The sequence below is a fragment of the Nuphar pumila genome, chromosome 3 (genome assembly GCF_984573655.1).
Source record: "Nuphar pumila chromosome 3, dmNupPumi1.hap1.1, whole genome shotgun sequence".
NCBI lineage: Eukaryota > Viridiplantae > Streptophyta > Magnoliopsida > Nymphaeales > Nymphaeaceae > Nuphar > Nuphar pumila.
In genome coordinates this window covers 127,450,480-127,705,000 of record NC_143251.1, presented here as the reverse complement: position 1 = coordinate 127,705,000, position 254,521 = coordinate 127,450,480, and the positions used below count along the sequence as shown (strand labels likewise).

Sequence of the window (254,521 nt, the reverse complement as noted above, 5' to 3'; positions counted from 1 at the left end):
ATTTTAGTGGTGGTTTTGAACCACCACTAAAAACAGCGTTTTGCACCACTAATCGCTTGCGCGATCAGCAGTGCAAAACAATCCGATTTAGCCTCAGTTTTTTTACTGTTTGGTAGTAACATGTATCTGCAAACACTGAAAGTGTTTGAAGATTCTTTGGACAATGCATCGTCGTTGCTCGCGCGTGATCAAACGGAGACGCTGTCATCAAATTTTTTTTTTTTGCACTACAGACTGTTAGTGACAGTCTTGATCGCTGCTGAACTCCTCTCGGTTAGAGTTAATTTTTAATCAAGAAATTTAAAAGTGTGGAATAAGATTGGATTAGCATAAGAAATCTTGTAAGGAAAAAGCTTAGACCAGTGTTACTATCAATGCAAATAGTCGTATTAATGTCGTATCAACCTAAAATCCATTTGATAAGGGCTGATTTACCCCTCAGCTAATTTTTTATGTTTTAATATTTAAAATTTTAAATATTTTTAATATTTTATTAATCGTTTAGTATTTAATAATTTTTACATTACAAAAAGTTAAAATGGCTAAATCAGCTTGATTCTGTTCAAGTCCAAATCAACCTATTCAAATCTATTCAGGTCCGAAACTGATACTGACAACATTGGCTTACCATGTAACATGATCAATGACATTGGAATCAGTTTCCATATAAAAAATAAAGGGATGGTATAATCCCAGAAGAATCAAGGAAAATGTATTGTCAGGAGAAGACCCATCAATTTTTAATAGAAAAAAAAAGCACCACTGCAATAATTCAGTTAGACATTATATGCAAGCAGAGATCATACAAAAGGAATCACAAAAGCGTGGCTCATGTGAAAAGCTTGACCTTAGCCAAAAGTTTGAATTGTCCCATCACAAGACTGCTTTGCATCAATTTGTTGGTTTATTAATGAACTGAAAAGAAGGGAAGCATAAAAGAGAGGCACAAGTCCATCTATGTGCCCCACTTGATGTTGTTAGAATCGGTTTCTGAATTGAATCATTTTAAAAAAAGATCGAAAAATCTGCCCAATCCGGATCAGACTGAATCATTTTCAATCAGTTTATTTAAAACAATGGTTTTTAATAAAAAGATAAAAAAAAATCAAAAAGGAAAATTCATCTAAAAAATTACAGAAATGAAGTGAATGATGAGGATCAATCAAATTCTAAAATGTGCATTTGATACTTAAAATTTATAATAACAAACAAATATCATAGTTATCACAAAATATTAAAAAAGAAACCAAAAACCAACAAAAAAAAATGGTCCCACCCATGTCAATGCCATCACAAGGATGGATAATGCTCAACAAGTTGCCTTCCTACACAGACAAACTGGAAAAGAGACGTGAAGCACATCAGCATGTCAAGGAAAAATATATAAGCTGATATCTTCTTTGCTTTTAGAATGTGATAATTCTTCATATATATAATCAAAGTATGGTGAATTGAGCATGGTTTTTATCTCGAATGCACAAAGTATGGTGCCATAGTAACTTTAAATTACCAAAACATCAAATACAGAAATGCACTTAAGCTCTGTATTTTTTTTTTTTTTGAAAGGCAAGCTGGGGTTAAGCAGACCCCTCCCAGATATCTCTTAAGCCCCATGCATGTGGCTGAGGGATTCGAACGTGGGCCTTCAGATTGGCACAGGATCGCGCTTACCACATGGGATACCACCTCAGTGCACTTGGGCTCTGTTTGCCAGGCAGTATTTGGCAATGAAATGCCAAACTACTGACTTGCCAAGAAAAAAAAAAGACCACCGAGGTGGTTACTCGTGTGGTTAGCAGGGTCCTGTGTCAAGCTCAAGGCCCAGGATCGAACACCGCTGGTGCATGGGGATTGTCATTGCTTTGCTTTATCACGGTTTGGACAGGTAAGGTTGAGTGATTGTGTCCTTAACCCAGAGTTTTACCTCGCAGAGAGATGAGCCCATTAAATGATCTGGGTTCTCTGTGAGGGTTCCTTCATCGTAAAAAAAAAAGATTTGAGAGACTTGGGACAAATCTCATAGCTGCTTTGGAGCTGGCATTTCGAAACCCGCTGTCAACTCTCAAACAGCAGCTTGCAAGTGCAAGGGTGTTTAAGTGTGGCTACTCCCTGCAGGCAAAAAGTAAGCCCACAGAGTTTTATGCTGCTAGGACAACGACCATAAATACGTCAAGCAAAACCAACGTGAGTAGGTCTGATCTTGTGAATGGTAATGTCAAAAAAATGTCTAGGACATGACTACCACTTCTATAAAAACCGAGAGACACACTCGTTATGTTTAATTTCAACATTACTAATCCAACTCAAATAACATGATTTAAACAAAACAACCACAATCTCTTTACGAATTCAAACAAAAAATGGTTCCTCCAATGCAAACAAAAAAATCATTTTATATAAATATATAAATGTCTCTTTATTTATTTATTTTAACATGTCTTAGTTGTTTTTCATGAAACTAACGTTATAGATGTGACGTACATGTTTTTTTAGTAGGAATCAGATTGTTCAATTATAATATGCAAGCTTTTATAAGTCTTAAAAAATCAACGGCTTACAATATGCAATACTTTTTCAGGTTATGAAATCATGTTTTTTCATAAAAAGAACATGATTCAATAGCCGATCCTGACATGCATAATCCATCTATGTGGTTTGATTAGATCAAAACAATCTACATAGAGATCTAGGGGTGTTTGTACCTGCAAATACACATTAGCCCCCTAGTTATCTTGTGCTTAATACAAACCCAATGGTGAGTTCTGACTTGAAACGACATTATAAAACGCATTATTTCTAGTTTTAGACCCTTTAGTGACTGTCAAAACAATCGCTAAAGGTTACAGCAGAAAATAGGACCTTTAATAGCAGTCAAAATACTGTCACTAAAGGCACAAAGGGTCTAAACTTTTAAAAACATATTTTAGCATCTTTTTCGTATTTTTTTAGCCATCCATGAAGACCATGATGGACAGTCACTGTGTTTGTGCTGGTAGCTGTGTGCCTAAGAGTCATGCACTTACCACTTTTTCTATTATATAATCAATCAATTTGGAATGACAATGGACCGGGGCAGAGGCGGGGGACAGGGTGATGTGGATCTGGCTAGGGGTCGATCCACGATCCAAGATCTAAATGGATCATGATGTGTAGAAGCTAGACAAGACAACTTGAAAAACTAATAGTTTCCAGTGTTTGGACCCTGTTGCACTCCAAATGAAAGGACAACGCCAAAAAGAATCTTGTAGATAACAGATTGCTCTTTTCAATGAGTCTAAAAACTCGTAAATACGATCACTGATGGTCGAGATACGGACCAAACACCAGACCAATGGGTCGATGTTCACAGGTGGGTCTGCTATAACTGTCCAGTATGGACAAGTCAAAACAGGATTGTTCCTTATGGATTTAGTCAATAATCTAAAAACCAAAGTTTTAGGAAATTTTATTTTAAAACAAGAAAAACTAAAAACACTCAAAATGGACATCGACTAACTCTGATATGACCCGAGCAAGATGGCGAACTGGTATAGTTTTGTACAGTCACTTGTGGGATTGTTATGTCCATTCCAATATACTTTTGACTATACAAATGATTGATTCAACAAAATTTGTCTAACATGAAAGTTGTAGATAAATTAATTATCAAATCAGAGCAACAAAAATCACTTGAATCAGAGTTTGGATGACTCCGCTACGAACAAACAAGGGTCAGACTGTTACAATCTTGACAAACACCAGAATGACTAATTTTTTAGTTTTAGAGACCAGTTTTAACAGCCAAAATGAATGAATCAGAAACTTTTTTAAACATATAAGATGTAGCCATAGATGTTAGTACTCCAACAAGCTATCATACACTAATTTTTATGGAGTTGATTAAAAGTTATGCTTCGTTTAGTATGATTGTGTCTGATACATACACAGTCACAGAACCGAATTATGTTATACGATTCAACAAAAAATTAATTTAATCCAAATTTTAATGTTAGGGGTTTATTGTTCAACCTGCACACACAAACACTTTTAAAGTATATTCTCTAATGCCATGTTCCTTTCACCTTATTCCAACTCCAGTTAAACTAAGTAAGAATTATAAATAAGTCACAAATAGCAAATAAACTAGCAAGAAAATTATATTCAAGATCCAATGCTTAGAAGGTAACCTCTTAGATCAAATAAGATATATAACTAGTTCAAACTAAGGCAAGTTTAAGCAAACTCGATTAGAAGTTATAAGGTAAAGTTTCAGCAAAGTATCAAGATTCACACAAACACAAATAATTGGAAATCTACTCTTTTCCAACTCAGCAAGGGCACTACGGACAAGAAAGTAACTGCAACAATTGATACAAATTTTTTACAACTACAGATACATGAACGGTTCACTTGGAGCTTCAGGTCATGCTCAGCTGGAGCTATGGTCTTTACCATGGTCTGGTTGCAACTAGTTTCAACAAAATGTCTCAATGTATGAGATGACTAGGGAAGATCCACCATGATTTTTTTTTTCAACAAAAATTTCTAGCTAAGAGAGAAGACCCCTCATCCTTTTTTCCTGGACTCTTTTCTGAGAGGAAGAAAGGTGGCATAACCACTCATTGGCCATGTTGGAGACCACCTCTTTAGTGGCTAATGAGAAAGCTAAATTTGAAATAATTTGTTTTGGATGGCCAAGAAGAAGGTGTCATCCTATTAGTCACCTTGGAGCTGACTTGAGCTTAGAGAGACTTTAAGTTCGCCTTCATTTGCACCAATAGGAAGTCAAACTACACTTTTATTGACTTTGGTCAAACAAGTTCAAATGGGGTCCATATGGGTCCAGTCATGGAGGGACCAATATGGATCCATTTAAGATGAATTGAATCTAGTCCAAGATCTAATTCATGCAAATGGATCTCAAACTATTTTAGAGCAAAATAAAATTGCTAAAAAAATTTAAATAAATAAAAATAAAAATCCACCCCGATACTCCCATACTCCTTCTAGTGCCCTAAAATAATTCTACCAAACAACAGAACTATTCAGATCCGTAAAATCCATTATTTAAAAAAACAAGAAAGAAAAAAAGAAAAATACAGAACTGATTCCAATATTCGCAAAAATGGAATTGCCATATAAGATAATTTTTGAGAAGCTATAAACAAAATTCTCATAAATTGAGATATGCCAAAATGAAGGAGTTACTCTGAAGATCCATTTGGACCCGAATAGGTCAAAAAGAAATTGGATCTTATTGAGTATCACATCCCGAATCAGTTCTAGAGAAATGAATTTGCATCCAACTCATCTTCAATGCTATGCATCATCTCTTCCTGAGTCGAAAGGCTTCGTCATCATAGCTTTGTTCTTCTTATGCGAAGCTCCATAATTCCTGCAAAAATTTAAAATAAAATCAATATAAAATTTGTTCTCAGAAATAAGAAATGAACTATGCAATGCAGACAAAATCATATATATATATATATGATAATTATGTATGCAATGTAAATTTCATAAAATTCTTTTGATCATCAATACATTAAATTTTTCATGAGTTAAAGCAAAAATAATTGGATATGCATGAAAATATTTAAATTTGTGCTTCCAAAAAATTATGGTTTGATCAACAACATACGACTCAATATTCTTTTCAAAATGTAATTCATAAAGATTTTCTTGAAGCACAAAATTATCTAAGACATGATATTTATTAAGTTTGCCTTGAATGAATGCTATAATGATTTCAACAAAAATTAGATCATCTACACATAAATTTTTGATATATGATATCATACAAATGATAAAATTTTATGTGGAGACCATGATAATTAAATGTAAATATTTTTTTTTAATCATGGTCATTGAAGCACAGTGGAAAATTCAATAATTCAAACCTATTGCATGAATGTTCTCGAGATATCAAAGCAGTATGCAAGTCATTTTTAACTTCAATTAATTCTTGATTATTACAAAAAAAAATGGCCTTTAGCACTCAAAACACCTAATGTGTTCAATTCATATTTAGGACTATGGTAACTTTGTGATGACTCAGCTTGAGAAATTTTAATTCTTAATTGCTTGCTGACACACGTTTTAGTGAATTTTTAGTATTAAGATTGGGCTTTCTAAGTTTCACATCTTCATCAAAGATGGAATCAATAAAGACATGCATAAGGTTATTGTCAAAATCTTTACATTCAGATGAAACTTCTTCTTCGATGTCCTCATTAGAATCTTTGAATAACGGGTTGTCATGGATACGTTTGTCCTCGCATAAAGATAAACAATCTTCGTGATCCTTATCGAAGATAGGTTTACCAACAATCTCTCGCTCCTCAATTTCAGGTGAGAGATTCGCTTTATCCTCCTCATCGAATATTGGATCTCCAATGATTTCATGAAAAAAACTCTTCCAAGGGTTCTTTCATGAAGATATCCAATGCACAATCAACCACTTTACACTGGGACTCTTCCTCAAGATTCAAACTAATTTTTAAATCATTGTTCTCTACTATGACCTCTTCGATTTTCTGAGGTTATAAGTCATAACAATTGGTGTTTTCTTCAACCTCGCGACTTGCATACGAGATATCTTCATACTTGACCCTAGAATTAGTAGACCTAATTGAGGTATGTTAGGGTTGGGGACTGAAAGATGAGAAGGTCAAAAGAGTAATCTGTCTTGATCTCTTATGCGAAGGATTCACATAATTCAACTTAGAATATAAAAAACTAGACTTCCATTCAGATCCCCTAAGTAGATCCAAAATTTTACCCAAACACGAATGTATATACGGATCTGACTCACGATCGGAGTCATACCGACTATAAGATCCTCGAGATTCGTGCACACCATGCTTGGATCAACTCTCCCTTTCTATCAAGGCATCATAAACTTTCAAGTTTAGTTCCACAACCTGATTCTGCAAGTCGTGATTCTCATACCTAAGATTTCAGTTCTCATTTTCCAGGTTGAGCTTACCTCGCTTGTGCCCATTCATTCGCCCAACCATGGCGAAAATACTCTTAGGGGTATTTTAGGATTAAGATAAATCCTATACAAGGCTCTAATACCAAAATAATGTGGATCGGGCTAGATGTTGATCCACAATCCAAGATCTAAATGGATCTTGATGCGTAGAAGCTAAATGGGATAACTTGAAAACTAATAGTTTTTAACACGGGGGTGTTTGGACCTTGTTGCACTCCAAATGGAAGGACAACGCTAAAACAAATCTTGTAGATAACAGATTGCTCTTTCCAACAAGTCTAAAAACTCATAAATACGATCACTTATGGATGATATACGAACCAGACACCAGACCAATGGGTCGATGTTCATAGGTGGGTCTGTTATAACTGTCCAGTATAGATAGGTCAAAACATAATTGTTTCTTATTGGTTCAGGCAATTGTCTGAAAAACAAAGTTATAGGAAATTTAGTTTTGAAACTAGAGAAACTAAAATCACTCAAATCGGATGTCGACTGACTCTAATATGATCCGAGAAAGATGGTGAATTGATACAGTTTTGTACGTCACTCATGGGACGGTTCTGTCAGTTCAAAGATACTTTTGATTATACAGACAATTGATTCAACAAAATTTGTCTAACATGAAAGTTGTAGATAAATTAATTATCAAATTAGAGCAACAAAAATCACCTGAATCAAAGTTCAAATAACTTTGCTACGAATCAAACAAGGGGTCAAACTGTTGTAGTCCTGACAGTCACCCTAATGACTATTTTCTTAATTTTAGACCAGTTTTGACAGCCAAAACCAATGAATCGGAAAATTCTCTAAACATATAAGTTGTAGCCACAAATGTTAGCTTTCTAACAAGTTATCATACACCAATTTTTATGAATCCGATTAAAAGTTATGCATTTATTAGTATGACTGTGTCTGATACACAAACAATTACATAATCGAATGATGTTACACGATACAACAACACATTTAGTTTAATCCAAAATTTAATGTTAAGGGTTTATTGTTCAACCTGCACACACAAACACTTTTAAAGTATATTCTCCAATGCCAAATCCCTTTCACCTTATCCCAACTCCAGTTAAACTAAGTGTGGATTAAGCCACAAATAGCAAATAAACTAGCAAGAAAATATATTCAAGATCCAATGTTTAGAAGGTGACCTCTTAGATCAAATAAGATATGCGACTAGTTTAAACTGAGGCAAGTTTAAGCAAACTCGATTAGAAGTTACAATGTAAAGTTTCAGCAAAGTTTCAAGATTCACACAAACACGAACAACAAAAAATCTACTCCCTTCCAACTCGGCAAGGGCACCACGGACAAGTGACTACAACAGTTGGTACTGATTTTTGACAACAACTACGAACACACGAACGGTTCACTGGCAGCTTTGATTCACGCCCAGTTGACGCTATAGTTTGCACCCTAGTTGCAACTACCTTCAACAAAATGTCTCAAAGTAGGAGACGACTAGAGAAGATTCACTATGATTTTCTTTTCAACAAACTTTTTCAGCCAAGAGATAAGACCCCTTTTGTTTTTCTGGACTCTTTTAAGTGAGGAAGAAAGGTGGCATAGCCTCTCATTGGCCATGTTGGAGGCCACCTCCTTAGTGGCTAATGAGAATGCTAATTTTGAAATACTTTCTTTTGGATGGTCAAGAAGAAGGTGTCCTCCTATTAGTCACCTTGGAGCTGACTTGGGTTTAGAGAGACTTTAGGTTCACATCTATATGCATCAATAGGAAGTCAAGCTACATTTCTCTTGACTTTGGTCAAACAAGTTTAAATGGAGTCCATATTGGTCCAACCATGAAGGGGCCAATATGTTTCTATTTAAGACAATTTGGATATGGTCGAAGATCCAATTCGTATAAATGGATTTTGAATCATTTTAAAGCAAGATAAAATTACTAAATAAATAAATAAATATAAATAAAAATCTACCCTAATACCCTATACACCCTCTAGTGCCCTAAAATAATTCTACCGAATACCAGAACTATCTGAATCTATAAGATAGGACACCTAAAAAAATAAAAATAAAAAAATAAAAATACAGAGTTGATTCCAATATTTGCAAAAATGGAATCACCATACAAGGTAATTTTTGAGAAGCTAAAAACAAAATTCTTAGAAATTGAGATGTGCCAAAATGAAGGAGTTATTCTGAAGATCCATTTGGACCTGAATAAGTCGATTTTTTTTGGATCTTGTAAGGTATCATATCTCAAATCAGGTATGGAGAGTTGGATTCACATCCAACTCATCTTCAATGCTCATCTGGATGCTCTGCATCACAGGGTCTCCACCCCTGTCTCGTCTCAAAACCCAAACCTCCATCCCTGCATGAGAATGAATTTTAACCTCCACCCCTACCTCTATTTCTGTTTCATGTCCTTCATCCCCAGTCCAAACGGGCGTGAGGCGGGGTGGGGCCTCGTTTCTCCTAGGTCTATTGTCATCCCTGAGAAGGATTGGGGATGGGGTAGGGTAGGGCAGGACAGAGCACGACAAGGTGGGGATGGGGAAGGGCAGGGTGGGACAAGACGAGGATCGGGATAGGGATGGGGCGGGGTGGGGGAAAGCATAAGTCCATCCCCGCCTCATGCCCTTCATCCCCAGTCCAAATGGGGTGAGGCGAGACGGGCCCCCTTTTCTCCTCTGCCATCCCTAATTTAAACTAAGACGTGCTTTTGCTCAATCAAATCAAAGGAGATCATCCAACGTCAAAACAATAGATGATTCGTGCCATTTTGTTATGAAATGGTACGTGATGCTACTTTTTTTATTTTTACAGAAAAAGCTAGTGTTAAGCGGACTCCTGTCAGTTATACAACCTTACCATTGGTATTCGAAATCGCAACGTCCCAAACACAAGGTGACGTGCATTAACTGCTCCTGCCATACAAGCGGAGCCCCCGTTAGTGCATGCGACACTACTTAGTAAAAACAAAAACAAGGAATATTAACGCCTTTTAGACAATGAAATGACGTTAAATTAATTGGCAATAGTCGCCTCAACACCGTTAATTAGCTGTCATTTTCATGTGTTTAAGAGAGGGGATACTATAAGGTCAATGTGCATCAATCTAATATGGAAAAAAAGAAAGATAAGGTGACCTCATGGAGTTGCAAATGAGCAGACATTGATTAGGATTTAAATTCCATTTTAGTGGATCTAGCCTAATCATTTTCGGATTCAGAATTGGAGTCAGATGAAAAAAAAAAGGTACTACCGAATCTGAACCCAATAGTCAAATGGGTATATTTTACATGTGATTAGGTTTGTGTTCGGATTTGGATTCAATGTGAAATTTCATGTCAAGTCTTAATCCGATTCTACTTGCATTACCGAATCCAACAAATCAGATTTGGATTCTATCGGACATCCGAATTGAACCCGAAACGTTTTACATCCCTAGCTAACTGGAGGAGCATGATCTTGGCAAAAGGGTCCCACTGTCTAGGACAAAAATCCGTCATCTTGGGGCCCACAATGCTCCCAAGGGATTGCAAAAAAGGGAGGTGAGAGTGGGACCCACGTCGGGACCCCAGATCATGTTGGCATGTGGGAAGCTGGCAGAGCAAACGTCACCTCAAAAGGCTTCCACCGTTAAAACGGTTTTTAAAAACTTCAAACGCCACACGTGCGAGCTCGGCCTTCTCCGCTCATGTCATCCGCTCATCCTTCCCCGTCCTCGGTTTCCTTTTGTGCCGTCGTGATTATTAAATAAGACACACATGCCCCCATTGAATTGCCTGCTAGTTGCTACCCGTTGTGGTTCTCACTTACTACACGGGTCCATTGATGTCATTATTTGAAATAACTGGGGACCTAATAGACCATTTGTTTTTTTATGGAACGGCATCTAAATAAGGAAAGTGAACAGTATTGCATTTGGTGTTCACATTTAAAGCATGTATTTTCAATTAAAAAAAAGCCTTTATTATTTCATCTATTTACTATTTTTTAACCTATTTTTATGCATTTTTTTCATCCATCCTTTTTAATTGTAAAATTTCTGTAATCGTGTATCCAGTTTTCAACGATTTTTTGTTATTTCACGTATTGCATGTGATCCCATATTTTTTGTGTGATGAAGAGGGATAATGGTCTCAACTTTGCCTTTTTGCATGTATTGGTTGCTTCCATTACTTAGACATATTTCCAAAGTAATGTTTGCTATATTCATGGGTAAGGAACCCATAGTGAAAAACTGTAATTAATTAACTAAGTTTTGCATATTTGATCTTCGAGATGTGATAAACATATTTAGTTGGGTAGACACTAACAATTTTTTTTTTTTTTTATATTTATACGGAGAAATAACAAAGATTTAAACCTAGACTGCCAACCTGGCGGCCTGGGACCCATCCCACTACGACAGCCCCCTTCGGGGCTTGCAGAAATTAAGGGTGGCACGACGAAACAAAGGTGCGTGCGACCAACTCACTAAATAAATAAATAAAGCTTTCCCATCTCTCCAAGACAGAAAAAAAAAAAAGAATAATAATTTATTACTGGTTCTTAAATCTTAAGGACAACGATGGTTCTCTGGTTGTTGTTGATGATGATGACGTTGTGTGATCCTGTTGTATGATCGCCCTCTTAAAGGAAGGAGACCGAGGTCTCGTCTTCTCGTACGTGTGCAGCTCTGCAGCTTCGGCATCTCCATCTCCTCGCACGTGCGATTGGACGACGTTCTATTTTCTCCGCCTCTTTCAAACCCTAGAAATGTTGCCAAACACAGAGGAGGAAAGAAATCGATGAAATTGAAGGTGAAAACCTCAGGTACTTATCGTCGCCTTTTTTTGGTGCATTTTGGTGATTTTTCTGGGTTTTGGTTCGCTTAGCGTCGCCGGAGGATGCCGGGATCGGAAATGGAGGAAATCGGGGCGGAGCTGTGGTTTTCGTGACGAAACTTGAGCGTTTTCTTGTTTCTTTGTTTTTTCTCGTTGTTCGTTCGATCTGTAGGGTTTTCGGTTCGATTGAGGGAGTTTAGGGCGGTTTGTTTCTTGCTCGGGCCCGATGGTTTTGTGAGTTGCGAGTGAGATCTTCGTGTGCGGGGTGGAATCGCGGCGGGTGCATGAGCGGGTTTCGGAGCGGCGGAGATTGAATGCAGAGGAGCCGGAGAAGGCCGCTTTAGGATTGTGCGGGAGCTGCCGATGGCCGATCTTACTGGGAACGGCGCTGTGGAGAGGGATGTCGAGCAGGTACACGCGTGTGCTTGTTCTTTTGCCTATATTTCCCCCTGTTTTTTTGGCGGTTGTTCTTGTGTTTTTTTTGGGTTAATTTTCCGGTTTTCTGTCGCCTGAGAAATCTGGACAATGTGTGTGGATTCTCTTGTTAAATAGGGAGAACTAAAGATGGTTTTTCGTGATTGCTATGAGTTTTGTTTTGATTTTCCGGGTTGTTGAATTTACTTCTTGTAAATTGGATCCATGAAAACATGGAATTCTCATCTCAGGAGTGGGTTGGTGTGGTGAGCAAATGGACTATCAGCCAATATAAATTTCCACAGTATTATGCTGGGTTGTGGATTGTCATTGTTAAAAAACAGTGGTATTAAGATTGGTAACGTGAAGATGAAGAATCGGGGAAATTGGTGGCATTGAACATGTGATGAGTAGTGCAACTTTTTTTTTTCTTTCCCTCCCTGAACATTTTTTATCTTCCTTTGTTAAAACCAATGAATAAATATCAATTTGTAGCATTTAGCATCTGTTTAATTTCTTTTCATTTTTTATAATTTCGACTGTTTGATCTAAGGAAGGCTACTGAAGTTGCAAAAGTGGAATCTGATAATTTGAAGTGATAACACAGCACTAGAGCATCAGGTTTGATTGTCTAGGGGGAAGAGGCATCGTTTCTCCAGTTTCATAAGTTTAGTTTTCCAGTTAGAAATTGTTCAAGACACGTAAGACATGAGCTTTTAGAAAACTTGAACTTGTTGATTTTCCACGAATAAAGGTGGTTCTTTTTTCATCATAGATCTGCCATATCTTGTGATGATAGCACTTAACAAATGAAGCCATGCAAAATCATAGACCTACTATTGGAAAAACCACATGCCTCTTTATTGGATGCATTTGGAGGAGACAAAAGAAAAAAAATCAAGTAGTTAGTTATGTGAAAGTATCTTCAACAAGATACTAAGATAAAGACCTTAATATTCTTGATAAATATGTGCACACATGCACAATAAGAACACTTGTGCATAAAAGCACAAAATCACAAACTCTCACAAATGCACCAAAGGCATACAAATAAATATTCGAACTTTATTAGAAGCTTGGGCTTTGTCTCAAAGCTATAAGTATACAAGGGGGAAGAAGTCCCTATTTATAACCAAACAAGGAGAGGGGGCTCCCAAGAGAGTCGTTGGGAGCCCCCAACGACTCTTTGGGGAGCCTCCCTATGGTGCACAAAATATAAAAAATAAAAGGAAAAGAAAGAAAAAGAAAAAGAAAAAGAAAAAGAAGAAAAATAAAAGAATTAAAAAAAGTTACAATCATATTCCAAAATGGAATATGCGTAAAATAGGTATTTACAGAAATACCTTTTTTGAGAAAAAAGAAATATATAAATATATTTATATATATAGATAGAGATACATATACATATATACATAGTATATATGTCTCTCTCTCTCTCTATATATATATATATACGAGATTACAAGGTTGATACATAATTTAACACCCCCCCCAAACTTAGGGCATGATGACTGAAAGTTTGCCAAGAAGAAAGTTGAATCGATGTGCATATAAGGCTTTAGTGAAAAAGTTTGCCAACTGATATTCTGAAGTAACATAAGGTAGATCAATGACTCCTTTTAGATAGGCTTCACGAACATAGTGACAGTCCATTTCAATGTGCTTAGTTCGCTCGTGTAAAGTATGATTTTTGGCAATATAAATTGCACTTTTGTTATCACAGCCCCTTCAATAGTGATCCCCATGTCTTCAAGCAGCTGATAGATCCATACAATTTCCATGGTAGTAGTTGCCATGACACGATATTCGGCTTCAGTTGATGATAGAGACACTTTTTGTTGCTTCTTACATCTCTACGAACTCAGTGAGTCTCCTAAGAACACACAAAAACCAGTGGTGGAGTGATGGTTATTTGGGTCACCTCCCCAATCAGAGTCAGTGTAAGCAATTAATTTTAAATCAGAAGAAGAGGACAATAAAACTTCCTTATTTAGAGTACCCTTTATGTATCTTACGACTCGCAAGATGACACTCATGTGGACGGAAGTTGGTGCATGCTGAAACTGGTTTGCAGTATGGACTGCATGAGAGATATCTGGTCTGGTAATACTCAGATACATTAATGAACCAACAAGCTGTCTGTAGGGAGTAGGATCTGAAAGGGGACCACCACCATCAATCTTCATTTTAGCTCCTACTATAGTAGGATTTTCACAAACCTTTTCATCTGTAATACCTGATCTGTCAATGATCTCAGAAGCAAGCTTAGTTTGAGATAAGAAATACCCTCTATGAGAGTATGCTACTTCAATACCCAAAAAATAAGTCAGAAAACCCAGATCAGACATTTCAAACTTATCTTTTAAAATTGATTTTATGCTCTTAACCCCTTTAGAATCACTACCAGTTATGAGCATGTCATCCACATACAACAGTAAGATGACAATACCGACATTGGATTTTCTTACAAACAAAGTAGTATCAGTAAAACAGGATAAAAAACCATTTTCTATCATTACGGAATTAAACTTATCATACCAAGCCTTGGGGGTTTGTTTCAAATTATAAAGTGCTTTTCGAAAGCGAAACACCTTTCCTTTAGGAGTCTCCATTCCAGGAGGAGCATCCATATACACTTCTTCATTTAGATCTTCATTTAAAAAGACATTCTTAACATCCATTTGATAGATGCTTCATTTGTTGATTGGGGCAACAATTATAAGACATCGGACAGTAACCATCCGAGCTACTGGAGCAAAGGTTTCCTCATAATCAATCTTATATTCTTGACTATACCCCTTTGCAACCAGTCGAGCCTTATATCTCTCGAGAGATCCATCACTCTTAGTCTTAACCTTAAATACCCATCTACACCCTATTGTTTTCTTACCTTTAGGAATGTCTTGAAATTTCCATGTCTTGGCTCTTCTCAGAGCTCCGAGTTCATTTTCCATTGCGGCTATCCATTCTGGACATTTTGTGCTTCACCAAAGTTTCTAGGTTCTATATAAGAATGAATGGCGCTTAGACAGGCTCTATGTTTAGGTGAAAATGATTCATATGAGATGAACCTAGAAGGAGTTTTTCTATGTCTTTCGGTCCTACGAAGGTTCTACTGACTTTGAGGAGCAGTTCTACTAGCATCATCATATCTTTCAACGACACTTCTGAAGGTGTTTCTATCTCTATGAGTATAGATGATGGGATCCCTAGGAGGTTCCACATCGACATGTTGAGGAAATGGAGAGGTCACAGGACTGGTTTCCCTGGTTTCATTATCACTTGAGTCATTCTGATTTGACTCATCATCACTAGTATCATCACTTTCAGTTAACAGATCAAATAAAAAAGAATAATCTACGTTTTCGTCATTAGATTCAAGGTTTTCGAAACCACTAAGATTTTCCAAAAAACTTATATTTCTAGAAACATATAATTTGTCATTTTTAACATCATAACATCGAAAACCCTTTTGGGTTTCGGAATAACCAAGAAAGGCGCAAGGAATGACCTTTGAGAAAAATTTGTTGTTTTTATCAGTAAGAACAAAACATTTACATCAAAAAACCCTTAACTTGCTATAATCAGGTTCTTTCTCATACAATTTTTCAAATGGGAAAATCTTGTTCAAATTTTTTGATGGAAGTCTATTTATGAGATAGACGAATGCAAGGGCTGCCTCAGCCCAGAGTTTTTTTGAAATATTTTACGAAATAAGTAAGGTTCTAGTTGTTTTAATGCTACGCCTATGCTTTCGTTCAACTAACCCTTTTTGTTGTGGGGTTTTAGGACATGATTTTTGATGGAGGATACCATAACTTTCAAGATAACTCTTGAATTCGTTTGAAAGGTATTCACCACCAGAGTCGGATCTAAGAATTTTTAAACTTCCATTGAATTGGTTAAAAACCATCATATGAAAAGTTTTAAAAGTTGAAAGCACTTCATGTTTATGTTTAAGAAAATATATCCAACAAAATCTAGTGTAATCGTCCACAAAAATCACATAGTACGAGAATCCTCCTTTAGATATCATAGGAGCCGGACCCCATACATCGGAATGAACAATTTCAAAGGGTTTTGTTGTAAACATGGATCTTTGTGAAAAAAGTATACTTTTCATTTTCCCAAGAATACATTCATTACATACAAAATCCTCTTTGCAAAGATGTTTAATAAAAGGTAAATAAGAGATTTTAACAATGTTGGGATGTCCCAGTTTCTTATGCTATACATGAATATCTTTGTTTTGAGCAACAACAACAACAACAACAACAACAACTACGCCTTCATCCCAAAACAATTGGGGTCAGCGATATGAACCAAAAAAGAAATTCATTTTGGGTCTTCCACATGAATCCTTTTCCTCCAATCATTTCTATCCAACGCCATGTCCTCGGTGAGGTTCAAAGCATTCATATCCTTTCCTATCATCTCCATCCAAGTCTTCCTAGGCCTACCCCGACCTCTTTTAACTAATATATTTTCCCATTTCTCCAACCTTCTAACTGGAGCATCATTAGGCCTTCGCCGAATATGTCCAAACCACCGTAAACGATTCTCTCGCATCTTATTTTCAATGGGTGCAACACCTACCTTCTTACGTATCTCTTCGTTCCGAATCTTATCTTTTATTGTATTTCCACACATCCATCTAAGCATCCGCATCTCAGCTACATTCATTTTTTGAATATGATGTCTCTTGGCAGCCCAACATTCTGTACCATATAGTAAAGCGGGTCTAATAGTCGTCCTATAAAACTTTCCCTTCAACCGCAATGGCATTCTACGATCGCACAGCACTCCAGTAGCACTTTTCCATTTCATCCACCCAACCTTTATCCTATGATTTACATCTCCATCAATTTCTCCATACTTTTGAATGATGGATCCCAAATATTTGAAATAATCATTCACCGGTATATCTTGCTCACCAAGCTTCACTACACTCCCATCACTACTTCGTTGCTTACTAAACCGACATTCCATATATTCAGTCTTACTCTTACTCAACTTAAAACCTCTAGCTTCCAATGTCTGTCTCCATAATTCTAACTTAGCATTAACCTCAGCTCTAGACTCATCAATCAAAACAATATCATCAGCAAACAACATACACCATGGTACATTTTCTTGAATTGATCTCGTAAGCTCATCCATCACTATCGCAAATAGGAAAGGGCTTAAAGCAGATCCTTGATGTAACCCAACCGTTATCGGAAAATTGGTTGTCACCCCTCCACAAGTGCGGACATTGGTTACTACTCCTTCATACATATCTTTAATTATACTAATGTACTTGAGAGAAACACCTTTCTTCATCATTGTCCACCAGAGAACGTCCCTAGGTACTCTATCGTATGCCTTCTCTAAATCAATAAAAACCACATGCAAATCTTTGTTCCTCTCTCTATATCTTTCAATAAGTTGTCTAAGAAGATGTATAGCTTCCATAGTTGATCTTCCAGGCATAAAACCAAATTGATTCTCCGATATCATGACAACCTTCCTCAACCTAGACTCAATCACCCTCTCCCAAAGTTTCATAGTATGACTTATGAGTTTTATACCACGATAGTTTGTGCAATCTTGTATATCACCCTTATTCTTATATAAAGGCACCAAAGTACTCTTCCTCCACTCATTAGGCATCTTATTTGTTCGCCAAATCAAGTTAAAAAGATTTGTCAACCATTCTAAACCTTTCTCTCCCAAGCATTTCCAAGCCTCGATAGGTATACCATCTGGGCCAACTGCCCTTCTTGATTTCATTTTCTTCAAAGCCTCTGCAATTTCTTTCTTTTGAATCTTGCGCATGAAGTCACGATTTATCTCATGAAAAGGAATGGAGAAGTCTCCAAGATCTTGAGCATGACTATCATTAAATAGCTTATCAAAATAATCTTTCCATCTCTCCTTAATCTCCTCATCTTTGACTAAAACCCTTTGCGTTTCATCTTTGATACATCTAACCATACCCAAATCCTTCGATTTCCTATCTCTCATCTTTGCAAGCCTATAAATATCCTTCTCGCCTTCTTTGGTATCCAACTTGTCATAAACCTCCTTATATACCTTAGCCCTCGCGTTTCGAACAACTTTTTTAGCTTCCTTCTTTGCTATCATATACTTCTCCAAATTCTCATTATCATGACTCTTACTTAGATTTCTATAACACTCTCTTTTAACCTTAATAGCTAATTTGACATCCTCGTTCCACCATGATGTATCCTTACCTAGTGGTGCACCGCCTTTAGACTCACCCAATACCTCCTTAGCTACTTTTCTCATACCACCCGCTATCTTATTCCACATTGATTCTTAATCCTCCTCGAGACACCAATCAACTTCCTTAACTACCTGCTCTACAAACATTCCTTGTTTAGCTCCTTTCAGTGCCCACCACTTAATTCTAGGATCTATCCTATGTCTATCCCTTTTGCGGCATTGTCTAATTCTAAGATCTAAAATTAAGACTCTATGTTGTGTAGCTACACTTTCTCCTGGTATAACCTTACAATCGATGCAACAACCCCTATCTCTCTTTCTAAGTAGGAAAAAATCTATCTGACTCGTATTAACCCCACTTTTAAATGTTACTAGGTGAGACTCCCTCTTCCTAAACCAAGTGTTTGCTAAGATCATATCATAGGACAAACAAAAATCTAAAATCCTTTCTCCACTTTCATTTCTTTCTCCTATACCATAGCCTCCATGGATATTCTCAAATCCATCCCTACTAATGCCTACATGTCCATTAAGGTCACCGCCGATGAAAAGCTTTTCTCCATAAGATGTCTCTTGTACTACTCCATCTAAATCTTCCCAAAATTGATGCTTAATGGAATCATCTAAACCTACTTGAGGTGCATAAACACTAATAATATTAATAATATCCGTACCTAATACTAATTTAATAAGTAAAATTCTATCACCCTTCCTACGGACCTCAACTACATTATCTATAAACTGACGACTCATAACAATCCCTACTCCATTCCTATTCCTATTTATTCCTGTATACCAAATCTTATATCCCCAAGGTTCTATCACTTTAGCTTTCTCACCTACCCATTTGGTCTCTTGAAGACATAAAATATCCATCTTTCTCCTACACATAACATCTACTAACTCTACCAACTTACCAGTTAAAGACCCTATGTTCCAAGTGGCTAACCTAATTTTATGGTCTTGGACTAACTTCTTTACCCCCACCCGTCCAACAAAGTGAGGGAACCCTTGCCTATTTGACACCACACCCGGGCGCCGGTGTGACGCGTCGCTTCTGGGCGACGACCTAGCAACCCTTGCACATTTATCACTGCCTCCGGGCCTAGAGAGTACAGCGCGTCGCTCAGTAGGGAACGCCCCAACGAAATTCTCATATTGGTTCATTTTCATAGGATATGACAAAGTTTTTATGCTGGCTGTCACAGGCCTACCGCAACCCTCCTCCTTTATCCGGGCTTGGGACCGGCAGTGTATAACTACCGCAACTCTTTGTTTTGAGCAACATTACAAAATTGATTCTTGGGAACTTGAAGAAAATCAACATAGTAGAGGTCTCCTCTCCTAGAGCCTTCCCCAATCAATCTCCCGGACCGACGATCCTGTATCCAACATTTGTTAAAAGAGAATTTTATATCGCAACCATGGTCCGAGAGTTGAGAGACCGAAAGTAAATTTAAATTTAGTTTTGGTATAAGACGAATTTTTGGAATAAAGAAATCTTGTTTTTCAAAATTACCTATTCTTTTAATTTCAAGAGGTGTTTCATCTGCCGTTGAGACAAAAGATGGAAGAGAATTTTTACAAAACTCAGAAAGAGAACAAGCACTCGGGGTCATGTGAAAAGATGCACTGGAATCTAGAAGCCAAGATGTCTTACCTGGAGGTGAGGAAGTAGACATAGCGGCTCCGGAAATCCCTCATTTGAGAAGAGGTTGTAAAGCTTTTATAATTTGTTGAAGGGAAAGAGACCCATTTGACGATGATGGTCGTTCCTCCGGTTGAGATGTCATAGCCGTTGCAAGCAATTTCTTTCATTTTGGACAAATAGGTTTAATGTGCCCGACTCTTTACAAAAATGACATGTAAGCTTGCTATAGTCCCTCTTTGCTCCTTGACCACTTGAGTTTTGATTCTTGAAGTGAGGGGGCTTGTAGGTCCTTAAATTGCTCCCCGGTCTTGAGACGACATTAACACCTTCATTTTCTTCATCGTTGAAAGGTGTAGCTAGAACACTTGGGTTGCTCTTGCTTATACCCATCCGAGTCTCTTCCCCACTAAGTTTAGTAATCACATCTTTAAGAGAGGGGGAAGTGAAAGCAGATAAAAGAGAAGATCAGATTTGTTCAAATTTGGGCCTAAGCCCATTAAAAAAGTTGAAAAATCTATCTTCTTCCAATTGTTTATGGCGGAGCTCTATGGCTTCTCCACTCCACTTAGGTTTGAGCATAGCAAGCTTGTCCCAAATAGAAGAGAGCTCGGCAAAGTACTCTCTTATAGTCATCTCCCCTTGTTGAAGCGTTAGCGCCCTTTTTTGGAGATAGTACTTATGAGACAAGTCCCTAGAGGTATACATCTTCTGAAGATATTCCCATGCTTAAGAAACCATTTTGAAGTGAAAGCAGATAAAAGAGAAGATCAGATTTGTTCAAATTTGGGCCTAAGCCCATTAAAAAAGTTGAAAAATCTATCTTCTTCCAATTGTTTATGGCGGAGCTCTATGGCTTCTCCACTCCACTTAGGTTTGAGCATAGCAAGCTTGTCCCAAATAGAAGAGAGCTCGGCAAAGTACTCTCTTATAGTCATCTCCCCTTGTTGAAGCGTTAGCGCCCTTTTTTGGAGATAGTACTTATGAGACAAGTCCCTAGAGGTATACATCTTCTGAAGATATTCCCATGCTTAAGAAACCTTTTTGAACTTGATGATATTTGCATTAATTCTTGTTTCTACGGACGAAAAAATCCAAGAGAGGATTTTAAAATTCCTCATTTCCTATTCTTCATGCTTTTTCGTATATTCTTCAAGAGCCTTTCCTTTCATCACCTTCAAGAATTTTTATCTCTCCTTTTTTTAGCGAGGTTATCTTGGGTTTCGGTTCGAGAATCGAGCCTTGGACATAGCCCCAAAGCCCTTTGCCTTTGATGTGAGCTTCTATATTTCTGGCCCAAACATGATAGTTGGACCCATTGAGTTTGAACCCAAAAGAAAAATGAGAGTTTTTTTCACCCATTAGAGAGGAGAGATGATGAAAAACAATACGTACCTCAAGGGTTTCTCAAGTCTTTCTTGATAAATGAGGCTTCTAAAATATTGCCCGAAAAGGATGATCCACTCTAAAAAACAATAGCTTGAAGGCATGTTTATCGAGGCACTCAAAAATGAAAAAACACACTATCCTTCTTCTTCAAACGAGGCGTTGATACCATGTGAAAGTATCTTCAACAAGATACTAAGATCAAGACCTTAATATTCTTGATAAATTTGTGCACACATGCACAATAAGAACACTTGTGCATAAAAGCACAAAATCACAAACTCTCACAAATGCACCAAAGGCATAAAAATAAATATTCGAACTTTATTAGAAGCTTGGGCTTTGTCTCAAAGCCATAAGTATACAAGGGGGAAGAAGCCCCTATTTATAACCAAACAAAGAGCCACATAGGGGGCTCACATATATGACCGTTGGAGGCTCCCCAACGACTCTTTGGGGAGCCTCCCTATGTGGCACAAAATACAAAAAATAAAAGAAAAAGAAAAAGAAAAAGAAAAAGAAAAAGAAAAAAAAAAGAAAAAGAAGAAAAATAAAAGAATTAAAAAAAGTTACAATCATATTCCAAAATGGAATATGCGTAAAATAGGTATTTATAGAAATACCCTTTTTGGGAAAAAAGAAATATATAAATATATTTATATATATATATAGATAGAGATCTATGTCACACGGACTCGGCTCCAAGGTCGCCGCACCCGCGTCGACACGCACTGACACGGGTGCGGACACGGGTGCGGCTTGGACTCGGTCAACCCGACCCTGGGTGTGGTCAACGCACCCAGGGTCATTTTGGTCCATTTTTTGGATTTTTTTTTTGAATTTTTTTTTTGAAATTTTCTGGGCTACAGCTGTAAGGAAAAAAACCCATCACAACTAAAAAACCTGTACACTTTCAAGTTTTAAGTACAGAATGGGCACAACTCAAGTTTTTGTGGTTTTTTCCTGTATGAAGAAAGTAAATTATTACAGTGTATGAAGAAAGTGCCCAAAAGTGAATTATTCCTGTATGAAGAAAGTGTACAGAATGCCTTCACAACTCATCACCTGTCCCCTAATGGGCACAACTTTGACCGAGTCTTATATATATATATATATATATATTTAATATATATATATATAGCCGAGTCCCCGTGTCCAAAATTTTTGAAATTGCGCCGCACCCGTGTCGCACCCGCACCCGCACCCGCACCCATGTGACATAGATAGAGATACATATACATATATGTGAAAATATCTCAAAAAAGAGATAAAGTGTGCGATAAGCACAACACCACCAATGTGCACAAATGCACAAGAACACTTAGAACAAATGTACACGAAGGTACAATAAAGAAACTCAAATGCACAAAGGCATACAAAATATAAAGAATTTTATTGAGAAGAATGGAGAACAAAAGCTCCAAGAAGTGAAGTTTACAAAGGGGGAACTCCCCTATTTATAACAAGCAAGGAGCCTTGGAGGGGCTCCACTAGCTGTTGGAGCCCCTCCAACGGTTAGAATTCTAACCGTTGGAGAGGCTCAACAACTAGTGTTGAGCCCCCTCCAAGTTTGACTTTGAGCCAAACAAAAAAAGGAAAAATAAAATGAAGAAAAAAGAAAAAGTAAAAGTACAAAAAATATTACAACATATTCATAATTATGAATATGCGCAAAAGAAGGGAAATGACTATAATACCCTTGCGGGTTTTAATATATTTACATATATATATAAAGATAGATACATATACATATATACATCATGTATATATGTATATGTATCTCTCTTTATATATATATATGTAAATATTTACATAAGAGAGATACAATTTAACAATATATACATAGTACATATGTATATGTATCTCTCTCTCTCTATATGAATATATATATATATATATATATATATATATATATATATATATATATATATATATATATATATATATATATATATATATATATACACACACAAGATTACAAGGTTGATACATAATTTAACAAGTTCTTCATCATCTTCTGCTATATTGATAAGGAAATTTATTTTCTACTGCAAATTTCTGTTTATTCAGACAAAGTAAAGTACAAGTGAGAGATTCATATTGATAGTCAAACCAAATGGATCATGAGGATCTTTCTAAAGCATTGGTCATCTTTTTGGTGATTGATCAAGCTTGAAAGAAAAGATTCTATTGAAAATAACAATTGTTGTGTAAATGAAGTAACGAACAATGCTTGACATGCGATATCTTTAACAGCAGTCGCACCAACCAGAATCAAACCCTGTTCCATCAAACATGACACTTATTCAAGTAGGCTTTCTATATCCGGCACTAGGTAGTATCATAGTGCTTGCTTTGAGAAATTCCGTGTCCCTCTGGGAAATGATAAATTGAATAGATCAACCAATTACCCGTCACCTGTATGTTTCCATTGGGCATATAACGTTCTGTGAAGGCAAAGTTGGTGCAAAAAGTTATTCAAAACAAGATAATGTATTAGAGAGAGAAAAAAAGATTACTACACAACCATAAGCCAATAATCTAATGATTGATAAATGAAGGATATCCTAGGATGAGAGCCTGCATAGGCAATGCCCCTGCATAGAATAAGAATTTTGCCATCTTCTGCACAAATATAGCCATTTACTTCATTATAGCCATTTGCTTCATTTTGCTGTGGAATCCCAATACCTTGGACTTTCTATTAAATATACTGAAAAAAACAAGATGTCAACACTGTATCAAGACATCAGGACAAAGTTTAAATGATTGAAACTGATGAAACCACTTGTATGTCCAAGTAAAAGTATGCTAGGTTGAACCATTGTCTCACAAATCCAAGCCAAATTAATCCTCCAAATTTTGGTCAGAAAAATTGATTATCTAAATCAAATAGCATAATGGACAAACCTTTATGATGATCTTTTGCTACACTTCAACAATGGGCCATAAGCATTCACAAATGCAAAATGAAAGCTAAGCACAGTACTTAAGGGGATGAATGAAATGTGATACAGAACATGATTTTCTTGCTTGTGGATGTCTTGTTCCTAAGAAAATACCTTTGCTTCTTGTTTCTCCAGATTTGGGGATTCGTTTGCATATAATATACATTCAAACAAATTAACTTTAATAACCCGCATAGAGAACCTAAAAACCAAAAAAATGAATTTGAATAAACTGCATCTATTTGAGAGAAGTATTGAATAAAGAGTTCACTCCTTATGTATTCATTCCATCCAAAAGGGTGTGAATGGACATCTTCTTACTGGAAAACATTGGACTTCACTAAAAGAGATCAAAAGCTTATGAAGCGGATGACACCCAACGGATAAAAATCAACAAGTACATTATTATAAATCTCAAATCCTAGAAAACAAAAGATCATCAAAAGCGTTGAACTAAAATCATACAATCAATCACCTCGGAAAAATAAAAGAACTAAAGTGAACACCTTGACATATTCTTTTCATTAAGAAAAGAATTAACCCAAGGAACTATTCAAACATGCATTATGGCTGATTAAAGTGAGAAAAAAGAAAGAAAACTAAGAATAAGTTGAAGCATGCCACAAAATGAATTCTAGAGGATTATTGCCTTGAATGCACATATGAAGCATCATTTTCAGCATTTGAAAATCATAGATACCCCATTGGAGAGTTGGAACCAAATTTGACTTATATTTGCTGGGCCTAGGCTTACGGGGTTTCATTTGCAGCATCTGGAGCCACCCAATTATTTAAATAAGCTGGATTCCTTACCCCTAGCCAAAGCATGGATCAGGACCTAGGTTAATTTTTGTCTTAATTTCCCTATCTATGTTTCAATGAACCACTTAGCAATCAATTCAATATATAGAAAAAGAAAAAAAAGGATTGGATTTAAAGCTTCCAATTTTTCAGCCTATAGCCAAATGCATCTGGATATTCTTAAAGTATGAAAACACCTATGGAAAATCCATAAAAGTGGGAGGATTCAAAAGAAAAGAAACAAATGGTTAAACTCGTTATAAGAGAGGTAAGGAGGAGGTATAATACCTCCTATGTTTTTATTCTGTATAATAGAAAAATGTGAGACCATGGAGGCTGTTACAAATTTGATATATAATTAAAGAAAATCAATATTAAAGTTATAACATAGGGTCCAGATTAGATGCTCTTTAAGTTTGTTTACAGAGTCCAGATTACAGGCTTCCTATAGGTTTTTTGTGTTTTAAACTATACATTTGCATGTTTCAGCAAGTCAAAATCATTGCAACCCATTTGAAATGGTCACAGGGCTGAGAGAGAGAGAGAGAGAGAGAGAGAGAGAGAGAGAGAGAGAGAGAGAGGATCGTCCAACCAAAGGAAGGTCCAAAATCTACAACCAACGACGATTGGACGACTCCCCTTCTTTAATGCTTGAGCATCTCATCGATCGGACCTCATATATTTGTTCTTTATAATTTATTTAGTAAGAAATATGCTTTACACAAAGACTTTATGTCATATAGACGTTTTTCGAAACGTGAAAATCGACGGCTCACAATGCATTTAAAACTTTACAAAGTATCATGGGGCCGTTAATTTTTAGCACTTTCAAAAACACATCTAAACATCAAAAATTCATAACCCAAAACATGTCATTCACTAAATGAATGACAAAAATCCAATATGTAAAGTCCGATCGATGAAAAACTCGATTGTTTGAGAAGGAACACCGTCGATTATCATCGGCTATAGATTTTGGACCTTTCTTTGGTAGGACGGACCCCCTTCTCTATATATAAAGTATATAAAGAACTGAAATATAGTGACTACACTGACTAGAATATGAGAACTAGAAATATGGGCATTTCCAACATTTTTTTTTTCTTTTTAATCCAACCATGTAGATGTGTTCTGCATGGTGAATTTTCTAGGAATCAACTGTTGGATTGTGTACTTCCCATAAAAAATTGTGATTTTTGAATTCTTGAATATTTATGAAGGTTATGAGCCATTGATTTTAAAGCCTCAAACAAATCTCGTTTATGCATCATAAACGGATGATTCAAGAGCTGGTCCTTATAAAACCAAGCATGTAGATCACATGAGTAACAAAACATCCATGAAAATCGTGGTTCACACAGTAGTTCTCATATTTTAGTGACTCTCTCTCTCTTTATATATATATATATATATATATATATATATAAAGAAGCAAATAATGAATTGCATTTGGTCGAAACCTATATCTTCATAAAGGACATTACAACTTTCTTTTACCAGGAACTGATAGGGTAGCATTGGACATCCATGGGGACATACATTTTTTTGTCATGTTAGCATGAACATTTGGAAATCTGGACCAGCATAATTGTACAGGTTTTTCAAACCAAAAATTGATGACGATCTTTGTTTGATGTGCCGCTAATTTTGTTCATTGTTTATCTTTGTCTTGCTGCAACTATTTCAGTGCTAAAGTTTTTATTATGGTTAATTATTTTCTTCTTGAAAATTTTGTTTTTAACAAAAAGTTCATGTATAGCACACAGCTTTTTTACCTTAGTCTGTTGTCATTGATGCTGCAGGCTATTACAGCTCTTAAAAAAGGGGCTTATTTGCTTAAATATGGTCGCAGGGGTAAGCCTAAGTTTTGCCCATTCAGGCTGTCTAATGTAAGTAATCTGTAATATTTCAGTTCAGTTGTTGCATTACATTTTTTAGGTTTTGGTTAACATTATGGTTAAAACCTTTCCGTGAATTACCAATTTTCCATTTATTACAGCTGTGTGTCTGTGGTCACGTGCAAGAAAACAATGTGGAAATGTGGATGGATTCAAGATGTACTTTCTACTAGATTTCTTGTGGTTATGGTTTCTGATAAACATTATTGCGCATGTGCAGAAGCCTGATATACCATTGATGTGACATGCATTCTTCTGCAAGATTTACATGTAGACATTACTTTGCCATTTTTCTTAGAAGCCTGATGTCCTTTTACAAGCATCTCTACCTTATTACTTTGATCTATCTTTAATATCCCTCTTAACCATATGATTGCCTTTGAGTCTATTCACCCATCTTGTCCACCTCTGAAACGTTATATACTCTTTCTACAGGATGAATCGGCTTTGATATGGTACTCTGGAAAAGAGGAGAAACATCTTAAACTAAGCCTTGTCACCAGAATTGTCCCAGGACAACGTACAGTAAGTTTCTGGTTTATCCTTATCTCATCTCTGCAGGCCTCTGAGGATTGCATCCATTTGATATTTGTAATAATACAAGGTATATTTGCATTGCAGTGAACAGCTTTTCAACCATGCTTGGTGAAATTTTGATGAAAATCCTTTATGGTGACAGATTCTAATGTATTGCTCTAGATGCTAACTTTTCTGCATACATTAAGAATGTTAACTTCCTAGATAAAACACTAACGGTGTTTCATCTCAATCAAAAGCATTTGCACATAGATTCACCAACCAATTTTCTTTTTCTGCACCATTTCCCAAAAGATTCTCCAGAATTAAAAAAAAAAATCTAAACAAACGGTGGAAAATTAAAAAAAGAGATAAAGAACGAGAAAATCATATTTAAAGTATTGAAAAGTAGAAAATGCTTTGAAAATATATTGATAATGCAGCAATAATATCATCATACTTTCAAATTAATGATATTTTGAGAATATCATGATGATTTTCTTTTTAATCTTTTTCCATGTATCATTATAAATCTTTCCAAAATATTGCCTATATCTATGATGATTATTGGTATATGTTGTTCCTTCACGAAAACTTTCATGTTTAGGATATCTGTTATTTATGGCATTTGTGAAACATTGGTACTTCAGAATGCCCCGCATGCTAGTGTTAATGTTGGTACTTCTAGGTGCTGGTGTTGAGTGCTTGCACGTATGCAGCTATGCATATTATGTATATTACATATATGTACAAAATACACATCCTAGACACACCCTCACATGTTCTTTTGGAAAACATGTGGCGCCAGCTATACCATACCACATGCCATCACTCACACCTATGTTACATTGTTTGGCATATACCATGTAACATGAGCACTTCAAATTACCCAGCATGCCTATGTCTGTGCTAGTAGTTCAAGGCATCTGTTGGGTGCTTGTGAGCACTTCCACATATGCATATACAAAAAAAATAGTTACAACTAGTTACAATATATATATATATATATATATACATTTTAACACTCTCCCTTAAACTTACAATAAAATAACTGAAAGTTTGCTAAGAAGGAAGTGAAATCTAGGAGTAACGAAAGGTTTGGTGAAGAAATCAATTGGTACTTTGATGTGACATATGGCAGATCAATGATGCCTTGAATATACTCTTTTTATACATAATGATAATCCATCTCAATGTGCTTGGTTCTTTCGTAAAATGTGTGTTTACTATCTATGTAGATAACATTATTATTGTCACATTACATCATTGAATCTCCTTGAATTTATATTCCCATATCAGCCAATAATCTTCTTAGTTATACCACCTCTATTGTAGTAATGGTCATGGCCCGATACTCAGCTTCTTTCGAAGAAAAAAATAATTATTTCTTTTTACACTGCTACGAGATTAGAGATTCACCTAGGAAAACACAAAAACCTGTGGTTGAATGCCTATTGTTAGGATCACCTCCTCAATTTGCACTAGTATAAGCAAATAAGTCTAATGCAAATGAAGAACACATAAACAAGCCTCTAGAAATAGAGTTTTTAAGATAACTAATGATACACAAAATAAATCCCATATGAACAGATATAAGTGTTAAAATATATGTACTCACATATATATATATATACTTATAAGTATCTATATATATGTGAAATACCCGATAGGAGTATTTTAGTCATTTCACATAGTTGTTTTTAGAAACAACTATTTTATTAATTCTTTTCTTATTTCTCTATTTTTATTTTTATTTTTATTTTTCTTAAAAACCCCTTTTTATTACATCATAAGGGGGTCCCACATAGAGTCGTTGGGACCCCCAATAGTCATAAATATGATCGTTGGGGGCTCCTAGTGACACTATGGGGAGCCCCCAATGACCCCCCTCTTGTGCTCATTTTTCTTGTATAAATAGGAGTCTCTACCCCATGTATTTCTATGGCTTTTGAAGCCCTCACTCAATAAAGATACATATATTTTTATGTGTTGCCTCTTTGAAGGCTTTTTGTGTTGTCTCTTAGTGGACTATTTCGATATTCCCCATTGTGGGTTCTTGCTTATCCACTATTGGATCATATGAATGCATTAAACATTCTTATTATACATTTTCACATACTTTCTAACATAGTATCAGAGCTCGGTTATAATCAAGCTAGTCCTTTGGTGCATCGAGAAGCGTGATATTCAAAAAATTTGAAAAAGTGAAGTATTTGTTACCTCTTTTCTTTCTCTATCCTTTGGTGAAGTGTTTGTTATCTCTTATCTCTCTTCTTTCTACTTGGAATTACTTGGCATGTATTCTTACACTTTTCAAGTATTTAACCCATGCATTACACATGAGAAAAACACTTATTTTTTTTCTTTACCATTGTATATATGTATATATATATACATATATTTTGCATGATTGAAATAAAAATGAAATGTATGTTTTTTTGAAAATTCAAAAATAGTATTTTAACTATCATTGAACTTGTTTTAAGGAAACTAGATATATGTATCATGTTTGAATCTTGAAGCCTTTTCGAAAATAACTCTAATATATATATATATATATACATATGTATATATATATATATATAACCATGAATTATTAACTCTAGATGTTTCTTCAATCATATTCTTATCTTAATGATTTGATAATGATGTCTTATTTTACAAAATATAAACTTGTATTTCACACACACACACACACACACACACACACACACACATATATATATATATATGATAATCGTCAAATACAATTTATATTTCGTCCTTGATAGACATGCGTGTTCATGTTTAAAACCTTTGACTCATTACATGCTTAAAATGTAAAATTTTATATAAATCCTAGCCCTTGCATTTATTTGATTGTAAACGTCTTTTGTATAAGATATGTGGCCTTAATTATTACATGAGTTTTTCCCTCTATGAGAATATATGCATTTGGTCTTTTATTTGACTCTCTTTAATGATATTAATTGTCTCATAATCATGTTGTGAGCTAAATCTAAATAGTATTTTTCGATATCATTTACATTATTTTTAGAATCATTGGATTCCTTGCATATGATATGCCTTATTACATTTATCTCTTGATTGATGTACTCATGAACTCATTTTGAAGAATTGCTTATAATAAGCATGATTCTTATTAAAATTTACTTTTTTGTGTGGCTTCATCCCACTTTAATGAGATATATTTTTTTCTCTTGGTGTGTGCACTCTTTTGAGTATTTCGGTTCTTGTGAGTGTGTTGAATGAACCTTTGTGTTCATTGAGAAAGATCTCTTGTGAGCTTCTTTTTGAAGTTCCGTTTAGGGTTCTTAAAAATTGATTAGTTGTGGGTTTTATCCCACTTGAATGAAATTCATTCCTCTTTTATATTTTGCTTTCTCTTTATTGTTCTTATGTGTGAACCTTAGTGGTTCGTATGAGAAAGCTTTGTGTGTGAACCTGTATGGTTCTTGTGAGAGATCATTTGTGAAGAATCTTTTTGTTTGTGAGTTCTATCTTCTTACATCGCCAAAATTATCATAGGAAAATTTTTGGAACTTTAGATGTTCCAATCGGTTCCTTTTATAAACTAGATCAAGTTAGCTGTTTATAACTGGCTTATGTTAACAATACTTATAATTACATGAGCATATAAGTCCAAGTTTTTTCATCTACCATTATTTGATTTGAAACTATGTTTTTTTTCAAATCGGTATTTTGCTTGGAAAATAACTTCCATAAATATTTGTTGCCTTATGGCATTTGTATAGCCCATCACAAACTTTATATAATGCATCAATCTTCTTGGCCTTGTTATTATTGAATCAAAGATGTGTAATGAAAAGAGGCGGAAGCTCCAATGCAGTAAAAAGCACTCTTTAAGAGTGACCTCAAGCGCCAAGAACACAAACACTAAAAGTGCACACACAAAACTCTCAAAAGTAGAAAATGACTTAAAGTCATAAGTTGGATTGATTGAAGAAAGGAAGAGAAGGGTGAAAACCCAATGCTTACAAGAGGAGAATACCTCCTCTATTTATAGAGGAGGGAGACTCAAAGAAGGGACCACAAGGGGCTCCCTTGTAGTCGTTGGGAGCCCCAACGACTACAAGTGTGGGGCCCTTGTGGTCTTACAAAAAGAGGAAAAAAAAGAAAAAGAAAAAAGTAAAAAGAAAAAAGTAAAAAGAAAAAGAGAAAAAGTAAAAAAGTAAAAAAGAAAAAATACATTGTGGTTTTACAAGAATACCCCTATCGGGTATTTCACTAAAAAGGAAACTATATACATATATACATATATGTATATATATACGAATGTACACGCCCCCTCAAACTTTACGGGGAGATGACCGAAAGTTTGCTAAGAAGAAACATAAATCGTGGAGTTGGGAGCGCCTTGGTGAAGAAGTCAGCTAGTTGATACTCTGAAGTAACATATGGTAATGAGATAGTCCCTCTGAGATATTCGTCTCGAACATAATGGCAATCCATTTCGATATGCTTGGTTCGCTCATGAAAGGTGTGATTGCTAGCATTGTATATCGCACTTTTGTTATCACAGCAGAGCTTGGTGGGAGTGGAAATGTGGACGCCCATGTCACCAAGGAGACTCCTGAGCCATACGATTTCCATAGTTGTCATTGTCATGGCTCGATATTCAGCTTCAGTGGATGACAGTGAAACTTTCTGCTGCTTCTTGGATCTCCACGAAATGAGGGATTCACCTAAAAAAATACAAAGACCCGTTATTGAGATACGATCATTGGGATTTCCTCCCCAGTCAACATCAGTAAAAGCAGTTAAGTCAAGAGATGAGGAAGAGGATAAGAAGAGTCCCTTGGAGATGGTATTTTTGATGTATCGCACAATTCTCATTACGGCCGCCATATGAACCGAAGTAGGTGCATGCTGAAACTGGCTTGCTGCATGAACCGCATGAGCTATATCTGGACGTGTGATGGATAGATAGGTGAGGGATCCGATTAATTGACGGTAGGGGGTTGGATCCTCAAGAAGAACACCATCTTCAAGTCTCAACTTTCTTTTCATCAGATATTCCTGATTTGGTACAAATTTCTGCAGCTAATTTCATTTGAGATAGGATGTATCCTCGCGCGGAATAAGCCACTTCAATTCCTAAAAAATATTCAAATATCCAAGATCAGACATATCAAAAGTTTCTTTTAACATAGACTTTACATCATTTACTCCCTTTTTGTCATTCTCAGTGATGATCATATCATCAACATACAGCAGGAGCATAATAATGGAGTCACCTGTCCTTTTAACAAAAAGAGCAGTGTCAGTATAGCAAGAAGAAAAACCTAAATTGATTAATACATTACTAAACCTGTCATACCAAGCTTTAGGAGCTTGCTTAAGTCCATATAAGGCCTTTTTTAATTTCAAAATCTTTCCATTTAAATCCATACCTTGAGGCGGTTCCATATAAACTTCTTCATTTAAATTACCATTCAAAAAAGCATTTTTGACATCAAGTTGAAAGATTGGCCATTTTTTAACAGAGGCTATAGCAATAAGGGCTCGAACACTAGTCATTCGAGCAACTGGAGCAAAAGTTTCATCATAATCTACCCCATACTCTTGGGCATATCCTTTGGCTACCAACCTAGCTTTATATCTTTCCAATGAACCATCACTCTTAGTTTTAACTTTAAAAACCCATCTACATCCAATGGGTTTCTTGCCATTGGGAGGATCAACGATTTCCCAAGTTTGCGCCCTTTTAAGAGCATTAAGTTCTAGGTCTATAGCTTCATTCCAATGAGCATATTGTTTAGAATCTTTGTAATGAGATGGTTCATGAAAGGAGTGAAGAGCAAGTAGGCATGCTCTAAAGTTACGAGAAAAAGAATCATAAGAAACTAATCTATTGGGTATTTTGGAGATCCGATTTGATTTTCTTTGAGAGGTCTCTTCGATTGGCTCACTTTGAGAAAAATTTTCAAGGGCACAATGAGGATTTCTTTCATTCCTTCTAGAGTAGACTTGTATTTGTCTTGAAACATTTTCTTCTAAGTTTTGATCATCATTTGGATGTTCAAAATGATTTTCACCAAGGGGTTCACTAGGATCAATATGATCATCTATGATGTTTTCTTGAGGCAATAAGTCAAATAAAAAGGAATAATCAATATTTTCATTTGGTTGGTGCGAAAAACCATTTTCTTCTTCTAGGAATGTGACATCTTTTGAGATATAAAGTTTGTTTTTGAGTATGTCAAAACATCTATAACTTTTTTGTTTTTCGCCATATCCCAAGAAAATACATTCAATAGCCCTAGGAGAAAGTTTATCATTTTTGTGAGTTAGAACAAAGCATTTACATCAAAAAATCCTTAGTCTTTTATAATCGGGAGACATATTGTAAAGTTTTTCAAATGGAGAAAGATTTTTCAAAGAGGATGAAGGGGTTCTATTAATAAGATACGTTGAGGTTAGAACTGCTTCGCCCCAAAAGGATTTTGGGATATTTTTTGAAATTAATAATGTTCTTGTCGTTTCTATTATGTGTCTATGCTTTCTTTCCGCAAGACCATTTTGTTGCGGAGTGTTGGGACAAGAACGTTGATGACAAATTCCATTTTCTTTTAAATAGCTTTGAAAATCATTGGACATATATTCGCCTCCCGAATCGGACCTAAGAATAGATAGATTTCCCAAAAATTGATTTTTAACCATTGCATGAAATTCTTTAAAGAAGGAGAAAACTTCGGATTTGCGACTTAGGAAGTAAATCCACGTGAATCGAGTGAAGTCATCAATAAAGACCACATAATACGAAAATCCTCTTTTAGACAAAATAGGGGAAGGTCCCCACACATCGGAATGAACAAGTTCAAATGGCCGAGTGGTAAAGTAACTTCTTTGAGGAAATGGAGTAGCTTTAGATTTCCCAAAAATGCAATCTTTACAAGTCATGTGATTGTCTTTACAAGTATTGTTCAAAAACGGAAAAAGAGACATTTTTACAAAATTTGGATGACCAAGTCTCTTATGCCAAATTCCAATACTTTTGTCTTTTACAAGATTGCAAGATGATTTAGATGGAAGAGTAAAAAGGTCCATAAAATAGAGATCACCCCTTCTATGGCCTTGCCCAATCAACTTCCCTGACTGGAGATCCTGCACGGTGCAATCTTTAGGTGAGAAAGAGACTTGACATCCATGATCGGTGATTTGAGAAACGGAAAAAAGATTTAAATTAATTTTTGGAACGATTCTTACTTTAGGAACGAAAAATTTTTGAGAATTTTTAAAATCAAGCGTTCCAATACTTTCAATTATCAATGATGTTCCATCGGCCGTTGAAACATAAGAGGATATGGGTTCGGAAAAAACATTTGAAAGAGAGTTTTTATGAGATGTCATATGAAAAGAAGCACCGGAGTCTAGTATTCACATACCTGGAGGTGATGAAGAATAGGCGATGGCGGCTCCGGATGTTGAGGAAGAAGTCTTGAGAAGATGTTGGAGAACTTCGGAGATATGATCAAGAGTCTCTTTGATATCTCCCTCTTTGGCATTTTCTTCTTCCTTCTTTGGAGAATTTTCTCCAACCGCGGCTACTTTTCCTTTAAGTTTGGGACAAACCGGTCTAATGTGTCCCGGTTCATTACAATAATGACATATTATTCCATTTCTAGGCCCATTACTATTTTTGTTAAAGTGAGGAGGTCTATAGACTTTAACATTTGATCCGGGCCTAGTAACAACCAAAACTTCATCATTCTTAATGCTTAGGCCAAGTCGAGTTTCCTCTTGGCATATTTCGGCGAGGGCATCTTCAATAGGTAGGGCTTTGCTTCTATGGAGAAAAGATGTCCTAACTTGTTCAAATTCTGGGCGAAGATCATGAAGAAATTGAAAGTGCTCCTTTTCAATTTGTTCCTTTCTTAATTCAATATCTTCCGGAGCCACCCATTTAGGCTCAAGAAGAGCAAGTTCATCCCAAAGAGGAGTTAGAGAGCTAAAATAGTCCCGGACACTCATATCTATTTGTTTGGTGGAACGGATTTTTTCTTGACAAAAAAATTGTCGAGCAAGATCCTTTTGGGTATACATACCCTTAAGGAAAAACCATGCCTCATTGGCCCTTCTAAATTTGGCAATATTAGCACAATTTTTAAGGTCAACATTGCTCATAAACCATGCCAAAATTTTGGCATGGTTACTTTCCCAATCCTCAATTTTGGATTGATGGTCATTGATAGCTTTGATGCGCTCATCGCCATCTAAAGCTTTTTCAATCTCATTTTCGATTTTAGTGAGAACAAGAGAGGGTTCAGGAGTAGTTCCCATAACAAAACCCCAAAGTTTCTTACCTCTTAGATGATTTTCCATCGCGGAGGCCCACATGAGATAGTTGGACCCATTTAGCTTAAAAGAAAGCTCCACTTTAGAATCACGTTCCATCGGCACCAAATTCTTCCTTTCTTCTTAAAATTTGAGACACACACGTTCCAAGATAATAAAGAGAAGCCCAATCACCAAGCGAGCTCTGATACCATGTAATGAAAAGAGGCGGAAGCTCCAATGGAGTAAAAAGCACTCTTTAAGAGTGACCTCAAGAGCCAAGAACACAAACACTAAAAGTGCACACACAAAACTCTCAAAAGTAGAAAATGACTTAAAGTCATAAGTTGGATTGATTGAAGAAAGGAAGAGAAGGGTGAAAACCCAATGCTTACAAGAGGAGAATACCTCCTCTATTTATAGAGGAGGGAGACTCAAAGAAGGGACTACAAGGGGCTCCCTTGTAGTCGTTGGGAGCCCCAACGGTCAGAAATCTGACCGTTGGGGCCCCAATGACTACAAGTGTGAGGCCCTTGTGGTCTTACAAAAAGAGGAAAAAAAAGAAAAAGAAAAAAGTAAAAAGAAAAAGAGAAAAAGTAAAAAAGTAAAAAAGAAAAAATACATTGTGGTTTTACAAGAATACCCTATCGGGTATTTCACTAAAAAGGAAACTGTATATATATACATATATGTATATATATACTTATATATATACGAATGTATATATATATATATATAAGTATATGTATATATATATATATATATACATATTTTAACAAGATGTTTGTTAAGGTGAGTTATGTGCACCTCATGTTATGTCATTTTAGATTGTCAACTTGTAGTTTGACTCTAAATGACATGTTATGTGATCTCTGAGTATGAGTGTGTGGAATTACTCGTTTGTTCTTTGGCCATTGACTTTGTTATGGATTCTCTTACTTATGTGTACCTAGTGTTGTGAAAAGCATTGAGGCGCTCCACCAAAAACCGAGGCAGGGCGTAAAGCGTAAGCCTTAATTTTTTTTTGAAAACTTAAAAAAAATTATAAAAAATATCTAAAAATACAAATAAATAAAAAAATGCTTTATTGATGAAATAACAACCAATAAAGTTAGTAGATGTTATGTGTAGGAGAAAGATTGATATTTTATGTTTACAAGAGACCAAATGGGTAGGTGAGAAAGTAAAAGTGATAGAACCTTGGGGATATAAGATTTGGTATACAAGAATAAATAGGAATAAGAATGGAGTAGGGATTATTATGAGTCGTGAGTTTATAGATAATGTAATTGAGGTCCGTAGGAAGGGTGATAGGATTTTACTTATTAAATTAGTATTAGGTTCGGAGATTATTAATATTATTAGTGTTTATGCACCTCAAGTAGGTTTAGATGATTCCATTAGGCGTCAATTTTGGGAAGATTTAGATGGAGTAGTACAAGGGATATCTTATGGAGAAAGGCTTTTCATCGGCGGTGACCTTAATGGGCATGTAGGCATTAGTAGGGATGAATTTGAGAGTATCCATGGAGGCTATGGTATAGGAGAAAGAAACGAAAGTGGAGAAATGATTTTAGATTTTGGTTTGTCCTATGATATGATCTTAGCAAACACTTGGTTTAGGAAGAGAGAGTCTCACCTAGTAACATTTAAAAGTGGGGTTAATACGAGTCAGATAGATTTTTTCCTACTTAGAAAGAGAGATAGGGGTTGTTGCATCGATTGTAAGGTTATACCGGGAGAAAGTGTAGCTACACAACATAGAGTCTTAATTTTAGATCTTAGAATTAGACAATACCGCAAAAGGGATAGACATATGATAGATCCTAGAATTAAGTGGTGGGCACTGAAAGGAGCTAAATAATGAATGTTTGTAGAGCGGGTAGTTAAGGAAGTTGATTGGTGTCTCGAAGAGGATTCAGAATCTATGTGGAATAAGATAGCGGGTGACATGAGAAAGGTGGCTAAGTAGGTATTGGGTGAGTCTAAAGGTGGTGCACCGCTAGGTAAGGATACATCGTGGTGGAACGAGGATGTCAAATTAGCTATTAAGGTTAAAAGAGAGTGTTATAGAAATCTAAGTAAAAATCGTGATAATGAGAATTTGGAGAAGTATATGATAGCAAAGAAGGAAGCTAAAAAAGTAGTTCGGAACGCGAGGGATAAGGTATATAAGGAGGTTTATGACAAGTTGGATACCAAAGAGGGTGAGAAGGATATTTATAGGCTTGCAAAGATGAGAGATAAGAAATCGAGGGATCTGGGTATGGTTAGATGTATCAAAGATGAAACGCAAAGGGTTTTAGTCAAAGATAAGGAGATTAAGGAGAGATGGAAAGATTATTTTGATAAGCTATTTAATGAAAGTCATGCTCAGGATCTTGGAGACTTTTCAATTCCTTTTCATGAGATGAATCGTGACTTCATGCGCAAGATTCAAAAGAAAGAAATTGCAGAGGCTTTGAAGAAAATGAAATCAAGAAATGCAGTTGGCCCAGATGGTATACCTATCGAGGCTTGAAAATGCTTGGGAGAGAAAGGTTTAGAATGGTTGACAAATCTTTTTAACAAGATTTGGCGGACAAATAAGATGCCTAATGAGTGGAGGAAGAGTACTTTGGTGCCTCTATATAAGAATACGGGTGATATACAAGATTGCACAAACTATCGTGGTATAAAACTCATGAGTCATACTATGAAACTTTGGGAGAGGGTGATTGAGTCTAGGTTGAGGAAGGTTGTCATGATATCAGAGAATCAATTTGGTTTTATGCCTGAAAGATCAACTATGAAAGCTATACATCTTCTTAGACAACTTATTGAGAGAAATAGAGAGAGGAACAAAGATTTGCATATGGTTTTTATTGATTTGGAGAAGGCATACGATAGAGTACCTAGGGACGTTCTCTGGTGGACAATTATGAAGAAAGGTGTTTCTCTCAAGTACATTAGTATAAAGGAGTAGTAACCAATGTCCGCACTTGTGGAGGGGTGACAACCAATTTTCCTATAACGGTTGGGTTATATCAAGGATCTGCTTTAAGCCCTTTCCTATTTGCTATAGTGATGAATGAGCTTACGAGATCAATTCAAGAAAATGTGCCGTGGTGTATGTTGTTTGCTGATGATATTGTTTTGATTGATGAGTCTAGAGCTGGGGTTAATGCTAAGTTAGAATTATGGAGACAAACATTGGAATCAAGAGGTTTTAAGTTGAGTAAGAGTAAGACAAAATACATGGAATGTCGGTTTAGTAAGCAACAAAGTAGTGATGGGAGTGTAGTGAAGCTTGGTGAGCAAGAAATACCGGTGGATGATTGTTTCAAATATTTGGGATCTATCATTCAAAAGTATGGAGAAATTGATGGAGATGTAAATCATAGGATAAAGGTTGGGTGGATGAAATGGAAGAGTGCAACTAGAGTGTTGTGCGATCGTAGAATGCCATTGCGGTTGAAGGGAAAGTTTTATAGGACGACTATTAGGCCCGCTTTACTATATGGTACAGAATGTTGGGCTGCCAAGAGACATCATATTAAAAAAATGAGTGTAGCTGAGATGCGTATGCTGAGATGGATGTGTGGAAATACAATAAAAGATAAGATTCAGAACGAGGAGATACGTAAGAAGGTAGGCGTTGCACCCTTTGAAAATAAGATGAGAGAGAATCGTTTACGGTGGTTTGGACATATTCGGCGAAGGCCTAATGATGCTCTAGTTAGAAGGATGGAAAAATGGGAAAATATATTAGTTAAAAGAGGTTTGGGTAGGCCTAGGAAGACATGGATGGAGGTGATAGGAAAGGATATGAATGCTTTGAACCTCACCGAGGACATGGCATTGGATAGAAATGATTGGAGGAGAAGGATTCATGTGGAAGACCCAGAATGATTTTCTTTTTTGGTTCATATCGCCGACCCCAATTGTTTTGGGATGAAGGCGTAGTTGTTGTTGTTGATGAAATAACAACCAATGAGAAATAGAAAACCTCAAATAAGTACTAAAAAATATGAGATTAACATATAAAAGTAACTAAAAACTAATTATGTAATTGGAAAACATATGTTGAAACAACCAGCCTTTGATATATTTTAGAGAGATGAGAGAGAGAGAGGGGCTCATCCCTTTTGTGTGAGCAAAAAACATAAAAACAAAAAATATAAATTACAAAAATTAAAAGGGAAAATAAAAGAAGAATAACAAATACCCCTATCGGGTACTTGTGAAATGACTAAAATACCCCTATCAGGTGTTTTAGACAATTACACATATATATATATATAAACATTTATATATATATATATATATATATATATATATATATATATATATATATATATATGAATTACATGTATTTTAACACCCAGTGGGCGGTGTATCACCCATATACACGCCTGCAACTGATTCGTCAAGTTATAGCCTTGGCTCACCGGAATATACTCCGGCGATGCCCCTCTACGGACAGGAGACCTCCTACGGGGAGCCACTTCCCTTCACCCCTAAGCGCAGATTCAGGCGCACAGGCAATAGAAGAGAATATCTTAGGAAGTACTCTAGTCGTCCCTGAGGGGAAGTAGCACCTACCGAGTTTTGTTGGAGTCTGTGAACTCATTTATAATTACGGAATATAACTTTTGCTTATGTACCAGCACAGCTGAATTCTAAATAAATGACTTTCGTAATAAAGATTTATATTTTTGCCTTTGCTCCTATACTTATGTCTGCATGTGCGTCTTCAGTATTTTTTGACTCTTAACCTTGGTTGCTTTTTAAGGATGACGGAAAACTCAAGCAACAACATGGCTGATGAGTTGCGTGAGCAGAGGGGATTCATGATGGATACCCTCAACTCCTTGGCAGAGGCAATTCGTAACCAGGGTCGTCCCCAGCAGGATCCGGGTTCTCTTGTTGGGAATACACCAACCGCTACATATGAAAAATTTATGAAGCTTGACCCTCCTACCTTCTCTGGCAAGGTTGACCCTGACTTGGCGGAGAGTTGGGTCAAAGAGGTGGAACGAGTGTTCCAAGTGTTGTCCGTTCCCGACGATAAGAAGACGATGTTCGGGTCCTTCCGATTGAAGGACGACGCTCGCGAATGGTGGGACACTACCCGGGAGGTGCAGTTCCCAGGTGCTAAGGTGATTCCTTGGGAGGCCTTCCGGAGAGCTTTTCTCGGAAACTATTTCCCTCCGCATGCGAGGGAAAAGAAGAAGGTGGAATTTCTGGAGCTGTGCCAAGGCAGCTTAAGTTTGAATGAGTATATCGCCAAATTTCAACGGTTGGAGCGTTGTCCTCACCTATTCGAGGATGATCATGAGCGGGCTGGGAAGTTCATTCGCGGACTGAAGGAAGGACTCAGGCATAGGGTTCTCACCAGCATGCCCGCGACTTTTTCTGCGCCGGTAGCAGCAGCCACCCTACTGAACGAAGATTGGGAGCGTTCAAAGAGTGTTCAAGCGAAAAAGTCACTCGCGTCAGGTGGTGATCAGAAGAAGACCTATTCCGGCGGCCTAGGGCAGCGACCACCACTACCCGTGAAGTCTGAGGGAGGGAAGAAACAGTTCCCTCCGGCAAAGCGCCAAAGACAACAGGGCTATCCACCACCCAGACAGCCGTCTGGAGATAACAGCCCCAGGTGCAAGAGGCCTCACGTAGGACAGTCTTGTCCGCGGGACACTGGCGGATGCCTGTATTGTGGCAAGATGGGCCATTTCATATGCGACTGCCGGAAGAAAGCAACTGATGACCTCATGCGAACCGACAACACATCTCAGCCTCCTTGACCACCTCATCAGCAGCAACAACAAGCACAACCAAGCAGTGTCGGGGCGCCGGGTCGAGTTTATGCAGCCACGGTCGAACAATTGACAAAAGGGGATCTCGTTCAAGGTATCATTCTTGTTGCTGATTAAGCAACGTTTGCACTCTTTGATTGTGGTGCTACACACTCGTTTGTTTCAGAAAAAATCGTAAAACAATTGCACATAACTGTAAAACCACTTGACAATGCTTTAGACGTGTATAACCCCGTTGGAAAGAACACAGTTTGTACCACTTACATACTTGAATTGGACGTAGTTGTGGCAGAGCGGCACTTGCCTGCTTGTGCTATCTTGCTTGAGATGACAGAATTTGACGTCATCCTAGGCATGGATTGGTTGCACAAGTATCATGCCAAGATATTTTACCGTGATGGCCAGATCGTTTTATCACCTCCTGGCTCTCCGAGAGTAGAATTCAGAATTCCCAGACCTGTTCGAGCAAGTCGGGCGATCTCGGCGCTTAAGGCGCAGAACTTTTTGCGGAAGGGATGCACTGCCTTTTTGGTTAGTGTTATCCAATCGGATCCAATGCCTATTCTCATCGGTGAGCTGGAAGTTGTTCGCGATTATTCCGACGTTTTTCCTAAAGAACTATCGGGACTTCCACCGTCTCGATAGGTAGAATTCAATATTGAATTGCTACCAGGTACGACGCCGATCTCTAAAGCACCTTACAGAATGGCGTCAGTTGAGCTTGAGGAGCTGAAGAAGCAGTTGCAAGAGTTGTTGGATCAGGGATTCATTCGCCCCAGCGTATCTCCTTGGGGAGCTCCTGTGCTCTTCGTGAAGAAGAAGGACGGGACCTTGCGTCTGTGCATCGACTATCGAATGCTCAACCAGGCCACGATAAAAAACAAGTACCCATTGTCGCGTATCGAAGACTTATTCGATCAGTTACAGAAGGCTAAGGTTTTCTCGAAAACCGATCTTAGGTCTGGATACCATCAACTCAGAATTAAGAATGATGATATTCCTAAGACGACTTTTCGGACGAGATACAGACATTACGAGTTCACAGTCATGCCGTTCGGACTGACAAATGCCCCATCAGCTTTCATGGACTTAATGAATAGGGTGTTCAAGCCATTTTTGGACACCTTCATGATCGTGTTCATCGACGACATCTTGGTGTACTCAGAAGATCGAGAGCAACATCGGGAACACCTAACCATCGTGTTGGAGACCCTGCGAAAGGAACAGTTGTATGCCAAGTTCTCTAAATGTGAATTCTGGCTCGAAGAAGTTATGTTTCTGGGACACGTTATTTCTAAGGAAGGAGTGTTCGTAAACCCTGCAAAGGTTGAGGCTGTACTCAGTTGGCAACAACCTAATAACGCACGTGATATCAGGATTTTTCTTGGACTAGCGGGTTACTACAGAAGATTCATTCAGGATTTTTCTAAAATTGCGTTACCCCTGACGAAGTTGCTGAAGAAAGAGGCTAAATTCTTATGGGACGAGAAGTGCGAGGCGAGTTTTCAGTTATTGAAGGAGCGACTTACCAGTGCTCCTATTTTGACCTTACCTTCTGGTAAAGGCGGATTCGTGATTTATACTGATGCCTCTAGGTCAGGCCTAGGGGCCGTGCTGATGCAGAATGGGAAAGTGATTGCATACGCCTCTTGACAACTTAAAATTCACGAGAAGAACTACCCAACTCACGATTTAGAGTTAGCTGTGGTGGTATTCGCACTGAAGATATGGCGACACTACTTGTATGGGGAGCAGTTTGAGGCATTCACCGATCATAAGAGCCTTAAGTATCTATTCTCGCAGAAAGAATTGAACATGAGACAACGGCGTTGGCTTGAATTCCTCAAGGATTACGACTTCACCCTCTCCTACCACCCAGGAAAGGCGAACGTCGTGGCTGACGCCCTCAGCCGCAAAGCATCAGAAGTTTCGATTAATGCTTTATTTGCTGGATGGAGGTTGGTCGAAGACCTAGCCTCTTGGGAACCTTTCGCAATCATTGAAGGTTCAATCGGTTTATCCCACCTTGTTGCTCAACCTGAGCTACTAGCGAGGATCATCAATGGGCAGAAGACGAATGCACGCTACGAGAAGTTGAAGGCTCAAGCAATACTGGCAGATACACCTTTTCGTCTGAAGGAGGATGGAAGTATATGGTTGAAGGAGCGCCTTTGGGTTCCTGATGACCCGGTCTTTCGAGAAGAAATTCTTGCGGAAGCCCACAAGTCTAGATACACCATTCACCTTGGCGGCAGGAAGATGTTCAAGGACCTACAACGCAATTATTGGTGGAACAGTATGAAGCGAGACGTGGCTGAGTATGTATCGAAGTGTTTAACGTGTCAGCAGATCAAGATCAAGCACCAGAGACCCGGTGGGGTCATGCATCAGATTGAAATCCCTCTATGGAAGTGGGAAGATGTCACTATGGACTTCATAGTCGGCCTACCGAGGATGCGGAGGAAGCATGACGCGATTTGGGTGATCGTCGATAGACTCACCAAGTCTGCTCACTTCCTGCCTATCCGTCTCAACCAATCATTGGATAGTCTCGCTGATCTCTATGTTAGAGAGATTGTGAGACTGCACGGTGTTCCGGTCTCGATTACTCCGATCGTGATCCTAGATTCACTTCAAGGTTTTGGGGGCAACTTCAGTTGGCGTTGGGCACAAAGTTGAAGTTCAGCACTGCGTTTCACCCTCAGACTGACGGGCAGTCGGAACATACGATTCAGACCTTGGAAGACATACTTCGAGCCTGTATGATGGACTGGAAGGGAGAGTGGGATTCCCACATCAGTCTAGCGGAATTCGCGTATAACAACAGCTATCATGCGAGCATCGGGATGGCCCCATACGAAGCTTTGTATGGAAGGCCGTGCTGATCACCTGTTTACTGGGACGAGGTTGGCGAACGAAGATTGGAGGCACCTATAGTTTTGCAACACTATACTCAACAAGTGCAAATGATTCGGGAACGACTCTGTACCGCTCAGAGTCGGCAGAAAAGCTATGCAGATAGACACCGCCGAGAGCTTACCTTCGATATTGGCGAGATGATTTTTGTTAAGGTATATCCGACGAAGAGCGTATTTCGGTTCAGGAAGAAGGGAAAACTAAGTCCTAGATACGTCGGACCGTTCGAAATCCTGGAGCGGATTGGAGAAGCAGCTTATCGCGTGGCGTTACCTTCTCAGTACGCCCAGATCCATAATGTTTTTCACGTATCCATGTTGAGGAAGTACGTTCACGATCCATCGCACATAATTCATTATGATGATGTGGACATTAGAGGGGACTTGACATTCGAAGAAAGACCAGTGGAGATTGTCGACCGTCATGACGAAGTGCTAAAGTCAAAGACCATTTCCTTTGTAAAGGTTCAGTGACAACATCATGGAATTGACTTATGTACTTGGGAACCTGAGAACGATATCAGGGAAAAATATCCTGACCTGTATTTTGATTCTTTAAGGCATTAAATATTTCGCGGACGAAATTCTTTTAAGAGGGGTAGGATATAAAACCCACTATTTAAAAAAAAAAATTGTATTGGACCCGGGTTGGGTCGGGTCGGGTTCGGTCCCGACCCGGGCCCCTTTTCTTTAGGGTTTTAGTAACCCGACTCCTGAGCGCTGCACACCCCCCCCCCACCTGCGATATCAGGCGAATTAGGGAAACCCATCAAGGGTTTCCCCATTCATCGCCCCCCTGTGCCCTTTAAGAGCTGTGTAGGAGGGCGAGGGGAGGCACGCCTCCCTCTCGCAGTCCTTCGCCCCCAACGCGCCGACCTCCTTCTTCCCTGCGCATGCCACCAGCGCCGCCGTCGCTGTGACCCACGCCGACGCCGGCCACCGCCTCCCAGGTACGCCATCTCCAACCTCTCCTCCTCCCTCTTCTCCTCCTCACCCCACCTCTCTGTCACCTCGCCGAGAGCCCGACACGCGGTGCACGGCCCCTGCCGCGTCCTCCCGCCTCTCTTGTGCTCATCGGAGGGCCCGACAGGTGGCCTACGAGGCCCCTGTCGTCCCCTCTTCCCTCTGGGGTGCGCCGAAGTGCCGGCAGGGGATGAATGGCCCGTGCGACACCCCCTCACCCCTGTGGGTGATAGGGAAACCGACGGGAGGTCGGTTGCCCCCTGTCACCCCCGTCTTGAGCTCTCTCCCTCTCTTTGTCGGCAGGGGTTGGCCCCCCTGTCGCCTCTCGATTGTCGGCAGGGGCTAGCCCCTGCCGTCTCATGGCTGTCGGCAGGGGTTGGCCCCCTGCCGCCTCTCGACTGTCGACAGGGGCTGGCCCCTGCCTCCTTGTTGCGGTCGGCAGGGGCTCAGCCCCTGCCGCTTCAATGTTATCGGTAGGGGCTGGCTTCCCCTGCCACATCGATGCAGTCGGCAGGGGCTGGTCCCCTGCCGTCTTGTGTGGTCGGCAAGGGCTGCCCCCCCCTGCCGCTTCATTGCAGTCGGCTGGGGCTGGCCCCCTGGCGTCTCGTGCTGTCGGCAGGGGCTGCCCCCCTGCCGTCTCATGGCTGTCGGCAGGGGCTCAGCCCCTGCCGCTTCGTGGCTGTCGGCAGGGGCTGACCCCCTGCCGCCTCACTGTTTCGACAGGGGCTTATCCCTTGTCGCCCCGCTGTTGTCGGCAGGCAGGGGCTCGCCCCCTGTCGCTTGTCTGTTTTCGGCCAGCAGGGGCACACCTCTGCTGCCTCTCTCTTTTTTGATCGACAGGCCTGCTTTTCTTTTCTTCGCATGATAAAGCATGTAGCGCTGAATACTCACTTTTGCAGACTTCGCATCGAACCCCGCTCTGGCTCCGCGGCCTGAGCCTCGTATCATCTACACTCGTAGACGCACGCAGCTGCACGACATCACGAGGTAGGGGAAAGTCGCACGAGGATTTTGGATGAATAAAATAAAATAAGACTCCTGAGATAGAATAGTTATTTTACATACTTGCTTATCTAAAGAAGTATTTAATTTATGAATTGCTAGTCAGTGTTTTACTCGTTCTGATTCTTTTGAAACTACATGCTTAGAGTAAACTCTAGGGGTAGACTCATTCTAGAGTGAATCAAATAGTTTAATTGGTATACCTGTTTACCTGTAGGACTTCTTCACTGGTGGTTGTCTGTCCTGCATGCTTATCCTTTTGAAATTGCATACTTAATGTAAACTTTGTGAATAGACTCATTTCTGGAGAGAAACCCACTCCAATTACTATTATAACCGAACCTTAAGGCAGGTATGGTATAAATTTGACCAGAGGTCATGGAGTACCTTGAAGTGGGAACTCAACACTTTATTAATATAGATGAGATAATGTCGGCCTCCACAGGCCAATTGCTCAAAGAGCAATACATGTCATATATGAACCAAAAGAATAATAAAACTTTATATGTTGCCCTCTCATCGTAGTTGTACCTCTAGGAAGGTACGATCGTACTTTTGGACAAGTACGTCCCGTGTGGGTTACGATGGTTGGATGATGAAGTTGTAGCAACCTCGATGCGTGCATTTAGCACAATGCTGAGATCACATAAATGGTGACCATTCACCTTCACAGGCAAGATGCTCGAGTGGGTCTAATAGACCAGAGCATATAGGATGGGGTGGCGGTTAAGAAACCCCCGTCGTACCCATTCGACCTTCACGGTTCATCAAGGGAGAGGATGGATGGTACAAAAACTTCGATGGACAGGTTGTTAACAACCACCCCACGGGCAAAAGACTTGGCTTCCCCAGTCATCGGAGTTAGGGAAATTGGGATTACCATAAATTATCCTAGGTGGTAACTCCCAGGTACTTCTGCAGAAGTTGGATGCATCCATGGGCCACGAATGCCTTTGAGGATTTACTCTCTTGGTCACTGACCGTCCCCTTAGGAGCGGAATCAGTCAGCCATCCGGGTTAATGAAAACACCTGACATAATAAACCCCCGTATCGGTCTCGGCTGTTTCTACGTTTCGCGTCTGTGCGTACCCACAGGCCAGTTAATATCAGCACTTAAAGAATATCTTCTTAAATAGTTGTAGATGATTGAGACTTACACTGCTTGAAATACTTCAACTAACAGCTCTTTGCACATATTACACTTGTTAGAATAGATTACAATTGTATTGATTGTTTTAATATCATAACTGCTTATCTCATGAATGTCCTGCTTTATTTTTATTCTACTTATCTGTTCGTGCACCTACTGGTTTGTTATGAAACTGACACATTTCATGGGCAGGTGAGGAGTAGGACTTCACAGGCGGCCGATGGCGTGGTGCAATATGGATCAAGATTTACCTTCTTTCTGCTGGCGGCTTGGCTCTGAGTCTTTTTGAGTTTTCTTTAGATTATTGAACTTTGGAAAAATGCTCATTTTGTAATAAACTACAGATTTTTAATCTATTGCCTTATTTCCTCAAATCCTTTAAGTTGTTGTTCATGTGAATGATGGTTTTTCAGCTAATGTACCCAGGATTGTTGACTTGTGCTCCTTTCTAAATGTCTTCCGCTGTCGTTTTTAAAAGTTAAAACTTTAAATCTTTGAAATGTTTTTCGATAATGTTTTCGAAATCACAAGTCGAAATTTTGGGGCGTTACAAACAACCCAGCTATTTTTGCGCAACTTGCTTCCAGATCTGAATAGCGATCAAATCATCACCACAACAAAAAATATATAATTTTTAGGAAAAGACTATCGACTTCAAGACAAAGTTTTTTTAAGCAAAGACTACCAACTTCAAGACTGAAGCACCTACCATTTAATCTCCACGATAATGATTTAATCGCAGACATTCAACAACGATCTGTTTTTTTCGGTCAGATCGCCATTTTCCGGTCAGATCGCTGACTGCAACATAGATTAATATCCTCATTAATTTTTTTTTAAACCCAAGACGACACCACTCAGATCGGAACCGTGACCTCTTTATTTCAGATCCAATCGTTGTCTTCAGATCAACATGCTTCTCCTTATGCGTCACGATGATCAGACACGATCTGATTTTTAAGGTCCACGAGCAAATCACGATCCATGACATCCAACTCTTCTTCACGCTTCACGATCACTAGCAGCCTCATCACCACGATCAACAGTAGCATCATCATCCCAAAAGGGAGACCGGCTCTGATACCATGTTGAAATAACCAGCCTTTGATATATTTTAGAGAGAGAGAGAGATAACAGAGAGAGAGAGAGAGCACAACTTCATTAACCCTAATCACCTACTTAAATAGGGATTAGTAAATGGAAGTTTATAAGTCGGCATACGTAATTGTGTTAAATTATGAATGACCACCCCAGATTTATGAATATTTCTTTTAACAAGATTAACCAAAAAAATTTAACAAGATTAACCAAAAAAAGTTAAAATATACTAAGAAACTTAATACATAACTGAAATAACTGGAAAATATATGAGATTAACCTACAAAAGTTAAAATATATGAGATTATTCTAAAAAATATTAGATTAACATATAAAAGTAACTAAAAAAATGATTACATAACTGGAAAATATATGAGATTAACCAATAAAAGAAAAAATATACCAAGAAACCGTTTATATAACTGAAAAATATATGAGATTAACCAACAAAAGTTAAAATATATGAGATTATTCTAAAAAATATAAGATTAACATATAAAAGTAACTAAAAAACTGATTACATAACTGGAAAATATATGAGATTAACCAACAAAAGTTAAAATATACTAATAAACTGATTACATAATTGAAATAACTGGAAAATATATGAGATTATGTAATGCCCCAAAATTTCGACTTGTGATTTCGAAAACTTTATCGAAAAACCTTTCAAAGATTTAAAGTTTTAACTTTTAAAAACGACAGCGGAAGACATTTAGAAAGGAACACAAGTCAACAATCCTGGGTACGTTAGCTGGAAAACCATCACTCACATGTACAACAACTTAAAGGAATTTAAGAATAAGGCAATCGATTAAAATCTGCAGTTTATTACAAAATGAGCATTTTATTCCAAAGTTCAATAAATTTAAGAAAACTCCAAAAAAATCCCAGAGCCAAGCCATCAGCAGAAAGAAGATGAATCTTGATCCACGTTGCACCACGCCATCGGCCGCCAGTGAAGTCCTACTCCTCACCTGCCCATGAAATGGGTCAGTTTCATAACAAACCAGTAGGTGCACGAACAGATAAGTAGAATGAAAATAAAATAGGACATTCATGAGATAAGTAGTTATGATATTTAAGCAATTAAAGCAGTTGTAGTCTATTCTAACAAATGTAATAAGTGCAAAGAACTGTTAGTTGAAGCAGTGTGAGTCTCAGTCATCTACAACTATTCATGAAGATATTCTTTAAGTTCTGATATTAACTGGCCCGTGGGTACGCACAGACGCGAAACGTAGAAACAACCGAGACCGATCCGGGGGTTTATTATGTCAGGTGTTTTCATTAACCCGGATGGCTGACTGAGTCCGCTCCTAAGGGGACGGTCAGTGACCAAGAGAGTAAATCCCCAAAGGCATTCGTGGCCCATGGATGCATCCAACTTCTGCAGAAGTGCCTGGGAGTTACCACCTAGGATAATTTATGGTAATCCCAATTCCCCTAACTCCGATGACTGGGGAAACCGAGTCTTTTGCCCGTGGGGTGGTTGTTAACAACCTGTCCATCGGAGTCTTTGTACCATCCATCCTCTCCCTTGATGAACCGTGAAGATCGAATGGGTACGACGGGGGTTTCTTAACCGCCGCCCCATCCTACATGCTCTGGTCTATTAGACCCACTCGAGCATCTTGCCTGTGAAGGCGAAAGGTCACCATTTATGTGATCTCAGCATTGTGCCAATTACACGCATCGAGGTTGCTACAACCTCATCCCCCAACCATCGTAACCCACATGGGACGTACTTGTCCAAAAGTACGGTTGTACCTCCCTAGAGATACGACTACGATGAGAGGGCAACATAAAATGTTCTATGATACTTTTTGTTCATGCATGTATTGTCTTATGAGCAAATGGGCCTGTGGAGGCCGGTATTATCTCATTGATATCAATAAAGAGTTGCTTGATCACTTTGAGGTACTCAATGACCTCCCGCACTATTTGTATCATACCTGTCTTCAGTTCTAATGATAGTAATTTGTGGGTTTCTCGATAGATAACCCATCACAAAGTTTTATAAAAATTTGTATTATACTTGGCATGCTCGAATACTAAGAAACAAGAAGTCTCATACAAGATTCATCAGGCAATAACCAATAATGCATCTATAGTAACTTATAACAGTGAGCAAGGCGGAAATACAGTAATAAGATCTTTCTAGCAAGGAGTCTACTCGTAGAGCTCACAATAAGCATGTAATTTCAAAACAAATACGGGAGCGGGAACACCATACAGACAATCACCAGTTAAGAAATTCTACGAGTAAGAATGCATGTCAAATGAACTATTCTATCACACAAACCCTTCGTGCGACTTTCCCCTACCTTGGGATGTCGTGCATCTGCGTGCGTCTACGCGTGTAGATGATACGAGGCTCGGGCCGCGGAGCCAGAGCGGGGGTCCGATACGAAGTCTGCAAGTGTAAGTATTCAGCGCTACTCTATTTATCATGCGGAAAAATAGAAAAAAACAGGCCTGTCGATCGGAAAAAGAGAGAGGCAATAGGGGTGTGCCCCTACTGGCTGAAATCAGGAAAGCGACAGGGGGCGAACCCCTGCCTGCCGACAACAGTGGGGCGACAGGGAATGAGCCCCTGTCGAAAAAACAGCGAGGCGACAGGGGGCCAGCCCCTGCCGACAGCGGCGAAGCGGCAGGGGCTGAGCCCCTGCCGACAGCAGTGAGGCGGCAGGGGCTGAGCCCCTACCGACAGCACGAGACGGCAGGGGACCAGCCCCTGCCGGCAGCATCGATGCGGCAGGGGGGCAGCCCCTGCCGACAACCAAGGAGCGGCAGGGGTTGAGCCCTTGCCGACAGCCAAAAGACGGCAGGGCTAGCCCCTGCCGACAGTCAAGAGGCGGCAGGGGCCAACCCCTGCCGACAGAGTGAGGGAGAGAGCTCGAGCCGTGGGGGGGGGGGGTGACAGGGGGACAAGCCCCTGCGTGCCGAGAATCAAGGGGCAGCAGGGGAGTATCCCCTGCCCTCCCAGAAGCCAAGAGGCGACAGGGGGCGAGCCCCTGCCAGCCGAGCAAAACTAAGGGCAACAGGGGCATTGCCCCTGCCAGCCGAGTAAAATCAAGGGCGACAGGGGCATTGCCCCTGCCAGCCGAGCAAGACAAAGGGTGACATGGGCATTGCCCCTGCCAGTCGAACAAGACAAAGGGTGACAAGGGCATTGCCCCTGCCAGCCGAAACAGGAAGGCGGCAGGGGCACTACCCCTGCGCGCCAAAACTTTAGAGGCAGCGGGGCGAGCCCCTGCCTGCCGGGAAACATGAAGCGGCAGGGGCACTGCCCCTGCCTACCTATGATCGAGAGGCGGCAGGGGGACTAACCCCTGCCAGAGAGAGTGAGGGCTTGGGACGGGGGTGACAGGGAGGGCAACCGACCTCCCGTAGGTTCCCTATCACCCACCGAGGAGAGGGAGTGTCGCAGGGGCCATTGGTCCCCTGCCGGCACTCCGGCGCACCCCCAGAGGGAAGAGGGGACAACAGGGGCCTCACAGGCCACCTGTCGGCCCTCCGATGAGCACAGGAGAGGCGGGAGGGCGCGGCAAGGGCCGTGCGCCGCCTGTCGGCCTCCTGGCGAGGTGACAGAGAGGGGGGGGGGGGTGAGGAAGAGAAGAGGGAGGAGAAGAGGGGGTACTAACCTGGGAGGCGGTGGCCGGCGTCGGCGACGTACGCAGCAGAGGCGTCGGCAGCGAGCATAGAGAAGGAGGAGAGGAAGGTCGACACGAGGAGGAGGAAGCTCGAGAGGGGAGGCGTGCCTCCCCTCGCCCTCCTGCGATGCTCTTAAAGAGCTAGGGGGACGATAAATGGGGAAACCCCGATGGGTTTCCCTTATCGGGTCATAGGCGGGGTGGAGGGTGCGGCGCACAGGGGAAAGGGTTTTAACAAAACCCTTTCTCCTGTGTCGGGTTATTAAAACCTTAAAAAAAAAGGGTCCCGGGTCGGGTCCGGACCCGACTCGGCCCGGGTCCACAACAAATTTTTTTTAATGCGGGTTTTACAGATTAACCTACAAAAGTTATAATATATGAGATTATTCTAAAAAATATGGGATTAACATATAAAAGTATCTAAAAACTGATTACATAACTGGAAAATATATGAGATTAACCAACAAAAGTTAAAATATACTAAGAAACTGATTACATAACTGAAATAACTGAAAAATATATGAGATTAACCTACAAAAGTTAAAATATATGAGATTATTCTAAAAAATATGAGATTAACATATAAAAGTAACTAAAAAACTGATTACATAACTGAAAAATATATGAGATTAACCAACAAAAATTTAAATATATTAAGAAACTAATTACATGACTGAAATAACTGAAAAATATACAAGATTAACCAACAAAAGTTAAAATATAGTAATATACTAAGAAACTTATTACATAACTGAAATAACTGGAAAATATATGAGATTAACCTACAAAAATCTTTTTGATTATGTCTCAGAAGTCTTGTTGTAAAAAACAAATTTTTTTTGCGCCTCAGGCTTGCGCCTTGAGGCACAAAGGGCCTCGCCTTTTGCGCCTTAAGGCGCGTTTTTGATTTCACATTGTCTCTCTTAAGACATTTCAAATGCATAGAGCTTTTGCTCTTCCTCTTTTAATAAAGTTCATTATTTTTTATGCCTTTATACACGTGATCTCCTTTGTGAGCAATTTCTTGTGCCTGAGTGCACATATCTTTCGTTAAGAATATAGAGAATTTATCAAATTGTGTTTAAGTTTGATCCTCTTAAAGACATCTTCACTTAGTGCTTGATTGAAATGCTTAAACAATTTTTTGGGATAACTAAAGATTCATTAGTCTATTGTGATCTTCCATTTTGTATATCCTTTTGTGGGATTTGTTTGAAATATCTCTAATAGACACTCTTTTGAGAGATTAGTATGACTCTTAGAAGATCACTATTTCTTCTAAAAATAATTTTTTATGCATAAGTAATTATCTTGTCTTAATGGATCATGTTCTTTAAATAAGATAATTATGATTTACTTTCATCCTTGAGGAATGCTCTTTTTTATATAATGATTTGAAAAGTTATTACTATCTTGTTTAAACCACTCTTACTTTTCAATATATTATTGTTGCAACTCTTAGGCTAGAATATTTTTTTTTCTTGTATACTTTGAAGTCTTCTTTTGGTTTGTTCTTTTTGTGCAGGATCTTTAAGATGCGATATCCTCATCATAGAGATAACCAATGAAGAGACTTGGGGATGATCACCAATAAAGTTTTTTTGAAGACATAGAGTTGCATGAACTTTCTGAAATGCCACAAAGATGAAGTTTTCCCTTGAAGACTCAAACTTCTTCACTAAAGCTCTCCGTCTGATTTTTTTTACTTCGCAAACTTTCGGTCATCTCCCCGTAAAGTTTGAGGGGGGGTGTTAAAATATATGTACACACACACACATATATATATATATATATATATATATATATATATATATATATATATATATATATATGTGTGTGTGTGTGTGTGTGTGTGTGTGTGTGTGTGTGTGTGTGTGTGTGTGTGAAATACCCGATAGGGGTATTTTAGTCATTTCACATAGTTATTTTTAGAAACAACTATTTTATTGTCTTTTCTTATTTCACTATTTTTATTTTTCTTTTTCTTAAAAACCCTTTTTTATTACATCATAAGGGGGTCCCACATAGAGTCGTTGGGACCCCCAACGATTATGACCGTTGGGTGCTCCCAACGACACTATGGGGAGCCCCCAATGGCCCCCCTCTTGTGCTCCTTTTTCTTGTATGAATTGGGGTCTCTACCCCATGTATTTCTATGGCTTTTGAAGCCCTCACTCAATAAAGATCCATATATTTTTATGTGTTGCCTCTTTGAAGGCTTTTTGTGTTGTCCCTTAGTGGACTATTTCGATATTCCTTATTGTGGGTTCTTGCTTGTCCACTATTGGATTATATGAATGCATTAATCATTCTTATTATACATTTTCACATACTTTCTAACAATAAGAGCATGTTGAATCTGACTAGTTGTGTGTATAATGTGTGCTATATTAGGTCTAGTAATTGACAAATAAGAAAGGACTCCATTAAGTTGTCGATAAAGTACTAGATTATCAAGAGGCTCCTCATCATCAATTTTCATTTTGACATTTGTCATTGTTGGAGTATCAACCCTCTTGTCCTCCGTGATACCAAACCTGACAACAATATCATAAGCAAACTTCACTGAGATAATAGATACCCTCTAGGAGAACAAACAACCTCTATACCTAAAAAGTATCTTAGAAAACATAAATCAGTCATTTTAAAATTAGTTTTAAAAATCCTTTTTTGTATTTTGAACTCATTGTTTGTCGTCTCCGGTGATGATCATATCATCAACATAGAGGAGTAAAATGACAATACCTGCATCAAAATCTTTAACAAATAAAGTAGTATTTGTCAAACATGGTCTAAAACCAATGTCAAGCATAACTTTGCTAAATCTATCGTACTAAGCATTGGGAGCTTATTTCAAACCATGCAAAACCTTCCCTTGAGGGATGCCAATAGCTGGGGGTGTCTTCATGTACACTTTTTCCATAAGATTTCCATTGAGGAATGCATTCTTATCACTCATTTGATATATAGACCAGTTCTTAAGTGAAATAACTGCAATGAGGGCTCTAACAATAGTCATATGGACAACAAGAGCAAAGGTTTCTCCATAATCTATGTCATACTCTTGCGAATACACTTTGATAACTGGTATAACTTTGTATCTCTTAAGGGTCCCATCACTCTTGGTTTTTATTTTATATACCTACCTACAACTTATGTGTTTCTTTCCTTGTGAAAGGTTTTGAATAGTCTAAGTTTGAGCCTTATCTAATGCTTTTAATTCTATTCTCATCGACTTAACCCATTATTTATCTTGAGAATATGATGACAGTTCTACGTAAGAATGGATCATGGCTATGCATTTTTGGTATTTCTAGGAGAAAGAGTCATAAGATACAATTTTTGATGGAGGTTTTGATATTTTAGATGATCTCCTAGTTTGCAGTTCATCTTTACTTTCAAAGTTAGAAAATTTCTCAAGTGCACATAGAGGTTTTGGTTTTCCCATTAGAATATTGTATACAAGTTTCATCATCATGGGATAGTTCATCAAGAAGTTCAATATCTCTTGATTCATTAACATTCTCAAAATATCCTTATAAAAAAGTTTTTATTTTCTAAAAAAGTTACATTTCTTGAAATATATAGTTTTCTAGTCTTAGAGTCATAGCACCTATATCTCTTTTGGTTGTCAGCATAACCAAGAAAGGCACAAGAGATAGCTGTAGAAGAAAAATTGTTATTCTTATTGGTTAAAACAAAACAATTGCAACAAAGTACTCTTAATATGGGGTAATCATGAGTGACTTTAAAAAGTTCTTCAACTGGTGAAATATTTTTCAAAGCGATGGCATTCTGTTTATAAGATAAACAATGATCAGAATGGCTTCTGCCCAAAAAATCTTAGGCACATGACTAACAATAAGTAAAGTTCTTGAAGTTTCTACAATGTACCTATGTTTTCTTTTAGCGAAGCCATTTTGTTGTGGTGTGTGAAGGCAAGATCTTTGATGTGTGATGCCATGTAAGTTGAGATAATTTTTAAATTCATTGGACAAAAATTTTCCTGAATTAGTGTGAAATATAGAAATATCATTATTAAATATATTTTTAACCAACTTATAAAAAATTTGAAAGTGAGAAAAAAACTTCACATTTATGTTTAAGTGAATCCAAGTATATCTAGTGAAATCATCCACAAATATAACATAATATGCATATTCACCTTTAAATATAACTGGTGGATGACCCCAAACATCCGAATGAACTAACTCAAGTGGTCTAGAAGAAATAAAAGTTTTATTAAATGGTAATCTCATCATTTTCTCAAGAACACAATCTTCACAAGTAAATTCATTAATAAAATATATTTTTTAATATTAGAAAATATTGAATTTTGGATATATTGGGATGTCCTAATTTTCTATGCCATAATTTAAATCCAATTTTTGGACATTACAACAAAATGTATCTTTGGGTAACTCAAAAAAATTCTTATAGTAGAGACCTCCTACTCTATGGCCTAGCCCAATCAGCTTCCCTGGCTAGTGATCCTGCACCCAACATTCATTTGAAGAAAAGAAGATATTGTGAAAATTGAAAACATGTGTTAGGGTTACGACCAGAGTTACCGGAAGCGCCTAGGCAAAAGGGGAAGCGCGCTTCCCCGAAGCGCGAAACGTCGCGCTTCCGAAGCGTGAGGGGAAGCGTCCCCCTTTTTTGGGAAGCGCGCTTCCCTTTTATGGGAAGCGCATCCCCCTTTTATGGGAAACGCGCTTCCCATAAATGGGAAGCGCGCTTCCCCCACGCTTCCCCCTCGCTTCCCCATTTTTTTCATTTTTTTCGCTTCCCCCTCGCTTCCGGTTCGCTTCCTAGGTCGCTTCCGGTTCGCTTCCTAGGTCGTTTTCGAGACGGTTCGGAATTTTCTTCTAAGTGGTCCCACGCTTCCCCGCTTCCTAATTTTTGAAAGTGCCTCGCTTCCCGCTCCTGCTTCCCGCTCCCGCTTCCTCGATTGGTAACTCTGGTTACGACTTCACAAATGAAATACAAAGGAGAAGAAGAAGTTTATGACTTCACGTATTTCATTATTTTCTATCTTTGAGAGAACTCTCTTACATGTTAAAAAGGGTCGACCACCTTTAGAGTACATAAAAAAAAAGATAAAAAGACAAGTATACTCCCTTTACTATAGGGTATGTACATAATAACTTTATAAACTTTACACATGTTTATGCTACTTTATATTACTTATACTTTCAATACTCTCTTTTAAACTTAGAAGGATATAAAGGAATCATTCCAAGTTTGGAAAGGAAAGAATTGAAATGCAAAAGGGGAAGACTTTTTATAAACACGTATGTTATTTGATTCCTTGAGCTAACATGATCCAAAGCTATAGTTTCATCTTCATAAGCCCTCCTTATATAGTGACAATCTATTTAAATGTGCTTAGTGTGCTCATGAAATTCTGGATTCTTGGCAATATGAATAACACTCATATTGTTACAATATAGTTGGATTTTCTTATCACATGGAATTCTTAATTCCTTCAATAGCTATCTTATCCAAATAATCGTAGCCACAACTTGGGCCACAACTTTGTATTCAGCTTCTGTAGTAGACAAAGCAACCCTTTCCTGCTTCTTGCTCTTCTACGAGATTAAAGACCTTCAAAGAAAGACACAAAACCCTGTAGTGGAAAGTCGATCTCTAGTAGACCCTTCAAAATTAGCATCACAAAAATCTCTCAACTCTTTGCCAGATGAAGATGAGAAAAACATGCCATAGTCCATAAAATCTCTTACATACCTTATGATCTTGAGTACAACTGCCAAATGAACTGATCTGAGGCCGCTTATAAAATGACTAACTATATAAACTGCATATGTTATATCTATTCTGGATATAGTCAAATATATAAGGCTACCAATTAATTGCCTATATACTACAGGATCTTCTAGCTCTATTCTGTAATTGTTAGCTAATCTTTCTTTCACAACCAAATCTGTAGCATATTTATGTTGAGACAAGTACAGTCCCCTTGAAGAGTATGTTATCTCGAGACCAAGAAAGTACTTCAAGCGTCCCAAGTCTTTCATCTCAAACATAGCCAATTTCTTTTTGGTTTCTTCAACCTTATTTATGTCATCTTCTGTGAGTATCATATCGACGACATAGAGAAGCAATATACATCTCCCAAGTGTAGAGGAAGAAACAAACAAAGCAGAATCATGGTGACTCTACTCAAAGCCAAGTGATCTCACTGTCGAACTGAATTTCTCAAACCAAGCTTGAGGTGCTTGTTTGAGTCTATGTAGAGCTCTGCAAAGTTTGCAAAATCTATCTTTGGATCTGAGTATCCTTGTGGTAGCTCCATATACACTTCTTCCTATAAATCTTCATTAAAAAATACATTCTTGACATTCAACTGCCAAAGATCTTACTACTGAACTGCAGTCACTGCTAGAAGTGTACTAATTGTGGTCATATGAGTCACAAGGGCAAAAGTTTCTGCAAAATCGATTCCAAAGTGCTGACTGTACCCCTTAGCTACCAATCTGGCTTTATACCTCTCCACCGACCCATTTGCCTTTGTCTTTAGCTTATCTCATTTGCAGAAACTTTTGTCTAGGTCATATGAGCCACAATGATATTTTTCTTTAGAGGAGGATTTACTGGTTCCCATGCCTGCATTCTTTCAAGTTTCAAGTGCATTCATTTCATCAACCATGACTCTTTGCCTCTCCTCCTTTCCTATTGCCTCTGCATAAGACTCAGGCTTAACATAGGAATAGATTAAAGTTAAGAAAATACTATGATGAGGTGCAAAAGACTCATATGACACAAAACGAGTCAGAAGTATAGAGGGTCTAGAACTTTTACATACCTGAGAAGATGCAGAAGAAGAGGAAGATGGTAGCTCTAAGTTTTGTTGTTGTTGTCTCGGATCAGCTGTCGTAGGAATGAAATCAAGATTGACCTCTTCACTTCCCTGCTCTTCCACTTGATAAAAAATGGAATTTCATTCACACCTTCACGTCTTCTTGAGTAGGTTTGATTAAATCTATCTTCTCTAGCCAAAACCTGCTCATTGACTCTCCATTCTCTCTCTTCCACCCTCCCTTTTTTTAAAGGGAACAAAAAAGGATAAGTCAGTTTCATTTTCTAAGTTTTCTCCGTATTGACTAAAGTATAACACATTCTCCTGAAAAATAACATGCCTAGATACCCAGACCCTCTTTCCAACTGGATCATAGCACTTGTATCCTTTTTTACTCTTAACAAAACCAAAAAAGCAACATCTAACAACTTTATGAGATAACTTGTCTCTGTATCTGTGTGCTAGCAAAACAAAATATACGCAACAAAACACCTTCAACATATCATAGTTTGAAACCTTTCCATATAGTTTCTAAAAATGGGATATACTTTTAAGTACTCCAAAAGGCATGCGATTTATCCAATAAATGCTCAGTTGAACTGCATCTGCCCAAAACACTTTGGGTACTTCTTCATTAAACAGGAGAACTCTTGTTGTTTCCAAGATATGCTTGTTTTTCCTTTCAGTTACACCATTTTGCTCAAGAGTGTAAGGACATGACTTTTGGTGAACCATACTTCTATTGCAGGAAATTTTCAAACGCATCGCTAACATATTCACTACCAGAGTCCGTATGCAGAGTTTTAATCTTGGTTGCGAATTGATTTTCAACCATGGAACAAAAGCTCTTAAAAATTTCAAAAAGATCACTTGTATTTTTCATAAAATATATCCATGTGAACTTTGTACAATCATCTATGAAAGTCACAAAATAGGATGATGCTTCTTTTGACACAATAAGAGAAGGACCCCACACATCTGAATATACCAAGTCAAAAGGACTTTTTGATTCCCTATCACTAGACTTAATGACAAGGCATGACTTTTGGCTAGTATACAACTCACACAATCTTTAACATGATTTGACATAACTAGCTTGGATTTTCCAAAACTTTCTGAGGATAATAAACTTTGCAATATAGAGCTGAAAATATGCCCCCAATCTCTGGTACTACAAAACAAACTCATCCAAAACTGATGCTCCATATCCAGTTCCAACTTCCTTCTGCTCCCTCATATCAACCCAATCCAGATAATACAAATCTCCTCTTCTATGGCCAATCTCAATTTTCTTCCCTGACAATTGATCCTGTACAACACAACCAACTAAGTAGAAAATAATATTACAATTAAGTTTGGTAAGTTGACCCACAAAAATAAGATTCATGGCAAGGGATGAAACATGATAAACTTGAGAAAGATTGAAATTACTATCAGGATAAGAATCACAAGTAATTGAACCTACTTTGGAAACAAACATAGACTAACCATCTGCAATGCGAAAGATGCAGTCATTGCAGAGATGACAGTCAACAAGGACAAACTCATAAGGTGTCATATGGCTTGAAGCCCCAGAGTGTATCAACCAACGCAAGGAAAGACATGAGATACCTAAGAGTACAGAACTAGAGGAGGCAGGAGTGGCAGAAAAAGAAGGGTCAATGGCTGACTGAGTAACAAGCTGCAGTTGCTGGATCTAATACTGAATCTCTTGTTGAACATGTTTCAACCTCTGAAGTTGCCCACTACCCATCACTTCACATCTTCCATTCAACTTCACTGGAATAATTAGAATCGGTTCACTCTTCTCCATTCTTACAACCTCCCACTACTCTGAAATATATGCAAGACAAGCACTACAAGTATGTAGCAACAAGACAATCTCAACCAACAAGGAAAACAAGCACAATATCCCAACATGCTAGTCAAAACACTTAACCCCAAGAGAGCTCAAATCTGAACATAAGAATAAAACACACTACTTATGTAAGCAAACTACCAAGAAAACCACAACTTATCCACCTAAATAGGTCTGCTCACGCTCCCAAAAGAAACAACAGAAGTATATCACGAAATCAGCCTACCTGATATCCAGAATATGCTTAGAAGGACAAAAAACAAGTTACCGCTGGATGTGAACACCTTAAGATTTTAACAAAACTCAGCATAAAACCCAAAACTAAGCACAAAACTGATATTGAAGCACTCCCAACTCAAACACGACATCAATAGAAGCAATTCAAACCCTTAATAACCAAAAAACCAAATCAAATTCAAAGGTTTTCTCAAAACTGTTCTGAGATTTCCAAGAAACTCAGAAATTCTTGAAAAATTCACCAAAATTCCAATATAGCTCCAAATCCAACGAGGTTTGACTTATAGACCTTCTAAAATCAAACCCTAGCAAGTTCCAAATTCAAACCAATCAAACCTGACCTGGGCCAGTCATTTCTCAAGTTATGACATCAACATAAACTGAGTTTGTGATGCTCCTTTTAGTCTCTCCTCTTCGATGATTAGATGCTCTTAGTGAGCTAAAATAACTCTTCTATACTCAGTTCTACCAAAATCAGCACACTATCAACCTTGCTGATACTACCAGCCTATGTCACAGGGATTCAGCTAGCAGGGTGCCGCACCCGCGTCGATGCGACTTGATGCGGGTGCGGGTGCGGCACCGGGTGCGGTCAACCCGATCCTGGGTGCGTTGACCGCACCCAAAATCATTTAGGTCCATTTTTTTTTTTGGATTTTTTTTTAAATTTGCCCTATGAAATGGGCTGCGAAATTTAAAAAAAAAATTCTGCTGACAGCTGCTGATGGGCTGCGAAATTTAAAAAAAAAAACTGTCAGCTGCTGACAGCTGCTGATGGGCTGCGAAATTTTTTTAAAAAAAAATTCTGCTGACAGCTCCTGAGAGTTTTTCGTAAAGGAGAGACAGCTCCTGTCAGCTGCTGACAGCTCCTGCCTTTTCAAATCCTTTTTTTCGTAAAGGATTTTCTCTCTCCCCTTTATATATATATATATATATATATATATATATATTCGCCCCTGCCGCACCCCCGCATCTAGGTTTTTTGGAAGTGCTGAATCCCCGCACCCGCACCTGCACCCGCGCCCGCACCCGCACCCGCACCTATGTGACATAGCTACCAGCACACCCAAACTCACAAAAACAAGATTACCGTCTCACACAGTTATAGAAACTTAAATGAATTTCCCCATATACCGAGAGAATATCACCCAAAGTCACTCCCAACGTGATTCTCTATAAAAAACAATCCAAATGCAGTCAAATAGAGCAATAAAAAATAGCTGATATGCTCGAAATAGAGAAAACTCTCGAATCTGGACAAAAAACCATACCCAATCCATAAAATATTGGAAATCTGTAGAAAATCCAATATTTCACCAAATCCAATGATTTTTGATTTGCTAAACTTCTAAAATCAAGAACGATTGAATCCCTAACACAAAACAATCATATTCTACCAAACCTGCCAGACGATTGAAGGCTTGATGATGTCAGCAACATGCAATCTAAGGCAGAAATCTGGTTGATGCGAAATGAAGTCTTCTTCGTGATGAGAACCCTCCTTCAAGCTTGGTATGACTCTGATACCATGTGAAAACTAGAAACATGCATTAGGGTTACGGCTTCACAAATGAAACACAAAGGAGAAGAAGTTCACATATTTCATTATCCTCTATCTTTGAGAGAACTCTCTTACATGTTAAAAAGGGTCGACCCCCTTTAGAGTGCATAAAAAAATTAAAAGACAAGTATACCCTTTTACTATAGGGTATGTACATAATAACTTTATAAACTTACTTTACACATGTTTATGCTACTTTATATTACATATACTTTCAATAGATATTACAACCATAATGGGATATTTGGGAGATAAATAGAAGATTTAAATTTAATTTGGGAATGTATTTAATTTTTGAAATAATTTTTTTTTGTATTTGAAAGATTTTTCTCAATTTTTTTTATTCCTTTGAGTTCAAGAGATTTACCATCGATAATGAAAACATTTGACACACTTGAGTTATTACGACATTCAAATAAAATATCATGATTGGGGGTAATGTGAAAAGATGCATCAGAATCAAGAAGCCAAATTTTTTTTATCAAGGAAGATCCTCTAAGAGGTTGAAAAGCTTCCACTAGTTGAGATAAGGATTTAGCTATTTCAATGTATGTCTCTTGAGGTGTTTCAACCGTAGCCATTTTTTCTCTATATAGTATTTTTCATCCCTTCTCCTTAGCTTAGAACACATAGGTTTAATGTGCCCTGGTTCATGATAATAATGAGAAATGATTTTTCTTTTGTTATCATAGTCATTTGTCTGTTTCTCAAAGTGAGGTGGTTTATAATTACGAGGATAAGATCCGGGTCTAGAGATGGCCAACTCGGATTCTTCATCATTCTTAAGAGATTTTTTTTCAACCTATTCTCTTCTATGCTTAGTTCCTCTATCGTATCAATAATAGAGGGAAATTTGCCTCTATGCAAAAGTGCCGATTTAGTAGACTCAAATTCTGGTCTTGTTCTCTACCTTAGTGAAAACTGAAAAGAAGTGTTTTCACTGGTTACGGGTCATGGATCTGAAGATCCAGACCCGTGACACCCACTTCTTCATTAATGGCATTATGTAATATTGATTATTGTAAAAAGGGTATTCTAGTACCCTAATTTTGTTTGTAATCTCATGTTAACATAAAGGAATACACAGCAGCCGACCCATGTACAACAGGGTATCGGTTTTCCCCAAACCTCTCTCTCCCTTTCTCTACCTCTCTCTGTTTTGCAGCTCTCCAACGTGGAACGGACTGCAGGTTGCAAAACTAACATGGTATCAGAGCCACGCTTCAGCTGAAACTGGGATCGATTCAAAAGACACGTCTGAAGATCCTTTTCTCCTCTATTCCCTCTTCCAAAGTCTGAAAAAAAAAGGTACGACTGTTCTTGTTTCCCTTTCTTTTTGGATTCACGACTGACCTAGTCAGTTTCATTCCAAAGTCTGAAGATCCTACATCTGTTTCTTTCTGGAATCACGACTGACCCAGTCAGTCTCAGCATGTTTCTCGCCTCTTTCTGGAATCACGACTGACCCAGTCAGTTTTTTTTTGGTTCACGACTGACCCAGACAACTCAGATTTTTTTCTGGTTTCTGGGACTCACGACTGACCCAACTAATTCTGTTTTTCTTTGGATTCACGTCTTATTCACCCCTTCTTTTCTCACCCAACCAACTTTGGATTCACGTCTTATTCATCCTCGTCTTTTCTCAATTTTTCTCCCTACCGTTCCCTTTTCTCCTACTTTGGTGGTGGCCGAACCTTGGTTTCGCCACTGTTTATTCTTATCTCTTGAGTGACTCAGCCCAGATTCCCTCATTCAGCCATTAACAAGCCGATACATTAGGAATACATATGCACATTGTTTTTTTTGGATTTTCATATCCGATATTCCATTTCATATACAAATCAGAAATCTGATTGTCATTTAATTTCTGTTTCATATCAGCAATCTGAATTAGTTCCTGCAACAAAAAAAAAATTTAGAACTGTAGGTGTAAGCAGATTGTGCTGAATACATTCTTCATTCTCTGAAACATGAATTCTCTTCCTAACCAGTCAGTTCTTTCTTCAAGTTTCCTCAGCCAACTTGTGTCTGAAAAATTAAATACTGGTAACTTCTTGACTTGGAAGAGGCAAATCATACCTTTCATTAGGAGTCAGGATCTTTCTGGACATCTGGATGGATCTATTCCAGTTTTTTCTGAGTTCATATCACAAGAAGAAAGGGACAGCAAAGGGGAATCTACTACCGTATATGTTAGAAATCCTGAATTTGTTGCTTGGATGAAAAGAGACCAAGCGCTTGTTGCTTATATTACATCAACACTCTCACAAGAGGTTCTTGTAGCCATTCCAGATGACTGCACTGCCATGCAACTTTGGAACAGACTTGTTCAGACATACTCACAGGTTTCTCAGGCCAGGATTATGTTTCTTAAAAGAGAATTTCAAATGTTAAGAAAGGAGTCCATGACCATCATGGAATATTTGAACAAAATGAAGGTCATCACAGATCAATTAGCAGTTGTTGGAAGTACAGTTTCTGATAAAGATTTGGTACAACAAACCCTCAGTGGATTGGGACACGACTATCATATGATTGTCACTTCTCTGTTATGTTTACCTGAGCTGCCCAATTTTGAAGATCTGCGTGCAAAATTGTTACAATATGAGATGAATCTAAAGGGATTTTCTGAAGAATCATCTATGCATGCTGGGGCACAAGAAGTTCTTGCTACAGGGGTTACTTATGCACGAGGACGAGGAAACTATGATATCAAGGGAAAAGGAGCACAAGGTAGAAGTGGTCATGGAGGTCGTGGATTATTGCCTACACCCAACTCATATACCAACCCACAAAGACAGAGGCCAATTCCTACTTGCTTTCTGTGTAATAAAAGGGGGCATATCAAAGCTAACTGCTGGTTCAATCCCCTAAATAAAGGAAAATCAACACAAACTGAAGCAAAAAGAGGCACAAACAATACAAGGACCAACGAAGAAGTAAAAGAGTTGCTATTGTCAGCCTTAGCAGAATTGAATCTGAAACAAAATGAGCAAGGCACTTGGTACATGGATTCTGGCGCAGCGACTCATGTTACTGGTGATGCAGGTAAGCTCCTAAAACTTGTTCCTTACATTGGTAGAAGTAGTATAGTTACTGGAGATGGATCACACCACTTTGTTTCGCATATTGGAAACTCCATCATACCCTTGCCCGAATCTTCCATCAATCTTTCAAATGTTCTTTATGCCCCTAATATCAAGAAAAACATTGTTTCAGTTTCTAAACTTGTTGATGATATCAAAACCTCAGTTGAATTTACTCCCTCTTCTGTTCTTGTTAAGGATCTCTGCACGAAGGAGACGTTCGCTAGAGGGAAACGGCAAGGCAATATGTATGTTTTTCAAGAAGATCCTTCAACACATATTCGCTCTGCAGACCCAAACTTGAAGCTCCAATCATCATTGTCTTCTGAAAATCCTACCTGCGTTTTTAGTGTCTTTGAAATCAATAAGCCAAACCTTTGGCATGGTCGTCTAGGTCACTGCAGTAATAATTTCATTGAGAAACTTGTTTCAAGTAACCTCATTCCCAAGTCAAGTTTAGGAATAAATGTAAATGACAACAAATGTTCTAGGTGTCTCTTATGTAAGAGTCATGTTTTACCATTTCATTCTATCAATAAAAGAGCTTCAAGACCTTTTGAGACTATTTGTTCTGATGTTTGGGGGCCTACTCCAGTTGCTTCTATGTCTGGAACTAGATACTATCTTTTATTTGTTGACAGTTATTCTCGCTATTCCTGGATATTTTTCATGAAACATAAATCTGAGACTTTCAAGTTGTTCCGTAACTTCCATTCCTTTGTCAGAAACCAATTTTCTGAAAACATCTTAAGTTTCTAATGTGGCGGAGGAGGTGAATTCTCTTCCATTGACTTTACTAACTTTCTTCAAAGTAATGGGATAAGGAAAAAGGTGTCTTGCCCGCACACACCTCAGCAGAATGGGATTGCTAAAAGAAAGCATCGCCATATTGTTGAGAGTGCGATGAGCATAATGCATGATAGTAATCTTCCGATCACTTTATGGACAGAGGCTTTTCATTCTGCAGTTCATGTGATAAATCGATTGCCCATGACTATTTTGGAAAACAAGTCTCCTTACTTGTCTCTTTTTGGTATTCACCCCAACTACTATGATTTGCATGTGTTTGGTTGTTTATGCTATGTTCATGTTGACAGTTCAAAGAGACATAAGTTTCAGGACAAGGCTTTGAAGTGCAGGTTTGTGGGTTATGCCGATGACTATAAAGGGTACAGATGCTATGATCCGGTGAGCAAGCACATCAAAATATCAAGAAATGTCATCTTCGATGAATTGAATTTTGATTGTCAATGTACTAGTTCTTCAGAATCAAAACATGAAGTTCAGGCTTACTATCCTTGGTTGAACTATGAACTCCTCGCAGGAGCTAGTGATGCTTGCTCAAATTGCACTCAAAAGGATAAGATACCTGTGTCTACTGATGGGATGATTGATCATGAAAATACAGACTCAACTTTGAATCCAGGAAGATATAGAGGCTTTGTCTATACTCGACGAGAAAGAGAGTCACCCACCATAGTTGATTCAGACATGGACCCATCCTCAACATCCAACATTGTTGATACTAGAAGATCCACACGTCCTCGCCATCCAATTGAAAGGTGGGTCAGTTATGAAAATTTCTCATTAGATTTTCAACTCTTTCTAACAGCCTTGAATAAAGAAGATGAACCCACAACGTTCTCTCAAGCATCAAATTCCAGAAGATGGATTGAAGCTATGAATGAGGAGATGGAAGCTCTACATGAATGTGGTACGTGGGATGTCGTATCAAGACCACCTGACAAAAATGTTGTTGGTTCGAAATGGGTGTACAAAATAAAGTATAAACCAGATGGGACTATAGAGCGATACAAGGCGAGACTTGTAGCCAAAGGTTTTACACAGGAGCAAGGACAGGACTATGATGAAACCTTTAGTCCAGTGGTGAGGATGGGGACAATCCGAGTCATACTTTCTTTAGCTATTGAACACCAATGGACCATTAGCCAACTTGATGTGAAGAATGCCTTTCTTCATGGAGATTTGAGAGAAGAAGTTTACATGGAACAACCCACTGGTTACGCAGAAGGTAATCCTACAAAATATGTCTGCAGACTAAAAAGGGCGATATATGGATTGAAGCAGGCATCTCGATCTTGGTTTGACAGCTTTTCTCTTGAAATACAAAAATATGGTTTTAAGAAATCTCTTCTTGACCACTCCTTATTTATATTTAAGAACCAAGACACAATTACTCTGTTGTTGATATATGTGGATGATATCATCATTACTGGCAGTTCCAATGACCACATTGAAGAAGTCAAACATCTCTTGAATCAGAGGTTCAAAATGAAGGACCTTGGCAAACTACGGTACTTTCTTGGAGTTGAAGTCGACAGTTCCTCTGAAGAAATGACTCTCACTCAACATAAGTATACTCTTGATGTTCTCAATAAAGCGGGTATGAAAGACTGCAAGCCCTTAAGCACTCCTAGCGTTCTTCATCAAAGGCTTAGCTCTCAAGATGGAGATCCATTTAATAATCCCACACAGTACCGTAGCATAGTGGGTATGTTACAATACCTCACTTTTACTCGCCCTGATATAGTCTACTCGGTGAATCAAGTTTCTCAGTTTATGCATGCCCCATGTGAAGGGCATATGGAAGCAGTTAAACGGATATTACGATATCTGAAGGGAACGATTGGGGATGGTCTCATATATAAACGAAAGACAAATGGGCAAAGTGCACATGAGATCACTATTTATTCTGATGCGGACTGGGCGGGAGATCCAGATGAACACAGATCAGTATCCGGCTATTGTGTATTTATTGGGATGAATTTGGTTTCTTGGAGTAGTAAGAAACAAAAGGCTGTTGCCAGATCCAGTATAGAGGCTGAATACAGGTCAATGGCAGCCGCTACTGCTGAGGCTACTTGGGTTAGACATCTACTGACAGAAGTAGGAGAATCGATATCTCGTTCACTTCTTTTGTGTGACAACCAGAGTGCCATTAGTATGTCTTTTAATCCAATTCATCACAGTCGTGCCAAGCATATTGAAATAGACCAGCATTTTGTGAGACAAAAGGTAGAAGAGAAAGAGATTGAGCCTGAATTTGTTCGAACTACAGATCAAGTGGCGGATATATTTACAAAAGGATTGACTAAAGACAGATTTTGGACGTTAAAAGGCAAGTTGTTCATGATTCAAGATCATGCACAACTTGAGGGAGGGTGAAAAGAAGTGTTTTCACTGGTTACGGGTCATGGATCTGAAGATCCAGACCCGTGACACCCACTTCTTCATTAATGGCATTATGTAATATTGATTATTGTAAAAAGGGTATTCTAGTACCCTAATTTGTTTGTAATCTCATGTTAACATAAAGGAATACACAACAGCCGACCCATGTACAACAGGGTATCGGTTTTCCCCAAACCTCTCTCTCCCTTTCTCTACCTCTCTCTGTTTTGCAGCTCTCCAACGTGGAACGGACTGCAGGTTGCAAAACTAACAAAAACTAGTTTAGGTTATGGATCAAAACCATTCACTAATCCCCACAACCCTTTTTCCCAAATGTGATGCTTCTTAATTAAAGGCCACATAACATAATTCATATCGTTGAGTTTCATGGGCATGATGGTGACACTTTCTTTGTCATCCATTTTACAAGGGTAGAGAGAGAGAGAGAGAGAGAGAGAGAGAGAGAGAGCACAAAAAGTACGAGCACCACTTTTACGAACTTTGAGTGGATTAACAAGCACAATGAGTAAATCAACCTTCAAGAGAGCACAACTTGATCACACAAACACTTGCGATAATTCACGAAGAAGAAAGCAAGCTTGTGTTGCAACCCCCAACACAAGCTTGAGAGAGACACGATTTCACGAGCCAATGAACTTTCTTCAATCTCAAAGAGCACCTTGCTCTGATACCATGTGAGGAAATACGATCCTCCAATTACGAACCGAAATGTCCACCAATAAATCAAATGGATAAGCACAAAAGTGTCACTAAGGACACTCACAAAAACCCAGAAAGGGGTTCTCCACAACAAAGAATATGAAAATTATATTTTATTAATCACTAAAATGCAAAGAAATGCATTACAATTAATGAGGGGTTTCACCCCTATTTATACACAAGAGGTAGTCTCAAATAGAGCTGTTGGAACAGTCCAACAACTACAAATATAGTTGTTGGAACCGTTCCAATAACTCTATTTGACTAGCAACTCTATGTTGACTAGTCCAAGAAGAACCTAACAAAAAAAAAGAGAAAATAGTTACAACAGGTTACAATATATATATATATATATAATACTTATGTATACATGTATATATATTGTATATAAATTTTAACAGATTTAAGAGTTGATAATGAAAGAGGATGAAATAGAGGGATTGACTAGTGTGTAGGGATGATAAATGAGAGGGATTTGAGGTAGAAGAGAGGGAAGTGGTTCAGAAAAATCTCCACTCTAGAGGAGTTTCAGATAAGAGCCCAATTCCTTACTCTAAATACACTAGAGAGAGGCTCAAAGACTACTAGAGTCATTTGATTAAGCAAATGATGGATGATACAATGAGTGTGCATGGGCCTCTTAAATGACCATTAGACCCTTCAACCATAGGCTAGTGCCTCTCATTGTACATTTGAGCCAATATTCCTTACAATTGTTGACTCAAACCCATTACAAGTGTAGTCAGCCTCTCAAACATATCAATATTGACCGACATTCCTTAAGCATTTCTTTGTGTGCAGACAATATTTCAGAGGTATCCACGGCCAGAGAAAGAATGCCAGTCCTTTTCTCTAATATACAGTGATAGGTCATTGGATCTGGTAAGTTACTGTCACAATCAATCATTTTTTTCCTTCTTTTCTTTCAGTATATAAAACATGCATTAATCTTTTCCTGCAGTCTTTGGTTTGTGAGTTTGTTGGTTCACTTTAGCGTTGACCACCAGACAGTGATTTTTTTTTTTTAGGTTATTGTTGTCTTCACTTATTGATCTTTTACTTAGTTCCACAGATATGCAAGGATAAGGATGAAACTGAAGTATGGTTTGTTGGACTTAAAGCATTGATTTCTCAAGGCCACCACAAATGGAGAACGGATGGAAGAAGTGATGGGGTTTCCTCAGATACAAATAGTCCAAGAACATTGACTCGAAGAAGTTCCCCATTGAGCTTTCCATTTGGTAGCGGAGATAGCTTACGCAAGGTGTAGAACAAATGTTCTTGTTTTGCAGTTTTGACCTTTTATTCCTGCGATAAACTTTGTTGGATATAAATAATATTTTCTTTACTTATACAGGACGGAGATGCCCTCCTGCTACATAGTCTTTATGGAAGCCCACCTAAGCACGGTGCAGATAAGACATTCGCTGATGTAATATTATATGCTGTACCTCCTAAAGGATTCTTTCCAGATTCTGTTGGCAGTTCTGCGGCTTCTGCCCATTCTTTGTCAACAGGCAACTCAGATGGCATAAATGGACATGTGAAGAACACTGCAACTGAGGCATTTAGAGTTAGTCTCTCAAGTGCTGTGAGCTCATCCAGCCAAGGTTCTGGTCAAGATGATGGTGATGCACTTGGGGATGTTTTTATTTGGGGAGAAGGCACTGGTGAAGTGATCCTGGGTGGGGGGATTCTTAGGGCTGGAAGTTCTGGTGGTGTCAAAATGGATGCTCTTTTACCAAAAGCTGTGGAATCAGCAGTAATGCTTGATGTTCAGAATTTAGCTTGTGGGGGGAAACATGCTGCCTTAGTCACCAAGCAAGGGGAGGTCTTCTCTTGGGGGGAAGAATCTGGTGGTCGACTTGGACATGGTGTGGATGCTGATGTTTCACATCCAAAACTTGTAAATGCTCTTGGCAGCATGAATGTTGAACTGGTAGCTTGTGGTGAATATCATACATGTGCTGTAACACTGTCTGGAGATCTCTACACATGGGGCGATGGTACCCATAATTTTGGACTCCTTGGGCATGGTAATGAAGTTAGCCATTGGGTGCCAAAAAAAGTAAATGGCCCTTTGGAGGGCATACATGTGTCTTCTGTTTCCTGTGGTCCTTGGCATACAGCTGTTGTGACCTCAGCTGGACAGTTGTTTACTTTTGGTGATGGGAATTTTGGTGTTCTTGGACATGGAGACCGCAGAAGTGTGTCGATACCAAGAGAGGTGGAGTCTCTTAAGGGTCTACGCACTGTGCATGCTGCCTGTGGTGTATGGCACACTGCTGCTGTTGTTGAGATTGTGGTTGGAATTTCTAATTCAAGTAATTGTTCCTCTGGAAATCTGTTTACATGGGGTGATGGTGATAAAGGTAGACTTGGGCATGGCGATAAAGAATCTAGACTTGTCCCAACTTGTGTGGCAACTCTGGTGGAGCCCAACTTTTGCCAAGTAGCTTGCGGCCATAGCTTAACAGTTGCACTCACAACCTCAGGTCATGTTTATACAATGGGTAGTACTGTTTATGGTCAACTGGGGAATGCCCAATCTGATGGAAAGCTTCCCACTCGCGTTGAGGGGAAGATACAGAATTGTTTTATTGAAGAAATATCTTGTGGTGCTTATCATGTTGCAGTATTAACATCAAGATCTGAAGTTTACACTTGGGGCAAAGGAGTGAATGGGCGGTTGGGCCATGGGGATACAGATGATAGAAATTCACCATGTCTAGTTGAACCCTTAAAAGACAAGCAGGTTAAAAGTGTTGTTTGTGGTTCTAATTTTACAGCAGTCATTTGTTTGCATAAATGGGTTTCTGGCATTGATCAATCCATGTGTTCTGGCTGCCGCCTTCCATTTAACCTCAAAAGAAAGCGCCATAATTGCTACAATTGTGGGCTTGTTTTCTGTAATTCATGCAGTGGTAAGAAGTCACTTAAAGCTTCTATGGCCCCAAATCCTAGCAAACCTTATCGTGTCTGTGATAACTGCTTTTGTAAGCTGAAGAAAGCTCTAGATAATTGTCCGGGATCACTCTCAATGATAAGCAGGAAAGAAAGCACGCATATCACTTTCAGTGATGCAGCAGAAAAGGAAGAGAAATTTGATTCTAGATCTCAGGCCCAGCTGTCGAGATTTTCTTCAATTGAACCCTTGAAGAAGGTTGATGGCACATACTCATCCAAGAGAAACAAGAAATTAGAATTGAACAGCAGCCGAGTATCACCTATTCCTCATGGTAGCAGTCAGTGGGGCGGTCTTACCACGACAAGATCATTTAATCCAGCGTTTGGTTCCTCGAAGAAGTTTTTCTCAGCTTCTGTTCCTGGGTCTCGAATTGTTTCACGAGCAACATCTCCTATATCTAGACGATCCAGCCCTCCACGTTCTACGACACCAACACCTACTCTGGCAGGGCTTACATCACCTAGATTAGTTGTACATGATGCTAAAAGGACAAATGATAACTTGAGTGAAGAGGTTCTTCAGTTGAGAGCACAGGTGCATGTTTGAACTTTCAGACATTGCTATTTCATTGATGAAATGAAACTAAAATAGAGAATAATAAATATATAGATAATGCATGTAGGTATACGCTAGTGACAGTAGTGTATCCTGCATGGCTACATGTCTTTGTTCCTTCTTGGTGCTACCTGCGGATACTAGATTGTTTATGCTATTGCTGTAGTGTGTTTAACTGTACTGGGGCACTCTCACTACCATTCAATGAGTCAGCTTAGTAGGATTTTCTTGAGCTTGAGGCCCCTCTGATCTATAACCAGATCAACTGAGTCAATTTTCATGTGTTTTCTGGAGGTTTTGTATCCTAAGAAAAATAGAAAACATTCTGATGCACTCGTTTTGTGTAGTTACTGCGTGGTTTTATTATTTGCATACTTTAAAAGCAGTGTCTTCAATTTATGGGGCACCAAGTGTTACTGCAAATGGAATTTTCTACAAAAACCCAGAAGTTTACACTTTATATAATGGTGAATAAATATTGAGTCACAAAATGATCTTGAATTCTTTTGTGAAAAAGTGCAATGGTTTGATGAAACCTGTGTATTATCTGGAGAAGCATAGGAAGCACCAAGGTTCTTTTCTGGGGGCTTCTAAAAAAGCATGGGCAGTAGGAAATGGGTGTGCATAAGTTGGAACATCATTCATAAAGATAGAAAATTGTATTTTTCTCATGCAATGTTGACTGTGGAATTCCTTTATTGGTTTGTTTCTTACATATTGTATAAGGTAAACTTAGGTGTATAATACAACATATCCTAAGATGTTTTAAATTATTATATATATGCATTATTATTTAATAATAATAAGTAAAATCTTGATCTGAAGATAAAGTTGAAAAGCAACTGGGTGATGTGTAAAAGCTGGGTTTTGCATTATAAATATCGCAGTCTTGTTAAAAATGTACATGTACATTGTATATATATATATACAAGTATATATACATATATGTATGCATTCTTTATATCAAGGTTGTAAGTAGCATATTGTTACCCGTATCGGTCGGGCCAATAGTAACACCATATCGTATCATAAATTTTTAATAAAAAATTCAAAAAATCTAAAAAAATCCCAAAACATCAGAAAAATTAGTACAAATTCTAAAAAAATCATATCACATGAAATAATGATGAATTGCACAAAATACAACCATAAAATTACATATGAAGCATTTATGTCTCTATGAGCTGCATAAGACATCATCAAACATCAATTATCTCACAAGAACAATGCAAAATAATAAATATCTTGCAATTAATAACATGCCACAAGACTCATACTTTCATACTATATAAACAAAAATATTATGGCAATAGTTGCACTTGATTTTCAATTGGTTCCACTGATTAATTGAGTGCCTCATTATCATGCAGGATCATCTGATGTCATTTTTGTTGGAGGACTATGGAGCCTGATTTCTACTTTGATATAAATATTTAATTTTCGTGGATCCAGATATAAATCTTGAGTGCCCCTGTGGCAAAATTGTTTTTGAGAGTAGCTTTGTAATTTTACTTATAATAAAGTTTTTTTACCTTAACCCATTTTCTTGAGTGAAAAAATGGTGGGAATGCATTTTTTTTATCTTAACCCACTTCTTTGGGTGAAAAAACAATGAAAATGCACTTCTAACCCTTAAAAACCAAAATGAAAACAAATAATTTTTGGCTTTTTTAAAGTGCGCCGAAAGTGTATCGTACGATATGCCTTTCATCGTATGATATGGCATGATACAAGGGTGTATCATACGATATACTTGATACAGGTTCGATACACACGTATTGCGACACGAGTGTGTATCATATTGTAAACCCCTAAAGTAATGATATGTATCATGCCGTATCGTACATACAACCTTGCTTCAACTGCAATGGCATTCTACGATCGCACAACACTCCAGTTGCACTTTTTCATTTCATCCACCCAACCTTTATTCTATGATTTACATCTCCATCAATTTCTCCATACTTTTGAATGATAGATCCCAAATATTTGAAACAATCATCCACCGGTATTTCTTGCTCACCAAGCTTCACTACACTCCCATCACTACTTCGTTGCTTACTAAACCGACATTCCATATATTTTGTCTTACTCTTACTCAACTTAAAACCTCTTGCTTCCAATGTCTGTCTCCATAATTCTAACTTAGCATTAACCCCAACTCTAGACTCATCAATCAAAACAATATCATCAGCAAACAACATACACCACAACACATTTTATTGAATTGATCTCGTAAGCTCATCCATCACTATAGCAAATAGGAAAGGGCTTAAAGCATATCCTTGATGTAACCCAACCGTTATAGGAAAATTGGTTGTCACCCCTCCACACGTGCGGACATTGGTTACTACTCCTTCATACATATCCTTAATTATATTAATGTACTTGAGAGAAACACCTTTCTTCATCAATGTCCACCAGAGAACGTCCCTAGGTACTCTATCGTATGCCTTCTTCAAATCAATAAAAACCATATGCAAATCTTTGTTCCTCTCTCTATTTCTCTCAATAAGTTGTCTAAGAAGATGTATAACTTCCATAGTTGATCTTTCAGGCATAAAACCAAATTGATTCTCCGATATCATGACAACCTTCCTCAACCTAGACTCAATCACCCTCTCCCAAAGTTTCGTAGTATGACTCATGAGTTTTATACCACGATAGTTTGTGCAATCTTGTATATCACCCTTATTCGTATATCACACTTATATATATATATATATATATATGTATATATATATATATACACACACACCAAATGGAGCCGTTGGACTCGTGACTCCCCTTATATTGTATGCCTTCTTGCATATATTGATCAATAAAATATTATTTAATTACTTGTGTTTTGCCCCTTTAGTGGGTGTTTGTATGTAAGCCCATTTTGTGGCTTGTGTATTACTCTGGTGCTTTGGTGGAACTCTTGTTGTTTTGGTGAATATATTTTGGAGGACCTTGTTTCCTTATAAGTTTCTCACTCTGGATGATGTCTCTTGCCTTTGTTTGTCCTTGAGTGGAGTCTTCTAAGCCTGCATTTTATGAACCAATAACGTTGCTTTTTGAAAATTAATTAGATGGTATGCGGAGGATTGCATGAATAATGAATTTTTTCTTTTGTGTTTGTGCACTGAATTATATGATATAGCTTGAAGTGATTTTCTATCTTTAACATTGTAAAGAGTATGATACTTGTAAAAATTTTAAAATGTTTACTAGTAGTACTTTTCTACCATTGGCTAGATGGTGGCGTTTGTGGTGACCTTGCCTTAGTTATTCAGCTATTGTTGGACCATATATTTCCTCTGTTGGATATCAATTTCTGGTTATTCTTCAAGAGTTCAACCCCCTTTTTTCTCTCTACATGAGCAAACTTTTCATGCAGTTGAACTTATGGAAAGAAGCTCATGATGTGACATTTCTTCTTTGTGTATGCTGATTATATTCTCAGGCAGCTTGAATATATGATTTTAACTCAATTTAGTTGAACTTTGATGGTTCAGAATCTTACATGAGAACAAGATATTACCAGGATTTGCTACATGGAAATATGAAGGCTTTGCAACTTTTGATGTTAGACAGGACTGTTAGGGGTCTAAGTGGATATCTGCCTTTTCTAAAATGCAGGTGGAAAATCTCACCCGCAAATCCCAGCTTCTGGAAGTTGAGCTTGAAAGAACTACAAAGCAACTTAAGGAGTCTGTAGCTATTGCTGGGGAAGAAACAGCCAGATGTAAAGCTGCCAAGGAAGTGATTAAAGCTCTTACCGTTCAGGTGCAATTAATGTATTCTTTAAATGTTTCTGTTACCATTTTCAGATAGAAAAATTATCTAGTTACTACAGGCAAGTGCTGCTTACACTTTCCATGTGAGGGGATGAATTATTTGATAATAAAAACTCTAATTATTTTGAAATCTGATTTGGTTGACTTTAATTGATGATATGAAATTGTATATTTTCAGGTTTTTCTGATTGAATTATGAGGAATCCATGTTATTGTGGAATGTTACTCTTTTATTACTTAATTCATTGTAATGTTGTTTACAATAACCAGATCTAGTTGGAAGAATCTATAGTAAAGCTTCTCAAACTAGCACTAACCTCTCCTGTAACAAAACTTCAATGCAAGCACAAGCACAAAGCCAATAGGGAAAACACAAGCCACTAACGGGCACACTTCACAAATATCACTCAAAGAGCATAAATATTAAAAAATAATAATTTTATTTACTAGAGAAAATGCTCAAGAAAAGCATATACCAAAGGGGACAATATGTCTCTTATATAGACAAGAGACAAGGTCTAAAGAGAGCCCATTATAGCTGTTGGGAGAGCCCATTATAGCTGTTGGGAGCTCCCAATGGCTAGAAATATAGCTGTTGGGGAGCTCCCCACAACTATATGGTCTAATGACCATAAAGCTCATATAACAAAAAATAAAAGACAAAAAGGAAAAATAAAAATATCAAATGTGTCCCTAATGGGCATGACCTATTACAACCATATAAAAAGACCAAAATTTCCCTAGAGGGCATAACCTATTACAAACCAAGAAATATATGTATATTTACATATACATACATGTAGACATGATATAATATATATATATATATATATATATATATATATATATATATATATATATATATATATATATAACACCCCCCTTAAACTGGCAGTGAGATAACCAAAAGTTTACAACAACAACAACTACGCCTTCATCCCAAAACAATTGGGGTCGGCGATATGAACCAACAAAGAAAATCATTATGGGTCTTTCACATGAATCCTTCTCCTCCATTCATTTCTATCCAATGCCATGTCCTCGGTGAGGTTCAAAGCATTCATATCCTTTCTTATCACCTCCATCCATGTCTTCCTAGGCCTACCTCGACCTCTTTTAACTAATATATTTTCCCATTTCTCCATCCTTCTAATTGGAGCATCATTAGGCCTTCGTCGAATATGTCCAAACCACCGTAAACGATTCTCTCTCATCTTATTTTCAGTGGGTGCAACGCCTACCTTCTTACGTATCTCCTCGTTCTGAATCTTATCTTTTATTGTATTTCCACACATCCATCTCAGCATACGCATCTCAGCTACACTCATTTTTTGAATATGATGTCTCTTGACAGCCCAACATTCCGTACTATATATTAAAACGGGCCTAATAGTCGTCCTATAAAACTTTCCCTTCAACCGCAATGGCATTCTACGATCGCACAACACTCCAGTTGCACTTTTCCATTTCATCCACCCAACCTTTATCCTATGATTTACATCTCCATCAATTTCTCTATACTTTTGAATGATAGATCCCAAATATTTGAAAGAATCATCCACCGATATTTCGTGCTCACCAAGCTTCACTACACTCCCATCAGTACTTTGTTGCTTACTAAACCGACATTCCATGTATTTTGTCTTACTCTTACTCAACTTAAAACCTCTTGATTCCAATGTCTGTCTCCATAATTCTAACTTAGCATTAACCCCAGCTCTAGACTCATCAATCAAAACAATATCATCAACAAACAACATACACCACGTCACATTTTCTTGAATTGATCTCGTAAGCTCATCCATCACTAATAGCAAATAGGAAAGGTCTTAAAGCAGATCCTTGATGTAACCCAACCGTTATAGGAAAATTGGTTGTCACCCCTCCACAAGTGCGGACATTGGTTACTACTCCTTCATACATAGCTTTAATTATACTAATGTACTTGAGAGAAACACCTTTCTTCATCATTGTCCACCAGAGAACGTCCCTAGGTACTCTATCGTAAGCCTTCTCCAAATCAATAAAAACCATATGCAAATCTTTGTTCCTCTCTTTATTTCTCTCAATAAGATGTCTAAGAAGATGTCTAAGAAGATGTATAGCTTCCATAGTTGATCTTCCAGGCATAAAACCAAATTGATTCTCCGATATCATGACAATCTTCCTCAACCTAGACTCAATCACCCTCTCCCAAAGTTTCATAGTATGACTCATGAGTTTTATACCACGATAGTTTGTGCAATCTTGTATATCACCCTTATTCTTATATAGAGGCACCAAAGTACTCTTTCTCCACTCATTAGGCATCTTATTTGTCCGCCAAATCTTGTTAAAAAGATTTGTCAACCATTCTAAACCTTTCTCTCCCAAGCATTTCCAAGCCTCGATAGGTATACCATCTGGGCCAACTGCCCTTCTTGATTTCATTTTCTTCAAAGCCTCTGCAATTTCTTTCTTTTGAATCTTGCGCATGAAGTCACGATTCATCTCATGAAAAGGAATTGAAAAGTCTCCAAGATCCTGAGCATGACTTTCATTAAATAGCTTATCAAAATAATCTTTTCATCTCTCCTTAATCTCCTTATCTTTGACTAAAACCCTTTGCGTTTCATCTTTGATACATCTAACCATACCCAGATCCCTCGATTTCCTATCTCTCATCTTTGCAAGCCTATAAATATCCTTCTCACCCTCTTTGGTATCCAACTTGTCATAAACCTCCTTATATACCTTATCCCTCGCGTTCTGAACTATTTTTTTAGCTTCCTTCTTTGCTATCATATACTTCTCCAAATTCTCATTATCACGATTTTTACTTAGATTTCTATAACACTCTCTTTTAACCTTAATAGCTAATTTGACATCCTCGTTCCACCACGATGTATCCTTACCTAGCGGTGCACCGCCTTTAGACTCACCCAATACCTCCTTAGCCACCTTTCTCATGCCACCCGCTATCTTATTCCACATAGATTCTGAATCCTCTTCGAGACACCAATCAACTTCCTTAACTACCCGCTCTACAAACATTCATTGTTTAGCTCCTTTCAGTGCCCACCACTTAATTCTAGGATCTATCATATGTCTATCCCTTTTGCGGTATTGTCTAATTCTAAGATCTAAAATTAAGACTCTATGTTGTGTAGCTACACTTTCTCCCGGTAAAACCTTACAATCGATGCAACAACCCCTATCTCTTTTAACCTTAATAACCAAAAGTTTGCTAAGGAAAAAAAAACTGAGGCAATGACAAGGCCTTGGTGAAGAAATCTGCAAGTTGGTATTCCAATGTGACATAAGAAAGTTCAATAATGGCCTTAAGAAATTCCTCTCGAATATAGTGGCAATCCATCTCAATGTGCTTTGTTCATTCATGAAAAGTGTGATTTTTAGCAATGTAGATGACACTATTGTTGTCACAACACATCTTCACTGGAGTATAGATAATGACACCCATATGTTTGAGTAGACTTCTTAGCCAAACAATCTTGGTAGTCGTAGTTGTCATTACTCTGTACTCGTCTTTAGTGGAGGAAAGTGTCACCTTCTGTTGCTTCTTACACCTCTACGATATAAGCGAGTCGCTAAGAAACACACAATAACCTGTAGTAAAAATATGATTGTTAGGGTTGCCTCCCAAGTCTGAATAAGTGTAAGCAATTAAATTAAGGGAGTAAGAAGATGATAAAAAAAAGCCCTTTAGTTATGGTGCCCTTCAAATATCTGATAATTCTCATAATTGTTGTCATATGGACTGAAGTAAGAGCATGCTGAGATTGGCTAGCGTTGTGAACTGCATGTGCTATATCAGGTCGAGTTATAGATAAATATGTAAGAGATCCAATTAATTGTTGGTAGGGAGTAGGATCTTCCAATGGAGTGCCATCATTGACCATTATCTTTGCATTGAGCATTTATGGAGTATCTACTACCTTTTCATTAGTTAGACCTGATCTAGCAATTATATTTAATGCCAGTTTTATTTGAGAAAAGATGTATCCTCTTGGGGAGTACGCAACCTATATACCTAAAAATACCTCAAAAAATAAGGTCAAACATATCAAAATTTCTTTTAAGAATATTTTTAATATCATCAATACATTTTTTATCACTTTCAATGATAATTATACCATCAACATGCAATGATATGACAATTATATTGGTTTCTGCATTTCTAACAAAAAGAGTAGTGTTAGTGTAATATGAAACAAATTTGTTGTCAATAATAACTTTACTAAATTGATCGTTCTAGGCTTTCAGGGCTTGCTTAAGACCATAAAGAGCTCCTTTAAGTTTGAGAACCTTACTCTTTTCAATGTTATATATAGGTGGAGGATTCATATGAACCTCTTCATAAAGGTATTATTGGCATCTAACTGATAGATAGGCTACTGTTTGATAGATGTTAAGACAAATAAGGTTCTAACACTAGTCATCCTAGCAACAAGAACAAAAGTTTTCTTATAATTAATCTCATACTCTTATAAATATCCTTTAGCAACCAACCTATCTTTATACATTTCTAAGGAACCATCACTTTTGGTCTTGATTTTAAATACCCATCTACAACGTATGACCCCTTTTCCTATGGGCAAGTCTACAACTTTCCAAATGTTGGCTCTACGAAGAACATCTAATTCCAACTTCATTGCATCTATCCAATGGGAGTGTTGTTTAGCCTCATTATAATTAAAATGTTCATGATAAGCATGAATAGTCATATTAAGCAAACCTTATACCTTGGAGAAAAGGATTCATATGATACAAATTTATTTGAAGGTCTAGAGATTCTTTGAAACTTTCTAGGTATGGGTTCTTCCATAGGTTATTCTAATGATTTGACTTTGTGAATATTTTTCAAAAGCACATGGTTGATCCTCACTTTCACATCGGGTATAAACACAGATTTCATTGGAGGTTTCATTAAAGGAATTTTCTCCATTCATATCAATAGAAACATATTAGATGCTTTGGTACCCTTCCTAGGTAATAAATCAAATAGGAATGAGTAGTCTCATTCCTCTTTAGTTTGTCTTTTTTCAAACATAATTTGATCTTCCAAAAAAGTTATATTGCTAGAGATATAATTTATCTGTTTTAAAATCATAACACCTATATCATTTTTAATTTTATCCATAACCAATAAATACATACTCAATGGCTTTTGGTGAAAGTTTGTTATTTCCTTAAAAGAGTACAAAACACTTGCATAAAAAAACTCTCAATCTTTTGAAATTCAGAGATATTTTGAATAATTTTTCAAAAAGTGACATTTTTTAGGCAAGAGGAAGGCATTCTATTGATTAGATATATAGTGCTAAGTGCGGCTTCAACCCAAATTATTTTTTGAACATTCTTTGAAATAAGTAAGGTTTTAGTTGTTTATGTCGATGTTTTCTTTCCGCGAGTCCATTTTGTTGTGGAGTTTTTTAGACAAGACCTTTGGTGAATAATCCCATTTTGTTTCAAATAGTTTTGAAATTCATTTGACATATCTTTTCCGCCAAATCCAATCGAAAAATAGAGATATTGGTATGAAATTGATTTTTGACAAGCATGTAAAACTCTTTAAAAAAGGAGAAAACATCTTATTTAAACCTAAGGAAGTAGATCCAATCATATCTAATATAATCATCAACAAAGATTACATAATAAAAATATTCTACTTTTGACATGATCAGCGCCAGTCCACGTACATTTGAATGCACCAACTGGAAAGGCCTTAAAAAAAATTATTATTTAAAAAAGGTAAAGAATCTCGAACATGCTCAAATTCTGGGCAAAGACTGTGAAGGAATTGAAAGATTTGCTTCTTCTCGATTTTTTGTTGTCTTAATGGTGGATCCTTCCCATTGAGGTTCAAATAGTGCAACTTCGTCCTATAATGGGGATAGAGCACTATAATAATTGCGTACACTCATATTTTCTTGCTTGGTGAATCTTATTTTTTATTGTAAAAAGTATTGTCTAGAAGATCTCTTTGAGTGTATGTCTTTCATGAAAATCCAAGCCTCGTTAGCTTTCTTGAACTTAGCAAGGTTAGCGCATATTATTAGCTTAACATTGCTCATAAACCATGCTAATATCTTGGCATGCTCACTTTCATTTTCATTTGATATTCTTGAATGACTCTCTCTCTCTCTTCTCCAATGGAGCCTTCTCTTGATCTCCTTCCTTCTTTATGAGCTTGAGTTGTGGCTCAGGAACTGTCACATATATAACCCTAAAGTTTTTCTTCTTTTGAGGTGGTTCTCTATTGTGGCTGCCTACATCATATAGTTTAGTCCATTCAATTTGAAGGAGAGCTCAATCTTTGACTCTTTTTCGGCTGTAACGAAGAGAAGAAATAAGAGAGAATGAGATGTGGAAGAATGATAATGAATACGAACACCACCAACACGATAACCATGAGCACCACGATCAACAAGGCCCCAAGGGTGAAATCACTAAGGGCTCTATTATCATGTAATGAAGCCTTAATGCAAGCACAAGCACAAGCACAAAGCCACAAATTCAAAACACAAGCTACTAATGGGTACACTTCACAAATATCACTCAAAAAACACAAATATTAAAAAATAATAATTTTATTTACTTGAGAAAATGCTCAAGAAAAGCTTACATCAAATGAGACAAGATGTCCCTATATAGACAAGAGACAAGGGCTAAAGCGAGTTCATTCTAGCCATTTGGAGCTCCCAACAACTAAAAATATAGTCGTTAGTGTAACGACCCCAACGAATCCCTGTTGAAAAGTGATTTTTTTTTAAACAATTGTGAAAACCAAAACCTAAGGATCTGAGGCCTCACAACATTTACAACTTTCAAACCACAAGGGATCTATGCATTGAACCATTCCAAACAAAACAACTAACTTTATTAATCCAAAAATCAAAGTTTGAGAACATAATTAAATTAAAATTTAAAATCATAGAGCCACACTGTTCAAAAATAGCAGAAGTAAGTCACACTGTCTCGTAGGCTCCCTGTAGCAGTCGTCCTCATGACTGAGCTTCAGGTCCTGTGAAAAACATTAGAAGTACTTGGTAAGAATCAAAGATTCTTTGTATGAATTCCTCTAAAAATCCAAATAGGCAAGAAAAAGCATAAATCAAATTCATGCAAGTATTTAGAGAAAAATATAACTACAAAAAATCTCATAATTCAATTACCATTCAAGCATTTGAAAACAATTATCATGCAATAATAATATCTTACATAGAACAGAACAAATAAGAATACATAAAGTAATGCCGAACGGTAAATATGCATGATTTCAATGCACATGCATGAATAAATTATTAAGTTATTATCATAGTCCTCTTTTGCATGCATGTCCCTATTAAATGAACACAAGTTTAGTTTCATTTTTCATTAAAACTCGTGGATACTCAAAACAGACACAACAAATTCTCGAAGTTCAAGATGGGTTCTCAGTTGTAGCTTAACGCAAAATTTGTATTTTATTACTGGGTTCTATACTTGTTCCTCGATCGATATCAGGTCTCAACACCATTTATCGGAACATTAGAAATTAATATCTAATGTCGGGACACCAGGAAAATCAACATTCATTGATGCTATTTTTTTGGTATACCAAAAACAACAGTTGTGTCTACAACATCACCCCAAGAAAAAGTGGCTGAAAACTCTCTAAAATCGTGGCCGGAAGGTGAACCATCATATCTGGTTCAAGGGTACAATCGCGCACAAAGTTTTAGTATCCTCACGATTTATCTAAAACCGCCATCTAGGATTCTCACACTGTGTAAGGGACATCCAGGAAGAAAAACATTAATTACACTATTTATTTCTTTTATCTTTTTATTTAAAGTCAAATTCTTTGTAAAAGAATCATTTTGCAAATCAATATGCAAATCAACATGCAAAACACAATACGGGACGTTGGCCCGTTACAATATTTAACAGTACAATTAATTTAGAAAGCCAATAATTTTAAAATGGATTTTGCAATACATAAAACAAACCTTGGAGCAACACATGCTCCTGACCCACATGGCCTACAGTGGTTCACATCTAACCACTGATGCATCTTATACAAAAATCCTCGGTGAACATGTAACCACATAATTATCCAAACATGTCCACAAATGCATATTCATTTACACAATACAAATGTACATATAAAATCATTTACATATGCATATGAATACATGCTTGCAACATACATTTTGCTTTCATGATGCATATCATCCAAACATGCACATGATCATGTTGATGCAACATTAAACTAACTTCAAGTTTCACGTGTTAATGATATGCACATCTATGCCAACATGGTATTCAATTTCATAAGCATACATAACCAATAAACATCTTTACCAATTCGAGCATCCTCAGGTTACAAAACATAATTACCAAGCCAAAGCTATGCTGCCTCCATACACAGGACATCATTAACATACTATTAGCAGCATGTCTCTCATGCATAAACATGTAACCAAATAGTGCTGGACAGCGGGCAATGCTGCACAAAAATGTGCAACACTGGTCTGCTTCACAGCAGCCCCCATAATTCATAAATACACCACAATTAACATCATAATAGGTCAAATGGCAGCAATAAGAACAAATTGATATTCAGCCTAATCATGACAGCATACAGAAATTTTTTCTGACATGATGCTAACATAGATAAAAATTGAAATTTCAAGGTTGTTTTGATGTCAGCCCATATGGCAGCATCAAACAACTTCATAGCAGTCATCTCATAGACAAACCGAGCATGATCGGCTTGCTCATGACCCTCACAGGGGTCGGTTATGAGCTCGGCAATAAACAACTGGTCATAAACAATAGTCCCAACTGATGACAGTCAGCTGGGCTAAAAAAATTGATAACAGCCCCAGCTGATAACAGTCGGCTGAGCTAAAATATTTGATAACAGCCCCAGCTGATGACAATCGGCTGGGCTATTAAAAAAAATATATATCCACCAATAAAGGGAGTTAGAAACATATGCGGCACTCTATCATAAGTGTTATCTTTTATATTGTTGACATAAAAAAAAGACACAAAATCCAATTCTTTCTCAATTTGTAAACTAACAAAAGTAAGTAAGAAAATAGTTGTCGCACTGATGCTGGATTTGAGCATCTTCAGCAATACGTTTCTGTACAGGTTGAGCAGTAATTTTTTTTTGCAAAGAAACATTTCTGGATCAGCTCACAAATTTTCAAGATATAAAATATTCAATTGCTACTTGTCTTGTCCACCTTTTACTGGACATATAATTATTTAGTTGCAGTATGTTTTATCCATCTTTTCTGTTTGGCATATACAGAAACCACAGCTGCATCACCCTGCCATATTCCTTCAAACAATAACCACAAACAGGTTGTAGGTGCATAGGTTACGTTTAAATCTCGTAAAGCCTTGTCCGAATCCCCACTCATATATATATATATATATATATATATATATATATATATATATATATATATATATATATATATATATATATATATATATATATATATATATATATATATATATATATATATATATATATATATATATATATATATATATAACCCTGCGGTAGACATGGTTTGGGTCAAATCTGACCCCAAACCGTGGCTGCAATCTAGGGAACTGACTCTTATATATATAGGCCATTAATATCAGAAAAATTAAAGATATGAGCATGAGAAAAGGGCTGTTTTGAGGACAGTTTTAAGCACAGTCTGATGGTAGTTTAAAATCGGCAGATCTAGACCAGATCTGTGCATCTATGGTAATCGGCAGATCTGTCCATAGATGCAGTCAACAGGTATGTCCGGATCTGTCCACATGTTTTGTCAGACAGATCTGTCCAGATCTGCCCACATGTACACGTGGCAGATCAGAAACTTACGAATATATACTGCATCCATTTGTTATGCTTGAATATATATATATATATATATATATATATATATATATATATATATATATATATATATGTATATACTTTTGTTGTGCATATATAAAAAAAATCATCATGCATATCAAATCTGTACATGAAAACAAAATCTCTACATGTTCGATGCATAGGGAAAACCATCCTTCATAAATGCAAATCTGCACATCTATATATATATATATATATATATATATATACTCATAAAAAATCAGATTTCTTTTTTTTTCCACCAAAAACATCACATAAGCTTAACTTAGGTTGTTTCTCCCCGTTCGAATCAATAGAGGAACCCGTACCTTTGTTTAAAAATGAAAAAAGACCGGAAATAATGTCAGATGATCGGAATAGAAGGAAGCCCTCTTCCTTCTTTCCTCTCCCCCTCTTTCTCTCTTTCTTTTTATCTTTCTTGCTCTCATCTTTTTTTTGAGCTTTTTATAGAGATGGATTCCTTTAGAGGGTGACACCCCTCTAGAGTCCAATTTTTGGGTTGAGGATAGAGTTATACAAGGATAGAACTCTATTTCTCCCTCTTTCTTTAACTACTTTTATCTTGTATTTTTATTTATTTTTATTTAATTATCTTATCTACATTTGGGTCCTTCTAGAGGGTGACACCCCCTCTAGAATCCCTTTTTAATGGGCAATTGTCATATCCAAAATAAATTTTTAGAATTAATAAAACTTTAAATTTATTGGAATTGGATTTTGGATTTGGATGCAGATCCAACTTCATATCCATATCCAATGCCCATATGGATCTCAGTTTGGACCAGATTCTAATTAATATGGGTCTTGGACTAAGTCCATATCCATATTAACTCAGACCATACGAATTGGATCCGATCCGATCCAATCCAGAATTGGTCACATCGAAGTGGGCTTTTTTTTGAAAAAATATGATTTTCGGGCCAACCGTAGCCTAAATTTAGAAAAATAAAATATCGATGTTTTCAGAATTTCGAGGCGCATCTAATGATATATTAAATTTTGCCTCCAAATTTTGCTTGAATTTAACCAAAATTTTGCTTGAATTTTGCTCGATTTTAAAGGTCAAAAATAAAAGTTTTACCAAATCTTAATTGGCTCGTTTAGGTCTCGTCAATGGGTCTTGGGCCACGCCCAAACTCAATTGACCCCACCTAAAATCGAAGATTTCTATCGACTTTACGAAACACTTAGCCAAATTTTATACAACAACAACAACAACTACGCCTTCATCCCAAAACAATTAGGGTCGGCGATATGAACCAAAAAAGAAAATCATTCTGGGTCTTCCAAATTTTATGAAGTCTCAAAATTTAATATTATAGAAAAACACACAATATTACAGTTAGAGAGCTCCCAACAACTATATAGTCTAATGACCATAGCCCATACAATAAAAATAAATAACAAAAAGGAAAAATAAAAAAAATCAAATCTGCCCATAATGGGCAAGGCCTATTACAACCTTTATGGAGAAGAATAAACTTTGTAGATTCAAATTCCAGCCTTAGACCGTTAATGAATTGATAAAAGTGCTCCGCATCCCTTTGTCTTTGGCGAAGTTCTATGTCTTCAGGACAGTGCCACTTTGGCTCCAGAAGAACCAATTCTTCTCAAAGTTCAGATAGGTCAGTATAGTATTCTCTAATGGTTTTATCCCCTTGAACCATAGTCTGAACTCTTTCGCTTGTATATTGCATACATGTGCAATATCTTTAAGAGAATACATTCTCTTAAGATAATCCCAAGCCTTGTTGGCGTGATCAAATTTAGCAAAGCTTGAACATTTTTTTACATCGACACTATTAATAAGCCAAGACACGATGTTTACATGTCTCATTCTCCACTATTTTTACTTTTTCTCATAAGTGGTTATAGCCTTAGATTTCTCATTTTCGGTTAGAGGAAGCTCTTTCTCACCTTAGTGATTTTTCTACCTTAGTGAGAACTAGCTTGGGTTTCGGATTAGATCCATCTACTAGTTCTCACAATCCCTTTCCCCAAATAATATGCTTCATGATAGAAGCCCATGTTACACAATTGAAATCATTGAGTTTTATGTGTTTAATGGAGACATTATTATTGTCATCCATTTTAACAAGAGTTAAGAGAAGAGGAAAAGAGAAAGATAAAGAGAGAAGAAAGAAGAGAGAAAAGATAATGGCAGGAGCACTCCACCAAAGAATCTTACAATCACTTAAACGCTTGCAAGATCACCAACACTTTTGAGGAAGATACTTCAAATGAGCTTCAACACTTCCAAGCTCTGATACCTTGTAATGAAACAAGAAGACTTCAATTAGGAACCAAAGGTTCTCCAATCTTCAACTAAAATATTCTCTCAAGGAACACACTTACAACAATCAGAAAGAGAACCACAAAGTGTTCCAAAGGATCACTCTCACAAACCTCACAAAGGGAATACACAATAGTAATCTTATAATTTATTTAACAAAGAGAGTATGCCAAAAGGCTTACAAAACAAAGGGGAGAACACCCCTATTTATATACAAGGGAGAGAAGTGAGGGCTTAAAAGAGAGAGAGAGAGAGAAATTATAACTAGAGAGGGAACAAGGCTCCCAACCTATGTCACAGGGATTCGACTAGCAGGGTGCTGCACACGCGTCGACGCGACGCAATGCGGGTGTGGCACTGGGTGCGGTCAACACACTCAGAGTCATTTTGGTCCAATTTTCAGACTTAAAAAAAAATTGCCAAGAATTTTTTTTGCCCTATATGTCACAGGGATTCTCCAACTAGGTGCCGCACTCGCACCCGATGCGGTCAACCTGACCCTGGGTGCAGTCAACACACCCAGGGTCATTTATGTCCAACTTTTGGACTATATATATATATATATATATATATATATATATATATATATATAATTTTTTATATTTTTGCCGCAACCCCGCACCCAGGTTTTTTGAAAGTGCCGCACCCCCGCACCCACACCCATGTGACATAGCTCCCAACGGATAAAATATCTAGCCGTTGAGTTTGACTATGCCCAACGGCTAGAATTTCTAGCCGTTGGGAGCAATCAAACTGAGTTTGATTTCTCCTTATGTTACATATATTATTTATATGTTTAAATAAATATATATGTAATATATATTATATATATACAAGTTTATATATATGTATACATGTATGTATATATACTACCATATATATATGTATAAATCTACGTACATTTTAACAGAGCCAACATGTTCATTACTGGATTTTGAACAGTTGAAGGACATGGCTGAAAGGCTGCCTGTAGGACCTGCAAAGAACAAGAAATTAACTGTGCCTAGTTTAAGCACCAGTAATGGAAGCCCTACTCCATCTGATACTTCCATTATGCAAGTTGAAGAACTGAGCAGCCTAACAGCTAGCTGTAATGCTGATCCAAATGGCAATAGTGCAAGTAGGCGGCCAGTTGCTGATGGTCAATCTCATAGTAGCATCAGGAGTGTGAATCACAGTAGATCGAGCAATGCAGAAGCTGCCTTGAGGAACGGTAGCAAATCAACTGAAAGCCATGAACATGGAGAACAGGATGAGCAAGATGAGCCAGGGGTATACATCACTCTCACTTCGTTGCCTGGGGGTGGTAGGGATCTCAAACGAGTTCGCTTCAGGTACATCTGGAATCATTAACTATCTTTGTCGGAGTTAAACTGTAGGTTATTTGATTGAGAAACATACATTAATGCAAAATTGATTAAAAAACATACCTTAATGCAAAATGTGAATGCAGTCGGAAGCGATTCAGTGAGAGGCAAGCTGAACAATGGTGGGCTGAGAACCGGGAAAGGGTATACGAACAGTACAATGTGCGTATGGTAGATAAGTCAGGCATTGGTGTTGGCCATGTTGATGCTTCTCATTGACATTGTTGTAATCTGGGTGGTTTATTTGAATTGAAGCCTCCGGTGTGGTTGCTCAAGCTTCTTGTTGGATATGCTGCTCCCATCTTCTAAACAAGGGGCAGCGCACAGAGAGAAGAGAGAGAGAGAGAGAGAGAGAGAGAGAGAGAGAGAGAGAGAGAGAGAGAGAGAGAGGATTTCATTTTCCAGGAGTAGATTAAATAGTGGGGCTGGTCTAGGCTGTAAATTTTTAGCAGGGGCTGGATTATTCAGTGTTGCAGCCATGTAATTGATGAGCAATTGTGTCCTATGGTAATGTGTGTTCTATTCTGCTCTCTTTCTCTCATTGGTTGATCCATCTTATTTGGTTGTATACAAGAAATCTCTATATTTTTGTTGCACTAAATCTAGCCTTTTTGGTGATTCAGGAGTGGGATTGGCATCACAATTTTGTTGTTGGTTTGCCCACATACATCCATGTACAGGTACGTTTTATCTATTTTCCTAAGGGTATTTGCAGTTTTTTCTGCATATAATTGTTTTCGCCATCGTATATTCTTCTTAAGATAATCAGTCCTAGTTGATGACTGCATTCTTCAGTTAATTGTAAACTGTATAGAAACTTTATTTCCTTTCAAGTTTCTAGTTTGATAATCTCTCCCAGATGTAACAATCTTGAACTGTATCATTCCATTCTTCTTTGGGGCAATTTTTAATATATGTATGCATTTGTGAAAAATTATTGGCTAGTGTGCAATTTATTGGTATGAAACATGTTTTTGGATAATTTGACTGCAATGTGTTTGAAGGCTTTCAATAGAATAAAAAGCAATGGTTTATAATAAACTAAAATTACACAAAAAACAAAACTAGTTAATGATCTTAATGATCCATTCTGAACGTGTATACAGCTCAAATTGAGCAGATGAAATTTTCACCTGTGATATATATATATATATATATATATATAAGAACTAAACATATTAGGCCCTCTTTTCTCGTTCATCCCCGTTAGGCCCCATAGTTTGAAGTGTTTTATAATAGATCTGAACTGTTAGATGTGTTTAACATGCTCAATTTAGTGAGAATCAATTGTTGGATCATATTTTTCGATGAAAAATGTATTCTTATGAGCCAGGGAAAATTGATGCCTTCATAGCCATTGATTTTGGATCACCAGAAAAACCTGTATACAGGTCAGATCCCGGTGATCCAAAAGCCTGTTCTCACTAAACAAAACCTTTAGATCACATCTATAGTGTTAATTGTGAGAAAAATACCAAAAACTAGGATTTTTGAAGGGGCCTAACGGGGCAGAACTAGCGCATACTCTCTCTCTTTATATATATATATATATATATATATATGTGTGTGTGTGTGTGTGTGTGTGTGTGTGTGTGTGGTGGTGGTTCTGTACCATGATACAGAATCTCTCTCTCTCATTGGTTGATTCATCTTATTTGGTTGTATACAAGAAATCTCTATATTTTTGTTGCACTAAATATAGCCTTTTTAGTGATTCAGGGATGGGATTGGCATCTCAATTCTGTTTTTGGTTGCCCACGTACTTCCATGTGCAGGAACGTTTTATCTATTTTTTGTATTTGCATTTTTTTCTGCATATAATTGTTTTCACCATAGTATATAAATTATTGGCTAGTATGCAATTTATTGGTATGAAACATGTTTTGGATAATTTGACTGCAATGTGTGAGAAGGCTTTCAATAGAATAAAAAAAAATGGTTTATAATAAACTAAAATTACACAGAAAACAAAACTTTTTTTATGTTGAAACAACTCAATGCAAAGTGCTTTTCTTAGTTAATGATCTTAACGATCCATTCTGAACATGTATACAGGTCAAATTGAGCAGATGAAATTTTCACCTGTGATTGATATATATATATATATATATATATATATATATATATATATATATATATATATATATATATATATATATATATATATAGCTCAAATGCGCTCCTTAGGCCCCTTTTCTCGTTAGTCCCCTTCAAAAATGGTAGTTTTTAGTATTTTTTTTCTTACATCTAACACCATATGTAACGCCCCAAAAATCCAGGACTTGTAACTTTTTAGAATAGTTTAGAAAGCTTTGAAATCATACAATAATCAGAGTTTAAATAATACTTCAGCGGAACATGATATTTTTAAAACCACAAGTCAATGGACCTTGAGCGCATTACAACGTAAACTTTCCTTTTGTCAAATCCCGCACAACCATTGAAATCAAATGGTTTAGAAACGGAGTTTCAATAATTGAGAATTCGTTTGTTGAAACCAAGAAGAAGCTTACTAAAACAGTTTTATTAACTCACGGTTTAATAAAAGAGAAATTTTGAAACACACTTTATACCAATTTTACCAACATGTCCTCAGGAGCGAAACGTCAGGGAAAGAGCTCTATCTTGACCTCATCACGCCATCGTGCCATCGCAGACTGTATTACCTATCCAAAACCTGCCCATAAAATGGGTCAATTTCGCTAAAAACTGGTAGGTGCACAGACATGACAATATTGAACATAATTAAGCAGAATAATTTAATATGTCAAGTAGACAGACAATTATATAGCAATTTAATTTCAACAGATTCACAGAGCAACTATCATGAACACAATGTTAAAATTATTACAAGCATTTTACTGGCACAAGTAGGCTAACTATTACAAGCAAAGCACTGCACAAGAAAGTTAACTAGCAAAATACAATGCTTCATCAACCACACACATAATTCCATAAGTATTGAACCTGTTGTACCCTATAACTTTCATACGTGCATAACTGAACACATTGCGATCAAATTTAACTTATGTTTCGATATTAACTAGCCAAGCGGGTACACACAAGGCACGACTCTAGAAACAGCCTAGACTGATCTGGGGGTTTATTATGCTATGTATTTTATGATAACCCGGATAGCTGACTGAGTCCGCACCTAAGGGGACGGTCGGTGACCAAGAGAGAAATCCCCAAAGCAGCATAAACAATGGATGCATCCCAAACATGGAGAGCTACCACCTAGGATAATTATGGTAGTCCCATTCCCCTAACTCCGATGACTGGGAAAGTCGAGTCTTTTGCTCGTAACTGCCATTAATGGTTTGTCCATCGAAGTTTTGTACCTTCATGTCCTCTCTCCTGACAGGAGTCGGCGATTCGAATGAGTACATCAGGGGTAGTTAACTGAAGACCCATTCTACATACTCTGGTCTTTCGACCAACTCGAGTATCTTGCCGGTGAAGGCGAAAACATCACTTATTTAGGTGATCTCAGCATTTTGTTATTTACACTCATCGAGGTTGCCACAACCTACTCATCCAATCATCGCAACGTAAGAAGATGTACTTTTCAAAAAGTACGATCGTACTTGTCAAAAGTACGACTACGATGAAAGGGAAATGGTTCCACAAAAGAAACCCCAACAAATATTATCTGCAAAAGAATTAATACAACACATTCTGGCAAGATAAGTCTTGAATTCACTTCAACAACATTTTTCATATTTCATGATTCAAGGTCATCTCGGATCTCTCGTCCGATCAACAAAGTACTTAACATGTTGCGCATGTCTAAAAGTACGCTATACTGAACCAGGGAGGTGTGTGGGCTTCTCAAAAGGAACACCCAACACACAACTTCATAACGATCCAAAGAATATAGGAGTGCTCATTTGGCACGATTCATCCTTAGAAGCCATAATGCCACATTAAGTCATTCACGCAAGGCACAACGCTATCAATCTTACATCCAAAATTTATCTTAGTATCGACATGTGAAACTAGATTGATAAATAAAGAATGGGTCCTTCAACAGAACCACACTCATTCATATGCTCATGCCCCTGATCGGGGTTATTCGAATTGGGTCGCAACTCGAATCAAGGTTATAAAATATTTCTCCCAAGTGTGCGGACTTGGGAGGACTCAAATGCAACTTCGAAATCCTGCGAGGATTAAAACTTAACTTTGCAAAAGTTGTGTCATTTGAAGAGCACTGGGTTCGCAGGAGGAAACCCTCTTTTAAAGAACTGTAATGCACAAGTACAACTTCTAGTGTTTTGAAAACAAGTGAAAACAGGATCGGCACAATACTACATTTATGTAGGTACATATTTACCATAAGTGTCAACATATGCAGGTTATAACATGACGACAAACAACTCTCGGCTTGCAATGCCGCACATCGCACGAAAAACACATAAGTAACACACGAGGTACCAAAACCATACCTTGACCACTTAGATAGGCAAACACATAAGGTTATAAGTAATACACGAGACACGAAGTCATACCTCACTCAAAGGAAATGTGCAAGCAAACAAGGGCGTATGTATTTTAAGAAATACGAAACCACACCTTAAATTCATAAACAACTACACAAAATAATAATCGAAGAATGAAATTGAACCTCAACCCATGAGCATGCAAAACAAGAAAATACGCATTTCAGAAGCCATATACTCTAAGCATGTCTAGCATGGGCATCTTAATTATTTCAACTTAAATAGGTTCATTTATTGCCCTTTGTGCGACTTTACCCTACCTTGGGATGTCGTGCAGCTGCGTACGCCTACGCGAGAGGATAATACGAGGGTTGAGCCGTGGAGCACGATCGGGACCTGTTGCGTAAATATGCAAGTGTTAAATATTCAATTTTGCTAATATAATTAATGGTGCGACGAGGACATGGGTAGGTTTAGGCGACAGGAACGAGCCACTGCCGAAAACAGCAAGGTGGCAGAGAAAGAGCCATTGTCAAACATAGCGAGGCGGCAGGGGGCGAGCCCCTGCAGACAACACTGAAGCGGCAGGGGTCGCACCCCTGCCGACAACAGCGAAGTGGCAGGGGGCTAGCCCCTGCCGACAGCAACGAATCGGCAGGGGGCTAGCCCCTACCGACAGCACCAAAGCGGCAGGGGTCGCACCCCTGCCGACGGCAGCGAAGCGGCAGGGGGCTAGCCCCTGTCGGCAGCACTGAAGCGGCAGGGGTCGCACCCCTGCCGACGGCAGCGAAGCGGCAGGGGGCTAGCCCCTGCCGACAGCAACGAATCGGCAGGGGTCGCTCCCCTGCCGACAACACTGAAACGACAGGGGGTCGCACCCCTGCCGACGACAACGAATCGGCAGGGGGGTAGCCCCTGCCGACAGCAACGAATCGGCAGGGGTCGCTCCCCTGTCGACAACACTGAAACGGCAGGGGGTCGCACCCCTGCCAATGACAACGAATCGGCAGGGGTCGCTCCCCTGCCGACAACACTGAAACGACAGGGGGTCGCACCCCTGCCGACGACAGCGAATCGGCAGGGGGCTAGCCCCTGCCGACAGCAACGAATCGGCAGGGGTTGCTCCCCTGCCGACAACACTGAAACGACAGGGGGTCGCACCCCTGCCGACGACAGCGAATCGATAGGGGTTGCTCCCCCGCCGACAACACTGAAATGGCAAGGGGTCGCACCCCTGTCGACGACAGCGAATCGGCAGGGGCCGAGCCCCTGCCGTCCGGCGAAAGGATGATGGCAAGGGGACAAACCCCTGCCGAAGAGAGAGAGAGAGAGAGAGAGAGAGAGAGAGAGAGAGAGAGAGAGAGATCGGGGCGAGGGGGTGTCGCAGGGGCCATTGGCCCCCTGCCGGCACTCCGACGAACCCCCAAAAGAGAGAAGGGGACGACAGGGGCCCTGTAGGCCCCCTGTCGGGTCTCCAATGGGCACAGGGGAGGTGGGAGGCGCGACACGGGTCGTGCGCCGCCTGTCGGCCTCCCGGCGAGGTGACAGAGAAGGGGGTGAGAGGGAGAAGAGGGAGGAGATGACGTACCTGGGAAGAGGTGGCCGGCGTCGGCGCGGGGCGCAGCGACGGTAGCGGTGGCGAGCACAAAGAAGGAGGAGGCGGGGTCGTCGCGAGGGGATCGAGGGCGGCGCTGGTGGCGTGCGCAGGGAAGGAGGAGGCGGCACAGGGGGGCAAAGGGTTGTGTGCCTTTCCCCGCCCCCCTGCAGTGCTTTTAAAAGCCTCAGGGGGGGCGACGAATGGGGAAACCCCGATGGGTTTCCCTAAATCTTCCGAAAACGAAGGTGGAAGGGGGGGGGGGGGCGCTCGGGAAGAGGATTTGAAATCCTCTTCCTGAGTCGGGTTATTAAAACCCTAATGAAGAGGGGTCCGGGAAGAGGAGGTCGGGTCGGGTCTGGACCCGACCTGGCCCGGGTCTGGACCCGACCTGGCCCGGGTCCAATTTTTTTTCTTTTTTTTTTAAAGCGGGTTTTACACCATAGATGTTATCTATAGGTTTTGTTTAGTGGGAACCGACTTTTGGATTCTTCGGAATCTGACCTGTATACAGGTTTTTCCAGTGATAAAAAAATTAATGGTTATAAGGGTATCAAATTTTCCTGGCTCATAAAAATACATTTTTTTGTCGAAAAAACATGATCCAAGAGTCGATTCCTACTAAAAAAGCATGATAAACACATCTAATGGTTCAGATCTATCATAAAACACTTCAAATTATGGGGCCTAACGAGACCTAACAAAAAAAGATGGCCTAATATGTTCAGTTCTCATATATATATATGTGTGTGTGTGTGTGTGTGTGTGTGTTGGTTCTATACCATGATACCATACGGTGGTACTCAGTTGTGTTAGATCTAGCCACCAAATGGTAAATCTAACCATACACATGTTTAGCACAATTATTTAATATGTTAAAAGGATTTATCATGTTTAATACACCATAAGATTCTATTTTTTGAGATGGTGAAAACCAATGACTCATAATTCATTAAAATATGAGTGGTTTAAAAATGGTATAAAACATCACAGTTGAGTCAACTTTAACGCATGAAAATAATAAATAGAATATGCTAAACATGATCCAATGGTTAGATTTTGCTTTTGGAGCTTAGATCTATGTAAATCAATTGTGTACCACCATAGAAGCACGGATATATATATATATATATATATATATATATATATATATATATATAGAGAGAGAGAGAGAGAGAGAGAGAGAGAAAGAGAGAGAAATGGGTACGTGCTAAATGAAATGTGCTAACTAGGTTTTTCTGCTCTTCTGGTGTTTTTTTGCAGTTCCGACCCATAAATGTGTTGGGCATGGTCGATTTACAAGGAATCCACACTTGGATCATATGTTTTCGATGAAAAATATGATATTTGGAGCCTCAAAAATATACAAAGATTTTGGACTGTTGATTTTTGGAATGTTATAGAAACCCATGTGTCGGAATAGAGCATTTTCAGAGCTGATCCCTATAAAATCAAGTACATAGATCACATTTGTACAGTCAGAATTTAAAAATAAATCGAAAAAACCTTGAAAAACTCATTTAACATATTTCATTTATCACGTACTCATTATATATATATATATATATCCTAATGAAACATGCTATTATATTTTCATTTTTTTTTTCGAAATTCTGACCATACAAATGTGGTCTATATGCTTGTTTTTATATCAGTTCTTGGAGCATTTGATTCTAATGCATGGATGGGTTTTATAATGTTTCAAAAATCAACAGCATACAATTTTCATAAATTCTTGAGGCTCCAAGTACCATTTTTTTCCATCCAAAATGTATAATCCAAGTGTCGATTTTTACTAAATCAATCATGCTGAACGCATCTATGGGATTGAAACTGCAAAAAAAACATGGGAAATTCAAAAACATGTTTCATTTATCGCTGTGCCATCATTGTATCATATATATGAGAATGGGGATTGTGCTGCTCTTTTTTTTTTGTTAGGTCACATTAGGACCCTTCAAAAATCATAGTTTTAGGTGTTTTATGCTAGAACTGAACCGTTAGATATGTTTTACATTATTTATTCAATAGAAAATATGTTTTTTATTAAGCATCCTTATGCTCATATTGCATTTTGAAGAGGTAAAAAAATCAATGTTTGATATTTTACTAAACTTTGATGATAACGTATTTTTATCTTTACATCAAATAAATTCGAGACAAAGCTTGCTTCTTAATAAATAAGCAATGATAAACACATCTAGCAGTTCAAATATAGCATAAAACACCTAAAACTATGATTTTTGGAGTGTCCTAAAGTGACCTAATGAAAAAGGGGCAGCACAATCCCCACTCATATATATATATATATATATATATATATATATATATATATATATATATATATATATATATATATATATATATATGTGTGTGTGTGTGTGTGTGTGTGTGTGTGTGTTGAAGGTCTGTTTTTTTTGTTTGCCCGTTTTAGATATCAAACGTGTTGCACTGCTTGTTCTTGGAGCGGTTGGTCTTATCTTGATTAATCGAGCAAGGCAAAAGCAAGCTAATGTGAGGATCTATTAGTTTTTTTCTTTTTCCGCCTGTTTTGGATATCAAATATGTTGCACTGCTTGTTCTTGGTACGATTGGTCTAATTTTGGTGAAGACTCTTGACATAGCATTTGCGCATTAAAAATTGACTGATTCCTTCTATAGACTTTAATCTCTTTGGGGGCTGTCCTTGTCTGGTTCAATTTAGGTCTTGAATCCATCTCAAATGCAACAGAACTGTGAGGCTCTGGTAATTGCAATTCATCACCAGATAAGCATCCAGGATTTACTCGTGACCTCAAAGAGTTGACGCCCGCCAAAGTACTCTAGGTCCTGGATTGCAATCTGCCAAGCATTGTGATCTTCTTGTTCCTGTGCATTTATTTTCATACCAATATCGAAGAGAACATGTAAGGCCATCATCTGCATGACAAGCATCAACAAGAAATCTTGAGAGAAGCCATAGTGGTACTGGTTCGTTTGCCTTTGAATTGTTTGAAATATGAGCAACTAAATCTGTTGTATGCTCTAGTCCCCTTTTTTTCTTTGAAGTGCAAGCTCGGGTTAGGCAGATCCCTACCAATTATTATTCAACGTACCACTGTGGTTTGAACCTGCAACATCCCACCACACGGAGACGTGCACTGACAGCTCCTACCAACCACGTGGAGCCCCCGTTGGTTTCTAGTCCCCTTTTCATAGAGCAAAGGTGCATTCTAGGACCTTACACTGCTGTTGTTAAGACTTGTTGGGTTCTGGGGTTGAATGAGATAGCTGGATGGTAAGGTCAAACTATCATTAAGTGAGAGGTTTGACCGTTTCAGGTTCCCTCAGGGTATGTTTGATGGCTTGTCCAGGGTTGGACGAAATGAACAAAAAAGATGGAACTGAACATTGGTTATGTTCGTTCTGTAACAACTGTTCCAAGTCCAACATTTGTTTGGACTGTACTCGGATGCCATGTTCCAAATGTCCGTTGTTTGATGATGATGTACTCAGATGCTATGTTACAAATTGCAACAGAAATTGCAAAAAGTTACAGGCTCAGAGCAGGTTCATGATCTAGCAATGTTTTGACAGAAATGAGCACAAGTTTAGACGCAAAAGAGTAAACTTTCACCTTCAATTGATGAATATTTATGATACAGAAAGCATATATAAAAAACTAGCACAAAAATAAGTTCATAAAAACCACAAATCCCTGTATAAGTTCATAAAAATCAGAAAAATAATACATTTATCAATGCAAGTCATCGAAAACTAACACAGAGTATTTGGCATATGCCTCTATCAGAAATCATGTTATCAAACAACCAACAGAAGACAAACTGCCACTTCTGTGGTTGCTGATAAACTCTGATTCTGAATGCCTCATAAAAAATCATGACCAAGAAATGATTAACAAACAATTTAGATGGGATAATTCCAAAAGCTCACCTGAAAATGAAGCCACAGACAATTGGCATGACCTGACTTGAAATAATAACACAATGAGCATGAATATTATCCACAAAATTCCTGCCACAAGAACCAGTCTTATGAAATTCTTCTTTCAAACAGGCTTCAATGGAGATTCTTGAAAGCACTAATCAAGAAGAAAATAAATAAAGAAAGAAGAATAATGAAGAAGATTATCATCAAAGAAATTAGAAAAAAGCCCTAATTAAGCAAAAATCAAAAGAAGAAAAAGAACGAACAAGAGAAGAAGAATAAGAGGAATAAGAAGAAGAGGAAGGGGGCCAAGCGGCCTTGCCTCCGCCGGCACCCCTTCACCGAGAGAGAGCGCTCCGCCCCTCCGGCTGCTGCATAGGAGAGAGACATTTTTAAGAGAGAGGGTCAGGCATGAGAGAGAGGGTCGGCTGCTCCCACTGCCGAAGGAACACCCCCTCTTGGTTACGGAGGTGGTGGTGCCGCCACCCGCCGCTCCAGCGGAGCCCTTGCAGAGAGAGAGAGAGACATCAACGGGTGCGGCACACCTGCTGATGCATTTTTTTTCGTCCCCTCCGTTCCTGTTCTTTTTGTAACAGGGGGGAGTTGGATTGAAAATTATGGACATTTATGGAAGCGCGAAATGCCGTCTGCCGCGTCCAACGTTTGTCAAATTTGACTGTTCCTAGTGGGATTTCCATCCGAATCCCGCTGGGAACGGCGTATCAAACATGCCCTCGGGCCTTGTTTGATACAGGGGACAAATCTTCTCCCCTCCCCTCCCCTCCCCAGGACAACGTCTGAACCATAGGTGTAGGACAAAAAGCATCTGACGGGGCTGTTGTCTCCCAAAATCATTGGGATACAAACCGAACAAACTTTCTTGGGTGCATTTCGATAAAACTCCATCTGGTGCATTTTTGTTCATGGAATCGAACGCACTCTCAGTTTGCCTATCAAGAAAGGGGAAAAGAATTAATCGATCTGTTCCCATGGCACTTTTGAGAGATTGGCATGAGTGTCCTTGAACCAATGTCAACTGGCAGTATCAGAATTTCATTAGTAAGGGAAATTTTTGAAAACAAATTAAAAAATTTGTTTTCGTTTTTTTGTTTTTCTTACAAGGCCAAGTATGGGGCTCCTGGTTATAGTTTTCCTATATAGAGGTTTTCATTTTTAATTCGGATCAAAGGATGGATAAAAACCAAATCATTTACACGTTTGAATTTATATCCTTTACCTTTCTCTCTCATTTACATGTATGGCTGAATCCTTTGCTTTTGTCGTGCAAGGGTACATATGTGGGTGTATGTGTCTTATGGAGGAAGACTCTGCGGTAGGTTCTGCTATGGTGCCTTCTTGGAAAAAGAATGTGGGTCAGGCCTGTCGGGCCTTAATCGGGCAGAGCCAGGTCGGCCCATCGGCCATCACCTTCTTGGCTACTCTCACATATGCCAAAGTGAGGCGCAGTTGCGAACTGAGATGTGAAAACCGAATATAATGGAGGATCAATTATACAAAATATGACCCTCAGCTGCTTTCATTTTTGGAAGGATGTGCCTTTCATTGGAAAAACACGTCCCACGTCCCTTTCCACCCGTTTGTAACCGATGGGCCCTTGGTTTTGATGCCATTCCACCGAACAATTTAAACATCTAAAAGGGAAAAAGACCACAGGTCATGATGCTAGTCACCCGTCACTAGGTACCAAAGGTGGAATGCCACGTATTGTGGTATTTTTCATCACTATAAAATCCAAAATGGATTCCATCTCTCTCTCTCTCAACTTAAAGACTCTTGGTAGTGGATCCCACTTTTAATAGCGACCAGAAGTGCACGATCCAACTGAATCTTGCAACTTTTGCAAAGATTCCTGGACATGATGGTGATTTGCCTTTAATCAATTGCTCTTTTACATGTTCTCATGCTAGGTGTTGCAGAAATTGCTCATGCACATAAAGCACCTACCATCTCCCTTAATATACAAATCTCCAATTAACTCTCTCTCTCTCTCTCTCTCTATATATATATATATATATATGAGATTTTTTATTTTTTTTATTGTTTTCCATGAAACTTACCTTATAGATGTGATTTACATGTTCACGAATCGGCTCTTTAATTCTTTGATTACGACACAGGCAGGATTTTATAAGGCTTAAAAAATGATCTACAATGTGTGATACTTTTTTTGGGTCATAAAATAATGTTTTTTCAATTGTCGGTTTCCACTATTTTGAACATGTTGAATCAATCATGAGGTTAGATTGAATCAAAACATGTGCATGGGAGATTTAGAGGCATTTGTACATAATAACACCATTACCATATATGTGTTTGTAGGAGGCGGGGGACATAAGTTTTTGGTGCGAATGTACATACAATATCGACGAGTTGAAACGAGCGTTATCTTATTGCTTGTGTCTTATTAAGTGAATCTAACCTTACAAATATGATTTACGTGGTCTATTTGGTTATTCTAGTGTATAGTGTATGTGCTGGAATTTTGGTGATTAAAAAATCAACGGTTGTAAGTGCCAATTTTTCACGCTTGAAAAAAGATATTTTTCTGAAAAAAAACATGATCGAATGATTGATTTCTAATAAATTGAACATGCCGAACACATCTATAAGGTCAGATCGAGTCACAACACTTGTACCTATGAGTCAATCCATTGATAACATATGCACATCTGCACCACTGACCTATATATATATATGCCCCCCTAAAAAATCACTGGTTTTTTATATTTTTTCTCTCATCTAACACCATAGATGTGATCTATAGGTTTTGTTTAGTGGGAACCGGCTTTTAGATCACCGGAATCTGACCTGTCTACAGGTTTTTCCGGTGATCTAAAATCAATGGCTATGAAGGTACCAATTTTTTTGGCTTATAAAAGCACATTTTTTTGTGGAAAAACATGATCTAAGAGTTGATTCCCATTAACACATGTAACGGTTCAAATCTATCATAAAACACTTCAAAACTATGGAGCAGAACGGGGCAGAATGAGAAATAGGACGTAATATGTTCAGTTCTCATTATATATATATATATATATATATATATATATATATATATATATATATATATATATATATATATATATATATATATATATATATATATATATATATATATATTATCAACAAATACAGGTTTCTAAAAAACGAGTTTATATGTCAAGATGTACAAGTACATACAGTACCCTAAATTTTTTCATCACTTCTCCACACCATGATAATCTCCAATGAATTATTTTTCATCAACACTCAAATATCGATGTAAGTCAGCTAAAACCTCTGTCAGCTCATTAGGCGAACCACTTGAAGTAGGCCTTGCATCTGCTACTTTCTCACTTTGTGCACTTATATCAACAAATCTACCTTTTGCCGTTACCAACTCAGACTCTAAATATTTAATGCAATTAATAGACTTACCTTCTCAACCTTCAATTTGGTGCATTTCTTAGTCAAGCCTTCATTCATTGACGTTTATGTTATACCAAAAACGAGTTACAAATTAGACTCGGTCCCCAAAATAAGAAACCAAGTGAAAAACGCTAGCACAGTAACTGTTCAAATTTAAGATAGGTTTTCATACCAATTGTTGCAACTTTGTTTGTACAGTTGCATTTGATGTAGAGCTTGTCTTTATTGCTTGTGTAATCTTTTTTTAAGAGTGGCAAGCGTAAATGCAAGTAAACAAATATATATATATATATATATATATATATATATATATATATATATATATATATATATATATATATATATATATTAAAATAAAGGCAAGGGTAGTGAGTGCAAAATTTTTGAGTGTTTGTTACTTTTTCCCCAATGACCTTTATACAATATGTTTTAGAATGTAATTAAAAAATTGGTTTAAGCATTTGTATTTTCCTTTCATTTAAAAGAAGTCCTACATGGCATTTTCATAAAATTTTGAGAATCTGAATAGTTACCAACATTAGTAGGCTCTCTCTAAACATTTACCTTTTACAATTAGGTAACTTTTTATTTCTTTTATCACCTCTCTCTCTCTATATATATATATATATATATTGTGTTATATCATTTTTGTCATTTATCTTAGAAAGTTACCCTCCAATTAGGTAACTGTTCTATAAGGGTCTTTCCCCTGCCAGTCTTGGAAACCAATTTTTAGCAACGGATTATTAATAAACAATTTCCATAACCATCCCTACAACCGTCTCTCTCTCTCTCTCTTTGTTATTATATATATTATTCTTCACCTTATACCCATTATTTTATTACTTCTTTCCATCCATTACCTCAATTATCATCCAAAAATCGGCAATCTCATCTTTTTTTTCCTTTCATTTGATTTGGTAAATTTTATGAAAAAAATCCAAATTTTTGTGATTAATTATTTGTAGTCTATTTTTTATTTTTTAATATTCTGACTTATCATGAATTTTTGCCATCATATTGGTTTGTGATAAATTATCCATACTCTTTTTTTTTCTTTATTTATGATTTCTTGCCATCATATTGGTTAAGATCTTAGAGATCACAATTTATTCAACTTTCACAACTTGAGTCAGTCTTCATGCAATTATTTTTCATTCTAATGTTTCTCTATTAATTTGGCTTTTAAATACAAACAAAAAAAAGTCTAAGTGATGTTGGATATTTTATATGGCCTTGCATAACTTTTTAATAAAATTTATGGATAATCAAATATGGTCATGATTATGTTTATGAATTGTTGTTTTGATATTGCATGCAACTATGACTTATGCAAGATCTTGTTTTAGTTTTATCAGTTTTGGTTGCAGAATGAGCTCATCTGAAAACTTATATAAGTTGTGTCAGTTTAGACACAGAAAGAAACCACAACCTCAAAACTTTGGATACACGGTCTTTGATGTCTCACAAATCAAGTTAGGGGTATAAGCTTGGGTGGGTTGGGGTGATGTAGTGTATTTTATTCTTTTTCTACAATAAGGTCTCTTGAAGATGATATCTTCAAGAGATAGATTTACTCTCGACGTCAATATGAGAAAATCACTCGAGAACCTAATACAGACTGTAGAGCATGCAACACACATGCTTGCAGTAGACTCGACATTATCTCTCTTTTAGATAAGCAATTTGATATATGCGGCATCATGTACCCCTATTGAGAGACAATGGTTGATAACCACACTTGTTAGTAACCTTCAAGATAGGATTAACTATGCAAACTTTGGTCTTAAACAATCAACGTATTCTATATTGGTACCATATAGGTGAACAAAGATTTTTTAATGCTCGCAACAGTGGCTAGTGTGAGCTTATTATATTAAGGACAAACCTCTAATACATCTTTTAATATAGTCATAGCTTTAATACTAGTAAATATGCATATATTGAGTGGAAGTCGTGATTTGCCAAACAAGTTTTTTAAAATCTTTTTTTGGGGACATGTTTGTAATTATTGTGTTTGTTAAATTTTATTTTTTGTATCACTAAAATCTTTACAACTTTTAAAATCTTATTTTAATTAAAAATATTATCTAATAAGGGATGACCTTGTCAATTAAAAAAGTGTGGTTGAAGGTGGGTATTAATTGACTCATTTTTTTAATGGGAGACTGTAGTCTCTATACTTTATAAATAGTCTCACCCTAGGGAGGAGCAATGGAGAAATCTTTCTATGTAGCTTTTTGCCATGTAACAAAGCGGTAAGATCAAGACTGTCTCATTTGGTGTGCTCATAAACCTAAGGTGAAAATAAAAGCTTGAGCTCGATTCTCTTTTTATAGAGGTTCAAGTTAAAGTAAGTTGATATAGTCTTGTGCCTTATTTTTGTTTCTATTTTAATCAATATGAATTTGGGAGTTTTGTAGTAAAAAGTACACTTTCTCTTTCTCCCTTTCTTGATGTTATTAATAATTTATATATATTATTTATTCAAATTTGTGTTTGGATCTTATATATATTTGGATGGATTATAACTTGACATAGTCAGCTTTGTGGAAGTCATAACTTTGCCACCATAGATTAGAATTTAGTGTTTTTTGATGTGTTGAAAAGCTTATTCAATTACCTAAATTATGTCTTTTTAAGCCAAAAGCAAACTTTTCCTCTTTCATGTCTAAAATTGTATAACAATCAAACTGTTATTATTTTAGCATACCCGATTGCTTATTTAAATAAGCCAGGTCTTATTTTTTATCTTGACTAAAATAATGTTGATGATTGTTAATTATAATTACATGTTGTTTCTAATTGCAAGTATAAATTATTCATAATTTGATTTATCTAGATGTGTTTAGATATGTCAATTGATTATCTATGATTTTATATACTTCAAAAGAGATCGAAGGAGATGTGTAAACAACGAAAAACATCTACACTATGAGGCCGCACATAATCGATACACATAATGCACCCACATGAATTTCAACATTGTTCAATCGACGTGACCTACATCCATGACTACTTGTCACTCACTCAATTAATACAAGACAGGGTTCCATTATATAGATTATTTACATGGGGCAATTAGCGTGTTTCCTAATTGAGAATAACTACTAGAAACAAGTTTACAAGGAGAGTGCAATGTATCTTATCTTGATTGAGAGTCTTGAACATCTTGACTTCTTGAGGAGATTCCTTGAACTTCTTGGACTTTGGAGGCTTGGTATCTTAGGAGAACTCTTTGAGTGCGCACGTAGAGTCCGTTGCGCCGATGGGGTGAGCTAAAGGATTCATCGTACTGCGAAAATAAGAACACATTTTTTTTAAATCATGTGTTGGTGCCATGTTCGTGTAGCAGGGGCCGAACCTGACCCGGATTCGAACCGACCAGCTGAGCCGGATCCAGAGTCGAGGTGAGCCAAGCTGAGACCCGGTGTTAGCCGGGCTTGGCTCAGCTGAGCCGGACTGCCCATAGACGGGGACCAAGTTGGGTTCGGTAAAGACCAAGCTCAACTTGGTCGAGTCTGCCCAGCATGGCTGGGCAGGCCATAGCCGAGCCAGACTTACTTGACAGGGATTCATGCTAGACGTGTGACTCTTCTAGGTTGTTGGATCTTGTTGGGTCTGTACCTATAGACCGGAATCCAAACTATGTGTCTTGACATCCCTCCACAAGCTTAACGACCCAAGGGAGTCATTGAGCTTGAATTTGAATCGTTGCACCGTAAGAGGTTTAGTCAGCACGTCAGCCAGCAACTGATCATTAGATAAGACATGTTGAACACTAAGATATTTAACAATGACTTTGTCTCAAACGAAATGAATGTAAAGTTGAATATGCTTGCTACAACTGTGAAACATTGGATGAGCAGCGAGGTACATTGTAAAACACATTGTCACAGTATGTAATAAGGGAATGAGAAACAGGGAGCCCAAGCTCTCGAAGAAGGAACTGTAGCCATATAGACTCAGTAGTTGCGTTTGCAACGGCTATTCAACCTCGGTACTAGACCTAAAGACAATACTTTACTTCTTAGAACTCCATGAAAGAAGATTTGGTACAAGAAACACGTCATAGGCAAAGGTAGATTTCTGATCATCTGTGGAGTCAGCCCAATCAGCATCAACATACAGACAGCATGGTCGACTTACTAGGATAGAATTGTATACCATGTTGAATGGTAAACTTGAGGTACTGAAGAATGCGTTTGATTACATACCAGTGTTTAGAGGTTAAAGCATGCATGAACTAACACACTATGTTCACAGGAAAGGATAAATCTGGATGAGTTAGTGTGACGTATTGAAGAACTCCAACAACACTGCAATAATAGGAAGGAGTGTCCTAGTGTGCATAGAGAGGCAAGTAGAAGCAGCCATAGGCATGGACATAGGCTTGGCATCAATCATGTTGGTGCGGACTAGCAGGTCAAAGGTGTACTTCTGCTGAGATAGATAGAGTTTGCAGGTAGAATGGGTTTCCTGAATGCTGAGGAAATAGTGTAGATCACCTAGACCCTTAAGCGCAAATTGGTTTCCCAAATATTTAATGAAGGATTTGACATCCATGGTAGAATTTCATGTAACAATAATATCATCCTCATAAACTAGCACATAAAGCCGAAGATTGCCATGATTCGGAACAAACAAGGACAGATCTGTGCGAGAGCTTGAAAAACCATAAAAAACAAGAGCCTGACTCAATTTTTGAAGCCAGGTTCTCAGGGCCTGACACAACCCATAGAGAGCTTTAGTTAGACGACAAACAAAGTCTAGATGATCAGGGTGAACAAACCAGCTGATTGAATCATATAGACAGTCTCGTTTAAATCACCATTCAAGAAGGCGTTGTTGACATTAAGTTGTCTCACAGGGAAACGATTGCCCGCAACAATAGCAAGAACAGTGCGGATCATAGGGGGGCGTGACAACCAGACTAAAGGTTTCAAAAAAATAATACCTTATTGATGAAAGCCTTTGGCAACCAAACACACCTTATAGTGTCTTTTAACATAATAGACCCATTTGCAACTGACCCAATTCTGACTGGGATGAGGAGGAACCAAGGTCCAAGTGTTGTGATGCAAAAGAGCCTGACATTCAGTATGCATGGCTTGTTGCCAGTGTTTATTTGTAGAGGCCTGTTTAAACGTGGAAGATTCTAGATTAACCGAGAGTTGAGAAATGAGAGAACAGGAAGCGCGTGACTCGACACTAAAGGTCTGGGGCTTTAGTGTGCCATCTTGATCACGGATGACCATGGGATGAGTATGTGGTGGGTTATCCAGTAGAGTGGGGTCAATAGAAGCTAACAATTCATAAGAAGCTAATGGTTTAGTAGAGGGGGTGAGGCAATATTCGACACTTATGGGGTTTCACTTGAGATGAGAGGGGTGGGGCAGGAAACATGACGGGTTCTCAAATGATTTGGGTGGTTTGGTTACTAAGGATGATTGCGGAGGAAATTTATCTTCATCAAAGACCACATGACAAGATATTAGAGTTTTACCAGAAGAAGGGTCTAAACACAAATATCTATGTTGAGTAAAACTATAGCCTAGAAAAACATGGAGTCCAGACCTAAAATCTAGTTTATGGGTAAGATAAGGCCTCAGGTTAGGATAACAAGCGCCACAAAAGGTTTTGAGAAAATTATAATTGGGTTTCTTTTGAAATAGGATCTCTAGATGGTTTTGTTATGTAAGTTGGGTGGAAGGAGGTGATTGTCTAGGTACACAAATGTAGGAAAGGCATAAGACCAATAACGCGTAGGCACCCCAACATGTGCCATAAGAGAAAGCCGATTTCAACCACGTGCCTATGTTTCCTTTGAACACTGCCATTTTTCTCCTGTGTGTGTGGGCATGACACAATGTTTAATTAATGACATACTGGTTTAAGTAAGAGACCAAAGTTGTAAATTCACCATCACCATTAGACTGAAAATATTAATTTTCTTGCCCGTAGTAGTTTCAGCCAAGGATTTAAACTTTTGAAAAGCACCAACAACTTCAGACTTGTGTCACAAGAGATAAATTCATGTGTATTTAGAGAAGTCATAAAAAAAATCACATAATATTTCACTTCATTGTCTTTTGGAATAGAGGTTGGTCCCAGACATCAGAATAAACAAGACCAAAAGGCTGCAAAATAGGGTTAGACAAATTTTCAAAAGATAGTTTATGAGACTTGCTCATTTGACAAGCAGGCCAAATACACATCAAACTTTTATTTATAAAAGGAAGTCCAAAATGATTAATAACAGTTTTCACTATTCTAAAGGTTGGATAACCAGGTCGATGGTGCCATTGATTCAAAGCGGCACACTCATCAATATTAGCAACTTTATTGCAACTATTAAAAATAATGGAATAACGTCCTTGACTCATCCTCCGACAAAGCTCACAACTAGTTTTCTCATCCTTGATGCAACAATTACTCCATTGTCATGTGAGAATATTTGAACAGAAAGCAGCCTCTTAGTAACTTGATGAACATGCAGAATATCTTTCAATATAAATTTAGCATAATTAAAAGAAAAAGAGTTATTTCCAGTGTGGAGAATAGGTAAACCTTTAACATTGTTGATCTTCATTGAATCATTGCTACGGTAGTCATTATGAATATTTAGGGCATTCAAATTTGGAACCACATAATAAGATGCCCTCGAATCTGGGTACCATGCATCACCATTACTTTTTGAATTGAAGTTCTTAGAGTAAACATGTGGTGGATCTTCTTCAATGTGATTGTGAGCATAAAGATTGCAGGACTTAGCAATATGATCGACCTTGTCACAAAGCTGACAAACCTATGGGCTAAACGATTGATCACGATTCTGCTAGGACCCATAGCCATGTCCATTGGCTTGATTCGTCTGAAAATATTCTGCACCATATCTATCTTTGTTCTTGCCTCTAGAATGATTATTGAAAAAAACACCTCTACCTCAGCGATTATTATTATTGTGAAAATGATTATTTTGCTTAATAAAATTTCCCCCATTAGGGTTTGATCTCTCCTCCCCTTCTAGGAGTTGAGCTTCATGAGCAAGAAACAAATGATGCAATTCACTTAGGAAAATAGGTTTGACCCGAATTATAATAGAAGTACGAAAAAAATCATAATCATGAGGCAGACCCCTCAGGATGTACATCACCATATCATTATTACTATCTGGCTTATCAACCATAGTTAATTGATGGCCAACTTCCTTCGCTTTTTTAATGAATTCTTCTATAGTTTTATCTTCTTTTTCATAGTTTGTAGTTGTCCCTTCAATTGCATGATCTTGGATTGATCGAGTGGGCAGCATGCCTGTCTCTCAATGCCTTCCATACACCATATGATGTTCTCAACCCAATAACCTGTGTATAAATAAGCTTAGTAAGGGATGAGATGATTCAACTGAGAAGGGTTTGATCTCATTTCTTTGGATTTACTTTTGAAACATCATTCTGAGTAATATATTGATTTGGACAAGGATTTGATCCATCAACAAACCCTTCCAAATCATATAAATTAAGCAAAAGAGTAAACTGAGATTCCTAGAACATATAATTTTTTGCAGTGAATTTGGTAGAAAGCAAATACTGCAAAGAGGTGAAAGATGACAAGACAAGATTAGAGAGAACAAAGAAACTTATCTCTGAAGAGCAGGATTTCATTGAGGCCATGCGAACAATCACAACAACGAGAAGGACAATCAAAATGTGTGCCTAGACTGGGGCTCTGATACCATGAAAAGAGGTTGGAGAAGACGTGCAAACAACAAAAAATGTCTACATTATGAAGCTGCACAGAATTGGCACATGCAATGCACACACACATTTTAATGTGGTTCAGTCAACGTGACCTACATCCGCGACTACCTGTCTCTCTCACTCAATTAATGTGAGACATGATTTCATTATATATATTATTTACATGGGGCAATTATCCTATTTTCTAATTGAGAAGAACTACTAGAAACATGCTGATAAGGAGAGTCTTGTTCATGATGTTTCTTGTTTTGATTCAGAGTAGTCTTGAACATCTTGACTTCTTGAGGAGACTCCTTATTGAACCTCTTGAACTCTGGAGGCTTGGTTTCTTGGGATGACTCTTTGAGCTTTCTTACTTGATAGAGATTCATGTTGGACGTGTGGCTCTTCTTGGTTGTTGAACCAGGTTGAGTCGTTGAATCTTGTTGGGTTTGGACTTGCAGATCGGTATCCAAATTATATGTCTTGACAATACTAATTTAGAACATTTATTTGGTCATAGAAATTTTATTTGCATATTTAAATTGACATGTCATGTGGATCATGTATAAAAGTGTATAGCTTATGTTATTACTATGATGATTTCAAATAAATAAAAACAAAAGGGAGATGTGTCATGTTTGATTGATAATATTTCTTATAGTATTTAAATTTTATAAAGTGTATGAGATATTTGCAGTATCATGACCCACCACATTTTCCAACACTGATATCATAGTTTGATTTGATAACTTATAAGAAACTTTAATGATATTTAATAATAATTAAAATTAGTTTATCATTTATCGAGAAGGCAAATTGTAAAAGGTATTTTTTTTACTATCGCTTAATCGTCCATGTGCAATGCATGTTGAATGATATGATTCACCATCTTTTATCTTTTAAGGTTAATGGATTTTTTGTTATTAAATAATATCTTTGTTATTGCAACTTCATTATTATTATAAAGAGTCAGTGAGTTGTCCTAACGGTTAAAGTTTAAAATAAAAATTCTCTTGTAAACCTTCATGTATCCATGCTCTAATGGCGTATAACATATATTTTTTATATTGTTTGTATTCATAATGTTTATCGAGTTATGAATATGGAAGAAGAAATAGGTTATGGATTTGTATTATCCTATTTCATTATGTTTTCAGTAATATTGTGTGTGTGTATCTAAGGATTTTTCTTTAGTAGCATTTTGGATACAATAACGTGATTATTGATGTTTTTATTTTATCATTAAAGTTAATAATAAATATCATAAACTTAGTTTTATACAGGTTGCATATGCATAGTTGTTTATTTTTTCAAACATGTCTTTGAGAAAAAAATATTTTATTATTATCTTTATTAAGTTTCATTAAATAATTTATTTATTTTGTATCTCAGCAAATTATAGAGTATAATGTGTATTGTATTTCACCAAATTTTGTCAAATGATACATTTATGTGATATTACTGACTTCCTTATGCATCAATTATATAAGTAACACACATGTAAATTATTATTACTATTTGAGTTTATGTTAAATGTTTTTTTATCATTATACAAATGAGTTATATAATATAACCAAGTTTATGTTTTTATGATTTATTTTAAAAAAAAATCTGTTTATCAACTTGTTTAATTGTTTAATGCAAATTGTTTTGTGTTTATATTGTAAAACAATATACTGTGAGATGACCATTTGGTAGCAACTACACTTTAACAATACCGATGCAAAATTTATGTAAAGTAAATTGAATAATTGTCTAAATAGATTTTCTATCACTCAATTATGTTTTATATGTTATGATATTTTATATTGACACAAATCAATAGTGTATTTATATCAAACTTAAAAATTATTTATTTTCTATTACTTGGTTTTCTGTCTCTTTTTTATCCTCTCAACCATTGGGTCTTTTGTGATGTGAAAATGACGTTACCCAAATGCCCAAAACTGTAAGTCCTTATAAAGTTTTGTATATTTCTTTATGCTGCCGCAAGGTAGTGGTTTGTTCTATCTAAATTCTACACACGACTTCTTTTTGGAGCCACACAATGTTTCTTTCCATATACAATAAGAGAATAATTTTTGGAGAACAAACGAGGGGCATTTGGGTAGCGTGAGCACTAGGGGGTGGCAATCATGTCGGGTTGGTGGGTCGACCCGATGGGTTGGCGGGTCAGCATACCTCAACCCAAACCCGACCCATTTATTAAACGGGTCGGCTGTGGCAAACACGAACCCGGCCCGCTTAATAAACGGGTAACCCGACATGACCCGCCAACCCATTTAATAAATGGGTTGGGTCGGGTAAATGGGTTCTCAGGTTCGCGGGTCAGGTTGACGGGTCGACGGGTTGACCCACCCACCTAACCCGTTTATTAAACGGGTCAGCCGGGTTGGCGGGTTGGCATACCCCTAACACGAACCCGACCAGTTTATTAAACGGGTTTGTTTTTTCCAAACCCGAACCCGCCTAAGAGGCGGGTTGGCGGGTCGTGTCAGGTTTTGCCACCCCTAGTGAGCACATGGTTCCTTTTCTAAAAAACGAAGAGGAACACTAAAGACGCCTCTCTCTTACTCAAATATTGACAAAAGATTAGACACCTTGAAGTGAGTCGGCTCACATTCTTTTATTATTCATGAGCCAGCTCACTTCAATTAACTGGTTGCCACATTGGACAACGACTTATTTTTGGACTCGTTGGATCATAAAATATTCAACGGCTATAAGATTGGTTTATGGTATTGCACCGTTATATAATCTCTCTCTCTCTCTCTCTCTCTCTCTCTCTCTCTCTCTCTCTATATATATATATATATATATATATATATATATATATATATATATATATATATATATATATATATATATATAAAATGTGTGAAGTTTTTACTACCCTGTTGATAAGGCTAGTTAAAACTCATTAACTGTTTGACCAAATTTGACGTCATGAATGTGTTCAACATGGCTAAAATAGTAGTTCACCTTTGGGTCACATTCTTTGATGTAAAAATTATAATTCTTTGAGGATTATAATCTCAATGCATTGTAGGTCGTTGGTTTTTATCCAACATACATATTGGAAAAACATGAGCAAGGGCGGGTTTCTACTAAGTCAAACGTGTAAATCACGGGGGCTCTGCTTAGGAGCAGTTTGTGCACGTCATCTTGTGTTGGGGACGTTGCAAGTTCAAAACCCAATGGTTCGATGTACAACTGGTGGGTTCTGCCTAACCCCAGCTTGCCTATTAAAAAAAAAAGTGTAAATCACATTCGAAGGGTTAGACGTTGAAATAATAATAATAATAATAATCTTAAAAGTCTTTTTTTTCCTTAAGCAAGAAGATAATTTGGCCATTTTAAATGAAAAAAGAGTCGGGACAAAATGGACTTTACACATATTATTTATTGTTATTGTTCATTTGGCTCCCTCACCCGCTAGGCTCCAAACTTTTGTCACACTGGCATTCCATTTTGTCCTTTTGCATGCTATTTTCAGTCAAAAATTGCATAGGAATGCTGTCCTTTTTCATAGTGTACATGTGACGTTACAAGCATATTGGATCTTGATTATATTGATTGGATCTTGTTAGATTCGAGTCTGGATTTAAGCTATAATTAGAATACTCAAATCCAGATCTAAATAAAGATTCTATATAGTATTTTTCTCTATAAGGACAATATAGTATGGTGAATCCATATATGAAAACACATGTGATAACACCCATTCTAGTAAAAAAAAAAAGCTATCTACATGTGATAACACCAACGTCATAAGACTAGTAAGCCTTAGACTACTAACGGCAATATTGACAAAGCCAAAATTCCCATTGAAAGTAACGCCCCTTCAGCATTTCAACATTTAAACTTTGTACTCTCAAATGTAAGTTTCTGTATGCATTAGGCCCCAAAATTGAGACCCCTGTTTTACGAGGTGATTTGGCATCCTCACCGTCCACAATGTACACAACGACCTTGTGGGATGAATCAATGGACGGTGAAGATGTTAAATCACTTTCTTAAGGTGATTTGACAGATCATGCTCTCCTATTGCACTCTAGAATCTTTACATTTAATGAATATACTGCATGTATTTCACTGACATGATCCTTGGCAAAAAAATAACCACAAGTACGAGTGGCAAGTGGGCTCGGGGAGAAGGTGCTGACCCCTCAGTCCTAGGTTCAACTCTCACCGCTGCGCAGGTGCCTTTGACTGGTGAGCTCCATAAAAGTTTGGGTGTGGGTGACCCTACCTAAGGTTTACCTTTCCGGGGGGTAGGGCCATAAGCCACCAGATTCTTGTCGAGGATTCCTCATCATTCGAAAAAACAAGCAGGTGATCCAACAACATATAATAATTTGAGAAAATATTTGATAAGCTCTCTTTAGTTGAAATGCTAAATCTCTAGGTGTGATCTTTATTTGACCAATTTGACCTTATGAATGCGTTTCATTTTCTTAACAAATGCACTTTGGAACAAGTGGTTTTAACATAGAAATATGATTTTCTTAATGGAGAAAATTTATTGCATCATAGACTTTCGCGGGGTCACCTGGTGGCCAACATGGTGTTAGTGAGGGTGTTGAGATGAAGGCTTCGGATCAAAACCCGCCGGCACACAAGTGTGTTCCTAGCTTTCAAAATTGGCCACTTAAGGCTGGGTGGTCGTGGGGCCTCACCCAAGGTTTTCCTTGCTTTGGTGAGGGTCCCTCGTCATAAAAAAAACGATGCATCATAGATAGGGGTGTCAATGGATTGGGTTTGGTTCGGATTCATGTAGAACCAGACCCAAACTGACTTGAGATGATAGTACTGGGCTCGACCCCAAGTCTAATCTGACTCACCACAAGAGAGTCGATGTTCTATAGTTTTAACAAATATTTAAGCTGAAAAATTAACATTTTACACCTAAAACATGATCCAAGTGTAACTTTTTAGCAAATAGACCATGTTAAAAGCATATGCATGGTAAGATTTGCTAAGGACACCCTGAAAATCCCCATTGGCTAGTGGTAAGCTCTTACTTCTCTCTCTCTCTCTAATATATATATATATTTATATATATATATATATATATATATATATATATATATATATATATATATATAGAGAGAGAGAGAGAGAGAGAGAGAGAGAGAGTTACTGCACATTAATTTTAGTTAGTTATCATTTTGTTACATTGTTATGAAAGAACAACTTATTATAGGCATCTTTTTGAACATGCATTACTGGGGCCACCTGACAAGATTAGAGTGTGAACTTATTACTCTAGCAACAAAAGAAACTCTAGAAAAACAAAATAGGCTATATGAAGAGAGTTTTTTTTTGAAAGTCTAGCCTGGGGTTTAGGTGGGCTCCTAGCAGGACAACAGCCACCCCACGTGGCAGAAGGTTTCGATCCTGGGCCTTCTTCAGCTTGGCACAGGACCCCGCTTACCACATGGGATACCACCTGGGTGGTGAAGAAAGTTGCGGCATAAGAATTCTAGGTTTTATTTTTTATAACGAGAGGAACCCTCATAGAGAACCGGGTCACTTGATGGGCCTGCCACTCTATGAGGTAAATTCTAATTAGTAATAATTTTGTTTCATTGTTATAAAAGAATTGTTATTGTAAGCAACTTTCTGAACATGCATTACTGGGGTCACCTGGCAAAGTTGATTAGAATTTGAACTTTTATTACTGTTGCTACAAAAGAATACAGGGCCCTCCAGAGGATGAGGTTCGAAAACCATGTGATGGAATCATAGAGTTCCATCAGTTAACACCCAGCTCCCAACATAATCATCCAAAACCTAGCATTATTTTCTTGAAAAATAGATGAAAACTTGCGAGCTGTGTCTAATCCCAAGAATAGGATTCGATCCAACCCAAACTGATCAGAGCCTCTTGTTGATTGTCAGTCCTGACCCTATGAGGGTCCACCGGATCAGGGTGAAAGCTTTACTACAACTACCATATAATGCAATCGCTTGCAAATGTTAGGTGGTCCATGAAAGCAATCCATTTGTTGTTGACTTAATAAATGGCATTATAATTACTGAAAGGGCAACCCAAAATTTTGGTCATGAACACCCAAACGTCTCTTTCTACTTTTACTTTAAAATAAAAGCAAAAACAGAAAGGATTCTACTGGATCAATATCAACAAGAAACGACAAACAATGAATGCAAAATGCTTATTTAGTACGAAATGATTTTTGAATCATTGTAACATGTAAGCAAAAAAAATGTTTTTTTTTTCTCTCTCTCTCTCTCTCTATATATATATATATATATTTATATCTCCTGGCTAAGGAAAAAAAGAGTTTTTTTTTGGTGTCTGGTCCAGGCCAAGACCTGACCCGGCCCATGCGGGAAAGGTTGTTTTGACCATGCTGAACACATTTTTTTATGGCAGACCCCACCAGTTAACTACACCCCATTGCGATTTAAGACCTATAACATCCTCACACATGTGACCATGCAATCACTGCGCCTAGGTCAAATTTGGTCAAAACAATCTCCGAGTTGTGATTGCTTACTCATTAGAGTAACAAATATTATATATATATATATATATATAATTGGTAGTTGCTTATAAGTTAGGTGTGAAATAAATGTGTTAAAAGAGTTTTTTAGTTATTTTTATTTTATTTTTAAATTCTGACAGTACAGATGTGATCTAATTTTATAGGGATCAGTTCTTGAAATGTTAAATTTGGATAAGTATGTGAGTTTTTATAAGGTTAAAAAATTAATGGTACAAAATCTTTGTAAAATTTTGAGGCATTAAATATCATTTTTTTATTGAAAACACATGATCCAAGTGTGGATTCCTTGTAAATCGATAATGCCCGATACATTTATGGGGTCGGAACTATGAAAAAACACGACAGAAAAACCCATTTATGACTTTTCATTTAGTCTCCCTCTCTCTCTCTCTATATATATATATATATATAAAGAGAGAGAGAGAGAGAGAGAGAGAGAGAGAGAGAGAGAGAGAGAGAGTGCGTGTGCGTGTGAGCATGTGATTGTTGCGGGGGTTTATTATTTGATTCGTTGTAACTTTTGGTTGTAGCTTCTCCCGTCGCTTCATCTCCACGGTGCTCCTCTCCTCCCCCCACCGCCACCACCACCATCTTTCTGTTGTTTATGAAGGATCAAGGGCGTAACTCGGCTGACATCCCCCAGGTTTATATCTTATTTGTGAGCTCTTTTCGTTTGATCTTTGTGTGCCTTGATCCTTATGGAAGCATTTCTGATCCCGCTTGTGTTTTCCGAGTTTTTCTTTTGATGGGTGGTGGGATTTCTCGGGTTTTCATTCGGTTGATCACGGGGGCCACGGTGTCATGAGCTTGCTCTTGGCGTTCTCTGTGTTCTTTCCACTTTTTTTTGCTTTATTTCTTGTGGGGGTACTCGAATTTGATCATAATTTGTTGCGTAGATTGTTGTTGGGTAATTGGAATTCTTATTCCTGATCCCTTGTGTCGCTTATTTCTTGAAGGCGTTGTATATGTGTATGAGCGCAGGACGTGATTTGCAGTTATGTGGGTTTTCGATTTGCACGTTTTTGTAATGATTCATGTATTTAAAAATCCACTGTTTCAATGAATAACATGCAGGCTGTGGTGGGAAGGATGGTTTTTGTGCATTTACGTTTTCAAGATCTCAAAACCCCATTTTCTTCTTCAATGAACTTATGATTTCTATAGAAGTTTTTTTCTGGATAGTTTGAAGAACGCGTAATTAGTTGAGTTGCATGATCTTCATTCATTTTTGGGCCATATGGGCACCCACCTTATTTCAAGGGAAAAACAACAAAGGCTTGGAGGAATATGAGAGTTACCACGTATGAATGAGAAACTAATATGGGTTCCCCATAAAATCAATTCTCCCCTTTCCCACCTGTTTTTCAAATTAAGAGAATTGGAAGAGCTAGAGAAGTGCTTGTTATTTATGATAAACATGGAAGTTATTAAGTCAGACCAGACATTCATGTAGCAACCCCCCATAATTTTTTGTTTTTTTACTTTGGTATAGATAGTGGCTAAAAAATCTTATGACACCTTTGCAGTTGTACATTTGGGCCATTGAATTGAGTACTATCTTGTTTTGATGCCAGCAGATTTGTTCATTGCCTCACACTCATGCATTTTTTTTGTTGTGTTGATCATAGTCGTCCTTATGGCCATGGTACCAATTTCTCATTTTGCTTTTGCAAGATTGAGATGCGTGATGTTTGGTCTCCTTTGATTTGAGCTGTAGTAGAACTTGCAAGTTGCATCTGCTAAAATGGTTTTATGGATGTTAGTTATGGTTATAAGGAGACAAAAACAAATATGCTGAGTTGGTGTGATGATGGTGTAAAGCAGATACCTTGCAGACAAGGTGAATCCTGTGCTTAGAGAATTAAATCACATGACCAGAAACCATTTCAATGATTATATGTTTGAAAAACTCTAGGCATGTGGATGGTTAAAAAAACATGTAGATAACATAAGCAACTAGTATAAATCAGAGTTACCGGAAGCACCTATACAGTAGGGGAAGCGCGCTTCCCCGATACGCATTTTGGAAGTGTGAAATGTCATCGCGCTTTCGAAATGCGTGGGGGAAGCATCCTTTTTTTGGGAAGCGCATTTCCCTTTCATGGGAAGCACGCTTCCCTTTTATGGGAAACACACTTCCCATTTATGGGAAGCGCGCTTCCCCCTCGCTTCCTAGGTCACTTCCGGTTCGCTTCCTAGGTTGCTTCCAAGATGGTTCGTGATTTTCTTCTAAGTCGTCCCATGCTTCTTGCTTCCTAAAATTTTGAAAGTGCCTCACTTCCCGCTCCCGCTTCCTCGACTGGCAACCATGTTATAAATATGAAAAGAAGATAGATTTCTGGATTTTGATGGAAAATAATGAGTACTATAGTGAAATTCAGGATCATTTCTGTGGGTAAAAAGGTCAACAATCTAGGGTTGTTCTCATAAGACTCAATCTGGTTCTTTCAGGTTTCCTAGTCTATGAAAATAATATCCATCGACTATCTAATGTTTCTCTACAATTAATCAATTTAGATCGAAAAACCTAAACACAAATGTTGAATTTATTGTCGTGATATATGAATCAAATATATATGATGCCCTAGATGGGACTTGTTCACTTTTTGTGGTATAATGTATATGCTACTATGTCACTTTAGCCAATCATTCAATATGTTCAATTTCTTTTTTCAAAGAATCAGCTAGCCATAAAGAGATTGACAGCCTGGTAATACATATTGTAATGAAATAAGAACAAAAGCAAACAAGAGCCTCTTATGGGCTTACAAGAACATATCCAACCCACAAAAGAACCACTTATGGATTATTCCACACCACCCACACAAGGGCTAAGAGAGTAAAAATAAAAGCTTTTGTATTACACAATGTTTGAGAAAGCATAGAAAAGATACAAGGGGGGAACCCCTATTTATAACAAGAGAAAGAGATAGGGAGCAGCTCCAACAACTAGTTGGAGCTGTCCCAATCGATGACATCAAAATAAAAAAGGTAAAAAACAAAAAATAAATAAAAGGTACAGTTAGCCCTTGATGGGTTGACCTCTATTACAAAGTAAAATGATCGAAATACCCCTGATGGGTATTTCAGTTTACATAAATATGGACACACACACACACACACACACACACATATATATATATATATATATATATATATATATATATATATATATATATATATATATATATATTAAAAGCACAATCTTATCACCCCCCTCAAACTCATGGTGTAACAACTGAGAGTTTGCCAAGTAGTAAGTGAAATCTAGGTGACAGGAGCACTTTAGTGAAGATGTTCGGCAGTTGATACTCAGATCATACATATGACAGCGTGATAGTCTTTTTCAGAAGCACCATCTGATCCTGATTCCTCTCCACATCTAACTGCAACTCTTTTGGTATCATCATTGTGTTCGTGTTCATTTGGATAAACATGTTTTTTAAATACGATTTTATATTGGAATATTATGTTTCTTGAAAATGGTTATCAAACCCATGTTCCCCACATCATCCAATTGAGAATATTGTTGCTCTTAATGGCATTTCTCGTCCTAGGAAACATGTTCCTTCTGCTTTTCAGATTGATGGTTGTCATGTTTCCAAAAAGAAGTTGATGCTTACCTTTCTACTCAAGACATCGATAGCCCAACTTATCTTCTCTTTACGCTTGTGCATCACACCACAAAATATATCATTGAAGAGGCTTTTTTTGACAACCTTTTTTATTATAACTATGCTTCTCCTTCAGGCTTTTGTCACCTAAGAAACAAGATGCTCAGATAGTGGATAAGGTTTATAGCAGGGATCTTTTGCGTGATCTTGCTCTATTACCTTAAAACATGGTCTTCGATTAAGGAGACTCACCGTACCTTTGCACAAACATTTTGCGATGCCGAAACTAGTTGCACAAGTGTTTCTTCCATGTCCCCTATCAAGCTAATGCTCAAGAGCGCTAAAAAGATGCGCATGTCAAAAAGGATTTAAATTGAGATGCTAAATGTAAACTTCAAGTAATATGCCTAAGGTATTTAAGGAAAAGGACCTCAAGATGTACTTAGTCCACAATTGTAATCTCTATCTTGTTGGCTCTTTAACAATGGGATGAGTGAGCATCATCTAATGTAATAACTATGTCGTCTTGAGTGATATCTCATCACTTAGATTTTTCGATGTAATCATTTTCTTCTTTCAAGAGATGGTCCCACCGAAGTCACCTTCTTATCATCTCTTTGATCTTCTTTCCTTCTTTTATGGCAAAAGGGCTTGATATGACCCGACTCATAGCAATGATAACATATTAGTTTGTCACTCATCTTGTATTCATGATCCCCTCTTTTGTCCTTTTGGCTCCTTCTATAATCATTGGAATTTCTTTCATTTTCATTACTTCTTCCAAAGTGAGGGGGCTTATAAGCCCTTGTGTGATTTCCGGGCCTTAACATAACAAGCACATATTCTTTCTCTTTTAAAGAGGATGAGTTTTTCAACCTATTTTTCTTTACAGTTAATTCTTTAAGAGTTTCAACTATGGTAGGTACACCTCTTCTATGAAGGTACACCTCCTCTATAAAGAAGTACCGATTTGTTTCCTTCAAATTCGGGTCTAAGCTCATTAAAAATTAATAGAAATGCTCTGTTCTAATTTATTTTTCATGGAGTTCTACATCTTGGGGGCAATGCCACTTTGGATCTAAAAGAGCCAATTCATCCCAAGGAAGAGAGAGGGCATTGTAATATTTCCTAATGCTCATCTCTTCTTGGGTCATAGTTATCACTTTATTTTCACATTGCATATGTGAGTTATATCCTTGAGATTATGCATATCTTTAAGATACTTTCATGTACCACTAGAAAAATCAAATTTTGCTAAGCTAGAGCATTTTTTGATGTAACACTATTGATGAACCATCCAATTATCTTGGAATGACCCATCTTTCATTCTTTCCATTTTTCTCATATTTGGTGACGACCTTAGACATCTCTTCTCCTTGAAGAGACTTTTTTTCTATTTTTCATCTTATTAAGTATAAGTTTAGGCTCTCTTTCGGTGCCATCAACTAAACCCCATATACCCTTTTCCCATATTTTATGTTTTAGTATGGATGCCCATATCACATAGTTAGTATCATTGAGTCTCACGAGAATGAAGATGACCAACTTCTCTTTCATCCTCCATTTTTATAATAATGAGAGAGAGATAGAAAAAAGAAGGTAGCAAGAATTTTGTTGAAAAGAACTTTGATGGTATGCTTCCCAATGAAATCATCCCACAAACCGATGCTCCACCAATCTCACGATCCTCCTCTTGACCTTTCTAAATGAATCACAACCCAAGAGCACCAAGGCTCTGATACCATGTAATGAAATAAGAACAAAAGCAAACAAGAGCCTCTTATGGGCTTACAAGAACACAACTAACCCACAAAAGAACCACTTATGGATCAATCCACACCACCCACGCAAGGGCCAAGAGAGTAAAAATAAATTTTTTTGTATTACACAATGCTTGAGAAAACATACAAAAGATACAAGGGGAGAACTCTTATTTATAACAAGAGAAAGAGATAAGGAGCTGTTGGGCTGCTCCTACAGCTAGTTGGAGCTGTCCCAATCAATGACATCAAAATAAAAAAGGTAAAAAACAAAAATAAATAAAAGGTACAATCAGTCCTTAATGGGTTGCCCTCTGTTACAAAGTAAAATGACCGAAATACCCCTTATGGGTATTTCGGTTTACATACACATGCACATACATATATATATATATATATTAATATATACATATAGGTATATATATCTATATATACATATGGATATATATATTAGAAGCACAATCTTAACACATGATGATGTTCAAGATTCACGTCATCATGACACCATATGTGTATATTGAAATGGTGGTCACTTGAAAAATGTGCAGACAATAAATGGTTGTTGATTAAGTCATTCTAATTTCCATACTAGAGAGAGGGCCATGCAAATGAATCAGGATTCCAATATAGGGCCACACATGTTATCCCTACCAGATAGAGAGGACCATGTAAATGAGGCAGGATTTCAATGTAGGGCCACACATCAGCATGGTTCTCATGTCATCTTTGCCACTCTCTGATTTTCCCACTATCAGAAAACAATTCAGGCTCAATGACAAGTTACTACAAAGTCAGAGTTACCAGAAGCTTGTTAGATAGGTGGGAAGCCCGCTTCCTGGAAACTCGTTTCAGAAGCAAGATACTCCTTGCTTCCGAAACTTGATGAGAATCTTGATTCTCCCACACTTCTCCTATGGTTTCCATATTCTTTATCTATTCTAATTATGTAACGACTCCAACTCATCCCCGTTGAAAAGTGATTTTTTTAAAACAATTGCGGAAACCAAAACCCAAGGATCTGAGGCCTCATAGACTTAACAAAATTCTAAACCATAATGGATCTCTATATTGAACCAACCAATCCAAAATAACTAACTTTATTAATCAATACTCAAAGTTTGAGAACATAATTAAATTAAAGCATAAAATCCCAGAGCCACACTGTCCAAGAATAACAGAAGCAAGTCACACGATCTCGTAGGCTCCCTGTGGCATTCATCCACATCACCGAGCTTCATGTCCTAAGAAAAACATTCGAATTACTGGGTAAGAATCAAATATTATTTGTACGAATTCCTCTAAAAATCCAAATAGGCAAGAAAAAGCATAAATCAAATTAATGCAAGTATTCAGAGGAAATATAACAATCTCATAAACCATTTATTATTTAAGCATTTGAAAGTAGTTATCATGTAATGACAATTTTTCACATGAAACCGAAATAAGAATGCATGAACTAATGCAGAAGAGTAAATATGCATGATTCCAATGCAATGCATGAATAAATTATTAAGTTATTGTCAGAGTTCTCTTTTGCATGCATGTCCCCATTAAATGCACACAAGTTTAGTTTCACTTTCCATTAAACCTGCGGATACTCAAAACGGGAACAATAATTTTTGAAGTCCAAGATAAGTTTTCAGTTGTAGCTTAACACACAATTTGTATTTTATTACTGGGTTTCACACTTGTCCCTCGACCGATATCAAGAATCAACACCATCTATCGAAACATTAGAAATCAACATTAGATTTTCTTTTTCTTTATACACTATAATAGAAAATCAGATCTTTTTTTTCTTTAACCGCCAATGATTTCAGCGCATGTACATATGCCTTAATGGCAGTTTTATAACACAGTCATTACAGCAATTTATAAAACAATATACTGGAACTTGCGACAGGTTTGGTTTGATTCACATAAGACAAATTTTTAGCAGATCTGGACCAAATCTGCGCACCTATAAAAATTGGCAGATCTGTCTACATGTACAGTGGCAGATCAAATTTTAGATTTTTTTTAAAATATGCATAACATATTTACAACTAAGAAATATGCAAAAAAATAACACGCAAGATAGATTCAACTTTAAAACATGAAAACTATAAGCACGAAATAAGAAATCGTGTACATGCTAAAAGGAAATCAATGGTTGATTTAACAACACACACACACACACACTATATATATATAGGCTGAAAAAAGGGAAATTTGACCCACGTATATGTATATATCTACATGATCAATGTTATATATATATATATATATGTCTTCCAGTTCAGATTTCCCCCTTTTCCCACTAAAATCTCACATAAACTGGATATAGACTATTTCTCCTCGTTCGGATCAAGAGAGGAACCCGTACTTTTGATCGGAGATGAAAAAAGACGAAAAAAGTGTTTTTCGGACGATCGGAACGAAAAAGGATCCTCCTTTCCTTCTTCTCCTCCTTGTTCTTCTTCTTTCCTTTCCTTTTCCTCTCTTTTCTTTTTTCTCTCTCTTTCTTTTATTTCTTTTCCCTTCTTCCTTTTCTCTCTAGAAAACAAAATTTAGAGAGAGGGACGAGTTAGACCCTTTTATAATTTTTTTAATCTTTTAGAGAGAGGGTGACGTCCCTTCTGGAGTCCTACTATAGAGAATAGAGTTATACAAAATATAAAACTCTATCTCTTTCTAACTACTCCTATTTACTCTCTTATTTTATTTTATTTCTTTTACTATTTTAGTTTAACTACATTTAGGCTTTTCTAGAGGGTGACACCCCCTCTAGAATCCCTACATAATAGATAGAGTTCCACAAATGTAGAACTCTGTCATATCTAAAATAAATTTTCGGAATTAATTAATTTTTAATATTTAATTAATTATTTATTAATTAATAATTTTTTAGAAAGTTTCATAGGGTATCTCACCCCTCTGAGAGTCTTTTTAACATGGAATTTCACTCAATTAAACTTTTATATTGAATTTAAAACTTTAAATTGGTTGAAATTGGATTTTAGATCTGGATCCAGATTCAAGATCCAAATTCATATCCAATATCCATATGGGTCACAGACTTGACCAGATCCTAATTAATATGGGTCTTGGATTGGGTCCAGATCCATATCAACTTGGATCAAATAGATCGGATCTAATTGGATCCAATCCAGAACTCGTCACATCGAGGCGGGTCATTTTTGAAAAAATGCGATTTTTGGGCCAACCATAGCCCGAATTCAGAAAAACAAAATAGCAATGTTCTCAAAATTTTGAAATGCATCTAATGATATATTACCTGAATTTCGCCTTCGAATTTCGCTCGATTTTAAAGGTTAAAAATAAAAAGTTTTACTAAATCTTAATTGGCTCGTTTAGGTCTTGTCAATAGGTCCTGTGCCACGCCTAGACCCACCTGACGCCACTTAAAATCGAGGATTTTATCAACTTTATAAAAATACTTAGCCAAATTTTCTGAAATCTCAGAATTTAACATTGTAGAAAAACACACGATATTACAAATTATATATTCTCTCACTCTACTTTTCATGTTTTTTATGTTTCCTCTCTACCTTCTCACTCACTTCTTTCCACATTCTTCATCTGTTCTTATTATATGTTCTCTCACTATACTTTTCATGTTTTTTATATTTCCTCTCTACCTTCTCACTCACTTTCATGTGCTGTCTCTAGATTGACAGTCATCATTTTTAGATTTTGTTAAAAATTTAATTCTTATTAGTAAAAAATCATGTAATTTAAGAATAGTTACTTTTATATTAGTTTTTATTTGTGTTCCATTTCGATTCTCATTCAATTCTTATATTGCTTTTTTTACTCCTCGCTTCCCGCTTCCTATACATTTTACAATGCATTGCTTCTCGCTTCCACTTCCCGTATCGTTTCCCGTTTCCGCTTCCTAGTCTGGCAACCTTGCTACAAACTATAGAACATGTGTAACTTCTACGTGACACATTCCAGCAATAAGATTGAACTTATCTCGATGTTAGCTTGGCATGTTTTCCAAAAGAAGGATCCTAGTGTAGGGCCACACATCAGCATGTTTCACATGTCATCCCTGCCAGTCTTTGATTCTACCCCATCAGGAAGGAATTCATGCTTAGTGACAAGTTCCATCTTGGTTTACATATGGACTGTAGATTTTAATATTTTCAGCCTATATTTTTTTTCTTTTCCTCTGCTTTGATATTCAAGTTGGGTGGATACCCCCCATGGGTTTCAAACTTGAGACCCGTCAATTATGATAGTATAACCTAACCATCCAGCTATCTCACTTGAACCCTTTCCCTTAATATTATTCTCTAAATTAAGAAAACATATTTTGTCAATTTTTTGAGGGGCATAATTGTGGTCTAGACTGTGAGGTCCTATTTCATGAATGGTGGGTCTCGATGTTGTGAAAAGTGTCAAGGTGTAGTGAGGGACTCTACCAAAATATGAAGTGAGGCGTAAAGTGTAAGTCTCACAAACATATATTAAACAAACTTTAAAAAATTGAAACAAGTTTTGAAAATCACAAATAAATAAAAGAAATTCTTTATTGACAAACCAACAGCCAATAAGGCAATAACAAATAGAAAATTTAAAGTAAATATTGAAAGGTACGAGAACAATATGCAACAATAATATTAATGCATCAACTTGATCTATCTAAGTATGTAACAAATAAAATATGGGCATTCATCTAAAAATTAGGTAACAAAAACACTAATAACAATCAAATTACCCAATGTCAACAAAACATTACATAATAGCATTAATAACCATAGTTGATGTATTTGTCGTAGACTCTCCAAATTTAGTGTTACAACATTCAAGGCTAAGTTAACCAATATTAAATTCAGAATATATATATATATAGTCAAATTACTTAGTTTCAGGCATACATGATGACATGTACCCATAATCACACACACACACACAATGCCAAAATGACAAAACAATTTGGTATCTTTTGGGAGAGAAATTAAAATTTTGGGAGTAAATAAACGAATAGGAAATAAGTGAAGAAGAACAAGAAGGAAATAACACTAAAAAAAAAGGAAGAATAAGAAGAGGAGAAGGGAAGAAGACACAGAAGAAAAGAAGAACAACAACAAAGGACATACCTGGCTGCCGGAAGGTGGATCACATGAGTGGCTTGTTAGAAGGTGGTCACTGTAATGAAACAAGAATAAGAACAAGAAAGTGCTTCTTATGAGCTTACAAGAACACAATATTCAAAAGCACAAAAACCACTTATGGGTCAATCACATAAACACCTATGCATAGGCCACTTAGGGGCCAAGAACACAATAAAAATATAAAGATTTGTATAACTAAAATGCTTAAGAAGGCATTAGGGTACAGGAGGGGACTCACCCCTATATATACACTTCACATAGTCATGAGAGTCATTGGGACCTTCCCAACGGCTGAAAATAGAGCCATTGGGGAGGTCCCAACGACTCTAAATCCCTTTTACCTCAATGCCCTTAACCTAAAGTTAAAAGACAATAAATAAAATAAAAAAGGAAAAAATAAAAAGGATTGTTGTGCCCCTAATGGGCACAACCTATTATAAGGTTGTGAGAAGACTAAAATACTCCTATTGGGTATTTAACTTATTACAATGATGAAATGTATATAATATATATATATATATATATATATATATATATATATATATATATATATATATATATATATATATACATATCTTAACACCTCCCTTCAAACTCTTAGTGCCACAACCAAGAGTTTGCCAATTGATACTTGGATGATACATATGGCAATGTAATGCTTTTCTTCAAGAATTCTTCTCTGACATAATGACAATCCAATTCTGTGTTTGGTCCGTTTATGGAATATGTGATTGTCGGCGATATAAACTGCACTTTTGTTCTCATAACACAATCTTGAGGCTTCTGCTACGTGAACTCCTAAGTCTTCTAACAATTGTTCAACCATACCAACTCAGAAGTAGTGGTTGCCATAGCTCGGTATTCTCCTTCTGTAGATGACAAGGACACCTTTTGTTGCTTTTTGTATTTTCACGAAATCAACGAATCCCCTACAAAAACATAAAAACCCCTAGTTGAGTGACAATAATTTATATCTCCTCAATCAAAATTTGAATATGCAATAACTTCTAACGAAGAAGATAAAAAAATAAACCATAATTAGTATTTCTAATATATCTAATCAAGGTTGTTAAATGCGATGAGGCGAAGCGAGGCGTTGAGCCTGCGCTTTGCCTCTGAGGCGTACGCCTCTCACAACTGAACTGGAAGTAAAGCGGTGGGAGGGGAGGCAGTAGGAGAAGGACCACGCGCCCAGCTTGTACGGAAGCGAGGGGGGGCCGCGTCCGGTGGTCGGAGAAGACTGAGCAGCCAACGACGAAGTTCGCCACCGGGGAATTTGTAACCGGGGAACTGTGATGAGGGGCAATTTGCGCATCACAACAACGCCTCAGTACCTTGAGCGTGCGCCTCGCCTCTGAGGCGTATGCTTCAGGTACTGAGGCGTACGCCTCTCACAACACTGGATCTAATAATCCTCATTACAACACTCATATGTACTGTACGCACATGCTGAAATTGACTAGCATAATGAATAACACGTGCAATATCAATGCGAGTAATAGAGAGATAAGATAAAGCTCTAATCATCTGTCTGTAAGAAGTTGGATCCTTCAGAGGTTCTCCATCATCCTTCTTCATCTTGTTATTTATAGAGGTTCTCCGTTATCCTTCTTCATCTTGGCATTGATAACCTTTGGAGTATCAACTTGTTTTTCATCAGAAAACTCCGATCATTTTATGATCTCTGCTACATACTTAGTCTGAATCAGATAATAACCACGAGGTGAGTAAGCCACTTCAATTTCAAGAAAATACCGTAAGAAACCAAGATTTGTTATATCAAAGTTAGCTTTGAGAACATCTTTGATATGACTAACTCCCTGCTTATCACCTCCTCCGATAATCATGTTATCAACATATAGAAGTAATATTATCATGCCTACATTAAAAGACTTAACAAACAATGCAATGTCAATATAATAAGATTTAAAACCAAGTTGTGTCATCACACTACTGAATCGATCTTATCAAGTCTTAGGAGCTTGTTTTAGATCGTACAAAGTCTTACACAACCGAAGGGCGCTTCCATGTGCCAACCCTAATCCTGATGGGGGTTCCATGTAAACTTCTTCATTAAATTCACAATTCAAAAAAACATTTTTAACATCTATTTGAAAGATGAGTCATTTTTTTAATCGAGGTTGTAAAAATAAGAGTTCTAACAGTGGTCATACGAGTACAACAACAACAACTACTACTACTACGCCTTCATCCCAAAACAATTGGGGTCGGCGATATGAACCAAAAAAAAAATCATTCTGGGTCTTCCACATGAATCCTTCTCCTCCAATCATTTTTATCCAATGCCATGTCCTCGGTGAGGTTCAAAGCATTCATATCCTTTCCTATCACCTCCATCCATGTCTTCCTAGGCCTACCCCGACCTCTTTTAACTAATATATTTTCCCATTTCTCCATCCTTCTAACTGGAGCATCATTAGGCCTTCGTCGAATATGTCTAAACCACTGTAAACGATTCTCTTTTATCTTATTTTCAATGGGTGCAACGCCTACCTTCTTACGTATCTCCTCGTTCCGAATCTTATCTTTTATTGTATTTCCACACATCCATCTCAGCATACGCATCTCCGCTACACTCATTTTTTTAATATGATGTCTCTTGGCAGCCCAACATTCTGTACCATATAGTAAAGCGGGCCTAATAGTCGTCCTATAAAACTTTCCCTTCAACCGCAATGGCATTCTACGATCGCACAACACTCCAGTTGCACTCTTCCATTTCATCCACCCAACCTTTATCCTATGATTTACATCTCCATCAATTTCTCCATACTTTTGAATGATAGATCCCAAATATTTGAAACAATCATCCACCGGTATTTCTTGCTCACCAAACTTCACTACACTCCCATCACTACTTCGTTGCTTACTAAATCGACATTCCATGTATTTTGTCTTACTCTTACTCAACTTAAAACCTCTTGCTTCCAATGTCTGTCTCCATAATTCTAACTTAGCATTAACCCCAACTCTAGACTCATCAATCAAAACAATATCATCAACAAACAACATACAGCACGACACATTTTCTTGAATTGGTCTCGTAAGCTCATTCATCACTATAGCAAATAGGAAAGGGCTTAAAGCAGATCCTTGATGTAACTCAATTGTGGTCATACGAGCAACTAGAGAAAATGTTTCATCATAATTTATTCCGTACTCTTGACTATACCCTTTGGCTACAAATCTAGCTTTATATATCTCTAATGTCCTATCACTTTTGGTTTTAGTTTTATAAACCCATCTATACCTTAATGTTTTCTTTTCTTTAGGTAATGTTTGAATTTTTCAAGTTTTTGCCTTTTCTAGAGCTTCTAATTCATCATTCATGGCTCTTATCCATTCTTGATAATTCCTAACATCATTGTAAGATGATGGTTCTACATATGACTAGATGGCCATCAAACATGCTCTATGTTTGGGTTCAAAGGAGTCATGACACAAATCTACTTGAAGCTTTGGAGATCCTTATGGATTTTCTAATACTAGATAAATCTATGTCTTGATTTTGGGAATAACTTTATAGGGCACATGGAAGATGATCTTCGGTACGTCGAGTATAAGTTTGAACTTCATTATGTGAATGATCTATGTCATCAAGACCTTCATTCTCATTCTCATGTGCATCATGAGTATCCTCATTGTCACTCTCATACACATCATGAATGCCATTACTATAATAATCAACACCTTTATCATGCTCATTAGCAAGATAAAAAAGAAACGAGTAATCATAATGCTCTTTGCCATATCTTTATCAAACCCATTTTCATTTTCAAGAAACATAACATTTCTTGAAGCATATAGCTTGTCATTTCTTATTTCATATCATCTATACCTTTTTTGGTTTTCAGTATATCCCAAGAAAATACAAGTAATAGCTTTAGCGGAAAGTTTATATTTTAGGAACATTCTTTGATATAAGAAGTGTTCTAGTAGTCTCAACAATCTGTCTATGTTTCCTGTCGGTCAACCTATTTTGTTGAGGGGTATAGGGACAAGATTTTTGATGTATAATCCCATGTAAATCAAGATAGTTTTTTAATTCATTTGATAAGAATTCTCCTCCAGAATTAGGTCTAAAAATTTTAATGTTAGCTTTAAATTGAGTTTTTACAAAATGATACAATTTTTTAAAACAATCAAATACTTTGGATTTGTGTTTAAAGAAATATATCCAGTGTATACCAATATGAGAATTTCGTTGGGGCGTTCCCTACTGAGCGATGCGCTGTACGCTATAGGCCCGGAGGCAGTGATAAATGGGCAAGGGTTGCTAGGTCGTCGCCCAGAAGCGACGCATCACACCGATGCCCGGGTGTGGTGTCAAATAGGCAAGGGTTCCCTCACTTTGTTGGACGGGTGGGGGTAAAGAAGATAGTTCAAGACAGGGTTACCGGAAGCGCCTAGCTAAAAGGGGAAGCGTGCTTCCCCGAAGCGCGAAACGTCGCGCTTCCGAAGCGTGGGGGAAGCGTCCCCCTTTTTTGGGAAGCGCGCTTCCCTTTAATGGGAAGCGCGCTTCCCCCACGCTTCCCCTGTTTTTTTTCAATTTTTTGTATTTTTTATTTTTTATTTTTATTTTTTTCGCTTCCCCTCGCTTCCGAGACGCTTCCTAGGTCGCTTCCGAGACGCTTCCGAGGTCGCTTCCGAGACACTTCCCGAATCGCTCCTAAGTGGTCCCACGCTTCCCCGCTTCCTAAAATTTTGAAAATGCCTCGCTTCCCGCTCCCGCTTCCCGTATCGCTTCCCGCTTCCCGCTTCCTCAACTGGCAACCATGGTTCAAGATCATAAAATTAGGTTAGTCACTTGGAACATAGGGTCTTTAACTGGTAAGTTGATAGAGTTTGTAGATGTTATGTGTAGGAGAAAGATGGATATTTTATGTTTACAAGAGACCAAATGGGTAGGTGAGAAAGCAAAAGTGATAGAACCTTGGGGATATAGGATTTGGTATACAGGAATAAATAGGAATAGGAATGGAGTATGGATTGTTATTAGTCATGGGTTTATAGATAATGTAGTTGAGATCCGTAGGAAGGGTGATAGGATTTTACTTATTAAATTAATATTAGGTACGAATATTATTAATATTATTAGTGTTTATGCACCTCAAGTAGGTTTAGATGATTCCATTAAGTGTCAATTTTGGAAAGATTTAAATGGAGTAGTATAAGGGATATCTTATGGAGAAAAGCTTTTCATCGGCGATGGCCTTAATGGACATGTAGGCATTAGTAGGGATGGATTTGAGAGTATCCATGGAGGCTATGGTATAGGAGAAAGAAACGAAAGTGGAGAAAGGATTTTAGATTTTGGTTTGTCCTATGATATGATCTTAGCAAACACTTGGTTTAGGAAGAGGGAGTCTCACCTAGTAACATTTAAAAGTGGGGTTAATACGAGTCAGATAGATTTTTTCCTACTTAGAAAGAGATATAGGGCTTGTTGCATCGATTGTAAGGTTATACCAGGAGAAAGTGTAGCTACACAATATAGAGTCTTAATTTTAGATTTTAGAATTAAAAAATGCCGCAAAAGGGATAGACATAGGATAGATCCTAGAATTAAGTGGTGGGCACTGAAATGAGCTAAATAAGGAATGTTTGTAGAGCAGATAGTTAAGGAAGCTGATTGGTGTCTCGAAGAGGATTCAGAATCAATGTGGAATAAGATAGCAGGTGGCATGAGAAAAGTGGCTAAGGAGGTATTGGGTGAGTCTAAAGGCGGTGCACCGCTAGGTAAGGATACATCATGGTGGAACGAGGATGTCAAATTAGCTATTAAGGTTAAAAGAGAGTGTTATAGAAATCTAAGAGTCGTGTCGTGATAATGAGAATTTGAAGAAGTATATGATAGCAAAGAAGGAAGCTAAAAAAATAGTTCAAAACGCGAGGGATAAGGTATATAAGGAGGTTTATGACAAGTTGGATACCAAAGAAGGCGAGAAGGATATTTATAGGCTTGCAAAGATGAGAGATAGGAAATCGAGGGATCTGGGTATGGTTAGATGTATCAAAGATGAAACACAAAGGGTTTTAGTCAAAGATGAGGATATTAAAGAGAGATGGAAAGATTATTTTGATAAGCTATTTAATTGAAGTCATGCTTAGGATCTTGGAGACTTCTCCATTCCTTTTCATAAGATGAATCGTGACTTCATGCGTAAGATTCAAAAGAAAGAAATTGCAGAGGCTTTGAAGAAAATGAAATCAAGAAGGGCAGTTGGCCCAGATGGTATACCTATCGAGGCTTGGAAATGCTTGGGTGAGAAAGGTTTAGAATGGTTGACAAATCTTTTTAACAAGATTTGGCGGACAAATAAGATACCTAATGAGTGGAGGAAGAGTACTTTTGTGCCTCTATATAAGAATAAGGGTGATATACAAGATTGCACAAACTATCGTGGTATAAAACTCATGAGTCATACTATGAAACTTTGGGAGAGGGTGATTGAGTATAGGTTGAGGAAGGTTATCATGATATCGGAGAATCAATTTGGTTTTATGACTGGAAGATCAACTATGGAAGCTATACATCTTCTTAGACAACTTATTGAGAAATATAGAGAGAGGAACAAAGATTTGCATATGTTTTTTATTGATTTGGAGAAGGCATATGATATAGTACCTAGGGATGTTCTCTGGTGGACAATGATGAAGAAAGGTGTTTCTCTCAAGTACATTAGTATAATTAAAGATATGTATGAAGGAGTAGTAACCAATGTCTGCACTTGTGGAGGGGTGAGAACCAATTTTCCTATAACGGTTGGGTTACATCAATGATCTGCATTAAGCCCTTTCCTATTTGCTATACTGATGGATCAGCTTACAAGATCAATTTAAGAAAATGTGTCGTGATGTATGTTGTTTGCTGATGATATTGTTTTGATTGATGAGTCTAGAGCTGGGGCTAATGCTAAGTTAGAATTATGGAGACAAACATTGGAAGCAAGAGGTTTTAAGTTGAGTAAGAGTAAGACAGAATATATGGAATGTCAGTTTAGTAAGCAACGAAGTAGTGTTGGGAGTGTAGTGAAGTTTGGTGAGCAAGAAATACCGGTGGATGATTGTTTCAAATATTTGGGATCTATCATTCAAAAGCATAGAGAAATTGATAGAGATGTAAATCATAGGATAAAGGTTGGGTGGATGAAATGGAAGAGTGCAACTGGAGTGTTGTGCGATCGTAGAATGCCATTGCGGTTGAAGGGAAAGTTTTATAGGACGACTATTAGGCCCGTTTTACTATATGGTACAGAATGTTGGACTGCCAAGAGACATCATATTAAAAAAATGAGTGTAGCGGAGATGCGTATGCTTAGATGGATGTGTAGAAATACAATAAAAGATAAGATTCAAAACTAGGAGATACGTAAGAAGGTAGACGTTGCATCCATTGAAAATAAGATGAGAGAGAATCGTTTACGGTGGTTTGAACATATTCGGCGAAGGCCTAATGATGCTTCAGTTAGAAGGATGGAGAAATGGGAAGATATATTAGTTAAAAGAGGTCGTGGTAGGCCTAAGAAGACTTGGATGGAGATGATAGGAAAGGATATGAATGCTTTGAACCTCACCGAGGACATGGCATTGGATAGAAATGATTGGAGGAGAAGGATTCATGTGGAAGACCTAGAATGATTTTCTTTTTTGGTTCATATCGCCGACCCCAATTGTTTTGGGATGAAGGTGTAGTTGTTGTTGTTGTGTCTACTATAACTATCCATAAAAATAACATAGTATGATACTCCACCTTTGGACACAACCGGAGCCGGTCCCCATACATCCGAATGCACCAACTCAAATGGTTCTTTAAATATAAAATGACTTGGTCCAAATGGCAAGGATTTCATTTTACCAAAATTACATTCCTCATAAAGTAATTTTTTTTCTTTATAATTTGCAAGAAATAAAAACAAATGTAATTTTAACATACTAGGACATCCTAGTTTTTTGTGCCAATTTTCTATATCTTTCTTTTTCACAAAATTATAAAAAATATGGTTTGATAATTCAAGGTTGTCTATTATATAGAGATCTCCCCATCTATGGCCTCGCACAATCGGCTTCTTGAACTGAAGATCCTATATCAAAAAACCATTAGGTAAGAAAGATATTTTGCATGCATGATTCACAATTTGAGAAACATATAGGATATGAGTCATATGAAAAGAAGCTCTGAAATCAAGAATCCAAAAAGTTTTACCGGGATCAATGCATGTTGATACGGTCTCACCAGAGAGAGAAGATGCTTGATTTTTTAACATTGGTTGCAGTGCTTCCATGAGTTGCGCTATAGACATTGAGCTCACGCTTTCACCATTTCTTTCAAGAGATGGTCCCACGAAAGCCACCTTATTTTCATCTCTTCATCTTCTCTCCTTTTTGAGTAAAAAGACTTGATGTGACCTGGCTCATAACAAAAATGACATATCAATTTGCCACTCTTGTATTCATAGTCATTTTTTTCATGATCATTTGAGATTCTTCCATAATCATTAGAGTTTCTCCCGTACTCATTGGAGCTTCTCCCAAAGTGATGGGGATCATTTGATGGTGCACTTCCCGAGACACTGAACCAATGGACCAATACTCCAATCTCACGATCCTCCTCTTGTTCTTCACAAACAAATCACAACCCAAGAGCATGAAGGCTCTGATACCATCTATTGAAACAAGAATAAGAACAAGAAAGTGCCTCTCATGGGCTTACAAGAACACTATATTGAAAAGCACAAAGACCACTTATGGGTTAACCACATAAACACGTACACATCGGCCACTTAGGGGCCAAGAACACAATAAAAATATAAAGATTTGTGTAACTAAAATGCTTAAGAAAGCATTAGGATACAAGAGGGGACTCACCCCTATATATACACTTCACACATTCATAAGTCATTGTGAACTTCCCAACAGCTGAAAATAGAGCCGTTGGGGAGGTCCCAACGACTCTAAATCCCTTTTACCTCAATGCCCTTAACCTAAAGTTAAAAGACAATAAATAAAATAAAAAAGGAAAAAATATAAAAGGACTGTTGTGCCCCTAATGGGCACAACCTATTATAAGGTTGTGAAAAGACTAAAACACCCCCTATTGGGTATTTAACTTATTACAATGATGAAATATATATGTTTATATACAAACATGTATGTGCAAATATGCATATCTTAGTTAACAGTCACCCGTAGGTAGAGTGAAGGAGTGAAGGGAGGAAGAGGAAAGGGGAGTTCCCTAACCCCTCCCCTCCATTATGCTTCTTAAAAAAAATGACTTTTGGTCAAATGGGGGTTATGACCCCCATTTGACCAAAGCAATTGATGTGTGCGCCTAGATGCACATGCCTTGAGCTCTTTTCTGCCTCAAGGCAAAAGGACCCTTGCTTCAAGGCAAGACATGCTTATAATAACATTGGTGGGTCCAAAGCATAGTCATAGATATAGGCAATATTTTGAAAATATAGCAATAATATAGCTATAAATTCATAAAAGGATATTAAAGGAAAAATATCATGATATTGTGAAAATATCAGAAAATTATATATATCGCGATATTATCATTGATAATATCATGAGTTACCTTTTACTTTTTTACTTTTTTTCTATATCTTAACTACGTTTTTCTTCTTTTTTTATATGTTTTACTTATTTCTTTTATTATGTGTATTTTATTATCTAAACATGTTTTTTTCTTATTTCCACTATTTTTATATTCTTAAATTTGTTAAAGCACTGAATTTTTCCCCAAGATTTATCAACTAAACCTATATTATCACTAGAAATTGCCTTGCCGAGATATAGCCGAGACCGAGATTTGTGACTGTGGTCCAAAGAACTCAAGTTTCACGTAATCATCAATTGAGTCAGCTTGGACCATTAAAGAGAGAGTAGCCTGTACTTTTAGAGTTGGTGTGGCTGGAGGCAGGCTGAACTGACAGCATTTGCATACACAATGCTGCATGCAAAATTGAAGCCTGCCAACTGGAATGGTAAATGCTAACTGGCATCACAAATATCATTTCCAAGATGTCTCCTACAAGTAAATATCTGTGACTACTAACAAAATTTGTTTTGCTCAAGTTATCTTTGGATTGGTAGATCAAAAGCGAAGGCAAAATGCTAATCCTTTGATAATTGTCACTCTAAGAGAATTAAACCACACTGCAGTTGTATTACTTTTTGAGTTCATGATATTATGTCATGTCATGCAACCTGTTTCTCTTCTTTTAATCTAAAAGATGGATGTATTCCTGTACTGTTGCTTCAACACTTGTTGGTATTGCATATATTGTGAAATGTGGACCCTAGTCAAGTGAAATCTGTTGGATAAAAATGGGGTTCATCCAGGGAGGCCATTATAATTTCCTTTCTTTTTTTGTACATAAATATGAGATTGACATGGGGAATTTTCTCTGTATTTGAGAGTCGCATTTAATAGACTGCAGATGCTCTTTCCCCTTGGTAAATGCAATGGGAATTACCTCTTTGGGCCGTAAGATACATGAACTTGCTTTTCTGGGCTTTCTACTTACTAATTATCTTTTGAGCCTACCGTCTGGCTGCTGTAGGTCAGGCCTGAGTGCATTTTTGTGGATTTAATTGGTTCTGAGCTTCTTTTCTTTTGTTTCTGGTTGTGGTCTCTATGGATACAAGTTTTGAATGCATAGGGATCTCAAATGTGCATATCTTTTGTTTGACGCCTCCACGTTGGGCAGGCGATCCACCCTTTTTGCCTAAAAAAATGAATCTCAAGTCCCTGAAGAGTGGGGATTTGAGATCGAAGTTTGAATAGCTCAGACCTCTGTGGAGGCTCCACGCCGAGTCCGATTCCTTGGTTCTGATGTCTGATCATTAAAAAACTACCTAAGTAGCATTTTAAATTACTGATGCAAAGTTTGTTCAACAGATGATTGATTTTGTTTTCACGCTCAAATGCATGATCTTGTACTATATCTTTTCCCTTTGCATAGTTACCTGGTCATGCTCTGGTGTCTTCTCCAAATCCTTTGCACCATCAGACACCAGGCTACACAAGCCAGTATTACCATCAACTTGTTGCACAAAGTCATCATCAGCTTGAGGGACGAGCATTTGAAGTCCCAGCTCATGTAGCAGGGCAAGGTCAGGTAGTTTCAGCAAGATCTTATTTGCAGCCTAGTTCAGTTATGGATGCCAATAAAGTCTCTGGAGGGGAAACCAGGCGGGTGTCTCGGCAGGACATACAGTTGGTATGGAGTTGTTATTTTGTTGTTGTCAGTATTTCTTTTTTGATGAAGAATGTGCTTTCTGTGGTATGATTGTTAAACAGTTTCCTATTTACTTATCAACATTTATTCATATTTTTTGACCTGTTCTTTAATTGCTTTATGCATAAACAATAAAGAAAAGTTAGTTGTGTCATATTGTTTGTCTTCCTTTCTTACTTTTTCAAATGCTTGCATTGTCTAATTTGGGTAGATTTTATGGCATGCAATCTTGAGCTTCATTTACTTTGAATAGCCCATTATAGTGAGTTCTCAAAATTGTAACGTCTTAGGAATTGGTTGACTTGAATTTACTTGTCATAGGCCATGGTAGGGTTTAATGAGGTTTGAGTGCTAAGATTTGAATACCTTCATGTCAGTTCTGTTTGCTGTGCTTGAATAGAGGAATCCAATTCATTCAACTTTCTTAGATCGCCATGTGATTTTGGTAGTTTTTGCTTGATATGAAGATGACTCATCACCATCATAGGCAACTGTAGATTCTCGAGCTGAAGACCAATCTTATATAATGGTACAGAACCACTTTATATTTTCCCCCACATATATATATATGTGTGTGTGTGTGTGTTGGGGGGGGGGGGGAATATAAGGTGGTTCTATACCATTATACCATACGGTGGTACACACTCTTGTTTGTATGGATCTAGCCACCAAATGGTAGATCTAACCATACAGTTATGTCTAGCATTTACTATGTTATAAGGTTTTATCATATCCAATACATCATAAGATCCTATTTTTGAGACTGAATATCAACGGCTCACAATTCATGACAATAAGGGTAGTTTAATAATGGTGTATAACATCATATTTCAGTCAACTTTAACACATGAAAATAGTAAATAGAACATGTTAAACATGATCCAATGGTTATATTTTGCATTTGGAACTTAGATCCATGTAAATCAAGTGTGTACCACCATAAGTTATGCTGGCATGGTACCACCATAGAAACACCTACATATATACAGTTATGTTCTAAACCATCCTAAACGCTTTTAAAAAACATGGTTGCATGTTCTAAACCATCCTAATCTGAAGATGTGTTCATCATTGTTTGTTCACTAAAACCATGCTTTGAAATGAATCTTCTTCGATGAGAAGCCTCAATTTCTATTTCACAAGGTTTTGGTGCAATATAAGCCGTCGATTTTAGATCGCTCTAAATAACGTATCTTGACAAAAAAAATATGAACGTTTATGAGTTCGGATTAAGCAAACACCTAAAACTTTGTCCCTTTGAAGCCGTTTAGGATTGTTTGGGTTTGGGAGCTACTCTCTCTCTCTCTCTCTATATATATATATATATATATATATATATATATATAAGCTTATAGGCAGTAGCAGCTCTAGTCCTACTGCATTTTGTAATAAAACTTTCACCATTTTACACAATCATGAATTTTGATGACCTTGTGCATGTCTAATATTTTTATTATAGTTATCTATCATTTTTTTGAATTTTATGATTTTTTCAAATTTTTCAAATTTTAAAAATCTTTTGGTGGCGTCCCATGTCAATGAGAGTAGGCAAAGCCACTTAGGTTACATACAAGGCATTGTTTTTTGTTGTATGCATGTGTATGGAGATGTCTAATGGTGTCTATTTCATAAGTAGAAGCCAGCTGGTCTCTGAAAAAGCTTCTTAAACTTTGTTAAAGCACAAAAAGAGTAGAAAATTAAGAAATAATTTAAGGTTATTTGACTTTTCAAAGTCTAAGATAGGCACTGAATGAGTTTTTTTGGGACTAGTTGCCTTTTACCAGTAAGATTTTTTTTAAGATTTCGGAAAAGTAGCATGCTGTACTTTCCAAATTCTTCTGTTCAGGTTATATTCCAGCTTTTGGTTCATGCTATAATGAATTGAAAACATGGTTGACTTTCCAGTTTGCTCATTGAATCATAGACTAAGGATCAACATATATATAGTTTTTCTTTGTATGTATTCCGTAAGATAATTAATGTCAACAAACTACTGGTTAGACTTTTTCTTAACACAGGAGCCATATGTAAAAATTCACAAAACCCTATTTATATATGTCTACGGTGAGCAACCTATAAATGCACAAGGATTTCAAAACCAAGCATTAGAAACCAACTGATATAAACATGGTACACTTGTATTCAATAAAAAACATGGAGGTTTATATTGAGAAGCAAGATATCAATGGGCATTTTCCTCCTCTCATGAAGGGGTGACAGCTTAGTGCATCCATTGTAATTTTTATGTATCTTGTGCTGTATTTTTCATTCTGTTTATTGTGGCATATTCTGTAGTTTTATTCTAGTATATGTACACTTATACAATTTGTCGTTTTAGGGTTTTCGTATAAATAAAATATTAATGGAGTTGACTCTTCTCCATCGATGACCATTAGGGGTCATGACTGGCCTTCTCTGTTCTCCTTGGTTTTTGTGTAAACTATGCAGATCTGGCCTGATTTACAGTATAGACATGTATACTTAAGGCATGCAATAATTTAGTTGACAGTTTCCTTCAATGTCATTAATTTTGATATTTGCTCTCTCTCTCTCTAGATGAGGCAGTCTGTTTAAATCATAAGTTCTTGACTTTGTACTCAATTTGTGTCTTAGAATTAATTTCTAGACAATTTCCAATTACTTGCTGTTATTTATGTTGTGGATACTCTTCATTCAAATTATATGTCTAGCATGCCTGCATCTTTGGTTACTTCTATGAGTAGCAAATGCATCTCTAAGCTGTCTTTATATTGACAGTTAGCAATAAATATTAAGGAATAAGGCTCCTCTGAAGATGCATCATTTTAATATCTTCTATGTGTATTTGTATTGTCTGTGAGTTGTAATAGATATAATTTCTCCCTTTCCTCTTTCCATTTGATGCAGGTACAAAATATTATAGAAAGGTGTCTGCAACTTTATATGAACCGGAAAGAAGTCATAGACACTCTTTTGTATCAGGCAAAAATAGAGCCCGGTTTCACCGATCTTGGTATTTGTTTAAAACTTGGTAGCTGTAAGAAAGTTTTATTACTTTCTAGTTGTAGTAAAGTTTGCATAATCACTTCATGATTATTCTCTTTTATAATATCTGTATCCTGATTTATGGATTAATTGCAAAAATGCTCTTCCATATTTTGACTGCACAGCTGTGTCATTTGGTGCTAAGTTTCATTCCTTCTTTTTCCCTTTAGTATTTCGATATATGGAATTGTCCATCTGTTTCAGTTGATGAAGCTGAACTTCAATTTTGGCTAAATATAGAGGTTATCTTTTGCAAAATTAATTTGACCTTTAGTGAGACCATTGCAGCCACCAAGCTATTTTTTTAGGCTGTTTTACCAAGCGCCATTTGACTTTAAGAAATATGACATGCATTTTATTTGTTTATCGGTGAGATGAGCATTAGGGACTCTCTCCATTTGGCATGTGTTTCTCTTGTTTTCTTGAAGTTATTCTCTTGATGAGTGAGGACCGTGGATTTTGGTAATTATGGACTTGATTTCTCAGGCTGAGCTTAAAGTTCAATCAGTCAATTGAGTTTGACCAATTTTAGTCACTGTCTGTCCAAGTTCCTGTACTTTTCCCTCTCCATTTCCAAAGCTTAACATGAGTCGAGTGAAAGCGGTTCTAGTTCCGACATGCTTGTAGTGTTAAGTTGGATTTTTAAACAATTTTTTGAAGGCACATGGTTTATCTTAAATTATCACTCCTCCAAATTATATGATAAATTTTACCATATTATTATGGTCCATCAACTTTCTTACTGCATGAAGCCATTCATAGTGGTAATACCAGATGTCGTGCATAAAGCTGACAAGGAGCTGAGAACTACTGTTGTCGTTGCATGTGTGAGTATAGCGGGTTGTTTTTCTGCCTTATTTCGCTGGAGTGACATGGTCAGTGTTTAGTTCCCTGTGTTTCGTCCTTAAATCTGGAAGAAACAGTGATCCATTGGTTTTCAACATTTTATCCTCATCATTTTCCTACAAGGGGTGTATAAGATTCCGTGTGAGGTTCAGCCTTCACTGCAGAAAATAAAGAAAGGAGAGAGAGAGGAGGGAGATGCACAATGGCTGGGGCGGCGCACGTTAACTCGACCTCCAAGCCCTAAATTTTATAAATAAGAAAATATACAATGGCTGAGATTACAGAAATATTACAGGAATGCCATTAATGAAACAACATTGAGCATGTGTTAGAATATTTAACGTGCGTATGGATCTGGATCCAGATCCATACGCATACTATATTTTAACACCCTCCCTCAAGTTGTACGTGGTTTTGGAGCATGTACAACTTGCTCTTCAATAGCCAAAATTGACGTCCTGTTAACCCCTTGGTAAACAAGTCTGTCACTTGATCTTCTGTTTGAACATGGTGTAGTTCGATCTCCTTCATCTCGACTTTCTGCCGTATAAAATGTTGATCAATCTCAATGTGCTTCGTTCTGCTATGCTGAATAGGATTACATGCAATGTTTATTGCGCTTTGATTATCACATAGAAGAAATGATTGAATAATTGTCTCCTCAAGATCACTCAATAAGTGTCTAATCCATGTAGCTTCTGTCGTGCCTGCAACCATCGACCTGTATTCAGCCTCTGTACTCGACCATGCAACTGCCTTTTGTTTTCTGCTGCTCCAGGACACTAAATTGTGTCCAATATATACACAATATCCCGAGACAGATCGTCTCTCATCTGGATCCCCTGCCCAATCTGCGTCTGTATAAGTGATGAGTTCATACCCTCTATGTAGGTTATCGTTCTTGCGATAAACAAGTTCATCTCCTATAGTTCCTTTTAAATAGCGTAGAATGCGCTTCACAGCTTCCATATGACCTTCCGTTGGAGCATGCATAAACTGGGATACCTGATTGACAGCATAAACTATATCAGGTCTGGTAAAGGTCAAGTACTGCAACATCCCCACTAGGCTTCTATACTTTGTTGGGTTGACACAAAGATGGCCATCTTCAGAGCTCAGCCTTTGATGTAATACACCCGGAGTGCTGACTGGTTTGCAATTCGTCATCCCGACTCTTTCCAGAAGATCAAGAGTGTATTTTTGTTGCATGAGTGTCAATGTGTCTTGTTGCCTGTCAACTTCCACACCAAGGAAGTACCTCAACTCCCCTAAATCTTTCATCTTGAAAGTTTTCATTAAAAACTGCTTCACGTCTTGCACATGATTATCTGAGCTCCCAGTGATCACAATGTCATAAACATATATAAGAAGTATAACGATGTTTGTCTTTTGATAAATAAAGAGCGAGTGGTCCAGAGAGCATCTTCTAAAACCATAGCTTTGAATTTGCATAGAAAAACTTTCAAACCAAGAACGGGACGCCTGTTTCAACCCATACAGAGATTTTCTTAGTTTGCACACCCAGGCAGTAGGATCCTTCTCGGCATAACCAGGAGGTTGCTCCATATACACTTCTTCCTTTAAAGTTTTATGCAAGAATGCATTTTTAACATCCATCTGGCTAAGCCTCTATCCTCGGTCGACTACTAGGGATATGATGACACGAATTGTACCCATTTTGACTACCGGACTAAAAGTTTCATCGTAATCTTCACCATATTGTTGTGTGAATCCCCGAGCAACAAATCGCGCTTTATATCTGTCAATACTTCCTTCAGGATTATACTTTGTTTTATAAACCCATTTTGAGCCAACTACATTCTTTCCTTCTGGCCGAGGTACTATCTCCCAAGTCTAGCACTCATGAAGTGCTTCCATTTCTTCATTCATAGCTTCAGTCCAATGACGAGATTGAAGAGCTTGATTAAAACAAGTGGGTTCATCCTGTTTTGTGAGCTGGGACATAAACAACTGGAAATCAAGAGAAAAGGTCTCATAACTCACCCATCGTTGAATAGGATGCCTAATGCGTGACAGCCTTTGAGTCGGATCATTAGCGATGCTTTCCACATTCCTCTGTTTTATATTTTTGTCCCGTCTAGTGTATATCTGTCCAGAGAAGCGTTCTACTTTGGGTGGTTCCACTGGAGATGGTTCAATACGCATCGGTGAGTCATCCAACCCCCTACTCAAACCGATGAAAGGACAATTCGCCTGACATGTTTCTCCTGTGTTAGCAAAAAGATTTGCGCTCATCCATGGATCATATACCTCTACTTCTCGAGATGGCAACGCTTCAGAGTCATTTACCTGGAAATTTTGTTCATCAAAAACAACATTCCTAGAGGTCCTAATACGTTTTGTAGTAGGATCATAGCATCGATAGCCTTTGTATTCATCCGCATACCGAACGAATCTGCACTTAACGGCCTTGTCCTGAAACTTATTTCGCAGAGATGAATCAATATGTACATAACATACACAACCAAAACCACGCAACTCATCATAAGAAGGATGTTGCCCAAATAAAGTATAATATGGAGAGTGTTGATTCAGAAGTGTCATAGGAAGACGATTTATGACATGAACAGATGTATGAAAAACTTCTGTCCAGAGACTAACGAGCACATTGCTATCATGTAACATGCTCATCGCACTCTCGACAATATGCCTGTGTTTCCTTTCCGTAACCCCATTTTGTTGAGGGGTATGAGGGCAAGAAACCTGTCGACTTATTCCTTTATCTCGAAGAAAGGCAATAAACTCGTTTGATGAATACTCGCCCCCACCATCACATTGTAAATGCACAATATCACAGGAAAACTTTGTTTTGACCATCGAATGGAATTCCCGAAATACTTGAAAAACTTCATGCTTATGTTTCAAGAAATATATCCAAGTATAACGGGAATAAGAATCAATAAAGATAACATAGTAACGACTACCGGAAAGAGAATGAATAGGTGCGGGTCCCCAAACATCGGAACAAATAATCTCAAATGGCTTTGAAGCCCTTTTATTAATAATATGAAACAGAAGAACATGGCTTTTGCAGAGTTCGCACGAGGAACCTTTATTATTATCTAAAAAGGAACATAAACTAGACTCTGGAAGAAGACCATCAGATACAAGACTTTCAACGAAGCTCCGACTACAATGGCCCAAACGACTGTGCCAAATATCTGGCTTATTACAATGAGATGAATTAAAAACTTTCAATGAAGGAAAAAACAAAGACTCTGAAGGTGAAGACACTGAAGAATGCTTGGACGACTTCAACTGGAGGACTGGGGCTGAAGGCGAAGACCTTGAGGGAATCTCCTTGAAGGCGTACATGTTTCCTTGTCGCTCCCCCTTAGCGAACGTCTCCTTCGTTCGCAGATCCTTAACATAAACAGAAGATGGAGTAAATTCGATGGAAGAATTCATATCGTCAACAAGTTTAGTTACAGAAACAATGTTCTTTTTAATATTAGGGGCAAGGAGAACATTGGACAAGTGAAGTGAAGACTCTGACATAGGGATATGTGCACTGCCAGTATGGCTAATGGAGTGATAAGTTCCATCTCCCGTAACTATACTACCTTTTTCAGAATAAGACAATAAGTGAGATAACTTACCGGCATTACCCGTAACATGAGTGGCAGCACCTGAATCAACATACCATTCGCCTTGTTCATTTTGCTTGATCGTCATCTGTGACAACGCTGATAACAAAAGTTGTTGCACATTTGTAGATAGCTCTTTCGTGTCCACAGTAGTAGCTGACTTATTTTCAATTTTGTTTATTTTTCCTCTATTTTGTAGATTAAACCAACAATCAGCTTTCACATGTCCTCTTTTGTTACATAAGAAACAAGTGGGCACTCTCCTCTGATTCCCTGTATTAAAAACACCAAAAATATTAGGTGTGGGCAAGATACCACGTCCTCCCTGCCCAAAACGTTTGCGGCCTCTGCCTCCTTGATGCCCTCCATTCCCTCGTCCAAAACCGACAGAAGTGTCCATGGCCAAAACTGAATGAGAACGAGTTTCTTTGTTTCATAATCATCTCATGCTGGAGAAGTTTCGCTTGAAGATCGTCAAAAGTAGGCAAGTGAGGAAGGCATGACAAAGTTGTGGTAAACATGTCAAAATCAGGGCCCAATCCATTGAGGAGTTGTTGAACTTTATCTTTATCTGAAATAGCACTTCCAATAACCACGAACTGGTCAGTAATACTCTTCAGGCGGCCGATGTATTCCATGACTGGCATGGAGCCTTTCTTCAAACTTTGAAACTCATTCTTTAAGTACATAACTCGAGCTTCTGATATCTGAGAGTATGTCTGAGACAACTTACTCCACAGATTCGCCGCAGTGCAATCATCTGAAAGAGTAACCAACACTTCTTGAGAGAGTGTTGACGTAATATAAGCAACCAAAGACTGATCCCGCTTCCTCCAGGCTGGATTTTTAAAGGAAATAGTAATTGTGTCACCCTTCTCATTGTTGGTTTCCTGCAGAATAAACCGTGGTGGTATAGGAACCAAACCATCCAGATGTTCATCGATCTCCTGACTCCGTATAAAAGGAAGTATTTGTCTCTTCCAGGTCAAAAAATTAGAGTGAGAAAGTTTTTCTGTAACGAGCTGACTCAAGAAATTTGCAGAGGGACCGGAGGACATGGTAGATGACGAAGAGTAATCCATATCAATGGGACGACGAATAAACGAACAAGACGAATGAAAAGAAATAAAAAAAAAGTTGGAGATCACTTAATCAATCAATAGAACTTCAATAAGGGATGCACCCGTACTACCAATAGACGTAAACTGGTATGCCTTTTTTTTTGCAGATTCAGAATCGAGATTGTAGACTGTTATAACCTGCCTATAGGCGTCGCACAGAAAACACTAAACAGTAATAAAAAGGAAACTTCTGTAATCAAAGAGGAAATAAATCAAGAAATACTTAAAAACTGCAGTAGATTTGTTTGCAATCGAAGAGGAGACTGCAATCAAATAGGAAAAACACGAATTAAAGGGATTGCAAACAAAGAGACTGCAATCAAAGAGGAGAAAACTGCAGTCGTTGATGTCGAAGGACGTTAATGGTGAAAAGGAAAACTGCAGACGTTAATGATGCTGCAGATGTTAGTGAGGGAGAAGAGAGACAGAAAAATAAGTATTGTGAAGAAGAAGAATGAACTAGAATCAGAAAAATAAACGAGTAGTAGAAGTTACCAGGAAAGAAGAAGGATAGACGAAGAGATGTATCAAAAACTGTTCCTTCATAGAACTTCAGATCTCGCTGAACACACTTCTGGTAGGGTTCCGCAACCTCAGCTCTGATACCATATAAAATTCCGTGAGGTTCAGCCTTCACTGCAGAAAATAAAGAAAGGAGAGAGAGAGGAGGGAGATACACAATGGCTGGGGCGGCGCACGTTAACTCGACCTCAAGTCCTAAGCTTTATAAATAAGAAAATATACAATGGCTGAGATTACAGAAATATTACAGGAATGCCATTAATGAAACATCATTGAGCATGTGTTATATTATTTAACGTGCGTATGGATTTGGATCCAGATCCATACGCATACTATATTTTAACAGGGTGTGTCCTTGTATAAGTTAAAAAGGATATACCTGTTAAAATGTATCTCCAAAACCTTGTTGTAAGTATAAATATATATACTTATATACTTAGAGATACATATACATATAATATATTATATGTATATGTATCTCTACATATATAAATATATATATTTATACATATTTTATTTTCTTACCCGAAAAGGGTATTCTTGTAATCTTGTGCATATTCCATTTGGAATATGTTGTAATTTATTTTTGTATTTTGTATTTTTTTATTTTTTATTTTTTATATTTTTATTTTTTGTATTTCATAAAGGTGCATTGGGGGTCCCCCAATAGAGTCGTTGGGGCCCCCCCAACAGTCACAAATGTGACCGTTGGGGGCTCCCCAACGACTCCTTTGGGAGCCCCCCTTTTGCACCCTTTTCCTTTGTATAAATAGGGGTGTTACCCCTTGTAATTCTTCAAGCTTGAGAGTCTCAAGCATTTGCTCCTTTTTATGAAATACATGCATTATTGCATGTTTGTTACTTTTACGCTTTTTGCGTATTTTGTTCAAGTGTCTTTGTGCACTTCTTTATAAAGTATTTATGCTTGTATGCGTATTGTCTCTTCATAGACAATTTCACATGGTATCAGAGCTTGGTTGGTGATAGAGGATTGTGGGATTCTCTTCTTTTCAAGTGCCTTGAAAAGCGTGCCTTCGGATCTTTGGAGGTTGGAGTGGTGGATCTTGCTTCTCAAATATTTTAGAAGAATCTTGCGCAAGCTAGCATTTGAAATATTGTGTTGGTACGTCATTTCTCTCTTTCTCTTTACTTCATAATGGGCGAAAAAGAGTCTCATTTTACTCTTGACTTCAAATTAAATGGGTCCAACTATCATATTTGGGCCGAAAACATAGAGACTCACATAAAAGGAAAGGGGCTATGGGGTTATGTGCAAGGCACAATTCCGGAACCGGAACCCAAAATAACTGTGGTAAACGGAAGTGAAATCAAGATTCTTGAAGGAGAAGAAAGGGTTAAAGCTCTTGAAGAGTATTTTAAGAAGCACGATGAATGGGAAATGAAGAATTTCAAGATTCTTGGTTCTTTTCATCCGTTGAAATTAAGATTAATGCCAACATTATTAAGTTCAAAAAGACATCGAAAGCTTGACATTATCTTGAGAAAATGTATACATCGAGGGATCTATCTCATAAGTATTATCTTCAAAAGAAGGCTCCCTCTCTTACTCAAGGTGAAATGACTACAACAACAACAACAACAACAACTACGCCTTCATCCCAAAACAATTGGGGTCAGCGATATGAACCAAAAAAGAAATTCATTTTGGGTCTTCCACATGAATCCTTTTCCTCCAATCATTTCTATCCAACGCCATGTCCTCGGTGAGGTTCAAAGCATTCATATCCTTTCCTATCATCTCCATCCAAGTCTTCCTAGGCCTACCCCGACCTCTTTTAACTAATATATTTTCCCATTTCTCCAACCTTCTAACTGGAGCATCATTAGGCCTTCGCCGAATATGTCCAAACCACCGTAAACGATTCTCTCGCATCTTATTTTCAATGGGTGCAACACCTACCTTCTTACGTATCTCTTCGTTCCGAATCTTATCTTTTATTGTATTTCCACACATCCATCTAAGCATCCGCATCTCAGCTACACTCATTTTTTGAATATGATGTCTCTTGGCAGCCCAACATTCCGTACCATATAGTAAAGCGGGTCTAATAGTCGTCCTATAAAACTTTCCCTTCAACCGCAATGGCATTCTACGATCGCACAGCACTCCAGTAGCACTTTTCCATTTCATCCACCCAACCTTTATCCTATGATTTACATCTCCATCAATTTCTCCATACTTTTGAATGATGGATCCCAAATATTTGAAATAATCATTCACCGGTATATCTTGCTCACCAAGCTTCACTACACTCCCATCACTACTTCGTTGCTTACTAAACCGACATTCCATATATTCAGTCTTACTCTTACTCAACTTAAAACCTCTAGCTTCCAATGTCTGTCTCCATAATTCTAACTTAGCATTAACCCCAGCTCTAGACTCATCAATCAAAACAATATCATCAGCAAACAACATACACCACGGTACATTTTCTTGAATTGATCTCGTAAGCTCATCCATCACTATCGCAAATAGGAAAGGGCTTAAAGCAGATCCTTGATGTAACCCAACCGTTATCGGAAAATTGGTTGACACCCCTCCACAAGTGCGAAAATTGGTTGACACCCCTCCTCAAGGTGAAATGACTATTAGGGAATATTTTGCCGATCTTTCCTCCATTTGGGATGAGCTTGCCATGCTTGAACCAAAATGGAGTGGAGAGGTAATTGAACTCCGTCACAAGCAACTTGAAGAAGATCGATTCTTCAATTTTTTGAATGGGCTAAGGCCTGAATTTGAGCAAATAGGGTCTTCTCTTCTATCCTCATTTACTCCTCCCTCTCTTGAAGATGTACTCACCAAATTAAGTGGTGAGGAGACTCGTATGAGTTTATGTAAACAAGGATCAAGTGTTCTTGTGGTTCCTTGTAATCATGAAGAAAGCAATGAGGTCAATGCCGTATCAAGACCCGAGAACAATGTTAAAACCTATCGTCCGCCTCATTTTAAACCACAAAATCAAGGTGAAAATGGTGCGCAAAGAGGAAAAATGGAAGCAAAATTATTTGTCATTTTTGTAAAGAACCCGGACATATCAAACCCATATGTCCCAAATGGAAAAAGTTTATCGCAATGGCTACCACCGGTGCACCACAAAAGGAGGAGGCATCATCAAGTGGGTCACTTTCGTTAAATCAAATAATGGAAGCCCTTCAACCTCTCCTCAAGGGAGCTACCTCCGGTGTCGCCGTGTCTACTTCATCTTTTCCAGGTAAAGTCTCTTGGCTTTTGGACTCCAGTGCATCTTTTCATATGTCCCCAAACATGTTTTCACTTTCCGATTACTCAAAAAATGTTTCTCCCTCTTTTGTTTCCATTGCGGATGGAACCTCTCTTGAAATTAAAGGAATAGGTAATTTTGAAACTCAAGATTTTTTTATTCTAAAAATTAGATTTATACCTAAACTAAACTTAAACCTTATCTCTGTTTCTCAACTCTCGGACCATGGTTGCGATATTAAATTCTCTTGTGATAAATGTTTAATATAGGATCGTCGGTCCGGGAAATTGATTGGGGAAGACTTTAGAAAATGAGACTTATACTATATGGAATCTCTTCAAGTTCCAAAATTTTTTTGTAATGTGGCCCAAAACAAAGATATAAATGTATGGCACAAGAGACTTGGTCATCCTAATATCACCAAGTTGTCTTATTTACATTTTGCAAAAGACCTATGTAAAAGTTCTTTTTCTTGTAATGATTGTATTCTCGAAAAAATGCAAAGTTTACCTTTTGAGCAAAGAACTATGTTCTCTTCTAAAACTTTCAAAATTGTTCATTCGGATGTTTTGGGACCCGCACCTGTTGCTTCAAAAGGAAGCTTCTCTTATTATGTCATTTTTGTGGATGATTTTTCCAGATATTCGTGGATATATTTTCTTAAGTTCAAACATAAAGTTTTTTTGTGTTTTAAAACCTTCCATTCAATGATCAAGAATCAATTCAACAATAATATAAAGATATTTAGAAGTGATTCTGGAGGGGAATATCTCTCCAATCAATTTAAAGTATATCTTGAGGATCATGGAATTGTCCACCAAAGGTCTTGTCCTAAAACTCTTCAACAAAATGAGTTGGCCGAAAGAAAACATAGGCACATCATTGAGACCACTAGGATCTTTCTTATTTCCCAAAACATTCTTAAAAACTTTTGGGCAGAAGTAGCTCTTGCTTCTGTTTATCTGATAAATCGCTTACCATCTAGAATATTAGGAAAAATATCCCCTTTTGAGATTTTATATAAGCTTGAACCTGATTATAATAGGTTACGAGTTTTTGGGTGTAAGTGTTTTATACTTACGGATAAGAATGACAAACTCTCTCCCAAGGCTATCCCTTGCGCCTTTCTTGGATATTCCGAAACTCAAAAAGGGTTTCATTGTTATGATCTTCGAGATGATAAGTTATATGTCTCTAGAAATGTAACTTTTTTAAAAAATGAAAGTGGCTTTGAAAAAAATGTTTCTCAACAAGAAAATTTTGATTATTCCTTTCTATTTGACTTATTGTCTAGTAATGATGATATATCTAGTGATGATGATGTATCATCAAATCATGATGAGGAAAATGATGGTGATGTTGGTGAACATAACTCACTCAATGAACAAGAAAGTAGAATTTCAAGTGATCCAATAACATACTCTCGTAGAAATCAAGACACCTTTAGAAGTGCTATGGACCAATATAGTGAGCTTGCTCCTACCCTCGATCACCGAAGATCTGAAAGGAATAGGAGACCAATAACTCGTTTTGTTTCTTTCTCACCCCGGTATAGGGCTTGTCTTAGTGCCATTCACTCTTATTTTGAGCCAAGGAATTTTGAAGAAGCTAAAAAATGTATAGAATGGCAAGAAGCTATGCAAAATGAACTTAATGCTCTTAAAAGGGCTGAAACTTGGGATTTCCAAACTCTACTCATAGGAAAGAAAACTATAGGTTGTCGATGGGTTTTTAAGGTTAAAACTAAGAGCGACGGATCTCTGGAAAGGTATAAAGCTCGCTTAGTTGCGAAAGGGTATGGGCAAGAGTATGAAATTGATTATGAAGAAACTTTTGCTCCTGTAGCACGAATGGTTACAGTTAGATGTCTTATTACTATTGCATCTATTAAAAATTGAAACATTTTTCAAATGGATGTGAAAAATGTTTTTCTAAATGGTGATCTTAATGAAGAAGTGTATATAGATGCTCTATTAGGAATGAAGATTCCTAAAGATAAAGTTTTTCATCTTCGAAAGACCCTCTATGGTTTGAAACAGGCCCCCAAAGCCTGGTATGATAGATTTACCAGTGTAATGCTGGAAAATGGTTTCTCCTCATGTTATACTGACATTGCTCTATTTACTAGAAAATCTAATGCAGGGATTGTGATATTATTACTCTATGTTGATGACATGTTAATTACAGATGATGATGTTCAAGGAGTAAAGGGTATTAAGTTCGTCTTGACTTCAAATTTTGAGATGTCAGACTTGGGTTTTCTGACATATTTTCTTGGAATTGAGGTTGTCTATTTGCAACGTGGTTACTTTTTATCTCAGTTTAAACTTGCTTGTGAGATTATTGACAGATCAGGAATTTCTGATGACAAAGTATGTGAAACTCCTGAAGTTGTGAGAGCAAAAATAGAGATTGACGATAGTGTTCCTCTAACCGATCATACTCCTTACAGGCAATTGGTAGGTTCTTTAATGTATCTTAGCATTACATGACCTGATTTGTCACATGCTATACACATCGTCAGTCAGTTTCAGCACACTCCTACAACCGTTCATATGAGTGTTGTGCTTCGCATCATCAGATATTTGAATGGAACAATGAATAAGAGAGTATTTCTATCTTCTTCTTCTAAATTAAAATTACTTGCTTATACTGACTCAGATTGGGGAGGTGACCCTAGTAACCGTCACTTCACCACTGGCTTTTGTGTTTTCTTAGGTGAGTCTTTGATCTCATGGCGATGCAAAAAACAACAGAAGGTCTCTCTGTCATCCACTGAAGCCGAATATAGAGTCATGACATCTACCACCATGGAAATTGTATGGATTAGACGCCTTTTGGAAGATATGAGAGTATTTATCAGAGAACCAACAAAGCTATGCTGTGACAATAAAAGTACAATTTATATTGCCAAGAATCACACCTTTCACGAGCGAACAAAGCATATAGAAATGGACTGCCATTATGTCATAGAAGAATATTTGAAGAAGGTCATTGATCTACCATACGTGACGTCTGAGTATCAACTTGCAGACTTCTTCACAAAAGCACTATGTTTGCCCAGATTTCATTTCTTTCTTGACAAACTTGCGGTTATCGCACCGTAAGTTTGAGGGGGGGGTGTTAAAATGTATCTCCAAAACCTTGTTGTAAGTATAAATATATATACTTATATACTTAGAGATACATATACATATAATATATTATATATATATATGTATCTCTACATATATAAATATATATATTTATACATATTTTATTTTCTTACTCGAAAAGGGTATTCTTGTAATCTTGCGCATATTCCATTTGGAATATGTTGTAATTTATTTTTGTATTTTGTATTTCTTTATTTTTTTATTTTTATTTTTTGTATTTCATAAAGGTGCATTGGGGGTCCCCCAATAGAGTCGTTGGGGGGCCCCAACGGTCACAAATCCGTTGGGGGCTCCCCAACGACTCCTTTGGGAGCCCTCCCTTTGCACCCTTTTGCTTTGTATAAATAGGGATGTTCCCCCTTGTAATTCTGAGAGTCTCAAGCATTTGCTCCTTTTTATGAAATACATGCATTATTGCATGTTTGTTACTTTTACGCTTTTTGCGTATTTTGTTCAAGTGTTGTGAGAGTGTCTTCGTGCACTTCTTTTATAAAGTATTTATGCTTGTATGCGTATTGTCTCTTCATAGACAATTTCACAATACCAGTGCATCAGAAGTGGTTGGGTGTTGTTGACTCTGCTATAAGGATGATGAATGGGACCTTCACATTTTGTTGTATATTTATGACCATGACAGCCAGGGCTGCCAACAAATCTGATATGGGTCTGATCTGAATCCAAATCTGAATTGCATACAGTAGATTTGACCCGAATCTGAATCCAAATAAGCTTTGATAGCCTAGGTTGAATCTGGACCCTAAAATAATATGCAAAAGGATTGGATCAGATTGAATGTGAACACAGATCCAACCTAAAGCATTGATCCAAATCTGAATGAGTAATCTGAATCCAACACAAATATCCTTTCAGTGCTTCAGATCTTACCTTAAGAATCTGCATCTGGAACAAAGTCAGTCAGATTGGAGGTCCAACCAAATCCGCTGTTTGCACCCCTAACGATAGCTAACAAATCCATCATCAGTCTTTCGTAGTTTGAATAGTTTGTATTTACACACTATCAGTTATAATTGTAAAAAATTGGCAGTTTACTTTAAACTACTGGTTTTCATACTTGTGATCTAAGATCATTCATGTGGAGTTTTGGTATGATGAACATGAGCATGGAGATAAAAGTACTATAATCTGAAAAACAGAATAGAACATTTACTAGAATCTCTTGTTTCCATTATTTAGAAGATTTTTTTTTTTTGTCCTCAGAACTTTTTCACCACTGGGAACAAAGTTTTTGATAGTGCAACCCTTTGTTGGGAATTCCCGAAAGGGGAATGCCCAACAAAGAGCCCTTACACACCCCTTTTTAGGGAATTCTCGAAAGGAATGCCCTAAAAAGAGCCCGCCCTTGCACCTTTTTGGGGAATTCCCGAAAGGAATGCCCCAAAAAAGCCCTTACTTGATTACAGTGCTATCTGCATTGATCCTTTTTTTCCTCTCCATGAAATGAAAAACAAAAACCCCACAATTCCATTGACAGAGTACGGAGCCTACGTAATATTTCTCTTTTTCTATTATTCAGAAGATTTTTCCTTTATTCTGTGCTGAGAAATTTCCACCATGATGAAACCTTTTCATTAAAGCTGTTGTGTTTCAGTTTGGAAAAACCTTGAGGATCAGAACAAAGAATTTTTTAAGGCATACTATGTCCGGCTTATGGTGAAACACCAGATTATAATTTTCAATAAGCTGCTTCAGGAGCAGGTTGACCTCATGCAGAAGATGTGCCCATGTACAGTATCTTCTCTGACAATCCCCAATGGATCTCATACTATTACTTGTAAGCACTTCCAAAATTGCAGAATCCATTCTTTTTGCAAATTATCTTATACATTCCTAATGGATTTCATGTGCCTGTTTTGCATGACATTGAGTTATATCTTTGATCTTCAAATTTATCTCATTTACGAGGGGATGGGCGATATACTAGCAATTTTCCTGTGTTTTGATGGTTGAAGGTTCTATTCTTTAAAAATGCATGTATGTGTGTAGAGCATGCTTCCATAGAGGAAAATATAGGATTATCAATACACTCATTAGCTTCTAGCCATGATGATGCTAGAAACAAGTGGGTTTGGCACCATTTCAAAGGGCAACGCTTCCTTGACAATGTCTGTATTCATTATTTAATATTTTTTGCTGTTTTATGTACTGCTAACTATTAGTACGCCCTATTACTTTTAGAATAATGTGTTTTGACTTTTTGTTTTTCTCCAAAAGAAAAGACTTTACCCACAAAGGTAACCATGTACTTTCGAAAAATGTCAAACCTTTTAAAGGGTGTTTTGGTCATTTCAATCAGTTGAACACTCCCAACATTATATCTTAATGACAAATGGTGGTTTAGTAATTTGGGTATATTTTGACTTATTTTTTGTGCGTGATATATGTGAAGTATTCTGTTTCAAATGAGATTTGATCATGAGATGATGGGGTTTGGATTATTTTGAGCATGGTCACAAAGTATCGTTCTTGACAATTTCTCACTGAGGATTTTTCTTGTAGTTCTTTTTTTTTTTCTCAAAAAGTTTTTTTTTTCTTGAGAAAATCTTGGAATTATGGCAAATGAAAAAAGAATAATAAAATAATAACAAATAAATGTTTATATTAATTTTTCTTGCTAAAATGTGAAAATGAAGTAAAAAATTTCTTAAAAGACAGAAAGAACAAAGAAAAGAAAACATCGACCTAAAATATATAAAAATATGATTTTTTTTTAAATCTCGTGAAAATATCATGATATTTGTTTTTGTTTGACGATATTTTGAAAATAGCATAATATTTTGCTGATATTTTTGGCTACCTAGAAAAACTGATAATATCATGATATTTTCAAAATATCAGCAATATCGGTGACTATTTGGAGAATGGTTATAGTAGAATCTGTTTCTTGTAATTTTCCTATTGATCATTTTATCCTAGTTTCTTTTTTCCTATTTGCATGATTATACACATGATTTTGCTGCTTTCTATGCTCTTTTGCTTTATTCCTCTGAAGAGGTTCTTTTGGTTTATTCCTGGATCTAATGTTGGACTTTTGTAGTGCAACAATCACTGGCATGTTATGGTGCTGATCACTCGAGGGTACCTTCTGCATCTGACCAAATACACCATGGAACAGTTCCTGCTGGCACTCTTGTCAATGGCATAACTTCCCTGAGCCAAAATGTGCATACAAATGAGGAACTATGTGTTCAGGCTGGGCGGAGCGTTGTCGCCCAAAATATGCTTGCAGTTCAGCAGTCACAAATGGGGATCATGCAAGGAAGCAATGAGATTACAGTTAAATCTGAACCTGAGTGCCCCAACAGTTCTGCTTTTGTATTTGCTGCTGACAACTTCCATGAGGCCCGTTTGGCCCCTCCTGGTGCTTTCAGCAATATGGATCCTAACTTGAATGCCTTACATGGATCATTCTTAGAGCCAGACACACATGGCTTCCTAAGTCAGATTCCTCGGAATTTCAGTCTTTCTGACTTGACGGCAGGGTTTTCCCAAAGTTCTGGTAAGTGATCTTTCAGTTTTGTTAAAACATCTCAAACAAGTGGAACTTCAAATAAATGATAATCATATAGCTCATACTGGATGAATAGATATACTGCAAAACTACCCAGGCTGTCCATACCTAGAAGACACAAATGGGTTTCTTTACCTACCTGAAAGAGATTGTCAAGGTCAGCTTCTTTCTTCTCTTTGTTTTTCTCTCCCCTTAACAGTAACGAGGTTGTACACTATTCTTGGTTCCTGAATTCTTCTGTGCTGCATGCAGGAGATGAAAAGAGGCCAGACACCATGTCAGAAGACTTGAGCTATGAAGAGTTTGGAAGTGATTGATCTGGTATATCACTTTATTTCCTTGGATGATTTAGTTGAGGATCATCTTCCATTATGTTATGAATTGATTAATCATGTGTTTCTCCATGGCTTCTATGGTGTTTCTGTGCACCTGCTAGGTGGAAATCAGTATGGGTTTGGATGTATCTTACTCAGGATTGTGTTGCAATTAGATAGTAGCCAGTCATAAAACGTGAGAGTTCTTTGTACATAGAAATTTTGAATGGACAGGAAATGCAATTCTTAGAACTTCTGTTGTGCTGTCTCTAGGGTGCACTCATAATGACAAATAATGCAGTTATGGATGAGTATCGCTGATGTAGTCATTCATCTTTGATGATAGTTTTAGTAAATCTTTTTTCATATTCCTGATTGTGACATATTTCAGACCATTAGAATATTGCATCCATTCACGTTACAAGCTGTTAACCAAGCCAAGCTATGAGATTAAAGGGGCGGTTCACTTATATGGTTCTTGTCTGCGCATCTCTTGTCTAACAAACAAGTATTCATTAAGTCCATCGCTGTCCACCATGCTTTCTTATGGATGATAGATACCAAGCGAAACAGCGACGACTCTACTCTTTTGCTGGTTTGTTCAAGCTCTGGGGGTTCAGCTTATTGAGCATTCAATTCTCTTGTACTAGATCAGCTTTACTCGTTCATAGTGATAATTTACAATATTCTTCTGGCCTGAAACTGGTTCAGATTGCGCTGTTGGTGTTCTATTCCCAGGTAATCACAATGTTGTTCTAATATGGCCTTTTAAAATTTTCGTATGACTTTGCCCTTTGTACATTGTTGTAAAAATGAGGATTCATTGTCGCAAAATGCATTTGAAACTTATAGAGAACAAGTCAAATTACAGCCTTTAAAATCTATTACTGTGACTTGTGCTTTCTAAATTGTGGAAACGAGGTTCTTGAAACTTGTAAAAAAATGAAACAGGTTTCTTTTGCAAATTGATTGATGATCATTTAGCTGGTCTGCAATACTGGCACCTTTTGGTAAACTGTGCGGCAACAAAGCATATGATTTCTTGTTGAATCCAATAATGTGATGGTCCGGCGTGGGTGTTGCAAAACTGGCTGTCAAGGGATCCATCTCTCTCCAATGGGTAAACCTCAATCGAAAAAGACCCTATTTTTATAGCGTAGGTTGGATCATGCAAATAAATGATTAAAGATGAATGTGAAACTGATTTAAATAACTGATGGCCATAGTTGAACATCAAAAGATGCACTCTGCATGAACATTTTCGGATGAGACAGTTTCTTTGGGGAAATTCTGTATCTAGTGATATCGAGAAAGGGAAGCAGTTGAGTGCTCAACAAAACAAAGATGAGTGGGTTGAGTTTGATTACATCTTCAAATGAACATGACCAGCTGCTTCAACGGGTGCTTGACGAATCAGCTTGCCCCGAGAAGCCTGATAATTGCACACCAGTCTATCTGGTGACTTTTTTTAGTACATGATCATCTCTTGGTTGTAATGATTATTCTGCTCCTGACGCCAAACTATTCATGCTTGCCTGCTAATGCTTTAAGTTCTTCACTATCAACATAATCAAGGACGATTAAAACCCTCTTATTAGAAAAACTTTCGTCCATCCCGGATTTATCTTGATTAATGCCATATTTTCATATCATGGTCTAAGACATCATGATCATTTGGATCAACCTGTCCTCATAGCTGCTAGGCGTTCACATCAACAAATGCAAAAAACAAGCTTTTGTAAGATATCAAAGTCATGGAAATGGCAACTAATTTTCTTAATTTATGTAAATTATGAATAGATATCAATACACTCTATACTAGTTAGTTTGATTTTAAGTGAAGCACCCAGGGATTAATCTTTGTGCCTCCTATGCCTGTAACAAAAGGTAAGAATTAAGGGTTGGCAATGGGCCATCTTGGCCTGTACTTTAGGTGGACAGGCCAGCAAGTTGACCGCTTGCAGCTTGGTCAAACATAGCCCCCAAAGGGCGAAATAGGGCAAAGGCTCTATGAGAGGATTCTATGTTAGCAGTAATTTAGTAGATTTGGTTTTCTAAGTACTTAGTAGTTGAATAGGATGCGAGATTAATACAGAGGCAATGAGAAGTTTTGGAGAAGTTAATTGAAGATTATGATTGACTATTGCTCTTATTGTAGTACTGTTTCTATAGAAATGCTTGTAGATAACTTGGCACCTTTTATTGAATACAAAAAATTTTGCGTAGGCATGAGTTGTCTTGAATGAACCCTTCTATGGATTTTTCATGATTTTGGATTTTGATTGTGCCAGGTTAGGGAAAGGAAAAATGTATATATACTGATAAGGTGCAGCTCGACTTGCAAGCTTTGGGATCACAGATCACGAGAGACATTGATGATGTGGAAAGATTAATTTACAGCCCTCAGCTTTGCCATTGGACCTTTTCCATTACAAAAGATTTTCATGAATTGGGAGTCATTTTATTAACTTTGTGTGTAGTTGACTAGCAACTTTGCATGAAAGACTATTTTGAAGAGTTGGACCATGCAGGAACTAATTGTGATAAACCTTGGTGCTGGGTGAGAACCTCAATGTTTTGTTCAACATAAGTGATGGTAACAATGTCTAAACCTTCATGACAATCGTCTCCTTTCCCGGCCTTGTTTTCCTGACAATCTTCAAACAGGGATCTTAAACCACCAACGTAGGATGCGTGGAGTTATAAAAAGTTTCTATTTTGCCCTAACCCACCAAAACACATGATTTGGCTGATTTCTTTGCTAGACCGTTGCACCAAACATACATTTTTGCATTAATAATAGAACAAAAGAAACATCCATAAACTCGACTTTTCACGAGCCGGGACAAATGCATTCATCACTAAGCATGGCAGGTGAATGCTAGCCCTTGAGTTGGGTCCCGCGTGTAAGCAAAAACTGAAGTTTGATTCAACTTTGTTTGGCTTGGTCGCAAGTCCGAAAAGTAATGGGTGAATTCTGTCAAATCACAATCTTGGGACTTGTCACTGAGACACGAACATGGATCTTGAATAATTTTTCTCAGCAAATAGACAACATAGTTCAAGCACATGCCAATGCAAGAACATGAAAGTTACTCATTCATTAATCTTGAAAAAATAAAGTTCCTCCATTAATCTTGAAAATCAATAGTTCCATTGCACACAATATGCAATTTATTCCCATCTACAACAGTAGTCGACACAGAACAGGTGGCATGATGAATTTTCAACTGAAGTCCGGCTCATTGTGGAAACGGAAACCATACAAACAGTTGTTTTAAATTAACAGCCGCGGCTCTCAATATGCACGGCTCAATAGAGCCTCTGTTCATATACAAATTCCACCAAATCAATAACCCTGTTAAGAATCATCCACAACTAAAATCAGAATGAGGTAATCAACATGACCAGGGACAACCATGACGAAAAAACAAGTCCTTGCCCCACATACTGTACAACCAAAATCATGTTCTCCAACCTCTTACCAATCCTCACTGTACCAACACCCAAGGAAAGGTTGCAATCTTGCAGAGTAGCGGAAGAACTTTTGCAGTGGCAGGTGCAACCAAAGTGCACATACAACATTTTAGCAGACTAGTGATTTATATATAGCACAACTATAATCTGCCAACAATATGCATAAGACCTGAAAAACCTAAACATGTATCCTGATAATAAGCTTGCCAGGAATACAAGCTATACCAAGAATAAGCTAAACAGATGTTGCGATTTAGCTGGCATTCTTTAAGCTGGCAAAAGCACCTTTTGCTTTCTCAGAACATTTTTAGATGCACTTTCCTGCTTTGACTTGCGATGTAAGTTCTACATAAACACAAAAGAAGCTTTTATAAAAACAAAGTTTGTAGATCAAGTTGAGCATCTACCTTGTTGCCTTTAACCTGTTAGTGGTACTTTTGACTGAATATGATGGCACTAAATCACTTCAACTATGCAATGCAGAATTACTTGATGCAAAACATGAAATCAAATCTTAACTAAAATAACTCTTTATATTTATTACCTCAAGAACAACCCAAAACCATGGTTACTGCTTTAAATACAAAATATACACGTTTGAGAAGTAACTCAAAAGGCATGGTTACCAGTTTTTCTATTTAAGGTCATGACTCATGAACCATGACCCAACAGAAATGCAATCCACAATCTAAAATAATAGCAGTCAATTTGAACACAGTTGACCAAGAACTCTTGCTTACACTTTTATTTTCCTTGCCAGTTAAGCACTCAGATCCAGACACTCCATATCATCCAAATACTTTAGCAACATACACATGTTCACAAACACCAACTTAAGCATACAAATACATAATTGCCTGTATTTTAGTCAAGGAGTTACCTTTCCCAGCAAATGAATCACACGTGTTAAAACCAAATCTGACTAGCAGTTCAACAGTGCCTAACCTAATAATAGACAGCAAGATGTCACTAAGTTACTAATCTTCAAATACATGACATGTAGGTTTCTAGAATCTTCTGAGACAACCAACGAACCAACTACCACAGCAATATTTTCTGTGAAATGAATTACATGAGCACAAGAAACATTGAGTACAGCTCGTATGCACACAAAAATAAATAAATACGCTGTCAGAGTACATGACAGCTTCAATTAATCAATAATCCTTGATTGCAATGTCCAAGTAGTTGTAGAACGACAATTAAATCCACCATATCCACTCCTTAGAAATTACTCCTTTTGGAGCTACACCACACATGTTCAGTGAAAGAAACATGGGAAATGGCTAATTTTGGTGTTCTCCATTAAGAATAGTATTACATGGGGTGGTTGTGGAAGCGAAATAGTGTATTTCTCTATTAAGATTAGTATTAATTGGGTGGTTCTAGAAGCAAAAAGGAACATTTGCATTTCATAGTGGGGAGAGGACTGTCCTGACACATTCAAATGCATGTCAGACATCAGTCCAACAGTGTCATCTAAGTGTCTCATTCCCTATATGCCATGTTCGGTGTTACAACTTGACAACACCACTAATAGGTCAAACAAAATATCTTGGTAACAGTCTATAGCATGGTGCAAGCTGATTTGCATGTCATTTGATTTGAAAATGTGGAGAACCAACATACAAGGATATGGCAAACATCCCAACTTCAATTCCCGTATGTGATTTAGATGACATCATTATGTTGTGGTGGTTCTGTATCAACATTTGTGATGTCCACTGCTTCATCCCCTTTTTACTTTCTTTTGCAAGAGGAAAAAACAATGGCTACATGGTCAGAGTACCTTCCAAATACCAATTCCTAAAATGGCAATAAAACAACAGGAACAACAATCTCACCAGTCACAAGAGCTTGACTTCAGTAGAAAAGAAACTTTTAATATAGATGTTCTATGCAAGCTTGGTAAAGTACATTTTCCATAATTTACTAACAGGGAATGAAACAAACCATGAAATCTGTCATTTTCAGAATTCACAATGTAAGACAAAAAGCAAATTCTCTAAATCCAATTCAGAAGTATGATATTAAAATACACCCGAACAAATTTCATTATGAAAAACTAGCTAGATTAGCTAAGTTTTCAATGGCATCCATATCTAGATTTTATTCTCTCTCTCTCTCTCTCTCTCTCTGGGAGAGAGAGAGAGAAACCCTGAAGAGGAATCTTTCTTATCTTAATGGTAGACCAAGTGGGATTTTATAGAGGGCATAAAAGGCAAAGATTTTGTTTCTTGACTCAAAAAAGTTGGATTCCATTGTGAATCAGACAAGAACATTTTTTTTTTAAAATAAATGAGACATAGAGGTCTTCAATCTAAGGAAATTATGTCAAGAACCAGTTTCTAAGGTTGCCTGGATGGAGAAAGTACCTGGGTAGTGTTTAATACTTACCCCTTCTTTTTCAACATAAATTACTCTGAGAACAATGACCAAATGCCCATTAACAACTGATAAATTACAAGGGTCTTCCCAAAAGGGTATACTGCTATATGAAATTCATTAAAGGAGCTACAATTTACAGAAGGCTACCTTGTAAGATTGATACATATCGCAAACCCCCAATGTGGCCTTAGGGTGCTGACAAAGCCAGAATCCACCAGTGGGGCTTGGGATCCCTAACAAAGATCACTGCTCAACTGATGCTAACCGATCACACCACTGGGCACCTAACACCCATTTCTGCAGTCAGACCAAAATTGGATTGGATTTTAGACTTTAGACAGAGCCCCACTGAAAATGTGATGTGACATATGCCTGACAAAGGTGATGCAGTAGAAACATGTCGAGATATCATTGTTAAATTTGCATTAGCATGTCCATAAATAGCTCAAAAGAGAATTGATGATCGCAAGTACAGACGCCATATCTTGAGCAACATGCATGACACTATAAGTTCACTGGGAAAAGGGAGTTCAAGAAACCATCAGTACGTCAAATTCAGAAGAGCTATTAATAAAATTATATGAGAGGGAAATCCCTTTCAGGTGGTTGTCGTGGAGGTGATAATGAAATCAAAAGAAAGGGACAGAAGTGGGGAACATTTGGCTATAGAGAAGATGCAAACCTTCATGTGTCAACTTTAGTCTGTACAAAATTGAGCTGAGCAAGATAATTGCTCTCTGCAAAATCATGTAATGTACGATGGACTCGTGTGACACCATGGTTATTGCTATCCAATTCCTGCTTCAATGCCTTTTTGCACTCAACCGGGTCCTAGAGAAGAATAAAAACTAATTACAGCAAAGAAATAAAAAATAAAAAACATGACAACAAATTCATTAATAAAAGCATAAGACAGTATTCATCATCACAAATTATCCTATAAATCTCAGATAGCTGAAGGGTGGAAAAGATGTGTTCATGTATGCAGACACACACACACACAAGAGAGAGAGAGAGAGAGAGTATCAAACCCAACCTTTCCATAACTTTTCATGCATTGTAGTTTAAGTTGCATATACATTTGAAGATAACTGCTACAAAAACCAAACACATAAACATGTTCAAACCACGTTTTTTTTGGTTCGTTAATGAATTTCCCAGGCTCCTCCTTGTATTGACCAGAATCATCCATGACATTTTATTCTTGGACAAATTCCAAATTAAACCCCAGAGCCCCTGAAGCCTAAAGTATGGACTGAATGTAAAAAATTCCCTTGTCACTATATTTAGAAAAGTCCCTCTCTTTTTGTTAACCCTCTCAGAATGATCCTTGCAGTTAACGTCACACCACAAAACCAGCCTGTATTTGGTCCAGTCTTAGGGTGTGACACTTGTGTTGTTCATATCTGTATTCGGGTTTTTAAATAACCCAATAAAGCTTACAAAAGCAAAGGCATGAACGTTTACTGAGCATTCAAACAACTCTATCTAATAATTCATTTTTCATTAAAATCTAGTACAAGACAATATACAACTATGAGATGAGTAGCATGTTTGCTAAAAGAACAAACTAATATCTCCATAGAGATTCTAATGCTTGACTTATCAATATCTTTGTCCAAATATCCTGTGAACGTCTCTCTAGATCTCTTGCTACTTTTATCAAAATTCTCACTCTGAAAAGCAATAAATAACATTTAATGAGGTAAACACTCAGTAAGCAACCAAATACAACTTTAATAATTAAGTTTTTGCAGGTTTTAGAAAAAGATTTGAAAAGGACATATTCGAAAAGACAATGTAATGGATTTGAAAACACTTTTGCAAACTTCATTTGCATAACAAAACTAGCTCTTTAAAATGCAGTACATATATAAAAGACAATAAAACTGTTTTTAAAACACTTTGCAAACTCACGAAACCTTCTTTTCAAAAGTTGGCATTTCATACTTAGTTCAACTTTTAGAAAACACTTTTAAAAGATCCGATTCACAATCCCATCGAAGGTCCAAAGGGCCACTAAACCCCAATTTTAGTTGGGCCGATAAAATCCCTCTGATCTTCAAATGGGCGGATAACACTAGTGGTAGTGGGTTCCACCACTCATTGGATATCCGATTGGGCCAAAGATCCCATATCCCTCTCAGAAACTCCAATGAGCTAGACGACTGGTGGGGGAATCTACCTTTCCCATTGGCTACGTCGAAGGGCCCCTTGATTTGCCAGGACTAAGTCTACTTGGCCGAAAAATCCCAACAACATGCCAAATGGGCCAAATACCCTTATTAAAAAAGGGGCACCTAACCACGATAAGGTTGTTGAGGGTACATATACCATCCAGCTGGTGGTCCACTTACACTTATGTGAACGAAAACACTGAAAGGATTTTGAAAGCATTTGAAATGAACTTTCATCTGATTTTCAATGCTAAATCTGATTTTTAAATAACACATTTTCAAAATAAACTCAAAGACGATAATATAAAACCAAAATGATACTTAAAACAATAATTAAATTCATAGAGATATATCCGCCTGTGTAGTTATACACTGCCGGTCCCAAGCCCGAATAAAGGAGGAGGGTTGCGGTAGGCCTGTGACAGCCAGCATAAAAACTTTGTCATATCCTATGAAAATGAACCAATATGAGAATTTCGTTGGGGCGTTCCCTACTGAGCGACGCGCTGTACTCTCTAGGCCCGGAGGCAGTGATAAATGTGCAAGGGTTGCTAGGTCGTCGCCCAGAAGCGACGCGTCACACCGGCGCCCGGGTGTGGTGTCAAATAGGCAAGGGTTCCCTCACTTTGTTGGATGGGTGGGGGTAAAGAAGTTAGTCCAAGACCATAAAATTAGGTTAGCCACTTGGAACATAGGGTCTTTAACTGGTAAGTTGGTAGAGTTAGTAGATGTTATGTGTAGGAGAAAGATTGATATTTTATGTCTTCAAGAGACCAAATGGGTAGGTGAGAAAGCTAAAGTGATAGAACCTTGGGGATATAAGATTTGGTATACAGGAATAAATAGGAATAGGAATGGAGTAGGGATTGTTATGAGTCGTCAGTTTATAGATAATGTAGTTGAGGTCCGTAGGAAGGGTGATAGAATTTTACTTATTAAATTAGTATTAGGTACGGATATTATTAATATTATTAGTGTTTATGCACCTCAAGTAGGTTTAGATGATTCCATTAAGCATCAATTTTGGGAAGATTTAGATGGAGTAGTACAAGAGACATCTTATGGAGAAAAGCTTTTCATCGGCGGTGACCTTAATGGACATGTAGGCATTAGTAGGGATGGATTTGAGAGTATCCATGGAGGCTATGGTATAGGAGAAAGAAACGAAAGTGGAGAAAGGATTTTAGATTTTGGTTTGTCCTATGATATGATCTTAGCAAACACTTGGTTTAGGAAGAGGGAGTCTCACCTAGTAACATTTAAAAGTGGGGTTAATACGAGTCAGATAGATTTTTTCCTACTTAGAAAGAGATATAGGGCTTGTTGCATCGATTGTAAGGTTATACCAGGAGAAAGTGTAGCTACACAATATAGAGTCTTAATTTTAGATTTTAGAATTAAAAAATGCCGCAAAAGGGATAGACATAGGATAGATCCTAGAATTAAGTGGTGGGCACTGAAAGGAGCTAAACAAGGAATGTTTGTAGAGCAGGTAGTTAAGAAAGTTGATTGGTGTCTCGAGGAGGATTCAGAATCAATGTGGAATAAGATAGCGGGTGGTATGAGAAAAGTAGCTAAGGAGGTATTGGGTGAGTCTAAAGGCGGTGCACCACTAGGTAAGGATACATCATGGTGGAACGAGGATGTCAAATTAGCTATTAAGGTTAAAAGAGAGTGTTATAGAAATCTAAGTAAGAGTCGTGATAATGAGAATTTGGAGAAGTATATGATAGCAAAGAAGGAAGCTAAAAAAGTTGTTCGAAACGCGAGGGCTAAGGTATATAAGGAGGTTTATGACAAGTTGGATACCAAAGAAGGCGAGAAGGATATTTATAGGCTTGCAAAGATGAGAGATAGGAAATCGAAGGATTTGGGTATGGTTAGATGTATCAAAGATGAAACGCAAAGGGTTTTAGTCAAAGATGAGGAGATTAAGGAGAGATGGAAAGATTATTTTGATAAGCTATTTAATGATAGTTATGCTCAAGATCTTGGAGACTTCTCCATTCCTTTTCATGAGATAAATCGTGACTTCATGCGCAAGATTCAAAAGAAAGAAATTGCAGAGGCTTTGAAGAAAATGAAATCAAGAAGGGCAGTTGGCCCAGATGGTATACCTATCGAGGCTTGGAAATGCTTGGGAGAGAAAGGTTTAGAATGGTTGACAAATCTTTTTAACTTGATTTGGCGAACAAATAAGATGCCTAATGAGTGGAGGAAGAGTACTTTGGTGCCTTTATATAAGAATAAGGGTGATATACAAGATTGCACAAACTATCGTGGTATAAAACTCATGAGTCATACTATGAAACTTTGGGAGAGGGTGATTGAGTCTAGGTTGAGGAAGGTTGTCATGATATCGGAGAATCAATTTGGTTTTATGCCTGGAAGATCAACTATGGAAGCTATACATCTTCTTAGACAACTTATTGAAAGATATAGAGAGAGGAACAAAGATTTGCATATGGTTTTTATTGATTTAGAGAAGGCATACGATAGAGTACCTAGGGACGTTCTCTGGTGGACAATGATGAAGAAAGGTGTTTCTCTCAAGTACATTAGTATAATTAAAGATATGTATGAAGGAGTAGTAACCAATGTCCGCACTTGTGGAGGGGTGACAACCAATTTTCCGATAACGGTTGGGTTACATCAAGGATCTGGTTTAAGCCCTTTCCTATTTGCGATAGTGATGGATGAGCTTACGAGATCAATTCAAGAAAATGTACCGTGGTGTATGTTGTTTGCTGATGATATTGTTTTGATTGATGAGTCTAGAGCTGGGGTTAATGCTAAGTTAGAATTATGGAGACAGACATTGGAAGCTAGAGGTTTTAAGTTGAGTAAGAGTAAGACTGAATATATGGAATGTCGGTTTAGTAAGCAACGAAGTAGTGATGGGAGTGTAGTGAAACTTGGTGAGCAAGATATACCGGTGAATGATTATTTCAAATATTTGGGATCCATCATTCAAAAGTATGGAGAAATTGATGGAGATGTAAATCATAGGATAAAGGTTGGGTGGATGAAATGGAAAAGTGCTACTGGAGTGCTGTGCGATCGTAGAATGTCATTGCGGTTGAAGGGAAAGTTTTATAGGACGACTATTAGACCCGCTTTACTATATGGTACGGAATGTTGGGCTGCCAAGAGACATCATATTCAAAAAATGAGTGTAGCTGAGATGCGGATGCTTAGATGGATGTGTGAAAATACAATAAAAGATAAGATTCGGAACGAAGAGATACGTAAGAAGGTAGGTGTTGCACCCATTGAAAATAAGATGCGAGAGAATCGTTTACGGTGGTTTGGTCATATTCGGCGAAGGCCTAATGATGCTCCAGTTAGAAGGTTGGAGAAATGGGAAAATATATTAGTTAAAAGAGGTCGGGGTAGGCCTAGGAAGACTTGGATGGAGATGATAGGAAAGGATATGAATGCTTTGAACCTCACCGAGGACATGGCGTTGGATAGAAATGATTGGAGGAAAAGGATTCATGTGGAAGACCCAAAATGAATTTCTTTTTTGGTTCATATCGCTGACCCCAATTGTTTTGGGATGAAGGCGTAGTTGTTGTTGTTGTTGTTGTATAGAGATATAGCTAATCACTTTTGAAGTAATTGAAATCTGATGGTCTTTTAAAACAATTTTAGAAAACCAGTTTAATTGAAATCTGATGGCTTTTCAAAACAATTTTAAATAACCAGTTTAACTAAAATCTGATGGTTTTTCAACACAATTTTAGATAACCAGTTTAACTGCAGTCTGATGGCTTTTCAAAACAATTTTAGAAAACTAGTTTAACTTAAAAGAGGTTGTAAAACCATATTTAATAACAATAAAACCTTGTGATGTTTAAAAAATCAATAACTTTTAGAAAACACAAAAGCTGAAATCAAATATTTGGTTTATGAGATTTACTTTCAAATTACGCAATTAAGAGAAAAATGAACTTGAAGCTATAAAATAAATCACCTAATTCAATTGCTTGCAATAACTGATTTATCAAAACTATAATCTCATTATCAAGAAACTAATTTAGAAAGTCTAAATCTAATTACAGAAATATGTGATTAATTAGTGACTTAACTAACTTTAATTGTGAAAACTATAATTTATTATTCAAATAATTAACTTAAGTTAGACCTAATCCTATTTATCAAAACTAGAATTACTTACAAAACTAATTTAAGAACATCTAATTATTAAAACTAAAATTAATCACTAATAAAACTAAATTAAGAATCTAATTACCAAAAACTATAACTAATCACTTACCTGACACGAAGCTCCTCAGGATGTTGGGCCTCTCTTTGCTCCTAGCCCCTCTTCTCCTTCCTCTCTCTCCTCTTTTCCTGGCCCCTAGGGGTCACACCCTATGGCTATTTATAAAGGAGCTAAGGCGGCAAAAGGAGGGGGCTAGGTCGATTGGGAGGCTGGGGATGAAATGACCATTTCACCTTTGGCCTTCCTACTTACTTACATGTAAGTCTCTGGCCTTCCTACTTACTTACATGTAAGTCTCTGGCCTTCCTTCTCATTTACATTTAATATCATTTAAATAAATGTCCTCGCTTACATTTATTTTGTTTTTATTCCCCATTTACTTAAGACCTTACATGTAAATACACAAATACCCGCCTCATTTCAATTCATTAAAAATATCTAAAAGTTCAAATTTCTGAAAGATAAAAAGTTAACTTCAGGGTTTAAGTACAAATTTCAGAATTTTGTGGTTGGGTCCAAGATTTCACCTCTTGAAATCTTCAGTATTTCTTTGATCTTATATTTTTTAATAATTCTATTTTTACATATTATTACTTTGTGTCAAAAGTCTGGGAGAAAAATATTTTATAATTTAATTATTAGAAATATTTTCCTATTATGGGCACCTTTCACAACACTTGGACAGGTAAGGACCCAGGTTTGACTTTTATATAAATTGCTATATTAGAGTAAAATTAAGGTTTATAACTGAGGAAAATAGGGTGGTATATTACAATTAACTTCCGTCAAAATAAGCAAGCTACAAAATCCGTCAAGTTCTTGTGAAATTACACTTTCATCCTCACTTATGAATGATTGCTTGATTACCCTAATTGAGTTATGTTCTTAGGTTTCTGATTAGGATTAAGATTAAGGCTTTTGTTTAGAGCATAGGTTTTTATTTGTTGTTTTCCATAGTGTATGCAAGACTACTTGATGCTTGATGCTTGAATGATTGGATTGACAAAACCTTAATTTAGTTATGTTTTTGGGTTCTTAGTTGGGATCAAGATTAGCATTTTTTTTATTGTCAAAATTAAGCTTTTATTTGTCATTGTAATGATAGTATAGTGAAACTAATGGCTGATTTATTCTTAAATAATTGGCTTCAATCTCTAATTACATTAGGGATTCTTGTTTAGGGTTAAAATTAGAACTTTTTTTGCAGGGTTAAGAATAGGGCTTTTGTTTGTCAGCATTCATGGAAGTATGTGAGACTACTTGATGCTCGATCCTTGAAAGACTGGCTTGATTACTCCTAATCGAGTTATGTTATTGATGATATATTTCATATATAAATATATATATAAGAAGGGTCTTTTAAACATTTTTGAATAGCTTACTTAACCATGGTCAGTCTCTAACTGTGGTCAAGCAAATGACAACCATTTTGTTCTAGTGGTGAAAAAAGGAGGGACTTTTTAAGAATAGCAATAGGAGACGGTCGTTTGGGTTTAGCCCATACCTCAGGGACTAATATGAAGTTGACTTTATTCTTCTAAGCAACACAACAGGTTGGGAAGAGGATAAATAGTATTGCACATATAAACACCCCAAGTCCTTATTATTAAAATGCCCCTACATTTGCTAGGATTGCTTACCAATATAAACTTGGCCTTGGAACTTTAGGTGACACTAGAGCTAGAGGGAGTTTGGTAATTTTAATCAGAGAAACCCATATTAAAAGGTAAATTCTACAACAAAAGAAGCATGTAGATGGATAATCAACAAGATTTACCATAAGGAAAAATAGATTGCTTAATCGTCACTTCCTATTGTTGAGTAAACTGCTGTTCACACTTTTGACACAAATAAAAGAATATAGTAAAAGCACTCTTATAACGTTATGAATTGGATTTGGATAAAGACCTTTTAATGCAGATTCAAGATCCAAAACAAACCAAATGGGACGGATTCAGATAAGGACCTTTTAGTACAAATCCAAGATCCAAATTTTTCCAACTAGTTAGATTGGGGTTGTAAGAAAACAAATTCCTCCGAAGATGTTCACCAAATCGTCAAATTGGGCACTCAAAAGAGTTCCACCAAAGCACCAAAAGAATACACAAAAGCCACATATAGACTCACACACAAGACCCACCAAAGGTGGCTGAGACAAGCTTAAAAAATATTATTTTATTGACTGAAATATGCAAGAAGCATTACATTAATGAGGTGATTTCACCTCTTTATATACACATTTCAAAGGGCCTCAATAGAGACGTTGGGAGAGGCCCTCCCAACGTCTCTTAATTTTGACTAGTCAACATTGGTTGACTAGTTAGAATTGAACCAAAAATAAAAAAGTAAAAAAATCTAAACTAACTTAGTTACTAATCTAGTTATATATATATATATACACACACACATGTATGCACAAAATACATATACATTGTATATATATTTTTAACACTTTCTCTCACGGTTGGACAACCGAAAGTTTGTCTAAGAGAAAGTGAAATTTAGAAGCAGCGAGAGGTTTGGTGAAAAAATCCGCCAACTGATATTCAAAAGTAACATATGGAAGATCAATAGAATCATGTGGATACTCTTCTCGAACGCAGTGACAATCCATCTTAATATGCTTAGTACGTTCATGAAAGGTCCGGTTGCTGGCAATGTAGATGAAACTTTTGTTGTCACAACACATATTTGATGCTCATTTAATCTACACTTCCATGTCAGCCAACAATCTTCTTAGTCAGACCACTCCTATAGTGGTTGTGGCCATGAGTCAGTATTCTGCTTCAGTTGAAGAAAGAGAGACCTTCTGATGCTTCTTACACCTCCATAAGATCAATGAATCACTTAAAAACAGATAAAAACCAGTGGTTGAGTGTCAGTTATTGAGATCACCTTCCCAGTCAGCACCATTATAGGCAGTTAAATCTAAAGATGAAGAAACAAACAAGAGTCATAAAAATAAAGGTTTTAATATATTTAATAATACATAAAACTATTCCCATATGAACAGAAGTGAGAGAATGCTGAAACTAGCTTGTTGTATGAATTGCATGCGTTATGTCAACTCTCGTAATTGAAAAATAAGATAGTGCCTCGACAAGTTGTTTATATGGTGTTGGATTTTTCAAGTGGTTTATCATCAATTCTCATTTTACTGTTGACAACTTCGGGAGTATAACCTTCTTATCATTTAAAATTTCAAACCTAAGAACAATATCTAGAGCAAATTTAGATTGAGTCAACAAATAACCTCTAGAAGAATAAGTGTAAAACCCCATTTAAAAAAAAAAATTGTTTGGACCCGGGCCAGGTCAGGTCCGGACCTGACCCGGGCCCCTTTTTTTTATTAGGGTTTTAAAAACCCGAGCTTTCGGGCGCCGCAACCCCCCCCCCTTCTCCCCCTTCGCTTCCGGGCAAATTAGGGAAACCCATCGAGGGTTTCCCCATTCAGTTGCCCCCCCTGCGCCTTTAAGAGAGAGGTTGGAGGGCGAGGGGAGTCACGCCTCCCTCTCGTAGCCCTCGCCCCCATTTGCGCCGAGCTCCTCCCTGTTGCGCACGCCGCCGACGCCGGCCACCACTCCCAGGTACGCCGCTCTCTTCTCCTCCCTCTTCTCTTCCTCCCCCCCCCCTCTCTGTGACCTCGCCGGGAGGCCGACAGGCAGCGCACGGCCCCTGTCGTGCCCTCTCGCCTCTCTGGTACTCATCGGAGAGCCGACAGGTGGCCTGCAAGGCCCCTGTCGTCCCCTCTTCCCTCTGGGGGTGCGCCAGAGTGCCGGCAGGGGACCAATGGCCCCTGCGACACTCCCTCACCCCTGGGGGTGATAGGGAATCCGACAGGAGGTCGGCTGCCCCCTGTCACCCCCGTCCCGAGTCCTCTCTCTGGCAGGGGTTGGTCCCCCTTGCCATCTCTCGATAACCGGTAGGCAGGGGCAATGCTCCTGCCGCTGCATGTTTCCCGGCAGCGGGGGCTCGCCCCGCTGCCTCTGGGGTTTTGGCGTGCAGGGGTGGTGCTCCTGCCGCCTGCCTGTCTCGGCTGGCAGGGGCAATGCCCCTGTCACCTTTTTTTTTTGTCTTGCTGGGCTGGCAGGGGCTTGCCCCCTGCTGCCTCTTGACTTCTGGGAGGGCAGGGAATAGCCCCCCTGCCGCTCTTGACCCTCGGCACGCAGGGTGGAATATTATTTCCGAGCACTAGAACGAAATCCATTCTTACCACAAGCTTCTAATAATATGGCCGTGATCTGCCATTACGTGCGGCTATCTCTACTATAGAAATAGAAAGAAGGAAAGAAAGATCAAATCCGCAAGTATTAAAATCTCCTATTGCTAGTACTAGGAAATCTAAGGTTGCTAGTACTAGGAAATCTAAGGAGAAACAAACGAAATAAATAGGCTTTCTACATATCCATTGTCCAAAGGGGAACGATTTTTATAAGCTGTAGCAAAAAACAGACTTCATAGAAGCCGATATATGAAGAACTAAGTATGGCCCATATACTAGATTCTATGGATAAAGGATCTAATTGATAGAAGAAGCACCGTAAAGATCAATTATTGAGGTTTTTGGCCGATACAATAAGACCTGCTGGACACCCCCTGCAGCTCCATGATTTTTGCCTTTTGTGGGTGTTTCTGGCAGGGGTCGAGGCCCCTGCCGTCCCTTAATTCGTCAGGCAGGGGCTGGGGCCCCTGCCATTCCCCATTTTCGACAGGCAGGGGTTGGGGCCCCTGCCATTTCCCCATTTTCGTCAGGTAAGGGCCAAGGCCCTTACCATTCTTTTTATGGCAGGCAGGGGCCGAGACCCCTGCCACTTTAACGTTGCTGGCAGGGGCTCAGCCCCTGCCACTTTATGTTGCCAGCAGGGGCTCAGTCCCTGCCACTTTAATGCTGCTGGCAGGGGCTCAGCCCCTGCCACTTGGATGTTGCCAGCAGGGGCTCAGCCCCTGCCACTTTGTCGTTGTCGGCAGGGGATCAGCCCCTGCCGCTTCGTTGTGTTCGGCAAGGGCTGCCCCCCCCTGCCGCCTTGGTGTTTTTGACAGAGGGCTCAGCCCCTGTCACCCCGCGGCTGTCTGCAGGCAAGGGCTCGCCCCTTGTCGTTTTTCTGATTTCGGCCAGCAGGGGCACACCCCTGCTGCCTCTCTCTTTTCCTATCGGCAGGCTTGTTTTTTCTATTTCTCCGCATAATAATTAACGTAGCACTGTTGCAGACCTCGCATCAGACCCCCGCTCTGGTTCTGCGGCCCGAGCCTCGTATCATCTACACGCGTAAACGCACGCAGTTGCACGACATCCCGAGGTAGGGGAAAGTCGCACGAAAAGTTTGTATGAACAAAATAAAATAAGACTTCTGAGATAGAATAGTTATTTTACATACCTGCTTATCTGAAAAAGTATTGGTTGATCAGAGGTTACTCATTTTGATTCTTTTGAAATTGCATGCTTAATGTAAATTCTATGGTTAGACTCATTCTAGAAAGAATCAAGTAGTTTAATTGGCATACCTGTTTACGTGTAGGATTACTTAACTCGTGATTTTCTGTTTGGCATACTTATACTTTTGAAACTGCATACTTAAGGTAAACTTTGTGAATAGACTCATTTCTGGAAAGAAAACCACTGCAATTACTGTTATAACCAAACCTTAAGGCAGGTATGGAATAAATTTGACAAGAGGTCATGGAGAACCTTGAATTAGGAACTCAACACTTTATATAGATGAGTTAATGTTGGCCTCCACAGGCCAAATTTCTCGAAAGAGCAATACATGTCATTTATGAACCAAAAGAATCATAAAACTTTATGTGTTGCCCTCTCATCGTAGTCGTACCTCTAGGGAGGTACAATCGTACTTTTGGACAAGTACGTCCCATGTGGGTTACGATGGTTGGAGGATGAGGTTGTAACAACCTCGATGAGTGCAATTAGCACAATGCTGAGATCACATAAATGGTGACCATTCGCCTTCACAGGCAAGATGCTCGAGTGACTCTAATGGACCAGAGCATGTAGGATGGGGCGACGGTTAAGAAACCCCCGTCGTACCCATCCGATCTTCACGGTTCATCAAGGGAGAGGATGGATGGTACAAAGACTCTGATGGACAGGTTGTTAACAACCACCCCACGGGCAAAAGACTCAGTTTTCCCCAGTCATCGGAGTTAGGGGAATTGGGATTGCCATAAATTATCCTAGGTGGTAACTCCCAGGCACTTCTGCAGAAGTTGGAGGCATCCATGGCCCACGAATGCCTTTGGGGATTTACTCTCTTGGTCACTGACCGTCCCCTTAGGAGCGGACTCAGTCAGCCATCCGGGTTAATGAAAACACCTGACATAATAAACCCCCGGATCGGTCTCGGCTGTTTCTACGTTTCGCGTCTGTGCGTACCCACAGGCCAGTTAATATCAGAACTTAAAGAATATATTCATGAATAGTTGTAGATGACTGAGACTTACACTGCTTCAACTAACAGCTCTTTGCACTTATTACATTTGTTAGAATAGACTACAATTGCTTTAATTGCTTAAATATCATAACTGCTTATCTCATGAATGTCCTGTTTTATTTTCATTCTACTTATCTGTTCGTTCACCTACTGGTTTGTTATGAAACTGACCCATTTCATGGGCAGGTGAGGAGTAGGACTTCACTGGCGGCCGATGGCGTGGTGCAACATGGATCAAGATTTATCTTCTTTCTGCTGGCGGCTTGACTCTGAGTCCTCTTGGAGTTTTCTTTAGATTTATTGAACTTTGGGACAAAATGCTCATTTTGTAATAAACTGCAGATTTTTAATCTATTGCCTTATTTCTTAAATTCCTTTAAGTTGTTGTACATGTGAATGATGGTTTTTCAGCTAACGTACCCAGGATTGTTGACTTGTGTTCCTTTCTAAATGTCTTCCGCTGTCGTTTTTCAAAGTTAAAACTTTAAATCTTTAAAAGGTTTTTCGATAAGGTTTTCAAAATCACAAGTCGAAATTTTGGGGTGTTACAACTTGGTATCAGAGCTAGATCAGAAAGAGGTGAATCTTGACTATTGAGCATCTTTTGCACTCTTTGATTGTGGTGCTACACACTCGTTTGTTTCAGAAAAATTCGTAAAACAATTGCATATAACGGTAAAAACACTTGATAATGCTTTAGACGTGTATAACCCCGTTGGGAAGAACACGGTTTGCACCACTTACATACCTGAATTGGATGTAGTGGTGGCAGAGCGGCACTTGCCTGCTTGTGCTATCCTGCTGGAGATGACCGAATTTGATGTCATCCTAGGCATGGATTGGTTGCACAAGTATCATGCCAAGATCTTTTGCCGTGATGGCAAGATCGTTTTATCACCTCCAGGCTCTTCGAGAGTAGAATTCAGAATTCCCGGACCTGTTCGAGCAAGCCGGATGATCTCGGCGCTTAAGTCACAGAACTTTTTGCGGAAGGGATGCACTGCCTTTTTGGTTAGTGTTATCCAGTCAGATCCAATGCCTATTCCCATCGGTGAGCTGGAAGTCATTCGCGATTATCCCGACGTTTTTCCTAAAGAGTTGTCGGGACTTCCACCGTCTCGTGAGGTAGAATTCAATATTGAATTGCTACCAGGTACGACGCCAATCTCCAAAGCACCCTACAGAATGGCGCCAGCTGAGCTTGAGGAGCTGAAGAAGTAGTTGCAGGAGTTGTTGGATCAGGGATTCATTCGCCCCAGCGTTTCTCCTTGGGGAGCTCCTGTGCTCTTCGTGAAGAAGAAGGACGGGACCTTGCGTCTGTGCATCGACTATCGAATGCTCAACCAGGCCACAATAAAAAACAAGTACCCTTTGCCGCGTATCAAAGACTTGTTCGATTAGTTGCAGAAGGCTAAGGTTTTCTCGAAAATCGATCTTAGGTCTGAATACCATCAGCTCAGAATTAGGAATGAGGATATTCCTAAGACGGCCTTTCGGACGAGATACGGACATTACGAGTTCACAGTCATGCCGTTCAGACTGACCAATGCCCCCGCAGCCTTTATGGACTTAATGAATAGGGTGTTCAAGCCATTTTTGGACACCTTCGTGATCGTGTTCATCGACGACATCTTGGTGTACTCAGAAAGTCGAGAGCAACATCGGGAGCACCTAACAATTGTGTTGAAGACCTTGCGAAAGGAACGTTTGTATGCCAAGTTCTCTAAATGTGAATTCTGGCTCGAGAAAGTTATGTTTTTGGGACACGTTATTTCTAAGGAAGGAGTGTCCGTGGACCCTGCAAAGGTTGAGGCTGTACTTAGTTGGCAGCAACCAAAGAACGCACGTGATATTAGAAGTTTTCTTGGACTAGCAGGTTACTACAGAAGATTCATTCAGGATTTTTCTAAAATTGCGTTACCCCTGACGAAGTTGCTGAAGAAAGAGGCTAAAGTCTTATGGGACGAAAAGTGCGAGGCTAGTTTTCAGTTATTGAAGGAGCGACTTACCAGTGCTCCTATTTTGACCTTACCTTCTGGTAAAGGCGGATTCGTGATTTATACTGATGCCTCTGGGTCAGGCCTAGGGGTTGTGCTGATGCAGAATGAGAAAGTGATCGCTTACGCTTCTCGGCAACTTAAAATTCACGAGAAGAACTACCCAACTCACGATTTAGAGTTAGCTGCGGTGGTGTTCGCACTGAAGATTTGGCGACATTACTTGTATGGGGAGCAGTTTGAAGCATTCACCGATCATAAGAGCCTTAAGTATCTATTCTCGCAGAAAGAATTGAACATGAGACAACGGCGTTGGCTTGAATTCCTCAAGGATTACGACTTCACCCTCTCCTACCACCCAGGAAAGGCGAACGTCGTGGCTGACGCTCTCAGCCGCAAAGCACCGGAAGTTTCGATTAATGCTTTATTTGCTGGATGGAGGTTGGTCGAAGACCTAGCCTTATGGGAACCTTTCGCGATCACTCAAGGTTCAATCGGCTTATCCCACCTTGTTGCTCAACCTGAGCTACTTGCGAGAATCATCAATGGGCAGAAAACTGATGCACGCTACGAGAAGTTGAAGGCTCAAGCGATATTGACAGAGACACCTTTTCGTCTGAAGGAGGATGAAAGTATATGGTTGAAGGAGCGCCTTTGGGTTCCTGACGACCCGATCCTTCGAGATGAAATTTTGGCGGAAGCCCACAAGTCTAGGTACACAATTCACCCTTGTAGCACGAAGATGTTCAAGGACCTACAACGCAGTTATTGGTGGAACGGTATGAAGCGAGACGTGGCTGAGTATGTCTCGAAGTGTTTAACGTGTCAGCAAATCAAGATCGAGCACCAGAGACCCGGTGGGGTCATGCAGCAGATAGAGATCCCTCTATGGAAGTGGGAAGATGTTACCATGGACTTCATAGTCGGTCTTCCGAGGACGCGGAGGAAGCATGACGCGATTTGGGTGATCGTCGATAGACTCACCAAGTCGGCTCACTTCCTACCTATCCGTCTCAACCAATCGTTAGATAGTCTCGCTGATCTCTATGTTAGAGAGATTGTGAGATTGCACGGTGTTCCAGTCTCGATTATCTCCGATCGTGATCCTAGATTCACTTCAAGGTTTTGGGGACAACTTCAGTTGGCGTTGGGCACAAAGTTGAAGTTCAGCACTGCGTTTCACCCTCAGACTGACGGGCAGTCGGAACGTACGATTCAGACCTTAGAAGACATGCTTCGAGCTTGTATGATGGACTGGAAGGGAGAGTGGGATTCCCACATTAGTCTGGCGGAGTTCGCGTATAACAACAGCTATCATGCGAGCATCGGGATGGCCCCATACGAAGCTTTGTATGGGAGGCCATGTCGATCACCTGTTTACTGGGACGAGGTTGGCGAACGAAGTTTGGAGGCACCTATAGTTTTGCAACACTATACTCAACAAGTACAGATGATTCGGGAACGACTCCGTACCGCTCAGAGTCGGCAGAAAAGCTATGCAGATAGACGTCGACGAGAGCTTACCTTCGATATTGGCGAGATGGTTTTTGTTAAGGTATCTCCGACAAAGAGCGTATTTCGGTTCGGGAAGAAGGGAAAGCTAAGTCCTAGATACGTCGGACCGTTCAAAATCTTGGAGCGGATTGGAGAAGCAGCTTACCGCGTGGCGTTACCTCCGCAATATGCTCAGATCCATAATGTTTTTCACGTATCCATGTTGAGGAAGTATGTTCACGATCCATCGCACATCATTCATTATGATGATGTGGACATTAGAGGGGACTTGACATTCGAAGAAAGACCAGTGGAGATCGTCGACCGTCGTGACCAAGTGCTAAGATCAAAAACCATTTCCTTTGTAAAGGTTCGGTGGCAACATCATGGAATTGACGAATGTACTTGGGAACCTGAGAACGATATTAGGAAAAAATATCCTGACCTGTATTTTGATTCTTCAAGGTAATAAATATTTCGCGGACGAAATTCTTTTAAGAGGGGTAGGATGTAAAACCCCATTTAAAAAAAAAAATTGTTTGGACCTGGTCCGGGTTAGGTCCGGACCCGACCCGGGCCCCTTTTTTTTATTAGGGTTTTAAAAACCCGAGCTTTCGGGCGCCACACCCCCCCCCCCTTCTCCCCCTTCGCTTCCGGGCAAATTAGGGAAACCCATCGAGGGTTTCCCCATTCGGTTGCCCCCCTGTGCCTTTAAGAGAGAGGTTGGAGGGCGAGGGGAGTCACGCCTCCCTCTCGCAGCCCTCGCCCCCATTTGCGCCGAGCTCCTCCCTGCTGTGCACGCCGCCGACGCCGGCCACCACTCCCAGGTACGCCGCTCTCTTCTCTTCTCCTCCCTCTTCTCTTCCTCCCCCCCCCCCTCTCTGTCACCTCGCCGGGAGGCCGACAGGCGGCGCACGGCCCCTGTCGTGCCCTCCCGCCTCTCCGGTACTCATCGGAGGGCCGACAGGTGGCCTGCAAGGTCCCTGTCGTCCCCTCTTCCCTCTGGGGGTGCGCCGAAGTGCCGGCAGGGGACCAATGGCCCCTGCGACACTCCCTCACCCCTGGGGGTGATAGGGAATCCGACAGGAGGTCGGCTGCCCCCTGTCACCCCCGTCCCGAGTCCTCTCTCTGGCAGGGCTTGGTCCCCCTTGCCATCTCTCGATAACCGGTAGGCAGGGGCAATGCCCCTGCCGCTGCATGTTTCCCGGCAGCGGGGGCTCGCCCCACTGCCTCTGGGGTTTTGGCGTGCAGGGGTGGTGCTCCTGCCGCCTGCCTGTCTCGGCTGGCAGGGGCAATGCCCCTGTCACCTTTTTTTTTGTCTTGCTGGGCTGGCAGGGGCTCGCCCCCTGCTGCCTCTTGACTTCTGGGAGGGCAGTGAATACCCCCCATGCCGCTCTTGAACCTCGGCACGCAGGGGGCCGGACACCCCCTGCAGCTCCATGATTTTTGCCTTTTGTGGGTGTTTCTGGCAGGGGTTGAGGCCCCTGCCGTCCCTTAATTCGTCAGGCAGGGGCTGGGGCCCCTGCCATTCCCCATTTTCGACAGGCAGGGGTTGGGGCCCCTGCCATTTCCCCATTTTCGTCAGGTAAGGGCCAAGGCCCTTACCATTCTTTTTGTGGCAGGCAGGGGCCGAGACCCCTGCCACTTTAACGTTACTGGCAGGGGCTCAGCCCCTGCCACTTTATGTTGCCAGCAGGGGCTCAGCCCCTGCCACTTTAATGCTGCTGGCAGGGGCTCAGCCCCTGCCACTTAGATGTTGCCGGCAGGCAAGGGCTCGCCCCTTGTCGTTTTTCTGATTTCGGCCAGCAGGGGCACACCCCTGCTGCCTCTCTCTTTTCCTATCGGCAGGCTTGTTTTTTCTATTTCTCCGCATAATAATTAACGTAGCACTGTTGCAGACCTCGCATCATACCCCCGCTCTGGTTCCGCGGCCCGAGCCTCGTATCATCTACACGCGTAGACGCACGCAGTTGCACGACATCCCGAGGTAGGGGAAAGTCGCACGAAAAGTTTGTATGAACAAAATAAAATAAGACTTCTGAGATAGAATAGTTATTTTACATACCTGCTTATCTGAAAAAGTATTGGTTGATCAGAGGTTACTCATTTTGATTCTTTTGAAATTGCATGCTTAATGTAAATTCTATGGTTAGACTCATTCTAGAAAGAATCAAGTAGTTTAATTGGCATACCTGTTTACGTGTAGGATTACTTAACTCGTGATTTTCTGTTTGGCATACTTATACTTTTGAAACTGCATACTTAAGGTAAACTTTGTGAATAGACTCATTTCTGGAAAGAAAACCACTGCAATTACTGTTATAACCAAACCTTAAGGCAGGTATGGAATAAATTTGACAAGAGGTCATGGAGAACCTTGAATTAGGAACTCAACACTTTATATAGATGAGTTAATGTTGGCCTCCACAGGCCAAATTTCTCGAAAGAGCAATACATGTCATTTATGAACCAAAAGAATCATAAAACTTTATGTGTTGCCCTCTCATCGTAGTCGTACCTCTAGGGAGGTACAATCGTACTTTTGGACAAGTACGTCCCATGTGGGTTACGATGGTTGGAGGATGAGGTTGTAACAACCTCGATGAGTGCAATTAGCACAATGCTGAGATCACATAAATGGTGACCATTCGCCTTCACAGGCAAGATGCTCGAGTGACTCTAATGGACCAGAGCATGTAGGATGGGGCGACGGTTAAGAAACCCCCGTCGTACCCATCCGATCTTCACGGTTCATCAAGGGAGAGGATGGATGGTACAAAGACTCTGATGGACAGGTTGTTAACAACCACCCCACGGGCAAAAGACTCGGTTTTCCCCAGTCATCGGAGTTAGGGGAATTGGGATTGCCATAAATTATCCTAGGTGGTAACTCCCAGGCACTTCTGCAGAAGTTGGAGGCATCCATGGCCCACGAATGCCTTTGGGGATTTACTCTCTTGGTCACTGACCGTCCCCTTAGGAGCGGACTCAGTCAGCCATCCGGGTTAATGAAAACACCTGACATAATAAACCCCCGGATCGGTCTCGGCTGTTTCTACGTTTCGCGTCTGTGCGTACCCACAGGCCAGTTAATATCAGAACTTAAAGAATATATTCATGAATAGTTGTAGATGACTGAGACTTACACTGCTTCAACTAACAGCTCTTTGCACTTATTACATTTGTTAGAATAGACTACAATTGCTTTAATTGCTTAAATATCATAACTGCTTATCTCATGAATGTCCTGTTTTATTTTCATTCTACTTATCTGTTCGTGCACCTACTGGTTTGTTATGAAACTGACCCATTTCATGGGCAGGTGAGGAGTAGGACTTCACTGGCGGCCGATGGCGTGGTGCAACATGGATCAAGATTTATCTTCTTTCTGCTGGCGGCTTGACTCTGAGTCCTCTTGGAGTTTTCTTTAGATTTATTGAACTTTGGGACAAAATGCTCATTTTGTAATAAACCAGATTTTTAATTTATTGCCTTATTTCTTAAATTCCTTTAAGTTGTTGTACATGTGAATGATGGTTTTTCAGCTAACGTACCCAGGATTGTTGACTTGTGTTCCTTTCTAAATGTCTTCCGCTGTCGTTTTTAAAAGTTAAAACTTTAAATCTTTGAAAGGTTTTTCGATAAGGTTTTCAAAATCACAAGTCGAAATTTTGGGGCGTTACAATAAGCAACTTCAATACTTAAAAAACCCAAATCAGTCATTTCGAAATGTGTTTTGAGAAGTTTCTTAGTGTGTTGAACTCCCTATTTGTCCCCTCAAGTGATAATCATATCGTCTACGTAAAAAAGAAGAAAAAGAATACCTGCATCAAAAATCTTAACAAACAAAGTTGTGTCAGTCAGACAAGATTAAAATCTAGCATCAATCATAACTTGACTAAACTGGTCATATCAAGCCTTTGGTGCATGTTTAAGACCATACAAGGCTTTATCTAAACGAAGATCCCTCCCGTTAAGAATAATTATACCATGCGGCGCTTCCATATAAACTTCTTCAACTAATTTCCCATTAAGAAATGCATTCTTAACATCATTTGATATATAGGTCATGTTTTCATAGAGGCAAAGGTCCTAACTGTAGTCATCCTAGCAACTGTGGCAAAAGTTTTCTCATAATCTATTCCATACTCTTGAGAATATCCCTTGACAACTAATCTGGCTTTATACCTTTCAATAGTTCCATCACTCTTGATTTTTTACCTTATATACCTATCGACAACCTATAAGTTTCTTTCCTGTGAGAATATATTGGATAGTTCATGCATTTGTTTTTTCTAAGGCATTTAATTCTATCATCATGGCTTCTACTCATTCAGGATCTTATTTTACTTCAGTATAGTTCGAAGATTATATATGAGAATGTATTAATGCAATGTAAGCTTGATACTTAGGTGAAAATAACTCATAAAACACAAATTTTTAAGGGGGTTTTGATACTCTACATGACCTAATTTGTATTTCTACATGGTGTTCATCTTTAGTATATTTTTCAAGAGCACATGGATGTTCAGAATTATTATGCTTGTAATATTGGATACAACTTTGATCCTTATGGGATTCTTCTTCACTTTATCATGAGATTTTTATTCACTTACTATATTATTTCTATCTTCCTGATCTTCCTTAAGATCAATATCACAATCAGCGAACTTTAGAATTAGATCCAATAAGAAAGAATACTCAGTTATTTCCTTAGGATTTTCAAACTAAAAAAACCTCACTTTTTCCAAGAACGATGCATTTCTTAAAACATAGAACTTTTTATTTTTAAAGTCAAAGCATCTATAGCCTTTTTGGTTATTTGCTGACCCCAAAAAGACACATGGAATAGCATTGAGAAAAAGTTTAGCATTTTTATCAGTAAAAACAAAACATTTACACCTAAAAACTCTTAATCTAGAATAATTAGAGATTTAAGTTTAACAAGTTTTTCAACTGGTGATACATTTTTCAAGGAGGCATATGGCATTTTATTAACAAGTCAGTATTGTAAGATCATGTATTTTGGTACTTAGTCTGGAAGAAAAATCATTTGAGGCTCGATTTTTAGACTGATGTTTTTAAGTCTGGGCTTGACCTAGGTCTCATCGACAAGGTCGAGGCAAGCCAATCGAAACGTGGCAAAGAGTTTTATTTTCAACCTTTAGATTCAAGCGAAATTCGAGCAAAATTCAGGTTATTTTCGGGCGAAATTCAGAATTTGGTATCGTGTAATATATCGTTAGATGTGACTCAAAATTCTGAGTGCGACGATATTTTACTTTTCTGAATTCGAGTCCCGGTTGGTCCGAAAATCGCCATTTTTCAAAAAAGGAGTAGTTTGTCGAAATGCATCTGAGGTTGGATTGGATCCAAGGCCTAAGATCTGAATTTCTATGGGTTTGGGTTCTATTTAGGTCCTACTTCAAATCTGGATTTGATCCAGGTCTCGATCCATTTTCGTTTTGGGTATGGGTTTGAATCTTGGATCTTGGATCTTGGATCCAGATCCGGATCCAAATCCAACGTCTTTCCAGCTTTAAATTCAATTTAAAGCCTTAAATTGGGGTTTGTTATAGTTAAAAAGCCCCTAGGGTTAATTTGGTTATTTTTGAATTTTTTAAATAATTTTAATTAATTAGTAATTAATAAATAAATAAATAATTATTATTTTGAATTTGTATTGTTGGGCTGAGTGGGACTCTCTAAAAGAGTCTCTATTCTTACCTAAGAGGGGTTAAGAGAGTTTTAGAAAGTTTTAGAAAGTTTGAAAGTTTTAAAAATAAGAAAAGTCAACTTTCTTTTAAAAGTTTCAAAAAATTAGGAAACCAAAGGGAGAGAGAAACTCTCATAGAGAGAGGGCCGGAGAAGGGGGAACGTCACCCCCTCTCCCACCCTTTATTTAAAGTGGAAAAAAAGGAAGGAGAGAAAAGAAAGAAAGGGAGGAAAGAGAGAGAAAAGAGAGAAGGAGAGGAAGGAAGAAGGAGAAGAAGGAAAAGGGAAGAAGAAGGGTTCACCTTCTTCTCCGATCGTCCAACGCCTTTTTCATCTCGATTTTGAATAAATAAAAAAAACAAGGTACGGGTTCTTTCTTTTGAATCTTGTGAGAAATCGAATTCTGATTCGACTTTCACGCATTATTTAGTGCAAATCCATGGAAAAAGGGGTGGATATATGTGTTCACCCTAGATTACATGGATGGGGATCCTTAGATCCTCCTTTATATGGGTATTTTCGATTCTTTACACATAAAAAAATTTCTGTGTATGGAGTTTTTATTCAAAACAGAATTTTGTTCATGATAGGTGGATCTTTCAAGGATCCGTATTTGCTAGATATGAATATTTCAATGGTGGGTTCGATTTGGACCAGAGTTACCAAAAGCGCCCCTATAGTAGGGGAAGCACGCTTCCCCGATACGCGCTTCGGAAGTGCGAAACGTCGCGCTTCCGAAACGCGTGGAGAAGCGTCCCCTTTTTTTGGGAAGCGCACTTCTCTCTTTTTTCCATTTTATTTTTTATTTATTTTTCTTCTTTTTTCGCTTCCCCCTCGCTTCCTAGGTCGCTTCCGGTTCACTTCCTAGGTTGCTTCTGAGACGGTTCCTGACTCGCTTCTAAGTAGTCCCACACTTCCCGCTTCCTAAATTTTTGAAAGTGCCTCGCTTTCCGCTCCCGCTTCCTCTACTGGCAACCATGATTCGGACTATGTGAAAACATGTTAATACGTGGTGTGATCGTGGTTTACACATGCATTTGAACCATGACTTTGTTAATGCATGCAAGCACAAGTTCTTTTCTCTCATTTCAAATAGGAAAAGAGTGCCTAAATATGATTTAGGCGATATTTGGTTGGTAGGATCATAAATCGGATCCATCTCCCATGTTTAAAATGAGAAAGAAACCAACAAATGTGCAGTGAACATTTCTGTTTCAGTTCTCTACTTGAATCTTCATAAAATATCATATGCTTATGCAAGTGTATGGACACATATGCACACGTGCATATGAAAATATTATATATGGAGTTGCATCACATGTAGGAACACACGTATGTATATACATAATATGTACATACTTAAATCTGGATTGATCTGTTCAGGGAGATGTCGGCTAAATCAGGACCAATCTACTCATTCTCAGAGTGGTCAGAATACTAGGACAGGACAGATCTGTCCCACTGTTCTGCCGCCCATTCTGGACAGATCTGTCAACTACTGTGGTGGACAGATTTGTACATATTGGAAGTCTAAACTTTATGAAAAAAAGGTAAATGTATATATGTTAAAAATCTGTGGGACAGAATGGACAACCATCTAGTCCCGGCCTGGACAGTCGGCTAGGACAGGATAGTCCTCAGTCCAGTCCCAGATAACTGTTCGGTGTAGGGCTGAACGGCTATCCTTGAGAAAGAAGAAGAATTTTGATATATATTTACATATGTAGTCATTTACCTGTACACAATGATATTCATGTATAGGTTCAAATGTACATGGATTTACGTGCATATATATATATATATATATATATATATATATATATATATATATATATTTATACAAATGTGACAGCATGTGGCACTCTAACAGACCGTCGGCTGGGGCTAGCATGCTGTCAAACGCAAGATTTAAGGAATGTGTAACCTAGACAGTTGGTTAGACAGGCAGCCACTAGTCGAGGTTGACTGGTTGTTCTATACGTAAATACAGAATTTTCATTTAACCGGTATAGTTTCATATGCATATAAAGTTTATGATTGAATGCAAAATTTTCATTTAACCGGTATAGTTTCATATAGTATAAAGTTTATGATTGAATGCAGCATTTTCATTTAACCGGTATAGTTTCATATGCATATAAAGTTTATGATTGAATGTAGAATTTTCATTTAACCGGTATAGTTTCATATGCATATAAAGTTTATGATTGAATGCAAAATTTCACTTACCTGTAGATGTTCATGTTAATACCAAATCTACATAGCATCTTCTCTTAACCTGTATAGTTTCACATGAATACACAGTTCACTTATAAATAAAGTTTATTGGACTAGGTAGTTTTTATTAATGGTTGACACATGAAGGTAGAATGGTACATGACATTCAAAACCCCACATAAGTGTGGAATTACACAAGAGAGCAAAAGTATTCACATAGTTGGCTGGGGTTATGCTTCAACAAAGATATATTGCATAGATGCCTCATGTGCAGGTGTCTATTTGAATTAATTTGAGGACACATGTATGCAATTGCATGGGTGTTGACATGCACTGATATGAATACGTACATAAGGAAAAAAAAATGTAATGGATATGATTATGTGTGATGAATAGACATATAAAATTGTTTTGAAAGTATGCATAAAATAGAAGCATGCAATGAATATAAAATTGTGAAGTCATGCACATGCATATGCTTATCATTGTTTTATGCGCATCTTTAATTGTCATGCATGAGTGTGCATTGTGAAGCATTCAAAAGTAATGCATTGTGGTATGTTATTGATGATTTTTGCATCTAATGCATCGATGGTCTAAACGAATCATCATGGGTCGGGTGGGCCCTGAGCTTTGGTTTGCTCTGTCTTTATATATTTTAAATGCATCGCAAAAATCACATTTATGTTTTGATTTCACTATATTTCACTGTTCTATGTGTTTTCATGGGCAGGAGTCTCGTGATGGTTCTCGCAGGGGTAGATGCGAGCTTTTTTCTTTGCTTTGCATGCTGAATTACAAAACTCAATAATTGGCTCTTAATAAAAAGATAATGAATAAGAACAGTGTAATATACATTCTGGAATCTCTCATCAGAAGAATGAGAATCTTAGAGATTCGGTCTTGGAGACAACGAGGATACAAAAACTTTGTGTGCTTTACTTTTTCCCTTGAACCCGATATTGAGGTTATTTCTCCTGACCACGGTTTTAGAGAGAGTCTGCTACTTGACCTGAGGGTGGTGTGTTAGATACAGTTGTTGTTTTGGTATACCAAGAAAGTGGCGTCAGTGGATGCTGATTTTCATGGTGTTCCCGACATTGGATGTTGATTTTCAATATTCCGATGAATGGTGTTGATTCCTGATATCGGTCAAGGGCTAAGTTTGGAACCCAGTAATAAAATACAACTTGTGTGTTAAGCTACCCTGAGAACCTAACTTGACCTCGAGGATTGTACCTGTTTGGTGTATCCGCGGGCAACGATAATTAATTAAAAAGAAGAACTTAAATTGTATGCATTTAATAGGGCATGCATATGGAAAAGTAAAACTTTAATAAAAGATAATAAAGTATTCATGTATTGGACATAAATCATACATAATCCTGCTATGCATTAGAACATGCATATTTTACCTATTCCCTTAATTGTTACATGATAGCGAATACATGAGGTTTAACTTTTAATGCTATTGCTTAATGATTCTTCATGCTTAAAAATTATTTCTTATTGCATGAATGCTTAATTGAAATTATGAAGTTGTCATAATTGCTTTCCTCTAAATGATTGCATGAAATCTTATTTATATTCGTTATGTTCAATTGTTTCATTAGAAGTACATGTGCTCAAGATTTCGGTTCTGACACCTTACGTTTATGGTTTTTCGCAGCAGCAGGTCTTCAGTGAAGCGACTGGCTTCTAGGAGAGTTACGAGTGTCATATTCTTGCTGGACGATTCACAGAAAGACAGTGTGGCTCAGTTTTTCATTATTTACTTTTATGTCATTTAAATAACTCTGATATGTCTCTTACTGTAAGATCTCGTGTTTTCAGACCTTAGTCGCTTCATGAAAACTTTGAAATTTGGCTAAGTCTGGTAAGAAAATTGTTTGAGGCTCGAGTTTAGACCAAGGTCTTAGAGTTTGGGTTTGACCCAAGTCTCATCAACAGGGTCTAGACAAGCCAATCGATGTGTGGCAAAGAGTTTTAAATTCAACCTTTAAATTCAAGCGACATTCGAGTTATTTTCGGGCGAAATCCGGAATTTGATATTCATGTAATATATCATTGGATGCGTCTCGAAATTCTGAGTGCAATGGTATTTTACTTCTTCAAATCCGAGTCCCGGTTGGCCCAGAATTCACGTTTTTCTAAAATTTTAACAGTTTGTTGGAACGGATCCGAAATTGGATCGGATTGAATCCAAGGTATAGGATCCAAATTTTTATGGATTTGGGTCCTAGTTAGGTCCTACAAAAATCTGGAATGGATATAAGTCTTAATCCAAATCTTGTATGAGTATGGGTTTGGATCTTGGATCCGGATCCGATCCAAAATCCAAGCTTAACATTTTTATGACTTTAAATTCAGCTGGGAGTTTTAAATTGGGGTTATTATTATATAAAAAGTCTTCAGGGTCAACATGACCAATTTTGAGAACTTGTGAATACCTATTAATAAGTAAATTCAAAAAAAATTATTTATTAAATTAATGATTTTTATTAATTTCGGGAATAGAGTTAAGAGGGTTTAGGGTTAGCCCTCTTCCCTAATTAAAAAGGGTATAGAGGATTCCATACCTTTTAGGATTAGGAGGTCAAATAGTCAACCAAATGTTAATTAGTGAAGGAGTCTAAGAATTTGGAAACTCCCTAATGTGGGAGACCCAAATCTGGAAACTCACTAAAGAGTTCCAGCTTTAAATAGGAGAAGGAAGGGGGGCGGCAGCCCTTTCTTTTTTTTTTGGCTGGAGAAAAAAAAACAGGAGAGAGAGAGAGAGAGGAGAAAGCAAAGAAGAGTGAAGGAGGTAGAAGAGGAGGTTGGAAGCATTGGAGCTCAGCCACACGCCCTCCATAGCCTCTATTCTCCTTTGTTTTCCAAAAAGGTACGGGTACTTCTTCTTGAAACGAATGAGAAATAGGGTAAAGATTGGATTTTCCATGCTTCTTTTGATGGAAATCCATAGAGGAACAGTGGACCCTCAATTTCCACCGTTATCCCGTTTCGTTTAGGCTGTATTTTTGTTGTTTCAGAAAAATATATATATAGATATATATATATGATATACGAGGGGGGCAGATGTTGCAAAATAGGTGTTTTGCTGTTGTTTTTGACAGCATGCACAGGTCCAATCTGGACCTGTGTACATGTATTGGACCCAGCCGACAGGGTCGGCTGGGCTGGGTATCTTTTAAAAAAAAAAAAGAGAGAAAATTTCAGTTTTTGCAAAATAAGTTATGCTGTTGATTGCTGACAGCATACACAGGCCCACATTGGGCCTGTGTATATGTTGTTAAGCCCAGCCAACAAGGTCGGCTGGGCTGGGCAGGTGTGTGTTTTCAAAAAAAAAAACAGGAAAATCAGTTTTTGCACAAATTTGTGGTATGATGTTTTTGACAGCATACACAGGTCCAAACTGGACCTGTGTACCCGCTGTCGGACCCAGCCGACAGGGTCGGCTGGGTATTCATTTTTCCTTTCAAAAAAAAAAAATCAGTTTCCATGTGCCCTGTTTTGCTGTCGTTTGTGACAGCCCACATAGGTCCAAACTGGGCCTGTGTGCGTGCTTTTGGACCCAGCCGACAGGGTCGGCTGGGCTGGGCTGGGTGTTTTCATCTTTACAAAAAAAAAATGTGATATTAATTAGCAGGCAGTTTTGCGTAAATAGTTCTTAGGCTGTTGTTGTTGACAGCATACACAGGTCCACACTAGACCTGTGTATATGTGGTTAAGCCCAGCCAGCAAGGTCAGCTGGACTGGGCATGGCTGTATAAAAATATATATATATATATATATATATATATATATATATATATATATATATATATATATATATATATGGGTAGGTGAGAAAGCTAAAGTGATAGAACCTTGGGGATATAAGATTTGGTATACAGGAATAAATAGGAATAGGAATGGAGTAGGGATTGTTATGAGTCGTCAGTTTATAGATAATGTAGTTGAGGTCCGTAGGAAGGGTGATAGAATTTTACTTATTAAATTAGTATTAGGTACGGATATTATTAATATTATTAGTGTTTATGCACCTCAAGTAGGTTTAGATGATTCCATTAAGCATCAATTTTGGGAAGATTTAGATGGAGTAGTACAAGAGACATCTTATGGAGAAAAGCTTTTCATCGGCGGTGACCTTAATGGACATGTAGGCATTAGTAGGGATGGATTTGAGAATATTCATGGAGGCTATGGTATAGGAGAAAGAAATGAAAGTGGAGAAAGGATTTTAGATTTTTGTTTGTCCTATGATATGATCTTAACAAACACTTGGTTTAGGAAGAGGGAGTCTCACCTAGTAACATTTAAAAGTGGGGTTAATACGAGTCAAATAGATTTTTTCCTACTTAGAAAGAGAGATAAGGGTTGTTGCATCGATTGTAAGGTTATACCAGGAGAAAGTGTAGCTACACAACATAGAGTCTTAATTTTAGATCTTAGAATTAGACAATGCCGCAAAAGGGATAGACATAGGATAGATCCTAGAATTAAGTGGTGGGCACTGAAAGGAGCTAAACAAGGAATGTTTGTAGAGCAGGTAGTTAAGGAAGTTGATTGGTGTCTCGAGGAGGATTCAGAATCAATGTGGAATAAGATAGCGGGTGGTATGAGAAAAGTAGCTAAGGAGGTATTGGGTGAGTCTAAAGGCGGTGCACCACTAGGTAAGGATACATCATGGTGGAACGAGGATGTCAAATTAGCTATTAAGGTTAAAAGAGAGTGTTATAGAAATCTAAGTAAGAGTCGTGATAATGAGAATTTGGAGAAGTATATGATAGCAAAGAAGGAAGCTAAAAAAGTTGTTCGAAACGCGAGGGCTAAGGTATATAAGGAGGTTTATGACAAGTTGGATACCAAAGAAGGCGAGAAGGATATTTATAGGCTTGCAAAGATGAGAGATAGGAAATCGAAGGATTTGGGTATGGTTAGATGTATCAAAGATGAAACGCAAAGGGTTTTAGTCAAAGATGAGGAGATTAAGGAGAGATGGAAAGATTATTTTGATAAGCTATTTAATGATAGTCATGCTCAAGATCTTGGAGACTTCTCCATTCCTTTTCATGAGATAAATCGTGACTTCATGCGCAAGATTCAAAAGAAAGAAATTGCAGAGGCTTTGAAGAAAATGAAATCAAGAAGGGCAGTTGGCCCAGATGGTATACCTATCGAGGCTTGGAAATGCTTGGGAGAGAAAGGTTTAGAATGGTTGACAAATCTTTTTAACTTGATTTGGCGAACAAATAAGATGCCTAATGAGTGGAGGAAGAGTACTTTGGTGCCTTTATATAAGAATAAGGGTGATATACAAGATTGCACAAACTATCGTGGTATAAAACTCATGAGTCATACTATGAAACTTTGGGAGAGGGTGATTGAGTCTAGGTTGAGGAAGGTTGTCATGATATCGGAGAATCAATTTGGTTTTATGCCTGGAAGATCAACTATGGAAGCTATACATCTTCTTAGACAACTTATTGAAAGATATAGAGAGATGAACAAAGATTTGCATATGGTTTTTATTGATTTAGAGAAGGCATACGATAGAGTACCTAGGGACGTTCTCTGGTGGACAATGATGAAGAAAGGTGTTTCTCTCAAGTACATTAGTATAATTAAAGATATGTATGAAGGAGTAGTAACCAATGTCCGCACTTGTGGAGGGGTGACAACCAATTTTCCGATAACGGTTGGGTTACATCAAGGATCTGCTTTAAGCCCTTTCCTATTTGCGATAGTGATGGATGAACTTACGAGATCAATTCAAGAAAATGTACCGTGGTGTATGTTGTTTGCTGATGATATTGTTTTGATTGATGAGTCTAGAGCTGGGGTTAATGCTAAGTTAGAATTATGGAGACAGACATTGGAAGCTAGAGGTTTTAAGTTGAGTAAGAGTAAGACTGAATATATGGAATGTCGGTTTAGTAAGCAACGAAGTAGTGATGGGAGTGTAGTGAAGCTTGGTGAGCAAGATATACCGGTGAATGATTATTTCAAATATTTGGGATCCATCATTCAAAAGTATGGAGAAATTGATGGAGATGTAAATCATAAGATAAAGGTTGGGTGGATGAAATGGAAAAGTGCTACTGGAGTGCTGTGCGATCGTAGAATGCCATTGCGGTTGAAGGGAAAGTTTTATAGGACGACTATTAGACCCGCTTTACTATATGGTACGGAATGTTGGGCTGCCAAGAGACATCATATTCAAAAAATGAGTGTAGCTGAGATGCGGATGCTTAGATGGATGTGTGAAAATACAATAAAAGATAAGATTCGGAACGAAGAGATACGTAAGAAGGTAGGTGTTGCACCCGTTGAAAATAAGATGCGAGAGAATCGTTTACGGTGGTTTGGACATATTCGGCGAAGGCCTAATGATGCTCCAGTTAGAAGGTTGGAGAAATGGGAAAATATATTAGTTAAAAGAGGTCGGGGTAGGCCTAGGAAGACTTGGATGGAGATGATAGGAAAGGATATGAATGCTTTGAACCTCACCGAGGACATGGCGTTGGATAGAAATGATTGGAGGAAAAGGATTCATGTGGAAGACCCAAAATGAATTTCTTTTTGGTTCATATCGCTGACCCCAATTGTTTTGGGATGAAGGCGTAGTTGTTGTTGTTGTTGTTGTTGTATAAATATATATATATGCATTAATCAAAAATCTTTTTTTTACTAGATATGCTGTTGTTCTTTTTTACAGCATACACAGGCCCAAACTGGGCCTGTGTACATGCTGTTGGACCCAGCCGACAGGGTCGGCTGGGCTGGGCATTTTCCTTTTAAAAAAATATATATATATATATAATAATTTTTAAATTTGTTTTGTGTTGAAGTATCGGCTGTTGGATTGGCTGGCTGGCAGCCAGCCGAGTGGCACTCGGCTGACTGCCAGCTGCTGGCCGAACCGACAGGCCCAGCCAAGTGCTTGGCTGGGTGTGTGGATGGTTTTGGCAGGGCTGGGGCAGGCCCAGTCGACCCAGTCATAGGTGTTGGGCCCCAAACATCCGAATGTATTAACTCAAGCGATCGTGCAGAGACAAAGGTTCTTTCTTGAAATTACAATCTTCATTTTCCCAAGAATACAATCTCCACATATAAAATTTTCAAGATTATAATTTTTTTTTCATATTTGAAAATTGTTGAATTTTGGATATATTAGGATGACCAAGTCTTTTATGTCATAAATCCAAATCTAGTTTCTGAAAATTATAACAAAAGGTATTCTGGAGTATTTCCAAAAAATCCATGTAGTATATGTAAATTCAGGTCACGTCATCAGATCTTCACAAGAGGGAATACAAGAGAAAAGAGAACGAAAACGCTGCAACAAATATTCTCCACACCCTTTCCTCATGGGTCATGGGTTACTTTATATCAAGATCAAAATACATTCCAAGAATACCCCTGATTAGAATAAAAATTAATGATACAACAAAGGGGTAAAGTTTGTTGGAACATGCTTACACATTACTCCATGATAAAGTTTGTTTTGAGTACTTACACATCGATGGATTTGACATGTGTTGTTGCACATACATAAATACATGAATGCTTCTTTGCCCATCTCAACACAAATCATGGTTAAAGGCATATGTAGTAATGATTGCACAAAGATGCTTGCATACCATGCATATGCACGGGAAAAAGGGGTATAACATGGGCAGTTTAAATTGCATATGGGAATGTCATATTTCATGTTTATTATCAATGGGTTAATTTGGTACATACATGACTATACCTTGCAGATATGTTAATACCACTGCATACATATGATTATGATTCTTGCATAGTGCTACGGTGATCATAATGAATCATCGAGGGTTTGGTAAACCCGAGCTGGGAAATTGTTTTCCCTCATTCTTTTCAATGCATTGCAAAGAACATGCTTTATTAATATTTCAGCTTTATTGCACTGTTCTATATGTTTCCACAGGCCGGAGTCCTGTGATGGCTCTCGCGAGGTAGATGCGAGCTTTTATCTTTCTTTTTGCATATGATGTTGCAAAACTTAAGAAATTAAATTTTAAATAAAAGAAATAATAAAGCACAGTGTAATATACCTTCTGGGATCACCCATCTGGAGAATGGGGATCTTAGAAATCCGGTCTTGGGGAGACTGTGAGGATACAAAACTCCGTGTGCTTAATTTTGGTCCCCTGAACCCGATATTGAGGTTCCTTCTCCTGGCCACGGTTTTAGGGAGAGTCTGGCGCTTTACCCGGGAGTGGTGTGTTTGACACAGCTGTTGTTGTTTTTGGTACCAAGGAAGTGGCACTTGTGGGCGTGGGGTGTCCCTTGTGTCCCCGACATTAGATGTGGAGGTCTAATGTTTCGAATGTGATTCGGTCGAGAGCTAAGTTGGAACCCAGTAATAAAATATAAATTGTGTGCTAAGCTACCCTGGGAACCTAACTTAACCTCGGGGTTTGTACCCGTTTGGTGTATCCGCGGGCAACGGTAATTAAAAAGAGAAACTTAAAGTTGTATGCATTTAATAGGGCATGCATAAGGAAACAAAAGACTAAATGGAAGATAATAAAATGATTCATGCATTTGCACAAAAGTCATGCATTTTCCTGTTATGCATTAGATCATGCATCCCTTAATGATTCCCTTAATCAATACATGATGGTAGGTGCTGAATGATTATTTCTTGTTGCATGCTGAAGTTTTAGTACATGCTACTGCTTTACTGTTTTTGCATGTTTAGTATTTATGATTGTTGCATGAATAAATTTCCAAATGCTATAAACTGTCTTGTATGCATTTCCCTTAATTGTTGCATGATATCTCATCTTGACTCTTTATCTCACTTGTTTCATTAAGAAGTAGTTGTGCTCAGGATTTCGATTCTGACACCCTACTTCATTGGTTTTTCGCAGGAACAGGTGATCAGTGAAGTCGACAGCTACTGCGAGGGCGCGAGAGTCACAACGGGTTTTGACAGTCTTCTTTGTGGACAAAGTGGCTCTTTATTTTGGTTTTTTAGTCTAGTGTTCTTGTTATTTGCTTATTGTCATCAGTGGTTACTTGAGTCAGACACTTTATTTTTTAGATTAGTTTTCAATTCATGAATAAAGGTAATGGTTAGTTTATGGATGTTAATTGCAAGTTCTTTTGTGGTTTATGGCTATCCAGTTGGAATTGGAACTGTGAGGACCCCGGGTCTCTAGGAAGTTTTCCGCACTGTTTTAGAAAAAAAAAAATTCTGCATTTTCGAAGGGGATGAGTTGGGGTCGTTACACTTGCAATTATTGCTTAACATTCTTTCTTTCAAATAAATGAATAATGGTTTGGTTTGGTGGATGATAAGTGTAAGCTCTATTGTAGCTGGTTGTTTTATCCAATTAGGAGTGAAACTATAAATGCCCCGGGTTTCTGAGAAGACTTTCGCAATGGTTTAAAAAAAATCCGCATTTTCAAGGGGTATGAGTTGAGGTCGTTACAAGTATGGCTTCAACCCAAAAATCTTTAGGTACTTAGTTCGCAATAAGCAAAGTTCTTGTGGTCTCTATGATATATCTATGTTTTCTTTCGTCTAAACCATTTTGTTATGTAGTGTAAGGGCAAGATTTTTGATGTATGATACCATTTAATTTTAAATAGTCTTTAAATTCTTTTAATTAAAATCATTCCCCTAAATCAGTGGGAAAGAAATATCATTTAAAAACTTAATTTTGACCAGAGTTGTCAGTCGAGGAAGCGGGAGCCGAAAGTGATTCGGAAAGCAGAAGTGGGAAGCAAGACACTTTCAAAAATTTTATGAAGTGGAAAGCATGAGACGACTTAGAAGTGAACCAGGAATCGTCTCAGAAGCGAGGGAGAAGCAAAAAAACAAAAAAATTAAAAATTAAAAATAAGAATAAGAATATATAAAAAAAGGGGAAAACAAGCTTCCCATTTTTTTTGCACTTCCCAAGACATTTCGGAAGCACGAGTGCTTCCCCACTCCCTATGGCGCTTTCGGTAACTCTGATTTTGACCAAGTTGCAGAATATTTGAAAATATGAAAAAAAAATCAGATTTATGTTTAAGAAAATAAATCCAAGTATGTCTAGTAAAATCATCAACAAAGATTACATAATATGCAAGCCTACCCTTAGATGTCGTAGGTGTTGGGCCCCAAACATCCGAATGTATTAACTCAAGCGATCGTGCAGAGACAAAGGTTCTTTCTTGAAATTACAATCTTCATTTTCCCAAGAATACAATCTCCACATATAAAATTTTCAAGATTATAATTTTTTTTTCATATTTGAAAATTGTTGAATTTTGGATATATTAGGATGACCAAGTCTTTTATGTCATAAATCCAAATCTAGTTTCTGAAAATTATAACAAAAGGTATTCTGGAGTATTTCCAAAAAATCCATGTAGTATATGTAAATTCAGGTCACGTCATCAGATCTTCACAAGAGGGAATACAAGAGAAAAGAGAACGAAAACGCTGCAACAAATATTCTCCACACCCTTTCCTCATGGGTCATGGGTTACTTTATATCAAGATCAAAATACATTCCAAGAATACCCCTGATTAGAATAAAAATTAATGATACAACAAAGGGGTAAAAATAAAAACATAAAATACTACAAAATATATTACATAAATGAGAAGAGAACTCAAACACTTCAAGCTGGATCTAAATCACGACAACCAAGATTTGGATCCAGATCCGAAATGTCACGTCCCAATAACCTCACTCAAGTTGTGCATGGTGACAACCATGGATAACTTGCTCTTTAAGTACCAAAAGCGTTGTTTGCTTAGCCTTTTAGTGAACAAATCCGCTACTTGATCCTAAGTCCGAACAAATTGGGTTGTGATCACCCTACTTTCTATTTTGCTTCTGATGAAGTGTTGATCTATCACAATATGTTTGGTTCATTCGTGATGAATTAGATTGAGAGAGATTGTAATCGCACATTGATTATCACAAACATTGAACTTGGTATTTGTTGGTTTAGATCAAACAACAAATACCTGATCTAGGTTATTTCCAATGAAGTTGTTGTTATTGATCGGTATTCAACCTCAGTATTGGAACGAGCCACTGCCTTTTGCTTCTTGTTGCTCCATGAAACTAGATTTTTTCTGATTAAAATACAATATCTAGAAACTAGTCTTCTTTCATCTGGGTGTCCTGCCCGGTTCGTATCCGAAAATGCCATTACGATCAACATATTCTCCTCTTTGTCTCTCTTTTGATAACAAAGTCTATCTTCAAGAGTTCCCTTTAGATATCTAAGGATCCTTTTAACAGCCTCAACATGGCTAGTGTGTGGACCGGTGCATGAACTGAGAAACTTGATTTACCACATAAACAACATCAGGGCGAGTAAGGGTTAGATATTGGAGCATGCCTACAATACTCCTATACTTCATGGGGTCATAAAAAATCTCTCCTTTATCACGTCCAAGTTTTTGTTGCAACACAGTTGGAGTCAATATCGGCTTGCAGTCTTTCATCCCGACCTTGGTAAGCGGGTCAACTGTATACTTATGTTGAGTCAACATCAACGCATCGTTTCTCCTATCGACTTTCACACCCAGGAAATACTTGAGATCTCCCCTGTTAAATATATATATATATATATATATATATATATATATATATATATATATATATATATGTTGAGTCAACATCAACGCATCGTTTCTCCTATTGACTTTCACACCCAGGAAATACTTGAGATCTCCCCTGTTAAATATATGTGTGTGTGTGTGTGTGTAATTTTTCTGTTTTATCCAAAATACTCGATAAGGGTATTTTGGTCTTTTCATAGTGTAATATAAGTTATGTACAACTTATTTAGGTTTTTTATTTTCTTAATTTTTTATTTCATCTTTTTTTATTTTTCCCTTTATTGGGACCATTGGGGCCCCACTTGTATAGACGTTGGGGCCCCACTTGTATACCTAGAATACTTATCAACAAAGGTAGCATAATATCAACTCCGAAAAGAAAAATTTGGGAGTTGGTCCCCATATATCAGAATGAATTAAACAGTTTAGAAGCTCTTTTATTAAAGGAAATAAATGGCAATACATGACATTTTGAAACTTGACAACTGGGACAAATTTTATTATTTGACTCTTGACTCAAACTGGACAAAGAAATTAAACCACTAGAAACAAGCTTTTCAACAAAATCCTTATTACAATACGCTAGGTGACCATGCCAGACTCTTGGCTGATGTGACTCTGACGCATTAACAAAACAAGGAGAAGAAGAGCTTCTGGATTTGGCAGCTGACTTGATTGGGATACATACCAATGGATTTTCTTTGAAGAGATACATATTCCCCCGTCTTTCTCCTTTAACAAACATTCTCTTCATGCGAAGATCCTTCACATAAACAGTAGTAAAAATGACACAGGAATTAGTATCATCAGCGAGTTTAGAAACGAAAACAAGGTTATTTTTTATATTGGGGACAAGAAAAACATTTGACAAATGAAGATTAGAATTAGACAGGAATAAAAACTTTTTTAGTATGGGTGATGGGGTGACAAGAGCCATCTCCAATAATAACTCTATCTCTACCAAAATAAGAAGTCAAAGTTTTAAATTTACCTAAATCTCCAGTGATATGGTTTGTTGCTCCCGAGTCAACGTACCAAACTCCCTAATCATTCTGTTTCAAATTCAGCCCTGTTATGATAGCCAACAAAAGTTGTTTGTCCACTGGTAACTGTTGTTTTGTCCCTGATCCTCCTGATTTATTTGTTTTATTCTTTTCTTGTGAATTTGTCTCTCCAAAATACCTTGGGTCATTTTTAAACCAATAGTAGGCTTTAGCATAACCTGACTTTTTGCAGATGTAACATGTGGGAATTCTCCTTAATGAGAAATAGGAGTGTTGGGAAGTGGAAGCAGTCTACGGCCTCCCTGATTTCCTCCTCGTCCTTTTCCTCTCCCATAGTGGGTATTCAACATGAGCACATTATAACTGTCTATTGTGGTTGAGGAACTTTCAGTTGTACCTGTCAAATTCATTTCAAACTGAAGAAGTTTGGGACGCAAAGCTTCAAACGTGGGCAGCTCATCAAAACATGACAAGGTAGTATAAAAGAACATTATAATCGGGTCCTAATCCATTGAGAGCCTGCTGCACCTTATCCTTATCAGGGATCTCGTATCCAACCATCGCAAGCTGATTTGTAATTTCTTTCATCTTATTAAGGTACTCCATGATTAACATAAAGCCCTTTTTAAGATTCAAAAATTTCTTCTTCAAAAACATAATTCTTGAAACCTGTGAGTATGTTTGCATAAGTCTAGCCCATAGCTCTATAGTTGTGCAGTCTTCAGGAATACTCACCAAAATCTCTTGTGATAGAGTGGACGTGATATAAGCAACCAATGATTGATCACGTTTCAATCAGGAAACATAATCCAAATTGCGAACGAATATTGTAGTGACAACTCCTTTCTTATCTTTTTCATCCCGCAAAATGAATTTTGATGGGACCTTAACCGACCCATCTAGTTGTCCAGAAAGATCTTGACTATGGATGAAAGGAAGAATTTGTCTTTTTCAAGTAAGAAAGTTTGAGGGAGTCAACTTTTCAGAGACTAGCTGGTTGAGAAAGCTAGCTGAGAGAACAGAGACGATTGGGAACCCATATCAGATAAGATGTAAGAAATAGACAAAGATTTGTTGAGGAGCTGCTGCAGTGTTTTTTTTTGCAGAACATATATGATTACCAAAAATAATATATGCAAACAGTAGATTTGGAAAATTGATAACATAAATCCAGAAATCGCAATGAAAAAAGAATAAAAGAATAAAAGAATAGAATAATAGAAGAAAGAGATTAACGTAAATTAAAAAACTTCAATGAAAGAAGAAAATACAGATCTAGGTCAGAAGGAAATTGATTATAATCGATATTCTAGAAACCCAAATTGATTTTTCAGGAACCCAAATCGATTATAAATAATAGAAATCCAAATCGATTTTTTCATAAATCCAAATCGATTAAAGATTCAGATATCGATTTTAGAAACCCAAATCGATTAGCGGCTAGATTAACAAAAAAAACTTAAATCAAATGAGAAAGAAAGAAAATGAAAGCTTTAGAGAAGAGGTTGAAGAATAAGAAGAGGGAGGAGCCAACGATGAAGAATAAGAAGAGGAAGTAGAAGTCAACGATCTTTCCAAACTTACCTGAATGAAGGGATTAAAGTTCAGCCATGGCTCTGATACCATGTAAATTCAGGTCACGTCACCAGATCCTCACAAGAGGAAAGATAAGAGAAAAGAGAAGGAAGAAGTTGTAGCAAATATTCTCCACACCCTCATGGGTTGTGGCTTACTTTTATATCAAGATCAGAATACATTCTAAGAATGCCCCTGATTAGAATACGAATTCAAGATATAACAGAGGGGTAAAAATAGAAACATAAAATACTACAAAAAATATTACATAAATGAGAAGAGAACCCAAACACTTCAATCTGGATCTGGATTCAGATCCAAAACGTCATGTCTCAGTAGTATAGACCTTTTCTATGGCCTTCCCCAATCAGCTTCCCTAACTGGCGATCCTGCACTTGACAACCAATAGAGGAGAAGGAAACATTATACCCATGGTCAGATAATTGAGAAACATAAAAGATTTAAATTTAATTTAGGAATACATCAAATTTTTGAAATAGAAAAACTTTTTGAATTTTAAAAGACATTTTTGAAATTTCCTACTCTTTATTTCAAGAGATGTCCCATCAATAATGAATACATTTAACTCGCTTGAGTTATGACATTCGGATAAAATATAACCATTTGGTGTCATATGAAATGAGGCACCTGAGTCAAGAAGACAGAGAGATTTACCGAGATAAGAGATGACAACATATGAGACCGCGGCTCCAGTTGATGAAGCTCTTTTGAGTAGGGGTTGAAGAACATCTACAAGTTGAGTCAAGGACATGTTCCCGATGGTTGATTCTTGCATAGTTTTGAATTCACTTTACTCTTGTGTAACCAAAGCAACCTTCTTCTCATAAGGTGTCTTTAACTTAGGGCAATAAGTCTTGACATGTCCCAGTTCGCGACAATAATAACAAATAATTTTTTCTTCTCAAACTAATTTCCTTGTTTTCCATAGAGATCATTGTTTGGTCTTTCATAGTATAGTGGTTTATAAGTATGGACATGGTTTCCTAGCCTATGTATGGCTAGAACCGAGTCATCATCACTCTAGAGGTCTTCTTTTTTAGCCTATTTTCCTCCCTACTTAGTTCTTCAATTGTATATTCAATAGAAGAAACTTTTCCTCTATAAATAAGAGTAAATTTGGTATACTCAAACTCTAGTCTTAGGCCATTGATGAATTCATAGAAATGATTCACATCAATTTGTCTTTGACGGAGTTCTATATCTTTGGGACAATGTCATCTAGGATCAAGAAGAGCCAACTCATTCCAAAGGTTGGATAATTCACTAAAATATTCTCTAACGCTTCTTTCTCCTTGAGTCATGGTACAATTTTTTTCTTGTACATTGCAAATATGTGCAATATCTTTAATAAAATACATTCTCTTAAGATAGTCTCATGCATTATTTGCATGTTCAAATTTGGCAAGACTAGAGCACTTCTTGTTATCGACACTACTAATGAGCCAAGCCATAATCTTGGCATGCCTCATTCTCTATTCTTTCAATTTTTTCTCATAGTTGACCATAGCATTGCTCTTTTCAACCTCCGTTAGAGGCACTTCTTTTTCACCTTCTATCTTAGTAAGAATTAGTTTGGGTTTCGGGTCGGACCTATCCACTAATCCCCACAACTCTTTTCCTAATATGAGGTTCTTCATGATTGAAGTCCATGTTACATAATTTGTATCATTGAACTTGATAGGTTTTATGGTAACATTTTCATTGTCATCCATTTTTACAAGGGCTAAAAAGGATAGAACAAAAGATAGAGAGAAGGGAGAAAAAGAAGAGAGGGTAAGAAAGAAAGAAAGAGGAGACAAAGAGAAGATCACGAGCACTCCACCACAAAGCGAATACCACCAATGAAGAGCACAGACACTCCTCGTGAGCACCACCAATCTTTTTCTTGGAACGCAATCACGATCTCACAAGCACTTGAATAGATTTTGCAAAAGAGGCATCAACTTTTTCAAATATTGAGTAGTATGCTTCCCAATGCACTAAAAAATAAAATCAGCTTGGTCACCAAGCTCTGATACCATGTAAGAAAATAAGTTCCTTCGAAGATGCTCACCAAATCGTCAAAGTGGACACTCAAAAGAGTTTCACCAAAGCACCAAAAGAACACACAAAAGCCACAAATGGGCTCACACACAAGACCCACCAAGACAAGCTTAAAAAATGTTACTTTATTGACTGAAATAAGAAAGAAGCATTACATTAGTGAGGGGGTTTCACCCCTTTATATAATCATTCCAATGGGGCTCAATAGAGTTGTCGGGAGAGGCCCAACGGTTCTAAATAGAGTCGTTGGACCCTCCCGACGTCTTTTAATTTTGACTAGTCAACATTGGTTGACTAGTTGGAATTGAACCAAAAATAAAAAAATCTAAACTAACCTAGTTACTAATCTAGTTATATATATATATATACATATGTATGTACAAAATACATATACATTGTATACATATTTTTAACAGGGATAAAGACCTTCGGTGTAGATCCAAGATCCAAAGTAGGTCAAATGAGTTAGATTCAAATAAGGACTTCAATGTAGATCCAAGATAAAAAGTGATTCAAATAGATTGCACATCTATAAGGATCTTTTGGTGCAAAACTGAAATTCAAGATGATCCAAACAGGTTGGATCTGAAATATGAATGTTTTGGTACAAATCCAAGATCCAAACGATGAAGATCTAGACTCAATCGGATCCGAGATCCAAAGTGTGATCTAAGATACACAGTGCTCTAAATGATTTGTCTGAATATCCAGATCCGAAGTAGCCACATGACATAAATAAGGATAAGACAATCTTTCAGGATGAGGAAGGGTACGCAGACAGCAACAAACCCAAAAACTAAGATAGATTGTTATGATGTTAGATGAGGTTAAGTTGCTGACATCAGCACCATGTCAGGCTGAAGTAAGTAGAAGTGTGGGGCTGTTCTGCAGCAGATTTGGCGCAGAACAATGTGCTCATCTGAGGTTCAGATCTGCCAGAAAGAGAAAGGAATAAAAAAGGGAGGGAAAGGAAGAAAAAGAGAAGGAAAGAAAGAGAGAAAGAAGGGAAGAATGAAGAAGGTTTTGGACGAGGAATTTTTGTAGGATAAAATGATCAAATTTGGGTTTCATATCTGAAGTGATGAAGACTAGATCTGAAATTTGGATCTGATGTGAGAAGGTTGAAAGGAAGGAGAGAAAGGAAGAAAAGTAGGAGAAAAGACTGACAAGAAAGGAAGAAAAAAAGTAGAAGAAGAGACGTGGAATCTTGTGCTGTTCTTTTTGCATTTTGTTATATGGATTGCAATAGAAGTGTGTGAAGGAGTTGATGCAGAGTTTCAGCAGCAGAACCTTAGGGTATTGGATTAGGCAGCAGGTCCTCAAAGCAATCTCCTGCTCTGGTACCACGTAAAACTAAGCTGTTAGAGAAAAGAGAAGAGGAAGATGAAGAAGAGTACACTAGGAGACGACCAAGGAGAGAGGGTTGATGAAAAGAATGCTAGCCTACTTGGCTCATAGAGCTGATTTTATTTATAATGTTAGGGTTCTGGTAAATTACCAAAATACCCTTGATTACAAGATACAACTACAAATTTGTCCATCATTTGTACAAAAATACAATAAACTACTTGAAAATACACAATTACAGACTCCCACAAACTAACACATTTTCTAACAAAATTATTAACTTGTACTTTAGAAGCTAAATAGCACATCCCTACCATAACTTACTGAATTTCAAAGCTCCTAACAATATAGAAGGATACAAGCAAAGAAGAAGAACCATGCGATAAATAAATCCAAAACAGAAGGCAAGGGGGAAACTTGCACAATATGAGTTTGCTTACATGGTACACTAAAAGCAAGCAAAGACTTTCTGGATAACAAAATCAAGAATGTCCTAGTGAAAAGGAAATTCAACTGTAGATCAAGAATGTCCCAACGTTCAGTAATAATAAACAAAATCAAGAATGTTCTAAGAATCAACTGTAGATCATATAAACTCTTTACATGTGCAATAAGCAACAAACACTACTATTAGGCATGCTCATTAAAAGGAAACATACTGCATGTGTCGCATTGTTTTATCCTAAATTGCCGTCAGTTAGCATATCTAACAAAAAAAATGAATCTTTCTATACACATTATCAACCTGTAAAAACCCCAGCATCTGTTCTTCAATGGTTCCATTCATGGCCAAAGTTTCCACATAAACAGGACGAGTAGCACCCATTCGGTGAGCCCGGCTTATCACTTGTTCCTCCATACTGCTTGTAAAGAAAAAAAAGTAGCTATATCATAACAAAGATAAAGAAATTACGGAATTTAAATTTATCTTTTCAGATTACATTAGAATATCTGAAAAATGCCATAACAGTCATCACAATATTACGGTCCATGATCATGGACATCTATAGGATCTCTTAGGCATTAGGTTCCACTTACAACATTTCCATTGGCATACAAAGTTGAAAATATAAATCTATATACCTCAAAGTGAGTAGGAAGCTTAGAAAGTTCCACAACAGAATCATATATGCAGGTGGACCTGACTCATTTTCATTGAAAGGATTCTCATATTTTCATTTCCAGCAGGAAAGAATATTTAAAATAGCCATATACCTTTCTCTGAGTGAGCAACATATGGCTACCTTTTCATTATATATACAGTGGCTCAACATGCTTTTACCATGGTAAGAGTGAAATTCACTAAGAAATGTATACCAGAAAAAGAAAACCATATCTATTGTGATTGTCACATGGACAGCCATTTAGGATTCTAAAAATTTGGAACCATATTTGATGCAATAATAGTCAAGAAGAAAAATTACCTTCTATCCCAAATTGGTTCCATTAGAAAAACATGTGTGACAAAGCTCAAATCTAAACCCAAGGCTGCACTCCCGTCCATCAACAAAACCATACAGTTTGCATCATATCGAAAAATCATCAATGACTTCATCTGAGCATGATACAAGAGTATGAGCACATATTACTTTGATAACAACTAGAAAACTAAAATAAAGTGTATGAAGACCTTGTTACTAGAATGCATTGGACTGTACATCCCAGCATATTTGATACCAGCAATTGTCAACTGCACAGAAGACAAAGGCACTCATTAATATGAAAATCAACAGAGAACAGCACAACTATCCATAAGCATACCTGTTGTTCAATAACATGTATATGCTCGAGGAACTGCGAAAATACAATAACTTTCTCTGGCAAATTGCCATGGGATTTATTGAGCAGATCTGTCTTGTCCTCATGGTGCACAATCTCGTTCCAATGTTTTCTTGGGGAAGATAAAAGCATCTGCCCACCGGCTTCCATATTGTCCTTATCTAGACAATAACCCATTTTTCTATTGGTATTCTGCAGATTTTTCAACCTTTCTACCAGGTAAGCAACTTTGCTGCTTGTCGTTGCATGCCAGTCAGGGTCCCAGTTATCCTGTAAAGAGATCCAGATGTTGATACATGTGCCAGTCATCCATCGCAATCCAGAAGAGAGAAAACAAGATAAATCATCTCACCTGTTTATATGATGGTTGCAACTCAATAAGGTCTTTGGGGACAGGCCACTTGGGATTGGGATTTTCTGGACGAGCCAAGGTTTCAGGACTCTGCATTTCATAGGCATATCCACATCCTGGATATGTACATCTTTGACTATCCAGAGCAACACAACCAAGGCATAATAAATGCCTACAAGGAGTGATTACAGGCAAACGACACCATTCCTTACACCTGAAAGAGGAACATGTCACATAGTTGCATATGTATAAGTCATCTGAAAGATGTATTTTGAACAGCATATAACTAAATGAACTAAAGACATAGCCACCTGAAACAACTTCCACCATTCAAAAGAGCATTTTTTATGAACATGTATTCTTCTGAAACAGGATCAAGACCTCGTTGAACTAGAATATCCATTGTTTCCTGGATATCCTCGCCAGCATCTGTTACTTTGATATGCCCAGCCACACAACATGATAGCCTGACGTTCCTGATTGTATTACTACGAAATTTCCACTGTTTAGGATTTAAGAGGGACTCAACATGGGAAGGGTCATTCCAATCAGCCATGAGAATGTTGCGCCTGATAGTAACAACAAGTTCATTATAACTCTTCGCATGCTCTTCTGTAAAATGAAGAAACACCACTCTCTTGATACAAGGAGGAATAGTTTGCAGATCTACTTTCCTGGCACTGATCATGCACCTCTGAAGTAGCTGTAAAATTCGTGAGCGACCTTCCTCCAATTCTGCATCAAATGGTCTAAGAATACCAGCCTCCCATGACTTTTGATGTTTCCCATATGCCTCCTCATGTAGAAATTTCAGCATGGGATGAAGATGTGCCACCTGGCTGTTGGGAGTGTTTGGAGTTGGTGTTCCAGTTAACAACCACCGCTTTGAAGCTGCCAATGAAATGGCCATTTGCAACTTATTTGTCATGCTGAGGCTTGAACCAAGAGTGTGGCCCTCATCCAACATTATTCTAAGCCAATGGATCTGCATTAAAACGCTCCTGTTACGATGGCCCCATTCAGCACTCAAACGGTTAAAAGTTGTAATTACAATGTCATAGTCCCAAGCAAGATTGTGAGCACGAGGTTTCTTATGATCAGCCCAGACATAAACCCGCAGCTGACCAGGACTAACATGCCTTGAGAGCTGGTTTTTCCAGTGGTCAACTAAATTTGCAGGGACAACAATGAGGGTTGCCCTAGACAAATACAACCGGAACACATCCAATGGTTTGGTTAAAGCAATCTGTAGTGCCACTGTGTCAAGTTCCAAATTATAGAGAGAGTTTGGATAATACCATCTGATTGTTCCCCGTAAAATCCTTCTTGTAAGACCAAATGCTTGAAAAATTTTACTAAAACCATGGTTTTCTTTCTTAGGATCAAATCCTATATTAAAACTTGGAGGAAGAATTAATCCATTTGCTTCCATTGCTAATAATTTTTCAGGTGACAGATTAGACAGCCAACTTAATGCTTTCCATGTCAAAGGGTTCATCAATGCTCGATGCTCCTTAAGCACACCTGTAAAAAACAGTATATTCTGTTCCTTCCCTGAGGAAGTTCCTTTGGTGTAAAACCCAGGCAAATTGGTAATGGATGTTCTATAGTCACAACACTCCTCTGGGATTGTACAGCTTTGATGCAATGGATCCCCATTCATACTGCAAAACCATTCCAGCTTCGGATCTGGTGGGTTTGTGCCTGAAAGCTTTCGCCACTTGCTGCAAGCATCACACTGGACCCAAGTCTCACAAGTTTCTACGCAATCAGCACTTGTCTTCTGCTTCTTGCAGTCACTGGTTAGAATTGAAGTAGAATCAATTTGTTTTTCTGGGCATTCTGTTGTCAAAATATCCAAAGCATATGATTGATCTATAACATTCTTTCTCGCCATTGCTCTAGTAGTCAATCCAACATTTCCTTCATATGACTCAAGAAGATTTCTCTTTACACACGCCAAGTTTCTTGTTTGCCGACAAGCAAACGCCTGCAAAGGATGTCTAACTGAGCATAATGAACTATCTGTTCTAAGGAAAGACAAATCCTCACGATTCACATAACTAGAAGGAGTTGTTCTTGACCGTTTGGATGATGAAGAGAGACCAGTGTTTCCTCCAGAACTAAATTCCGGGGACAAAGTACCAGAGCTAATGAGCCCCCTCTGTCTGGACTGTCCCATGAATCTCCTCCAAGTCCACATGAAGTTGCCAGCTGCGGAGTCATCAGCATTAAGTTCATAGTAGCCACATTTCTGATCAGAATTAGGCTTACACCATTTGACTTCCACACCTTCAGGTGGGTCTGCTAATGTACCTTGAGTTTTGAGAATAAGAGAAAGGGCAGTCACTGTTTTGCCTAAGCCAGGTTCATCACAAAACATCCCTCCGCGAAAATCAGCGAGGGTAGGGGCAACCCCTGTTGATATTTCACCAGAAACAGCATTTATATAGAAGCGAAAACCATCCTCAGTTGAGAAACCCACATAAAGAGGATGTGCAAGAACCTCAGCATTCCGTTCACGATGCAACATCCACTCAACCGCAGCCTGCTGGTGAGGAAAAAGCTTAAGCTTCATACATGGCATGACAGAGACAGCCAAGGATCTTAAATGGCGGCAAGAAGCTGCAACCTTGATTAGGTCTTTCGGTGGAAGTACACTCAACAGATTAGTTAAGATATCATCAGAAATATCCCAGATACCAGAGTCAGCTGTAGCCTCTGCAGGACTAATTTTAGTGGAATATACACTTTTCTCCATCACAAGACCAGGTAAAGTCTTAAATATCTCATGAAGCTCAAAAAGTTTCTTCTTTCCAGAGCTTGTCATAGTGTAATGCACTTTGCAACCCAAAACATGACAATAAGATGGGGACCACATGCAATCATCATCGCTGTAAGTATATTTTCCATTTCTTTCATAACATGTGAGCCATGACCTTCTTTCTTCCCAGTTGCAACTGCAAAGAGAATTTACCAAATATGTAAAAAGTGCATGAAAAGTAAATAATAAAAGAAAGGAAAACTTGTTTTTAAGAACTTTATAAATTTAGCAAAATCATTCTTGGTTATTGTAGTGAATTCACATCTTATTACAAACTTTCCATGGGTATCGACATACATCCAGCTACCTATGCCACATTCACTTCACTTAGCATGTGTGACATACATCTAGCTACCTATGCCACATTCACTTCACTTAGAATGTGTGTCTTGTGTCGACACTTGACACACCATATCACTTCATGGACACAAGGAGACATGTTGGACACAGTCAACAGACAATCCCTAACTTCCTCTATTATCTTTTTATGTTCTTGATTTTCTATTTCTATATTTACTTGTGTTGTTTCCTTTTAAAAAATTTGGTTACATTGCATTCTAATTTTTAACTTAAATTTATTATCAAAGTTCAAAATCATAAGGAAATTATATAAAATAACCAAGTATAAAATGTCATTTTTCACATTTTCTTCAAATTTGGTAGATCTAAACAGATGTGATCTACATGGCTTGTTTAGAATGAAACAGGTTTTGGATCATGTATTTGCAACATGTAGGCAGGTTTTTCTAAGTCTTTTAAAATCCACAATCCACAATGTGCAATAATTTCATGAGTCAAAAACATATGGTCTAACACACGATCCCCAGCAACTAAACCACGTGAACACATTTATGAAGTCAGATTGAGTGAATAAAGCTTGCACATGTAATTTCCAACCTATGTCACATGGGTGCGGGTGCGGCGCAATTTCAAAAATTTTGGACACGGGGAGTCGGCTATATATATATATATATATATATATATATATATATATATATATATATATATATATATATATATATATATATATAAAAGACTCGGTCAAAGTTGTGCCTATTAAGGGACAGGTGATGAGTTGTGAAGCCTGCTTCAGGGTTTTTTTCCTTACAGGAGGGGGGGGGGGTCCCCCCGGCGCGGGTCCCGCTGCGAGGTCAGCGGGCAGGGGTCCAGGGGGGGGCGCCCATGGCGGGTGGTTATAGGGGGGCAGTGCCCCCCCCCCCCCCAAGATTTTTTTTTCTTAAATTCTGTAGCCCAGAAAATTTTTAAAAAAATCCAAAAAATAGACCAAAATGACCCTGGGTGCGTTGACCGCACCTAGGGTCGGGTTGACCGAGTCCGAGCCGCACCCGTGTCGGTGCGTCGGCTTTGAAGCCGAGTCCGTGTGACATAGTTTCCAACCATATTGTAAATACAATTTACTGCTCTCTCTCTCTCTCTCTCTATATATATATATATATAGGATGCACTGACTTGCATTTAGTAGATAACACAACTTTTCATACTTCTTCAGTTTTTTTGTCGACTAAATCCTACATATAATAAATACAAAAATAAATAAATAATTGTACATATATAGCAAGTTTTAGATCATGTCATTGTCACACACATGTAGGTGTTTTAAGAGATTAAAAATCAATGGCCTACAATGAACCAAAATTACATGCCTGAAAATCATATTTTTATGTTAAAAAAACACAATACAAAGTGCAATCCTTAGCAAACAGATTATGATGAAAAATGAATACACATATAAGGCCAAATTGAGGGAATGCAGCTTACACCCATGCTATATATGTGTAAAAACATATACACACAATATTTATATGTGTGTGTGTGTGTGCAATCTTGTTTGGAAATTGTAGTTGCAAGTTGTATCAGCTCAATCTGACCTCATAAATATGCTCAGCATGGTTTAATTACTAGGCATAATCTGTTTGCTCAACCTTGGATCATATTTTTCTGACACAAGTAAGTTTTTTGAGCCATTAAAATTTGATAGGTTGCAGTTTGCCGATTTTTGAAACTATTGAAACCATGTAGATTACATCTGTGATGCAGCCTTCACGCGTTTTGTCGAAGGCAGTGAAGGCACAACCATGAGATGCAGTCTTCAGCCCTCACGTTTCCAGATGGTGGCTGTGAAAGGTAATACCCACACGATTGTACACTGAACAGGCTGGAGTAACAATGCCCAACCACGACGGCGAGGCTGGATTCCTTTTATTTCAATCTCAATAACAATGAACAAGGTACTTAATAAAATGAAAGGTAAAGACAAATACTGACAGTAACAGGGAAGCAAAGAAAATGGCTGAAAAGAAACTGCGGTTATTCTTCAAAGAAAGGTCCCCTCACGCAACCCTAGACAGGGTTTTTAAAGCTGATCACCGGATCCGGGTCTCGGGTCTAGATCCGGGTCTCGGGTCTAGATCCGGGTCTCGGGTCTAGATCCGGACCCGAGACCGTTTCAATTTGGAACCAGGTCTCCCCTCTTCTGGAATAGGTGCGTATTACATCCCTGCATCGGGTCCCCTCACATGTGATCGGATCCTGCTGCTGGATCCGATTGTCTATTCCCTGTGATGGGTCGGGTTCCCTGGTCGTGCCAGGGTCGCGCGGTTCAACCTGCTCTGGTACAGACGGCTCTGCATTATTCTCTCTTGGTTGGGAAGAAGTCGGCTCTAACGACTTGTTGTCCCCACAGTAAGCATATAGATCAGACACATTGAAAATCGGAGAAATGTTCCAAGCTTCGGGCAGTTCAAGGAGGTAGGCATTCGGACCCAATCGTCGGAGGACCTTGAAGGGGCCATATTTCTTAGGGCTCAGTTTACTATAAGTAACGACTAGGAAACGCTCTGGACATAGGTAATGTAATAATCGGAAAAAAAATTTATGTTTGGATCCGGGCCGGATCCGGACCCGGATCCGACCCAGGTAAACAAGTCGGCTGCGTGCTTTTAAAAGCACGCAGCGACGAAGGGGGGGAGGTTCTGGAAACCTCCTTCCCCCTCTCGTCTCTCTCGTCTCCTTCCTCTGTGTTGCCGACCCGCCGCCACCTGCGACCTCCCTCCGACGCCGACGATGCCGCCGCTGGCGACCACCAGGTATGCACCACCCCCTCTTTCGTTCGCCACTCTCTTTCTCCTCTCTACCTCTCCCGTCTCTCTGCTCCCTCTGTCACGGCAGGGGAGGGGCCGAGCCCCTCCTCCCTGCCTCCTGTTACGGCAGAGGAGGGGCTCGCCCCCTCCTCTCTGTTCCTTTTGATCGGCAGGGAGGGGCTAAGCCCCCTCCTTGCCCTTTTGATCGGCAGAGGAGGGGCTCGCCCCCTCCTCTTTGTTCCTTTTGATCGGCAGGGAGGGGTTGAGCCCCCTCCTTGCCCTTTTGATCGGCAGAGGAGGGGCTCGCCCCCTCCTCTCTGTTCCTTTTGATCGACAGGGAGGGGCTGAGCCCCCTCCTTGCCCTTTTGATCGGCAGAGGAGGGGCTCGCCCCCTCCTCTCTGTTCCTTTTGATCGGCAGGGAGGGGCTGAGCCCCCTCCTTGCCCTTTTGATCGGCAGGGGAGGGGTCGAGCCCCCTCCCTGCCCTTTTGATCGGCAGGGGAGGGGCTGGGCCCCCTCCCTGTCCTTTTGATCGACAGGGGAGGGGCTGGGCCCCCTCCCTACTTCGTGTTACTTTAGGGGAGGGGCTGAGCCCCCTCCTTTCTCCTTGTGTTGACAGGGGAGGGGGCCGAGCCCCTCCTCCCTGTGTCTCCTTTCAGCAGGGGAGGGTCAACCCCTCCCTGCTCCCTTTGACAGCAGGGGAGGGTCGAACCCTCCCTGCTTCCTCTTTTGGTCAAGGGAGGGGTCAATCCCCCTCCATGTGCCCTCGTCGTTCAGGGGAGGGGTCGAGCCCCCTCCCTGTGCCTTTTCTCTCTTTAGGCAGGGGCATCACCCCTGCCTCTGTTGTTCTTCGGCAGGCAGGGGCAAGGCCCCCTGCCTCCCTCTTTGTATGTCGTCTGGTAGGGGCGAAGCCCCCTGCCTCCCCTTCGTTGCTGACAGGCAGGGACTCTGCCCTTGCCTCTCTTCTACTTTGTCAGGCAGGGGCGCAACCCTGCTTGCCCTCGCTTTATGAGGGTAGGGGTGCAACCCCCTGCCTCCTCGGAGTCCGCTGACAGCAAGTCAGCAGGGGCTCGCGTCCCCTGCTTCTGCTTCTTGCGCTTATAGCAGGTGCGCATGTGCACAATGCACCTGCCTCTGTTTCCCTTACGTCATGGCGGCGATAGTGCCTCTGACTTTCTATTTTGGTATTAGCTTGCTAAGATCGTTACTTTTGCAGCTCGTACGACGGATCCCGCTCGCGCTCTGCGACCCAAGCCGCCAATCGCGTACATCCGCGGACGACAGCAAGCTAGCAACTCTCAAAGGTAAAGAAAGATTGCACAGAAGACTTGGACAATTGAATTGAGTTCAATTAACTAAAAAAGACAATTAAATAAATATATATGCATATATATATATATCATATATATTTATACGAGTACACATTTAACTCAAGGACGCAGTTTCGCGATCCTTGTCCTTTACTTTGCCGTTGCGCATCGCGCACAGGTTTTGTGTTGCACTCCTGTTTACAGTTCCTTTACTTTGCCGTTGCGCATCGCGCACAGGTTTTGTGTTGCACTCCTGTTTACAGTTCCTTTACTTTGTCGTTGCGCATCGTGCAAAGGTTCTGCGTTGCACTCCTGCTTACAGTCTTTACTTGCCATCGCGCGTTGTGCGAGGGTTTGCGTTGCACTTCTGCTTACCGCATTTACTTTGCCGTTGCGCCTAGGCCCTTGCTTTTGCAGATGACGTGCAAGTTCGTGCTCTTTGCGTATGCCTTAAAGGCATCCTCGTGGAGGATGCAAGAGACATCTATCACTCACTCTTGCGACAAGAGTTCAGTTGGGAGCTGGCGATACATCCTCGTCTAAGGAGAGGGATACCTCGCAAGGATCCTGACTCTTCGTGCGTGCAGTCCTGCAGAGTCGACTTGAGGTTTCAGGGAGCTGCGCAAAAGCATCAAAGACTGCTCCAAATCGAAGCATTTGGAAGGATGTGACTGGCTGATTCTGCTCGCCTTTTTGGCATATCTCGGGTGATCCCGAATTGGGGGTTCAAGCGAACCTCTTAGCGGGTGTTCTGTTGAGAAACCCGTATCCCGTTTATCGAGGCCGGTATCGAGTCATGCGAGACATGTAGATACCCCGATAGCGGATGTGATTCGAGATAATCACATGCATAATGTTGGCACAAGGTACTGTTGTTTCAAAAGATAAAGTAAAGTAGATAAACTTTACATTTTTGTGAAACACTCCTGTTGAGGCTTCTATTGAGGAGCTATACCCCCTTCATCCTAGAGTACTTGTAGTCGTGCACGAAACGTCTAGTACTGCGATGATCGGATGATACGGTCGTTCGACCTTGAACAACGCTAAATGCAAAATGTTGTAATCACATAAATGGCCTCACATTCGCCTTCACAGGCAAGATGCTCGGGTGGTTTAAATACCACAGCATAGAATGGGTCGTTAGTTAAGCAACCCCTAACGTACCTATTCGCTTCTTTGTGTCTGTCAAGGGAGAGGACAGAGCGGTACAAACTCCAATGGATAGGTTGTTAACAACCACCCTACGGGCAACGATCCGGTCTCCCCAGTCATTGGAGTTAGGGGAAAGGGGCTACATTAGTTAGCTCAACACTTCTGCAGAAGTTGGATGCGTCCGTGGCACAGCCTCCTTTGGGGAATCCTCTCTCGGCTAAAGCCGTCCCTTTGGAGCGAACTCAACTAGTTATTCGGGTTATTGAAAATACATAGAATAACAGATGCCCGAACTAGTTTCAGTTGGGTCTACGTTTTGCCTGCGCGTACCCGCAGGTTCGTAATTATCGAAACATAAGGTTTGTTCACACTGGTCGTTGAGTCGTGAGCTTCGCTTGCACTACTGCTTCTCTTGCACTACCGATTCGCTTGCACTACTGCTTCGCCTGCACTACTAATTCGCTTGCTTGCTCGATAGTTCAATATGCTACTCGTTGAGCTGTGTACGCCTGTCAAGGCGTTACTCTAGTTGGTTAAACTGCTTATGCAGTTCTTTGCGGAGTAATAAGGAGTTTCTCATACTAGTTAAATGCTTATAATAGTAGCATTATGCCAGTTGCTACATATTAGCATGTGACTTGCTTTATCCCTTGGTCGAACTGTTTGGTGCTTATTGTAGCGTAGCACTTGTTGGCTTGCATCTCTTATGATTGATGTGATTGCAATTAGCTCGTAATCTACGAACTGATGGCAAGTAGGATTGATGTGGTCGCTTGTCTTATAAGCTGCTTACATATTGTGATATAATTGTTGTCGTATGATTGCTTATGAATGGCTTGTGATGTAATGGTTTATGCCTTACGATTAATTTAATTACTTGTTTATGGACTGAGCCATTTTATGGTAATTATATATTTTACGAGCATTGCTATGAGTGCTTGTCTTATTCAGTTGTTTTGTTTGGCTGACGGGTAGAGTTAGTTACCCTTCGCCCATAGAATCAACTGAATTGCCATATCTACGCGTTCTCATGTGTCGTTTACACATGCTTTGAGGGCCTATTTGAGGATTGCAATATTCCTCGTGGCAATCATACGATGCGTAGGATTATATGCTTCTGCGCGGAGTGATACAATGCATATTGCTGATATACATGCTTGTGCCCATATTGTGGCTACTAACCTCGAGAGCAGTCAACTGTTCGGAGCAGTCGATTGTATAGATGCGTGTATCACCGAGTAGGGTGTCTGACGAGCACCTGATCTCCAAAGGATTATCTGCGAGGGCGTGTATGATCAAGACCAAGTACCCGGCTAGAGTGGTAGATTCTTTGTGAGGATGTACACTGTCCACGAACGGGTAGCCGCAAGGACGGTGAACTCCTGTGAGGAAGTGTATGGTTCAAGATTAGGTATACCATCTAGAGCGAAATTCCTTGTGAGGTTATACATTTCCCAGACCAGGTGATTCGGCGTTGATCTTGTTGTTGGTATTAGTAGCTATCGACCCCAAGAGCGGTCTTTTGTGTTGATGCGTGTATCGCAATGATTTTCATTGGATATGGCATATGTTGGGGATCGGTTTCCCAAAGGTTTCGCTGTGAGGTTATACATTTCCCAGATCGGGTGACCCGGCTAGAGTGGGAGATCTCTGTGAGAATGTACACTGTCCACGAACGGGTAGCTGCAAAGACGGTGAACTCCTGTGAGGAAGGGTAGGGTCCAAGATCAGGTATACCCTCTAGGGCGGTAATTCCTTGTCCGGTCATATATCTCTCGGACCGAACGATCCGACGTGGATCTTGTGTTTTCGCTTACCATAAAAAGTTATGGTGAGCTGTGACGATCTTTTGAGATTGTTTGTGATAGCCAACTATGAATTCATAGTTTCGGCTTTCTGTTTTATCATGATTACATGCATGACTCAGATGTGAGAATCAGATCGTTAGTGATTTGAGTTAGTGATCATGTTTTGGACCTTCTACGGAATGGTGAGCTTCTCTGAGAAGGTATGACGCCTTAGTGCGTCATAACCGGTGACGGTTAGCCGCGTAAGACTTTGAGAGATGAGGATAGATTAAGGTCGTTCAGGACAATGCGTTTGTTAGAAGTAGTGAGCGACAAACGATGTCCTGATGGTGATTAGATGCAGAGACCTCGTTCTAGGAACGAGGACAAGCTTGTTGCGTAGTAGTTTTCAACTTACGATCAAATGGATCGTATGCTGCGTTGGTCAGTTGCACTGCTTACTTGCTTTGAACTGCTTACTGTTTGCACTACTTACGCATTTGCACTGCTTACTCGCTTGAACTACTTACTCGCTCGCACGCCTTATTCGCTTGTACTGCTTACGTGTTTACACTATTCACCTGCTTGCATTGCTTACCTGTTTAACTGCATATCTGCTTTAAACTGCGTAGCCTACTGAATTAAATGTACTTAATTCAGTTCCTTGTAGTCTCTCTTGTGCACCTACTAGTTTTTCGCGAAACTAACTCATTCTATGGGTACAGGTGTTTATTAGGTACACTACGGGCGATGGCGCGATTGCAAGATGGCTTCAAGACTTCTTCTTCCTGCTCTTAGCTCGCGTCCTGGACGCTTGGGTTCGTATCGGATTTCCCTTTGGATATCCGAATCTTGTCAGTTTTGGTTCTTTTAGCTAACGTGCCCAAAGTTGTCAGCTTGCCTTATGATTTATCAAAGAAAAATCTTCCGCTGATTTCATAAACAAACTCTGAAGGAAAGAGATATTTCTAGTCTCTTGCCTGTTTTTCTGAAAAGGGTTCGCAAGTTTGAAATTTGGGGCGTTACAACTTGGTATCAGAGCTAAGGGAAGTAAGGATTCTTGACCGTTGAGCATCCGCATCGCGCTGTAAGTATACAAATTTTCTCATTTTATAAATGTTTTTAGCGTTGTTAAGCTAAATGGCTTGACATGCTATGCTTATGTACCAACACTGCTGGGTTTTTTACGAACTACTCATGTTACGCATGAGTAGTACAGATGTTTTTGGCTTCTTTTTCGAGCTTCCTGAGATTTTGATCTTGGGTATTCCTTATTTACTCCAAGGATGGCAAGAAACTCGAACAAAGATTCAGCTTACGAATGGTCAAACATTGGGGAAGATTACCCTGGCTTGTATTTTACTAATGTAGGCCAAGGTAATTTCGTGGACGAAATTCTTTTAAGGAGGGTAGGATGTAATAATCGGAAAAAAAAAATTATGTTTGGATCCGGGCCGGATTCGGACCCGGATCCGACCCGGGTAAACAAGTCGGCTGCGTGCTTTTAAAAGCACGCAGCGACGAAGGGGGGGAGGTTCTGGAAACCTCCTTCCCCCTCTTGTCTCTCGGTCTCTCTCGTCTCCTTCCTCTGTGTTGCCGACCCGCCGCCACCTCCGACCTCCCTCCGACGCCGACGATGCCGCCGCCGGCGACCACAAGGTACGCACCTCCCCCTCTTTCATTCGCCACTCTCTTTCTCCTCTCTACCTCTCCCGTCTCTCTGCTCCCTCTGTCACGGCAGGGGAGGGGCCGAGCCCCTCCTCCCTGCCTCCTGTTACGGCAGAGGAGGGGCTCGCCCCCTCCTCTCTGTTCCTTTTGATCGGCAGGGAGGGGCTGAGCCCCCTCCTTGCCCTTTTGATCGGCAAAGGAGGGGCTCGCCCCCTCCTCTCTGTTCCTTTTGATCGGCAGGGAGGGGTTGAGCCCCCTCCTTGCCCTTTTGATCGGCAGAGGAGGGGCTCGCCCCCTCCTCTCTGTTCCTTTTGATCGGCAGGGAGGGGCTGAGCCCCCTCCTTACCCTTTTGATCGGCAGAGGAGGGGCTCGCCCCCTCCTCTCTGTTCCTTTTGATCGGCAGGGAGGGGCTGAGCCCCCTCCTTGCCCTTTTGATCGGCAGGGGAGGGGCCGAGCCCCCTCCCTGCCCTTTTGATCGACAGGGGAGGGGCTGGGCTGTTAAAACATATGTAATAATACCATAATACCCGATAGGGGTATTATGGACATTTCACAAAGTACCCCATAGGGGTACTTATTTTGTTTCTTTTATTTCACCATTTTTTATTTTTATTTTTATTTTTATTTTTATTTTTGTATTTTTTGGATACCGAAAAGGGGCCCCACAATGGAGTCGTTGGGGCCCCCAACGGTCACATATGTGACCGTTGGGGGCTCCCAACGACTCTATTGGGAGCCCCTTTGGTCTCCTTTTCTTATAAATAGGGGGAACCCCCCATGTATGGTGTATTGCTCTTGAGAGCTCCTCTTCAATAATAGTGATATTATTTTTCATGTGTGTAGCCTTTTTATAAGGCCCTTTGTATATCCCTTAGTGGATTTTCTCTCTTGTGCTTGTTGCACTTGTCCGTGTGGGACATAGTGAATGCTTTAGCATTCTTGGTTTCTTCCGCTTATTTCATTACATGGTATCAAAGCCATAAGATCTACTAAAGGTAAAATCTTGTCTCTCTACTTCTTTTCTTTCTCACATCTTCATTGTGTAGCTATGGAAGTCAAGATCGATCTATCATTCAAACTCAATGGAAAAAATTACATGATGTGGGCATCCGCAATGGAGAATAATCTCAAAGGCAAGAAGCTTTGGGGTTATGTAATGGGAACCGTTCCGGAACCCCAACTTAAGCTCACAAAGATGGAAGGAGATCAAGAGAAAGCACTTGAAGGTGATGCTCGTCTCAAGGCCATTGAAGATTATAATCATCAAATGGAAGATTGGGAGAGCAACCATGCAAAAATCCTAGCATGGTTTATGAATAATGTCGAACTTAAGGTATGTGCAAATATTGTAAAATTCCGCCGGGCAAATGAAGCTTGGTTTTTTATGAAGGGTATGTTTACCCAAAAGGATCTTGCAAGAGCTTATTTCTTGCAAGAAAAAGTAAGAACCACAAAACAATGAGACATGAGCATACAAGATTACTGTAGTGCTCTAAATCCTTTGTGGGATGAATTGGCTCTTTTAGAGCCTAAATGGGTATCTATGGAGGATGTGGTTCTAAGACAAAAACAAATGGAACAAGATAGATTGTTTCAATTTTTATTTGGGCTTCGTCCCGAATTTGAACAAGTGAGATCATCACTTCTCCATAGATCCACGTTTCCTCCCTTAGAAGAAGCTATTGCCGAGATTACTCAAGAAGAGACTAGGCATAGCATGGGTAAAAGCATAGAGGAAGTTCTTGCCGTATCTAAACCCGGCAATCATGTTAAAACATACAAACCACCTCATTTTGGTAAGCAAGGGAGTGGTGGAAGAAAAATGATTATATGTCACCATTGTTATGAGCCGGGACATATTAAACCCGTTTGCCCAAAGCTAAATGGAGCATTCAAGTCAAAGGTGGCTTCCGTTGAAGAATCCACCACCAAAGAAGATGACGGCAAGAACGGGGATCTCAAAGATACTCTTGGACAAATCTCCTTGGCTCTTCAACAAATTTTAAAGGTCACTTCTTCCACCTCCGATGCCGCCATTGCCTCATCATCACCTCCCGGTACGTACTCTTGGATTTTAGATTTTGGAGCTTCTTTTCACATGACCCCTCATGAAAATGCATTAACCAATGTGCACACCAATTCAAAAATGTCTTGTGTCTCTACGGCCGATGGAACTTTTCTCAAAATAAATGGTGTTGTAACTCTTGATTTTAAAAATGTTCAAAATTTCCTTGTTCCAAAAGTTAGAATAGTTCCAAAATTAAATCTTAACCTCTTTTCCGTTTCTCAAATAGCCGACCATGGATGTGAAATATCTTTCTCATCCCAAGGGTGCTTTGTGCAGGATCTCCGGTCCGGGAAGCGGATTGGGCAAGGCCATAGGAAGGGAGACCTTTATTTTATGGATAATTTAATGCTTCCAAATACCTCATTTTGTACTTATGTCCAAGACAAAAATATTGAAACTTGGCATAAAAGGCTTGGACATCCAAGTTACTCTAAAATGTATTTTTTTCCTTTTGGATGCAAAGATTGCATTTTTGGCAAAATGAAGTCTACTCCTTTTCTTATTAGATCCTTTGTGACAACAAGACCTTTTGAATTGGTGCATTCCGATGTTTGGGGGCCATCTCCGGTTCTATCTAAAGGTGGTTATTCATATTATGTTACTTTTATTGATGATTATACTAGATATGTATGGATTTATTTTCTTAACTTTAAATCGGAAGTTTTTAACTTCTTTAAAGAATTCCATGCAAAAATTCAAAATCAATTTCAAAGTCAAATATCCATTCTTAGATCCGATTCGGGTGGAGAGTACTTATCAAATGATTTTCAATCATATCTAAAACAACATGGCATTTGTCATCAAAAATCTTGCCCAAGAACTCCTCAACAAAACGGTCTAGCGTAAAGAAAACATAGGCATATTTTGGAAACCACTAGATCCTTACTCATTTCTAAAAATATTCCTAAAAATTTTTGGGCCGAAGCCGTGTTAACCTCCACCTATTTAATCAATAGGATGCCATCTTCAAAATTGAATAATATCTCTCCTTATGAAAAACTTTTTAATATGACACCCGACTACAATCGTCTTCGGATTTTTTGGTGTAAATGCTTTGTTCTTTTACATAAAAGAGATAAATTGTCACCTAAAGCAATAGAATGTGTATTTTTAGGATATGGTGAAAATCAAAAAGGCTATAGATGCTTTGATCATAAAAACAATAAGTTATTTGTCTCCAAAGATGTAACCTTTTTAGAAGATGAAAATGGATTTGACATATTGGAAAAATCAAATGAAATTGATTATATGTTTATCAATGATCTTTTAGAAGATTCAAATGATGACTCTTTGAGTCATCCGGAAATTTTAGAAAATACTCATGATTCTCATGATAATGATGTATCACCAACTAATGGTGACAATCTCCAAGTATACACTCGGCGTGAGGAAGCCCAACCTATTAGTGCTTTAGAAAAAATCTTGCGGCTTAATGAACCCCTAGAAGAAACCTCCCTTAGGCGTTCTTCTAGAGAATCAATTCCACCTAATAGGTTTGTCTCATATGAAACTCTTTCACCTAAATATAGAGCTTGTCTAATAGCCTTGCATTCTTACTATGAACCCTCCCATTATAATCAAGCAAAAAGTATACCTCATTGGGTTGAAGCAATGAAAGTTGAACTAGATGCTTTAAATAAAGCTAAAACTTGGGAAATAGTTCACCTTCCTCCAAATAAGAAAGCTATAGGATGTCGATGGGTCTACAAAGTCAAAACAAAAAGTGATGGTTCCCTAGAGCGTTATAAAGCTAGATTAGTTGCTAAGGGATACTCACAAGAATATGGCATCGATTATGAGGAAACTTTTGCTCCCGTGGCTCGCATGACAAGCGTTAGAACTTTAATTGCGGTAGCATCATCTAAGAAATGGCCTATATTCCAATTAGATGTTAAAAATGCCTTTCTTAATGGTCAGTTGAATGAAGAAGTATATATGGACCCTCCGCCGGGAATCAGTGTTAACCAAGGTCAAACCCTTCGGTTATTAAAAGCCTTATATGGTCTTAAACAAGCCCCTAAGGCTTGGTATGATAGATTTAGTGCTATCATGTTACAATTGGGATTTCGCTCCTGTTATACTGACACTGCTCTTTTTGTTAAACATGCAGGTAATAGTATCATCATCCTTCTGCTTTATGTTGATGATATGATCATCACTGGCAATGATGAAAGCGGTATTCTTAAAGTTAAAAATATGTTAAAACATAATTTTGATATGTCTGATCTGGGTTTTCTCAGGTACTTTCTTGGTATAGAAGTTGCATACTCTCCTCGAGGGTATATATTGTCACAGATGAAGCTTGCTGCAGACATATGTTCCAAATCTGGGATTTCAGATGATAAAAAGGTGGAAACTCCCGAGGTTATCAATGCTAAACTACGACTGGAGGATGGAGTTCTGCTGGATGATCCTACGCCCTACAGGCAACTCATAGGCTCCCTCACCTATCTGACTATCACCAGGCCCGATATTGCTCATGCTGTGCACTCTGCAAGCCAATTTCAGCATGCTCCTACATCTGTGCATATGAGTGCTATGCTCCGGATCATTCGATATATTAAAAATACTTTGACTAAAGGGCTATTCCTATTCTCACTCTCTTCCTTAGATTTACTAGCTTATACTAATGCTGACTGGGGAGAAAACCCAAATGATCGAATCTCAACTACTGGTTTTTGTGTGTTCCTAGGAGATTCGCTAATTGCTTGGAGGTGCAAGAAACAGCAGAAAGTCTCATTGTCTTCCACTGAAGCAGAATACAGGGCTATGGCAACTACTACAATGGAGCTGGTGTGGCTTCGAAGTCTTCTTCAAGATATGGGAGTCGAAATTACCGGGGCTTCGAAGCTTTGTTGCGATAACAAAAGTGCCATCTACATTGCCAGCAACCACACTTTCCATGAGAGGACGAAACATATTGAAATGGACTGTCATTATGTACGTGATGAATATCTTCGTGGGACAGTAACACTGCCATATGTCACTTCAGAATATCAACTTGCTGATTTCTTCACAAAAGCCCTGCCTGCTCCTCGCTTCTTGTTCTTCCTTGGCAAACTTTCGGTCATTCCCCCGTAAAGTTTGAGGGGGGTGTTAAAACATATGTAATAATACCATAATACCCGATAGGGGTATTATGGTCATTTCACAAAGTACCCCATAGGGGTACTTATTTTGTTTCTTTTATTTCACCATTTTTTATTTTTCTTTTTATTTTTATTTTTGTATTTTTTGGATACCGAAAAGGGGCCCCACAATGGAGTCGTTGGGGCCCCCAACGGTCACATATGTGACCGTTGGGGGCTCCCAACGACTCTATTGGGAGCCCCTTTGGTCTCCTTTTCTTAAAAATAGAGGGAACCCCCCATGTATGGTGTATTGCTCTTGAGAGCTCCTCTTCAATAATAGTGATATTATTTTTCATGTGTGTAGCCTTTTTATAAGGCCCTTTGTATATCCCTTAGTGGATTTTCTCTCTTGTGCTTGTTGCACTTGTCCGTGTGGGACATAGTGAATGCTTTAGCATTCTTGGTTTCTTTCGCTTATTTCATTACATGGGCCCCCTCCCTGCTTCGTGTTACTTTAGGGGAGGGGCTGAGCCCCCTCCCTGCTCCTTGTGTTGACAGGGGAGGGGGCCGAGCCCCTCCTCCCTGTGTCTCCTTTCAGCAGGGGAGGGTCAACCCCTCCCTGCTCCCTTTTGACAGCAGGGGAGGGTCGACCCCTCCCTGCTCCCTTTTGACAGCAGGGGAGGGTCGACCCCTTCCTACTCCCTTTGACAGCAGGGGAGGGTCGAACCCTCCCTGCTTCCTCTTTTGGTCAGGGGAGGGGTCAATCCCCCTCCCTGTGCCCTCGTCCTTCAGGGGAGGGGTCGAGCCCCCTCCCTGTGCCTTTTCTCTCTTTAGGCAGTGGCATCACCCCTGCCTCTGTTGTTCTTCGGCAGGCAGGGGCAAGGCCCCCTGCCTCCCTCTTTGTATGTCGTCTGGCAGGGGCGAAGCCCCCTGCCTCCCCTTCGTTGCTGACAGGCAGGGGCTCTGCCCTTGCCTCTCTTCTACTTTGTCAGGCAGGGGCGCAACCCTGCTTGCCCTCGCTTTATGAGGGTAGGGGTGCAACCCCCTGCCTCCTCGGAGTCCGCTGACAGCAAGTCAGCAGGGGCTCGCGGCCCCTGCTTCTGCTTCTTGCGCTTATAGCAGGTGCGCATGCGCACAATGCCCCTGCCTCTGTTTCCCTTACGTCAGGGCAGCGATAGTGCCTCTGACTTTCTATTTTGGTATTAGCTTGCTAAGATCGTTACTTTTGCAGCTCGTACGACGGATCCCGCTCGCGCTCTGCGACCCAAGCCGCCAATCGCGGACATCCGCGGACGACAGCAAGCTAGCACCTCTCAAAGGTAGGGGAAGATTGCACAGAAGACTTGGACAATTGAATTGAGTTCAATTAACTAAAAAGGACAATTAAATAAATATATATATATATGCATATATATATATATATCATATATATTTATACGAGTACACATTTAACTCAAGGACGCAGTTTCGCGATCCTTGTCCTTTACTTTGCCGTTGCGCATCGCGCACAGGTTTTGTGTTGCACTCCTGTTTACAGTTCCTTTACTTTGCCGTTGCGCATCGCGCACAGGTTTTGTGTTGCACTCCTGTTTACAGTTCCTTTACTTTGCCGTTGTGCATCGTGCAAAGGTTCTGCGTTGCACTCTTGCTTACAGTCTTTACTTGCCATCGCGCGCTGTGCGAGGGTTTGCGTTGCACTTCTGCTTACCGCCTTTACTTTGCCGTTGCGCCTAGGCTCTTGCTTTTGCATATGTGTTGGTATTGCCTTGCTTTTGCAGATGACGTGCAGGTTCGTGCTCTTTGCGTATGCCTTAAAGGCATCCTCGTGGAGGATGCAAGAGACATCTATCACTCACTCTTGCGACAAGAGTTCAGTTGGGAGTTGGCGATACATCCTCGTCTAAGGAGAGGGATACCTCACAAGGATCCTGACTCTTCGTGCGTGCAGCCCTGCAGAGTCGACTTGAGGTTTCAGGGAGCTGCGCAAAAGCATCAAAGACTGCTCCAAATCGAAGCATTTGGAAGGATGTGACTGGCTGGTTCTGCTCGCCTTTTTGGCATATCTCGGGTGATCCCGAATTGGGGGTTCAAGCGAACTTCTTAGCGGGTGTTCTGTTGAGAAACCCGTATCCCGTTTATCGAGGCCGGTATCGAGTCATGCGAGACATGTAGATACCCCGATAGCGGATGTGATTCGAGATAATCACATGCATAATGTTGGCACAAGGTACTGTTGTTTCAAAAGATAAAGTAAAGTAGATAAACTTTACATCTTTGTGAAACACTCCTGTTGAGGCTTCTATTGAGGAGCTATACCCCCCTTCATCCTAGAGTACTTGTAGTCGTGCACGACACGTCTAGTACTGCGATGATCGGATGAGACGGTCGTAAGACCTCGAACAACGCTAAATGCAAAATGTTGTAATCACATAAATGGCCTCACATTCGCCTTCACAGGCAAGATGCTCGGGTGGTTTAAATACCACAGCATAGAATGGGTCGTTAGTTAAGCAACCCCTAACGTACCTATTCGCTTCTTTGTGTCTGTTAAGGGAGAGGACAGAGCGGTACAAACTCCAATGGACAGGTTGTTAACAACCACCCTACGGGCAACGATCCGGCCTCCCCAGTCATTGGAGTTAGGGGAAAGGGGCTACATTAGTTAGCTCAACACTTCTGCAGAAGTTGGATGCGTCCGTGGCACAGCCTCTTTTGGGGAATCCTCTCTCGGCTAAAGCCGTCCCTTTGGAGCGAACTCAACTAGCTATTCGGGTTATTGAAAATACATAGAATAACAGATGCCCGAACTAGTTTCAGTTGGGTCTACGTTTTGCCTGCGCGTACCCGCAGGTTCGTAATTATCGAAACATAAGGTTTGTTCACACTGGTCGTTGAGTCGTGAGCTTCGCTTGCACTACTGCTTCTCTTGCACTACCGATTCGCTTGCACTACTGCTTCGCCTGCACTACTAATTCGCTTGCTTGCTCGATAGTTCAATATGCTACTCGTTGAGCTGTGTACGCCTGTCAAGGCGTTACTCTAGTTGGTTAAACTGCTTATGCAGTTCTTTGCGGAGTAATAAGGAGTTTCTCATACTAGTTAAATGCTTATAATAGTAGTATTATGCCAGTTGCTACATACTAGCATGTGACTTGCTTTATCCCTTGGTCGAACTGTTTGGTGCTTATTGTAGCATAGCACTTGTTGGCTTGCATCTCTTATGATTGATGTGATTGCAAACAGCTCGTAATCTACGAACTGATGGCAACTAAGATTGATGTGGTCGTTTGTCTTATAAGTTGCTTACATATTGTGATATAATTGTTGTCGTATGATTACTTATGAATGGCTTGTGATGTAATGGTTTATGCCTTACGATTAATTTAATTACTTGTTCATGAACTGAGCCATTTTATGGTAATTATATATTTTACGAGCATTGCTATGAGTGCTTGTCTTATTCAGTTGTTTTGTTTGGCTGACGGGTAGAGTTAGTTACCCTTCGCCCATAGAATCAACTGAATTGCCATATCTACGCGTTCTCATGTGTCGTTTACACATGCTTTGAGGGCCTATTTGAGGATTGCAATATTCCTCGTGGCAATCATACGATGCGTAGGATTATATGCTTCTGCGCGGAGTGATACAATGCATATTGCTGATATACATGCTTGTGCCCATATTGTGGCTACTAACCTCAAGAGCAGTCAACTGTTCGGAGCAGTCGATTGTATAGATGCGTGTATCACCGAGTAGGGTGTCTGACGAGCACCTGATCTCCAAAGGATTATCTGCGAGGGCGTGTATGATCAAGACCAAGTACCCGGCTAGAGTGGTAGATTCTCTGTGAGGATGTACACTGTCCACGAACGGGTAGCCGCAAGGACGGTGAACTCCTGTGAGGAAGTGTATGGTTCAAGATTAGGTATACCATCTAGAGCGGAATTCCTTGTGAGGTTATACATTTCCCAGACCAGGTGATTCGGCGTTGATCTTGTTGTTGGTATTAGTAGCTATCGACCCCAAGAGCGGTCTTTTGTGTTGATGCGTGTATCGCAATGATTTTCATTGGATATGGCATATGTTGGGGATCGGTTTCCCAAAGGTTTCGCTGTGAGGTTATACATTTCCCAGATCGGGTGACTCGGCTAGAGTGGGAGATCTCTGTGAGAATGTACACTGTCCACGAACGGGTAGCTGCAAAGACGGTGAACTCCTGTGAGGAAGGGTAGGGTCCAAGATCAGGTATACCCTCTAGGGCGGTAATTCCTTGTCCGGTCATATATCTCTCGGACCGAACGATCCGACGTGGATCTTGTGTTTTCGCTTACCATAAAAAGTTATGGTGAGCTGTGACGATCTTTTGAGATTGTTTGTGATAGCCAACTATGAATTCATAGTTTCGGCTTTCTGTTTTATCATGATTACATGCATGACTCAGATGTGAGAATCAGATCGTTAGTGATTTGAGTTAGTGATCATGTTTTGGACCTTCTACGGAATGGTGAGCTTCTCTGAGAAGGTATGACGCCTTAGTGCGTCATAACCGGTGACGGTTAGCCGCGTAAGACTTTGAGAGATGAGGATAGATTAAGGTCGTTCAGGACAATGCGTTTGTTAGAAGTAGTGAGCGACAAACGATGTCCTGATGGTGATTAGATGCAGAGACCTCGTTCTAGGAACGAGGACAAGCTTGTTGCGTAGTAGTTTTCAACTTACGATCAAATGGATCGTATGCTGCGTTGGTCAGTTGCACTGCTTACTTGCTTTGAACTGCTTACTGTTTGCACTACTTGCGCATTTGCACTGCTTACTCGCTTGAACTACTTACTCGCTCGCACGCCTTATTCGCTTGTACTGCTTACGTGTTTGCACTATTCACCTGCTTGCATTGCTTACCTGTTTAACTGCATATCTGCTTTAAACTGCGTAGCCTACTGAATTAAATGTACTTAATTCAGTTCCTTGTAGTCTCTCTTGTGCACCTACTAGTTTTTCGTGAAACTAACTTATTCTATGGGTACAGGTGTTTATTAGGTACACTACGGGCGATGGCGCGATTGCAAGATGGCTTCAAGACTTCTTCTTCCTGCTCTTAGCTCGCGTCCTGGACGCTTGGGTTCGTATCGGATTTCCCTTTGGATATCCGAATCTTGTCAGTTTTGGTTCTTTTAGCTAACGTGCCCAAAGTTGTCAGCTTGCCTTATGATTTATCAAAGAAAAATCTTCCGCTGATTTCATAAACAAACTCTGAAGGAAAGAGATATTTCTAGTCTCTTGCCTGTTTTTCTGAAAAGGGTTCGCAAGTTTGAAATTTGGGGCGTTACAAGTAAACCCAAACTAACTGACCGACTTGAAACTGGATGTCGCGACGACCTTGGTCAACGAAAGCTTTGTACGATTCGTAACTCTCAACGAGTTTGGCTCGGACTTGCCTATGTATATCACGCATGTGTTCAACGGCATCAAAGGCGGCTGGGGCTGGGTCGGGGAGACTGAACACTGGAGCTAGATCTACGACATGAGTGGGCGACCGTCCATAAACAACTTGAAAAGGAGATTTGACCGTGGATCTGTTGATGGAGCTGTTATATGCAAACTCGGCTTGAGGCAAGACTAGGTCCCAGGTTTTGACATTTTCCCCCACTAAACTCCGTAACAAGTTTCATAACGTGCGGTTCACAACTTCGGTTTGGCCATCGGTTTGAGGGTGATACGTGCTACTGATTTGGTCTTCAATAAAGCCCATAACGATTTCCAAAAATAGCTCATAAAGCGCGTCACGATCGGATGTGATCGTGCGAGGTAACCCATAGAAGCGGGCAACGTCCTTGAAGTAATAGGAAGCTACTAATGAGGCGTCGGTGGTTTGCTTGCACAGGACAAAAATAGCCATTTTGGAGAACTGGTCAACAACGATTAAAATTGAATCAAAACGACATGGAGTTCTGGGAAGACCCACGATAAAATCCATGGACACGTGCTCCCACGGTCGCTCAGGGATGGGTAACAAAGTATACAGACCACTATTCTGACGATGACCCTTGGACACTTGACACACATGACAACCTTGAATGAAGTTGATAACATCTTTGCGCATTTTGGGCCAGAAGTATCGTTCATCTAACAGAGCGAACGTCTTATCATGTCCAAAATGCTCAGCTAACCCTCCCTCATGTAATTCGGAAATCAACTGAAGCCTAAGGGAGAAATCAGGCACACATAACTCGTTCCCACGAAAGAGGTAACTATTATGAATACTAAAACGGTGGTCGATAGTGCGATCTGAGGAGATGCACCCTTCCCAGACTTGCTGGAAATCAGGGTCCGTCGGGTATAACTCCTTGCACTGCTCGAACCCAATGACCTGCACTAACATGGTCATCAAAAGGTTGTTTTTTCTACTAAGAGCGTCAGCCACCTTGTTCAGAGTACCCGATTGATGACGAATCGTGAAGGTGTACTCTTGCAAGAAACTGACCCACTTGGCATGACGAGCACTTAGCTTCTTCTTACTATTCAGGTACTTTAACGCCTCATGATCCGTGTACAAGACAAACTCCTTATAAATGAGATAATGCCTCTAATAACAAAGGGCTTGTACAACGGCATAGAACTCAACATCATAAGTGGAATACTGGCACCTGGCCTGAGTCAGCTTCTCACTAAAGAAAGCAACAGGTCGGCGGTTCTGACTTAAGACGGACCCAATTCCCACTTTAGAGGCATCACACTCAACCTCAAAGATTGCATTGAAATCAGGAAGAGCTAAGATAGGGGCACTAGTCATTCTTTCTTTGATGATTGTAAAGGCTTTTCCCGCGACAGGAGTCTAAAGGAAACTAGTACCTTTTAGGCATTCTGTGATAGGGGCCATGAGGGTACTGAAATTTCGCACAAAACGATGGTAGAAAGTAGCTAACCCGTGGAAACTACGGATCTCTCTGATAGTCTTTGGGGTAGGCCAATCTACGATCGCACGAACCTTCGCAGGATCGACTTCAACTTCATCGGAAGACACTATAAAACCCAGAAATATGACACTGGACGTCATGAACTCACACTTTTTTGCATTGACATACAGTTGTTCTCTTCTCAAAATTTCTAAGACCGGACGCAAGTGACTCAAATGATCGGACAAAGACGAACTATAAATCAAAATATCATCAAAATAGACAACGACAAACTTCCCTATATATGGATGCAACACTTGGGTATCATGTTCATGAAAGTACTTGGGGCATTAGATAACTCAAATGGCATGACTAACTACTCATACAGCCCATCACGTGTTTTGAATGTCGTTTTCCACTCATCCCCCTCCCGTATACGAATCTGGTGATACCCGTTTTTTAAATCTATTTTGGAGAAAATGGAGGCACCAGATAACATATCAAACATATCATCCAAACGGGGAATGAGAAAACGGTATTTGACCGTGATGTGATTGATCACATGACTATCAACACACATGCGCATGGACCCATCTTTCTTTGGAGTGAGCAGGGCGGGTACTGCACAAGGGCTAATACTCTCGCAAATAAAGCCCTTTTGCAGTAACTCTTGGACCTGCCGCAATAACTTAGCATGCTCGGATGGGTTCATGCGATATGCGGAGAGGTTGGGGAGGCTCGATCCCGGCACAAAATCAATGGCGTGCTGGACTACCCTCGTCGAAGGTAATCCATCAGGCAGGTCATCCGGCATAATGTCGCAAAACTCCTCTATAAGAGGGGCAACGTCCACGGGAATGGACACAGACGAACTCATCAACGGTTTCGCCACCAGGGCATAACAATAGTCATCTTCCTGACAATGGTTCAAGAAGGGCCGGTACGATAGGCCCGCAAGCCTGGGGACTCGCTCAGGCTTATCCACGGTGGGAAAACCTGTCTCCTTGATAGGGAGAAGGATGATCTTATGACCCTTAAAAAGGAAGGAATATGTGTTTTTACGCCCATCGTGAATGGTTTTGCGATCAAACTGTCAAGGACGCCCCAACAGAATGTGACACGCAGTCATGGGGGCTACATCACACCACACCTCATCGTGGTAATGCTCCCCCATGGAGAATCGAACTAAACAACGCTGGGTGATGAGAACCTCGTTCGCTTTCTTGAATCACACCATCTTGTATGGTTGAGACAATTTCTCGGTTTTCAGGTTCAAGGTAGATACAACGCTCTCGGACACCATATTCTCACAAGCACCGGTGTCGATAATAACATCACACGCGTGACCCTCACAGTTGCACCGAGTTCTAAAAATGTTGTTTCGCAACCATTTTGCAGGGGTCGACTCGCGGGGTGCAATCAAAACATGACGGATGGACAGTAAATTTTTGACATTGTCGTCGAACTCTACGACTCCCCTCTCATCCTCATCCTTGACCGAAGATTCACTCTCACTCTCTGATGTTGATTCTACAATACCTTCAACAAGATGGGTGTTCTTGCTCACAGTGGGACACTTAGACGCGACATGTCCTAACTCCTGACACCTAAAACAACAAATGGTCGACTCATTAGGTTTGGCTTTGGACCGGGTATGAAAGGTTGGTCCTGACTGGTCAGGTTTGCTAAAGTCTGCTCTAAGCTTTGGGTCCTCCTTTCTAGGGGAGCTTGCTCCCCTGGTTGGAAAACTCGACTTAGGTCGACTGGATGGTTCACTACGGGAGGTCCTATATTCCTGTCTCTTTTTCAGCTTTTTCTCGACATTCATGGCATAACTGCTTGTCTGATCTAATGTCTCAACTGTGATACAACTAAAGTCATCAGAAATAGCAGGACAGAGACCGGAAACGTACCTCGTGACCTACTGGCGGGCGGTTTCCTCGATCTGCACATGTAGGGAAAGACGATGAAACTCAGCAGTGTACTCCGCCACAGTTCGGGTGCCTTGACGCAGGGTCAGGTACTCCTTGTAGGCTCTCTCAGCGTGATCTGAAGGCACGAATTTTGATTGCGTCAATCTCTGCATCTCCTCCCACGACTGTACGCGTTCGAGTCCTTGTCGCTCTCTCGATCGTTGCAACTTCACCCACCATGTCTGGGCTAGGTCTCTCAACCGAGTAGACGCTAGAGAGACACGACGGTGCTCAGTGACGGTGTGGTAGTCGAAAAAGAACTGCACAGCATAAGACCAGTCGAAGAACTGCTCCGCATCGAACCGCTCTGCAAACTCCGGAAGATCCAGCTTCACCCCATAAGTGGAGGGGTGCTCTAGTGCTCTCTGCTGACGAGCCTCCACCATTCCTGCAGGATAACCGTTCCAGAAAGCATCATCGTCCCATACTGCTTCATCACCCTCTATGCGGTACTGCTCGCCTGGATGCTGGTGCTGACGAACTCTACCGATGGGTGGTCGGCGCTCAGGACGCGCCGGTCCCTGCTGATTCTGCCTCGGTCTGGCTTGCCCGTGGGCGGGAGCCATCTGCGGCCGGCGTTGGGGCACCGGGATGACGGGAAGTCCAGGGTAAGGTGGATGGGTCTGGTGGGTCTTGAGTCCTAGGTGGGTAGGGATGTCATAACATGGGTTTGGGTTAGGATATTGGTGTTGGATCGGATACTGTATTGGACTCTGGATCAGGGTTGGGTTGATGGGTTGGTTCGGGTACAGGGTCTGGTTGATATATTGTTGGGTTGATTCGCCCGATGGGATGTGGATCGGGTCTATTCCTAAACTACTCGTCGGACCCAGATATGGATAGGTTGGACCCAGGATCGAGTTGTGGGGATAAGAGACTTGGTTTGAACTCGATCTACGATCCATATGATTATGGGTCTGGTTTTGACCCGGCTCAAATCCAAACTGGAGCTCTGTCCGGGTCCGATATGGGTCTGGGTCGACATGGATCCATTTTGGGGATAAAAAATAACGGGTTGGATCTGGTTCGGGACAACCCGCGAACCGGACCCAACTAGGTAGGTCGGGTGAAGGGGTTCTAGACCCAAACCCGCTCCCTGAGACCCAACGGATGGTCCCAGCAAACCGGGCCCGTGTCATGCTGAAGTGAAGACTGGACCGAACCCTCTTGGGTTCGACCCAATCAAAAGGGGCTCACATGTTCCCGCTCGCGGGTGTGCTGCCACAGGGCCTCCCCGCGCGGGGTCCGGAGGGAAAGGTGAGTCCTTCCCGGGTCGGGTCGACGCGCCCGGGCCTGCAACAGGGCCCAGTGTGCCGTTGGGGTCCTGCAGACCAGGCCTGGCTTGCGACTGGCCCACAGGGAGGCGTGGCCTGGACTGGGGCACACCCGTGTGCTGTGGAGTTCCAGCCAAGGGTCCCGAACAGGCCTGACGGGTGCCCATAGTTACCAGATCAGGTTGGGAAGGGGGTACCGGGTGCGCACCGGTGACAAAGTCTGGCTGAAAGGGGGTCGGCTAGCCTGTTCCTGCGCACAGGGCAGTCACTCGATCTGCTGCACTGTCAATCGGGTCCACTCCCAGTCTTGGTAGTGGAATTGCATATTGGTCCAATGGTGACTCAAGAGCGACGAGTCGTCTGTTGATCCCATCCACACGTTTCGATATACTCGCGACCTCTTTGCTGATGCGCTGAAGATTCTCTTGAATTTTAGTCACCATGTCCAGCACTTGCAGCACCGGATCCTCAACGATGGGTGCCTCTCGCTCCTTGCCACTTGCCGGATCAACCCTTGTTTCTTGAGACATCACGCTCGAGGGAGGGGAGCCCTATGCTCTGATACCAATTTGATGCAGCCTTCACGCGTTTTGCCGAAGGCAGTGAAGGCACAACCACGAGAGTCTTCAGCCCTCACGTTTCCAGATGGTGGTTGTGAAAGGTAATACCCACACGATTGTACACTGAACATGCTGGAGTAACAATGCCCAACCACGACGGCGAGGCTGGATTCCTTTTATTTCAATCTCAATAACAATGAACAAGGTACTTAATAAAATGAAAGGTAAAGACAAATACTGACAGTAACAGGGAAGCAAAGAAAATGGCTGGAAAAAAAAAAGGAATGTTGCTGAAAAGAAACTACGGTTATTCTTCAAAGAAATGTCCCCTCACGCAACCCTAGACATGTTTTTTAAAGCTGATCACCGGATCCGGGTCTCGGGTCTGGATCCGGACCCGAGACCGTTTCAATTTGGAACCGGGTCTTCCCTCTTCCGGAATAGGTGCGTATTACATCCCTGCATCAGGTCCCCTCACCTGTGATCGGATCGTGCTGCTGGATCCGATAGTCTATTCCCTGTGATGGGTCGGGTTCCCTGGTCGTGCCAGGGTCGCGCGATTCAACCTGCTCTGGTACAGCCTGCTTTGCATCAATCTGTAGCTTGTAGGGTTAGATCTACCAAAACGAACAAAAAATATAAAAAACAAAAATTCTAGTTTATTATACAGTCACAGAAATTGGCATTATTTTCAAAATACCATGATATTATCACCGTAAAATCAAAAAATGATTTTACAGGCAAATTCTCACAATATTTTGAAAATATCAGGAATTTCAATTTTTTGCGATAATATCAGTAAAATCTAGGGAATATATATTTGCTTATTGCTTCTTTGCTTAACATGTAAATTTTTCTTATTTTTTCCAACTGTTTTAAATTTTAGATTTTCCAAGATTTATTGAAAAACGATAATATCCTGAGATTTTTTCTCGCTGAGATATAGCCAAGACCAATATTTGTGACTATGATTATACAGAGTCAACTGTAGCACGATGCACCTACTAGAGATCATAATTTTTTTGTTATTTTGTTGATCAAAACCCTTCTTAGTAGAAAACAGGTTTTGGATCATGTGACTGTGACATACATGCATGTTTTTTAAGATCTTCAAGTATCAATGGCTCACAATGTACCAAATATCATGACTTGAAAAAGCATATTTTTATATCCAAAGAACATGATCCAAGCTATGATTTCTATCAAAAAAACTATGTTGAATACATTCAGCATCCGTGTGGTGTGATTTTGAAGATGCAGCCCCCGCCCATGATTTTTAGTAGGTGGGTATAGGTGCTCCTTGAACACAATATTATATTATATATATAAAGGGTTGATCTAACATTAATCTAGCTGAATTAACATTAGTTGCACTCAACTAATTGAAATGGCCAAAATACCCTTAGAAACAATGACATTGTTTAGAATGCATGATCACTTCTTGGGTGAAATAAGTCTTGATTTTGAGGGCAACAAAAACTCAAACACCTTTTAAAAGAAGTAAAAAGATGTACCCTACAAAATTTGAATTTGAAAAGTGAAAGTTATTTTTTTAAGCCCAAAAAGTAATCATTAGTTACAAAAATACCATTTCATGTAAGGGTGTTAAAGTCATTCAATCAGTTGAATGCAACTAATGATAAATAAACTCATATATATATATAGTTTAACTAACTTTAGTCCAGTTATATTAACTCAGCAGTATTCAACTAACTGGAATGACCAAAACACAAAATAATGGCATTTTTTTAAATATATAGTTACTATAAAGGGTAAAAAAGTCATTTTTTACTTTTTAAGTTGAAATTACTGAAGTACACCTCGTCACTTTTTTAGATTTGTGTTTGAATTTTTGCTTCCCTCTAAAACGGAAGACTCATTTTACCCTTAAAAGCAATTGTGTGTTTAAAAAGTGTCATTGCTTTTAAGGGTATTTTGTTACACACACACACACACACACACACATATATATATATATATATATATATATATATATATATATATATATATATATATATATATATATATATATATATATATATATATATATATATATACACAATCCATTGCACCTACAATCTAGTTGGAATGTCACGATGTTCTTACTCAACTTAAACTCAGAGAAAAAATCGGTGCATTTACAACCGTCAATTTTTGCATCGCCAGAAAACCTGTACATAGGTAAGGTTCCAGTGATCCAAATTAAAAAAGAAAAAAACACTGGGATTTGCTTAATCCACACACACGTAGCGAACACTAGTTCATATCTTAGTTGAAACTCACGAGAATGATTTCTTGAGAAAGCAATTTAGCTGGGTCCGTGTAGGACAGATGCTTTCTTCTTGCAATGCTATACACCAATGCATGCATTAACAGTTCAATACTGAGACTCATTACACCACCTCAAGATGGTAAATTTTGTTTCCTCAAAAGCAATTACTATCCACAGTTAAATACTAAAAATCCACCACACCACCTCAAGATGACAAGTTCAATTGCTCAAGGATTCACAGTTTTTCCTTATAAGCGAAACAAAACCCTTTTATTTCCAGTTTTGGCACTATACAATAACCCGATAACAAATAATCCAAAACCATACAATATTCCGGTACGAAATTAAGGATAAAACAATCCAAATTGCCATAGAAAAGCAAAAATGGGAAAACCTCAGATGAGAAAATAGCGCGGCTGCCACAGCTCCAGATTTGGGGAATTGCCATCCGGACCACAACGCAATCGGCAAGTAAACGTCCACGAGGACGACCGCCCTCGCACGGCCGGAAGAAACCGCGACGCGAACGACCCTCGCGTGGATCCGCAAGCATTTGTGGGTGACCAACGTGTGAAGCCGGTGCAAGACGCTGGTACTCCCTCTCGCGAGCCTAATTCTCCTCCTCTTCTCCAGGGAAACCTGAGCTTTACCCCTCGGGCTATTCCAGGGGTTCCCCTCGACTTCTCCATTGCCATCGCGAGGACCGCCGGCGGCATCGGCAATGGGCGTGAGGACGACACCGGATTCGGCGACTAGGGCGGCGGAGGAGGGGGAGAGGGAGCAGCGAGAGCCGAAGGGAAGGAGTTGGGTGAGGGATAGATCGTCGTCTGGGTGGGGAAGGGTCTCCTGGGCGTCGACAGAGACCACCGCACAGAGGAAGCCGCAGAGCTTGTGCTGGTCGAGATCGGCGACCATGGCCGAGAGTCTCCACCCAAAAGAAAGAACCACAAAAAATTAGGGTTTCTGGAGGAGTATCTCACAACATTGAGCAAGAATTAAGGCTAGGAGAGGCCCTGGTTCCGACCCACAGAAACGAAGAAGATGGAGGAAGAGAAGATGCCAGTCTCTCTTTCTAGACTGGATTTTTTTTTTTTAAATGTCTTTTTTCTTTTCTTGGGATGGGGAGGAAGGGGATCAGTGGGTGCGTCCAATTGTTTTGAATGGGTCAGTGGGTTCGATGAACCCAGATCCGAGTCGAACAGATGGTAGAGGTCCAATAGGTAGGGTGGGGACTGGATGATAATAGATCTGAACCCGAAATCTCATTTTGAGTATCAAATCAACTGACCAAGTTGGATTCAGAATGTTCATTTTATATGGCAATACCGGATCAAGTAAAAAAAAAATTAGAGATAAGGATGTAATCGGTTTGGATTCGGGTGGGATGTGGCCAACACCATATCCGACTAATCGGATGTTGACTAAACGGATTCAAATTTTGATTCGGATTAGGATGGTAGAAAGCCCATACCAGATCCGCTTTTTTACTTGTAAAGGGATTGGTATTTGACCCATCAAATACTGATATTTGTTGGATTGGGTAGCAAAAATCAAAACCATATCGGAATCAAATTCTGTTGGATACCGGATAAAATCCAATTCATTGACACCCCTAGGAAACGAGAGTCTTGTATACAAGTGTGCAAATGGATCGAATTAGATCCTCATTTGAATAAAGATCTAATAGAAAACATAGACCTGAACCCAAACCCCATCCAGAAAATTCTTGCTCATATAAGCCGAAATTAGATCCAAGGTGCATATTTGGACCTTATTTTCTCATCCACATCTGAGAATGGATCATTGGCTACGGATCTGATGTATGACCAGTTCCGGTGCGCTTGCTTCTCATTGGGAATTTGGAAGGACCTCGTGACCAGCCTTTGGTGGGGAAAATGGACCGAAATCCGATCCGAAAAGTAGAGTAAGTACTGTCCTCGTCTTTTCCTTGGGAATTCTAACCCTGGATCCGGTACGGACGGATCCGGGACCAATTTGTCAACGAGGGTCTCTTTTGACTCTTTTTTAAATATTTTCTTATTTTATTGTTTTTAGGTTCTTTTTATTAAAGTGTACGGTATTGGGATGGCAGTTGGGCTTCCCTGTTTCCTAAACCCACTCTTTTAAACGGGGGGTACGGTTTCGGATTTGGATTACGGACGTGGATCGGTCTTTAACCTTTGTGGTGGATCCGTACCAATCAGATTTTTGTACGGCAGTATGATGATATCATCCTGGATCGATTATGCTGGGTCAAGTTATAACTCGACCCGAACTATATCGAGCCCATTTAATATCGCGGGCTCGACCGTTGTTTATAGTTTATACGGTGTGACTGTTGGCCCTCAGTTGTCAAACGGGCCGGACCTCATCCGGGTTCAACTTTGAAGTTCTGGTACCAGATCCAACTGCGTCTGACTTAGGCAGGACAGGTCCGGGTTCGTGTCCGAGTTTGAATAGCAATAATGGCCGATATAATGCCAAAGAATGCAATATTTTCAAAATATTGGATATCGTAAAATATAGCATTTTTATTGCGACATTAACACAATAAAATTATTTTTATGTATGTTTGTGATATTTTTATTTTTTATTTGTATTCAAATCAGACCCAAGTCAATATACTACTGGATCGGAGCTTATGGTCTGAACCGATTGACGAATCGGGCCCCTTAACAAGCCAATACGATAAGGTGGGAGGGTGTTGTGTGTTCTCCCCCGAAGATGCACTGCTTGCTACAATGCATGTTCGGGGGGATCCGAATAAATGCCACATATATAAGCACGTGGGGCTTGTATTCTCGTGTGTGTTGGCATCACTTAGCATCGGAGTTCGGTGTGGTTGCAAAGACTTAAGTACCCTTTCTTGCTATTCTTTCCATGAAACGACGGTTTAAGAAAATGATAAAAATGTCCTTCATTCAAAAAAAGGGAAATGATGGTTTGAGAAAAGGATAAAAATTCCTCCATCCAGAAAGTCGAGGATGATGTTAACTCTTCAAAGTCCAAACAGCAAAACGAACCTGAAGCGTTCTTTCTTTCATTTCCGTTTGAACTTTTCATCGTCATCTTCTTTTTCTTCCTTCTTCGTAAAACACTGTAAACCCTCTCTCTCTCTAGAAAAGAAATTAAGGGAGGCAAAGAGCCGACGATCCGATGGCGATCGTCGTCCTCTTCCTACTAACAATGGTCGGAATGCTGCCCTCGTCTAGTGGACAATCGACTGTGACGGCCCCTCTGCCGCCTTCGAGAGATACCTACAACAGAATCTTCCGCCAGTTACAACAAAGTCTTTCAAAGTACAATCTGTCTACCCCTATGTCGGCAATACTTCCGATCAGGGCTATGCCTTCCAGGCCACCCTGATGTTGCTCAACATGGGTGTTCGCACCCTCAAGTCTTGGCAGACATTCATCGGGTTCTGGCACTGCGTGGTCCTCATCTCGACCTCCGGCATCGTGCTCTCTGACATGACCCACCTCCCCGCCAAAGTCGGGAATGACACGTTTCTCTCTGGCTTCTCCGTCATAGGCCTCAAGAATGCTATCGGGATGGCTGGCGATTACATCTTGATCACAGTGAAGATCATGCTCAAGGGGGCGAAGTTTGGCATCACGATTTATGATTTAAACACAATAGCGATTTACGAAAACCGCGTAGCGAAAAAAAATGACAAATCGCTATCGAGTAGCGATTTACGAAAATCGCGTAGCGAAAAAAAGGATAAATCGCCAAATTGAGTAGCGATTTATGAAAATCGCGTAGCAAAAAAAAAATTAAAAGGCAAATCGCTATGCGATTTTCGTAAATCGCGTAGCGAAAAAAAATGGCAAATTGCTAAATCGAGTAGCGATTTACGAAAATTGTGTAGCAAAAAAATCACTAAATTGAGTAGATTTACTATTATAAAACGAAAATTGCTACGCAATGCCATTACGTAGAAAAGCCTCCCCACAAATCCGAGGGGGAGTAAAAAACCATGGTCGCCCAGAGGAAAAACTTTATTACTCTTTTTCGACAGTTATAAGAGAGAAAGAAAAGAAATAATTTATACAAGGCCCCCAGACCCCCCCCCCCCCCCCTCCTGTAAGGGCAAAAACTCTGAATCAGGCTCAACAACTCATCAAGTTGAACCATGCTACAGTCAGTGTGCAGGTCAGTCGGTGTTTGATGGAGCAATGTAGGATCGTCTGCTGAATGTGCACAGAGGCGGAAAGAGAAGGAAGAGAGAGAGAGAGAGAGGGTTGATGTTCATGGCCTTCTTCAGAAGGGATTCCTTTCTCGGATAATCCTGCAGTGCAGGGATTGGGTCTTAAATAACCATCTCCGGGGTGCTTAAGTCTTTGCAACTGCACCAGACTCCAACTTTAACTGATGCTGACAAACATGAGGATACGAGCTGCACGTGCTTACATACGTGGCGCTCATTGGGACCCCCTAACACGCACTGTAGCAAACAATGCGTCTTTGGGGGGGGGCATATAACCTGCTTTGCGATAAGGTTATGACTCACCAAGTATGGACATTGTTTAAGAGAAGCAATGTCACAAGGACACGCGTACTTGACTTGACTTGACACGAGTTTAGAGGGGAATTCACATAAATTTTTTTGGAAAATAGGATATGGGAACACCATTTTTTCAAAAATTTTAGTTGACTAAAAAATATTAGGGGGTAGGGCTGGGAAACAAGCTGAATCACTCGTGGCTTGGTTCATGCTCGACTCTTAAAGGGCTCGTTCTAACTAGTAAAATAGGTTCAGCAAGCTGAAAATGAAAAATAGATACTCAACTCATATAAGCTCGTTAGGTAGCAAAAAATATATTTTAGATATAGCTTATATACACCTTTTTTGTAATCTTCTTTCATCTAGAAAATAATGTATTTTATCTATAAACAAGTCAGCTCCAACTCGGACTGATTATGAGTTGGGTTGGCTCCTCATAAGAATGAGCAATGCTTGAACACTTCAAGCTGGTCTCGTATAGGGGGCAGATTTTCGATCCTCAGAAATAATGTCCCAACAGATCATTCGGATCTTGAGATCCGAAGGATTCAAACACATCCCTTTTATAGTGAAATATATGGATTATTTAATCAAACGTCAATTTAATAATAAAAATGTAAACTCATTTGACAGTAAGAGAAATTTAAAAGTAAAAATTTACCTCTGATCCAAGGGTTTGAGACAAAAATACGAAATCTGTGTGTGGTTAACTCAGCATGCATCAAGGCTCTGTTCGCCAGAGGGTATTGGAGGAGTTGGGAGGGTGTCAGACACGGTTACATTAGTGTGCTTGGGAGAGGAAAGCATAAATATTGGTTGGGCGCCATCTCAAAATATTAAAAATTTCGAATTTCAACTTCTCTAATAAAAACAAGGTATTTAATTCTAATGGCTTTAATTTTAAATTTTTTTATGGTTCAAAATTTTTACCTCATTTACCTCAGCAAACTTTATATTCACCTAGTTTATATCATTATTAACCGTAATAATGGTACAGACTAACAACAAGAGGTGGGCAACGGGTAGACCGGGTCAACTAATGAACCTGGCCAATCGGTCCGTAAACTGATGTGTTGATCCAACAACTCAGTTTGGGTCGACCCATTGGGAAAACCTCAGCCCACAGCCGGCCACTTATACCCATGGAACTAATCAGGTTAGGCCGAGCTTATTTTTTATATATATATATATATACACACGGGTCAAGTCAAGTCGCTGTCCAGTAAATTTTGACTTGGTTCGGGTTGAACTTGGACCTAATTGATAGGCCTAAGCCCAGCATTTGACAGGCTATAGGCCGGGCTGCCAGACTCATTGCCCACCTCACTTACAACTACGCACACCTACGGCCAAACATGGTGAGGAATCAAGAGGAGTTGAAAGCCTTAATCTTGAAAGAGTTATGCTTCCAAACAAAAGAAGGAATCCATAACTTGTTTAAAATTCATTTCTCTTAAAGTCTAATTTTTTGTATTTCCTTGGACTCCTTGCAAATCCGCAAATCCCTTCAACACTGGTTGCCAAACAAAGCCTTTGGAGTTTTGCTAAACGGTCAAATGAGAGTAATCGTGGGAGAAAGTGTTGGGAAACGGAAACAGAGGAGGTTTTTTCAAATGCAGGTGAAACCGGAAATGATTTGAGAAATGATCCAGAAATGGTTTCTCAAACATTTTGGAAACATTGTGTTTTACAATTCAAAAATAGTTTCTCAAAAAATGTGTTGCCCACCTTCTTATAGGGGTGGCAATCTGGTCGGGTTGGCGTGTCAGCATACCTCAACCCGAACCCGACCCGTTTATTAAACGGGTTGGCTGTGGCAAACACGAACCCGACCCGTTTAATAAACGGGTAACCCGACACGACCCGCCAACCCATTTAATAAATGGGTTGGGTCGGGTAAACGGGTTTTCAGGTTGGCGGGTCGGGTTGGCGGGTTGGCAGACGGGTTGGCGGGTCGGGTTGACCCACCCGCCTAACCCGTTTATTAAACGGGTCAGCCGGGTTGGCATACCCCCAACCCGAACCCGACCTGTTTAATAAACGGGTTACGCGGGTCGACCCGTTTATTAAACGGGTTGGCTTAAGCCCAACCCGAACTCGCCTAAGAGGCGGGTTGGCGGGTCGGGTTGGCGGGTCGTGTCAGAAATTGCCACCCCTACCTTCTTATAGCATTGTCGGTAACCCTAAAGGCACGTTTGGAAGCAAGAAAAACTCCCGTAAAAAAAAATTGCTTATGAGAAGTTTTGATATGATATTTTTTTCTAAAATGAAATTTGGTTAGCATAAGAAATTATAAAAGAAAAATCTTGAGGGGGAAGGTGGAGCTTCTCTTGGATTTTTGGGAGGTGGGTGGTGGAGCTTTGCCGGTGTTGTTCTATGAATGATGACAATTTTTCAGGAGGTGAGTGGTGATGAGATGAATGGTGGTGAAAAATCATCATGGTGGTAATGTTGGTGGATCTTCTTCGATCTCCTTACCATTTTCTCTTGGTTGAAAACATTCCTCTATCTCTTCAAATGAAAGAATGTTTCTTATCAAAACAAGTACTTTTTAGAAAAACTCTTCGAGAGGAATTCTCTCATTTGAAAGGATTAAAAAACTTTACAGATTTTTCATTTTGTTACACTTTTCCTACATCTTTCCCACTTTCAAAGGTTCAGGAGAGAGAGAAGGGGCATGGTTTGTAAAAGCTATAGGCAGAATTTGGGCTGTAAACTGGCCCGGCACGCAACCCATCAGGGTGAACTTGAACTCCTAAATAACAAAATTCCAGGTTTGAGACTTTGAGTTCATGTTATAGTTTTGCTGAGTTACAAAAATTAAATCTCAAACCTACATGTATATAATTTCACAAGTTTATTTTACTTAAAATACATACAAAGGTCGGTAACAAAAAACCCACCGAGTAACCTGACCTATATATATATATATATATATATATATATATATATATATATATATATATATATATATATATATATATATATTGCTCAGGTCAGGTTCGGGTCAACCCAAATATTATTCAGGTCGGCACTTTTTATGTCCATACTCGAGAATTCGAGTTTGGGTGGAGTTGGTACCCGATACAAACCTGACTCATTGATAGCTCTAGGTACAAAATTTGGGGGCAAACCATCTGATTCCATAATATGAAATTTCCAGCTATATTGACTATATAAAAAAAATGCAGCCATGTCACAAGGATACACCAAAAGAAGCACGGGACACCGTTTTTACTAAAATTTTCATAAAAAACAGTATAAAAGAAGGCAAGCAAAAAAGACACCTTACATGGCATGGCACATGAAGTCTTCCACCCTGGGCCAGCATACGACGCTTATATTTCACATGTTGAGTGCATCCAATCACATGCACGTGTAGGAGCAACTTTTGAATGCCACCAAGCTGGCGATGTCACAAGTTCAAAACCAGAGGTGCCATCCTCGTCTTTGCTAGGTGTACTTTTTGTCTGGCCAGGAGGACATAAAGATTTTGCATCAACTAGCTCATGAGTGAGTGGGGTGGTTTTTCTTAGTTATTTAAATAAATAAATAAATATACAAGAGAACAAGTAGGGGTGGCAATCGGGTCGGGTTGGTGGGTCAGAATACCTCAACACGAACACGACCCATTTATTAAACGGGTCAGATGTGACAAACACAAACACGATCCATTTATTAAACGGGTAACCCGACACGACACGGTTAACCCGTTTAATAAACGGGTCGGGTCGACACGACACGATTACACGACACGACGACCTGTTTATTAAATGGGTCAACCCGTCCTTAGCTAGTTTGAAGAACCGATCTCATGATCTATCAAAGCACCGCCGTCAGTGTTCTAACATCACCACCGTCCATTAATTTGGTCACTAGCATCCCCTGTGCTTATCGGCCGGACCGCTCAGACTTGGTCACTGGTTTGGAGAACGAATCTCATATATACCAAAGCACTGTTGTCAGTGTCCTAGCATCACCACCGTCCACTGAAGAAACAAGCTAAATACAACAAACTAAAAAGGTGAGCATGCTCAATTTAGTTATTACTTGTTAACCGACTATGCAGGTACATACATGGCACGTGAGTCGAAACAGTCGAGTCCAAGCCGAATGTTCATTATGTTAAGTATTTTACTATACCTCGGTTGTCTGATTGAATCCTATTCCTATGGAGACGACCGATGGTCGAGAGAGTAAGTCTCCAAGGCCTGATAGGGATGCATCTAACTTCTGCAGAAGTGTTAGGCTAACTTATGTAGCCCCTATCCCCCCCCCTAACCTTCGATGAATGGGAAAAAACGGGTCTTTTGCCATTTTAAAAAGCCATAAATGGTCTGTCCATCAGAGTTGGTACCCTTCATCATCTCTCTTGACGAAGCCAGGTTGAATTGAGTGCGACAGGGTTTCTTAGCCGTTGTCTCATTCTTCATGCTCTGGTCCATTAGACCAAAACGAGCATCTTGCCTATAAAAGGTGATCCCATTTTTATATGTGTTTTCAACAACGTGCACAAGCATTAATCGAGGTCATAAGACCCTCGTATCCAATCATCGTAGCATTAACATGTCTCGCATGTTCAAGAGTACACTTACGAGGAAAGGGATATAGGTCCTTAATAGGAGCCTCAGGAGTGTGTTTCGCAGAGATATAATATTTTAAAAAACTATTTTAACATTTTAAATCTTTCGAAACGACCCACAACTTGCCAACATATGGCATGTGATTTTCTCGAATCTGACAACTGATGACGCAGTGTCTAGGTGTTATGCAAGTCACGACACTCGTTTTGATAAATGGGCTTCACAAATGAACCCATCACCCAACAACTTGATCTTGCCCTAGATTAAGGGTTTTCCCAAAACATATTGGGTAAAAATAAAGGAATATGTATTCCTTCCAAATACGCTGAGTCGATGGCAAGGCAAAAACAAAAGACAACAATGCGAAAAGCAAGAGCCTGGGCGCGAAGCGCGGCGGAAAACAGAAACAAGAAATGCGAAAGCAAAGGACAAGGATCGCAAAACTGCGTCCTTGAATTAAAAGACAATAAGTAGTAAATACGAAAGCAAAAGCCTGGGCACAAAGCGCGACGGCAAACTGAAATAGGAAATGCGAAAGCAAAGGACAAGGATCGCGAAACTGCGTCCTTGAATTAAAAGACAATAAGTAGTAATTGCTAAAACAAAAGCCTGGGCGCAAAGCGCGACGACAAACAAAAATAGGAAATGTGAAAGCAAAGGACAAGGATCGCGAAACCGCGTCCTTGATTTAAAAGTGTACTTATATACGTATATGTATATAAATATATCATTAAGTCATTTCGATCTTTAATTATTTAAACTTGATTTAATTATTTAAGTCCTTGTGTAACTTCTCCTACCTTGGGGTATTGCGAGAAAGAAGTTGTCTACGAGCATAGGTGATCGTCGGTTTAGTTTGCGGGGCGCGAACGGGCTCCGTTGCGTAACACTGCAAAAGTATGTTGTTTAGAATGCATAAAACGAATAAAGATAGGGAGAAAACTCGGTTTCTCCGCAACTCAATGCAGGGGTCATCGGCCCCTACAGTTACGAAAAAGAACAGGGTAGGGTCCAATGACCCATGCCGTTAAAGGAGATAGGTGCGCAGGGGCCATCGGCCCCTGCCGGATATCTAAAGGAGGGCAGGGGCCATCGGCCCCTGCCGTGATAACAGTAAGAGGGGCAGGGGCCTTTGGCCCCTGCCGAGTCTTCAAAAGGAGGGGCAAGGGCCTTAGGAAGCCCTTGCTGGTTTTAAAGAAAGGAGGGGCAGGAGCCTTCGGCTCCTGCCAGCTTTCCAAAAGAAAGGGGGAGGGGCCGATGGCCCCTGCCAAGGAAATGAATAGGGAGGGGGAGCGCAAGGGCCAAAGGCCTCTGTCAAGCCAAAGGCCCCTGTCGGTTAAAAGAGGGGCAACGACCATTGGCCTCTACTTGGCTTCCGAGAGATGAGGTAGGAGCCTTCGGCTCCTGCCTCCTTTCTTAAGGAGAAGGGTAGAGGCCACCGACCCCTACATGAAAAGGGAAGGGCAGGGGCCATGGCCCCTGCCAGAATAGTAAAAAGGGCAGGGGGCAGATCTCCTTGCCTGCTAAGAAGATAAGGGCAAGGGGCGGAGCCCCCCCTGCCTGCTAAGAAGAGGAAGGCAAGGGGGGCGGAGCCCCTTGCTTGTCGAAAAAGAGGAAGGCAAGGGGGAAGAGCCCCTTGCCTGTTGAGAAAAAGGAAGGCAAGGGGGAGGAGCCCCTTGCTTGTCAAAAAAGGGAGGAGGAAGGCTCGGTAGGGGCCGCCGACCACCTGTCGGCCTTCCAGCGAACCAGCAGAAGAAAAGAGGGGAGTTGGGGTGTTTACCTGGGCTGCCGAGGGAAAGGTGGTCGTCGGGGAGTGGCTGTCGTGAAGGGGTGTTGGCCGGCGTCGGCAGTGAGAGGGAGACGAGAGATAGAGTCGGGGGAGAGAGAGAGCAGAGATAGAGGGGAGAGATGAGAGAGAGAGTCAGGGGGTCGAGGGAGGCTCGTAAGCCTTCCCCTCTCCCCTCTCGCCTTTTTATAGGGAGGGGGCGCCCCCTGTGTCGTCGGAGAAACCCTTCCCTTCCGTGGGTTGCCAGCCCCCTCAAAAACCTTTTTCGAGGGGCTGGGCACGAGTTGGATCCGGGTCGGGTCTGGACCTGACCCGGGTCCAAGATTTTTTTTGTTAAAAACTGGGTTTTACATCCAACCCTCCTTAAAATAATTTCATCCTCAAAATTAAATTGAATTTATCGATCAAAGTACAAGTCAGGGTATTTCTCCCTAATATCAGAGTCAGGCTCCCAAGTACATTCCTCTATCCCATGGTGCTTCCAACGCACCTTTACAAGAGTTATCGTCTTTGATCTAAGCACTTGATCTCGACGATCAATGATCTCGACTGGTCTTTCCTCGAAAGACAAATGCTTCTGAATGTCTACATCATCATAATGGATGATGTGTGATGGGTCGTGAACGTATTTCCAAAGCATGGATACGTGAAAAACATTATGGATCTGAGCGTACTGAGGAGGTAAAGCCACATGATAAGCTGCTTCACCAATCCGCTCCAGGACCTCGAACGGTCCGACAAATGTAGGGCTTAGCTTTCCCTTTTTCCCAAACCGAAAAACGCTTTTTGTGGGAGATACCTTAACAAAAACCATATCTCCTATCGAGAAGGTGAGCTCTCGACGATGACGATCCGCGTAACTTTTCTGCCGACTCTGTGCAGTACGGAATCACTCTCGTATCATCTGCACCTGTTGAGTGTAGTGTTGTAGCACTACAGGAGATTCTATCCTTCGCTCGCCAACCTCATCCCAGTAGAGAGGCGAACGACAGGGCTTTCCATACAAGGCCTCGTAAGGGGCCATCCCGATGCTAGCGTGATAACTGTTGTTGTACACGAATTCGGTCAGACTGGTATGAGAATCCCATTCTCCCTTCCAGTCCATCATGCATGCACGCACGCAGCATGTCCTCCAAAGTCTGAATTGTGCGTTCAGACTGTTCATCCGTCTGAGGGTGAAAAGCGGTGTTGAACTTTAAATTCGTACCCAAAGCGATTTGAAGTTGTCCCCAAAATCTCGAGGTAAACCTTGGATCACGATCGGAGATGATAGATATCGGAACACAGTGCAATCTCACGATCTCACGAATGTAGAGATCTGCCAAACTGTCTAAGGACTGACTAATACGGTAGGAAGGAAATGAACCGATTTGGTGAGTCGGTTAACAATCACCCAAATCACTTTGTTCTTTCTTTGTGTCCTAGGCAAACCGACGATAAAGTCCATAGTGATGTCTTCCCACTTCTATTGTGGGATCTCCATCTGCTGCATCACTTCGCCAGGTCGTTGATGTTCGATCTTAATCTGCTGGCAAGTTAAACACTTAGAGATGTATTCAGCCACGTCTCACTTCATCCTTCTCCACCAATATCTGCGTTGCAAGTCTTTGAACATCTTCGTGCCTCCCGGGTGAATCGTATATTTCGATTTATGGGCCTCTTCGAGAATCTCGTCTCTCAAAACATGATAATATGAGACTCAAAGTTGATTTTTGAGCCAAATGCTTCCATAGTCCTTAAGTCGGAAAGGAGTATCGATCTGCTGTGTACGAGCCTTCAGCTTCTCGTACTGCACATCACTCTTTTGCCCAACAAGGATCTTGGCTAATAGCTTAGGTTGAGCTATTAGATTAGAAAGACTGATAGAATTTGACGAGACTGCAAACAGTTTCCAATAGACCAAGTCCTTAATCAACATCCAACCAACGTATAATAGGTTGATAGAAATGCTAAAAGCCTTACGGCTGAGAGCATCAACTACCACGTTTGCCTTTCCTGAATGGTAGGAAAGGGTGAAATCGTAATCCTTAAGAAATTCTAGCCACCGTCGTTGCCTCATATTAAGCTCTTTCTGTGAAAACAAGTACTTGAGGCTCTTATGATTCGTAAAAGCCTCAAATTGTTCCCCGTACAAGTAGTGTCACCATATCTTCAATGCAAACACCACAGCCGCTAATTCCAAGTCATGAGTCGGATAATTCTTCTCATGAATCTTAAGTTGACGCGAGGCGTAGGCGATTACCTTACCATTCTGCATTAGGACGCAACCCAAGCCTGTCCCAGAAGCGTCGGTATAGATCATGAAGCCGCCTTGTCCTGAAGGCAAGGCCAAGATAGGAGCGGTAGTAAGTCGTTCCTTCAGCAACTGAAAACTGTTTTCGCACGAATCGTCCCACACGAACTTAGCCTCATTCTTTAGCAGCTTTGTCATAGGTAGAGAGATTTTGGAAAAGTCTTGGATAAATCTTCGATAATATCTAGCTAATCCAAAGAAACTTCTGATGTCACCAACATTCCTCGGTTGTTGCCAATTTAGTACGGCCTCCACCTTGGCAGGATCTACAGATACACCTTTCTTGGATATAACATGTCCCAAAAACATAACCTCCTTGAGCCAAAACTCACTTTTAGATAATTTAGCAAACAAACGCTCCTTCCGCAAGGTTTCCAAAATGATGATCAGGTGTTCGCAATGTTGATCCCAGGTCTCCGAGTACACTAGGATGTTATCGATGAACACGATGACGAAGGTGTCTAAAAAGAGTTTAAACATTTGCATGCTTTTGCATTTACATTCTTTTTTTTTCTTTTTCTTTTTGCATGACATTTTTTTAGCCGCATGCGATACTTAGCACTAAGCATCACGCAATTAGCTCAGCTACGCGCCTACAATGCACATTTATATAAGCAAAACAATACAATTCTAACATTTAGATTTCCATCATACAACATAAATGATTGTGATTTTGTGGTTGTTGAATCCTCTTTTCTTTCTTCCAGTTATTGTGATTTTGTGATTCAACATAGTTTTTTGTTTAGTACTTTGGCCTTTCTTTCTTACAGGTTCTCTTGACCACGAGTGATTAGGATGAGTGCAATTTTGGGCTTTCACCACTCGAGAATGATAAAGTTGAAGCAAAACATGACATAAAAATGAGCAACTTAGGCATTAGTAAGCTAGGTTGTTCCATTATCCATGCCAACCACAAAAGCAGTGGCATTTTGGATAGTGATGGTCTTCATCATTCGCTTGTCCATGTGAACAAATGTTTGATAATTTGGGATGTAAATTGTTGATGATGTGAACTTTAGATATTTTCTATATCATGATATCGGCCGGTCAGTTTTTTCATGGTGGCATTTTGCATTTGATCATTTTTATTTGTTTATAAATTGCAGCGTTAGCGCTATCTTGGTTAAGTTAATTAAGACTTCCTCTCTAAAACACAAACTTGTGAATCCTGGCTTACTGGTTTCCTACCCAGTTGGAATGCTTTAAAATACAAAAGAAAGGTTGAAAAAAAGATGATAAAATATGTTTGGTTTGACAATATAAATAAAATGATTGGCGCCTGAAGCCCTCACAAGATTGCATTTGTTCTGTTATAAGCCTGCATCCAATCAATAATCTAGAAGTTGTTTCCGAGTAAGCAATTTACTCAAAGAAGTCGGAACTGTTATCGATATCTTTTACAGGCCTCGATCTCATGTTATCTCATCCCATCCATTTCTTTTTTTGTTTGTTTTTTGATAGACAAACTGGGGTTAGGGAGACCCCACCATTGAGTTTTGAACTTGCAACGTCCCAACACAAGGTGAAGTGCACTGATAGCTCCACCCAAACAAGCGGAGCCCCCCGCTCCCATGAGCCACTTCCCCTGCGACAAAGTTCATTTTCTGAATTACAGGGGAAGAGCCAACTTCTCAAGTTGAAAAGGAGGAGTCGGAGACAGATACCGCTGTCGTCTCCTTTCGCTAGAGACATTTTCTGTGATAGGGAAGGTAGTGGCTCTATTTTTACAACATCAACAATTTTTTTTTCCTTTTTTCTACCACTTGGAAGTCGCTGATGGCAGATGACAGTCGTCGTTACCTTCAACTGACCGTCGACGCCGACTGCTGTCAAGATTGGCCGATAGTGGAGTGGATAAACTCGATAAAAAAAACTATACA

At 38.9% G+C, this 254,521-nt stretch overlaps 3 protein-coding genes across 7 annotated transcripts; 2 read left to right on the top strand and 1 right to left on the bottom strand.

Annotated features, from left to right (window-relative positions):
- The first annotated feature begins 11,630 nt into the window (after positions 1–11,630).
- LOC149843707 (PH, RCC1 and FYVE domains-containing protein 1-like) lies at positions 11,631–101,077 on the top strand. The gene is made up of 12 exons (XM_090000034.1): positions 11,631–11,770; positions 11,954–12,192; positions 27,009–27,095; positions 27,540–27,629; positions 70,777–70,857; positions 71,048–71,239; positions 71,333–73,477; positions 77,123–77,269; positions 90,432–90,823; positions 90,943–91,363; positions 91,480–91,536; positions 99,597–101,077. The coding sequence occupies exons 2-10, from the start codon at positions 12,145–12,147 to the stop codon at positions 91,073–91,075; spliced, it is 3,315 nt and encodes a 1,104-aa protein (XP_089856160.1). The 5' UTR covers positions 11,631–11,770; positions 11,954–12,144; the 3' UTR covers positions 91,076–91,363; positions 91,480–91,536; positions 99,597–101,077.
- Positions 101,078–118,962: 17,885 nt separating this feature from the next.
- LOC149843706 (uncharacterized) lies at positions 118,963–160,020 on the top strand. 3 transcript variants are annotated; one of them, XM_090000032.1, is made up of 8 exons: positions 118,968–119,169; positions 140,015–140,272; positions 143,177–143,282; positions 157,421–157,603; positions 158,867–159,328; positions 159,417–159,497; positions 159,593–159,672; positions 159,724–160,020. In XM_090000032.1, the coding sequence occupies exons 1-7, from the start codon at positions 119,131–119,133 to the stop codon at positions 159,655–159,657; spliced, it is 1,194 nt and encodes a 397-aa protein (XP_089856158.1). In that variant the 5' UTR covers positions 118,968–119,130; the 3' UTR covers positions 159,658–159,672; positions 159,724–160,020. The 3 variants fall into 3 exon arrangements, with proteins under 3 accessions (XP_089856157.1, XP_089856158.1, XP_089856159.1); XM_090000031.1 differs by having other exon boundaries at positions 118,963–119,169; positions 159,593–160,020; XM_090000033.1 differs by lacking the exon at positions 157,421–157,603 and having other exon boundaries at positions 119,056–119,169.
- Positions 160,021–162,741: 2,721 nt separating this feature from the next.
- Positions 162,742–240,541, bottom strand: LOC149843705 (F-box protein At3g54460-like). Of its 3 annotated transcripts, XR_016430912.1 has the most exons (10): positions 239,867–240,541; positions 209,831–212,479; positions 209,520–209,733; positions 209,150–209,437; positions 209,019–209,078; positions 208,813–208,943; positions 208,134–208,248; positions 166,202–166,350; positions 165,667–166,034; positions 162,742–163,012 (listed from the first exon to the last, which is right to left on the bottom strand). XR_016430912.1 is itself a non-coding variant. In XM_090000030.1 (9 exons), the coding sequence occupies exons 1-8, from the start codon at positions 240,385–240,387 to the stop codon at positions 166,204–166,206; spliced, it is 4,125 nt and encodes a 1,374-aa protein (XP_089856156.1). In that variant the 5' UTR covers positions 240,388–240,541; the 3' UTR covers positions 165,549–166,034; positions 166,202–166,203. The 3 variants fall into 3 exon arrangements, 2 of the variants coding, with proteins under 2 accessions (XP_089856156.1, XP_089856154.1); XM_090000030.1 differs by lacking the exon at positions 162,742–163,012 and having other exon boundaries at positions 165,549–166,034; XM_090000028.1 differs by lacking the exon at positions 162,742–163,012 and having other exon boundaries at positions 165,549–165,816.
- Between the last annotated feature and the right edge of the window lie 13,980 nt (positions 240,542–254,521).

Bases quoted from the DNA above. Each gene is read 5' to 3' on its own strand.
- LOC149843707 (XM_090000034.1), top strand. From the start codon at position 12,145: ATGGCCGATCTTACTGGGAACGGCGCTGTGGAGAGGGATGTCGAGCAG. The intron at 27,630-70,776 runs GTAAGTTTCTGG...CTTTGTGTGCAG, and splicing joins TTGTCCCAGGACAACGTACA to ACAATATTTCAGAGGTATCC. The intron at 73,478-77,122 runs GTGCATGTTTGA...TCTAAAATGCAG, and splicing joins TTCTTCAGTTGAGAGCACAG to GTGGAAAATCTCACCCGCAA.
- LOC149843706 (XM_090000031.1), top strand. From the start codon at position 119,131: ATGAAGGATCAAGGGCGTAACTCGGCTGACATCCCCCAG. The intron at 119,170-140,014 runs GTTTATATCTTA...CCCTTTGCATAG, and splicing joins ACTCGGCTGACATCCCCCAG to TTACCTGGTCATGCTCTGGT. The intron at 159,329-159,416 runs GTAAGTGATCTT...CTGGATGAATAG, and splicing joins AGGGTTTTCCCAAAGTTCTG to ATATACTGCAAAACTACCCA.
- LOC149843705 (XM_090000030.1), bottom strand. From the start codon at position 240,387: ATGGTCGCCGATCTCGACCAGCACAAGCTCTGCGGCTTCCTCTGTGCG. The intron at 212,480-239,866 runs GTTTTCCCATTT...TTCTCTTTGCAG, and splicing joins GCGCTATTTTCTCATCTGAG to TTGCAACTGGGAAGAAAGAA. The intron at 166,351-208,133 runs GTTGATAATGTG...ATTCTTCTCTAG, and splicing joins AGATGCTGGGGTTTTTACAG to GACCCGGTTGAGTGCAAAAA.